General features: G+C 39.1%; 1 protein-coding gene and 1 long non-coding RNA gene across 4 annotated transcripts; one reads left to right on the top strand and one right to left on the bottom strand.

The window, feature by feature from the left end:
• Window positions 1-9,497: 9,497 nt before the first annotated feature.
• On the bottom strand, window positions 9,498-219,564 carry ACBD6 (acyl-CoA binding domain containing 6). Of its 3 annotated transcripts, none has more exons than XM_069546199.1 (8): window positions 218,748-219,564; window positions 211,681-211,745; window positions 208,660-208,756; window positions 152,736-152,818; window positions 129,779-129,884; window positions 112,555-112,644; window positions 41,060-41,090; window positions 9,498-9,785 (listed from the first exon to the last, which is right to left on the bottom strand). In XM_069546199.1, the coding sequence occupies exons 1-8, from the start codon at window positions 218,967-218,969 to the stop codon at window positions 9,631-9,633; spliced, it is 849 nt and encodes a 282-aa protein (XP_069402300.1). In that variant the 5' UTR covers window positions 218,970-219,564; the 3' UTR covers window positions 9,498-9,630. The 3 variants fall into 3 exon arrangements, 1 of the variants encoding a protein (XP_069402300.1); XR_011247789.1 differs by lacking the exon at window positions 9,498-9,785 and adding an exon at window positions 22,042-22,544 and having other exon boundaries at window positions 40,959-41,090; window positions 218,748-219,302; XR_011247790.1 differs by lacking the exon at window positions 9,498-9,785 and adding an exon at window positions 37,394-37,808 and having other exon boundaries at window positions 40,394-41,090; window positions 218,748-219,302.
• Window positions 219,565-254,409: 34,845 nt separating this feature from the next.
• On the top strand, window positions 254,410-259,895 carry LOC138416647 (uncharacterized). The gene is made up of 4 exons (XR_011247791.1): window positions 254,410-254,868; window positions 255,250-255,358; window positions 256,151-256,247; window positions 258,937-259,895. It is a non-coding gene; the product is annotated as an uncharacterized lncRNA (long non-coding RNA).
• The last annotated feature ends 28,463 nt before the right edge of the window (window positions 259,896-288,358 follow it).

Here is a 288,358-nt window from a genome sequence, read left to right on the forward strand (position 1 = left end):
ATTTGGATATGTTTCTATCATTGCAGAAAGTTTTGTTAGACAGTACAGATGGAGTCTGGCTGAGAAGAATGGGCAGAGATAGCTTGTTCATCACCTGTTTAGCTACTAGTTATCCTGGAGTACTTTGAATTCTCAGCCTCCGTAGTCAGTGGTAGCACCAACTTTTTTTTCCTTTGGTTTGGTCCTTACAGACCAGCTCCTGAGCAGCATGATTCTCCTTCTGACAGTGGCCTTTCCAAAGGACAGTTGTCTAAAGAAGAATAAAAGAAAGAATTATAAAGAAAAGAAATCACCTGCTAGAAAGAATGAAATAAGACACAAACTTAGGAGATCAAAGACTTAGCAGTCAGTGTTTTCCACCTCTTTCCGAGCTATTCAGCTAAAATCAGAAAAGGATAAAAAGCCATCAAAGGCAAGTCAGTATGTTGTAAATTTTCACCAGTTGCCAAACTAGAAGTAAAATCATAAGAAAGGTAGGTGACCCTCAACGTAACTCAATGTCTTTTCCTAGATTTGATATTTGAGACCTAGTTTAAAAATTGGGCCGTACAGTCTAAGTGGAAAATTGTTGCCTTCCTGTGCCAAGTCTCCTAGAAGGCTATTTCAGTTTCATCATTTGGAACTCCTGATGAATGTCCTCTGCGGGCTGGGCAGTGAGCGGGGAGCCACGGAGCTGGGTCTGGGTGCTTGTGTGGGTCATAACTGCCTCAGGGAAATAAGCACCGTCAGCTCAGTCTCTGCTGTTGGGTAGACACTGTGAGTTAGGAGGGAGGGTATAAAATGGGGCCAAATCACTAGGAAGAGGGAACTTTTATTAATATAATTCTAAAAGAAGTAATAAAAGCAACCCATCCAAACTATTAAGGTCTTCTAAATGATCAGCTGCTGCCCTAGGCACTGTCAGAGAAAGCGGGTGTGCCTTCTCCGCGGAACATTTTTCCCATTGTCTAATATGACATCAGGATTTTCCTTTAGAATTCTTTCCTTTGGTGATTCTTTGGCCGTCTCCCCCATTAAAACACAAAAACTGAACTTAGGTATGTTATTAAGTAGTAGGTTATTTTGTAATTAAACTAAGAAGTCACAGATGTCCTTGACAGAACGCATGTCTTCCCTTCCCACAGAAGGGACTCCTGGGAGGAAAAGGTTTCCATGTGACTTATTCATCCTTGAGGTTGTTTAGGAGATCACTGAAATGGCCAGAACTTTCAAGGCTGATACAGGTTAGGCTTTCTGTAGAGTTGGGGGAGAGTTTATCATCTATCTGTCTTTTATCATCTATCTATTCATTTAACTGAAGTATAGTTGATTTACAACGTTGTGCCAATCTCTGTTGTATAGCACAGTGACTCAGTTAATGTGTGTGTGTGTGTATTCTTTGAGAGTTTTTTCTTTTTGTTTTGTTTGTTTTTTAAGATTTATGTTTCTCTCACTTGTGTGCCAACCCTGGACCAGGATCTCCTGTTGGTTGAGAGGGGCTTGGGGGTTTTGGAAAGGCTGGGAATTGCTTCCTGAAAGATAAAATACAACCCCCCCCCCCAAAAAAAAAATGGTCTTGGCACACACTTGGAGTTGGAAATAAGCAGGTTTTTTTTTTAAAGGCCATTAAAATGGTAAATAGGTTTCAACAGATGGCTTCAGCACAGCAGTAGAGAGCCCAGGCAAGGACTTTGGGGTTAAATCTCATATTTTAGTCACCTGGGACAAACATTTATAAAGTTGACAGCTTTCTCCTCATCTCTAAATAGAGATGTTGAAGGCTGCCTGCTCCCTGGTCAGCTGATGGGGGCTGACTGTGACCTAGGGAATTGAATGTCACTCTTTTTGACACCTGTCACACTTATAGCTCCCCCAGTCTACAGGAATATGATAACCAAGAACCTATATGGTGGATGGGCCAGGACTTTTATACTCAATGTGTGTGCTGGCTTTATTATTTTTTCAGAATCATTTTAACATTTAATGCTTCTCAATTAAAGTGATTTCCTGGAGTGGATGCCAAGCTTCGTTTAGAATGCGCATTAACCACTTTCTGTATCGGTAGTTAAAGGCACTGAGGGATTTAAACAGCAATCCACAAGTCTGTTCAGTCAAGGTTTGGCGGAATAAAGCAGATTATAAACAATAATATATGTCTTTCTCTTCTTTTTTTGGAAGGTTTCCAAACTCACAAACAGAGCTAAAGTGCTGTAAACATATCCAGGAGTAAGCTTTGGGCTCTGCAAATGTACTCCATGAAAGCCACAGCCACTGACGGTGCCACTTTTTATCCTGTGTGTGTATGTGTGCATGTACTTTAAAAGAGCTTTTTATTACACAAAGTGTCCATCAACTGAACTCACCTTCTAAATATTAAAATGGAAACCGGGATTGCTACACAAGTGAGAGGAAATATAAATCCTGGCTGCAGTGTGGATGATGAATTTGCTGCTGCTGCTGCCTAGGGTGGCCGCGGAAATGCACCTCTCTATTCCTTAATGCCCTCACAGTCTCTGAGGTTCGGCCACTGCATCTAGTAAACTTACGTTCAAAGGGTCTTTTTCTGCCTCCCTGGTGGCTCAGTTGGTAAAGAGTCTGCCTGCAATGCAGGAGACCTGGGTTCAGTCCCTGGCTCAGGAAGATCCCCTGCAGAAGGAAATGGCAACCCACTCCAGTATTCTTGCCTGGAGAATTCCATGAACAGAGGAGCCTGGTGGGCTATAGTCCATGGAATCACAAAGAGTCGGACATGACTGAGTGACTTAGCACTTTCACTTTTTTTCAAGAGAAACCCACATTGAGTGCTTAGAGTTCTACCATGAGGCAGACTCATGTTATGGGGAGCAGCTCCTTGGATGTTCGCTTTTTGTTTTTAACTTCGGTGTTCTAGGAAGGACTCATGTTCATTCCTTCTAAGATATGTAGGAAGAAAGCGAGAAGGAATCTGTTCTGAGTGTAAACTAGCTTGTACCTTGTGACCGTCTTAATCTGGTTTTTAGGGCTAGGAAGCTTTCTATTGCTGGAGGAAGGCAATACTGCCCTCAGAAATGACTCCAATTAATGAGTTTCCAAGAGAAGAGAAAGTAAAAATGTACAATAATGACATTTATTTTATAACCATGCAAAGGAGAAGTGATGTAACAAAACATGGAAAAATTTGAATGATTTACATATAAAAGTAAAAATAGTAATAAATAAAAAGCCACGAACTCCCAATAACTATGATGATCCATACAAGGATTAAGCCATTAAGTTCTGCTTTTCAGGTAGGAGCATGACAAGAATATTTCAAGGGTAAGTGAATAAAGATGAGATTAAATAGCCTTTCCTGTTCAGTCCTTTAGTGTAATGCCAATTAATGCATGTTTGAAAAATTGATCATACTTGGTGCATAATAAACGTTAGATGATAAGTATAACAAGGAAGCTTTTTTTCCCCTTCATTCTAATAATCACTGCACTTTGACCTTAATCCCTCTGATGAAGGAACTGTGAATAGTTTCTGAAATAATTAAAGATGCTCAAGGTAAAGCTTCAGTAATGATCATAATTTTTCAAATCACATGATTACAAAAGACTGCACTGAAGTCTTTTTATGCTACAAGGAGAAAGTCCAACATGTGTATATAAAATCCACGAAGATTTTAAATCCTCAGCCTCTGACTTGTGGTTACTTTTGATGTTGCTTTAGCTTATCTTGATAAGGTGGTACAGGGAAAACTTGGGACTTGGTATCACAGGTTTGAAATAACCACCCTGATTCTGGAAAAATATGATCATGTATATTTAAGTGCTTGATGTATAATAAAGCCTATATAAAGATGGGCATTTCCACTGTTTATACGTGTATAACCTCGGACAATTTTCCTAACAACTCTGAGTTCAATTTCCTCATTTGTAAAATAGAGAAAATACCAATTATTTCCACTTTTATAATTCTGAGTTTCATTTAAGATGCTTGTGTATAAAGTCCTATACAAGGTAAGGTGTAATTACTGTTACATCATTAATGTTAAAATGTATTGACTTTAAGGTACAGTAGTTTATGTGTTACTAAGAGAAAATGCTGCCAATTCAACTGTGACATTGTTTATAAAAGATACACAATTTTGGATACATTAAAATGTGAAAAAATGTGCATCTTAAAATTCATCAATTATAATAATATGACTACTATTAAAACATTTGACCCCAAATGCTTTAAGGATTAGGATTTAAAATTCACTCATTAATTTATTTAAACTTGACATTTTCATTACTTGTGGGTTACACACCTTTTTGTGGTAAACATCTACTTATGAAGGTGATCTTTTAGGGACCTGAAGTTTGATGAAAGCCTTCATGTTTCAGCCATTAAATGCTAAATAAACATTTGAAACTCTTCATGTTCAGCTGAAGCATATGCTAGCCTGGGCACTAACCCTTCTGCAACCCAAGCTCAGCTCTACTCCAGTAACACACCTTGTTCATTAATCCTCAAAGATGCTATATTGTACATGGAACGATAACCCATAGCCAAGTAGTTAAGCCCGGCAGAAAGCTAAGAAATACCTATTTAATAGAAAGGTTCACTGGATTATGACAACCTTTCATCCAGAAAATGCTGAAACATTAAGAAATGATATAATAGAAACAATTCTAGATACAATACTTTGGTTGTTAACCCTTCTACCTAACAAGCATCAGAGATAACAGTATGTGTCCAGTTGGTCCAGTTGGCTGACTTCTTATCTGTTTATTAGAAACATAGTAGGTTTAAATGATTTAGTGTTTGATTATTAACTTGTGAATTTCTATGAGACTTTTCAAGATAGTCCATGCAATGTCTTTGAATGTGTGTGCCCAGTCATGTCCAACTCTCTGTAACCACACAGACTGCAGCCTGCCAGGCTCCTCTGTCCATGGAGTTTTCCAGGCAAGGATACAGGAGTGGGTTGCTATTTCCTCCTCCAGGGGATCTTCCCAATCAGGGACTGAACCTGCATCTCCTACATTGCAGGTGGATTCTTTACTGCTTAAGCCATTCCTCCACCCATGGGATTTTCCAGGCAAGAGTACTGGAGTGGGGTGCCATTGCCTTCTCCGCTAAAATAAGATAGCTTCTAAAATCTCCTGTGTGGCTTCCCAGGTGGTGCAGTGGTAAAGAACCCACCTGCCAATGCCAGTATTTTGAGATAACATCATATAAGTACTTTTAAATATCCACGATAATGGGAAAAGGGAATGACAGTGGCCTAGAACAGTGCCTGTCATTTAGAAGGCTCTCAAGAAATGTTTGTGGATTGAGTGGAGGAAGAGCTTTACAACTTCACATGAATTTTGTGGACCAATAAAGGGCTGAGATTCAGCAGATTTGGTCTCAACTATTGCTCTGCTACTGCTCTGTGATCTTGGGCAGTTTAAGTAACCTGTTAATATCTCAGATTCATCCTCCTTTAAGTGGCCTTAAGAGCCCCTGCACTACGTACTCTACAGGGTTACTGTGGAGGGATGATAGATTAGATAATGCCCATGAAAGCATTCTGAAAAGTCAAAAGAGCTAATGCATATAAAAAGCCATCATTAGTCACACAGAATTGAACACATGGGCTCATTTCTACCCTGCAGCAGAATCAGATGTCAAACAGTTTAGGGTCCAACTTTTTTGCCCAGACTTCTTTAAAAATGTCCAACTGTGGTGATCAGTGATAAAACTGTAGTCTAGGTATATTGTTGAAATCATAAAGTTTTTTTTTTAATAATAAGAAAAGACACAGCAAGACCCCATACATCATCCAGTAGACGCACTTAAAACTATGAAAATTGGTTCAAGTCAACAAAAGATTTCTCATTCTTGAAGTATGGTAACAAGAAGACAGAAAAGAAGGGGTTCTAAACAGGATTCACAGACCCCATGGCGTTCAGAAATGGGCTTCAGGAGACCTCAAGATTTCATGTTCAACACCGTGTTCTAGGGGAAGAATGAGCCAGAACTCCGCAAGAGTTAAGAACACTGGTTTAGCTGACTCAAGCTAGAGTTCTCAAGGTCACAGTGATTCACATGCTTTCTTTTGCCTCTTTTGTAATGTTTGTTTACATGATTCTCCCTCCATTCCTTGTTTTTCCCTAGTGTGTATCAAGACTACTGTAATGGCCTTCAGGGCCTCTTATGTGAGTTGGTTGAGGGCAAAGTAAATGACAGTGTTGAATAAGTATTAAATACAGAGTTACTAACATTGTTCTGATCACAATATCTTCAGAAAAGAAAAAGAACAAAAAGCAACACATTCCGCTTTTCACTTTATTAAGGACATAGGAAAATGGGGCTGGGCATGCGTTTGTGTTTAGACACACAGCTACAGAGGTGGCTAGGGGACAAGACAATAGAATAAACGTGGAATTGAGAATGAGGTGAAAGTAGAATGGCAAACTGTTAATAGTCTAGAAAATGCTAGTGGTAAAGTAGCAAAAAGTAACTTCATGACTCTGACGAACGTCTCTAGTTACCCATTACTTTATGAGGCCTCCAAGCCAACTGGTTTCCAGTTTGGGAACACAGTGGAGACTCAATTTTTAAAATACTCATGTACAACGCTGCTATATCTAAAATAGATAACCAACAAGGACCTACTATGTAGCACAGGGAACTCTGCTTAATGTTATGTGGCAGACTAAGTGGGAGGGGAATTGGGGGGCAAATGGATACATGCATACGTATGGCTAAGTCCCTTTGCTGTTCACCTGAAACTATTACAACATTGTTAATAGCTATACTCCAATATAAGATAAAAACTTAAAAAAATACTCATGTACACTAAAAATAATAAATCAGAGAACTCGAACAAAGGATGAAGGTAAATAAAATCCCAATCCCAGTAAACATTAAGGAAAAAAAGAGACTGATTTTTTGTTGAACCATGATTAGAATTGAACCTTTAGGGAATTTCCTGGCGGTTCAGTGGTTAGGATTCCATGCTTTCACTGCTGAGAACATGGGTTCCATTCCTGGTAGGGGAACTAAGATCCCACAAGCTGCTTGGCATGGCCAAGAAAGAAAAAGGAAATGAACCGTCAGAAAATGGTTTTCTAGAATATTTTCAAATGCTTAACATCACTAATCTGTCCAGGAAAAAGAAATCTTTAAAACAAAACCAAACTTACACTAAAAGTATGTCCTAGTTTTATCCTGCTGAACTATATGAAAAAGTGGTTCGCCACATATCTGAGGAAGTTAACCAGCTTTCTGGTCCAGTAAATTTGTGTTCTTTGATGCTAAGCATTGCCGCTTTGGCAATGGAACTCATGATCTGGCTGACGTGTGGTGTGTGTGTGTGTGTGTCACTCATTCAGTTGTGTCTGACTCTTTGCAACCCCGTGGACTGTATCCCACAAGGTTCCTCCATCCAAGGGATTTTCCAGGCAAGAATACTGGAGTGGGTTGCCATTTTTTTCTCCAGGGGATCTTCCCAACCCAGGGATTGAACTCCGGTCTCTTACATTGCGGGCAGACTCTTTACCATCTGAACCACCAGGGAAACCCTGAGCCACTCGTGAAAGCTGACATGTGATGCAGTAAATAATTGTTCAGTAATTTAAGGGGAATGAAAGAAAATCAAGATCCAGTTGTCTCTGACATTTATGGATGAAATCTTCCCCTTGATAAGGCACAGGGAGATGATCCATAGATTGTTATACATGACAGCAAGGTTTTTGAAAATTTAGATACTGGTGACAAAAGCATAGAGATTTTGGAAACTGATTTTAGAATGTACTTGAAAATGTTAAGCTGATGACTGTTTTTAGTGATAGCTTTCAGTGCAAATTTGAAACCTTTAAATCTAAGTAATAAAAGCCAAATTATATGATTTTCCCTCCTCTTTTTTAGTCTTTGATATACTTCTTAACTCTTGGAATAGGATTTTTAATTTATCCAGCTTAATTACATCACTGTAAACTTCTGGGGAAAAAAGAAAACATCATATGTTTTATCTACTAGATTTGTGAGGCAAATATATTCTATTAAAGTGAATCAATTATTAAAATAAAAGCCAAATTACATACTTTATTTAAAAACAACTATATAGTTTTAGATGTGGCAAAATAGCTTATTAAACACTTGTCTAAGAAATATCAAGGTTGAATTAGAAACGAGATGAAAAAAGGAGCTTCTTGATAGCTTCTTGCTCAGATAACTGCTCTGTAAATCGGAAATGAATGAACACTTTTTGATTTGCTAATGTCCTAAAAATGCACAAAGTACTATCAGTTAAAAGCTGTATGCAATGTCTTGGTTGCTTTTACTGTAAATAATGAATAATGTTTCTTAAAACACATTCAATTAATGTGGAACATGAGGTTAGCTGAACAGGAGGTTGCCATGTAGCTGGGATTGTGGGAAAAGAAGAGATAACAAAGAGAAGGCTCTGCTAGAATTACAGTAACATTTCAGGATGTACTGATGTGCATATCTCTTCCACAGATAATTAAGCAGTCATTTTAAAAATGAATAATCTTGGTGAATGCTTTTGGTTTACATCTCAGAAAATTAGACATCAGAAAAATCACAAAATAAGCAGTATTATTTAATATGCCTCATTTCTGCTCTGGAGGGGCTGGCTGAGTTAATGCAACTCTCGTCCATTGCTGAGGGCGCCACTAAGCAAGTTTATACCTTGTTATCTTAGGAGTGATGTTAGAAAAATGATCTTTTAAATGGTCATCTCTGCATCTCAACTTGTTTCTTCCACTGACAACTATCTATACTTTCCTTACGTAGTAAATGTTAAGGAACTCCCCAGATGGAGTTCTTGAGGCTTAAAGGGGAGCCAGTTTCAATAGTGGTACACTTTTCTGTCCTTTAAATAAAACCTGTGGTATAGTTGTTTATATTTTTAATAAAGAATAGAAGCTCTCCAGGAATAACTTCTATCACGCCTAAGTACTGGAGCATTATGGCTATTTCATGTTAGACCCCAACAGGCCTAACAGTTGAGGCCTGAGCTAGTTATAGAGACTGCTGCCATATGGGACAGGGACATTATAGCCAACGACAAGGGCTTGAGGGAGGTTCTTCCCTGTTTTGTGAAGGTGAGTGTAAGGAATCCTGACCTAACCAGTGAATTGTTCAGAATTTGTGTTTCCATCCTAAAATGCCCACGATTCTTAGGTTTTCAGTGAATCTGGTTGTTTTAGCTTCCCAAATAGACACTTTAGCTACTTATTCAGACCAGCTGTACCAAATGCCAGGAAACTGTCCGAGCTCCATGCCAATATTGGGATTTCATGGAACTTTCTCTAATTGTAAGTGTAGTACTGCTGGGTCTATTTCCCGTGTCTGTGTGTGTGTGTGTGTGTGTAAAGAGCAGCCATGTTTAATATTGTGAAATACGACACATCTCCTCTCCCAGCCTCTAGAACAGTGATAAATTTCAGAGCACGCTCAGCAGAACTGGATTGTATTATGCACAGTACACATGTTCATCACCAAAACGGAACTCGCCAGAATGGATGCAAGTAGAATGAATCGCTGAGACTTCAAAATTCCAGTTCCTCACAACTGATTTTATTAGCCAACATATACCAAAGATGGGGGCAAAAGACGTGTCATTTTTGCAGTTTTCTTCCACCGCTGGAGCCCTGTGCTGTTGTCAAACGTAGTTTTCCAGTCTTTTGATTAAGCCTTGCCTGTCGTGTGCTGCTGTAACATCAAAGTAACCGCTTTGCACCCTGTCACCTCCTCTGGCAGGCAGCCGTCCTGGTCTCGGATCGTGGGGTCGGCCCCAGACTGGAGCAGCAGCTCCACAATGTCCAAAAACTCACAGGCAGCAGCTGATGGGGAAATCGACAAATATGGAGACCAGGTTACTGTGAGACAAAGAGAAACCACTAGACTTCAGCGGGAAAGGCAAGTGCTGAGCGATAAGAAATCCTGAAAAACGAGCAACGTGACAGACTGGGGGTGATCAGGCCTTGGGATGAAACAGTGCTGTGACAGTGGGTTTGCTGGTGTTCAGTCCAGTTCAGTTCAGTAAGAAAATCAAATTTACCCCTGTGTTTGCCCGGAAGCCGACCGTCAGACAAAGACATTTTTTAAAATTGTGAGGGTTTTAGGCTCTATTCTTCAGGATGGGAATGAAGGGAAGGAACAAACACTAGTTGAAGTATTTCTTTTACTTCATGATATGTTTGTAAGCAAAGTCAAAAGGCTAAAAACACTGTAAATGTCGAAGAAAAAGCTTTTTTCTTTGAAGAGGGAGTAAGTGGGTAACTAACTGAACTTTAAAATTAGTTAAACAAAAACAAAAACAGTGGCCTAGTGATCAGACCATCCCTCTAAAGAAAACAAACACACAAAGGCACCAATCACACAAGGTGTGTGAAGAGGAAAAGGACCCACAGACATCAAAACTTATCATGAAGGTGCTACAGTATTGCCCCCAGACCAAAAGGCTAGAAGAAAGCTGTCCATTCTTGTGCACATGTAGAGAAACTTGATTTTCGACAATGCTGGCATCGAAGATCAGGGAGGAAACAAAGCTCCATTAAATTGTATGGCGCCGAGACAACTAGGCTATCGGCAGAAATGGCAAACTAAGCGGCAATAAACATATGAAAAGATGAGCAACCACATTAGTAATCATGGAAATAAAAAACTTCATACCCACTAGATAGCTGAAAACCAAAACCTGAGACAATACCAAGCATGGGGCAGGCCTGGAGCAAGGCGGGGCTCTCCTCTGGACTGTGGGGAGCATACACCACGCCTCACTTTGGACAACCAGTTGGCATTACACGTTAAACCTAAACAAATGCCCACCGTTGGACCCAGCAATTCTACTCCTAGTTATATACCCTTCAGAAACCTTTGTGTATGTTCTCCAGGACATACCTGCAAGAATGGACATACAGTAGCCCTATCTGTGAAAGACCCCAAATGCAAACAACCCAAACACCCATTGAGAATAACATGTAAAAATAAAACACTGTTTACACAGACAATGAAATCCCCACACAACAAGGAAAACTAATGAACTGTAGTTTCACATGATATGAGTTTATCTCCAGGTCTTAAGGCTGAAGGAAAAAAGGCAAGTCAGAAGAACACACACAGTATGTTTCCACTTAAAATTTTAAAAGCAGACAAAACTAAACTCATTGTTCAGAGACACAAAGCTGTAATGAAACTATAAGGGAAGACAGTGATATAAAATTTGAGTGTTAATCTGGGGGCCCTGTAGGGAAGTCCATGTAATTGGGTAGGCATACATGGGGTTTCAAAGATATCAGCAGTGTTCACTTTTTTTTCACTTTCTTAAACTATGTGGTAGGTACAATTTTTTAAAGCTACATTTAAAAATTTTCATATCTGTTTTATATACAATTCTGTAGTGTGATATATTACACAATGGCAACAACAAAAGGTTTGAAAACAAAGGGAGAACAAGAAGGGTAAGGGGTTTGAGTCAAGGAGTGTTTTACTGAATACATACTATACCAGTTCTATCAAAGATACAGGTAAGACTCCTGCTCTGAGGAATTTAGAAGGATGAATATAACAAACACTGTGGCAGACAGGGACACACACACACACACACACGTGACAGGTGAGAAGGGTGGAAGAGAGGAGAAGGAAGTTGAAGGATCAGGAAAAACACACAAGTAGGTGGTATGAATGCTGAGCTTCGAGGACGGAGTAAAATTCCAGATAAACTGAGAAGGAAAGGCATTGCAGAGTGAGAAAACAGCATTAATAGGAGGAGGAGAGGATGGGGAATGCTGAGGGAACTGTCTGCTGGCCCGGAGAAGCAACACAGAGAGTCAAAAGCAGAGAGTCTGGATTTAAGTCAAATTATACAAAGTCTTGAAAGCCACACTGAGAAGTTTGGCACTTAGGAGGAGAGGAGTAGCACAATCTCAGCTCTGAGTTAGAATGATAATTCTGGAGTCACCTGGAGAACCTAAATATCTGTGGCAGGCAGAACAGTTAAGGAGACTGTGGTAGTCCTTTAGGGCACTTGAAATTAGCTAGTGTTGGCAGGAGTATAAAGAAAGTACTGAATTTGAGAGCCATTGAAATTCAGGTAGGACACAGCAAAATACAGATGTACTTCAAAAAAAAGTTTGTGAATGAAAAATTTAATAATTAATGAGGTTGATATAATGTCATATATGTAGATACCTAGTTAAACATTTCACTATTTATATTTTGCACTTTTTTTCTGGAGTGAAAATATTTTGTTTCAGATTTCAAGTATTTTTATAGACTTTTGAAAAGTTCTTAGGCCCAAGACCTGTCATCATAATGCTTACTGAATGAAACAGTCTGAATACTTCTATCCTTGATAGATAAAGAAAACTACTGATAAATTTGATTATATAGAAACCTAAAACTGATAAATTTGAACACATAAAAATTTAAAACAGCTATAGCACACACACATGAAAATCTGATATACAAAAATAAACCATAAACTGGGAAACACTGACCTATATAACACAGACAAGAGCTAATGTCCTTAATACTAAAAAAAACAAACAACTTTGAACAAATCAATCCAAAAGAACAATGGGCAAAAGAATAAGAAGAATCAAGAAGACACCTATGTTTCTAGTCTTGGAGAATGCATAGATGTGGCTGACATCTCTAAAATAAGGAATCAAAAGAAGGAAGAGGAGCAGTTTTTGGAGAGAAACAGAAGCAGAAAATTATTGAGGGGGAGAAATAATATTGGTTTGGGACATGATAAATATGTGGTGTTGGGGGATGTCTATATTGATAAGGTCAGACAAGAAGGTAAAATTTGAATATGAAAAAAGAAACCAACAACCCACCCATCCCATATACACTGCTACCTCCATTTTTCGGAATTTGGAAAAGACCCTGATACTGGAAAAGATTGAGGGTGGGAGGAAAAGGGGCGACAGAGGATGACATGGTTGACTGGCATCACTGATTCAATGGACATGAGTCTGTGCAAACTGGGAGATAGATAGTGAAGGACAGGGAAGCCTGGTGTACTGCAGGGCATGGGGTTGCAAAGAGTCGGACACGACTCACTGACTGAACAACAACCTCCATTTTCATCATACTGTGTGACTTTCCGAAGATGAATGGTTTTGGATCAGGAATTTTAGCAATTTTTCTGAATACCCTGTTACATGTTTATATTACATGATTTGCTTGGCCAAAGAGTTACCTACCTAAGGTGGTTTCCCTTACCATGCTAGAGAAATACTTTTGAAAGAGACAGTGTCCTTACGAATAGACACATTTATGTGTCCAGGAAATAAAAAGCTTTAGAGGCAAAGATTGTTAATACCAGTTATTAAATTTTCACCTGTATTTTTTACTACAATTTACATTCATCCACTTTGGTTTTTGTTGTTGTGAATCACCGAACATATTTTATTATTATTCTACATTATCTTTACTGGGTTTTCTTCTTCCTGTAAACAGACTTTACTCTTCACTAGCTCTTTAAAAGCACCATTAGCAAACCTACTTACAATGACTGTCCTTTACCACACCTGGCCTTATCTCTCCACCATGCTTTCAACTACTGCAGTGAGCGTGTATCAGAATCACCTGGAGGCATCACCCCACAGTTTCTGATTGGTAGGTTTGGAGCAGGACCGAGAATTTACATTTCCTAACAGGTTCCCAAGTGATGCTGATACTGCAGATCAGGGACCTCACTTTCAGACTCAGGGCTCTACCAGCGTGCCTCCTCCCTCAAGCTATTTGCCAATTTTCACAGCTAGAGCCACTTAAAGTGTAGGAAGGAATACAGGCCTCTCATTGGTTTCGTATGACGTAACTTTACATCGGATTTGATGCGGGTAGCAGACATGACTTTGTCTGCCTTTGCTGAGTTTTCCAGCTCCTACACCTCATCTCTTCTTGGATTCCTTGCTGGACACGCTATTTCCTCTGAGACTAGGACACTGATTTTGCTAGCTCAGTTCCTTCTGGAAGCTGAACATGAAACAGGTAAGTTTACTTCCTACTTCTGGGACTCCACCTGGTTGCCTCTGGACATTTGTTTTACATTGTTGGTTTGCCTGCGCTGGTTTCTTTCCGTTGCTTGTTGTTAAGACTTTGAAGTTTGCCTTTTTCTGTGCCTGAGTCTAGTGTCCTGCATCTGGCGTTTCCGGGACTGACTTCAAATATCCAGGCTACCTTCTCTGCTTTTCAAACAAGGGTTATTTATTTGGTTGAACAACGTTGTTGCTATTTCTATGACTGCTGCCCATTCTTTCTCTATTTTCATTTCTATAGAGGAGCCTGGAGGGCTATAGTCTGTGGGGTCGTAAAGAGCCAGACACGACTGAGCAACTAACACAACACACATGTTTCCAGACTCCTCAACCCCAGGCTCCATCTTCCTCATGTTCTGAGCCTCAGGGCTGGCTTGGTCTTTTCCCTCTATAAATGATTACTTTTCTGGTGAGATCATGCACCTTGGCTGGCAGGTTCTAATGCCAACTACATGTGTGGCTTAGATCCAATTCTGTTTTTTCCTTTTTAAACTGGTGTCAAGGAGGTCTATGAGTTTGCCATGCAAAGTATAGTCTGAGGATCAGTGGCTTTTAGCATACTAGGGGAGCCTGTTAGAATCAGATGAATTGCTCCCATTTGAGACTAATCGTAACTCAACCTTACCAGTCACTACTTTTTCCAACTTCCTTATCTCACCACTGATGTAATTTTACAAACCTATGTTGGGTGAGTTTCCTGATGACAGTGTGAGCTATAACGTATAATCCATGATTCTCTAGGAACCCAGAATCTGTGTACATCTCACATTTGTTGTTTCTTAGTGTATCTTTTGACCAAGCCCTTTTCAACTATGTCAAGATACCAAAGGAATGTTTCTTCATGTTACTGGCCATGATCTGATGAGGGTCCAGGGTGGATGTGTACCACTCAAATTCAACAATAAAGTTCAGATGCTTAACGTAATTCTGGCCCACAGTAGGTGACCATCCAAATATCTCACTGAAACAGAGCAGGACCCTGTGACACTTGCAACCCCTCCCCGCCTTGTCCTCTGCCTGCCTTTTACCTGTGGAAAACTTCAAATACCTTTAATCAGAGAAATGTGAACATGTGGAAACAAAAGAAAAAGGTCAAAGGAGACCAAATAATAATAATGTATTCATTAAACATAGTCAGGGACCTTCAGTTCCTTCTTGAGGGCTGTAGACAATACTCTGAGCCATATCCTGTGAGTTACGTTATAGATGCTGAAAACCCCCACAGGTGGGAGAAGTTAATTACATGACCAGATTGTAGCCGTGATATGTGCACGCTCAGTCCCTTCAGTTCTGACCAACTGTTTGCGGCCCTGTGGACTGTAGCCTGCCAGGTTCCTCTGTCCAAGGGATTCTCCAGGCAAGAGTACTGGAGTGGCTTGCCATCTCCTCCAGGGTATCTTCCCGACCCAGGGATCGAACCTGGGTCTCTTATGTCTCCTGTGTTGATAGGAGGCTGGTTCTTTACCATTAGTACCACCTGGTAAGCCCCTACAACTCTGGGAACTGGCTTTAAAGAAATGGAAACAAACCAACCCTGGGACTGAAGATTAACTGTATTGAAAAACAATCAAGATGATGCTGGTTAGACCACCGATGACCGATTTCAAGATGACTGTCAGAGCTGACTGTACTGTTTCTGCCTGTAGCCCCCCTCCTTCTGTCTATAAAAGCTCTTGCCCCCTAATTTCATTGTGGCAGGGGGTCGGGGGAGTTGGCTTTTTGACAGATGTCTGCCCTCCATCCCTTCCAGGTTGCTGGCATCCAAACTCAAGCAAACTTACCTTGCTACCAATCTGGTCGCTTTGTAGGCTTTTGAGGGTGACCAGCGAGACCCCCACTTTCAGTAAGTTTTTTGTCTCCCAGCGTGGGGCTGACTGCTGCAGCTCTTGTGCTTTGATGACACCTGGCTCTCCTGGGTTTCTCATGGCCTTACAGTGTATGAGCCTGCTGCTCGTGACTAGCTGGCTCCGAAAAGGGGATTTGGGGGACGTTCCCAGCAGCTGCCAAAACCATTTGTTTTGAGGATCCTCCCTGTTTCTCCCCTGTTGGCACTAGCTGCCAGCCTACACTTTTCCTTGTTGGAATGGAAACATGCATTGGGGATGAGGTGACGAGCTCCAAAATGGGATAAGTCCACTGGTGTGTGCCGGGCAACCTTCCCATTTGTGAGTATGAAGTACTCTTGGGGCATTCTTGCCATTTGGTTCTGATATGTGCATGACATTGAGAACTGTATGTGCACACCAAGTGCTATCTGGGCATCTTGCCAACTGGTTCTGACATCTGTCTACTGTTGAGGACTGCTTCTGGGCACTGAGTGTCATTTGGGCATTTTGCCAATTGGATCTGATGTCCAGCTACCATTGAGAACCATTTGTGCTGGGGAAGTGTTTTTTTGGGATTCTGTACCAGTCACCCTCAAAGATGGTTTGTGACAGATCTGTTTTTTGGTGTGTGAATATGTATTCCATCTGTGTGACTAGTATCTTTGTCTTTTGTAAAATGAGAAATTCAGGTTCAATTCATTAAGAAAAATTCAAGCTATGAAACTATGACTAAAGGTTTTTTTTTTTTTTTAAACTAACATATGGCAATAGTGTTCTTTAGATTCTGGAAAAAACTGGTTAAGATGAAACTCTTGATATTCCAAATCTGGTTCTTTTTGTATATGCAGTTAGAGAAAGCTAGCTTGATAGAATCCGCCCCCCAAGAACTCTAATCCTGAGAAAACAAAAATATGCCTAGGAGAAAACTTGAAGTTAACTCATCATGACCTTGAAATACAAACACAACCCACTTTGCCTCGGAGTTCAGCCCTGGGTTAATCAGAAAACTTTAAGCCAAATTGGGGAGGTGGAGAAAGGGGAAAAACAAAAAGCAGGTTTTTAAAATCGACTGTATAAATTTGACTGTTCTGTTATTCATAAACTGATAAGTTTAATTGCAAAGGCTAATTCGTGAAATATAAAAAGATGAAACAAAGATCTCTGGATGTTTGTATGTCTCAAGATGTGTTTTTGGATAATATTGCTGAGATTAACTTGTAAAGGAGCTCTATTGGTTTAAAAAAGGTAAGTGTTTACAAATCAAACAAACCTAAATTTATCTACTTTTGCCTTCTTGCAAGACCAAGAGGGAAACTAAGAGTGCTTGGAAATTGTGCTATGAAAAATGTATGTCTTTAGAGGTAATAAAATATGTTCTCAAGTTTACCAATCAGAAAATGCTGGCATAATATTTCAACCCCTTGTTCTTGGTTTTGTTCAGGTTTTCAAGGGTTAAAAATTGTGATACATAAAAATGATTAGGGAACCATTTCAGTGTGTAAAGCAAGTAGGAGATATGTTGTTGGTGAAGAGAAGGTATAAAGACTGGATATACTGTTGTTAAGGAAAAATGATGATTTTTCCCTACAGTTGGTTGTTGGGGAAAAAAGGGACAAATCTGTTTGGATCCAGAAAATAATGAAAGGTTTGTGAAAAAGGAACTTTGAGAAATGACTTTTGTATGCTATCAGGATTAAGATTAGACTGAATTTCTTTGGGTAAATGAATTTTGTTATTATTAACAGTAAACTGATGCAAGAGTAAATTTGTTTTTTCTGTTAAGAAAATAAAGTTCTCCTGGAATGTTGATCTGATTTTGGTAACAGTGATTTCTAATGGAAAGTTATTGTTTGCTTCTAACCATACTTTTGATCCCAATGTTCAGGATGGGAAAAAACTGTCCAGTCAAGTTGTTACACAGTATGACTACTCATGATGTGTAGCACTGCTGGCTTTCAGTTGACTGCTTAAAGCATATGTACAATGTTTGTGTGACAGCGGGGCATAAAGGATAACACTTATGGCCGATAAAGTGTTTCCTCATTAACATACCTCTGAGCCTGATGGTCATGGTGGAGAGGCCTGACAAAATGTGGTCCACTGGAGAAGGGAATGGCAAGCCACTTCAGTATTCTTGCCTTGAGAACCCCATCAACAGTATGAAAAGGCAAAATGATAGGATACCAAAAGAGGAACTCCCCAGGTCATTAGGTGCCCAATATGCTACTGGAGATCAGTGGAGAAATAACTCCAGAAAGAATGAAGGGATGGAGCCAAAGCAAAAACAATACCCAGCTGTGGATGTGACTGGCAACAGAAGCAAGATCTGATGCTGTAAAGAGCAATATTGCATAGGAACCTGGAATGTCAGGTCCATGAATCAAGGCAAATTGGAAGTGGTCAAACAGGAGATGGCAAGGGTGAACGTTGACATTCTAGGAATCAGCGAACTAAAATGGACTGGAATGGGTGAATTTAACTCAGATGACCGTTACATCTACTACTGCGGGCAGGAATCCCTTAGAAGAAATGAAGTAGCCATCATGGTCAACAAAAGAGTCCGAAATGCAGTACTTGGATGCAATCTCAAAAACGACGGAATGATCTCTGTTCGTCTCCAAGGCAAACCATTCAATATCTCAGTTATCCAAGTCTATGCCCCAACCAGTAACGCTGAAGAAACTGAAGTTAAACGGTTTTATGAAGACCTAAAAGACCTTTTAGAACTAACACCCCCAAAAGATGTCCTTTTCATTATAGGGGACTGGAATGAAAAAGTAGGAAGTCAAGAAACACCTGGAGTAACAGGCAAATTTGGCCTTGGAATGCAGAATGAAGCAGGGCAAAGACTGATAGAGTTTTGCCAAGAAAATGCACTGGTCATAGCAAACACCCTTTTCCAACAACACATGAGAAGACTCTACATGTGGACATCACCAGATGGTCAACACCGAAATCAGATTGATTATATTCTTTGCAGCCAAAGATGGAGAAGCTCTATTCAATCAACAAAAACAAGACCAGGAGCTGACTGTGGCTCAGATCATGAACTCCTTATTGTCAAATTCAGACTTAAATTGAAGAAAGTAGGGAAAACCGCTAGACCATTCAGGTATGACTTAAATCAAACACCTTATGATTATACAGTGGAAGTGAGAAATAGATTTAAGGGCCTAGATCTGATAGATAGAGCGCCTGATGAACTATGGAATGAGGTTCGTGACACTGTATAGGAGACAGGGATCAAGACCGTCCCCATGGAAAAGAAATGCAAAAAAGCAAAATGGCTGTCTGGGGAGGCCTTACAAATAGCTGTGAAGAGAAGAGAAGTGAAAAGGAAAGATATAGGCATCTAAATGCAGAGTTCCAAAGAATAGCAAGAAGAGATAAGAAAGCCTTCTTCAGCAATCAATGCAAAGAAATAGAGGAAAACAACAGAATGGGAAAGACTAGAGCTCTCTTCAAGAAAATTAGAGATACCAAGGGAACATTTCATGCAAAGATGGGCTCGATAAAGGACAGAAATGGTATGGACCTAACAGAAGCAGAAGATATTAAGAAGAGGTGGCAAGAATACATGGAAGAACTGTACAAAAAAGATCTTCACGACCCAGATAATCACGATGATGTGATCACTAATCTAGAGCCAGACATCTTGGAATGTGAAGTCAAGTGGGCCTTCGAAAGCATCACTATGAACAAAGCTAGTGGAGGTGATGGAATGCCAGTTGAGCTGTTTCAAATCCTGAAAGATGATGCTGTGAAAGTGCTGCACTCAATATACCAGCAAGTTTGGAAAACTCAGCAGTGGCCACAGGACTAGAAAAGGTCAGTTTTCATTCCAATCTCAAAGAAAGGCAATGCCAAAGAATGCTCAAACTACCACACAATTGCACTCATCTCACACGCTAGTAATGTAACGCTCAAAATTCTCCAAGCCAGACTTCAGCAATATGTGAACCATGAACTCCCTGATGTTCAAACTGGTTTTAGAAAAGGCAGAGGAACCAGAGATCAAATTGCCAACATCCGCTGGATCACGGAAAAAAGCAAGAGAGTTCCAGAAAAACATCTATTTCTGCTTTATTGACTATGCCAAAGCCTTTGACTGTGTGGATCACAAGAAACTGTGGAAAATTCTGAAAGAGATGGGAATACCAGACCACCTGACCTGCCTCTTGAGAAATCTGTATGCAGGTCAGGAAGCAATAGTTAGAACTGGACATGGGACAGACTGGTTCCTAATAGGAAAAGGAGTACATCAAGGCTGTATACTGTCACCCTGCTTATTTAACTTCTATGCAGAGTACATCAAGAGAAATGCTGGGCTGAAGGAAGCACAAGCTGGAATCAAGACTGCCGGGAGAAATATCAATAACCTCAGATATGCAGATGACACCACCCTTATGGCAGAAAGTGAAGAGGAACTAAAAAGCCTCTTGATGCAAGTGAAAGAGGAGAGTGAAAAAGTTGGCTTAAAGCTCAACATTCAGAAAACGAAGATCATGGCATCCGGTCCCATCACTTCATGGGAAATAGATGGGAAAACGGTGTCAGACTTTATTTTTTTGGGCTCCAAAATCACTGCAGATGGTGACTGCAGCCATGAAATTAAGATGCTTACCCCTTGGAAGGAAAGTTATGACCAACCTAGACACCATATTCAAAAGCAGAGACATTACTTTGCCAACAAAGGTCCGTATATTCAAGGCTATGGTTTTTCCAGTGGTCATGTATGGATGTGAGAGTTGGACTGTGAAGAAAGCTGAGCGCCGAAGAATTGATGGTTTTGAACTGTGGCATTGGAGAAGACTCTTGAGAGTCCCTTGGACTGCAAGGAGATCCAACCAGTCCATTCTGAAGGAGATCAGCCCTGGGTGTTCTTTGGAAGGAATGATGTTAAAGCTGAAACTCCAGTAGTTTGGCCACCTCATGCGAAGAGTTGACTCATTTGAAAAGACCCTGATGCTGGGAGGGATTGGGAGCAGGAGGAGAAGGGGATGACAGAGGATGAGATGTCTGGATGGCATCACCGACTCGATGGACATGAGTTTGAGTGAACTCTGGGAGTTGGTATTGGACAGGGAGGCCTGGCGTGCCGCAATTCATGGGGTCGCAAAGAGTCGGACACGACTGAGTGACTGAACTGAACTGAGAAGAGGTGAACTCAAGCTCCTTCTACTCTGCCATCTTGTCCCTCCCAGATTCTTCATCTGTTTTGGATTGTGCCAGTTAACATATAGAACAAGATTCCCTGCCCTACCCGCCATCTTTTTGTTTTATTGAAGTTAATATTCTTCTTAAAAATTTGGTAAATTCTGGCAATGTGTCTACTTGTGTAGCTACTATTCAATAGAGACAGAAGATCTGTTCATAACCCCTGAAAGTTCCCTCCTGCCTCTCTGCAGTCAATCCTTTTACGCCACCCATAGCCCCTGGCAACCACTGACCTGATTTCTGTCTTTAGGTTTTGCCTTCTCCAGAAATTCAGAAATCATAGAGCATATAGTCTTTTGTGTCTGGCTTCTTTCACTGGGTGTGATGCTCTGGAGATTCATCCATGTTGCTGCATGCATAAGTAGCACTTTCCTTTTTATTGCTGTATTCCATTGTATAAATATATGTAGGCATGTGGGTTGTGTCCAGTTTTTGGCCATTACAAATAAAGATCCTATGAACCCTTGGATACATGTCTTTGTGTGGATCTTTTATGTTTTCACATCTTTTGGGTAAATAACAGGAGTGGGATTGCTGAGTCACATGGCAAATGACTATCTAAGTTCTACAAGAAACTACCAAACTTCCAAAGTTTGTATTCCCACCAACTGCTCTGTATCCTTGTCAGCACTTGTTACTATTACTAAAATTCTTTTTAGCCATTCTGGTCAGGTTTATAGTACCTATAGTATAGATACTATGTAGTATAGTCAGGGCTTCTTATTGTGGTTTTTAATTTTCATTTCCCTAAAATCTAATGAAGAACATCTTTTTATATGCTTTTTTGCCAATCACTTACCTTTGGTGATTTATCTCTTCAAATCTTCCATCCATTTATTAATTGGAGTTTCTTTTTATAAATTTAGAATTATTCTTTTAAAATTCTTGGATATAAGTTTTTCCCCAAATGTTTCATAAATACATTTTCCCACTCTGTGACTTGTCTTCTATCAAGAGTATCTTTTGAAGAGTAAGAATCTTTAATTTTGAATGAAGTCCCATTGTTTTCTTTTATGTTTTATGCTTTTTGTGTCCTATATAAGAAGTGTTTCTCTATCTCAAGATCACAAGATGTCCTTCCACATTTTCTTCTAGTCCTTTATATTTTAGCTCTTATGTATTGGTCTCTGATCCATTTCAAGGTAATTTTTGTGAAGGGTATGAGGAAACAGTTGAGGCTGGTTTTCACCCCAGCATGTATGGGTATGTCCAACTGTTATAGCACCATTTGTTATATAGCCAATCCTTTCCTCCACTGACTTACCCTGATACTTCTGTCACAAATCATTTACCCATGTATAGGCTGGTCTACTGGAGAAGGAAACGGCAACCCACTTCAGTATTCTTGCCTAGAGAATCCTGTGGACAGAGGAGCCTGGTGGGCTGCTGTCCATAGGGTTACACAGAGTTGGACACGACTGAAGTGACTTAGCATGCATGCATGCATTGGAGAAGGAAATGGCAACCTATTCCAGTATTCTTGCCTGGAGAATCCCAGGGACAGAGCCTGGTGGGCTGCAGTCTATGGGGTTGCACAGAGTCGGACACGACTGAAGCATCTTAGCAGTAGCAGCAGCAGGCTGGTCTATTCCTAGGTTATTTATCATGTTTCATTGACCTATATACTTTATTTACACCAATATCATACTGCTTCAATTTCTATATTTTTATAGTAAAACTTGTAGTAAATAATAATATATTGTTCAAAGAAAACAAAGAAATTAAAAATATTTTGAACTAATGAAAATGAAAACACAACTTATCAAAGTATGAGGGATGCATCAAAAGCAGTGCTTAGAGAGGGAAATTTACAGCATTGAATGCAGATATTAGACAAGAAGAAAGATATAAAACCAGTAATCTAAATTCCCACCTTAGCAAACTGGAAAAATCAAGAGCAAATTAAATCCAAAGTAAGCATAAGAAAGAAAAAAAAAGAATTATACCAGAAGTCAGTGAAATTCAAAGCAAGGCAATAGAGAAAATCAATACAACCAAATAATAGTTTTTGAAAAAGACAAATAAAAGCAATATGCCTCTTGTTATTGTTCAGTCACTAAGTTGTGTCTGACATTTTGCAGCCCCATGGACTACAGCATGCCAGGCTTCCCTGTCCTTCATTATCTCCCAGAGTTTGCTCAGACTTTTCTCTATTGACTCAGTGATACTATCTAACCATCTCATCCTCTGCTGCCTGCTTCTCTTCTTGCCCTTAATCTTTCCCAGCATCAGGGTCTTTTCCAGTGAGTTGGATCTTCACATCAAGTGGCCAAAGTATTGGAGCTTCAGCATCAGGCCTTCCAGTGAATATTCAGGGTTGATTTCCTTTGAGTGGTTTGATCTCCTTGCTGTTTAAGGGACTCTTGAGTCTTCTCCAGCACCACAATTGGAAAGCATTGATTCTTTGGCATTCAGCCTTCTTTATGGTCCAACTTTCACATCCATACATTACTATTGGAAAAACCAGAGCTTTGACTATACAGACCTTTGTTGGCAAAGTGATGTCTCTACTTTTTAATATGCCATTTAGGTTTGTCATAGCTTTCTTTCAAGGAGCAAGTGTCTTTTAATTTCATGGCTGCAGTCACTATCCACAGTGATTTTGGGGCCTGAGAAAATAAAATCTGTAACTGTTTCCACTTTTTCCCCATCTATTTGCCATGAAGTGATGAAACCGGATGCCATGATCTTAGTGTTTTTGAATGTCGAGTTTTAAGCCAACTTTTTCACTCTCCTCTTTCACCTTCATCGAGACGCTCTTTAGTTCCTCTTTGCTTTCTGCCATTGGGGTGGTGTCATCTGCATACCTGAGATTATTGATATTTCTCCTGGCAATCTTGATTCCAGTCTGTGATTCATCCAGCCCAGAATTTGCATGATGTACTCTGCATATAAGTTAAATAAGCAGGATGACAATATACGGCCTTGAGATACTCCTTTTTCAATTTTGAACTAGTCTATTATTCCATATAAGGTTCTAACTGTTGCTTCTTGTCCTGCATTCAGGTTTCTCAGGAGGCAGATCAGGTGGTCTGGTAGTCCCATCTCTTTAAGAATTTTCCATAGTTTGTTGTGATCTACATAGTCAAAGGCTTTAGTGTAGTCAATGAAGCAGATTTTTTTTTTTTTCTTAAATTTCCTTGCTTTTCCTATAATCCGATGGATGTTGGCTATTTGATCTCTGGTTCCTCTACCTTTTCTAAATCTAGCTTGTATATCTCGAAGTTCTTGGTTCGTATACTGTTGAAGCCTAGCTTGAAGGATTGAGCATTACCTTGCTAGCATGTGAAATAAGCACAACTGTATGGTAGTTTGAACATTCTCTGGCATTGTGCCTCTAGCCAAGGTAAATAAGAAAAAGGACACAAATTATCAATATCAGAAATGAAAGAGGGAGCATCACTACAGGTCCAATAGACATAAAAAGGATAATAAAGGGATACTGCAAACAATTCAATGCCTACAAATATGATCATCTTAGACAAATTCCTTGAAAGAGACAATTTGTATACTTTTTCTTTAGTAAATTTTGGCAATCTGAATAGGCCTGTTACCTAGTAAAGAAATTTAATAAATGATTAATAACCTCTTATACTAAAAAGTACAAGGCTCATATGGGTTCACTGGTGAATTCTACTAAACATTTGAGGAAAAAATTATACCAGTTCTCTACAATCTGTTTCAGAAGGTAGAAGCAGAGAGAATACTTCCTAAACCATTCTATGAGGCCACAATTACTCTGATAACAAAACCTAGATAAAGACATTATAAAATGGGGAAGGGGAAACTACAGACTGGTATCACTCGTGAACATAAATGCAAAATCTATTAACAATATGTTAACAGATTGAACTGAACAATGTATAAAAAGAATTATACACCATGACCAAGAGGAATTAATTGCAGGTGGGCAAGGCTAGTTCAACACTTGAAAATCAGTTAATGTAATCCATCATATCAATAGGCAAAAAATAAAAATCACATGATCATATCAATAGATGCAGAAAAATAACTTGTCAAAGTCCAACACTTATTTGTGATCTAAAAAACAAACAAACCAAAACTCAGTTAACTGGAAATAGAGGGGAACTTCTTCAACTTGAAGTTCCTGACTATTTCTTTAAACTTTTTTCTCCCTTTTCCCTCTATTTACTTCTGGGATACCAATTATTCTAATGGTGTTCCTCCTAAAAGAGTGAGATAGCTCTTGCAGAATTTCCTCATTTTTAAATGTTATTTCTCTTTTCTACTTATAACATTTTTAGATTTCTATTTTTGAGCACTCTAATTCTCTATTCTGTGTGATCTGCTCTGTTTCCAATGCTTTCTAATATATTCTTTATCTCATTTATTGAATTCTTCAGCTCCAAAACTTGTTTGGCTTTTTTTTTTTAAAGAGTTTAAGTCTCTTTGACAAAGTATTCCTTCATTCAAAGTGTTCACTCATTTTATTTCTGAGTTCACTGACATTTTTTTGTTGTTTGCTGAGTTTCTTCATGACCACTATTTTGAATTCTCTATCACTGGATCATTGAAAAAGCAAGAGAGTTCCAGAAAAACATCTATTTCTGCTTTATTGACTATGCCAAAGCCTTTGATTATGTGGATCACAATGCACTGGAAAATTCTAATACCAGGCCACCTGACCTGCCTCTTGAGAAAGCTGTATGCAGGTCAGGAAGCAACAGTTAGAACTGGACATGGAACAACAGACTGGTTCCAAATAGGAAAAGGAGTACGTCAAGGCTGTATATTGTCATCCTGCTTATTTAACTTATATGCAGAGTACATCATGAGAAATGCTGGGCTGGAGGAAGCACAAGCTGGAATCAAGATTGCCAGGAGAAATATCAATAACCTCAGATATGCAGACGGCACCACCCTTATGGCAGAAAGTGAAGAGGAGCTAAAAAGCCTCTTGATGAAAGTGAAAGAGGAGAGTAAAAAGTTCCCTTAAAGCTCAGCATTCAGAAAACGAAGATCATGGCATCTGGTCCCATCACTTCATGGGAAATAGATGGGGAAACAGTGTCAGACTTTATTTTTCTGGGCTCCAAAAACTGCAGATGGTGACTGCAGCCATGAAATTAAAAGACCCTTGCTCCTTGGAAGGAAAGTTATGACCAACCTAGACAGCATATTAAAAAGCAGAGACATTACTTTGCCAATAAAGGTCCGTCTATTCAAGGCTACGGTTTTTCCAGTGGTCATGTATGGATGTGAGAGTTGGACTGTGAAGAAAGCTGAGTGCCGAAGAATTGATGCTTTTGAACTGTGGTGTTGGAGAAGACTCTTGAGAGTCCCTTGGACTGCAAGGAGATCCAATCAGTCCATCCTAAAGGAGATCAGTCCTGGGTGTTCATTGGAAGGACTAATGTTGAAGCTGAAACTCCAATACCTCGGCCACCTGATGCGAAGAGCTGACTCATTTGAAAAGACCCTGATGCTGGGAAAGATTGAGGGCAGGAGGAGAAGGGGATGACAGAGAATAAGATGGTTGGATGACATCACCGACTCAATGGACATGGTTTTGGGTGGACTCCGGGAGATGGTGATGGACAGGGAAGCCTGGTGTGCTGCGATTCTTGGTCGCAAAGAGTCGGACACGACTGAGCGACTGAACTGAACCAGTTAGATTGCAGTATTCCATGACTTTAATCTTGGTTTCTGGAGAACTGTCACTTTCTTTCTGTGATACAGTGTTACTCCAGCTCTTCATGGTGCTGGATGAGTTGGTTCCTCTGCCAGCAAATCTGAAGTATTCATAGCAACAGGTTAGAAGTTATGAGGCTTTCTGTTTTCCAATAGATGGCACTATAGTGTAAGTTTTTGGTTTCTTTCACCTGAGCTGCCTCTTGTTAAATTTGAGTTAGCACTTTCTACCTTCTACAACCTCTTAGCTGTGGACCCCTGCCTGTGTTATTAGTTCTTGTGTCTCTGGGATCACTGGTGCCTTGCTTCTACCACTGTTCCTGGCATCACCACCTGGTGCACCAGGATGGTGGGCTCTTCCCTTGTGTCCGGGATTCCTTAAGCCACAGGCTTAGCTACTGGAGGGGGAGAGTTAGGGAAAGTGGGATGCAGGGGTTGTGAGGGCACCTCTCTGTGTCCAATATCATAAGGTTAGTGGGCTCTGCCACTGCAGTTGGGGGGGCAATTGGCTAGAGTTGTGGGCGCATCAACAGCTGGAGGGATGGGGGTCCTAGGCCCGACTCCTGCTGTTGCCCAGCTGCCTGTGGCTACACGTGCGCTGGAGTCATTGTGCACTTCTTCCCCTGCTGCCACCTGATTCTCTGGGGCTGCGAGCTCAGCTGCCGTAGTGGGAAGGCCAGGACTGCAAGTACCACCTCTGCTATTTCCTCGGTTCTGCCTCCTATATTCCACTTCGCTGACCTTTAGATGTACAGATATTTGGAATTCTCTGGCATCCTGGTGTGTTGAGCAGGGGCACTTTTGTTGAATTATGAATGTTTTACTGGTTATAGATTGAAAGGGAGAGAGAAAGGTAGCCTTTCACTCCACCATGTTGCTGACATCACTCCTCAGGAACTCAACTAAATAAAGAACATCTACAAAAAACCTGTAGCTAAAATCATACTTACTGCTGAGAAACTAAAAGCTTTCATACTAAGACTGGGTAGAAGGCAAGGATATTCCCTCTCACCACTCCTTTTGAACACTGTATTGGAAAGTTCTAAGTAATGCAATAAGACATGAAAAGGAAATAAAAGGTATACAGATTAGGGAGAAAGAAATAAAAATATCTTTGTTTGCAGATGATATTATCTTAGTAAATCCAAAAGAACTGACCAAAAAACCCTCCTGGGACAAATAAGCAATTATAACAACATTGCAGGATATAACACTAATGTACAAAAGTCAATTGCTTTTCTATACACCAGCAATGGACAAGTGGAATTTGAAATGAAAAACATAATACCATTTACATTAGTATCCCCAAAATGCAATACTTGAGTATAATTCTAACATGATATGTATAAGATTTATATGAGGAAAATTATAAATCTCTAAACAAAATCAACAAAGAATATCTCTCCAATTATTTATTATGTTCATGTATAGGAAGATTCAATCTTAAGATGTCAGTTCTTCCCAACCAAAATCCCAGCAAGTCAGGCTGTGGATATGAACAAACCGTACAGTTTATATGGAGCAGCAAGAGACCCAGAGGAGCCAACACAGTATTGAAGTAGAAGAAGCTGGAAGACAGACACCATCTCACTTTAAGACTTATGATAAAGCTATAATAGTTAAGGCAGTTTGGTATTGGCAAAAAAAAAAGAAAAAGAAAAAGAAAAACAGGTCAATGGAACAGAATAGACGGCCCAGAAACAGACCAACAAAAATATTCGCTATAAAGATCATGGAGTAATTCTCTCTAGGAGGGCAGTAAAGGGTGTTGGAACCCTTCCTTTGCCTTAAGGCACTGTCTAAAACTTCCAGTACAATGCTGAATCAAAGTGGAGAGAGTAGACACTTTTGCTTTGTTCCCACTCAGAAGGAATTTTGAGTAAAAGTCATTCAGCATTTTACCATTAAGGCTGATATCAGCTAATGATTGCTTCAGGTTGAAGAAGTTCCCTTCTATTCCTATTTTGCTCCCTTTTTTTTTCTCCCCAAATCATGAAGGAGGTTCACTTTTTCAGTGACTTCTTCTACACACATTGAGATGCTCATGTTTTAGTTTTGGTTTTGATTTGTCTGATGGGGTGAAATGCAATGATTTTCAGCGTCTGAACCAACCTTATATTCCTGGGATAAACACATTTGGTTATAACTTATCCTTTCTGTATGTTGCTATGTTCAATTTGCTAACACTTTAATAAAAGATGTTTGCATCATACTCATGAGACATATCATAGTTTTCCTTTCCTGTAGGGTCTTTTTCTGGTTTCGGTATTAGGGTAATGTTGGCCTCATAGAATTCACTGGGCAGGGTTCCCTCCCCATTTTCTGGAAGAGTTTGTGTGTAGAATTGTTATTATTTCTTCCTTAAATATTTAGTAGAATTCACAGTGAAGCAGTCAGGGCCTGGGGATTTTGTTGTGGTAAAGTTTTCAGTGGCAGATTCAATCTCTTCAATAGATATAGGGCTATCTAGGTTCTCAGTTTCTTTTTGAGAGAATTTTGTTTGTGTCTTTTGGAAATTTGTCCATTTACTCTTAAGTTATCTAATTTATTGGTAAAAATTGCAAATAGTGTTCCTTTATTTGCTTCATAATATCTGCACGATCTGTGTTGACAACTCTCTTTCATTTCTGAAATTGGTAATTTGTTTTTCCTTTTCTAAACTGGTCTGGCTAGAGGTCAATCAGTATTATTGACCTTTTCAAAGGTTTTCAATGGTTTCATTGATTTTTTTATTTCAGTGATTTCTGCTTTGATCTTTATTTTATTACTATATGTACTTTGGGCTTAATTTGCTTTTTTTTAAAAAAAAATTTTTACGGTGGAATCTTAGATCACTCATTTGAAACCTTTCTTTTTCTTAAATAAAAGCATTCAGTTTCCCTCTAAGCACTGCTTTAGCTGCATCTCACAACTTTTGATAGGGTGTTTTAATTTCATTCAGTTAAAACTATTTTCTTAATTCTCTTGGAATTTCCTCTTTGACCTACGAATTATTTACAAGTGTGTTTAAGTTTCTCACAATTAGGGATTTTCCAGGTATGTGTCTGTTGATTTCTAATTTAATTCCATGGTGGTCACAGAGCAAACTTTGTATGATTTCTTTTATATTTTTTAAAGGTTTGTTTTATGGCCTAGAGTATGGTCTATCTTAGTAAATATTCCATATTTATATTAAAAAAATGTATATTAGGTGTTAACATTCCATAGATGTCAATTAGGTCAAGTTGGTTGATACTATGGTTCAGGTCTTTCATGTCCTTGGCTGAATTTTTATTTACTTGTTCTATCAATCACTCATTTATTGCATGACAATGGTTGTTTTTTCCTTGCTTTTTTTATGCTTCACAATTTTTGAATGCAGAAATTGTATGCAGGAGGACAGTGGAGGCTGAAGTAAATAATACTATTTACAACCAGAAATGGGCATACTTTTTCTTTCGTCATGCCATTAGTATGGGTGTTGAGTCAGTCAGCCATTGAACTGGGTTTGATTTGCTGTTGCTATGGGTAACTTTAGTGCATCAAAGGCTTTAAATTCCTCCAGCTGTGGGCTATTGCTACCTTATGCTTAGTTGTAAAGAGTTGGGTGCCAGAAGGTATTTTCAGTATTTTCACTCCACCCTCAGCTTTCAGTAGTCTGAAATATCTAGTCAGCTGCATATCTACCATCTGTATTCTTTCTCCTTCCTTATCAATAAGACTGCTACTGCTTATTTCTCAGAGTGAGGCTCATGGTGAGAGTGGGACAGAGCTCTTCATGCTTTTGGGTTACTCTGAGGTGGAAATTTCTCAACATTCCTGCATCCTCCTAGCTCCCCCAAATGTCAGCCAAACCCTGCCTTGTGTGAGAGGAAATATGTCCTGAGTGGGAACTTCCTGTCCTGCCCTCAAGGGGCAAGAGACCTCTGCTTTGTGTCAGTGAGGGGTCTTGAGCTCAGGGGTTCCCTGTCCTTCCCAGTGGCAGACAGGTTTACCTTTCACTCCTCCTCCAAAGGCAGTGGATATCTCCCTAGCCCCAGAAGAGGAGGAGAGAACAGAAAAGCTTTCTGCTCGTCCCCCAGTGGCTTAAGGGTTTTTCTTTGTATGAAATAACGGTCTAGGGAAGTGGCAGTCTTTCATTCCTGTGTACCACTGAGGATGGAGCTCTCTGTTCTCAATTTGTCTAACAGCACCCAGTTAATGAAAGAGTACATGAGTGAAACGTGTTCTTGGGTCTGATGTTAAAATGTCATACCAGCTCACTTTTAGAATTTAATTTTAGCTGTTTTCTTCTTATCTGCATTTATGGTGGCTGCCTCTTCCTCAGCTGTTCTATCAAAAGCAAAACAGTTGGTGTGTCTTACAGGGGCTTGTCATTCTTTGGAATCTGGTTTACTTTGCTGACATGCAACTTCTGCTATCTGATGGCTTTTTTAAAAAGCACAACTTTGCAGATTATTTAGCATTTTCTTTTTGTTAGTGTGGAAACAATATTCTGTTGCTATTTTCTCTATCGTAAGTGGAGGCAGAACTTTCTGGGAGTTTGGTTTTAAATTACTTACTAGGAACATTTCTTCTTTTCCACTTCGTTGGTACTCAGATAAAGATAAAGAAGTTTGCATGGCTCCTTTGATTGTCGTCTTTCCCCTGGTGGGTGCTTCTAGCACAGGGCTCCTTGGTTAAAAGCTGTGAAGTGGGCACAGAGCCAACAGCTGAAACAAGGCTGTGATAAGTCTGGGAAAGCTTTGGTGATTCTTGGTATTATCCATCCTGAAAACTTAGGTACCAAACTCTAATCCATAATAGCACAGACTCAGGGGTGGTTCCAAGGGAACATAAATGGAAGATAGAAATTTTTCTAAGCTAAAGTCAGACCACTTGGGAACCCTATCTCTCTGCCTTAAGTGGGAATTCTTCGATGACTACTAGAATTACAAATGTTAAATTAATATTTGAATAAATGAATATAGAGTAGGAGAAAAAGATGTGTGTGTGTACTATGTCATGTCCAACTTTGCAACCCTATGGATTCTAGCCTACCAGGCTCTTCTGTCGATGGCATTTTCCAGGCAAGGATACTAGAGCAGGATGCCATTTCCTGACCCAGCTACTGAACCATTGGCAGGCGGATTTTTTTACCACTGTGCAACCTGGGAGGCTCAGGAGAAAGAGGTACAGAAAGGCCAATCTGCCTATTCTAATCCTGGGACAGGTGTTAATGGGTTGAGATCATCTTTGGGGATATGCTTCAGACAGGGAGGAAGGCAGAGATAGAATATCTTTATCAATAAAGTGTTCAGGATTATAATATTCCTTTGAAAGTTTAATATTATCTCCCCAAGTGAACATTTTCAAATTTTACATTTTTGAAAGGTTTTACCATGAAACACTGTATACACCAAGTTAGATTCCAATGGAAGACAGTCTCTTAGAAAATAAAACAAAGTTAAAGACACATTGCCTAATATCAGGGAGCTGTGAAAGAGGATATTTATCCTGCACAGAACTAGCTACATGACATTTATATTTTAAGGAATAATCATTTAACCTTTTTGCTGCAGCTATCACTCTCAACTCATTGTGAGAAATACTTGGTTAGGTTTTAAAATTGGAACTTTTAAAGCAGTATCAGAGGAATAAATTTCCTAGTGTATAAATCTGTAATACAGGGTAATAACTACCAGGGTCTGTCAGATCACGCTTGAGCTCAAATCTAACCCAACACTTGAGACTGCTAAGCATAAAGATCAAGGCTCAGTAGATGTGGACTATGGCTGAAGACACTAAGCTGGCTATGTCAGGCAAAGGGGCATTAATTTCATACAACCTGTATGACGATGTGACTTTTTCAGCAGTATGACACAAGTTATGAATACCAACCCAGAAATGGAGCTTAAAACTGTTTTACATACAGAGAACTACAGCTAACTACTTGAGAAAAGGCTTAACTGGTCTGTATAACAATCCTCTAACCCAACATATATAAATGAAATTTTAGCTCAACTGTACCTATGAAGTGAGATTTAAATTTGGAATTTAAGGGTTACAAAACAGTAACTTCAGAGTAAGGGATATGTTACCCACAAGGAAAGGAGTTTTGTTAACAAATTCCTGAGGTTTATGCAAAGACTGGTACAAAAGCATAAGCGGTCAGGAAGTTGCAGTAGGAAGAAAAAAATAAAGGACAAAAGGAGAAAGATTGATTTAAAGGACGAGAAGAAAACACACAAGTGAATCTTACCCTGGAATGAGGAAGGCACTTGTAGTACCTCTTGGATAGGCATCAATATTGTTTACATTTAGCACACAACCCCCTGCATGTAGAGGTACCCAACAGTATTTGAAATTATATGCTTTGTGCTCCCAATTAGATGGTGAGCTACTTGATTATATACTTTTCTATATTCTCCTCTTCATCTAACACAGTATTAGAGATTAGTATTTGCTCAAAATTCATTAGTTAATTGACTTCTCTGCCTTTGGCATCTTCAGTGAAGCACAATTCACAAGGCAGAGTCGTCTTTCAGAAACATGTGAGCTGCTCACCCTCTCAAAATAGACAAAGACAAAGAAGATGAGAGCGAGATGAGAAGGAAGGGGTGCTAACGTTTTACCAAATTAATGAGGGGATACTAGTGCCTACAATGTGCCGCAAAATACAAAACCAGTCGTAAGCTCATCTCGGAAAGGCTTGAGCCAGCCTATGGGGATTAGAATAGTTGCTGGATTTATGGTGCCCTGGGAACCTCTATTTGTCAAGTGCCATGGAGGCAGCCCTGACACTGGCACAGGTGAAGATGAATTTTCATTCAGAGCAGTGAGCCTTCTGACTCCATTAATCCTCAGGGTTTTGATGATGAATTTCTTTCTTTTTTTATTTTATTTATTTTCACTCTAATGCCTCCTCCCACTGCCCTGTAACAGCGTGCAAGGAACAGAACAGATGGTGCTTTACGTGGAAGATGGAGGGCTCATGAGGATACAAAGCCTGCCCACTCTGAAATCACATGACTGCACGTGCAAGGAAAAGCCTTGATTTCCCCTGGGAGACACAGATGCAATGATGTTAGTATTCCCAGTGGAGGGGGAGGAGGAGAGGACTAACAGGCCATTTACAAGGAAGCCCACACTTACACTAATATGCTCTTCAGCAAAGACCATGTTTAATCACAAAATAACAGGAGGACTGATACCTGAAAGTTCAAAAACACCAAAATAAAACAGAGGCAAATGAAGGTTTAGTATGCCACTATGCAAAATGCATTTTGAACAAACCAGTAAGGACATACAGTAGCAGAACACTGGCCTCTAGTTAACCTGCCATTGGCTCTGACCCAGTTTTAATCGGAAGAAGGCAGGATTTACAACCTGCTTAAGGATGGAGTTTGACAACTGCTATAATCAGAAGAGCTGTCAACACAAGGACAGCTGTCAAGCCAAACTGTAATTCATAAAAAATAATAGCTAAGCCCCCAAGACATCCCCAACATTGTGTGCAATCACTGGATTTAACCATACTTAGAGTGTTATGAAAGTTCTAAGAACAGGTTAAGGGTCCTAAAATAAAATAAAATCAACAAATAGCTATTGAATGTCTATTAAATAAAAAATTCAATAATATTAAGTGACTAAATGGATAAAATATGCCCAGCAGATTCCCTGGCAGATAGTAGGTGCTTAATAAATTATAAGTATCAACATTATTATTACAAGCAAAACTCTGTTTTGACAGTCTTAAAATTGGGCAAAAGTCTAGTGACCTAGTAAGAAAATCTAAATTAAAAATTAAATTGCACCTTTAAAGTATTAATTTCATGAAATATTTCTGAGTTGTCAGAATATTTTAGTTTTATATATTTGTAATGCTAAAACCTCTAATACTATTTGAGTGTTTAATTATCTTGATTATAACATATATGGTATTAGTCTTGTTATTTCTACAATAATATGAGAGAAAGGGATCATTTGACTAGATTAATCTTGGGCAGGATTCCTAATTCAAGGATAAATAATTTTTATGATTATCCAGTGACTCTTAATGAACAGAAATAGGAATATAAAAGCACATAAATGAACATATATATGTGTGTTTATTCACAAGTACAGTCTTGAAAAACAGCCTGACCCACTGGTCAGGGTGACCAATGATAAAGATTTTCATTTATTTCTATAAAAGATTATCTTCCAAAAAATTATGTGTGCTTTAAAAGGATACTAGGACTGTAATTATTTATGGAGTTATGAAAAGACTGGAAGTAGAATTAGAAGACCTGGACAGGTATTTTGGTTTTGCCACCTACAACATGTTACCCTGTCAAGGTCACTTCACCTCTCTGGACTTCAGTTTTTTATCTGTAAATATAGGAAAACAGGGCCTAGCTAAGGCATCTGTTGGAAACATTAAGAGATTATATGTATGAAAACAGTAACACCACCATCTTATCTATGAAGGTTTGAATGTGTGTGTGTGTGTGTAAATTTTGAGTATAAAATACATACAAAAGAGTACCAAAATAACTTTCTTATGACGAATTTATCCATGTAACTAACTGGCACACAGATCAAGAGTCAGATCATTATTAGAATCTCAGAAGCACTCTCACCTTGTTCAACCCTTTCAAATGCTACCTACCCAGTTCCCCAAGGTGACCGATATCCTGTGTGCTAATGATGGAGATGAGTTCTTGCTGTTTTTGATCTTCATATAAATGGAAGCACACAGTACATACTTCTTTTGTGTCTGGCATCCTGCACTCAGTATTTTTATGAGGTTCATCATTTTACACTCAGTGTTTCTTCTGCAATTCCATTTCGTTATCTTTCTGCAGTGCCTCTTAGAACTACCTTTCAGTTCACCATAGTTTTTTTTTTTAATTTGTGCGAATTCTGCACTTTAACCTATTCATATCGTAAGATTTCTGTAACTTTTCATTTACTGAAATTCTACTTCATTCTCTTTGAAATTCCCTTGTTCTTTTTTGGAGTGTCTTGTTCTTGTGTTTGTGAATCCTTGATTTTACACACGTATTTTTTTTTCTGATAATTTCTATCCAGTTTTACTTAAATTCCTTAAAGTCTAATCCTGTGGTTTACTGTGTCTGCTGACATTCACTCAAGTGTATTCTGTAAGTTTGAACTGCGAGCTCATTTTCAGCAGAACTTCTTTCTGTAGGAATTTTGTGCTATATTAGTTAAGGGAGAGAAGTTTAGCATTTGCTTCTGCCAGGCCCTTTAGGGGTAACCAGCTGAGTGCACTTACTATGTTAATTTCTCAACATGAGAATTTCTGAGACAACATAAATTTAAACCCCAAACTTGCTTGAGATGGGGCTTTTTTTTCACCCACATTCTGGTCTATGGCAGATAACCTTGTTGTCCTTCCTTACACTAGTAGGTCAATTTTTTCTAAGATAATTTTTTTTTTTTTCCTACTGGGGATGCAGTCCTTAGAGGGTCTTGGTTTATGTGCAGGGTCTCAGTTCCAACTTCCCATTCCTCATGAAGCATCATTTCCAGGGTTTGCTGGCACTGAAATCCAAGCCCTCAGATTAGATACAGTGCTGACTCACACACTAACACTATGGTTACCAGGTCCTTATTTATTTAGGGTGGGAGGTGAAGGATACCCAATGTCCGGCGACATCTGTTAGCTTAAAAAACATGTTTGGTATATTTATCCAGCAAATAGTTGATGTTCATTAAATACCTGAATGCTGCTGTGGCTGCTAAGTCGCTTCAGTCGTATCTGACTTTGTGCGACCCCATAGACGGCAGCCCACGAGGCTCCCCCGTCCCTGGGATTCTCCAGGCAAGAACACTGGAGTGGGTTGCCATTTCCTTCTCCAATGCATGAAAGTGAAAAATGAAAGTGAAGACACTCAGTTGTGTCCGACTCTTAGCGACCCCATGGACTGCAGCCTACCAGGCTCCTCTGTCCATGGGATTTTCCAGGCAAGAGCACCGGAGTGCATTGCCATTGCCTTCTCCAATTCCTGAATGAATCAATTACAATTAAGAAGTTAAGTGGTATTTACAATACTAATAGAGCCTATATAATACTTAGATTTTAAATCATTTAAATTTAATTTTCAAATAGGTAATATATGTACATGGTTCCAAATACAGAAGTCATTAAAGGGTTTATAGGAAAAAACTTTTATTCTGTGCTTGTATTCAAGCTCCACACTTCCTTCCTTAGGCAATCAACATTCACTTTTGTGTATCTTTCATTTACTAGCAAATATGTACAGATATATTCATGGCAGCAGAGTATATATACTGTTCTTCACTTTACTCCTTTCACTTAACAATACATCTTAGAGAATTTTTTCCTATCAGAACGAAAAGAAAATATAGCTTATTTTGAAGCCAGTCAGAAAGACCTTCGAATAATGTCTACCCTGTTACTATTCAGAAATGAAGTTTACACATACCAAATTAAATGGACACATTCCCACATCGGTAAAGGCATTTACCCCTAATGGTTAACTACGGATGACAGAATGACTCATCTACATTCTCAAGGGCATATTTAGTCTGGTGTAACTGTTTCTACAGTTTCTGGATGGAGAAGTGAAAGGAAAACACAACACGTGCCACAGAGAAGGTACTAAAAAATGTCTACTGAATGAAAGAAGGATTGAAGGGATGGAAATAAGAAAGAATAATTTGCTTTCTTTTTAGACATGCCACACATTTTCTAAACTGGTGTATGTATAAAGGGTATTTCTTTTTTTTTTAAAGATTTTTGCTATTTTAAATTAGACGACAACTGTTTTACAATATTGTGTTGGTTTCTGCCCTATTTCAACATGAATCAGCTATAGGTATATGTATGTCCCCTCCCTCCTGAGCCTCCCTCCTACCCCATCCCACCCCTCTAGGTAGTCACAGACCATCGGATTTGAGCTCCCTGCATCTGGTTCAATCTCTCACTTTAACTTTTTGATCCAATGAAACTTGTTTAAGAAGAGAGAAACTAAAACATATTTTCCACATATGAGGAGTTTAGAAGGACTAGGATATTGTTCCAAGGACAGTTTTGTTTCCAGCTGAGGATTAACAGAGCATTTAATGGGACTTCCCTGTAGCTCAGATGGTAAAGAATCTGCCTGCAATGCAGAAGAGCTGGGTTCAATCCCTGGGTCAGGAAGATCCTCTGGAGAAGGGAATGGCAATCCATTCTAGTATTCTTGCCTGGAGAATCCCATGGACAGAGGAGCCTGGCAGGGTACAGTCCATTGGGTTGCAAAGAGTCGGACACGACTGATAGACTAACACTAACAACGTGAGCATTTAACAATACGATCAATCTCTGATAAAATTAACACAGTATCTTTTTCTTCTTAGATGAAGTGTTTCCTTCCTTCTACTCCTGATAAGCAGATCTTGCTTTCTAAGCAGTTCTGTTTCGCTTCACTAGGAAGCTGAGTGGTCCCTTCACACCTGCACTTTGAGTTGTTAGTCACCATGGTCCCCAGGCCCTAACACAGCCCTTGAATGGCTCACTGAAAGCTGATGAGCCTCAAGCACGTTCATAACAGTTCCAATGAAGTCCCACGAATCCACTTACATTGCTTATGCAACACACTTTTTAAAGAACTTAATTAGTGTGTGGAACTTCCTCCTTTTCAAAGGAGGTTGCATTGGCAGAGTTGTCTTTTTAAGCAGAGCGGTACACTCAGGACCTCATGGCACATATTTTGAAACAAAAGTCAGTTTGCTTCTTGAAGTCAGACGTCAGGAATAAGGCGCAGCCCCGAATTTTTTGGTGAAGACCTCACAGTCACTGTTGGAGTGCTTCACTTAATGCCTGGTTCAAACAGGTAAGAAGGAAGCTGAGAAAAGTTTTTTTCCTAGACTGAAAATCAGAGTTCAGAGTAGCCAGTGTTTGGTGATGTTAGAGGAGATATATGACAGACTTATATGAACATGTTTGCAGAGTGAGCGATGTGAGCACTGTTGAAAGTGGGAGGGAAAGGCATTTGTTTTCCTCTCCTTTCCTGGTAAATTTGGAGATAATGGGTTTGAATTTCTGGCTCTGTTAGGTAAGCTTACTAACTTTGAGTTTTGATTTCCTCATTTATAAATTGCAGAAAACAATAACTACTTCAGAGGGCTGTTTATAGAAAGGAACCTTGAGATTTCTTGCATACTGTGATGGGCACACCTTTCAAAGGTATTTGGTAACAAAATGTACATGTATGCATATATGTGTGTGTGTATATATATATATATGCAACTTAACTATTTTAAGTACAGAAACAGAAGAATATAAAGGTTAATAAAACAAGTTTTTGGCTATTACAAGTAATGCTGCAATACATGTTCTTAATTATGTTTCATTATACACATGTTGGGGAGTATTTCCAGGGAATATACTAGAATTGAAATTGCCAGGTTGTAGGGTATGTGTACCCATACTTTCAACTTCACTAGATTTTTGCTAAATTCACCTCCAAAGTGATGCAATGGTTGGACATTCCGAATAGCAGTATATGAGAGTTTTTGTTCCTCCACATCCCAGTTCTACTCTCTGCACATGTTGCGTGCATGCTATGTGTATGCTAAGTCGCTTCAGTTGTGTCCGACTCTTTGCGACCCCTTGGACTGCAGCCCATCAGGTTCCTCTGTCCATGGGATTCTCCAGGCAAGAATACTGGAGTGGGTTGCTATGCCCTCCTCCAGGGGATCTTCCTGACCCATGGATCGAACCTGCATCTCCTGTGGCTCCTGCATTGCAGGTGGGTTCTTTACTGCTGAGCCACCGGGGAAGCCCTGGTGCACATATTTACATGTTGCCAATCTGTGTGAAGTTATATCTGAATGTTTTAATCTGCATCCCCTAATTATTGTTGGGAGACATTTCTCCCAGGGATTCTCATGTTTCTGTACACCATGTGACCAGAGGTAAAGATAGTTTTTGTGCTAGACTCTCTTTCAAAAGATTAATATTGTGATTGACCTTTGTCAACGGAGGTACTGCTTCCTTCTAGAATAGAAGGCAGGTTTGTTTATTGTCCAGTATGATAAAGACATGTGTTCTCCAGGGCAAAGTTTGGGCAGGTCTGCTGGCAGCTTATTATAAAAGGCTGGAGTTCCTTAAGCTTAGGATTTCTAAGCCATGACACTGTGTCTAAGATCCGCTGGGGCTGCTCTTTGTAGCTCCCATGGGACTCAAGGGGAAATGACACAAACATGAAGCTCATGCTGCTTGCTGTGCTGTGGACAATAGTCTTTTGTCTCTGATCCATGAGTTTTGTGTCTTTTGCCAGCATCCATAAAACTGCATCAGGCTAACTGGTAAGAGTTCAAGTAGTGTATGATCTCAGATTATTCATAGTTCTTGGAAGTTATTGGTGAGGGCAAGCATGTTGTTTATTGCTTATCTGGCTCTTTTTCATTTGTGAGCTATCTGTTTTGGGGGTCTATTTTTTCCATTTGATTGTTTCTTATTGATGTTCTTGATATATACTAGTTTAAATATTGATGGCTGTCTTTTATTCAACTGTGTGTGTGTATGCATGTGCACGCTCAGTCACTTCAGTCGCATCCAATTCTTTGCGACCCTATGGACTGCAGCCCACCAGGCTTCTCTGTCCATAAGATTCTCCAGGCAAGAATACTGGAGTGGATTCCCATGCCCTCCTCTAGAGGATCTTCCTGACCCAGGGATCAAACTCACATTTCCTGCATTGCAGGAGGATTCTTTACCCCCTGACCCACCTGGGAAGCCCTTATTCAACCATGTTCATATCCAAATACAATAAAAGTAGCAATACTTTTTCTAGTACTTCACAGTTTCCAAAGTACTTTATTATCTCTTACCTCTTACCAGGAGCTCCTTAAGAGTCATATTACTTCCATTTTACAGATTATCCTCTATTTTACAGATTATTTAAGTGAAAATTACTTAACGAGGCTAATCAGTTAATAGAAGAAATAAATTAAAAAATAAAATCTATTTTTCTTCACATCAAGAAAGTATTTCTTACAGGAGAGATTCTAGCTCCTAAGTAACAATGGTTAGAATCTTAGTTGTCATTGATAATAACAGGAATGAAATAATGAAGTTTCAAAAGGGGATTGGAGGAACCTTCATTTCTGTTGACTGTGTAGAAATGCTCAATTCATTGTGAGTGTGTCCATAAGAATTTTAACATATGATCAACTTTAGAGGTTACTAATCTATTTTTTAAACATAAAGTTATTGTAGCTTTGCTGCTGCTAAGTCGCTTCAGTCGTGTCCGATTCTGTGCGACCCCATAGACGGCAGCCCACCAGGCTCTACCTAGTGGCTGGCATTTTCCCAAGCGCTATGTAGTGTTGGGACAAAGCTGAGATAAGCAAATAAAGTCAAATATAATTAGTAATAATTTAAAAACATCTTACCATAATGTAGAGCTGTTTGACCTTCATTGTCCTATGAAAGAAACAAAGAATCTAAGTTATTGTAAAAGTATGAAAATATATAAGCTATAGCAAATATCTGATAGACCAAAGTCCCATAGGTTTACCAGCTACAGGAAAAGAAGCCAGTTCTTTGACCCTCATAGTAACCTCTGACCAAACTGTCCATCTTGGAGAAAAGGAGAAGGTTGAATGGTAACTTGTGCACTGCAGCAGCCACAGAGTGACAGGATGACTAGATCTGCAGATATTAAACCAAAGGGAATCCTTTAAAATGTGACAGTTTGATTACCCAATTAGTGGCAGAAAAATGGCCATTTATCATGGCCAGTATTATAATTTTTTTTTTAAGTACATTCCCAAAATCTATCTAAGAAGTCTATGATTTATAGTAAGAATTAGTAGCTTTGTAACCCATTTTCAAAGATGCAGATTCCAGGCTTATAACACAGTTTCCTAATCATAGCAAATATTATACAGAAATGTGATTTCAAGGCACACAAAGTCTCTACAAATTGTTAAGTCAAAAATTCCTACATATACTCAGGAAAATCCAACTGTTAAATTATTTCTTTAAAATCAAAATATTTTAACTATATAAACTAATTATTGATGAGTACTTTTTCATGATGCTATTTTTTTAATTCAATTTTTATTTTACATTGGAGTAGCTGATTTACAATGTTAGTTTCAGCTGTATAGCAAAGTGACTCAGTTATACATGTATCTATTTTTCAGATTCTTTTCCCATAGGTTATTATAGAACATTGAGCAGTTCTCTGTACATACAATAGGTCCTTGTTGGTTATCTGTTTTATATATAGTAGGATGTATATGTTAATCCCCAAACTCCTAACTGATCCCTCCTCCAATCTCTCCTCTTTGGTAACCATTAAGTTTGTTTTCAAAGTCTGAGTCTGTTCTGTTTTATAAATAAATTCATTTGTATAAGTTTTCTAGATTCTACATATAAGTGATATCATATGATTTTTGTCTCTGTGTGACTTCATTTAGGATGATAATGTCTAGGCCCATCCATGCTGCTGCAAATGGCATTATTTCATTCTTTTTTATGTCTCAGTAATATTCCATTGTACATATATACCTCATCTTCTTTATCCATTCCTCTGTCAACAGACATTTAATTTGCTTCCATGTCTTAGCTATTGTGAGTAGTGCTGCAATGAACATTGGGGTACATGTATCTTTTTGAATTGTGGTTTTCTCTGGATATATAGTCAGGAGTGGAATTGCTAGATCATATGCTCATTCCCTTTTTAGTACTGAAAGGAACTTCCATGCTTTTCTCTATATTGTGTGCTCAGTTGTGTCTGACTTAGGGACACCATGGTTGTAGCCTGCCAGGCTCCTCTGTCCACCACTTCCTACTCCAAGGGATCTTCTTGACCCAGGGATTGGACCCATGTCTCTTGTGTTTCCTGCACTGGCAGGCAGACTCTTTCCCACCAGGGCCACCTAGGAGAACCTCCGTTCTCCAAATAGTTGTATCAACTTACATTCTCACCAACAGTGTAGGAATGTTCTCTTTTCCTTTGCATCCTCTCCAGGATTTATTATTGGTAGATTTTTTGATGATGGCCATTCTGACTGGTGGGCCTCCCAGGTGGCTCAGTGGTAAAGAATCAGCCTGCCAATTCAGGAGACGCAGGAGACACAGGTTCAATCCCTGGTCAGGAAGATCCCTTGGAGGAGGAAAAGGCAACTTGCTCCAGTATTCCTGCCTGGAGAATCCTATGAATAGACAAGCCTGGTGGGTTACAATCCACAGAGTCACAGAGTTGGACATAACTGAGCACACGCATATTCTGACCTGTATGAGGTGATACCTCTTTAGTTTTGATTTTCTCTAATAATTAGCAACGTTCAGTATTTCTTCATGTGTTTTTGGCTATCCATATGTCTTTCTTAGAGAAATGTCTATTTAGATCATTTGCTCATTTTTTGATTGGTTGTTTTTGGTTTTGTTTTTGATATTGAGTTGCATGAACTGCTTGTATATTTTGGAGATTAATCCCTTGTAAGTTGCTTCGTTTGCAAATATTTTCTCCCATCCTATGGGTTGTCTTTTTGTTTTCTTTATGGTTTCCTTTACTGTGCAGATGCTTTTGAGTTTAATTAGGTCCCATTTGTTTATTTTTGCTTTTTATTTTCATTACTCTGGGAGGTGGACCCATAAAGGTATTGCTGTGATTTATGTCAAAGAGTGTTCTTCCTATGTTTTCTTCTAAGAGTTTTATAGCATCCAGTCTTATATTTAGGTCTTTAATCCATTTTGAGTGTATTTTTGTGTATGGTGTTGGTGAATATGCTAATTGTTTTACATGTAGCTTTCCAGTTTCCCCAGCATCATTTATTGAAGAGACTGTGTTTTTGCCATTGTACAGTCTTGCCTCCTTTGTCACAGACTGACCATAGGTGTGTGGGTTTACTTCTGAACTTTGTATCCTGTTCCATTGATCTACATTTCTGTTTTTGTGCCAATACTATACTGTTTTGATGACTGTAGCTTTGTAGTATAAAGTGAGGGAGCCTTATTCCTCCAGTTCCATTTTCCTTTCTCAGAATTGCTTTGGCTATTTGGTGCCTTTTATGTTTCCATGCAAATTAAAAATTTTTTGTTCTAAAAATTTTGTGAAAAATGCCATTGATAATTTGCTACAGATTGTGTTGAATCTGTACATTGCCTTGAGTAGTATAATCATTTTGACTATATTGATTCTTCCAATCCAAGAACATGGTATATCTTTCCATCTGAGTAATGCTAGTTCTTAAGCTGAGGGCAGATGATCACGTTACATGAGCAACACATAATCAGGGTGATGGATAGGTGAAAAGTAGAATTTAGATTAATTTGATATGCATTTAGTATTTGCATGGCCATTCTTGAGCCCCTGGTATTTAAGAATAAATGATTAACCATTATTGTAAATGAGACAGAGTGGTATTATGATTTAAATCAACTACTCTTAGACAAACCATATCTACCTTTCCTATTTCCTAAAGACTGAATATGGGGGTTGGTTCCCAGAAGGTTTTGGGTGTGAATCTATTTAATCTAAGAAGAAAGGCAAAAAGCTGCCACGGAGAGCTTATTTTCTGGTTCAGATAGGTAGTTAGAAAAAAGTAATTCTTTAACACATACAGAATTTCAGCAGGGATAGCAGCTGATGGGTAGAAGACAACTTTGAAGCAGTGCAGTTTGATTAAACTGTTTTCTTACCAAGAATTGGAGTTCTCACTGAATTTGGTGGTAACATGTGGGTGGATAGGTTGGAGGAGATATGAAAGATGTAATTTTGAGGAACCTTGTGAGTAGGGTAGATTCAGCTGAGGTGCAGTGCTGCTTACGTTTGGGATGCTCCTTATATATCATAAGGATAATAATAAACTCTAAGGGCTGTAAAAGATGGACAGCAGCACCAAGAAGTCAGAAAAACAAGAGATTATTTTTGCCTACTTGTTTCTTGTATTTTTCAATTCAGTCCCTACTTTGCTCCTAGTTCCCCTTTGCCTTGCCCTGCCCTTGAGGTTAATGACAGGTAGGGGAAGAGAACTGAGGCAGCCACAGTAAACAAGATCCAAGAGATGATAATGAGGGTTGGCAATGACACTGTGAAGTTGTGTTCCTGAGTATCTGGATTTACCTGGCTACAGTCAAGGGCAATTTTGAATGAACTGCATTGCCCACTATGGCTTTAAACTTGTATCTGCTTTGCTAGTTTCCAAAGTTAACCAGTAAAAATGTATGTGTGTGTGTTTGTGTAGGTGTACACACACCTGATAGGTTTATATATTCACATTTATGTGCACACACACCTGATGGGTTTATACATTCACATTTATAGTTTAAATGCTTGGCAACAGAAAACAATTTCAGAAAGGGTTTAATCTATTGCAACCTCAGGACTCTAACCTATGCATCCATCATGCAAGGTTATATTTTCTACAATTATCTGTTTTTGAAAGTATAACTTTCTTGCTATTTGTGCATAAATTCCTTGTTTAATTACTATGTTCATATAAATATATATGCAGAGTTCAATTTCATTCAATTTGTAATTGCTTATCTTCATGAGAGGTAGAAGCATAATTAATTTCTTTTAATCACTTTTACCAATGAGTACTAAATCTATAACTCCACTTCAATCTCCAAATAATGAATTAATTTAAAATGTTTATTGAGCTCCTACTATGGTCCAGGCAGTGTTCCAGGTACTGGGAGCACAGAGGTGAGCAAGAGAGAGAAGGTCCCTCATGTTATAACTCTTACATTCTAGTGGTAGGGGAAGTAAAAAGCAAATAAATCTTTTCTGTAATAGACAGTTATAAGTGCTCCAAAAAGCATAATACAGTGTCTAGATGATGTGAGATGCTATTTTAGATCAAAAGAACAAGGAAGGGCTCTTTGAGAAGGTATGTGCACACAGAGAATTGGGGAAGATTCTAGGGTGGTCATACAACCCCCTGAGCTGAGCACATCATAGCACCCATCAACCTCTTGGTCTAGAAGTAAGCATGTCACTCAAGCCAAACCAATTAGAGTCTTCTCTTAGGATTTTCAAAATAGGATTCATGTCAATGTATGGCAAAACCAATACAATATTGTAATTAGCCTCCAATTAAAATAAATAAAGTTATATTAAAAAAAAAGGATTTTCAAAATAGAGCAAGGAGATAGAAGCATGTGTACAGAGAAAGCATTTTTCTTCCTGGTCAAAAGAAAGTGGTGTAGTGAATAAAGACAGATACAAAAAGATAAATATTGTATTATTCCAGTTGTATGAACTATTTGGGAGTAGTCAAATTCAGAGAGACAGAAATAGAACAGTGGTTACCAGGGGCTGCAGAGAGAGAGGAATGAGGAGTTATTGTCTCGGGGGTACAGTTCCAGTACAAGATGATGAAAACATTCTGCAGATGGATAGTAGTGACAGGTGCACAACAACGTGAATGTTCTTAATACTACTGCTGCTTTGCGTCAGTCGTGTCCAACTCTGTGCGACCCCACAGACGGCAGCCCACCAGGCTCCCCTGTCCATGGGATTCTCCAGGCAAGAACACTGGAGTGGGTCACCAGTGCCTTCTCCGTCATACCACTGACTTCACACTTAAAAATGTTTAATTAATTGTGTCATGTATCAGTTCAATTCAGTCGTGTCTGACTCTTTGTGACCCCATGAACCACAGTACGCCAGGCCTCCCTGTTCATCACCAACTCCCAGAGTTTACTCAAACTCATGTCCATTGCGTCAGTGATGCCATCCAAGCATCTCACCCTCTGTTGTCCCCTTCTCTTCCTGCCCTCAATCTTTCCTAGCATCAGGGTTTTTTCAAATGAGTCAGCTCTTCGCATCAGGTGGCCAAAGGATTGGAGTTTCAGCTTCAACATCAGTCGTTTCAATGAACACCCAGGACTGATATCCTTTAGGATGGACTGGTTGGATCTCCTTGCAGTCCAAGGGACTCTCAAGAGTCTTCTCCAACACCACAGTTCAAAAGCATCAATTCTTTGGCGCTCAGCTTTCTTTATAGTCCAACTCTCACATCCATACATGACTACTGGAAAAACCATAGCCTTGACTAGACTAACCTTTGTTGACAAAGTAATGTCTCTGCTTTTTAATATGCTGTCTAGGTTGGTCATAATGTTCCTTCTAAGGAGTAAGCGTCTTTTAATTTCATGGCTGCAGTCACCATCTGCAGTGATTTTGAAACCCCCTAAAATAAAGTCTGTCACTGTTTCCATTGTTTCCCTATCTATTTCCCATGAAGTGATGGGACCAGATGCCATGATCTTCGTTTTCTGAATGTTGAGCTTTAAGCCAACTTTTTCACTTTCTTCTTTCATGTTCATCAGGAGGCTCTTTAGTTCTTCTTCACTTTCTGCCATAAGGGTAGTGTCATCTGCATATCTGAGGTTACTGATATTTCTCCCAGCAATCATGTCATGTATATCTTAGCACAACTTTTTAAAAAAGAAAGTAAAAAGTAAAAATGTGGATCAAAAACTACAAGTGGCATTGTTTTCCACTTTTTGGAGAAAACTGGTGTGTGGTAGGTGAGAATGAAGTATTCACCAAGAAAAGAGTAGTAGTGAGAGATCCAGAAAGAATGAGAGTCTCTAATTCTTATTCCAACCCTGTCCTTGTCCTTCTTGGTTAGGTGAGCCAACAACAAAATACCCTCTAGGCAAAAGTGATCCTGTCACTTGCAAACGGAATCCTGAGTAATACAGAGCACAAGGTTATTTATGACCCAAGCCTTGGTCATCTTCCTTGCAACTTTGTGACCTCCGATTCCCAGTGAGAATACCTATCTGGACATTCATGCCTGTAAATGCACTTCACTCTTCTTGAAATCTATCCTCCAACCTTATAGTGTTCTGCTCTTTTCTCATGTTTTAATATCCATCTTTGATGTATTTGAGCATTTTAAGCAGATGTATAGTCCCTGTGTTTCTTTTATTTGAGCTCAGGGAGAGGGGGCAGGTGGTGGTACATGTGATACTTGTGCTGCCTGAGATTCATGTACCGTTGATTACTACCTGTGTGCTTTATAATTTTGGACTGTGAATTCATTTTAAGTGGGGTTTTATCTGTGAAAAATTCTGTGCTTTGTTCCCTGAATTGAGATTCTGTCCCTCTAGAACGATTTTGCTTTTGTTTCTGACAGACACCATGGAAATATTATCAGTCTGAGATCCCTACGTTGAGTTCTTAGCTTGGAGATTTTTAAACAACTACTTAGTGTAAATTTTAAAAGGGCAAACCTATTTCTCATCCCACCTCCCCTCCTGGGCTTGCAGTGCAGGCTAAGAAAAATTCATGTCAGCTCTTTGTTGGAGGGTAGATTTTTAATGTCTACTTTTCCCTGATGGTGGCTGCCGTTTTTTGAGAGATTTCTACCTCATAGATACTGGGACTGTCTGATCCTTGCTTCCAGGACAGTCAGGTGTTGGTTTAAACTTACCACTTTCTTTTTAAAGCTTTGGGCTTATTAAAAACTTAAGGCTTACTACTTTTTTTCTTAGCTGTGTTTGTTTTGGCCTTTGGAGAACAACTTTACTTTTCGGTACACTCTACCATGTTTCCTACATTGTGGAGCATAAATGCCAGATATAATTATTCTATAAGGGCCCAAACAATCATGAACTCAGTTCAGTTAACTCAGTGAAAAATTACTCTTTCCGTTTGACTTCCAGATGCTTTTTCCTCCTGTATGCAGAGGGCGAGTTGGTCTCTCTTGAATTTACACAGATTTCTTTCTTTCCCCACATGTATTCTACACTGATTCTTTCTTTATAATGTTTGATCATTATTTTCATTTTATTAATAATTAATTCCTTTAAGGACTAGATTTTCTTCTCTCCCGAGATGGGGCACCCTGTCAAATGTAAGAAGTATGTGTTTATTTAAAATTGCATTTATTTATTTATTGAAGTATAGCTGATTTACAATGTTAATTTCTGCTGCACACCAAAGTGATTCAGTTTTACATACATATGCATTCGTTTTATATTCTTTTCCATTATGGTTGATCCCAGGAGACTGGATATAGTTCCCTGTGCTATACAGTAAGACCTGTGGTTTATCCATTCTAAATGTAATGGTGTGCATCTGCTAACCTCAAACTCTAAGTCTGTCCCTTTCCTTGCCCATTGGCAGCCACAAGTCTTTTCTCTGTCTGTGAGTCTGTTTCTGCTTCATAGATAGGCTTGTCTGTGTCACATTTTAGATTCCACATTTAAATGACATCATACAGTGTCTTCCTCCTTCTGATTTCACTTGGCATGACAATCTTTAGTCGCCTCCATGTTGCTGCAGATGGCACTGTTTCGCTTGTACGGCTGAGTAATATTCCACTGTATGTATGTACCACATCTTCTTTGTCCATTCCTGTCGATGGACATTTAAGTTGTTCTACGTCTTGGCTATTGTGAATAGTTCTGCTATGAACATAGGGGTGCATGTATCGTCCTGAATTATAGTTTTGTCTAGATATAGGCCCAGGAATAGGATTGCTGGATCATATGGTAATTCTGTTTTTAGTTTTCTGAGGAACTTCTATACTGTTTTCCACAGTGACCGCACCAACCTACATTCCCATCAATGGCAGGAGAGTTCCTTTTTCTTGACACCCACTCCAGCATTTGTTATTTGTAGATTTCTTAATGATGGCCATTCTGAATGGTGTGAGGTGGTACTTCTTTGTAGTACTGATTTGCATTTCTCTAATAATGAGCAATCTTTTCATGTGCCTGTTGGCCATTTGTATTTATTCTTTGGAGAAATGTCTGTTAAGGTCTTCTGCCTATTTTTCAATTGGATTGTTTGGTTTTTGTTGTTGAGTTGTAGGAGCTGTTTCATTTTGGAAGTGAAACCCTTGTGGGTCACATCATTTGCAAGTATTTCCTCCCATTTTGTATGCTATCTTTTTGTTTATGATTTCCTTTTCTATGCTAAAGTTTGTAGGTTTGATTAGGTCCCATTTGTTTATTTTTATTTCTATTGCCTTGCTGCTGCTGCTACTAAGTCATTTCAGTCGTGTCCGACTCTGTGCAACCCCATAGACGACAGCCCACCAGGCTCCTCTGTCCCTGGGATTCTCCAGGCAAGAATACTGGAGTGGGTTGCCATTTCCTTCTCCAATGCATGTATGCACACTAAGTCACTTCAGTCATGTCCGACTCTGTGCGACCCTATCGACAGCAGTCCACCAGGCTCCTCTATCCACAGGATTCTCCAAGCAAGAATACTGGAGTGGGTTGCCATTTCCTTCTCTACTATTGCCTTAGGGACTGACCTAAGAAAACATTAGTACAATTTATATAAAAATGTTTTGCCTATGATCTCTTAAAGGCATTTTATGGTGTCATGTCTTATGTTAAATCTTCAAGCCATTTTGAGTTTATTTTTGTGTATGGTGTGAGAGTATATTCTAACCTCATTGATTTACATATGCTGTCCAGCTTTCCGAATACCATTTGCTGAAGAGACTTTGCCCCATTGTATACTCTCACCTCCTTTGTTGAAGATCAATTGACTGTAGGTGTGCAGGTTTAATTCTGGGCTCTCTTTTCTGTTCCACTGATCCATGGCTGTTTTTGTGTCAATAACCATGCTGCTTTGATTACTCTAGCTTTGTAGTGTTGTCTGAAGTTTGGGAGGGTTATGCCTCCTGCTTTGTTCTTTTTCTTCAGGATTGCTTTGGCAATGCTGGGTCTTTCATGGTTCCATATAAATTTTAGGATTATTTGTTTTAGTTCTGTGAAAAATGTCATGGGTACTTTGGTAGTGTTCTGTGTTCAGTCATGTCCAACTCTTTGAGACCCCATGGACTGTAGCCTGCCAGCATCCTCTGTCCCTAGAATTTTTCAGGCAAGAACACTGGTGTGGGCTGCCACCTCCTACTCAAGGGGCTCTTTCCAACCCAGGGGTCAAACCTGCATCTCTTGCATTTCCTGCATCAGCAGGCAGGTTCTTTACCACTGTGCCACCTGGGAGTTTCTCATGATGTACTCTGCACATAAGTTAAATAAGCAGGGTGACAATATACAGCCTTGACGTACTCCTTTTCCTATTTGGAACCAGTCTGTTGTTCCATGTCCAGTTCTAACTGTTGCTTCCTGACCTGCATACAGGTTTCTCAAGAGGCAGGTCAGGTGGTCTGGTATTCCCATCTCTTGAAGAATTTTCCAGTTTGTTGTGATCCACACAGTTGAAGGTTTTGGCATAGTCAATAAAGCAGAAGTAGATGTTTTTCTGGAACTCTCTTGCTTTTTCAATGAGCCAGTGGATGTTGGCAATTTGATCTCTGGTTCCTCTGCCTTTTCTAATCCAGCTTGAGCATCTGGAAGTTGATGGTTCATGTACTGTTGAAGCCTAGCTTGGAGAATTTTGAGCATTACTTTAATAGCATGTGATGTTTAAGTCATGGAAATAACATGCTTCCAAGATGTTCTGTGTGAGCAGAAAATTCTCCAGAGTGTCATTGGATTTCTTTTTTTGTGTGTGACCATAGTGATACTGATACTCTAATTCAGATTTAATCTACCATTTCTACCAATGTTAGTTCTAAAGATACTGTACACAGCATGAATCATTAAAAGAGTAATAAGAGAGCTGCATAGAGGGGATGCATTTTCCCATGTGGGTAATGCGAGATTTAGTTCTTATCCAGTAATTTGACATCTGAAATAAAAATTCAGTTTTAGTATTTCAAGTGAATAGATGATAAGGGAAGTACTCAAGAAAATTGGTTGTGAGGAATTAGAAGTAGTGATAAAAATTATGAGTTAGTAATATAATTTTGGGTAATTTTCAATATTATTTCTAAGCTTGGAATGTTTTGCCTCTCCTAACCTGTGAGATCTGTGACTCTATTATAGAATATGATTAAACTAATCTGACAATTTACCATATGTTAGGTGTTGGCAAACACATTTTGTAATTATTTTTCTAAGAATTTTTCTGATACATGAGTTAAGTCTTCAGCTGGTTATAAGCACACTCCTTTCTTTCTTGGGGAAAAAAAGATAGGTATAGTAAAGCTTCATTTAACTATTAATAGCACCTGTTAGGAAAATCCCATGGTTAGAGGAACCTGGTGGGCTACAGTCCATGGCGCTGCAAAGAGTGGGACACAACTGAGCAACTAAATAACAACAAAGCACCTTTTAGAGAGTGAAAAACCTGTCAGCACATTTTAAAAATAATTGGCACATTACTCTTTGAATATGCAAACACTGAAAACTGCCCTTATAAACTTTCTAAGGTATCTTACTTCCCCTTATCACTCAAGATGGAGAACATGAGAGATTATTTAATCTTTTCCTGATGATTCAGTTATCATAAACTAATGATGTCCCTCAGTGTCTTGCATCAAGTAAATGTCTGGGCATATATGTGAACAAAAAATCATTTGTTTTACATCAGTGTTAGTCACTCAGTGATGTCTGACCATGTGATCCCATGGACTATAGCCCACCAGGCTCCTCTGTCCATGGAATTCCCCAGGCAAGGATACTGGAGTGGGTTGACATTTCCTTCTCCAAGGGATCTTCCAGACCCAGGGATTGAACCTGGGTCTCTTTGCATTGCAGGCCTATTCTTAACCAGCTGAGCTATGAGTGCTGCCTTTGATTGTTTTCCTTTCAGTTATTTTCTTAATCATGTTTCCCTGTTTTGTGTGGTGGGTTGCACAAGTTGGACACGACTTAGTGACTAAACCACCACTGATTATTCATCCCTTTTAAGGCAGCCAAGCAGATTCACAGATGTTCTCTATACAGATGTTCTCAAGAACAAGTTTGGGAACTGAAGATAAGATGACTGCATTGACATGTTAAGTAGGCCCAGAATAAGTGAGCAGCTGGAACTAAAGGATCAATAATGTATGTACTATGCCCACAAGGTGGTCTTCTTCGGCTCATCTAATCATTGAGACTCATAAGACTATCATTGAATATACCTGGCATCTGTTTATTCAGGAGGATTTCAGACAGAAACCATTCAGAAGCTGCCATCAGGGCAGTGTCACCCTAGAGTTCTGTAGTAATTCATGTGACAGCTTCTCCAGCTGTCTCATAATGAGCTTCAGCTTTAGTCCTTCCAATGAATATTCAGGACTGATTTCCTTTAGGATTGACTGGTTTGATCTCCTTGATGTCAAGGGCCTCTCAAGAGACTTCTCCAGCACCTCAGTTTGAAAGCATCAGTTCTTCAGCATTCAGCCTTTTTTATGGGCTACCTCTCACATCCATACATGAGCACTGGAAAAACCAAAGCTTTGACTAGACAGACCTTTGTTGGCAAAGTGATAGCTCTGCTTTTCAATATGCTGTTTAGATTCGTCATAGCTTTCCTTCCAAGGAGTAAGCTTCTTTTAATTTCATGGCTGCAGTCACCATCCTCAGTGATTTTGGAGCCCAAGAAAATAGTCTGTCACTGTTTCCATTTTTTCCCCATATATTTGCTATGAAGAGATGGGACCAGATGCCATGATCTTAGTTTTTTGAACGTTGTTTTAAGCCAGCTTATTCACTCTCCTCTTTCACCCTCATCAAGAGGCTCTTTAGTTCCTCTTTGCTTTCTGTCATTAGGGTGGTACCATCTGCATATCTGAGGTTACTGATATTTCTCCTGGCAGTCTTGATTCCAGCTTGTGATTTATTCAGCCCAGCATTTTGCATGATGTACTCTGCATATAAGTTAAATAAGCAGGGTGACAATATACAGCCTTGACATACTCCTTTCACAATTTTGAACCAGTCCGTTGTTCCATGTCTGGTTCTGTTGTTTCTCGACCTGCATACTGATTTCTCAGGAGGCAGGTCAGGTAGCCTGGGATTCTCATCTCTTGAAGAATTTTCTACAGTTTTTTGTGATCCACACAGGCACAGACTATGCTTTAGCATAGTCAATGAAGCAGAAGTAGATTTTTTTTTTTTAATTCCCTTGTTCTTTTATGATCCAGGGGATGTTGGTAATTTGATCTCTGGTTCCTCTGCCTTTTCTAAATCCAGCTTGTGTGTCTGGAAGTTCTCAGTTCACATACTGTTAAAGCCTAGCTTGAAGGATTTTGAGCATTGCTTTGCTAGCATGTAAAATGAGCGCAATTGTACAGTAATTTGGACATTCTTTGGCATTGCCTTTCTTTGGGATTGGAATGAAAACTGACCTTTTCCAGTCCTGTGGCCACTGCTCAGTTTCCCAAATTTGCTGGCAAACTGAGTGCATTACTTTAACAGCATCATCTTTTAGGATTTGAAATAGCTCAGCTGGAATTCCATCACCTCCACTAGCTTTGTTTGTAGTAATGCTTCCTAAGGCTCACTTGATTTCACATTCCAGGATGTCTGGCTCTAGGTGAGTGAACACATCACCATGCTTATCCAGGTCATTAAGACCTTTTTTTATACAGTTCTTCTGTGTATTCTTGCCACCTCTTCTTAATATCTTCTGCTTCTGTTAGGTCCATACCATTTTTGTCCTTTATTGAACCCATCTTTGCATGAAATGTTCCCTTGGTATCTAATTTTGCTGAAGAGATTTCTAGTTCTTCCCTTTATATTGTTTTCCTCTATTTCTTTGCATTGTTCACTTGAGAAGGCTTTCTTATCTCTCCTTGCTATTCTTTGGAACTCTGCATTTAGATGGGTATATCTTTTCTTTTCTCCTTTGCCTTTTACTTCTCTTCTTTTCTCAGCTATTTGTAAGGCCTCCTCAGACAGCCATTTTGCCTTGTATTTCTTTTTCCTGGGGATAGTTTTGGTCATTGCCTCCTATACAGTGTTATGAACTTCCATCCCTAGTTCTTCAGGCACTCTGTCTATCAGATCCAATCCCTTGAAACTATTTGTCACTGGAGATATAAACTTGAGATCTGAAGGGCAGATATATAAAGCCCAGAGACTGGATGAGATCACCAAAGGAATGGGTATAGAGAAAAGAGATCAGACAATTGAGCTCTGGGGCATTTCAAGACAAAGAGGGTAGGAAATCGTTTCATCGCTAACTAGTGTCCGACTCTTGCAACTTCATGGGCTGTAGCCCACCAGGCTCCTCTGTCCCTGGGATTTTTCCTGGCAAGAATACTGGAGTTTGTTGCCATTTCCTTCTCCAGGGGATCTTCCCGACCCAGAGATCAAACCTGTGTCTCCTGCAGTGGCAGATGGGTTATTTACCGCTGAGCCACCAGGGAAGCCTGAGGACAGGAAAAGGAGCAAGTAAGAGGGACAGAGAAAGAGCTACTGAAAAAAATTGAGCAAAAGGGACCTTACCAAGGTCAGTAAGGGAGTAACCAAAATCACTGTCCTGGAACACAAGAGAATAAAGCATTTAACGAAAAAGTCATTCAAATGCTGCTGATAGGTCAAGACAGGTAGGGACCACAAGGTGGTCACTGGATGTAGTGGAACTGAAATGAAAAACAGAAAGAATGATAGAAGTAAACACCCAATTCAAGTGGCTTCAAGAAATAACACGGGGAGCAGAAATTAGAGTATAAACAACTCACAGAATTCTGGAGAATGAAATGGGGCAGGAGTTGGGCAGTTAAGTGGGGTAAATAGATAGCAGTATATTTATATCCGCTGGAATCTATACAGAAGAGAGGGAAAACTGATAATGCAGAAAAGGATATGCGCAGTAAGAGCGTGAGTGGGACGGCACCTAGTGCATTAGCAGACGGGCTGGCCTTGGGCGCACAGATGGCTCCTACATACCAATGAGGGGAAAGTGGGCTGTGCAGGCACAGATGCAGGCAAGCAGACAGATGTGATGGTAGAACTTGCGGAAGTTCTTTTTTCACTGACTCTTATTTCACTTCAGTTTAATGGGAATGAGGGTCATTAGGAGAGAATGAGGATGAGGAAGGAGGTGTTTGAATTTTGAGCAGAGAAGACAACATATGAAAGAGTTATCTAAGAGAGGGAAGAGGTAACAGAGTAGGGGAATGTCGAGTCGCTGCTGGGCAGCGGTGAGGGCCCATGAGGTCAGCAGTTATAGACCTGAAGTGGACATGGGCATGTACGTTTCTCCTGACATGTGTAGCTGCATAGCTACAGACATGCAAGAGTGGAAGAATTAATTTAAACATCTACTTCTGAAAGCCTATCAGGGACACAATGATAAGTATACCAGTTATAGTCCATGCCTTAGTGGAGTTTACAATTTAGTTTATGTACTGGAAAAGAGAACCTAAAGAGAGAAATGGCTACAGCATAATATACTTGTAGGACAGAATATTAGGCAAACATTCTAGAAAGTGTGCTGAAGAATATCTGATATGCATATGAGAAGATATTCATGACAAGTAAATAAAGTAAGATATAAAACTATATACAGTATGATCTCATTTTTGTTTTTAAAATGTATTATCTACCTATAGAACAAAGAGAAAGAAAGCATCCAAAATGATAAAAGGGATTATCTCAGGGGTAAGATTGCAGATGACGGAAACCTTTTTCTTTATACTTATTATTTGTAAATATTTTGTAAAAATCTCAATAATACATTATCACTTTTACAATAAGAAAAAGTTACTGTTGATTTGTATTATTTGCATTTGAATACCATTTATATATTTACATTTTTCAGTGATTATTACTTGGCTATACCAATAAAAACTGATCAATTAAAATTATGGTTAGGTATAAATGTATATTTACAGGTAAAAGCGTGATAGGGTTACCTGCCTGCTGCCCTCCTACCCAAATCCATTTCTTGTTTGCTGTGCTCCTCAGATCACCATGACTAATTTGAGGCTTTTGAGTTCAGATGCTGTGGGCTGAAGTGTTCTTGTGTTTAATGTGAAATATTGGGATTTTTGATCTTTCAACTTAGAGCATGTCCACCTAGAAATCAATTAGAGCAGGGGCATAAATATGAGAACCATGACTGCAATCACAGAATTGATTGGCAACTGGGGAATGGAAAGACAGAGGACAACCAGGCTGTCTTCTAATTCTATTAACTTTTCTGTCTTCCTAAGAGTTCTAGAGAAAAGGAGCAGGCTTTAGAAAGACATAAGTTTTCTCAACTCCAAATTGTTTATATGTGTAAGTACCATGACATGTCTAAAGAATAGGTATTTGGGTGAAACAAAAGGTAATTATTTATAATTACTCTCTAGCCAAATTGTAGTCTTTAGGGGGCCAAATGTAAATTCTTTTATTCATCTTTTGCATGCTTTGCACATAATAAGCACTCAAATATTTGATCAAACTTGATGATTATGACTCACTTAAATACAACCTGTTCAGGTTTTAATCATTATTAATAATTATTTTAAATCTATATTTTAAAATACTCTAGGATGTTTTAATAAAACACATCATCTTGTATCTGCAAAATCTTTATCTCTGTTATTCCTCTGTGTGTGTTAAAGTGGAGTTTATATTAAAGCATGAATATGACTCCAGTTTTTTCTTTGTAACCTCAAAATAGGATATAGGAACTCAAACCTTAGTCTTTATAAACATTTCTGTTTTAAAATATATTACAAAGAATAAATGGAATTGAATGTCAAGAATGAGTAAGTGAAAGCTTTTACTCATCTGGTTTACAACTTATATCAGCTAATTTTTCTAAATTTAAGTTGATTAAATTTTTTGGTTGTTTCATTTCAAATGACCACACCAGAAGAGGGCTGTTTGTCATAGTTATTTATGCTTTTCCTTTCTGTTTTAGCTTAAGAGAAATGTTCAAATTTAATAAATATGGAGTTGTTATAAACAGGAGCAAAAACAATTCTAATAAATTAACATTGGTCATACATTTAAAATCTTTGTAAGGGATTATATATTAGGATAAAATAAAAATACTCAGGTGAATTAAAAAATTCACCTAATAAACTTAAAATGTAGAAAAATTCTAACTATAAAAGCATAGAAATGTACAGCTCAGCGCGTGCTCAGTCGTGTCTGACTCTTTGCACCCCATGGACTGTAGCCCACCAGGTACCTCTGTCCATGGATTTCCCAGGCAAGAATACTGGAGTGGGTTGTCATTTCCTCCTCTAGGGGATCTTCCTGACCCAAGGATCAAACTTGCATCTCCTGCATTGGCAGGTAGATTCCTTACCACTGAGCCACTGGGGAAACCCCTAGAAATGTATAACTCCTTCACTATACTCTCATATACTGTTTCTAAATAAATAAAAATTCATAAGAAATACAAAATAATGACAAAGTATTATAGGGAACTTAAAGACCCAGACTCCTAAATATGAAAAGAAAAAACATACCATTACCTAAGTGATTCTTGACCATTATCTTTATTTTTTTTAAATAAGGATGCTATTTTTAAAATAATTTTATTTCTTATTTATTTACTGGCTGCTCTGGGTCTTCATTGCTGTGTGCTGGCTTTCTCTAGTTGCAATGAACAGGGGCTGCGCTCTAGTTGTGGGGCACGTGAGCTCTGGGCTCTAGGGCACAGGCTCAGTGGTTGTGGTGCACAGGCTTAGTTGCTCCGTGGATGTGGGATCTTCCAAGATCAGAGATTGAACCTGTTTCTCTTGCATCGGCAGGTGAATTCCTTACCATTGGACCACCACAGAAACCCTGTCATTATCTTTAAATGGTAGGGAATCATGAAAGCTTCCCCTTGCTCTGACCGGGTCCTGTGTCTGACTCTTGTCGGACTCTAAGCTATCACCCACTACTCAGAGTCCATTCATAAGCAGCCACTCTTCTTTATAACTTGAAGTAGGACCTTGAGCCTTCACTACCCTTGCTTAAAACTTTCTTTCCCTCACCGCCCCCTCATCTTTTACCTTCTATTATCTATGAATATGTCTGTGTCTTCCTGCTTTTTTGAAAGTAAGGACCTCTGGCATAGTTGAACTTTATAGACACCTATTTATTTCCTTTATCCCTTCAATCTAGCACAAAACTTGGCATCAAATAAAAGTTAAATGAGACAAACATAAACTACTTGCAGAAAAATCAAATACAGTTATACCTCACTAATCCAGGGGCTTGGTTTTTGGCATTATCAAGTACTTGGAATAGGGCCCACAGCCCAGGGGAAGATGCTGATAAGAACCATACTAAACACGTTGTGACCAGCTGACTCCTGTATAGAAGGATTCTTTTAGCTGGCTTGAGAAAGCAATGAAAGGCCAGCCTTTACCTATGAAATACAAGATGCAACAGGAGGCAGAAGAGACACAGAAAGTGAAGGAAACAAGGATTAAGGAGCTGAGATGGTAAGAGGGCCAGCGGAGCCTAATGGTAATTAGAAGAAAGAATGGGGGCAGCAAGAGTAGCAGCCAGCAGAAATTAGAAGCTGTGACAGAGGTGGCAAGTTGCAGACAAAGACCACAGTGAACAGCCGGCCATAAAGAGGGCTGGCTGGCTGCATGCCAACCAATAGATTTCAGCAATCTCAAGAGGGAAAGAGAAGATTTGGCCCTGTGCTTCACCATCTATAAAGACCTGTGGTATATATATAGCACAGTGATTTAAGAAGGAGGCAATGAAGTACAGAAACTATTTAAGAAAAAAAATTTATAGAAAAAGTTAAAAACTAAAAAGCATTTTGAAACCAACTATTTGAAACCAACACTGATCTAGAAGGTTTAACTTTGTGAAATGTGCTACATTGTTCAAGACATTAAGGAAAGAAAAAGGAACAACGGTTGGCTGAATACCTTTTGTGTGCTAGAAGTTTTATGAACATCGTATCTTTTAATCCTCACAACAACCACTTACATAAACAGTATGATTCCCATTTTCAAGCTGGGTAAAGTGAAGCTCAGAGAGATTATACATAACCTGGCCAAGGTCCCAGGCTCTTCAGCATCAAAGTCCATGTCTTCTCAACTGTACTACGCTACTGAGATGGAGCAGGGGGAGTCAACACAAATAAATATAATGCACAAAAGAAATGTAGTGACAAATTTTCTTTTTGCAGGTTAAAGACAACAGGTAGCCTAAACTATAGTCTCATATCTAGTATGCTTGTGTAATTCCTAGTAACTATAATCTCAAAATTCACATAACATAGAGTGAATAACCTTACTCTTCAAGACGACATATTCATTTTTACTTCTCCTTGACATCTGTACTTTTTCAAGTATGCATATTTTGAAGAGCTGCCACTTAGTCTATATATTTAAAAAAATTAACCTACCAAGCTGGTCAAGCCTCTGAAGTTAGGTACATAAGAGAACAGAGCCAAACCATTTACTCTCCTGAAGGGTGTTTTGCTTCAGTTCAGTTCAGTTGCTCAGTCGCGTCCAACTCTTTGCGACCCCATGAATCGCAGCACGCCAGGCCTCCCTGTCCATCACCAACTCCCGGAGTTCACTCAAACTCATGTCCATCGAGTCAGTGATGCCATCCAGCCATCTCATCCTCTGTCATCCCTTTCTCCTCCTGCCCCTAATCCCTCCCAGCATCAGAGTCTTTTCCAATGAGTCAACTCTTCACATGAGGTGGCCAAAGTATTGGAGTTTCAGCTTTAGCATCATTCCTTCCAAAGAACACCCAGGTCTGAGCTCATTTAGAATGGACTGGTTGGATCTCCTCGCAGTCCAAGGGATCCTCAAGAGTCTTCTCCAACACCACAGTTCAAAAGCATCAATTCTTCGGTGCTCAACTTTCTTCACAGTCCAACTCACATCCATACACGACTACTGGAAAAACCGTAGCCTTGACTAGACGGACCTTTGTTGGCAAAGTAATGTCTCTGCTTTTTAATATGCTGTCTAGGTTGGTCATAACTTTCCTTCCAAGGAGTAAGTGTCTTTTAATTTCATGGCTGCAATCACTATCTGCAGTGAATCTGGAGCCCCCCAAAATAAAGTCTGACACTGTTTCCACTGTTTCCCCATCTATTTCCCATGAAGTGATGGGACTGGATGCCATGATCTTAAGTTTTCTGAATGTTGAGCTTTTATAAGCCGACTTTTTCACTCTCCTCTTTCACTTTCATCAAGAGGCTCTTTAGTTCTTCTTCACTTTCTGCCATAAGGGTGGTGTCATCTGCATATCTGAGGTTACAGATATTTCTCCTGGCAATCTTGATTCCAGCTTGTGCTTCTTCCAGCCCAGCGTTTCTCATGTTGTACTCCGCATAGAAGTTAAATAAGCAGGGTGACAATATACAGCCTTGATGTACTCCTTTTCCTATTTGGAACCAGTCTGTTGTTCCATGTCCAGTTTGAACTGTTTCTTCCTGACCTGCATATAGGTTTCTCAGGGGGCAGGTCAGGTGGTCTGGTATTCCCATCTCTTTCAGGGTTTTGCTGACTGTTTCTATAATACTATACAGTAAAACTCAATCTACTTCAATTTACTTGATGCTAAATAGCTTACTATGTAAATAATCAGATGTATAGTGGCGAAATCTAAGAAATGATTCTTTCCTACTCATTCAGCTTTCGCTTTCACTATGAAAAAATTTTTAATTGAAGTATAGTTGATTTACAATGTTGTTAATTTCTGCCACAGAGCAAAGTGACTAAGTTGCACATGTATAGGTACTTTTTTTTTGTATTTTTCCATTATGGCTATCCCAGGACACTGAATATATTTCCCTGAATATATCTTCCCTGTATACAGTAAGAACCTTGTTGTCCAACCATTGTGTATGTAACAGTTTGCATCCACTAATCCCAAACTCCCAGTGTATCCTGCCTTCACCCACCCCTTGACAGTCAGAAGTCTGTTCTCTACGTCTGTGAATCTGTTTCAGCTTTGTAGATAGGTTCATTTGTCATATTTCAGATTCCACATGTAAGTGATATGGTGTTCATCTTTCTCTTTCTGATATACTTAGTGTGATAATCTCTAGTTGCATCCATGTTGCTGCAAATGGCATTATTTCATTCCTTTTTATGGCTGAGTGGTATTGCATTGTATATACGCATTTTATTTTTATCAGGTCACGTGTTAACGGACATTTAGGTCGTTTCCCTGTCTTGGCTATTGTGAACGGTATTTCTATGAACATATGGGTACATCTATCTTTTTGAATTACAGTTTTGTCCAGATATATGCCCATGAGTGGAATTGCTGGATCATATGGTAATTCTGTTTTCAGCTTTCTGAGGGCTCTCCATACTGCTTTCCATAGTGGATGTACCAACTTACAATCACACCAGTAGTGTAAGAGGGCTCCCTTTTCTTCACACCCTCTCCAGCATTTGTTATTTGTAGACTTTTTAATGATGGCCATTCAGAGTGGTATCACAATGAAAATTTACATAGTCTGTTAGGTTCACAAAATAGTTCCCTACCCACAGAGGATGCTATGAAATAGGCACTTTCCTTTTGGTATCTGGGCAATTAGTTAATACCTTCTGCTGTTGTTCCTCAAGCACAGATCCTTTATCAACTCCTATCCAAATGGATAGGATGGTGTCTTCACTGCTGTTCCTCCCTATGGCCCCTCTCCCTAGTAGTACACCATCACTGAATTAATTACTCTAACATAATCCATTATGTGAGTCCTTTTAAACACACACAATAGTCCTTAATCTAAGCAGCAAAGCATCCATGGTCTGGATCCACTTTATCCAATTATCCTTCACGACTACCACGTATCTCGATTGAGCTGTCTCTGCTACCTGTCCCTGTTCTCCCTCGGTGGCCATCAAAGAGCACCTGAGCTTTTACTGTCCAGGGCGGGACACAGTTCCCTCTTGATGATGTCTCTGACTACAAGGCTCATACCAGTCTCTCCATTTTCTCCCCCATGACCTCTCCCAAAACGTTTTCAGAATCTCACTATGGCACCTGATTACATTCTGGCTCCTCACTGTTCTTTTTAGAGAATGAGTTTCATGTTGTCTCACTTTTTAAAAAATGCCACTGACTTATCATTGAGTCAGTTTTTCAGCAGAATGTCCCATAGTCCAGATTTGCCAGCTTACTATCTTCTGATGTCATTTATATCATTATCACATGTATTTTTTTAACAGGTTTTATTAAATTTGGGTTCAACTTTTTTTTTTGGGGGGGTAAGAATACTTCAAAGATAGTGCTGTGCTTCCTCCTGAGATGGGGTCTTGAAAAGCACATGGTATTAATATTTGAAAGAGTGAGGTAGACTTCTGTGTGAGAGGATAAGGGTGAACATTACAGGCAAAGGAAAAGCATGCGCACACAGATGGACGCAGGTAGAGAGTGTGAAGTGTTCAAGGTAGGAGTCCATCGACACTGGCTAGAGTAGGTCTTCCATTCGTGGCACCGGATGCACAGGTTTCATCTCATCCAGGCCTGCTAAACCAGCATGTCTAGGGCTAGAGGCTCAGATATACATTTAAAAAATAATTTTACTCTTACTTTTGGCTAGCACTCCTTTGTTGCTATACATGGGCTTTCTCTAGTTGTGGCGAGTAGGGACTACTCTCTAGTTGCAGTGCATGGGCTTACCTTGTTGCGGATCACAGGCTTAGGGAGCGTGGGCTCAGCAGCTGTGCACAGGCTTAGAAGCTGCGAGGCACATGGAATCTTCCTGGAGCAGGGATCAAACCCAGGTCCCAAATCCATTGGCAGGTGGATTCTTTACCACTGAGCCACCAGGGAAGTCCTGGGTATCTTTATCTTTACAAAGTTCCTAAGGAGATTCAGATGCTTTGCTGCTCCTGAAACCCTCTGGTCTGGGGAATAGTGTACATATAAGTGGTGTGCTCTTGGTATGTCAAGCTCATTCTATTTCAGGGATTTAGGGCATGACTTCTAGCACCTTCTCTCCACTGAAGTCTCTGTTTAACTATTACTTCCCCTTAGTAAAGTCTTACTTGATCACTCTGTTCAAAGTAACCAATCACTTTTCACCTTATTTCTTAGTGCTTATCTGGTGGTCTTATTTATCTACTTGTTCTTGGCATGTTTTCTTCACTAGAATGTATGCTCTGAAAGAGTGTAGCCCTTGTCTGTCTTGTTCATGGTGGGAATTCCAATGCTCAGGAAGAATCCTGGGTATATGAAAGGTGTGTGCTGAATACTTAGGATGAATGGATAAATTTGACATATTTCGGAAATCCTTTTTAGAACACTCTCATGTAATGTAGATTGTTGTTGTGGTTTAGTTACTAAGCTGTGCCCAACTCTGTGACCCTATGGGCTGTATCCCTCCAGGTTCCTCTGTCTGCAGGATTTCCCAGGCAAGAATACTGGAGTGGGTTGCCATCTCCTTCTCCAGGGGATCTTCCCGACTCAAGGACTGAACCTGAGTCTCCTGTACTGGCAGTCAGATTCTTTCCCACTGAGCCACCTGGGAAGCTGTAGCTAGGAAGCAATAAAATCATCTAAGACGGTCTTCATTAAGATTGAGGTAATAAATACCTTCTTTGAGAACTTCTCTTTGCACTTTGGATATTTTGCTTTACGATATCTTATTTCACCTTACTGTTTAAAAGGAAAAATTTGATATAGCATTTCATAGACAAAAGCTGCAACCCTGAACATCTATCTCGTCAGTTCAATAATAATTTCCAAATGTACTTAATGGACTATTAAATCAGTAATTAGAAATCAAATCTTGCTATGCTGCAAAAGATGTCAAAATTATGTATGCTCAGACCAAGATATTTTAAAATTAAAATTTTATTTAATTAGCATTCCTCAGAGAAAGATATTCTAAAATTAAAATTCTATTTAATTAGTGTTCCCATAATCTATATTAAAATTTATCTGTACCCAGATGACTTATAAAAATATAGGCAGGGCAGTATAAATACACAGAAGGAGCTCATGGTGGTTAACAAAATTCAGTGATATCTTTAATAGTATAGTTAACAACAAAAAAAACAAAAAACCAACCCAACAGAAAAGAGATTGAGGGTTTGAGGAGTAGGGAAAATTATGAGTAAAGTGAAAAAACTTTTATATAAGCTATTTTGTGGGGTGTTTGGAAGCATTCTTCCCTTTCAGCCACACTTTTGTGACTGTAAGTTAATGGATTTCTATTGCACTCCCGTTGTCACTATTGCTAATGCTTTCCTACGGATGAGGCAGATACCTGGTTATTTAAGGAGTAGGATAAATGGGTCGAGACAGCGTTCCCTATCCCAATTCACCAGGGAGCGTTTGAGAATTCCACCTGACATGAGGACAGCACTGTGCTCTTAAACAATCTGCAGTTTGATCCGATTGTTCCCCAGTGGGGGACGTAGGCCACAGCTCACTCAAGAGTCATTGATTGGATTAACAGCCTAATTCCCAACAGATGAATAGAATACTGATGTCTTGTCAGCCCAGATCACAAAAGGAAAACACAATCTGCTTCTACAGCTCAGAGATTTAACCCTCTATTTACCCTGAGGCTAGAATTTCAGTTTTTCATACTATAATATCTTCAGAACTATTTGCCGATAAATATAATGAAGTGGTAGTTTTTTATCACCATCCACATATTTTCGTCCTCTTTTAGAGTAATTTTTTAAATCTTTAAAAACATGGAAAGATTTTTTATTTTAGTTCTTACTATCCACATTAGTCCTGCTGCCTAAATTCTTTACCAATTTCCTTAAGAAATACTATATAAGCTGTTTCCTCAGGGGAACCCAATAAAAAAGGATACAGCCTCTGGGAAAAAAGGTAGCAAAATCCATACATTCAAATATAAAACTATTTTTTGAGCTGTTTTTCTGGCATAAGCAACTGATTTTATTGAAGGGAATGAATGATTGTATTAAGGGGAATAGAGTCTCAATAAATGTTAGTTTTATTTTATTCCCCTACTACACCTCTACCTTCCATCTATAATTTAATAACTTTTATGTATGGTTGTACAACTAAGAGTCAAATAAAAAGGTCTCAGTGGTATAAGACCAAAAGACTTAAGTCATCTATGAATTAGAATTCTATAATAAATATACAGATGTCTTGTATGAGTAGCAAAACAAAGAGTATTCTGGGCAAATTTAATGACAGTTCATTTTGTGTATCTTTCTGCCTATAGCCGGCCAATACAGTAAGAAAGATGATTTTAGTCAGTTGTGAGTAAAAACAATGATGGTAATGGCGAAGCTTGTCTACTATGCTAGGCAACTTACATATGTCCTCTTATGTAATCTGCCCAACAACCTCATGAAGTAGGTATTAAGTTATCTCATTTCACAAAATGAAGAAATTGAAGCTTAGTTATGTTAAGGGACTTTGAGGTCACAGGATTTATAAGGTGTGGAGCCAGAATTGAGGTTTCTGGCTCCAAAGCTTATGCTCTTAAACACTACTGGGATTTTATGGATTTCTCTACATATCTAATATATTTTTCAGTATCAAGGTATTAAAATTAAGATTCAGCCTTCTCTTAAAATCTGTTACTACTCTTGTAAAAAAAACCCTCTGCATGTACAAATGCTCTTTTTTGGCTCTTCTTTTTCTTTAAGACATTTTTAAATGAATTTCATGATAGCCCCCTGAAATCAACCACATCAAAAACCAGTAACCTTTTTTTTTTTTTTTTCGCTTGTAGCTTTGGAGTCATAGTCAACTTCTATCCCTTTTCTTTACCTCTTATATTGTCTTTCATCAAGTGAAGTTGATTGAATTCTTCCATACCGTATCTGATTCTTTCTTTCTCTACAGTAATGGACCTTATCCAGGTCCTAACCTTCTAATCCACTAATCCCTACAAGAGCCTCCCTAATAATTTATCTGGTCTCCCATCTCTTTTGCAAGCATTGTCCTTAGCCTGCCATTCTACTTGAAACTTTGAAGCATATTCTAATTGTCTTCAAGTCAGATAAGAATTCCTAACTAAGGATTTCTGTAACTTTTAATACTCTTATGGTTTTACACATTAACACTGTACATAAAGGAAGTTTAGATCAGTTCAAATGAGAACATATTATGTAGAATAGATTGTTTATATTACTAAGTATTATACTATTACATTATAATCTGATTCTGTATGGTAATGTTTCCATAATACCTATTATTGAAAAACAACAATTAAAGGAAAGAGAATACATGTTTTGAAGAGACAAGGAAAAAGCTCAACTAACACCAATTGAGACTCATTCATAAAATATGTACAGTGTAAAAGATCTCTATGCTACTCCCACAGATCTTATTTCTTTTTCTATATGCATTTCAGACATGCTTTTTTGGGCATCTCTGGTGGCTCAGATGGTAAAGAATAGAAAATAAAAATTTAACATTTATTTTAAAGAGTCGGACACAACTGAAGCAACTTAGCAGCAGCAGCATACTTAATTTTACAGAATACTTTCATATATACCAACTTTATTAATATTTGAAACTAACAGTCTGAAGTAAGGTATTAGGAGGTATTCATAGCTCCATTTTATAAATAAGGAAATTCAAGCTCAGTAGAGTTAAAATGACTTCTCCAAAGTAATCTATTAAGCCAAACAACAGAATTAGGACTTTACATATTCCATTTATAGATAAATAAGTTTTGCCATTTTAATGTCTAATTTCCACTTCTAGAGCAAGAGCAACAGTTATCATTGAATTTGGATAAAACATTAGCTACTAAATAATCTGTATAAAGATCCTGCCTCCATCCATGAACATGTTGAATGTTCGTTCATTTAAGCATCCAGAAATTCAATTGGAAAAAAAGGACAGCCTAACTAAAAATTGTATCTTTACGCTAAAATAAAATAATCTGAAACAACTAGCTAGAAGATACTAATACAAATATCATGAACACATTCTAAACCAAGACAGGCCCTTTCAGAGATTCCCTAGAAGGTGAAAGATCTTGAGGAGGATGATTCCCAAGAAATCCCTTTCTTCAGTATGGAAAAGAAGGGGCAATAGAGAACATGAAGCAGCAAAAATGCTTCCTTGCAGAGACAGAAGCATTTCAGTGGTGCCTACAGATGTGATATTCCCGTGCCCCAAAGGATAGTTCATAAGCTCTTTTTTTTTAATGACGAATATTTTTCTTTCATATGGTGTGAACTCTTAAATTCAAGGGCTTCCCTGGTAGCTCAGCTGGTAAAGAATCTGCCTGCAATGCAGGAAACCCCAGTTCAATTCCTGGGTCGGGAGGATCCCCTGGAGATGGGAAAGGCCACCCACTCCAGTAGTCTGGCCTGGAGAATTCCATGGACTGTATAGTCCCTGGGGTTGAAAAGAGTCAGACATGACTGAGAGACTTTCACTAAATTTTGATAGTCCTCAAGAGCATAAATTTGTGGCAGAAACCTTTGTTCTAGGTGTCCAGGTAGGCATGTCCACTAACCCATCTTTAAAGTATAAAACTCTGAAAGGTCTACTGTGAGTAATACCCAGAGGTTTTCACATTCTACAAGACTACAACTTTAAATTCCTATCTGTAATATAAAAACAGCATTTTAGCAGATATTTTAAAATAAGTCATATTAACTTTTCTCTCAAACAGTAATGTTAATAATATCAAACAGAAACCAAAATCAACCAAAAAACAAATGAACAACAAAAAAGACCCCAACCATTTTAATAACAAGGAAAATCAATGGTGTTTCCTTTGTGGTAACAGAGAGAGACTTGTCTGATTGTAGAAACCAGGTTAAAGACAAGGGCTTGGACAGTTGTGCCCTGAAACAAGCAGACTGCAGGTTTTATAAATACATACAGAAATAATTAAAATATAAGGGGTTTAGTGGGGTTAATCTCCTTTAAATAATCTCTGCCACAAAGCCTGTAAAGACACTGCTGGCACCAGGCCCATGTGAGACCAGCTGTCGAATATCAGAGTGGCAGAGACGAACTGTTCCCACTTCTGCACTGCCCCCTCTGTGAGGTCTTCTTTGGACCCTTCACTGCTCCCTGCACCAAAGGGAAAGGCCAGCTGAGTAATACCTGTGGCCATGTGGAGCATTCTCATCTGACCTGATTGAGGAGAAAAACCAAAACATAAAAAGTTGGTGCTGGAAAGGAGTCACGAGATACAGGCTCAGAGGCCTCTAGGGAAATGCAGGAGGGCTCCGGAAAAGTGCTGATTACCTGATTCTATTCATTTAACCCAGGGAAATTTCAAAGTCACCTTTAATTATTTTCAAACTGCATTTTAAGTAATGTAGATAGTACCCTTACTCCCAAAGGAAGCACAAAGCAGCTGATAACGCTTTAAAAACAGTAGCATTTGTTCTGCTTCAAAGTTAGCCACAAATTCAACAAATATTTTAAGGTGACAGGGCAATGAATTAAACAAGTCAGACAGATTTGGGGGGGGTGCTCCTCTACTTCTGTTATATGGTATTTCCATAATTTTAAAAGGAAACCATTAAAAAATCCAAACAATAGCTTCTTGAATAACATGAAATCAATGTTATATACCACTCTAAGAACAGATATACATGTATGCATTTTCATACATATTCCTCCACCAGGAGAAAATGAGGCTGAGTGCTGGACTGTCTTCTTTGAAAGTGTCTATTTGAGGTTCTTAAGCTTTCTTTCCAGTTTTGTGTCTATGATTTTCGGACACCAGCAAATCTCTCTGCTATAATTCTTGTCCAAAAGGTGATTTATTTATTTATTGTCTATTTACTTCACAGGTACACTTTAAGGACAAATAAATAGTATCTAATTCTTCAGACACTCAAGTAAAAGCTGGCTATTAGATCAATTCTAAGCATTTCAAAGGAAATACTGCTGACACAGCTAGAATGGAATATTCTGGATAACAAAATTACCATATTTCTTGCACAGAAATGATCAAGTTTCAAGGAATCAGAATATCAAATGTAATTTACTAAAAAAAAAAATAGAAGGTGCTATGAGTAGCCACATAAAATGGGCAAAAGTTCTCATTAAAAAGAAAGTTAAATATCAGGATACTATCAACAAAGCTTCATTCTACTATTATGCAATGGAACATAGAAAACTTATGTTCAGTTTCTACTTTTATTCAACAACATAGAACTCCCACACTTCTTTAATGTCCTGCACTGTCTTATAAGAAAGCTTCATCTTATGTTTTCTCTCCCTTTGGAATGGGTTTTAAAGACTGCCAAGGTGAAGGCCAAATGTCAAATATGTGCCTGTCCACTCAAGACTATTGATGTTCATCAATACATTTTTCACACATCAGAGTGCTCTCAGATGTTAATGACGTTCAGGCTAAATGATTAGATTCAAATTTTGAACCACTGATCCAGAGGTATCTTTTCACAGGTCCCCTAGGTCAGTGGTCCTCCCAGTGTGGGCCCTGGGACAGTGGTCTCAGTTCGACCTAGGAACTTGTTAAAAGTGCAAATTAGGCTCCACCCTAGACCTGTTGAGCCAGAAACTCTGGTAGTTGGGCCCAGAAATTTGTTTTAACAAGTGCAGGTGATTCCAATGCTAGCTAGCATTGAGGCCAACTCCCCTATGCTGGTATGCTGCACTGTGCTCAGTCACTTCAGTCTTGTCCGACCCTGCAATCCTATGGACTGTAGCCCGCCAGGCTCCACCATCCATGGAGTTCTCCAGGCAAGCATACTGGAGTGGGTTGCCATTTCCTTCTCCAGCGGATCTTCCCAACCCAGGGATCAAACCCGCGTCTCTTACAGCTCCTGCACTGGCAGGCGGATTCTTTACCACTAGGGCCACCTTTATTCTCTGTAAATGAGCACCATCTTTTGGACAACAGTGAACAAACGACACGTTACAAAGTTTACTGAATTATTAAACAATTTATCTTTTCCTTGATTTTTAAATTTAAACATACGTGGCAGGATTTCTTTTCATCTTCTAGGGAAAAGCTGCCCATCAGAGAGACCATTATAATCTGGCACACTGTTTTTATAGTTTTGTAACATAAACTGACATTTATTGGAGCTTCACATAAGATTTTTCCATCAACGGATGTGTTGGAAGAGCAATAACCAAGTGTGCTGTGTTGGGCAAATACCTACACATCAGGATACTTTTCAAAGCCATCAGGCAAAGGGGGTCAGTTGAATTTTTTTTTACTGCACAGGCTAATGCTTTAAAAGTGTCTTGATGGAATCAAGGAAATTGGATTGTCCCCCCATTTGCTGGGCTAAAACAAGCCTTTTTTATTTATCCCATTAGAGGAACACAAGAGAAACCTTTTAAATGTCACTAAAAATTTCCCTGCATGGCAAAACCCAGTCAAAAGGGTTTTAATTTTCTGAGAACTCTTAAGTAATGCAGTATGTCAAGGTTTAATAAATTGTAGGTGGGGATAGTTTTTGTTACAGGCAACAGGCAACTTTATTCTTATTAAACAGGTGCTTAGACATGCTTTAGTCTTCTCTCTATTGAGGGAGGTTCGGGCACTACCTCAAACAGCAGAAAACTCAACTTCAGTCCAGATAACAGCAACAAAAAATAACCATGATGGAATCTATAATCTGAGACAATTTTTTAGAACACATAAAATGACAATATTTTTAAATTTAAAGTGATGGTTAATCTTTCTATAGGTGACATTTTTGTATTGAGCTTCTTGAAAAATTTCTCGAAGAATCTGGCTTTGAACAAAGTTCAAGGAGAACACAGAGATTAGGCATGTAACCTTTTCTCAATAGAAAGAAGTATTGCAGAGCCAAGACTGTATTCCCAACCTGGAACAGGGTAAAACTCCCCAGTATACAACTTCAAAATACTACAGGAACATCTGTTCATAAAGACAAGTTGACTTATGTAACATGGATTACACATTTATAGAAATTTATGATATATAAAGTATACCTTCTATGACCTTATGTTTATTTTGATGTACTTGCTGATTAGATATTACCATTAAACACTGAGATTTTCTTGGTTGATTTTTTTCCATCTTCAACAAAATATTAAAAGTACTTCCAATCATAATATAGAAGGAATGGCAGAATGGAAGACTTTAAGTCGGGGAGCAGGAGGTATCACTTAATCTGTAAGGAAGAGTGGTTCCTTTCTGAATCTCACTTTATTAAAAATATTGTTAACCATATTCAAATGAGAATCATACAGCTTACTCCATTCCCTAGCTCCCCAGATGAAGAAGAAAAAGAGGAGAAATTATGCCAAAGAGAAAAGATATCTAATCTTTCAAAATAGAGCAATTAATAAGTATGTCAAGTATTCCTCTCTATTACCTGCTTTTAAACAATAATTTTAGCTCACATCAGGGTCGGATGGCATGGGGTCCAACAACAAAGCAGCTCTGTAGGGGAATCCTGCAGGCTTTGCTAACTGTTTGTGTTTCAAGTCTAGCCTGTGGCCAGCTATACCCTACGACTACAGCTACTTCAGAGGGAGGCTTAGTGAAGTACCAGCGGACAGAAGAAGAATGTATGGTCGACTGGGAAAAAGAAAAATTACCCTTCTGTCATGTCTAACCAGCTGTTTTTATACTTTTGGTAAATATGCTTTAATTATTCATTAAAATTTGTACTTAAAAGCTAGTATCCTCTTTAATGGAAACTCCAGCCTTATTACTTAAGTTCCTAACAACTTAATGTATCTCATTATTAGTTATTCTATCCTTTATATACAGCTTTTCTTTTTTTTTAGCAATAACTCAGAAGTGTTAAATGATAATTCTGTGTTGTTATGCCTTGAAAGTTGAGTCCCTGAAAAATCTCCCAAGTCTGTCAACATTCATAAAAGAACCATCAATTATCAAAAGACAGACTAAACAAGCAACTGAAGGACTGAAAACGGCAGTAAAGGAATGTACTAAGATCCTATAATGAATATTTAATAATTAAAAGATCCTGTCATTGGTTTTACTGTTGCTTTCATAGGAAGACTTTTGCTAATCCCACACCCTGACATTCATGTGAATAGTTGAGAAAATTTAGTTTTGTTTTCTTCGCTAGAATACCGGAATTCTTAATTCTGGATTCTTAAGAGTCCCAGAACATCTAAGGAAGGGCTTCAGCAAGTGTAGGAACCTACTAAAATTGTTAGCAAAAATTCTATATCCATACCCTTTCTCTCTGGTGTTTATAGCTTTCCTCATATTCTTCCTATACAAATTAAAGACCCCTGTTGTAGGGTAGCAGTATACATTAAAAGACTGGCCATGAATTGGCAATTGCTGAAACTGGATGAGTATACAGAAGTTTGTTATACTATTCTATTTAATTTTGCACATCGTTTTAAATTTTTGTGATTATTTAAAAAAAACTGCTGTGAAAGAAACTCACTGTGCATATAAATCAGTTCTTGATAAAGGGCTCTGGTAAATCTAAGCAAACCGCTAAGGTAAGTGATAATTATATCTTTCCTTACATCTAGGTTCGATCCCTGAGTTGGGAAGATCCCCTGGAGAAGGGAAAGGCTACCCACTCCAGTATTCTGGCCTGGAGAATTCCATGGATTGTGTAGGCCCTGGGGTTGCAAAGAGTCGGACAAAATTGAGTGACTTTCACTTTCATTACATCATTAAGTAAGTCAAATGAAGGTAAAGGATTTGGAGTTTTATAAAACATAAGTGTGAAAATCTTTCATGGCAAAACTTTCAATGAAGAAAGTTACTTCACTTTTGAAATCATTATTCTGTTTCACAAAATGTCAAAATTTGACACAAAATCACAACAAATGAGACAGAAAGGGTAACTGGTAAAGCAAAGATTGCAAAGACAAAGGAGGTGGTGGTTTGGTGCTTGCAGGGGAGGGGGGAAACTGAAAGGAATAAAGTGGTGGGCTTAATCAAATCACTTTGAAAAGCTGCAGCCTCTCAGAGTTAACCTTGCCAATCAGAGGAAGCAGGAGTAGAAACATGTTTGCGCACATTAAACTTAGCCTGTGTCCTTGAACCTATGGTGCACTGCCTCCTCTCAAGCAGCCTGGGAAGACTTCGTAATGCTCACCCTTAGAGAGAACCTTGAATTCCATTAGAAAGCTCCACAGGAAGGAGAAACCCTCAAGTGGTAGCCTGAACCACAGAGAGAGCTCATACCCTTTACTAATATTAGAAGTGAGCTCATGGGATTAAGTCTGCAAGTCCTGGAAAATTAAAAGGTATGAACACACTGACAAAGGCCATTATATCAATAAGATATCTTTAAGTCTTCTTTCCTTTTTTTCTTAAAGATATGGCAAATATTTAAAATGATACCATAAAGACTGCTTACTAAGTCTACAATTAAATTCTATAACTGGTCTGGTTATAGTCATTATGATTATAATATTTACTTCTGTATTATGCTTTGCTATAAAATCATTCACCCACGTGTTGACCTAGTAAATTTTATACACAAACTATTCTTTTAAGTAAAAGGAAATATGAAGGTAGATACTACCTTGTCTTTCACATCACATCTGTTATTATAGTTCTACTGTTCTGTATAATGAAAAAGTATCTTATACAATGTACAGTTTTAATACTACATGTAGGCAGGCTCAGACTCAAGCTGTAGGAGAAATTTCTAACAATGAAAACTTTCCAAAATGGAATAGCCTACTTTGTGAAGTGGACAGAAATGTTCAAACCAAGGCTAGCTGGCTTAACTACTTTATGGAAATTGAACAGAGAAAATTACTGCAGTAGGTGGGAAGTTGAACCAGATGATCATAAAACTTCCTTTCTAACTTTGATTTTACAATTATGGTTTATTCAAGGTAACAAAATCAGTGGCAGAATGGAAACTGGAATCTAGGTAATGTGACTCAAATCTAGTTTTTCTAAAGACAAGGTTATAGACTCCCTCAAATGTCCTCAGGCAGTAAATACAGTGAGGTTAATTGGGTCAGGGAAGCAATAGTGGGGGCTTCCCAGGTGGCACAGTGATAACCTGCCTGCCAACGCAGGAGACACAGACATGGGTTCAGTCCCCGGGTCAAGAAGATCCCCTGGAGAAGGAAATGGCAAACTACTCCAGCAATTTTGCCTGGGAAATCAAATCCCAAGGACAGAGGAGCCTGGCAGGCTGTAGTCCATGAAGTTGCCAAGTGTCGGACATGACTGAGCATAGCACATTCATACAAGCAATAGTGGGCTGATGGGAGTCAGAGAGCTCAAGGCCTGTCAACAGAGGGCAGCAGCTACTTAGCTCCAGCTGATTGCTGACCTATGGGAACTTCCCCAGCATTACCAAAGTTCCATGGACAGAGAAGCCTGGAGGGTTACAGTCCAAAGGGTCGCAAAAAGTCAGACATGACTGAGCATGCATGCACCATATTTTCACATTTTCAAGAGTAATCCTAATAGCTATACTTTTATGTGAAATTAATTGGGGCGTCCCTTGTGGCTCAGCTGGTAAGGAATCTGCCTGTAATGCAGGAGACCTGGGTTCAATCCCTGGGTTGGGAAGGCTACCCACTCTAGTATTCTGGCTTGGAGAATTCATCCATGGGGTGAAAGGAGTCGAACATGGCTGAGCAACTTTCACTTTCAAACTCACGATTAATTGGCAGTTAATTATAAACTGTTGTAACACTGTAGGTGCCAAACAAAAAAACAGATATTTGAGCTGCATATGACCCATGCCAGTTTGTGACTATGAGACTTTCCACAAAAACTCCATTTCCAAACTGTTGATTTTGTAAACTCTTCTCTACGTTCTTCAAGTTTATCAACATCCTTTGTGAAAAACAAATGTCTAAATTTTACGTTTCATATTAACTATAGTCCTCTATGGATATAATAGTATTTTGCTCTGGTTACTACAGTGGTGGCGTTATGTTGGCTTTTGTAAGATCAACACTACATTGCTCATTATTCATTGCTCATTATTCACCAACTGTCCACAATAACTCAAATTTTCTGCAGATAATATTTGTGTATAATCAATCTCTAAACCTGAGCATATGAATTAGCCTATAAATATTATATAGCACTTAATTTATAGAAAAAGAAAAATCACCTTTCCTTTAAAGAGTCACTTTTCCCCCTGAATTCTTATTCCCATCTTTTAGGCATTATTAACCACTCCAGATGTTCAAGCTGGTTTTAGAAAAGGCAGAGGAACCAGAGATCAAATTGCCAACATCTGCTGGATCATGGAAAAAGCAAGAGAGTTCCAGAAAAACATCTATTTCTGCTTTATTGACTATGCCAAAGCCTTTGACTGTGTGGATCACAAGAAAGTGTGGAAAATTCTGAAAGAGATGGGAATACCAGACCACCTGACCTGCCTCTTGAGAAATCTATATGCAGGTCAGGAAACAACAGTTAGAACTGGACATGGAACAACAGACTGGTTCCAAATAGGAAAAGGAGTACGTCAAGGCTGTATATTGTCACTCTGCTTATTTAACTTCCATGCAGATTACATCATGAGAAACGCTGGACTGGAAGAAGCACAAGCTGGACTCAAAATGCCAGGAGAAATATCAATAACCTCAGATATACAGATGACACCACCCTTATGGCAGAAAATGAAGAGGAACTCAAAAGCCTCTTGATGAAAGTGAAAGAGGAGAGTGAAAAAGTTGGCTTAAAGCTCAACATTCAGAAAACTAAGATCATGGCATCTGGTCCCATCACTTCATGGGAAATAGATGGGGAAACAGTGTCAGACTTTATTTTTTTGGGCTCCAAAATCACTGCAGATGGTGATTGCAGCCATGAAATTAAAAGACACTTACTCCCTGGAAGGAAAGTTATGACCAACCTAGATGGCAAATTGGAAAGCAGAGACATTACTTTGCCAACAAAGGTCTGTCTAGTCAAGGCTATGGTTTTTCCAGTAGTCGTGTATGGATGTGAGAGCTGGACTGTGAAGAAAGCTGAGCGCCAAAGAATTGATGCTTTTGAACTGTGGTGTGAATGATGCTAAAGCTGAAACTCCAGTACTTTGGCCACCTCATGCGAAGAGTTGACTCATTGGAAAAGACTCTGATGCTGGGAGGTGTTGGGGGCAGGAGGAGAACGGACGACAGAGGATGAGATGGCTGGATGGCATCACCAACTCGATGGACATGAGTTTGAGTGAACTCCGGGACTTGGTGATGGACAGGGAGGCCCGGCGTGCTGCAATTCATGGGGTCGCAAAGAGTTGGACACGACTGAGCGACTGAACTGAACAGAACCACTCTATGAGATCAAACCAGTTAATCTTACAGGAAATCAACCCTGAATATTCATTAGAAAGACTGAGGCTGAAGCTCCAATACTTTGGCCACCTGATATGAAGAGCTGACTCATTGGAAAAGACCCTGATGCTGGGAAAGACTGAAGGCAGGAGAAGAAGGGGATGACAGAGAATGAGATGGTTGGATGGTATCACTGATACAATGGACATGAGTTTGAACAAACTCTGGGAGATAGTGAAGAATAGGGACTCCTGGTGTGTTGCAGTCCATGGGGTTGCAAAGAGTGAGACACAACTTAGCAACCGAACAACAACATGAGTGTATCAGTTTGATCATTAAAATAGCAAGATTACCATTTCTAGACCTTATTCTGTTGACTCACTCGGAAGAATTTTGTTAATTTGTGTAACACCTTCACCCTTAATTCATCCTCATAATATGACATTTAGAAGAATATTTTAGACTCAGCAACATTAAGTACAGTGAGATGTATTTTATACAGACAGAGACAAGACGGTGGAGTAGATGTGAGCTCAACTCTTATGAAAACATCAAAATCACAACCAACTGCTGAACAATTGACCAAAAAATGCTGGAACCTACCAGAAAATATATTCTACATCCAGAGACAGAGAAGAAGCCGCAACGAGATGGTAGGAGGGGATGCAATCAAGATAAATTCCAAATCCAGTTTGTGGGTGACCCACAAACTGGAAAATAATTATACCACAGTAGTTCTCCCACTGGAGTGAAGTTCTGAGTCCATATCTGGTTCCCCAGCCTGGGGGTCTGGCAATGGGAAGAAGAGCCCCTAAAGAATTTGAATTTGAAGCTAAGTGGGGTTTGACTGCAGGAATTCCACAGGACTGGGAACAGAGAAATTTCACTCTTGGAGGGTACACACAAGGGGAAAAAGCAGTACCCTTATAAAAGCCTAGGCCAGACCTACTTGCTGGTATTTATGGATTTCCTGTGGAGACAGAGGATGGCAGTGGCTCATTGCAGGGATAAATACACTGGCAGTGGAATTTTGGGGACTACACATTGGTGTAAGCCCTCTTGGGGGCTGCCATTTTCTTATCAAGACCTGACCTTACCCAACAGCTTATCGGCTCCAGTGCTGGGATGCCTTAGGCCAACCAACCAACAAGGCAGGAAAACAGCCCTGCCGTTAGCAGATACGCTGCTTAAAGTCTTCCTGAGCACACAGCTGCCTGCTCAACACACCCCCTTACAAAGCACTGCCCACCAGTGGGATAAGACCCATTCCCTTCCACCAGGAGGCCTGCACAAGTCTCTCAGACAGTATCATCCACCTGGAGGCAGACAGCAGAAACAAGAGCTACAGCCCTGCAGCCCATGGAACACAAACCACAATCATAGAAAGTCTGACAAAAATGAGACAGCAGAATATGTCCCAGATGAAGGAACAAGATAAAGCCCCAGAAGAACAACTAGTGAAGTGAAGGGGAGACAGGCAATATACACCAAAAAGACCCTACCAAAGACCTACTGTACAGCACAAGGAACTCTGCTCAATATTCGGTAATAACCTAAATGGGAAAACAATGTGAAAAAGAATACATAACTGTACATGTATAACTGAATCATTTTGCTGTACACCTGAAGCTAACATAATACTGTTAATCAGCTATACCCCAATATAAAATAAAAATTAAAAAAAGGAAAGAGTAAAAAAGTGAGGTTCATAAAGAAAAACAGGATAGCAATAAGGAGAGACTTGGGCAACAATATGTTAAAAATATAAAGACACACTAATTTAAAAAGTGTGTTATATATAGATAGACCAATGATGAATGTTTAACATAAGTCCACAAATGGGTACTAATGCATAAAATACTTAAGTTATGATAGAAGGTGGAATTTAAAATTGTGGGAAACAGATTTGAAATGGCATTTGAGATTTAAATCACATTGTGACAAATTTGAATCTGTCCTAAATAGAGGTCAAAATAAACTCCAAATGGATTAGGGATTTAAATGTAATATAAAATGAAACTAAAAGAAATGATAGAATAAAATGTAGACCATTTTTAAAGAAAAATAAATATATTTTATAAAATGTATACATTTAAATAATGCATTTTGGAAATCATCAGTAAATCTCAGAAATCATCAATAAGTCACTATTTCTACATTTGAACTAGTTCTTTTAAGGCAAATGACATATCCATCTCTTAAGTTCAATGAAGTTGCCTGACTTTTTAAAAAGTTACAGAATTAATCCATATCCGAGGGAATAATCAACATGTGTACAAAAGGTTAAGACTCAGCTGTAGGTAGTAGCTGAGGTGTTCAGAAACCTTTATCATTAAGTAGATGACCTGGGGATTAAAAAAACCCCAACAGTTCTTTTGTTTTCAAGCTTATGATAGCATAAGATGTCAACAATTTCTGGTTTATAGCAACAGCAAGAGAGATTGTAGCCAGGGGACCATTAAGAAGGAGCAATTTACTCTACCGGGTCATAACACTTTGACAGTGTTCTATAATTCAGTTAGACGTAAAAATGAGATGACACTGGGTGTTCTCTCAACTCAAAGCAACTTGAACTTGATTCACACTGTACTGTGAGCCAGTTGTTCATTATCAGATACAAACTCAGCGAAAGAAGTGACTCTTTGATATGAAAATGACAGAAAAAAACAGCTTATTAAAGAAAATCGTGAACTGTGAGCATAGAAAACACAAATTAAAAATCACACTAAAAAAAAAATCACACTGAAACAGAAAACCTGATGTCTGCATAAAAGAATTTCATTATAAATAAAAAAAATATCACGGACACACAGAACTTATAATCCTCATAAAATGCACCAGACGCCTATGAATTCTAAAGCACTGAGTTACTGTGATAAGGGTAAGACAGCAGCTTAATGCAGGGGAATAGCATGAATGAATCTGCAGTCAAAACACCTAAATGTGAACTCTGGCTGTCCACTTACTAGCTTTGTGCCCTTAAGCTATTCATATAACCTCTCTGAGCTTTCAGTTTAGTGAAATGAGAATGCCACACAGGACTCCTGTAAGGATAAAATGACCTAAAATGTATAAAATTATTTTGTAGAATAATAAAAAAAATTGGTCTTTAAATACAGGCTTAATTATCCTTGTTCACAACTTTCAGACTTCTCTATCGACTTTTGTCTCTCTCTGTTAACCCAGAAAACTCTGCCTACATACTCTTGTTTTATTAGTTAAAAAATATTCACAAAATGCCTCCAAAGCTCCAGGGACTTAAATAATACTACAGTCTTGGTACATAGTGAGGACTGACTAGACTTAGTCTCTGCCTTCATAATCTGTTATAGGGGAACTCTTTTTTATAACAAAACCTTTTTTCAGAAGCCTAATCTTAAAATATTAAGGTAAAATAGGTAAAAGTTGAAGTGGGGAAGGAAATTTCTAGTTAAGGTAACTCTGGGGAGATTCACAGGGCATTCTGAAAACCACCAAACTGGTAGGTAGGCCTCTTCCTAACATTTTGTGCCCAGGGCAAGAGTACAAGCGGAGATCTCCAGAACCCCTTTCCTTACCTCACCCTGGTTCCATCCTATATGACAAAGGGCCTCACAGACGTAAGCATAGACACAGCTCCCATGTCCAAGCTCAATCCATTCCCCCACCTTCCATTCACTTGCCCCTTGGCCACCCTTTAGGCCTAGCAAGATATGCCCTTGAGTTGAATCCTGGAAGTAAACTGGACCATTTGGACTGATCTCTACAGAAGCCAGTTGTATGGCTGGTGGAAGACGTGGTTTAAAAGTACAAAGTAGGTGTAAATCTTACATTGTGCAAGAGAAAAACGAGAGAGACTTGAGTATCTTACACCTCAACTCTTTTTTCTTACTACTGCAATCATACATACCTTCTACCATAAAGAGATTGTCTATATTTCTTTTAACCCACTCGGTATTAAAAGGTTAGCTGAAATAAATTGCATTTGTAAAAAGTGAACACTCTGAAAAAGATAACAGCTCAATGAACCGGTCCACTGTCAAGAGCAATAAGTGACTTCAACATGGGCACTGTGGTTTCATGATGCATAACCTGTACTTAAGAATAAATCTTACTTATCTTTAGAACAAACTCTTTTTTACTGCTCAAGAATGTCTATCTGACATGTGTTACAGAGTATTTGTTTAAGCCTGCCACACACAGACAATTCTCACAGAACAAAGCACATTTGCTAGATTTGTTGAGAAAATCATGAAGTATGCATATAACCTTGTTAAAATCAATTTTCCCTAATTTTTTTCCTTTCATTCTTTCCATTAATTTCTAGAAGGCATTGTTTCTTTGAGGCATTGTTATTTCTATCCTAAATTTTTATTCTTGGCGTATCAAAAACACACTATATGACATGTCAGGTACTATGTTAGGAGTAGGGAACTGAAAAATATCAAAGTTCCTACTTTACTCTCGGAGAGCCTAGAGTCTTATGAATGGAGATAATTATCATAAAAATGATATATTCTATGACAGATTGTAAAAAAAAATGTTTATTACACAAGTGCAAAAGAGGAGGGTCTAAAGGGAGTTTGTGGTGGGATGTAAAGGAGGTGAGGCTAGGTCAGGGTCTTTCCAAAAAAAAGGTGATGCTTTGATGAAAAAAGATAGAAAAAAGGATTTTCTATGTGTATGTCTGTACACACAAATATGTATATGTGTTTCAGGCTGGGAGAGTGCATGTACAAACAGACAATCATTTTTTAATATTTTGTATTTACTGAATGTATCCTATATGTCAAACATTATGCAGGAGACCACTAGGAATATTCAAGAAACAGAAAACTGATCTCCGACCTCAGAGAACTCACAACCAACTGAAGAGACAACACAAGCTGGACAGTATGGTAAACCTGATTAATGCAGTAACACTAGTTCGATAAAACTGTTGGAGAATATTCTACTTATATGTGTAGTTTTCTTGAGAACTGAGATTCCTTTTTAATTTCACCTTAAGTTAGGAATTTTTCCACCATGCTTGCTTTAAAAAAACCAAAAATTTATGTGGCTGTGCCGGGTCTTAGTTGCAGCACGTAGGATTTTTAGTTGGGGCATGTGGCATCTAGTTTCCTGACCAGGGATTATTAAATGAAAAAAGAGACCAAATGTGCAGACATATCTGATGCACAACTATTTGAAAAACAGCAACTGCTCAGCCAATAGGATGATATATAAATCTGTATCGCTCCTTTAAAAATGCAACTATATTTGGGAATTCTAACCAGTTGTTAATAACTCATCACAGGAATGAATTAGTTTAATCTGTTTTTATCCTAACTCCTACTTAAGATTAGGAAACAATGAAGAACTGGCAGGTGAATAAAGGGTTTAGAATTACAAATCTGGCACTATAGAATTAGGTGTAGTTATTTATAATTTTGAAATTATCTTCCCAACGGCCCTTATTCCTGACTTACTTATAGAGTAACCATAATTTCTAGAGCTGAAGCTTATTTTTTAACAGATCTATAGTTGATTGTGATGACCCAGGTCTGGAAACCTCTGAGATATAAAAGTGAACTCATCAACTTCATAAAATAAGGAGCACTAGATAAAACAGTTTGGTCAAAGAGGTGGGACTTTGAAAGTAACCATAAAAGTTGAGAATGGATTCACAGATGAGAGACCACTAGAAGCTTTTTTATCATAGAATAAGATACTGAAGTAACATTTAGATAGTGACCTTTAAAGAAGACTAATTTGTCATAATTATGTAGGATAAAGTCCTGTTAATAAGTTGCCACAATAACATACACATGAAGGAATGATGATTTGGACTAGAAGAGTGTCAGTGGAAATAGAATATATACTATGAAGTTCTCCCTACCTCACAAGGCCAACACTTGCAGATCTTAGGAGTCCCTTTTTCACAGTTAAGATAGTAGCTGAGCCTGAGTGGCAATGATGTTATTAAATGATGAGTGAAATGACAAAGTTCTGTGCTAATTAAGTAATTATTATTATGGTTAAATAATAATATAATGCATAAAATTGCCCAGCTTTTGACAACTAAGAAGAAACTGAGAGTATGAGTAGAATGTGACAGAGGGAAGCCTTTGCTAGTAACACACTAGCCTAATGGTTTTATTGCACATGGTTCTTCTTTATTACTTTTTATTATGAAAATATTTGCATATATAGAAAAGTACAGACTAACTACTTAATAATCCTTAACATTTTACCATATTTTTCTTTTCTGTTGAAGCAGTTAAATTATAAACAGCATGACATTTTATCCCTAAATATTTACTGTGCACCTAATAATAAGGAAAATTCCTACACAACCACAATACCATGATCACATTTAAGAGTTAACACTACCTCCTTAATGTAGCATGGCCTCTTCACAGTTATGTACAAATTAAGACAACATAGGCTTGTATTATGTTCTTCCCCCAAAGAAATCCTATTAATATATACGCTTTTTGAATTATTAACGGGAAAGTTAGCTCTCACAATTAACCAACTTTGCAAATCGTTTGGATCTTACTGGCAATGTGATAGAAACCCCTCTCTCATTGATAAAAAGTATCATTAGAGAGTGTACTTCGGATGGCCACAAATAGAAGTCACTTTTATTGTATACAGTGCTTCCACAAGACATGCAAGAGTTCTTGAGAGTATTATTTACTTCTTTCTAAGTGTCATGGATATGGACTGACCAGAAAGAACTCTGACACGCTCAAGACTTTGCCCTTAACAGAAGAAGAACTCTGGCCAGTGTCAGATAATCTGTCACTATAAGCTACTTGTATCCAAGCCAGATATTTATTGCTATTGATCTGCCTGGTCCTAGCAAAAGACTTTTGTTCTCCCAGACCGGGACTTTGACCTCAATTAAGTTATGAATTTCAATCCGATAGACTGCTCCACTTACCCTACTGCTCTCCCTGACTGGATTAATTAGAATTAGCTAGGCCGAGAGTCACCCCAAGCTCCTCATGGATCATGTTATTTTAATAATAAATAAAGGAATAGCAGCAATGTACAAGAAGTATTTTGAAAGATTGCTCATCTAGGAACATCATTCAGAATCTGCCAATATCAATTTCTCTGACTTTGATTCCCTCATTTACTTTTCATTTCGTTTCATCCTTCGGAATTCCCCCTTTTATTTCAGCTTTCTAAACATGTTCTTTGCATGGAGAAAAGTACTTTCATTTTAGCACTTTACTGTTATTCCAGAGTTTCATTAGACAGTAACTCATCAAAGCAACTGTTTGCAAAAGTGTAATCTCAGAATACGAAGGAAAAAACATACCATTATCTATGAAAAATACTAGTTTTTAGCTAGAGTTTCTCTATTGCTAATTAGTGCACTAAAAGCAGACAAATCAGAATGCCACTGAGAAGGCAATAGCCACTCTTGCAAAAAATAAGAATGCACAAATTATTTTTAATCCATAACCCATTGGGACAGATCATATATTGGCCACTGAGAATTCTAAACCATGTTAATTTCAACAATAATCAGTGGGATCAGGTTTTGCTAATGACTTACCCCCTAAATATAAAAGATTATTTGAAAATGTAAAAAATATTATATAAAAATGTTTATATTCTGGAATGTTGTATTTAGTATTTGATACTGAAATTATAAGATTTTTAGAAAGTATAAAGAGAATCCTAAAAAGGATATATATCAATTATCCATTGATGTTTTGACAAGTAAAAATGCCTTTACTTATTGATTATTGAAATTCTGAGTTTTCACTGACTCGAGTACATTAAAAAAGATTTAATTAGAATGCTAAGTTTGATAGTGACTTCAATATTAAAAGCAATGCAAAATTAAAGCACAAACTCTGTCCTCAAAATGCCAAGAATTCCATGCATATTTGGAAGATACATTCTGAGTATAAAACGTTATGTCCGTGTGCTTAGTCCCTAAGTCATTTCCGACTCTTTGTGACCACCATGGACTGCAGCCCACCAGGCTCCTCTGTCCATGGGATTTCCCTGACAAGGTTACTGGAGTGGGTTGCTATTTCCTTTTCCAGGGGATCTTCCCAACCCAGGGATAACAACCCACGTCTTCTGCTTGACACTGATTCTTTACCACTGAGCCACCTGGGAAGCCCATAGAAGGTTATGCCATAACATTATAAATCAGTGATTTATCAAGCTTTTAAGAATGGAAATGTTCTTATCAAACAATACTGCAGGAAAGAAATAGGCACACATGAAAATGGTTCTTGTAATGAAAAATAAATCAATTTATATATTTGAAAAGTATAGCTACTGGGTTTATTCTCCATCTCCTTTCTTCCCCCATCACATACATGTTCATTTGGTTTCTGTAGATTATATAAAACGTCATTCATTTTAGAGAAGAATGTTATATGTTCCCACAGAAAAGTTCTAAGCTCCACTACTAGTAAACATTTCTTCCTCAGCACCCAAAACACTGGTATGAGAACTAGACTGTTTACAGTGTGTGCAATAATCAAGGATTAAAGAAAAATTTGAAGACTTAGGCTATTTTCATAATGATCCATTCAGCAGGAAAAGATCAAAGAACAAATGTGTTTTGACAGCTTCTGTTTTCACACCTGACTTTCATTAAGTTGCAGCATATTCTTAAGTGGAATTAAAAAGCAATTCTCTAGCAAATCATACGGGCAATTTAACACATTAGCCCAGACTTTTCAAATGACCTGTTAATTAGGGCCACCTCATGTGAGGGTAAACAGGAAAATTTAGCATTCTCATGCCTTCACTTACAGTTGAAATGCTGAAATGTAGATAATGACTTAATGCCATATAAATGATATGGAAACTGCATTAAAGTAAACAAATTAGAGAGCTAAAAGTCTCAAACATTATTTAGAAAACTTACTAATAGTAAACAGTTTATAGCAAGTAAGATAAATATATAAGAATAGATTTAACTAGAAATGGGCAAAACTTCAAGAGGAAAACTCCTGAAAGATGCAAAAGTAGGCTTGATCAAATGGAAAGACATCCCCTGTTTTTGGATAGGATGAATCAACATGATTATGTCAATTCTCCCTAATTTATAAATTCAATGCAATCCCAATAAGCTATTTTACAGAGTTAACACAAATTGAAATTAAAGTTCATATAAAACAAACAAACATGCAAGAATGGCCAGGAAAACATTTAAAAAGAAAAACTATGAGGGAGAAAGAGCCATTCCAGACTTTAATACCTACTATGAAGCCTTGTTATTAAATATTGTTGTATCGATTCTTTTAGACAAATAGACCAGTTTAATACAGTAGAAAATACAGAATTAGACCCAAATATATATGGCAATTCAGTATATGACAAAGCTGGCATCTCAGATCACTGGGGAATTGACTTCTAAATAAATGATGCTGGGGCTACTAGGAAACCATTTGGAAGGAGACAAAATTAGGTCCATTTCCCATACCATAATGATTCATGGGGTCGCAAAGAGTTGAACATGACTGAGCAACTGAACTAAACTGAACCCATACCATACATTTAGAATCTAAATATAGACTATGAAACCATACAGGTATTAATAGAAAAAAATGGATGAATTAAGCTTTAATCTTGGTATAAGAAAATTTTAACCATGACTTAAAATCCAGAGGCAATAAAAAGAAAAGCTGGTAAATCTAACTACATTAAAATAAATATTTTTCATATGACAAAAGATACCATAAACAAAGCCAAAAGACAACTGAAAAACCTGGGGGGAAATATCTGCCAACATATGTCACAAAGGGCTAATACCACTAATATATAAAGAATTCTTAAAAATTGAGGTATACTAGGTCAAAAACCTGATAGAAAAATGTGAATAGACAATGCACACACAAGATATAAAAATGGCCCTCTAACATGAAAAGACATAACAACTCACACAAACTAGAACAACACTGACAACACTGAGATACCAATTCTCCATAAGATGGCAAAAATGTAAAAATATGAAGAATACAATATGACAAGACTGTAAGGAAAAAGGCACTCCCATAAATTGCTAGTGTGAATGCAACCTGGTACAACTGTTTTGGAGAGAAATTTGGCATTACCTAAAAATAATATCAGTTCACTTCAGTCACTCAGTGTGTCTGACTCTCTGCGACCCCATGGACTGCAGCACACCAGGCCTCCCTGTCCATCACCAACTCTCAGAGCTTACTCAAACTCATGTCCATCAAGTCGGTGATGCCATTCAACCATCTCATCCTCTGTTGTCCCCTTCTCCTCATGCCTTCAATCCTTCCCCGCACTAGGGTCTTTTCAAATGAGTCAGTTCTTTGCATCAGGTGGCCAAAATATTGGAGTTTCAGCTTCAGTATCAGTCCTTCCAATGAATATTCAGGATTGACTGGTTGGATCTCCTTGCAGTCCAAGGGACTCCCAAGAGTCTTCTCCAACACCACAGTTCACAAGCATCAACTGTTTGGCACTCAGCTTTCTTTGATGGATAGGGAGGCCTGGCGTGCTGTGGTTCATGGGGTCACAAAGAGTCAGATATGACTGAGCGACTGAACTGAACAGCTTTCTTTATAGTCCAACTCTCACATCCATAATGATTACTGGAAAAACCATAGCTTTGACTAGACAGACCTTTGTTGGCAAAGTAATGTCTCTGCTTTTTAATGTGCTGTCTAGGTTGGTCATAGCTTTTCTTCCAAGGAGCAAAGAATCTTTCATGCACTTATCTTTTGACCCAGTAATTCCACTTATAGGAATCTATCCTGAATCTATCCTGAAGGTACGTGTCCAACAACATGAAAATACATATGCACAGAGCCATTAGTTATAGCATTAGAAGTGCCAAAGACTGGATATTATCTAAATGCTCATACACAGAAGAGAGGTTGAATGAACTATGACATATCCACATAAAGAGTACTATGCAGCTGTGAAAAAAGGATAAAGATCTTTATGAAAATGATATGGAGTAACTTTCAGGACCTATTGTTAAATGAAAGAAATGAAGTGCAAAAGATTATAGAATGTTATTTTCATGTGAATTGGAAGAGGATAAATGAAAATGGTCATGTACTTGCCTATTAGTGCAAAAGAGATATGGGAAAGATAAGCCAGAAACAAGAGACTGGTTACCTATAAGAGAACCGATAAGAAAGTAGTGGAAATGAAAGACCTATGCTGAGAACCATAAGACATTGATAAAAGAAATTCAAGAGGATTCAAAGAAATGGAAAAATAGTCCATATTCTTGGATTGGAAGAATTAATATTGTTACAATGGCAATAGTACCCTGAGCAATCAACAGACTTAATGAGATCCCTATCAACTTATCCATGACATTGCCGGAGTCCAGCTCCAGCAGCCAGGGAATCAGCCTGAAGGGGTGAGCAGTGTCGGCGGACAATCATGTAGCCTCTGACTCAGGTACAGGACTACATGTTATTTCAAGCTTCAGGTTTTCTTTTATACTTTGACAAAAGCATTAGGTCAGAGGTTTGACATTTTTAGTTTTCCCCACCCAGATATATTGTCTCCAGAAATCACTGTTGCCCTAAAATCAGAGTTCCTGCTTCAGCGATTCTCTCAGAATCAGCTTTACTATCTATTATCTACTTCCTCTTATGTGTCCTATACTTGTGATTACATTGTAACTCATGCTACATTCCTCAGTTTATTTTTTTTCTTCTAAATCCTGTTTGCCCCTAGCATCTTAAGATCACTATCTCCTAAAAAGGCCTCTGCTGCTGCTAAGTCGCTTCAGTCGTGTCCAACTCTGTGCTACCCCATAGACGGCAGCCCACCAGGCTCCCCTGTCCCTGGGATTCTCCAGGCTTCTAGCTATTCTTAATTTTTCCTAAACCCTAAGCTTAGCAAGGTGATAGAAGCAAGGTCCGATGCTGTAAAGAGCAATATTGCATAGGAACCTGGAATGTCAGGTCCACAAATTAAGGCAAATTGGAAGTGGTCAAACAAGAGATGACGAGCGTGAAAGTCAACATTCTAGGAATCAGCGAACTAAAATGGACTGGAATTGGTAAATTTAACTCAGATGACCATTATATCTACTACTGTGGGCAGGAATCCCTCAGAAGAAACGGAGTAGCCATCATGGTCAACAAGAGAGTCTAAAATGCAGTACTTGGATGCAATCTCAAAAACGACAGCATGATCTCTGTTCGTTTCCAAGGCAAACCATGAAATATCACAGTAATCCAAGTCTATGCCCCAACCAGTAATGCTGAAGTTGAATGGTTCTATGAAGACCTACAAGATCTTTTAGAACTAACACCCGAAAGAGATGTCCTTTTCATTATAGGGGACTGGAATGCAAAAGTAGGAAGTCAAGAAACACCTGGAGTAACAGGCACATTTGGCCTTGGAATGCAGAATGAAGCAGGGCAAAGACTGATAGAGTTTTGCCAAGAAATGCACTGGTCATAGCAAACACCCTCTTCCAACAACACAGGAGAAGACTCTACACATGGACATCACCAGATGGTCAACACCAAAATCAGACTGATTATATTCTTTGCAGCCAAAGATGGAGAAGCTCTATTCAGTCAACAAAAACAAGACCAGGAGCTGACTGTGGCTCAGATCATGAATCCTTATTACCAAATTCAGACTGAAATTGAAGAAAGTAGGGAAAACCACTAGACCATTCAGGTATGACCTAAATCAAATTCCTTATGATTATACAGTGGAAGTGAGAAATAGATTTAAGGGCCTAGATCTGATAGATAGAGTGCCTGATGAACTATGGACTGAGGTTCGTGACATTGTACAGGAGACAGGGATCAAGGCCATCCCCATGGAAAAGAAATGCAAAAAAGCAAAATGGCTGTCTGGGGAGGACTTACAAATAGCTGTGAAAAGAAGAAAAGTGAAAAGCAAAGGAGAAAAGGAAAGACATAAGGATCTGAATGCAGAATTCCAAAGAATAGCAAGGAGAGATAAGAAAGCCTTCCTCAGCGATCAATGCAAAGAAATACAAGAAAACAACAGAATAGGAAAGACTAGAGATCTCCTCAAGAAAATTAGAGATACCAAGGGAACATTTCATGCAAAGATGGGTTCAATAAAGGACAGAAATGGTACAGATCTAACAGAAGCAGAAGATATTAAGAAGAGGTGGCAAGAATATACAGAGGACCTATACAAAAAAGATCTTCCAGACCAAGATAATCACGATGATGTGATCACTCACCTAGAGCCAGATATCCTGGAATGTGAAGTCAAGTGGGCCTTAGGAAGCATCACTATGAACAAAGCTAGTGGAGGTGATGGAATTCCAGTGGAGCTATTTCAAACCCTGAAGGATGATGCTGTGAAAGTGCTGCACTCAATATGCCAGCAAATTTGGAAAACTCAGCAATGGCCACAGGACTGGAAAAGGTCAGTTTTCATTCCAATCCCAAAGAAAGGCAATGCCAAAGAATGCTCAAACTACCGCACAATTGCACTCATCTCACACACTAGTAAAGTAATGCTCAAAATTCTCCAAGCCAGGCTTCAGCAATACATGAACTGTGAACTTCCAGATGTTCAAGCTGGTTTTAGAAAAGGCAGAGGAACCAGAGATCAAATAGCCAATATCTGCTGGATCATCGAAACAGCAAGAGAGTTCCAGAAAAACATCTATTTCTGCTTTATTGACTATGCCAAAGCCTTTGACTTTGTGGATCACAATAAACTGTGGAAAATTCTGAAAGAGATGGGAATACCAAACCACCTGACCTGCCTCTTGAGAAATCTGTATGCAGGTCAGGAAGCAATAGTTAGAACTGGACATGGAACAACAGACTGGTTCCAAATAGGAAAAGGAGTGAGTCAAGGCTACATATTGTCACCCTGCTTATTTAACTTCTATGCAGAGTACATCATGAGAAATGCTGGGCTGCAAGAAGCACAAGCTGGAATCAAGATCGCTGGGAGAAATATCAATAACCTCAGATATGCAGACGACACACCCTTATGGCAGAAAGTGAAGAGGAACTAAAAAGCCTCTTAATGAAAGTGAAAGAGGAGAGTGAAAAAGTTGGCTTAAAGCTCAACATTCAGAAAACGAAGATCATGGCATCTGGTCCCATCACTTCATGGGAAATAGATGGGCAAACAGTGGAAACAGTGTCAGACTTTATTTTTTGGGCTCCAAAATCACTGCAGATGGTGACTGCAGTCATGAAATTAAAAGACGCTTACTCCTTGGAAGAAAAGTTATGACCAACCTAGATAGCATATTGAAAAGCAAAGACATTACTTTGTCAACAAAGGTCCGTCTTGTCAAGGCTATGGTTTTTCCAGTGGTCATGTATGGATGTGAGAGTTGGACTGTGAAGAGAAGAATTGATGCTTTTCAAGTATAGTGTTGGAGAAGACTCTTGAGAGTCACTTGGACTGCAAGGAGATCCAACCAGTCCATTCTGAAGGAGCCCTGGGATTTCTTTGGAAGGAATGATGCTAAAGCTGAAACTCCAATACTGTGGCCACCTCATGCCAAGAGTTGACTCGTTGGAAAAGACTCTGATGCTGGGAGGGATTGGGGGCAGGAGGAAAAGGGGACGACAGAGGATGAGATGTCTGGATGGCATCACTGACTCGATGGACATGAGTCTGAGTGAACTCAGGGAGTTGGTGATGGACAGGGAGGCCTGGCGTGCTGCAATTCATGGGGTCACAAAGAGTCGGACATGACTGAGCGAATGAACTGAACTGAACTGAACTGAAGCTCAGCAAACTTTTGCCATAAACATTCCCCTCACAAACAGGTCTCATATAACAGTCCTTCCCATGGCCTCAAGCTGCAGCCTATGTGCTCATCCTGAAACATTCTTTGTAAAGATCCTTGAACAAATGTCAATGGTTACTTTATAGATTATTTTCTGGGCACAACTGCAGAAGGCTTTATGCTTTCTCATTCTTCTCTCCAGAAAAATAAGCACCTTAACATTCTTTCCAGCCAGCTCAACCGAAAAAAGGAAAGAACAAGTCAGAATCACAAGACCTAACTCCTTCATCCAGGGACCGTGCCTGCTAGATGAGGAGAGGGGTTTGGGGCCGTGCCTCCATTTTGTTAGTAATGCCTAATGCGGCTCCTGACATGACATTTTTCACAAAACTAGAAGAAATAATCCAGAAATTTATATGGAACCATAAAAGACTCAGAATTGCCAAAGCAATCTTGAGAAAAGAGAACAAACCAGGAGGCATAACCCTCCCAGACTTCAGATAATACTCCCAGACTTCAGATAATACTGCAAAGCTACAATAATCAAAACAGTGTTGTATTGGCACAAAAACAGATGATATGAATCAACAGAATAGAACGGATAGCCCAGAAATAAACCCACACACCTATACTCAATTTTTGACAAAAGAGGCAAGAATACAAGATTGGAAGACAGTCTCTTCAGCAAACAGTGCTAGTAAAGTGGGACAGCTGCATGTACATCAATGAAGTTAGAATACATCTTCACACTATGCACAAAATCTCAAATGGCTTAAAGACTTATAAGACATGACACCACAGAACTCCTAGAAGAGAACATAGACAGAACATTCTCTGACATAAATTGTAACAGTCTACTAAGGTCAGTCTCCCAAAGCAATAAAAATAAAAACAAATGGGAACTAATCAAACTTATCGGAGAACACAATGGCACCCCACTCCAGTACACTTGCCTGGAAAATCCCATGGATGGAGGAGCCTGGTGGGCTACAGTCCATGGGGTCGCTAAGAGTCAGACACGACTGACTGACTTCACTTTCACTTTTCACTTTCATGCACTGGAGAAGGAAATGGCAACCCACTCCAGTGTTCTTGCCTGGAGAATCCCAGGGACGGGGAAGCCTGGTGGGCTGCTGTCTGTGGGGTAGCACAGAGTTGGACACAACTGAAGTGACTTAGCAGCAACAGCAGCAATCAAACTTATGGGGCTTCCTTGGTGGCTCAGAAGGTAAAGAATCTGCCTGCAATGTAGGAGATTGCAGGGTTTGATCCCTGGGTCAGGAAGATATCCTGGAGCCTAAGGGAATGGCTACCCACTCCAGTGTCCATGGAGAATTCCCCATGGTGGGCTACAGTCCATGGGGTTATAAACTTACAAGCTTTTGCATAGCAAAGGAAATCATTAAAAACAAAAAAATGAAAAGACAACCTACAGAATGGGAGAAAATATTTGTAAATGATGACAACCAACAGAGGCTTAATTTTCAAAATATATAAACAGTTCATATAACTCAACAATAACAGTAAACAACCCAATTGAAAAATGGGCAGAAGACCTAAACAGACATTTCTCTGAAGACGCACAGATGACCAACAGGTACATAAAAAGATGTTCAGCATTACTAATTATTAGAGAAATGCAAATCAAAACTACAACAAGGTATCACCACACACCAGTCAGAATGGCCAACATCAAAAAGTCTATAAATAATAAATGCTAGAGGGTGTAGAGAAAAGGGAATCCTCTTACACTACTGGTGGGAATGTAAATTGATAGAGCCACTATGGAGAACAATATGAAGGCTCCTTAAAAAACTAAAAATAGAACTACCATATGATCCAACAATCTCACCCCTAGGCATATATCCAAAGAAAACTAATCTGAAAAGACCCATGCGTCCTAATGTTCATAGCAATACTATTTACAATAGTGAAGACATGGGAACAACCTAAATACATCAACAGAACAGATAAAGATGTGATATGCATATATACACAATGGAATATTACTCAGCCATAAGAAAGAATGAAATAATACATTATGTTTGTGTATCAATCTGTGTGTATATGGAATAATACATATTTACTGATACCTTCAATTATAATTCAACACTACAGAGTTTAGTTTACCCTTTTCTTATTTGTAACTTTTTTCCACAATAAAAAACTCTCACCCTCATTATTTTTTTCAACTCTGCAAGTAATAATCGTGTCTATGCACACACTAAAGAAAAGATAGTAAAAAGAAGGCAAACCTCCTCTATTTCCTCAGGACGATTTTTTTTAAAAGCAGACAAAAGAAGGGAAGATCAGTACATGTCTCCTAAAATTAGAAAATAGAAATGCTTCATGATATTTACATACTCAAATATTAAAAAAAAAAGACAGAAGTGAAAACATGAAATTTCCTTAAGGTCCTATTTTATCTAAATAAATTCTGTGCATTTTATATCCTATTCCACAATTATATACCTGTGTTTGTTTCTGTATCAAATGATGTTTGGAGCTACGTCTAAGTTAAATTGTCTATATTCCCCCAATTTTTGAAGATGAATGCTCTGTAAAGATGCATCACACTTATCTTATGGTTTTTCATTTATTTTTGCATATATCATGTGCTCTACTGTTGCCAGGGATATAAGGCCCTCTATTTGATGAACTATTAAAAAAAAACAATAAAAAAATTTTTAAAAATACTGAGTGACACATAAAAATGGTCACTATACAACATTAAGTGAAAAAGAAGTACAAAAACCAAAATCTGTTTTCTAGTTCCAAGGAGGATAGAAGAAGATACAATAAAGTAACTTTCTCTACCCAACAGCCAAAATAAGAAAAAGAAGTTGGGTAAACTGAGAAAATTATATTTCTAGAGCTATTTAAGAGTCATGGAAGCAAAAAAGACTGAGTAAAATAAATCAAAAAGCTATTTAGAGGAGAATAGGCTCTCTCCTCAGAGAAGGCAATGGCACCCCACTCCAGTACTCTTGCCTGGAAAATCCATGGACGGAGGAGCCTGGTGGGCTGCAGTCCATGGGGTCGAGAAGAGTCGGACTCGACTAGAGCAACTGCACTTTCACTTTTCACTTTCATGCATTGGAGAAGGAAATGGCAACCCACTCCAGTGCTCTTGCCTGGAGAATCCCAGGGACGGGGGAGCCTGGTGGGCTGCCGTCTATGGGGTTGCACAGAGTCGGACACGACTGAAGCGACTTAGCAGCAGCAGCAGGCTCTCTCCTGCTGCTTTCTTACCTGGGGGCATTTACTGATTCTGTGCATAGGCTGAGCTGAGGATGAGCCTGGCTCAAATGAAGTAATGACACCTGAGAAAATAAAATCAGCAAAGCTTTCGGAGGCTGTGTGGGGCTGGTTCAACAATTCAAAAATTTTAGAAGTCCCAAACACAAAAAGCTGTTCTCCCACATGGTCTATTTTCTGGATTCAGGGGATGTGTGGGAAGTCAGAGTTTCTAAAAAAGCATACACGAATCTGCTGTCTTGCAATATTTGAGACAAAATCCTGCTTGAAGAAGGGGGCCTGCCTCACACAAAAGATCTCAGCCTGAACCTTATGCCAAAATTTGGAAGCAGTGGGAGGCAGTAAGTGGGAAAAGAAAGCTCAAAGAGGGAAAAACATCAGACTGCATCTTGACCAGTCTTTCAAGACAGGGAAGCAGAGGCTCATAGGCTCATAAGCAAAATCCATAAAGAATCACCCCCAAAATACGCAGGAAAACAGGACTAAGTCCAACCAAAGCTGCTACCCAGCCCCAACAAAGCTCAATTCCTTGCTGATGTGACATGATCAGCCCCTCAAATTATATATCTGATAAAGGCTAAGGAGTGACCTCTTGAGGAAACCACCACCAACTGTCTCTATAGTTCTTTATACATAATGTGCAATATAGCATAAAACATGAGATATAGCTCTTCCTTTTCCTTTCTTGAACAGTTCAGTTTTGAAGCCATAAGTTAAGAGTGAGTGAGGTAGGTGTCTTTGTGGAGTGGAAAGAGGCAAGAGGGGAGCAGTAGCTGTCCAGAGCAAAGTGATCCAGAGCCTAACTGGGATGAGAAGGGTGTCCAACTGGAGTGGCAGCAGCCTAGTGTGCGGTGTCAAAGCTCATGCAGGGTAAAGAGGAAGTCCACATAGGAAGACAGTTCAGTACAAAGTTTCAGAGACCAAGAAGAGTGAAGAAGATACTCCCACAAAAGGTTGACATGGATGTTGAAGCCTAAGCTGAGTAAGGAAGGCACTCACATGGGAGTGTGACCTGGCTCAGGGTGTCAGAGACCAAGAAGAATGAGGAGGGCATCCTCTAGAAACGTGGTCTGAGCAAATTGTCAGAGCTTCCGTATGATGAGTGTATCCATGCAGGAGAGGGGGTGGCAGCAGAATGAGAGATTGATCAAATAAGCAAATATGAAAATGGAAGCCAGGGTTCTCACTGTCAGACAAGAGAGTTACAAATATAGAAAGAGAAAACAATGAATCTTGTGGCATGGAACTAGAAGAAGAGGTACTGGTGTAAACTACACACACAGGAAAAATGAATACAGATTTTTAAATGTCTGTGTATAATAATGAGCTAATCTGGGAAGAATGATAGCCAACAGGAATGAGCACATCTAATGCTCAGATCTTGGTTTCTAAATACCATTCTCTATTGAGCTGAACCAGAGCTCTCTGGAGAAATGGCTATTTCCAGGCCTGGTAAAAGGGAAAGTTCAAGATGAACCTGGGAGTTCTTGTTATACCAGAGAGTGAAAAAATTCTCAAAGATTTCTGCACACATATCAATAGAACACAAAGGCCAGACTGAAATGGCTTCTACTGGCCAAATCTGTAATAATCTGAGCATTAATATGTTGTTGTTCACTAAGTTGTGTCCAACTCTTTGTGACCCCCATGAACTGCAGCACACCAGGCTTCCCCTTCCTTCACTATCTCCCCGAGTTTGCTTAACCATTCCAGTATTCTGGCCTGAAGAATTCCATGGACTGTATAGGGGTTGCAAAGAGTTGGACCTTATTACATTATAACAAGGAAACTATGAATCTAAACTGATGTAAATAAAAGTGTAAATAAACTGAAATTTTGATGAGGACAAATATTCCCAAATATTGTCCCACAAAATAGAAATGAATTACAAAGGGACAAAAATAATTTTACTATGAAGAATCTGGCCAGGAATGATCTTAACCAAGTGATCAAAATAAAAAAAATTTCATCAGTAATGAAGCAAATTGCAGCTATGTGCCATTGGATACACGTTCCAATGAGAATGCGGTATCACTTTTATGATACCCCTGATAAAGATGCACAACGTGATCAGGAGGAAACATTAGACAAACTCCAGCAGAGAAACATTCTGTAAAATAATTGGTCTGTAATCTTTAAAGGTATCAAAGTCATAAATGTCAAGGAGAAGCTGTATAACTGTTGTAGACTGAAGGAAATCCTTAGTTTCTTTAGGCTATTTTAGGCATAATAAATAAATGTAATGTGTGATTCTAAACTGAATCCCTTTGTTATAAAATATATTCTAGGGCCAACTGGCCACACCTGAATGACATGAAGATTCAGTTCAGTTCAGTTACTGTCGTGTCTGACTCTTTGTGACCCCATGCACTGCAGCACGCCAGGCCTCCCTGTCCATCACCAACTCCCAGAGTTTACCCAAACTCATGTCCATTGAGTTGGTGATGCCATCTAACCATCTCATTCTCTGTCGTCCCCTTCTCTTCCTGCCTTTAATCTCTCCAGCATCAGAGTCTTTTCAAATGAGTCAGTTCTTCTCATCAGGTGGCCAAAGGATTGGAGTTTCAGCTTCAGCATCAGTCCTTCTAATGAACATTCAGGACTGATTTCCTTTAGTATGGAGTAGTTGGATCTCCTTGCAGTCCAAGGGACTCTCAAGAGTCTTCTCCAACACCACAGTTCAAAACCATCAATTCTTCGGCACTCAGCTTTCTTTATAGTCCAACTCTCACATCCATACATGACTACTGGAAAAGCCATAGCCTTGACTAGATGGACCTTTGTTGGCAAAGTAATGTCTCTGCTTTTTAATATGCTGTCTAGGTTGGTCATAACTTTTCTTCCAAGGAGCAAGCATCTTTTAATTTCATGGCTGCAATCACCATGTGTAGTGATTTTGGAGCATCCCAAAATAAAGTCTATCACTGTTTTCATTGTTTCCCCATCTATTTTTGCCATGAAGTGATGGGACCAGGTGCCATGATCTTACTTTTCTGAATGCTGAGTTTTAAGCCAACTTTTTCATTCTCCTCTTTCACTTTCACCAAGAGGCTCTTTAGTTCGTCTTCGCTTTCTGCCATAAGGGTGGTGTCATCTGCATATCATTAAGATCTTTTTTGTACAGTTCTTCTGTGTATTCTTGCCACCTCTTCTTAATATCGTCTGCTTCTGTTAGGTCCATACCATTTCTTTCCTTTATTGTGCCCATCTTTGCATGCAATGTTCCCTTGGTATCTCTAATTTTCTTGAAGATATCTCTTGTCTTTCCCCTTCTATTGTCTTCCTCTACTTCTTTGCATTGATCGCTGAGGAAGACTTTTTTTATCTCTCCTTGCTATTCTTTGGAACTCTGCATTCAAATGGGTATATCTTCCCTTTTCTCCCTTGCCTTTTGCTTCTCTTCACAGCTGTTTGTAAGGCCTTCTCAGACAACTGTTTTGCCTCTTTGCATTTCTTTTTCTTGGGGGTGGTCTTGATCACTGCCTCCTCTACAATGTCACGAGCCTCTGTCCATAGTTCTTCAGGCACTCTATTAGATGTAATCCCTTGAATCTATTTGTCACTTCCATTGTATAATTGTAAGGGTTTTTATTTAGGTCATACCTGAATGGTCTAGCGGTTTTCCCTACTTTCTTCAATTTAAGTCTGAATTTGGCAATAAGGAATTCATGATCTAAGCCACAGTCAGCTCCCAGTCTTGTTTTGGCTGACTGTATAGAGCTTCTCCATCTTTGGCTGCAAAGAATATAATCAACCTGATTTTGGTACTGACTATCTGGTATACAGATTAGATAGCTGTAATATATCAGCGGTGATATCTTGATTGTGATGGCTGAATTATGCATACATAATAGAATGTCCAATAGTTTGAACATTCCTTAGCTGGATGGGATGAATTATAAGCTGGAATCAAGACTGCCAGGAAAAGTAACAACCACCTCAGGTATGCAGATGATACCACTCTAATGCCAGAAAGCAAAGAGGAACTAAAGAGTCTTTTGATGAAGGTGAAAGAGTAGAGGGAAAAAGCTGGCTTAAAACTCAATATTACAAAAACAAAGATTCTGGCATCTGGCTCCATCACTTCATGGCAAACAGAAGGGGAAAAGCTGGAAGTAGTGACAGGTTTCCTCTTCTTGGGCTCTAAAATCACTGCACATGGTGACTGCAGGCATGAAATTAAAAGACGATTGCTTCTTGGAAGGTAAGCTATGACAAATTCAGACAGTGTATCAAAAAGCAAAGATATCACTTTGCCAACAAAGGTCCATATAGTCAAGGCCTTGGTCCTTCCAGTAGTTATATACAGATGTGAGAGTTGGACCATAAAGAAGCAGAGCACCAAAGAATTGATGCTTTTAAACTGTGGTGCCAGAGAAGATTCCTGAGAGTCCCTTGGACAGCAAGGAGATCAAACCAGTCAATCCTAAAGGAGATCAATCCTGAATACTCACTGGAAGGACTGGTGCTGAAGCTGAAGCCCCAGTACTCTGGTCACCTGATGTGAACAGCTGCTGAGTTATTGGAAAAGACCCCGATGCTGGGAAAGATTAAAGGCAGAAGGAAGAGAGGGCGACAGAGGATGATATAGTTGGATAGCATCACTGAGTCAATGGATGTGAACTTGGGCAAACTGAGAGATGGTGAGGGACAGAGAGGCCTGGCGGGCTGCAGTCCATGGCGTCGCAGAGTAGGACACAACTTGGCAACTAAACAACAACAAAGTAGAATGTCCTTGTTTGCACAGGGGTGGTAGGGCATAATGTTGGCAAAATACTGAGTTCAAGGTTTAAGATTCATACTCTTACTATTTGTATAAATTTGAAATCATTTCAAAATGAAAAAAATTTAAACCTAGAAATGTGAATGAGTAGGAAATTATGATTCATAAACAAAAAACAGCCAAAAGCAGCAGCCTCAAAGATGATTCAGGTATATAAATTAAAAGATATGAACTTCACAATAATCATTATAAATATGTGAAAGAAAACAGAAGATGGAAATTTTCAACAGAAAAAGGGAATAAGTGAAATTAATCAAATGGTCATTCTAGACCTGGAAAATTATAGTATCTGTAATTAAGAACTGAATGTAGAGCCCCAAGCAGAATTTAAAATATCAAACAAAAACACTTAACTACTGCTCAAAAATGAAATATAGGAAAAAAATCTTAAATGCAGTCAGAGAAAAAGGATGCTATCTTCAGAGGAACAACAAAAAGAACTCTAGCCAACTTCTCAAATCAAAATGTGAGCTAGAAGATAACAGAATGACAGCTCTTTTAAAGGGCAGAAAAAATAAACTGGCCAACACAGAATTCTCTATCAAGCAAAATTACCTTTCTAACCTATAAGTGGAAAAGACATACTCAGACAACTGAAGCTGAGATGATTCATCACTAGAAGTCAATACTGCAAGAAATATTAAAGTTCTCCAGGCAAAAGAAAAATGATACCAGATAGAATCAGGAAATCGCAAGAAATAAAAGAGCATTAGAAAGGGTAGATACGTGAATAATGATAAAAGATTACTGACTAATGCAAAAACAGTATCTTGTTAGGAAAGTAGAAAATAGAGAAGCAAAAATATATCATGTATAATGTAATACAATTACAGCAACACAAGCTAGAAAAAAATAAACAGAATTAAACCATTTTAAGATTTTTCACAGTGTTCAGGGAATGACAAAAGTATTAATTTAAGGTAGACTATAATAAGTTAAGGGACTGTTTTGTAATTTCCATCATGGCCACTAAAAGTGAATCTATTAAAGAATAACAAATATACAATAAAAAAGGTAAAATGATATAATAAAAAATATTTGACAAATACAAAAGAAGCTTGGAAAGGAAAAACAGAAAGACAAAAAGCAGGTGAGACAAACTAAAAAAAACACAAAAATGGTAAACTTAAACAGAACTGTATCAGTAATTACAGTAAATGTAAATAAATATTAAAAGATAAAGATGATCACACCGGATAAAAATCAGGACCCAACTACATGCTATTTATAACAAACACACTTAAAATATAAAGATATAATGTTAATAGATTGAATTGTATAAACCACCCCACCCCCTGCCATGCATATATTTAGGCCCTAACCACCAATGTGACTGTATTTGAAGAAACTGTAGTGGAAATTTAAAAATAATATTTTAAATAGAACATAACAATTTGCTACATGCATTTAAAATAATGCATAAGAGAAATTTATACTTCTAAGTATACCTATTAGAATAGTTGGAAATAAATTATCTAAGCTTCCATGTCAAGAAGCCAGAAAAAGAAGAGCATATTAGATCCAAAGAAAGTAGAAGGAAAGAATAAAGAGCAAAAATCAATGCAGACACCAAATATAAAATGGAGACAATCAACAAAGCTAAAAGTTCATTCTCTGAACTCATCAATAAAGTTGATAAACCCTTAGCAAGAATAATCAGTAAAAATAAATGATCAGTATCAGAAAAATTTTAAAAAGAGATCACTATATACTCTAGAGACATTATAATGATAGCAAGAGGATATTATGAATAATTTTAGGTCAGTCTTTTATAACTTAAGGTGAAATAGACAAATTCTATGAAAAACCCTGACATTAAAACTGACCTCTATATAAAATGTGAACAGTCTTGGATCACTAAAAGAAATTGAGCCTATAATTTAAGGCCTCTGGGTTCAGAAGGCTTAAAAAAATTCACCTATGTATCAATTATAGTGTTTGTTATTATATTTTTTATAGTTTTTAAAATCATTATTCTGAAGGTATTTTTTCCTGTGTGTGTTTGTATAACTTATTACTATTTACTGGTATTGATATTTTACCACTTGGATGTAGTATGTGTATCTGTAGATGTACGTGTGTATGTACATCTGTATATGTATGTGTGTGTGTATGTATGACTTATTATTATTTACTTATTGTTGTTGTTGTTCAGTTGCCCAGTTGTGTCCAACTCTTTGTGACCCCATGGACTGTAGCATGTTAGGCCTCTGTCCCTAACCACCTCCTGAAGTTTGCCCAAGTTCATGGTGGTGGCATCCAACTATCTCATCCACTGATGCCCTCTTCTCATTCTGCCCTCAACCTTGCCCAGCGTCAGGGACTCTTTCAGGGAGTCAGCTGTTTGCATCAGATGACCAAAATACTGGAGTTTCAGCTTCAGCATCAGTCCTTTCAGTGAATATTCAGGGTTGATCTCCCTTAAGATTGACTGGTTTGATCTTGCTGTCCAAGGGACTTTCAGGAGTCTTCTCCAGCATCACAGTTCAAAGGCATCAATTCTTCGGCGTTCTGCCTTCTTTACGGTCCAGCTCTCACAATTGTATGTGACCCTTGGGAAGACGATAGCCTCGACTATATGGACCTTTGTAGGCAGAGTAATATCTCTGCTTTTCAATACGCTGTTTAGGTTTGTCATAGCTTTCCTGCCAAGAAGCAGATGTCTTCTGACTTCATGCCCTCAGTCACCATCTGCAGTGATTTTAGAGCCCAAGAAGGGGAAATCTGTCACTCCTTCCACCTTTACCTGCCTCTATTTGCCATGAAGTAATGGGGCCAGATGCCATGATCTTAGTTTTTTTAATACTTAGTTTTAAGTCAGGTCTTTCACTCTCCTCCTCCACCCTCATCAAGAGGCTCTATTTCCTCTTTGCTTTCTGCTATTAGAGTGGTATCATCCACACATCTGAGGTTGTTGCTGTTTCTCCCGCCTCTCTTGATTCCAGCTTGTAACTCATCCAGCCTGGCATTTCTCATGATGTGCTCAGCATATAGATTAAACCAACAGGGTGACAGCAGACAGCCCTGCTGTACTCCTTTCCCTATTTATTTTACTACTTAATTTACTTATTACCTACTGACATTTTACCACTTGGATGAAAGGTAGAAACCTTATTCCATTTAACTCCTTTTACTTTCCTCCCTTTACAATGGTATTCATCCTGTTTGGTGTTTGCTGAGCAAACCTAGATTTGTGATTTGGTGTGTATCATTAATTTGGAAAATGGCCCGTCATTCTAATATTTTTTCTGCTCTATTCGCTCTTCTTCTGATATTCCACTTACATGTATGTTACACCTTATAAAATTGTTCAAAATGTCTCAGAAATGCTCTTTTTATTTTTCTTTCATTCGTTTTGTAAGTTTTCACTAACATATCTCCAGGTTCACTGATTCTTTCCTCAGTTGTGTACAGTCTACTGAAGAGCCTAGCAGAAAAAGATCTCTAGTCTTTCTCATTCTGTTTTTTAATTCTTTGCATTGTTCATTGAAGAAGGCCTTCTTATCCCTCCTTGCTGTTCTCTGGAACAGCATTCAGATGGGCATATCTTTCCCTTTCTCCCTTGTTTTTCACTTCTCTTCTTTCCTCAGCTATTTGTAAAGTGCCCTCAGACAACCACTTTGCCTTCTTGCATTTCTTTTTCTTTGGGATGGTTTTGGTCACTGCCTCCCATACAATGTTATGAACCTCCATCCACAGTTGTTCACATACTCTGTCTATCAGATCCAATTCCTTGAATCTATTCATGACTGCCACTGTATAGTTACAAGGGATTTGACTTAGGTCCTACCTGAATGGTCTACTGATTTTCCCTACTTTCTTCAATTTAAGCCTGAATTTCGAAATGAGGAGCTCATGATCTGAGCCACAGTCACCTCTAGGTCTTGTTTTTGCTGACTGTATAGAGCTTTTCCATCTTCAGCTGCAAAGAATATAATCAATCTGATTTCAGTATTGATCATCTGGTGATGCCTGTGTAGAGTCATCTTTTGTGTTGTAGGAAGAAGGTGTTTACTATGACCAGTGTGTTCTCTTGGCAAAACTCTGTTAGCCTTTGCCCTGCTTCATTTTGTACTCTAAGGCCAAACTTGCCTGTTCCTCCAGGTATCTCATGACTTCCTATTTTTGCATTCCAATCTCCTATGATGAAAAGGACATCCTTTTTTTTTTTTTTTTTTGGTGTCATTCTAGAGATCTTGTAGGTCTTCACAGAACTCATCAACTTCAGCTTCTTTGACATTAGTGGTTGGCACATGGACCTGGGTTACTGTGATGTCAAATGGTTTGCCTTGGAAATGAACCAAGATCATCCTGCCATTTTTGAGACTGCACCCACGTACTGCATTTTGGACTCGTCGACTATGAATGGAGGGCTACTCCATTTCTTCTAAGGGATTCTTGTCTACAGAAAATAATGGTCATCTTAATTAAATTCACCCATTCCCGTCCATTTTAGTTCACTGATTCCTAAGATGTCAGTGTTCACCTTTGCCATGTTCTGCTTGACCACATCCAATTTACCTTAATTCATAGACCTAACATTCTAGGTTCCTATGCAATATTTTTCTTTATAGCATCGGACTTTACTTTCATTAGCAGACACATCCACAACTGTGTGTTTTTCCACTTTGGCCCAACTGCTTCATTCTTTCTGGAGCAATTAGTAACTGCCCTCCACTCTTCCTCAGTAGAATACTGGACACCTTCTGACCTGTGGGGCTTATCTTCTGGTATCAAATGAAACATCTGGATATCCATATGTAAAAGAATGAAGTCAGCCTCCTCTCTTACATCATATACAATTAATTCAAAATGAATCAAAGACCTAAATGTCAGAGATAACACTATAAAACTATTAGAAGGAAAAGGCTTAATCACTATGATCTCTAACAAGTCAATCGTTTCTTCGAAACACCACCAAAAACACAACAAAATTAAAAAATAGATAAATTAGGTTTCATCAAAATTAAGAATTTTGTGTTTTCAAAGGATATTATTAAGCAAATGAAATGACAATTCACTGAATGGAAGAAAATATTTATCTGCAGTAATGTACTAAATGTCTTTAAAAATACACACACACACACATTCTGTAAGTAGAGCAAATAAAGCAGGAAAGGCACTCAAAATTTACAGAGGAGAGGATAAGGGCTTGGGCTTTAGAACCAAAATGACATTTTCAAGCCTAGACTTTATCACTTACTAGCTCTATGACTTCTGTTTCTTTATCACTAAAATGCAGATAATAATACTCCTACATTATAGGATTGATGTGGTGATGATACATAAAATGCCTGGTACATGGTAAATACTAAAAAGCTGTTTTATATCTTACACCTCCCCCCCCCACATAATAGAATCACAGATGGTTTTATTTATATACTTTTGTGCCTCCTCACCCTCCCCTCCTGAATTCAAATCTATAGAGTTTGGAATCTATCCTATAAGCAATGCAGTCATTAGAGAGTTTTGAGTAGGTCAGCGACACAATAAATAGTAGCCTTGGAAGGGCTGTATTAGCAGCAATATGCCTGGTGAACTTGGGAAAGAGCAGACTTGGCCAAGAACCAGGACAGCCCTGAGGTAGTGGGGCTACTTCAGCCTTTTAAGCCCTACAACACCAGGATAAACCTAGAATGGTCACTATCCCCATTCTTTAAAATATATATATATATATATTTATTTATTTCCCATTTATTTCATAAAACCACATAGGCATATAGAATTTCTTTTTTTCAGGTTTACTCATTCTTTCATTTCACAAGTATTCTTTTTTAAAATTGAGATATAATTGACATATAACATTTGTTTTAGGTATATAACAATGATTCAGTTTTTGTATATATTACAAAATGGTCACCACAATAAATTTGGTTGAATCTCATATTTTCAAGATTTTCTTTTAACACACAGTCACCAAAGTATTCTGTGGAAGGGCATGTTGCTCCATGCCATTGTATAAATCGTAAGTCCATGTAATTTATACACCACAAAGTCCTCAAGCATTTCAGTAACACTCAAAACATTCGCCTTCTGAATTGCTTCATACCCAGTACAGAGTGCAGACAGTCAACACCATCGGTGCTCCTCCTCTCCCAACCCTACTTCTTTCTTTCACGTTACTTTACAATAAATCTGAGAAGTCTAGAAATAAATCTTTAGCATTCAGATACTTTCAAATGTGCTTTTAGAGTAGTTTTAATCTTTCTTCAGGACTTAAAGATCAAATTTACTCAAGAGGTCTGAGGGGTACGTGTGTGTGTGTGTATTTAACCTATATCCTAATCTCAAATGTGGTTATGAACCCAACTTCCAGAGCTGAACTAAAAATCAATACCAAGCAGTGGAAAAGACAAAACTGCGTACATAATACTGCCAGATAACAAATGAAATCTATAAAGGATCTTTCTCAGAAATAAAATTAAAAGATTCAATTCCATCAGAGTCACAGAATGTAGAAACTGCAGGGCAATAAAAGTATATATGAGATATACTGAAAGGTAAAAATGACAGGAAAACACAGAGTAGACATTGACATATCTTTAATTACTACTCCGTTTCAGGCTAATGGTAAAAATTAGTCTTCAGATACTTGATAACATCAGCCTGTCTCTGCTGGGTTAGTACCAAGATCTGTAGCCAAGCAAATACTTCTAATAAAATTGATTTTCCTTTTTGGCAACCAATAGACCAGTCAATAATAATGTTGTTTAAGAAAGATTGAGTCATGAGGGAGATGAACATTTCCTTCCATTTACTATGTTTGTATTGTCTATATTTGAAAAGAGTTTTCAATAAGGAAACCAAAGAAGAAATTACAAGGGGAAAGCTATTTTGAGAGCAAATCTCCAAAAGCCCTCTGATTTGGAAGCATGTTAGCAACCCAAGCTGACAAAGCCAAAAGCAGTCCCTTAACTGAAGCTGGATCATATGGAGTAGGACTGTCAATAACAAAGGAAAACCAAGGCTAGGAACAACACAGAGTGGTCATACGATGACAAAGAGGGCAAGGAAAGGCATAGAGTCCTAACTTATTCACCCTAAAAAGCTACATGGAACTTTTACTTTGCACTGACGTTTAGTGTTAGGTAAAGAGTAGTCTATAAAACCACATATGGCAGTTTTTTACATTGTTTGTCTTATGATACTCAAACAAATAGAATACAAGAAACCCACATGCAAAAATCTCAGCCTACGCCTAAACTGGAGACACTTCCATCTAAAATACTGCCCCTGACAATCCAAACCAAATTAAAGACATGAGGGCACCAATAACTTTTTGTTTTGGTGGTAACTGGGGGAAGCAAGGGTTAGAAAGACAATTTCAAAGCTCACACAGAGAAACAGACAAGCAAAAATAACGGGAAATATTCTGAATAAGTAATTAAGTAATCTGTCCTGCCAGGCATGAAAACATATTTTGAAGCTACAATATTTAAAGCAACATAGCACAAGTATGTGAGCAGAAAAAGAAAGCAACAGAAGAACAGCTAGAAATACGGTGAAATTCACAGATAAGTGAAAATATAAAAAGAAGGCACTTTAAATCAGCAGAGAGAAAATTATTCAATAAACATTATTGGAACTGGCTAATCATCTGGACAAAAATAAAATTCCTATTACATACATGTGATCCTAATTCTAGATGGATCACAGAAATCATGAAGTGATAACAAGTATTAGAAGAAACATTTTAATAATTATTATATCACAAAGAAAGAGCTAATTTTCCTTAGTACATAAAAGTTCTGAAACAAAGGAGAAAGAATTTTTTTAAATTAGTTGTTTGCATTTTTTGAGTTTTTCCCTTTGTACATATACAACCTACAAAGAAAAAAAGTGAAATATATATGGCCTAAGGTTATGACTTGGATCTATGACTCAAAGCTAGGGAACTAGCCCAAGAAGAATGCACACAAGTCTCATGGGAAAAAAACATTTATTCTAATAAAATAACAAGGAAACCCAAAGGTTCTGGTAAATACTTAGGCTTTTTCTGGTTCTCATATTTTTCTAACATTCTGTCAGCTTCTTTATAAGCTGATATTACTTTGTTCAATATTTACTGAGCAACATCTATATGTCAGACATCCAGGGTACTGGAGACAACCATACTCTAGTACTTGTATATGGTGGTGCTGAGGATATAGACATGTACATGATGAATTACAATACACGGTGACTGCATTGAGGTAGCTCTTTGATGAGCTTAAGAACAGGGAGCAATAAGAGACAGTGGAGGTGTCTATCTGGGCAGAGTGAAGGAAGGCTTCCTGGAGGAAACGATATGTAAAATTAGGCCTAGGAGGCAGAATGAAGAAGAGAGAAAACAGTATCTAAAAAGCCCAACAGGTGAGCAACATGTCAAGTTCTTCAGAATCAGTGAAACTTATCGTAGCAGGGATGGTGCATAAGCTAGGAGTGTGTTGAGAAATAAGTGGAGAGGTAAGCAAAGCCCAGATCATGAAGGGCTTCACAGGACAAATCACATTTAGATTTAATTTTAGAGCAATAAAGGAAAACAAGAGAAATATTTGCAAATAAGCATCTTAAAAAGTCTCTCCAGATGAAAAGTGGGAAATACATCTAAGAACATCAAGATTAGAAGCAAGGATATGGTGGCTGCTGGCAATGTTGAAACAGAGAAGCGGGCAGATTTGAGATATATTTAGGAGACAGAACCTAGAGGACTTCAGTGGATGTGAAAACGAGCGAAAAATCAAGGCTGATTCCTAGGACACTGGGTGGATGTTGGTGCCAGTTACTGGGTGAGGATGGGAGTGGTAGTTGAGAGTAAGCTCAGTGGTGGTGCTAGTGGTAAAGAACGCCTGCTAATGCAGGAGATGCACAAGACGTGGGTTTGATCATTGGGTCGGGAAGATCCCCTAGAGGAGGAAATGGCAAGCCACTCCAGTATTCTTGCCTGGAAAATTGTATGGACAGAGGAGCTTGGTGGGCAACAGTCCACAATGTTGCAAAGAGTCAGACACGACTGAGCATGCACTGCAAGTTCAGTGCTAGATACTGCAAGTTTTAACTGTCTGAGAAGACAAGAAGAAATACACGTTGGTGCAACTACTGGCTGAGATACATATTGTTGATAAAGATTTCTTCTGTTTTGTCTGTGAGATAGGAGAAAATGTGAGAATAAGAAAGACGATTAAGACATGCCAGCCAAAATTAAAGATTGATACCATCATTTTTGATAATATCAGGGATGTGTGATTTTCTTTTCCTAGCTTTGCCTAGAGCCAAAATATAGACGTATAGAAGGTAGGCGACTGGATTAATCAGAATTAAAGTTTTGCCAGATGGTTACCAGAGCTGAAAAACAGGGAATGGGAATGAAGTTGAACACAATAACAGCATGAGAGTGGACAAATGAGCTAAAATGGAAGAAGTAATCAGTCAAGGCACTAGGGATTTCCATAAGGTCAAATAAGATTTAGAGGGAAATGAATTGGAGAGTATAGTTAGAACCAAATATTTCAGACTTGATTAAAAGTTCAGGGTGAGGTCATGGACTAAAGTGGAATGGATGTACATGACAACAAATATTATGAAAAGGAAAAGCATTTTATATCTGACATACTAAATTAAGAAGCAAACTCCTAATAAGACATGGATGCCCACTTTCACTATTTTATTCAACATAGTACTAGAAGACCTAGAGCAATTAAGCAAAAAAATGAAATAAAAGACATCAAAACTGGAAAGGAAGAAGTAAAAATATCTCTGTTCATAGACAACATATCTTATATGCAGAAACTTTAAGCTTCCACAAAAAGCTGTTAGAACTATTAAGGAAATTCAGCAAAGTTGCAGGATATAAAATCAACACACAAAAATCGGCTGCATTTCTAAACACTAACAATGAATAATCAGAAAGTGAAATTTAGAAAACAGTTTCATTTACAGTAGTGTCAAAAAAGAATGACATACTTAGGAATAAACCAAACCAAGGAGGCAAAAGAATTGTACACTGAAAATTATAAAATAGTTTTGAAATAAATTCTCTAATTTATTAGAGTCACTCACAAATAAAGAAAAGTCATTCCATGGACTGGAAGACTTAACCACTGTTAAAATGACAATATGAGTTTCCCTGCTTTTAAAAGTCTGCTTTATACCACTTCACTTTACTAAAGACCTACCTTAGTACCTGGTTTTGCTAACCAAAAAAAAAAAAAAAAAAAAATCTAGAGGACTTTTGCTTTTACAAAAAAAGGCAAAAAGCGAAATGAGCCCTCAGTCTTTGTCTTGCAGCTGGCACTGTAGAGGAGTGTGCCCTCTGAGCGCCAAGAGTGGTGCTCCTTCTCCTTCTCCAGCAACTACACTGCATCTCAGCACGAAGCCACCTTAACTTTTAACTGTGCCAGCATCAGTGCTTTATCTCAGTTTATTCCGTGCATGCATTAGCAAGATGTGTCCTAAGGTAACTGCTTCTTCTTCGCTTTCCATCATTTTAGCTTACAAAAGGTTTCATTCTTCGCTTTACTTTCAGAGAACAGGGGAAAGCTGTACTCCCAAATTGATCTACAGATTCAATGCCAGCTCTATCAAAACCCCAATGGCCTTTTTGTAAAAAGAGAAAAATCCATCCTAAAATTCACATGGAAACACAAAGGACTCAGAACAGCCAAAAATCTTGAAAAACAAGTTGGAAGTCTCACATTTCCTAATTTCAAATTTTACTACAAAGATATAGTAATTAAACCAGTGCAGTACTGGCATAAAGACAAACATATAGACAAATGGAATAGAATGGAGATCCCAAACTCTTGCACATATGGTCACATGGTTTTTGAAAAGGGTGTCAGGACCATTCAGTGAAGAAAGGACAGTCTTTTCAACCTATGAATGGCACCAGGAACACTGAAAGTGCACAGGCAAAAAATGAAGCTGGACCCTTAGGTGACCTTTGACTCAAAATAGGTCAAAAAACAGAGCTAGAATTATAAAGCTCTTAAAGAAAATATGGGGGAAAAAACTTCATGACATGGCATTTGGCAATGACTTCTTGGATATGACACCAAAAACACAGGCAAGAAAAGGAAAAATAGATAAAGTGAGTTCCTCAAAATTTTAAGCTGCTGTGTATCAAAGGACACTATTATCAGCAGTGTGCAAGACCACCCACAGAATAAGAGAAAATATCTGTAAACTGTGTATATGATAAGGGACTGATATTCAGAATATCTGAGTCAGAAAGATCCCCTGGAGAAGGAAATGGCAACCTACTTCTTGTCTAGGAAATCCCATGGACAGAGGAGCTTGGCAGACTACAGTCCATGGAGTCACAAAGAGTCAGACACGACTGGGTGACTAACACATCTTACAACTTAACAATAAAAAACCCCAAACAACCCAATTAAAGAGTGGGCAAAGGACATGAACAGACATTTCTCCAAAGAAGATGAATGTATGGCCAATATTAACTGGTCAACATTAATATGTTCAACATCATTAATAATTGGGAAAATGCAAATCAAAACCACAATGAGATATCACTTCACATCCACGAGGATGGCTTATATCAAAAATACAGAAAATAACAAGTGTCGGTAAGGATGTGGAGAAACTGGAATATCTCTGCATTGCTGATGGGAAGGTAAAAAGGTGCAGCCACTGTGGAAATGGTATGGTGATCCTCAAAACATTAAAGATACCCTATGACCCAGCAATTCTACTTCTGGGTATATACTCAAAAGAAGTGAAAGCAAGGACTCAAAACAAATATTTGCTACTCATATTCACAGAGGTATTAATCACAATAGCCAGAAGGTGAAAGTAACCTGAATGTCTGTAGATGGATATTTGGATAAACAAAATATGGTATATACACACAATGCAACATTATTGAGTTTTAAAACGGAAAAAAATTCTGCCACATGGTACAACACGGATGAACCTTGAAGACATTATGCTAAATGAAATAAGCCAATCACAAAAAGACAGATAGTGTATGATTCTACTTATATGATGTATCTAGAGTAGTCAAAGTCATGAAGAGAGAGAGTAGAATGGTGCTTGCTAGGGTAATGGGTGGGGGGGTGGGCAGGGGAATGGGGAGTTAGTTATGAGTACCGAGTTTCTAGGAGTGCATGGTAAATCTTAATAATCATGAATTTGGCAATTGTTTCTTAGGTATGACACCAAAAGCACAACCAAGCAAAGAAAACAGATATGCTGAACTTCATCAAAATTGAAAACTTTATGTGCACCACAGGATACTATTGAGAAAGTGAGAAGACAACCCACAGAAAGGGAGAAGATATTTGCAAACCATACATCTGATAATGCTTTAAGGTCCAGAATATAAGAACTTCTACTTCTTAAATATAAAAAAGCCCCTCAGTTTAAAAAAGGGCAAAACACTTGAATAGACATTTTTCCAAAGAAGATAGACAAGCTGTTAACAAGTACACGAAAAAATACTCACTAGGGAAATGCAAATCCAAATCATACTATGATGAGATCACTACACCCCACTAGAATGGCTATTAAACAAGAAATAACGAGTATTGGTGAAGAAGTGGAAATACTGAAACACTCATGCATTGCATTGTTGGCGGGAATGTAAAATTGTGTGGCTCCTGCAGAAAACAGTTTGGAGTTTCCTCAAAAAGATAAACATCAAATAACCATATAGGGAATTCTCCTCCTAAGTACAGAACCAATAGAACGGAAAACAAGTTTTGAACAAAAACATGTATGCAAATTGTTCACAGCAATTATTCACAATTGCCAAAAGGTGGAAACAACTCAATTACTCATCAGTTGATGAAGGATAAAATGTGTTCTATACGTATGATAGAATATTACTTAGTCATAAAAAGGAAAGAAGTGCCATTACCTGCTACAACACGGATAATCTCTGAAAACATGCCAAGTGAGAGAGGCCAGAGACAAAGGCCACATATTTTATGATCCCATTTATATGAAATACCCAGAATAGGCAAATCCATTGGAACAGAAAGATTAGTTGTTGCTAAGATCTGGAATGGAAGGGAAATAGGCAGTGCCAACTTAACAGGTACAAACTGTCCTTGTCCTTCTGGGGTGATGAAAATGTTAGGACAAGGCAGTAGCGATGGGTACACATTGTTAAAATATATTAATGCCACTGGACTGTACACTTTAAAACCGTTAATATGGTAAATTTTACTTTATATAGATTTTACCTCATTTTTAAAAAATGTTCCCTTTTCATCACTCTTCAGTTCAGTTCAGTGGTCAAACAGGAGATGACAGGAGTGAACACCGACATTCTAGGAATCAGCGAACTAAGATGGACTGGAATGGGTGAATTTTCTCATCGCTCTTACCTGACAGTTAATATCAGCTCTATATTGCAGCAAGACTGTGACTAGTTCCTTATGTCCTCGATCACAAGCCCAGTGGAGTAAAGTTCTGCCCTAAAACACAGAAAAGGACAAATGAATTTGTTAATCCAGTTGTGGGCCACACAAAAGACACAAGGTCTTAAGACAGATACAGAAATAAGTAAAAATATAGGTTAACTATTCTAAGAATGATTCATATAAAATGTTCTATGGGAAAAGCAGTAAATGAAAACAACAGGAATTCCTGAGTTGTACTTTGGAGATCTGTTAGATACTAGCCCAGTGACTTTCTTCAGACTGATCAGTTTCTTTATCCACAGAGTGGGGATAAGGTTAATACTAACAACAATAATACCAGTAATATTTATTGAACGTATGAACTACACGATAACATTTTGTAAATTTTAAAGTACTTTGATGAAATGAAAGAGATTAATTTTAAATTATTATGTTTACTTTTGGTGAAGCAACTCTTATGAGTTAAAAAAAAGGTACTTAAACCTAGGTAGAGATCATAAGCTGAATGTAATATATCTAAATTTACTCGTTTATTCCATAAAATGTAAGAAAATGTAATCACAAGCATTTCCCCTTCATAGCCCAAATTTACACCCTGAAATACCCCCCAAACATAAGTACAAGTCTACTAGCATTTAACTTCAAATGTTGGCCATGAAAGCCACTTGTAAAACAGGACAGTTAACTGTTAGGAGGCAGTGTACTAATTATTACACAATTTTAACTACTGGCTACCAAAGACGAACACTGTCGATGTGTTAATTCGTTTCTCTACTGTCAGAAAATCTTGGCTTAGTTAACAAAAGGAGCCTAATTGGTCCGAAGAATAAACAAAACCCCCAAAGCTAAGGGCTTTTCTGAAGAAATGAGTGATTATGGCTTAACACTACTTTTTGAGGGTGGTAGTGATGTTGTCATTTTTAAAAGAATAGAATGTTTTTTCACATTAAGTTGAAATCCCTGCTTTATGTCATTTTAGAAAAGATTTAAACAGATATAGGCTAGGACAAAGGGGACTTAAAAGTAAAAAGCACCTTTGAAGAAAGCTTTTCTTAACCCACTTACATTCTTCATCTTTCAGACTCTCTTCACATACCTATTCGTTCAACTAATTAACCAGGAGCTATTCTTGAAAAAAACAAACAACAACAAAAACCCAAAGTAAGACAACTTCTTCCTTAAAAATCGTCCTTTCCTTTTTCTTTCATTTGCTCAATTTATTTTTACTTACCTGTGAATATGTTTTGTATGCAAAATGCAAAGGAGAAGGGAAGCAGAAAAATTTTAAATGTGGGCAAATCAGTCACACTTTATTGTAACAGCAAAACCACTTAGTTAATTATTAGTTCAGAGCCCACTAATAATTTTTTTAAATGGAGACAATTCTAAAAGCCAAATAAATAATGTATTGTTGATAGAGAACAGTGTTGCCTGTGTTAAATGTTCCCCAGCTCTAACGTGTACTGATTTACTGTTACTGGGGAACTCATTTTAAAACCCTCCATATGAATAATTAGATATTCTAATTTGATTCTCAGAACAAATACCAATGTGTAAAGTATTTTATAATTCATATTTTATATTTGATTTCAGTTTATATTTGAATTCAGTTTATATTTTATATAACTGTTTCATAGCTTTTACACTAAAATAATTAGGTAAAATGTCAAAGTCTGTATTATTTTTAGTTCTAATTTTAAGGGTACATTTTATGGCTATCAAATTATGAACAAGAATCACCATATAGTTAAAATGATGTGTGACAGACTTACATAGGGCACCTACCAGAACTACCTAATAGTTAAGTAAGAAAACATAATATATCTAGTATTTTTACTGTAAGATATATGGATAATTTCTATTTCCCAACAAGATTCCTGACTTAACTTAGGTTTAACCCAATAGGGTTTCACTGATTAATGCTTAAATATAAATCCTTAGCTGTTTCGGTGTAGAAGCAGACAAGCAACACATTTTACTGTTAATGGGGAGTTATATTTTAAATTTTCCATGTGTGGTGCCAAAAATTTACTTTAGGGAAACACCTATGACTGGACCTCAGTAGTGATTTTCACATTGGAGATATTTTCCAGAAGGGTGGCACTCGTATAGCAATGTTTTAAGGAGGACGATGTGCTCTTAGACATTTACACTCTGCTTTTTAACAGGTTTTTTGACCTGTGGTGTAATTAATTTTTGTAACGCATTATTTTAATGGTACACTAATTAACCTTGAATTAGAATGAATTCTCTGACAATGACTTTCTACAGAAGTGCTGAAGAGAGCTACATTATGACCATCTAATGATTAATATTTTTATGCGGTATTAAGCTCAAAAACAAGAGCAGGATTAAATATACTTGTAAATAAGCATACATAAAATAAACCAGGCTTTGGAATTTTTGCCTTCAAAAGTTCCTGCACTTAAATGAACAAAGACCAGCATAACCAGGTAGCTGTATGTGGTAACTCTTTACTTCTTCACATTATAGAGGCCCTGTAATCATACTGTACTTTGAGATTATTGGCTCAAGTAATATATAACCAGGAATTTGCAGAGATGCTACCCTCATAACCCCTACTGATGAAATCAGTAAATGAACACCTGTGGTTCTGTCCTTTCTTTTTGTTAACCACAAATATACTTGGACCAATATAGTACAATTTTTAAATTTATTAAATTGAGATACTGGATGCCATAATTTCTTTTCCAGAAGGAAAACCATCAACTAGGTACACATCATATTTGTTTAAAGATTTTATACAAACTTCTATTTTACCTACTTTTATATGTAATTGTTTTATCATCTATGAATAATCTCTTATAAATTTTCAAGTTAAAATTTATTTTTACTGTTACCACTAAAACTGACAACTGTTTCTTTGCTTTGAGTTTTAATAACTTCTGAAAAAATATCCCAGAAGTATTTAGGATATAAGTAGGGGAAACCATTATTAAGAGGAATCTTTGTTAGACCACCAGAAGACAATAAGCACTGTTTGGAAAGCTCTGGATATACTCTGGAATTCAAACACAGTAAAACATGGGGTCGGGAGAAGAGAGTTCCCATCTATCAACCAAGGGTGCAAATACCGTCTTACCTCAGACAGATGAATGACTAAAGTGCTTTGAGAGTGCAGGGTGGCAGCTAACCTATTAAGTAGTATTACTTTCATACCTTCTGGAAAATACAGATGGGTCTTAATATTTTAAATGCTCCTTTGATATCCTTGGTTACTTGTCCTTAAACCATGAAGAATTTTTAAAATTACATTTTCTCCTGGATATCACAAATTAAATGAAAAGAGATAGTATTATAAAGTGAATCTTGATGTTCTTATGGTATTTTGAGAATAGATACAAAGCATGTACACTATATATACAGCAGATGAAAACATGGCAAAGATGGTATGTTTAAATTTGTAAGAGTTGCCATTCTATCAAAGATTGTATAGGATGATGGTGGTGGTTTACTCGCTAAGTCAAGTCCGGCTCTTGAGAGCCTGCCAGGCTCCTCTGTCCATGGGATTCTCCAGGCAAGAATACTGGATTGGGTTGCTATTTGCTTCTCCAGGGGATCTTCCTGACCCAGGAATTGAACCTGGGTCTCCTGCATTGCAGGCAGATTCTTTACTGACTGAGCTCCGAGGGAAGCCACTGTATAGGATAATACAGTCTAATTACTCAGTGAAATACTGTAAACAGGTCAACTTGAATTTCTCTCTCCAAAAAAACTGGGTTTCAATTTACAATTGATTGACTTCAGCTACCAATAACCTGTAATGTCTGTCTCCTCTCTCCTATCCCTATCTTCTACTCTTTGCTGCTGGTGGTAAAGCATCTGGCTACAGTGAGAACTTCCCCACCTGCCACCACCAGAAGCTACACAAAGCCTCCTACCGCCACCCGCCTCTCAAGAGTAAACCAACAGTGTTCTTTAAAAAACTCAGACAGTAGTAGTATCAGGAGGTAGTTTACAGTCTCAAGATGTGACTAGCATGGAAACTAATCCACATTTAAAGCAAGTGAATATTTTGTTCACTGGCTAAGACCTAAGATTAAAAAAAAAATGGTGTTGCTGAGCTATCAGGGAATTCAGAAGGACTTTAAATACACTACTTTAAAAGATCCCTTTATAAGCATTTACTAAGCCATAAAGGGTCAAGGAGTAAGCAATAGAGATATTACTTCATCCTATAAAGTAATAAGTAATCCAGTGATCATAATAAGGTAGCCAGGTGTCATCATAAGGCAATGGATAAATACACAATATATTCATGGTCATATGATGGAATATTACTCAGCAATAAAAACGAAGGGAAATACTGATCTATACAATATCAATGACCCAAAAACATTATGTTAAATGAAAGAAGGCTTATACAAAAAAAAAAAGTACATTTTATGATTTCACCTATAAAGTTCTAGAACAGGCAAAACCAATATATGGTAGAAGAATTAGAAAACAGTGATTACCTTTGTGGGATGAGGAGAAAGAACCAGCTGAGAAGAGGCATGAGGGAATTTTCTAGGGTGACAGTAATGTTCTATATCTTGATAGGAGTTTGGGGTTACATGGGTACATGGGTATAGGAGTTACATCGGTACATGCATTTGTCAATATTAATTGAAAAAAGTGAAAGTGAAGTCTCTCAGTCGTGTCTGACTCTTTGCAACCCTATAGCCCGCCAGGCTCCTTCTCTGTCCATGAGATTTTCCAGGCAAGAATACTGGAGTGGGTTGCCATTTTCTTCTCCAGGGGATCTTCCCAACCCAGGGATCAAACTCAGGTCTGCCACACTGCAGGAAGACTCTTTACCCTCTGAGCCATGAGGGAATACCATATAAAGATTAACTTTTGCAAGTGACTGAAGGAGCTTAATGAAACAGGCTTGAACCCAGGTATCCTGCTTTGCAGGCAGATTCTTTACCAGCTGAGCCACAGAGAAGCCCAAGAATACTGGAGTGGGTAGCTATCCCTTCTCCAGTGGACCTTCCCGACCAGGAACTGAACCAGGGTCTCCTGCATTGCAGGCAGATTCTTTACCAACTGAGCTATCACCGAATATACATTTTACATTAAGAGAAAAACCAGACTAATACTGATCTCTGTTTAATGATATATATACTGAAGTATTTAGAAGAAAATGTATTGTCTATAAAATACTCTGAAACACATCCAAAAAAGTAACATAGATCGACAGATGGATAAAGAGATGGCTAAACACTGATAAAGCAAACATACATAGTAAAATATCAGTGGTAGAATCTAGCAATAAGAATACATATGTCCATGGTAAAATTCTTTCAACTTTCTGGTGTGTGTACAATTTTTCATAATAAATTGTTGGAAAAAAAATCAAACAAACATTTGCACACCCACATTCACAGCAGCATTATTCATAATACCCAAAATATGAAAGCAACCCAACTGTTCATAGATATTTAGATACACAAAATGCAGTATATGCATATAAATATCATTCATTTTTTTAAGAGGAAGAAAATTTTGACATGTTTTAACATGGATGAGTCTTGAAGACATTATGTTAAGTGAAATAAGTGTCCAATACTTGTGAAAGTATGTGCTGTATGATTCCATTTACATGAAGTATCTAGAGCGGTCAAATTCATGAAGACAGAAAGTCAAATGGTAGCTGCCAGGGAGCTGGGGGAAGGGGAGGAATAGGGAGTTAAGTGTTTAATGAGTAGAGTTTCAGTTGGGGAAGATGAAAAAGTCTGACGTACTAATATAGGTTTGATTTTTAAATGGTGCTGCCTGTATTAATATAAATGAGCATAATTTGACAGTTCATAATGCATTTCTCAATTATTAGTGCAAATAAAGAGTTCCTTCAAATTAATGTTAATCAACTACACAACCAAAATAACATATACTCAAGTATAGAAAGTTATTTAAGAGGATACACTTTTACTTCCTTTCTTAAATAAAAGCATAAATTTATCCTCAGTTCACTGACTCTGCCTCTTAAACCTTTTGCTTCTTTGTTAGGTTAATAATGTTAGGTTTTGCCAGATTTTGCATCAGTTTCTCAAGCCAAAAGCAAGTAAATTGTATTCTGACGTGAGCCACAAATTTAAAACAAAGCAAGTAAAGAAAGGAACAGTCAAGAGAAAGGTGACCTTCTTCAAAGTATTTGAAAGAATCTATAATACCTTCAAAATGACAGAAAAGAAAGAACTAAAGAAGCAGCTCAATAAAAGAGGAATTTGGGGAGCACATTAGATAAGAAATCCACGGGAAACTAATAAATTATATAAATGCTTTGGGGGGTACTGATGACAGATACATTGGAATGATGTCATCTAATTTGTCCAAATATTATTACATCGCCACATTTAACAAGTTTAAATTAATATAAAAGTTTAAACTACACACTAATAAGCATGTATTTAGCATCTGCTGATATGACACTGATCTAAGAAACAATGTGTATGACAATAGTGCAGACATAAAATGTGCCTGAATTGATAAGAAATATTCTGTTCATAACAAGTATACTTTACAAATTATTTAAATCAGCCAAGATATTTTCTTGAAAAACCTGTAAATATGTGGCATGTGTGAAGAGTTGTATTAATATGACAAAAATAAAAATTGAAGCACCATTTAAAAAATTTAAAAGCTCTTACATTTCTCTTCATATTACCTATGCTGCAGTTTTCAAACATTTCTGCAAATCATTAGAAACTTTAATAAAAGTTATAATATAAATAAAAATGAGTACATATAACACTATGATGCTATAAACTTGGAACGTGAAACATCTGATATACAGTGTCCTGAAAAGTAAGTATAACTACAAAACTTTTTCTTTTACCTAAAATATAAACAATGTCCTAACTACCATATCAGTAGGAAACACTACGTACTGGATAATTTTCTCAAATTAGAAATGTATAACTTACTAATAATATATTAGCAGCAATTACAACTTAAATGACACATACCAAGAACTATATTTATACATAGTAAAATAACTTCATTATAAAATAGCAATATTTTACTTAAAAAGCAATTTATATATGTTCATGTGCTATGATAGCTATAGATGCAAATCTAAGCATTTTAGGCAATAATATTTATTTCAATATATGGGGTACAAATATAGCTTATCATATTATGACTATTATTAAATTTCTTTATGTGCTCACAGATTCACTTAAATTCACATTTTAAGTGCAATAAATGTAATTTTTAATCATCTTAGGGAAAGACTGAAATTGGGGTGAATCTGCCGGGTGGGCATTTTAAATAAAGTCATACACCATCCCACAGAATCTTAGGCAATCAGTAGTGAAATATCTCAAGTTCAAATATTAGACAGACAAACACCAGAAGAACTAAATGTCCTTTCAAAATTTTAATTGTTACCCAACTTATTATAGTAGGGAAATGACTTTTTTCTGATAAAGAGGTTAAGTATTTAGCTAGAAAGTTAACTTTAAGATTATATACTTTTAATCCACCATCAAAGCTTACAAAGTTGTTTCATTTGCTAGAGCTTTAAATGTCATGAAACAGTACCCTTTATTTCATTTAGGATGTTAAGTTTGATTCTAATTTTAAGCTCCCATTTCCCTCATGTTCTAAAATTAATTCATACAAATCCCTGATTAATAATAAAAGGGCTTGCCATTAGTATTCAAAGCCCAGCCTGAGTTGTCATGGCTGAAAGGGCAGAAATCTGCTTGGAGCAATGAGAGAACCCAACTGAATTCAGGGTGTCTCAGTCTATGAATGTGTAAGCACTTCATCTGTTCATGGAAACACAATGTTCTGGCAGGCTGGGGGTGAAGGTAGCTGCATGGGTGACAAGCTGGAAGACCTGGGAAACTGTACTGTATCAAAGTCACTAAATGAGGGAAGCAAGGCATTTTACAAGGCTTTCTTTCATTTTCACACATAAAAAACGGCGTTGTTTAGTAAGCCATTTGTGTTCTAGACATTTATTTGATCCCTATTACTGCTGTCCAATGATCTCTGCAGAGGTCACATGTGAATTTAACTATTTTATAAAAGAAAGTGTTGCAAGTCAGAGCATAACACTAGCAGGGCTGACTAGAAACTGATTATCCTTCTTAAATCCAGTGGTGAAAAGAACACTCTCTCAGAACTACATTTCACTCTTTCAGACTCAGCAGTTGTATGTATTTGAACAAGTAACGTAATGTGTACATATCCGAAGCAGTTCTTGTCTGAAAAATAAGGATAACCTTTCAGAGCTGTTGTGAAGATAACATGATAAAAAATAATGGAAGTACCTTACAGAGTTGCGAACGTGGTGAAAGTACTCTGTAAACTGTAACCCACACTGTATAAAATAGTCTTATTCACGTTTGGGAACGCATGTAAGAATTAAAGATTTTAAAATTTAAAAAATAAAAAATTAAAAAAAAAAGAAAGATGTAAATTCTAATAGGGATCATATAGCACACACACAATCATTTCCAGTTAAAAAGTGACCTTGAAAAGTTAAGTGGGCTTCTGGTTTCCAGTTCCACATATAAAGAGCTAGGAAGCTGCCCCTCCACCTTAACAACAAACAAAAAGCCGAAGAGACTGAAAAATCAACGATTCTTCTTGGATCCATAAGAGACGGGAGTCTCAGGGGAAACCACTGCCCCTGAGACTAGAGAGAGAGAGGTGAGCCCAACAGCCTGGAGCACAGCCTGGAAACCACCCGGGGAGCCAGTCCAGGTAGGAACACCTGGCTATGAGTGATAAACTGTCAGAGGCTCAGCGCAGACAACTCTGAGGGTTAAAACTCCAAAGGCATCTATTCAGCTCCTCCAAACACACACCCCCCAATAATGTGAGATTTACCTCCAGGAGCATGACCAGGTTCTCTGACAATAAATGTCAGAGAAACATACCCTCATGCTTTGGGTAGGGGAAAGGGAAATGATCCATTCTGAAATAGGCCCTGAAAAGGCCTGCCTTTAGAGGAAAAGGTTAACCAACACCTAACCTGTTGGGGTATTGTCAGAGTCTAACTGACCTGGGGGAAGGGAAATAGCCACCTCCAGTCCACTCTAGCCATTCTGTCCCATTCAAAGAGGGATTAAAAAAAGAAGAGAGAGAAACAGTTGTGAGAGTCCCTGTTCAGAGACGCAGGCTCACTACAGAACTGAGACTGAATGGTAGGACCACAGGACACTTTCTGTCCCCAGCCCCTCACCAACAGCCAGTCAGTTCCGTTCAGTCGCTCAGTCGTGTCCGACTCTTCGTGACCCCATGGACTGCAGCACGCCAGGCCTCCCTGCCCATCACCAACTCCTGTAGTTTACTCAAACTCATGTCCATTGAATTGGTGATGTCATCCAACCATCTCATCCTCTGTTGTCCCTTTCTCCTCCCATCTTCAATCTTTCCCAGCATCAAGGTCTCTTCAAATAAGTCAGTTTTTCGCACCAACACATTACTAAGGGCCTATTTATAGCAGTTCCTTTTATCTGGTATATCACATCCAGCTATCAGTAAAAATTACATGGCAAACCACAAGGCAAAAAAATCCACCATTTGAAGAGACAGAATAAGCATCAGAATGAAACAGGGCAGAGATGTTGGAATTACCAGGTGGAGAATTTCAAACAACAATGATTAATATGCTAAGGGCTCTAATATGTAAAGCTGGCAGCATGCAACAACAGATGGACAGGGACTTCCCTGGGGGTCCGCTGGTTAAGAATCCACCCTGCAATTCAGAGAACGTGGCTTCCCGATCTCTGGTCAGGAAACCAAGATACCACTTGCTGCGGAGGAACTAAGGCCCTGTGCCACAATTAAAGAGTCCCTGCACTGCAACAAAAGATCCTGAATAATGTAGTGAAGATCCTGTGTGCCACAATTACGACCCAAGGCAACCAAATAGACAACCATCTAAAAAAAGAAAAAGAACGGATGGACAATGTAAGCAGAGAAGTGGAAATCCGAATAAAGAACCATAAGGAAATGCTAGAGATTAAAAAAAAAAAACCTCATTGCAACAGAAATTAAAAATGCCTGTGACAGGCTTATTGGTATACCAGAAATGGCTGAAGAAAGAATCTCTGAGCTAGAAGATGTATCAGTAGAATCCCTGAAAACTTAAAAGCGAGGAGAACAAAGACAGGAAACAACAATAAGAAAAAACAGAATAGAATATCCAAGGGCTGTGGGACGAATGCAAAAGATGTAACGTGCACAGCTGGGGATACCAGAAGGAGAAGAAACAGAGAAAGGCACGCAAGAAATACCTGAAACAATTACTAAACCTCAAATTAATGCCAGACGCCAAGCCACAGATCCAGGAAGCTTAGAGAACACCAAGCAAGATAAATACTTCACAAACTATGCATATCATTTTCAAACTACAGAAAATCACAGGTAAAGAAAAATCCTGAAGGAAGCCAAAGGAAAAAAAATACATTGCTTATAGAGAAAACAAAGATAAGAATGACATCAGATTTCTCTTCTGAAACCATGCATGCAAGAAGAGTGGAGTGACATTTAGTGTTGAGGAAAAACCCCTACTAACCTAGAATTCTGTATCCTGAGAAATCATCCTTCAAAAGTGAAGTAGAAATAAAGACTGTCTCAAACAAATATTGAAGAAATCTGTTGCCAGTAGACCTGCCTTGCCAGAAATATTGAGAGAAATTTATTAGAGAGAATGAAAACAATGTAGGTTCGAAACTGGATCTACATAAAGAAAGAGCATCAGAGAAGGAATAGTGAAGATTCAATAAAAACTTATTCTCAACTGATTTAACAGTTTGTTCAAAATAGTAGCAACAGTGTATTTGATTATACAAGCTTACATATCATATCTTATATGCATACAAATATATACACAGACATACACTGTATGCATGTACATATGCCTACGTATGCTTTTATATAAGTGAAATGAGCGACAATAGTGATACAAGAGACAGGAGGGAGAAATTAGGAATATTTTATTTTTATAAGGCAGTCACATTACCCATGAAACGGTATCATGTTATTTGAAAGTGGACTTGGGTTAGTTATAAATGTATATTGCAAACTCTAGGGCAACCACTATAAAAGGTTAGAAAAAGCATAACTGATATGCTAAGAGGGGAAAGAAAATGGAATCATATTAAAAACTCACAAATAGCAAGAAAAGAGAGGAAGACAAAAACAGAAACAAAGAAAAGGGCAAATACTGAAAACAGTAACCAATGTGGTAAATATTAATCCAACTATATCAGTAATCACTCTGAATGTCAGTGGCCTACATGTATCAATTAAAAGACAGATTGTCAAAATGGATCAAAAACCCAACCCAACAATATGCTATTTAAAAAAACCTACTTTAAATATGCAAACAAATATAAAGTAAATGTTCACTACCATGCTAACACACAAGAAAGCAGGGTAGCTATATTAATTTTAGTCGGAGCAAACTTAAAGTAAAGAAAGTTATATGTGATAAAGAACAGCATTAGATAATGATAAAGAGGTCAGTTCTCCAAGACGTAAAAATTCTTAACTCTATGTACCTAACAAAAGAACCTCATTCATGGATGGTAGGAATACAAGATGGTACAGACATTTTGGAAGAAAATTTGATGGGTTTCTTATAAAATTAAATATACTGTTACAATATGATCTAGAATTCATACTTCTCCTTATTTACCCAAAGGTACTAAAAACTTAGGTCCACACAAAATCTGCACATGGCTGTTTAAAGCAGCTTTATTCGTAACTACCAAAACTCAGAGGCAGCCAAGGACAGTCCTTTAGGAAGTGAACAGATAAATAAATTGTGGTACATCTAGACAATGGAATATTCTTGGATGCCAAAGGAAATGTCAATACAGAAATCAGATTGATTATATTCTTTGGAACTGATGATGGAGAAGCTCTATACAGTCAGCAAAAACAAGACTGGAAGCTGCCTTTGGCTTAGATCATAACTCTTTATTGCAAAATTCAGACTTAAATTGAAGAAAGTAGGGAAAACCACTACACCATTCAGATATGACCTAAATCAAATCCTTTAGGATTGTGTGGTGGAAGCGACAAGTAGATTCAAGGGATTAGACCTGATAGAGTGCCTGAAGAACTATGGACAGAGGTTAGTAACATTTTATAGGAGGTGATGATCAAGACCATCCCCAAGAAAAAGAAATGCAAAAAGGCAAAATGGTTGTCTGAGGAGGCCTTACAAATAGCTGAGAAAAGAAGAGAAGCTGAAGGCAAAGGAGAAAAAGAAAGATACACCCATCTGAATGCAGAGTTCCAAAGAACAGCAAGGAGAGATAAGAAAGCCTTCTTAAGTGAACAATGTACGGAAATAGAGGAAAATAATAGAATGGGAAAGACTAGAGACCCCTTCAAGAAAATTAGGGATACCAAGGGAACATTTCATGCAAAGATGGTCACAATAAAGGGCAGAAATGGTATGGACCTAACAGAGGCAGAAAATATTAAGAAGAGGTGGCAAGAATACACAGAACTATACAAAGAAGGTCTTAATGACCCAGATAATCACAATGGTGTGATCACTCACCTAAAGCCAGTGGAATGTGAAGTCAAGTGGGCCTTAAGAAGCATTACTACAGACAAAGTTAGTGGAGGTGATGGAATTCCAGCCTAGCTATTTCAAATCCTAAAAGACGATGCTGTGAACGTGCTGCACTCAATATGCCAGCAAATTTGGAAAACTCAGCAGTGGCCACCGGACTGGAAAAGGTCAGTTTTCCCTCCAATCCCAAAGAAAGGCAATGACAAAGAATGTTCAGACTGCTGCACAATTGTACTTATTTCACATGCTAGCAAAGTCTTGCTCAAAATCCTTCAAGCTAGGCTTCAACAGTAGATGAATTGAAAACTTCCAGATAAACAAGCTGGATTTAGAAAAGGCAGAGTAACCAGAGGTCAAATTGTCAACAACCACTGGATCATAGAAAAAACAAGGGAATTACAGAAAACATCTCCTTCTGCTTCACTGACTACGCTAAAGCCTTTGACTGTGTGGATCACAACACACTGTGGAAAATTCTTAAAGAGAATTACCTACCTTAACTTACCTACCCCGTCCTGAGAAACCTGTATTCTGGTCAAGAAGCAACAGTTAGAACTGGAGATGGAACAACGAACAGATTCAAAATTGAGAAAGGAGTACATCAAAATTATATATTGTCATGCTGTTTATTTAACTTATATGCAGAGTATATCATGTGAAATGCTAGGCTGGAAGAAGCTCAAGCTGGAATCAAGACTGCCAGGAGACATACCAATAACCTCGGATATGCAGATGACACCACTCTAATGGCAGAAAGTGAAGAACTAAAGAACCTCTTAATGAAGGTGGAAAAGGAGAGTGAAAAAACTGGCTTAACACTCAACATTCAAAAAGCGAAGATCAGGGCATCCAGTCCCATCACCTCATGGCAAACAGATGGGGAAAAATGGAAACAGTGACAGACTTAATTTTCTTGGGTTCCAAAATCTCTGCGGACAGTGACTGCAACCATGATGTTAAAGGACGCCTGCTTCTTGGAAGAAAAGCTATGACAAACCTAGACAGTGTATTAGAAAGCAGAGACCTCACTTTGCTGACAAAGGTCCATACAGTCAAAGCTATGGTTTCTGCAGTAGTCACGTACAGATGTGAGAGTTGGACCATAGAGAAGGCTGAGCACCGAAGAACTGATGCTTTCAAACTGTGGTGCTGGAGAAGAGTCTTGAAAGACCCTTGGACTGCAAGGAGATCAAACCAGTCGATCCTAAAGGAAATCAACTCTGAATATTCATTGGAAGGACTGATGCTGAAGCTGAAGCCCCACTACCCTGGCTACCTGATGCTAAGAGCCCATACAGAAAAGACCCTAACGCTGGGAAAGATTGAGGGCAGGAGAAAGGGGACAACAGAGGATGAGATGGTTGAATAGCATCATCGACTCAATGGACATGAGTTTGAGCAAACTCATGGGATAGTGAAAGACAGGAGAGCCTGGAGTGCTGTAGTCCATGGGGCCACAAAGAGTTGGACACAACTGAGCGACTGAACAACAGGAAAGAAAATGAGCTATCAAACCATCAGAAGATATGGAGGAAACTCAAATTATTACTAAGTGAAAGAAGCCAATCTGAAAATACTACATATCATATGATTCTAACTATATGGCATTTTGGAAAAGGCCAAACTGTGGAGACAAGAAAAAGATCAGTGGTTGCCAGGGGAGCAGGAGGTACAAATAGGCAAGACGTAGGATTTTTAGGGTCATGAAAAGACTCTGTACAATACTGTAATGATGAATATGTCATTATACATCTGTCCAGATACATAGGATGTACAGCACCAAGAGTGAGCCCTAAAGTAAATTATGGACTTTGGGTGATTATGATATATTAATGCACATCCTTGGTTTTAAAAAAAAGTGTACCATCTATACCTTCCTCTCAAGTTTATTACAAAACCTAAAACTGCTCTGCTCTTAAAAAAAAAATTTAAGTCTTAGAAAAAAGAATTAAGTGATTTCTTCATTATATCATCATCCTTCATTCATATTATTCGCTAAGGACAATTAAGACATTTATTGATGTCTTGGTGTATGTGTTTCAGGTACTAAGTCCTTTATATACATTAACTCATTTAATATGACATTTCTGACACAGGTACTATTCTCATTTTACACACTAGGAAACTGGGACAGAATAAACTTGAAAGGTCATACAGCCAGGAAGTGACAGTACTAGTCCTTGACCCCAGGTAGTCCAGCTCGTCACCGTTATACATACTGCTTCTGCTTATCCACTCATTCTATCATTCATTAATTCACAATTCATCAAATCTTTATTGAGCATGTGGGATGTGTCAAGAGCTCTGACAGAAACATTTTCAACAAGGAAGTTCTCAAAACATTTACCTTTCCCAGGAAACTACTGAAGGCAATGCACCCTCAAAACCAGGAAATGAATAAAAGAGGAAGCTACAGGAGGAGACACTCCAGCAAAACAGAAGTAAACGATTGAAGGTGAAGACCTACGGTCCAGGAAACAGAAAAATCCAGAAGAAAGGGGAAGAGGATTCCGAGGACAGTGGGAAAACGTGATGCTAGAAGGACATCTGTGCGAGAGGCCGAGACAGCAACCAGTCCAGACTAGAGACGAAGAAGGATGAAGGAAGGAAGGAAGGTTCCAGAGGGATACTCCTAAAGGAAAAAAAAGGAAAAGCATGGGATTGACTGCATGAGAAGACCTCTATTGGGCAAATTGAGGGAAGAGTTAATAGGAACTTAGAAGACCAAGAAAAGTATAAAAGCAAATAGAGGCCACTATTTAAGAAAAACAAAATGCTGTACCATAGAATGTAGACTGCATTATTCATGATTACATAATTTACTCACTCACTTTTTACCTTTGCCTTGCTTCCCTATAATCAGAGCAGACTTCCTATTACACTGACCTGGGTCTTGGCCTTGTGACTTGTTTTAGACAAAGGAAAACAGGGAGACGTGACACACACTACAGTCAAGGGAAGCTTTGAATGTATTTGTGGGATCTGGTTCTGTCTGCCCCACCTAGGGTCTATCCGCTGGGATGAGACCTCAAATGAGAACAGGGGAAATCAAGATGGACTGAGCACAAACAAGGCTGGTAGAACCCAGCAGAGTTGCAACTGGCTCCAAGCCTTTTGAAACATGAACAATAAATAAATGTTGTTAGCTACTGAAGGTTTTCTTTTTTTGCTATAGCAAAAGTTGACTAATACATATAGTACAGTCCATAGCTCAGCAAACAATATTTATATCGTCATAATAATATAGTATGGATGAGAGAGTTGGACTGTGAAGAAGGCTGAGCACCAAAGAATTGATGCTTTTGAACTGTGGTGTTAGAGAAGACTCTTGAGAGTCCCTTGGACTGCAAGGAGATCCAACCAGTCCATTCTGAAGGAGATCAGCCCTGGGTGTTCTTTGGAAGGAATGATGCTAAAGCTGAAACTCCAGTACTTTGGCCACCTCATGCGAAGAGTTGACTCACTGGAAATCACTCTGATGCTGGGAGGAATTGGGGGCAGGAGGAGAAGGGGACAACAGAGGATGAGATGGCTGGATGGCATCACTGACTCAATGGACACGAGTCTGAGTGAACTCTGGGAGTTGGTGATGGACAGGGAGGCCTGGCGTGCTGTGATTCATGGGGTCACAAAGAGTCAGACACGACTGAGTGACTGAACTGAACTGAATAATATAGTTACATTATAACCATATTATAATTGACTATATTACATAATTATACTATAATTTGTAACAATAATAAAAACATTGATACAATAGAGATTCAAGAAGAAAACTGAAACTAAAAGCTGTGATCATAACTTTTGTTAAGAGAGTGAGGAGCGAGAGATGGGACCAGATCACTGGTCTTCCTCTACGGTAGAATTACAGTCTTACATTTTCAGTTCCAGATGTCTGTGAAAACATATTACAGGAAAGATGTTGCCTAAAAGAGAGATGGAGAAGGCGAAGGCAGCCCACTCCAGTACTCTTGCCTAGAAAATCCCATGGACAGAGGAGCCCAGTGGGCTGTGGTCCATGGGGTCGCGAAGAGTCAGACACGACTGAGCGACTTCCCTTTCACTTTTCACTTTTATGCATTGGAGAAGGAAATGGCAACCCACTCCAGTGTTCTTGCCGGGAGAATCCCAGGGACAGGAGAGCTCGGTGGGCTGCTGTCTATGGGGTCACACAGAGTCGGACACGACTGAAGTGACTTAGCAGCAGCAGCAGCAAAAGTGAGATAATATTAAAGGCTAACCTGTACAGAGAGCTCTCATTTAATACAGAAGTCAATTATCTACTCTATACATTATCTATTGCCACCTTTGATTGAAGATGGTCATTTCAATCATCTTTACTGCATTATCACAGAATGAGAAAAATGATTCAAAAAAAGAAAAATGATTCAAAGTGATTAGCAAATTTTGCTTCTTTTTTCAACAACTATAATTCAGGGACAGTTTAAGCTCAATATGTGAACAGTTTTATTCACAAAACAAATCAATAAATAATGTATTTTACAAAATAATTTAGTATAGAATCCCTTTAAATAGTGGACCTGCATTGAAATAACTAGACTGACCAAGATTTTGACAGTTTTCTAGAAATATAGTTACTGGGCAAAGGACAATATACTTGTTTCATACCTCTTCATCTTTCATATTCACATCCATGTTTTTTGTTTTGATGACTTTGGTTATATGGCCAATGTTGTTTTCCCTGCAGTAATCAAATATGTCTTTGTCTTCTTCCCTAATTGGAGTTAAAAAAAAAAAGTTTTTGTCTTAGTAGGTAACACAGAAAAGTTACATATTTTTAATACAATCTGTTTGCTGTAAACATTAGTGGAATCCGTTTTTATAAAGAATTTTCCATGAACAATAGTGGATTTTCAGTAAGACACTACATCCAATCTCTGAAAAGACTAAGGTTCTTAGCAACTATAATTACAGAGAAAAGCTTCATCTGCTTTAACAAGTTACACTAGTACACTAATAAAACATCTTGAGTAGATTTTCTCAATGCTCTTTTTCTCCCCAGTTGCTTTTACACACTGACAGGAACATATATCCTCTGACTCAGAATGTTCAACTGTAGCACTGCACTGGGAAGGTCATTTTCCATTGCCAGTATAGAGGCAGCAAGGGATCGGGACAAACTTACTACTCCCATCAGAGAAAAACAGAGTAAGTTGGTTGCTATCCGAGTTTTAAAAAATTATTCACAAATACACACACAACACACACACGAATACACATACATGCACACCAAAGTAATTTTCTTAAGGGAAAGATAATTACAGCATCACAAAATTCAGAAATCCTTCATGAGATAATACAAATAAAGACTGGGAAGCATATATACACCCGGTACTACTCTAAGTTTGGCAGTGTACTAATTCACTTACTCTTATCCGACAGCTTCACTTCACAGATAAAGAAACAGGTATGGAGACATTATATGACCTGTCAAATAGCATCACACTTATCAAAGGCAGAATAAGAGCTAAAACTCACTCAGATCAACTGATTTGGTAGACAGTCCATTTTCCTACTTTTCTATTATATCAAGAGCCACATCTTCGACTAGTAAGCTGTAATCTATTGCAGAATCGAAAGCAGAAGTTCTTGACATGAGGTCTATGAGGCCTCTAAAACAGTATACAGAATTATGTGTGCAAATGAATAATGCATTTTTATGAATGTGTTGGCAGGGAGCAGGGGGAACAGGCGGGTCGGTAGTTTCAATGAGGTCCTCAAAGGATCGGTAATTTGGAATATTAATAGTCAAACTGTCCAACATGTGGGCTTAATTTTCCAAACAGGCATAAAAGAATGCAATTTGAGTTCCAAAAATTATAACTAGTATTTCTGATAAATGTAAGGCCATAGCTTCCATTTACCAGAAATTAAAGCGCCTGACCATAGGAGGTCGCCTATCTTAAAAGCCAATAACTTTTATCCTATAAAAAGTTATTTCCCAGCCAGTGGTAATTAACTCATACCACAACCCTGTGGCATTTACTATCTAAGATTTCCTTATACAGTTGATGTATTTAATTGAGAACCTACTACATGCAAGGCACTGGGCAAGATTCTATTTATAACATAACAACAGTAAGCAAGGAACTCTGTGCTCAGTACATGTGCAGTATAGCTGAAATGATTAAAATCTATACAGTTTAAAACTGTATTTATTTTCATTTATTTATCTGGCTGCGCTGGGTCTTAGCTGCAGTATATGTGATCTCTGATCTTTAGTTGTGGCATGCAGGATCTTCCAGTTGCAGCAAGCAAACTCTTCGCTGCAGTATGTGGGATCTAGTTTCCCCACCAGGGACAGAATCTGGGCCCCCTGAATTGGCGGTATGGAGTCTTAGCTGCTGGACCACCAGAGAAGATCCCCAAATCTATACACTATTAACATAATGTGAAGCTGGATCTTTAAAAAGGCCGATCAGAATACAGTGGAGAAACAGTCCACCTTAAGCTAGAGAAAATGAGCTAAGTCTCCAGGAAAAAATCATGCTTAAAAAAAAAAAGTATGATCTCTTGAAAATGTTCATTTGCAGAAGAGAAAATGCTTTTCCAGATCATTTACTCTGGGCAGGGGTGGGAGGGAGGGTAGGAATAGAGAAGTCTTGAGACCAAAACTCCTAAAAGGATAAGTCTGATTTTTTAAATTAAGGCTTCATATAATACTATTGTAGCTATATTTAACTATCACAAAAAACACTTTCTATGAAAAAAGTGCATTCAGCATTCTGACCTGGGTATACAAGTGGCCTAGTTTCCTTCAATACAGTAACAGAGACCCCTCTAATTCAATAAACAGCAACTTCAACTGTGAGATAAAGTACTGTGCCATTTTAAGTCATAATAAAAAATACACTTCTCACCAACTGTTTTGAATAGAAAATAATGGGGAGTTGGTGGTAGGGCACAGAGAGGAAAGTATGGAGGATCCTTGGGATATAGGTTACCCTTACCCAGTAATACTGGAGGGTTATTCAGAACGAGAAAACCTTCTGGGTGGCCCTTCTTCCTTAATCCTAAATAGGCATGTACACCTATGCCATAAGCAGTAAGAAAGTAAATAAAATACAAACTTATTTAACATGTTTCTATTGCTTAATATATTCTCACTGTCTCTTAATATGTATACTTTATATCAATTATTTTGTTTTGGTATGTGAATTTTTTGTAGGTCAGGGCATTTTTTTCATCTGTATACTTGCTTTTCAACTGTAGTTTATCATTACTAAGTATGCTAGGTACATAGAAGTATTTATAAAATACTTCAGGGTAGAGTACACAATGTAAATTAAATATAAAATGGGAAAGTCAATAAAATCACCATGAATGTGTTACAAAGCTGAGTGACTAATAATTAAAAAAATTAAGTGATACTCTTGGGCTTAGTTTTTTTTTTTTTTTTCCTTTTATTTATTTATTTATTTATTTATTTAAATTTTAAAATCTTTAATTCTTACATGCATTCTCAAACATGAACCCCCCTCCCACCTCCCTCCCCATAACATCTTTCTGGGTCATCCCCATGCACCAGCCCCAAGCATGCTGCATCCTGCGTCAGACATAGACTGGCGATTCAATTCACATGATAGTATACATGTTAGAATGTCATTCTCCCAAATCATCCCACCCTCTCCCTCTCCCTCTGAGTCCAAAAGTCCGTTATACACATCTGTGTCTCTTTCCCTGTCTTGCATACAGGGTCGTCATTGCCATCTTCCTAAATTCCATATATATGTGTTAGTATACTGTATTGGTGTTTTTCTTTCTGGCTTACTTCACTCTGTATAATCGGCTCCAGTTTCATCCATCTCAACAGAACTGATTCAAATGAATTCTTTTTAACGGCTGAGTAATACTCCATTGTGTATATGTACCACAGCTTTCTTATCCATTCATCTGCTGATGGACATCTAGGTTGTTTCCATGTCCTGGCTATTATAAACAGTGCTGCGATGAACATTGGGGTACATGTGTCTCTTTCAATTCTGGTTTCCTCGGTGTGTATGCCCAGCAGTGGGATTGCTGGGTCATAAGGTAGTTCTATTTGCAATTTTTTAAGGAATCTCCACACTGTTCTCCATAGTGGCTGTACTAGTTTGCATTCCCACCAACAGTGTAGGAGGGTTCCCTTTTCTCCACACCCTCTCCAGCATTTATTGCTTGCAGATTTTTGGATCGCAGCCATTCTGACTGGTGTGAAGTGGTACCTCATTGTGGTTTTGATTTGCATTTCTCTAATAATGAGTGATGTTGAGCATCTTTTCATGTGTTTGTTAGCCATCCGTATGTCTTCTTTGGAGAAATGTCTATTTAGTTCTTTGGCCCATTTTTTGATTGGGTCGTTTATTTTTCTGGAGTTGAGCTGCATAAGTTGCTTGTATATTTTTGAGATTAGTTGTTTGTCAGTTGCTTCATTTGCTATTATTTTCTCCCATTCAGAGGGCTGTCTTTTCACCTTGCTTATAGTTTCCTTTGTTGTGCAGAAGCTTTTAATTTTAATTAGATCCCATTTGTTTATTTTTGCTTTTATTTCCAGCATTCTGGGAGGTGGATCATAGAGGATCCTGCTGTGATTTATGTCTGAGAGTGTTTTGCCTATGTTCTCCTCTAGGAGTTTTATAGTTTCTGATCTTACATTTAGATCTTTAATCCATTTTGAGTTTATTTTTGTGTGCGGTGTTAGAAAGTGATCTAGTTTCATTCTTTTACAAGTGGTTGACCAGTTTTCCCAGCACCACTTGTTAAAGAGATTGTCTTTACTCCATTGTATATTCTTGCCTCCTTTGTCAAAGATAAGGTGTCCATATGTATGTGGATTTATCTCTGGGCTTTCTATTTTGTTCCATTGATCTATATGTCTGTCTTTGTGCCAGTACCATACTGTCTTGATGACTGTGGCTTTGTAGTAGAGCCTGAAGTCAGGCAAGTTGATTCCTCCAGTTCCATTCTTCTTTCTCAAGATTGCTTTGGCTATTCGAGGTTTTTTGTATTTCCATACAAATCTTGAAATTATTTGTTCTAGTTCTGTGAAAAATGTGGCTGGTAACTTGATAGGGATTGCATTGAATTTGTAAATTGCTTTGGGTAGTATACTCATTTTCACTATATTGATTCTTCCAATCCATGAACATGGTATATTTCTCCATCTATTAGTGTCCTCTTTGATTTCTTTCATCAGTGTTTTATAGTTTTCCATATATAGGTCTTTAGTTTCTTTAGGAAGATATATTCCTAAGTATTTTATTCTTTTCGTTGCAATGGTGAATGGAATTGTTTCCTTAATTTCTTTTTCTACTTTCTCATTATTAGTGTATAGGAATGCAAGGGATTTCTGTGTGTTGATTTTATATCCTGCAACTTTACTATATTCATTGATGAGCTCTAGTAATTTTCTGGTGGAGTCTTTAGGGTTTTCCATGTAGAGGATCATGTCATCTGCAAACAGTGAGAGTTTTACTTCTTCTTTTCCAATTTGGATTCCTTTTATTTCTTTTTCTGCTCTGATTGCTGTGGCCAAAACTTCCAGAACTATGTTGAATAGTAGCGGTGAAAGTGGACACCCTTGTCTTGTTCCTGACTTTAGGGGAAATGCTTTCAATTTTTCACCATTGAGGATAATGTTTGCTGTGGGTTTGTCATAGATAGCTTTTATGATGTTGAGGTATGTTCCTTCTATTCCTGCTTTCTGGAGAGTTTTTATCATAAATGGATGTTGAATTTTGTCAAAGGCCTTCTCTGCATCTATTGAGATAATCATATGGTTTTTATTTTTCAATTTGTTAATGTGGTGAATTACATTGATTGATTTGCGGATATTGAAGAATCCTTGCATCCCTGGGATAAAGCCCACTTGGTCATGGTGTATGATCTTTTTAATGTGTTGTTGGATTCTGATTGCTAGAATTTTGTTGAGGATTTTTGCATCTATGTTCATCAGAGATATTGGCCTGTAGTTTTCTTTTTTTGTGACATCTTTGTCAGGTTTTGGTATTAGGGTGATGGTGGCCTCATAGAATGAGTTTGGAAGTTTACCTTCCTCTGCAATTTTCTGGAAGAGTTTGAGGAGGATAGGTGTTAGCTCTTCTCGAAATTTTTGGTAGAATTCAGCTGTGAAGCCGTCTGAACCTGGGCTTTTGTTTGCTGGAAGATTTCTGATTACAGTATCAATTTCCGTGCTTGTGATGGGTCTGTTAAGATGTTCTATTTCTTCCTGGTTCAGTTTTGGAAAATTGTACTTTTCTAAGAATTTGTCCATTTCTTCCACGTTGTCCATTTTATTGGCATACAACTGCTGATAGTAGTCTCTTATGATCCTTTGTATTTCTGTGTTGTCTGTTGTGATCTCTCCATTTTCATTTCTAATTTTATTGATTTGATTTTTCTCTCTTTGCTTCTTGATGAGTCTGGCTAATGGTTTGTCAATTTTATTTATCCTTTCAAAGAACCAGCTTTTGGCTTTGTTGATTTTTGCTATGGTCTCTTTTGTTTCTTTTGCATTTATTTCTGCCCTAATTTTTAAGATTTCTTTCCTTCTACTAACTCTGGGGTTCTCCAACTCTTCCTTTTCTAGTTGCTTTAGTTGTAGAGTTAGGTTATTTATTTGACTTTTTTCTTGTTTCTTGAGGTATGCCTGTATTGCTATGAACTTTCCTCTTAGCACTGCTTTTATAGTGTCCCACAGGTTTTGGGTTGTTGTGTTTTCATTTTCATTAGTTTCTATGCATATTTTGATTTCTTTTTTGATTTCTTCTGTGATTTGTTGGTTATTCAGAAGTGTGTTGTTCAACCTCCATATGTTGGAATTTTTAATAGTTTTTCTCCTGTAATTGAGATCTAATCTTAATGCATTGTGGTCAGAAAAGATGCTTGGAATGATTTCGATTTTTTTGAATTTATCAAGTTTAGATTTATGGCCCAGGATGTGATCTATCCTGGAGAAGGTTCCATGAGCACTTGAAAAAAAGGTGAAATTCGTTGTTTTGGGGTGAAATGTCCTATAGATATCAATTAGGTCTAACTGATCTAATGTATCATTTAAAGTTTGCGTTTCTTTGTTAATTTTCTGTTTAGTTGATCTGTCCATAGGTGTGAGTGGGGTATTAAAGTCTCCCACTATTATTGTGTTATTGTTGATTTCCCCTTTCATACTTGTTAGCATTTGTCTTACATATTGCGGTGCTCCTATATTGGGTGCATATATATTTATAATTGTTATATCTTCTTCTTGGATTGTTCCTTTGATCATTATGTAGTGGCCTTCTTTGTCTCTTTTCACAGCCTTTGTTTTAAAGTCTATTTTATCGGATATGAGTATTGCCACTCCTGCTTTCTTTTGGTCTCTATTCGCGTGGTATATCTTTTTCCATCCCTTCACTTTCAGTCTGTATGTGTCCCTTGTTTTGAGGTGGGTCTCTTGTAAGCAGCGTATAGACGGGTCTTGTTTTTGTATCCATTCTGCCAGTCTTTGTCTTTTGGTTGGGGCGTTCAACCCATTTACGTTTAAGGTAATTATTGATAAGTATGATCCCGTTGCCATTTACTTTATTGTTTTGGGTTCGGGTTTATACACCCTTTTCGTGTTTCCTGTCTAGAGGATATCCTTTAGAATTTGTTGGAGAGCTGGTTTGGTGGTGCTGAATTCTCTCAGCTTTTGCTTGTCTGTAAAGCTTTTGATTTCTCCTTCGTATTTGAATGAGATCCTTGCTGGGTACAGTAATCTGGGCTGTAGGTTATTGTCTTTCATCACTTTAAGTATGTCTTGCCATTCCCTCCTGGCCTGAAGAGTTTCTATTGACAGATCAGCTGTTATCCTTATGGGAATCCCCTTGTGTGTTATTTGTTGTTTTTCCCTTGCTGCTTTTAATATTTGTTCTTTGTGTTTGATCTTTGTTAATTTGATTAATATGTGTCTTGGGGTGTTTCGCCTTGGGTTTATCCTATTTGGGACTCTCTGTGTTTCTTGGACTTGGGTGATTATTTCCTTTCCCATTTTAGGGAAGTTTTCAACTATTATCTCCTCAAGGATTTTCTCATGATCTTTCTTTCTGTCTTCTTCTTCTGGGACTCCTATAATTCGAATGTTGGAGCGTTTCATATTGTCCTGGAGGTCTCTGAGATTGTCCTCGTTTCTTTTAATTCGTTTTTCTTGTTTCCTCTCTGATTCATTTATTTCTACCATTCTATCTTCTATTTCACTAATCCTATCTTCTGCCTCCGTTATTCTACTATTTGTTGCCTCCAGAGTGTTTCTGATCTCATTTATTGTGTTATTCATTATATTTTGACTCTTTTTTATTTCTTCTAGGTCCTTGTTAAACCTTTCTTGCATCTTCTCCATCCTTGTCTCTAGGCTATTTATCTGTGTTTCCATTTTGATTTCAAGATTTTGGATCATTTTCACTATCAATATTCGGAATTCCTTCTCCGGTAGATTCCCTACTTCTTCCTCTTTTGTTTGGTTTGGTGAGCAACTCTCCTGTTCCTTTACCTGCTGAGTATTCCTCTGTCTCTTCATCTTGGTTATATTGCTGCGTTTGGGGTGGCCTTTTTATATTCTGATAATTTGTGGAGTTCTCTTTATTATGGAGCTTCCTCACTTTGGGTGGGGTTCTATCAGTGGCTTGTCAAGGTTTCCTGGTTAGGGAGGTTTGTGTTGGAGTTTTGGTGGGTGGAGCTGGGTTTCTTCTCTCTGGAGTGCAGTGGAGTGACCCGTAATGGGTTATGAGACATCAAAGGTTTTGGGATAATTTTGAGCTGCCTGTATATTGAGGCTCAGGGGAGTGTTCCTGTGTTGCTGGAGAATTTGGGTGGTATGTCTTGTTTTGGAACTTGTTGGCCCTTGGGTGGAGCTTGGTTTCGGTGTAGGTATGAAGGCATTTGATGAGCTCCTATTGCTTAATGTTCCCTGAATTCAAGAGTTCTCTAATGTTTTCAGGCTTTGGGTTTAAGCTTCCTGCTTCTGGTTTTCAGTTTTATTTTTACAGTAGCCTCTAGACTTCTCCATCTATACAGCACTGATGATAAAACATCTAGGTTAAAGATGAAAAGTTTCTCCACATTGAGGGACACTCAGAGAGGTTCACTGAGTTACAAGGAGAAGAGAAGATGGAGGGGGTAGTTAGAGGTAACTGGAATGAGATGCGGTGAGATCAAGAGAGGAGAGAGCAAGCTAGCCAGTAGTCACTTCCTTATGTGCGCTCTATAGTCTGGACCGCTCAGAGGTATTTACAGAGTTATACGGGGAAGAGGAGAGGGAGGAAGTAGACAGAGGTGACCAGGAGGATAAGAGAGAGGAATGAGTAGGAGAGAGACAAATCCTGCCAGTAACCAGTTCCTTAGGTGTTCTCTACCGTCTGGAACACACAGAGATTCACAGAGTTGGATAGAGAAGAGATGGGGGAGAAAAGAGACAGAGGCCACCTGGTGGAGAAAAAGGAGAGGCCAGAGGAGGAGAGAGTGGTCAAGCCAGTAATCTCGCTCTCAGGTAAACTTGGGTAGTGAAGTTTGGGTTTTTAAATGTACAAAATTGACAGCAAAAACCTAAGAGCAAAGATTAAAAATCTGGAGTAGAGTTTGGATTTTCAAAGATACAATATTAAAGAAAAGCAGAAGGAAAAAGGAAGAAAGAGAGAGAAAAAAAAAAAGAATTATTAAAAAACAAACAGAAAAAAAAAAAAAACCAACAACCATCCAAAGAGTATATATGGTGTTTGCCTTAAAAAAAAAAAAAAAGTCTTTTTTTTTAAAATAGTAATACTAGGTTATAGAAATAAAAATTAGAGGAGAAATAGAAGACTTAACAATTAAAAAAAAGCTCGGAAAAAAATGGAAAAAAAAAAGCAAAAAGCAAAAAAAAAAAAGAATGATTTTAAAAATATTAAAAAATTAAAAATATATCTGGCTCTTCTCTGATGTTATGGGCCGTGTGGGCTCACTTCCAAGGTGGTTCCCTCTGTTTAACTTCTTCTGTTTGCTGGTTTTTAGGCTCACTAGTTCAGTCGCGCTGTGGGGAGGGGGGATGCTGTTTTTGAAGACAATGGTCTGCTTTTCTGGTTGCCTGATGTCCTCTGCCAGCCTACAGAAGTTGTTTTGTGGAGTTTGCTCGGCGTTGAAATGTTCTTTTGAGGAATTTGTGAGGGAGAACGTGATCTTCCCGTCCTATTCCTCCGCCATCTTTCCCTCCCCTCCTCTTGGGCTTAGTTTTTAAATAGAGTTATCTAACACCAAGTCATGCATGTTTTGACTAGCATGCCAGCAACCAAGCTGTCTTTATACAATGTCACCACCTAGCGGTCAAAATGGAGAAACATCAGAAGCAACATTTTTGTGTATCTTGCCCACAACAAGATTATATACAATATACAAATCTAATTCTTTTTCCCTCTGTATTTCCCAGTTAATGCAGTCTTCCACAGGAAATTTTTCTCTGTACTTACATGAAATGACATGTGCAAACCAAATATAGCAGAGCCTTAAAATATGTTAGTGCCCTTCTACATCTTCTCACTTTATCTTCTCTTTTGATGCTTACCAGTTACCTTTCTCCTTTTCTCTGCTGAATGTGATAAAATTATCATATCCATCCTCCACAGATGAGTATGAGTTATTTCATGAATACCCCCAAGAATGTCCCACATTATCCATAGCACAAGATAGCAAGACTCTCTTGAGATTACTCCAAATTTCCTAAAATTGACAAGAAATGCATTTATCTGAATGAAAACACACACACACTTTCTTTGACATTCTTTTGAAGTGTAAGGGCACGTACTCAAGGAAGAGAGGGATGATGTTTAAGTATGGTTGTCTTTCATCAGTTACAGGAAGATGAGATTCTTGCTCACACCTAAAAATGCTATCTGCACCACTTTCTACAAAGACTGCATTTTCCTATCAAAAGACTATTTCAGATAGTTAGGTTTCATGGCGAGCCATCTAAAGTCTACTTACTTTTCACTGACCTTATAGAATTAAAAAATGCATTTATGGGATAAACTCAGATATCTAACTATTAAATAGATACATTCAGTAAATATTTCAACTCATTGTATTTATCAAGCAACTGGCAATCAGATATTAAAACAGTATTCCAATAGATAATTAAAATTTATTGAATGAATGAAAACACAAAGACGACCTTACACATATACTTTAAAATCAAGATCAGAATTTTTTTAAGTAAACTTTCTATTTCAAGACAACTGAAGATTCACGTGTAGCTGTAGGAAATAATATAGAGAGCTGGTACTGTTTTCCCAATTTTCCTCAATGGTAGCATGCTCATATGTTTTTTAAAAAATGGATTATCAGCACCATTTTTTCTAGAAAAATGGTATTGACAAACCTGTTCGCAGTGCAGGAATAGAGATGCAGACACAGAGAATGGATACGTGGCAACAGGGAGGCAAGGAGAGAGTCGGCACTGACATATACACACGGTCACGTACAAACAGCGAGTGGGAAGCTGCCGTATAGCACAGGGGGCTCAGCCTGGTGCTCTGTGACAGCCTGAGGGGGGAGGCAGGTGGGAAGGAGGCTCAAGAGAAAGGGGGTATATGTATACTTATAGCTGATTCATGCTGTTGTACAGCAGAAACCAACACAACATTGTAAAGCAGTTATATTCCAATTAAAATACATGAACAAATGGATTGCTGTTATAGTATTTAGATTCTGTTGGATACATCTAAATGAATGTTTATTTTAAAATTCCATTATTTACAAAATGTCAGAAATTATGCCCTTTGCAATTATTTAAACTTTTAAATAAAAATTTTAGATGTTGGGACTTGCCTGGTGGTATAGCGGTTAAGAATCCGCCAGCCAATGCGGGGGACACGGGTTCAATCCTTGGTCCGGGAACTAAGATCCCACATGCCACAGGGCAATAAGTTTGTGTGCCACAACTACTGAACCCTCAAGCCGCAATCACTGGAGCCCACACACCCTAGAGCCCAGGCTCCTCAATAAGAGAAGCTACCACAATGAGAAGCCTGCACACGGCAAATAGGCAGTAGACCCACTCGCTGCAACTAGAGAAAGTCCACATGCAGTGATGAAGACCTAGCACAGCTAAAGAAAATGATTAAAAAACATTTCAGAAGGTGTCATAAAAATATAAAAGGGAACTGCTGCTGATGCTGCTAAGTTGCTTCAGTCGTGTCCAACTCTGCGCGACCCCATGGACGGCAGCCCACCAGGCTCCCCCGTCCCTGGGATTCTCCCGGCAAGAACACTGGAGTGGGTTGCCATTTCCTTCTCCAATGCAAGAAAGTAAAAAGTGAAAGTGAAGTTGCTCAGTCGTGTTGATTCTCCATGACCCCATGGACTACAGCCTACCAGGCTCCTTTGTCCATGGGATTTTCCAGACAAGAGTACTGGAGTGGGTTGCCATTGCCTCAGCCCCCCAAAATAAAGTCTGTCACTGTTTCCACTGTTTCCCCATCTACTTGCCATGAAGTGATGGGGCTGGATGCTATGATCTTAGTTTTCTGAATGTTGAACTTTAAGCCAACTTTTTCACTTTCCTCTTTCACTTTCATCCAGAGGCTCTTCAGTTCAACAGTCTTCCAAAATCCTTATAGGAACTACGTCAATATTCTATAAAGTAGAGGCCCAAAGCAAAGAATGAGCCACTCAACCAACGATGAGCAAAGGCGGCATCACAGAAGAGCTGACATTACAGCCTAGGCTTGAAGAATATACTGACAAACCAGCTAAGTGACTAAAGGATCTTGAAGAACAGAATAAAAGGAACAGAGAGAAAGTGAAGTCGCTCAGTCATATCCGACTCTTTGCGACCCCATGGACTGTGGCCTGTCAGGCTCCTCTGTCCATGGGGTTTTCCAGGCAAGAATACTGGAGTGGGTTGCCATTTCCTTCTCCAGGGAATCTTCCCAATACAGGGATCAAACGTGGGTCTCCTGCACTGCACCAAGTAATAACTTTTACCAAGTAATAAGTATTTTCTGACTGGGTTACATATGCAGTATATTTAGTTCTGAAGTGAAATTGCTCAGTCGTGTCCGACTCTTTGCGGCCCCATGGACAGTAGCCTGCACCAGGCTCCTCCGTCCATGGGATTTTCCAGGCAAGAGTACTGGAGTGGGTTCCTGACCCAGGGATCGAACCCAGGTCTCCTACATTGATAGACAGATGCTTTACCATCTGAGCCACCAGGGGACCTATTTAGTCCTAGGACCAGAAAATTGTTAAAAGCCTCAAATAAAAAGTTCTATTTACTATCTTACATATGTTGATGAGAGTTCCTTCAAATGAAACCACTTACATTTTTAACATATTTTTCTCATATTTTTCCAAGCAAACAATAACAAAGAAGAGATCAATGCCCCAGGTACTTCTTATAGATAACTTGTTATACTGGAAAGGTTATTTAGGCATAAATTATATTAAAAAAAAAACCAACTAGTTACTAAAAATGCATTTTCACCTGTTAAAACCTGCTTAACTCTAAAAAAGTTGATTGAAAATTTCTGATACTTTAAGTGTCCATAAGAAAAATGTAGTTCAGTTCTGATCAATCCCTCTAAAACCAGTGCCCACATCAGAAAAATCTATAGAATCTCTTGGCTACAGAGATGAGTTACATTCTCAACCATTAAGGTAAGTCTAAAATCAATAAAAACAATTAATCTAAGGGAAACATCATCATCAGTATATTGATAAATGAAAGAGTACAGTCTCTAATTATACCAGTGAAGCACATTTTTAAAAACACTAAATGGAAAAGAAATTTAATTAAAAAAATGTAAACTGAAGATACTCACTATATTAATATAATAACAACTATCAAATTCAATTTCAGTAATTGGAGATTACAATGATTCCTCAAACATCTCAGAAGCAATACGGTGTAGCACTTAAGAGCAGAATTACTAACCTTGTGACCTTGGGCAAGTAACCTAACCTCTTTGAGCCTCAGTTTCCTCATCTGTAAAACAGGGATATTTACAATACCTACATCTCATAGGATCATTCTGAAGATTAAGTGGAATAATATATATACAAAACACATGCAGTATGGTTACTAACATATAATAAGTGATCAATGTATGCTAGCTGACATTATTACTAGCTTAAGATTTTAGCATATGTTGTAAAGTGGGATCATTTTTCATACTCTTATATAATACTCTCAATCAATTCACCCAACAAATATTAATTGAACCTTCAAGGAAATAAAATAGGCCAACTGGTTGGAGCAAAGTGAACAACTGGGAAGGGGAAAATTGGCATTAGATGAGATGGTGAGGGGCCCTGCAAGACAGGTTAAGGATTTTAAAATTCTATCCTAAGTGTTATGGGAAATCATTAAAGGGTTTTAAGCAGGAAAGTGATTGGAGATTTGATTTATAAATCTGGAGGAGACAGCAAGGGAAGTGAGGAATCCAGTTTGCAAATCATTCTGTAGTGTCCTGGCCAAGAGATGTAGAATAGTGATAATGCAAAAGGTGTGATAGCGGCAATAATGAGAGGCAGTGAATTTGCATTATTCTGAATATGAAGAAACAGAATTTCTGATGTGTTAGAAGATGAGAAAGAGGGTAGACCGATGTCCACGCCTAGGAATGGCATACTTTACATGATACACTGTTAAAAATATTTATCTAATGAAGATATAAAATTTTGTATTAGGTAAAAATTGAAAAGTAGAACCATGTAAATCATGTAATAATGTCTTTTTTATACAGAATTAAAACTTCAATAAACACCAGCATTTATTAATATATACAATGCAATTAGCAAAGACTTCATAAATTGCAAAGCAATGAAATGAACCAAAATTGCTTGCTTTCAGCATTGAGAGAATAGCTGATAACAATTCAATGATAAGATGACTTTGTCCATCACACAAAACTGACATCTTTGCTAACACTTTTAAGATATCTTTCTTTAATATATCTGTAAAGCATTTAGCAGAAGAGAACATTTATTTACATTATCTACAATACATACGACTAGCTTTTATTATAACAGATATAGTACATCCATAACTAATGTGTCTTTATACTTGTGAGCGCGCACAAACACACACACACACTAAACTTGGTAAGACTTAAGCAAGACTAAGTGCCTAGCATTTCAAAGGTACTACATATGGATAAGGATATAAGAAAAAGAGAAGGAAAAGATTAGAAGAAGGAAGAGACAGAAAAAGAACAAAGTGGGGGAAAGGATGATGGGGAAGGAAAAAGAAAGAAGAGAGGCGGAGAGGACAAGATGATGGTTTTAGTTGATTAATGACCTCCTGTTCAGAAAGGGCTGTTGATCTGCAAACAGGTGGACTTGCCTATATGCTTGGTTGGCATCATGGCACTGAGCACACAGGAGCTAAATAAAGCACTAAGGAAGGGGTGAATATGAGAGCCAGGAGACTCTTACAACAGTTACTGTTTATGTCAAGACCTGCTCGTCCCAAGGGACCCATTTTCACATAATCTATAATTATCTCTTCGCTTTAATCGCCTTGTCATTCCTGAGGCTCTCATGGGCACTGGAAGAGGAAAAGCTCATTAACTAAACCTTTTCTCCTCTCTCCAGCCACCCATGGCTTTTAATTGCTTGGTGTGTTATTATCTAGGAGTGCAACTGGGATCATTTTCATAAGAAAGGGAGGTAGAGAGGAGGAAGGGAGCCATGAGTCCCTGAGGTATGCACCACAGACAAACCTTTGCTTTCTCAATTATTTATGCCAGCTGAGGTTTTACAGGCTGAATAAATCCATAACTCAAGTTCATTCTGAGCAATCACATTCTCAAGGGAGAGTTGCCCACTTGCCTAGACACACTTGTGTAGTCCTCAAAGAATAAGCAGAATGTAACAAGACATATGTCATCCAATTTATCACCTATCACCAAAGTGTTAACACAATGTTGATCCTAGGCAACACAGTGAAATAGGGAAGAGTTTCATTACTAACTACCAGGAGAATCTTTTTGGTGCTAACAGCCATATCAGTGGGACAGTATTATCCCAGAGTTACATAGCCTACTGAAAGCATAAAAATTCAAATACTCAACTTTTTAAGTACAAAATATGTGTAATGCATACTCTGGATGCTTCAGAGTCTTAAATAGATTTTGTTAAAAGCTAATAACAATGTGAAGCTTTGAATAAATAACTACATGGAATTTCATACTATTTGGTTGTATAAATCACTTATAATAAAACCGTATATGCTGTAGCTTTTTCTCCAATCACATCTCTTTCAGGAAAATTTTAGAGTACAATCTATGTATAAGTGACTGGCTTTTACATTAGTTTTATTCCAGTTCATATTTTCACCAGAAATATAAAATTAAAGCATAAAATTAGCACCTTTATTCTAGTTTTTTTTTTTTAAATATATATATACTTACAGTCTACCACTTTAGAATCAGGGCTAGAGAGCAACTAATGAAAAAAATATTTCTAAAATATTTTCAGAATCTATTATAGGTTAAAAATTTTAACTTTATAAGTCAATGATGAAAGCATCTCTTTAGAATTCTACAGGCTTTTTTGTCTGACCACTGCAGTGACCTCTGGTATTTTCTGCCAAAACAGTTCATTTGTCTCACAGAACAACTAATCAATTCCAGAGCCCATCAATCATTTTAGTTGTATACTGGTCTGGTCTTACTTAGAGAAGGTCCAGATGGCTGCCTGTGTAAGTGGGATTAATAAAATTCTGACAGATTACGTAGCATCAAACTACAGAATATAACAAGGAAGATCAAATCTTATTGCAGGGTGGGTTGGATATTGTACATGTTTCATTTGTTGTATTTTTAAACCATGCCCTAAGTTCTCACTTTATGTGCTAACTTCTAGGTAAAACCCTCTCAGTTATATAAGTCACTGAAAGTGATTACTTGTTAGTGAGTCAGTATATGCATTGCAGAAGCACCTGACTCTTTGCAAAGCCTTATCCTTATTAACCAGAGCTTTTTTTGCCAGTCTGTAGTTTAAATGAAACACAACTGATCTCAAGACTAGAGCAACCGTGAGTCACAAGACCTGTTACTCTCTTGTTTCTATAGTTGCAAACACAGACCTCTCACTTCCTGGCTTGTCATTTTCTTCTGCAAAAGCAAACAACCTGTACCTAACTCCATAGTTAGGTCCTGACATGTGTTTTTGGCTTCTGCCATCAGTCCTGTGCCCTGGATCTCTCCTGGGGAGACTCTATGTTCATAACAATACTAATAAAAATAATAGTTACAAAGTAACCTATTTTGTGCCACATGCTATTCTAGGATGCCTTGTATAAATATTCATATAATCCACAAAAATGCCATATGAGAAAGGTAGTATAATCACCCCCACTTTAGAGATAAATAACTTGTCCAAGGTCACAGAGCTAAAAAGAGATGGAACCAGCATTTGAATTCCAGCAATTTGGTTCCATAACTTTTTGTACTTAATTAGCCTCACCTGATATCCCCTCCATTATACTACAGAACAATGAACTAGCTTCAGAATGAGAAACTGGTTTCAGGCCTGTGGAATATTAACCCAGAGATCTGTACCTATGACATTATATTGTAATTTTCTGTGACAGAGTGGAAATAAAGGTCAGAACCAAAACAGGCAGGGAGCAAGCTCAGAACTGGCCCCAGTGGCCCTTGGCTCAGAAACATTTACAATAAAACTAAAATGGGCCTTTAACTTATCACCTACAATGCATTTTCGTCAGGAAACTGCCACAACATTGGAGACCAAGCTTAGTAAATGGGCTCATTAGATAATGGTTTTCCTAATCTTCAAAAATGTGGGAAAAAATTGGAAGTTTATATATTAAAGTACTCAAAAACACATTCAAAATATATTTTAATGTTCCTTTAAAAAAACCAATGGTTCAAAAGAAAAAAAAACAATGGTTCTATAGAAGAAAGCTTTTCCTTTCATCCAAGTTTATCAATTGATGTTTCTAAAACTATAAAAGGACTCCTCCTGTCACTTTTACCTCAGTTGAACATAATTCTGCCAAGAAACCAATTAATCTCAATTAAAGAACAATTTTCTCTTGGAAAAATAAAACACCAGATAATAAATTTCACCAAAGTACAAGCAAAATTTGACTCTATAAACTTCAACAAGTAGCCTGTTTTTATTGTTGCAACTGCATTTTTAAAAATTTATTTATTTTAATTAGAGACTAGTTACCTTTCAATATTGTGGTGGTTTTTGCCATACATTGACACGAATCAGCCATGGGTGTACATGTGTCCCCATCCTGAACCCCCTCCTGCCTCCCTCCCCATCCCGTCCCTTAGGGCTGTTCCAGCGCACTGGCTTAGAGTGCCCTGTTTCATGCATCGAACTTGGACTGGTGATCTGTTTCAGTATGGTAATACACATGTTTCAATGCTATTCTCTCAAATCATCCCACCCCCTCCCTCTCGCACAAAGTCCAAAAGTCTGTTCTTTATATCTATATCTCTTTTGCTGTCTCGCATATAAGGTCATTGTTACCATCTTTCAAAATCCATATATATGTGTTAATATACTTTATTGGTGTTTCTCTTTCTGACTTACTTCACTCTGTATAACAGGCTCCAGTTTCATCCACCTCATTAGAACTGATTCAAATGTGTTCTTTTTAATAGCTGAGTAATATTCCATTGTGTATATGTACCACAGCTTTTCCATTCATCTGCTGATGGACATCTAGGTTGCTTCCATGTCCTGGCTATTATAAACAGTGCTGCGATGAACACTGGGGTACACGTGTCTCTTTCAGTTCTGGTTTCCTTGATGTGTATGCCCAGCAGTGGGATTGCTGGGTCACATGGCAGTTCTGTTTCCAGTTTTTTAAGGAATCTCCACACTGCTCTCCATAGTGGCTGTACTAGTTTGCATTCCCACCAACAATGTAAGACAAAGATCCATAAAAAAAAGAAAACTACAGGTCATTATCACTGGTGAACATAGATGCAAAAATCCTCAACAAAATTCTAGCAAACAGAATCCAACAACATATTAAAAAGATCATACATCATGACCAAGAGGGCTTTATCCCAGGGATGCAAGGATTCTTCAACATTTGCAAATCAATCAATGTGATACATCATATTAACAAACTGAAAGATAAAAAACCATATGATTGTCTCAATGGATACAGAAAAAGCCTTTAACAAAATTTAACATCCATTTATGATGAAAACCCTCCAGAAAGCAGGCATAGAAGGAACATACCTCAACATAATAAAAGCCATATATGATAAACCCACAGCAAACATTATCCTCAATGGCAAAAAATGGAAAGCATATCCCCTAAAGTCAGGAACAAGACAAGGATGCCCACTCTCACCACTACTATTCAACATAGTTTTGGAAGTTTTAGCCACAGCAATCAGAGAAGAAAAAGAAAGAAAAGGAATCCAGATTGGAAAAGAAGTAGAACCCTCACTGTTTGCAGATGACATGATCCTCTACATAGAAAATCCTGAAGACACTGCCAGAAAATTACTAGAGCTAATCAATGAATATAGTAAAGTTAGAGGATATAAAATTAATACACCAAAATCCCTTGCACTCCTATACACTAACAATGAGAAAACAGGAGGAAAATCAAGGAAGCAATTCCATTCACCATTGTGACGAAAAGAATAAAACACTTAGGAATAAGTCTACCTAAAGAAACAAAAGACCTACGTATAGAAAACTATAAAACACTGATGAAAGAAATCAAAGAAAGCAACTGCATTCTTATACTGAAGAAGCAATAGGGACTACTCTAGTCCTTTAATGGAGTAACCCAACGTTTTAGTATACAGTAGTTTTTATCATAATCTACTTTGTTATACTGGAATTCTGTTACATTACAGGATAAATTCTCTAAAATCAGAATATGACTAGTTTCTGTGATTTCTGATCTGCTGTAGTAGTAACAAAATTACTGTTTGTAATTAAAAGGAAGGCTTTCAATGGCTCTCTCACACTCATATTCCTTATTTTTTTGTATCTTAACAATATGTTCTAGAATACAAAGATTTAAATCCTATCATAAAAAGACTAATACTTAGATAACAATGAAATAAGGCCAGACTAAAAGTTTTGCCAATAACAGAGGCTCATATTTCACTCAATTAATCAATAAGGTTTATTAAACATACTCACATGTAGATACCAAAAAATACCAAAAACAAACTATTCAAAAATGAAGAAGCTAAGCAGCACAAATACCCACAATGTTTTGTCTCATTTAGACTCATATAATAGATGTGTGCTAAGCTGAATTAAAATTTCTACTTTTTGAAAATAAAGCTACATTATTTTATCATTGCTTCTCATAATCAAAATTCTAAATACTGACTTAAATCTAAGAGTGACTTCTGCAAGAATTAGGTAGAGGATAGGCAGGTAGGTTAACTTTTCCAGTTCAGTTTAACTCTATCTTAGGAATATTCTAATTACCCATATATCTACTCTCACATCAATTGGAGTACATTTGATTTGCTTTCTGTTCTGCAGAGCTACTGTGATCAGTCATGTCACTAGATATTATGAAAGAAACTGTATTCAATGTGTCATTTTGAAAAATACTAGAGTCTGGGAGCCCTTAAGGAAATCAGTATACAAAATAAAAATCACTATTTATAGATAAGTGATTGACATTATTAGAAAGTTAGTGACTTAAAAAAAAACCAAACAAAGTTTAGAAACGATATCCATTTTATTATCTAACTAGGAAAGTGGCCTGTACATTTCTTTAGAAGAAGAGGTGAGGATGGGCATGTCACAGGAAACCAAACCAGCAGCTCTGCGCTTTATGATGGGTGCTAGTACAGTCACCAAACTCTCAGCTCCATGGGGAAAGTAGCTGTGGATGCTTCCCAGGCTCTGGACAATTCTACCCTGTACCTACTAAGTTCTTGGAACTTCCCCAGTTACTGAGAATACCCAGATGGATAAAAGAGTATGCATGCTCTCTGAAGACTGAAAGTCCAGCAGAAAGGATAAATTTTTTTAAAGTATAATCCAATGTGGCGTAATGTCATAAATGCTACAACAAAGGTGTGAACAAAAGACTATGCTCACACAGAGAAAGAATGACTAACCATCCCTCCTAGAAAAATGACTCTTCAGGATTAACTGACTTAATTTGAACATTTAATAAACTTTGATTAGTAGGATTAAGGTTCTAATATGCCATTTTTTAAGAAGCTCTAAGTACAGAATATACAAATTAAGAACCCCCAAAACATGTTCTGAATCCATAAGGGTTAAGGGAAAGAAGGAGTTAAACTCGGAAAATGTTTTCTTCAACTGTGCTTCTTCAAAATTGGAGGGGCTTCTCAGTGTCCTCATGGTACCTCAAAGGAATCATGGTGGCAAACGTACTCCAGGTCAGTAGCATTCTTAAAAGGTCATCTTTATCCCCCTCAAATCTCCATCAGGCTTCCACTATCTCATCCCAAACAAACATTTAGTCTAAGTAAAAACAATGTGCTTGCTATGCAAATATATTCAAGACAGGACCCCTAGTTTTGAATCTGGTCATTAAAGTTTTTGATTCATAGGGGTATCAATAGCTTTCCTTCTAGAATGCTACCTGGGAATTCTTATTGTTACTTCCTTATGTGGTGAATAATGTCAACAACTCTTTTGAAAGAGTGAAGCATTTAGAAAGATGGTAACGATAACCCTGCATGCGAGACAGCAAAAGAGACACAGATGAACAGTCTTTTGGACTCTGTGGGAGAGGGAGAGGGTGGGATGATTTGGGAGAATGGCATTGAAACATGTATATCATATATGAAATGAATCGCCAGTCCAGGTTCGATGCATGATACTGGATGCTTGGGGCTGGTGCACTGGGATGACCCAGAGGGATGGTACGGGGAGGGAGGAGGGAGGGGGCTTCAGGATGGGGAACACATGTATACCTGTGGTGGATTCATGTTGATGTATGGCAAAACCAATACAATACTGTACAGTAATTAACCTCCAATTAAAATAAATAAATTTATATTTAAAAAAATTTTGGTACAATTTCCTCTTCATTCTCTGAAGATAGATATTTCCCTTCAATTTAGGCAAACTCAATTTCCATGTGAAAATTACAGCTCATTTATTTCATGTTAATAAGTAAGAAAAGTAAAGTTCAGATAATGCAGAAAGGGTAAGAGCATCAGAAGTTCCAATTTCGTGTTTTTGCTTGTAAAGCAACAATCTTAGAAGAATACGTCACCTGCTTTAAAGCAGGACCAAATCCTTTTCCTGATTTACAGTGTTTAAAGAAAATGAGAAGGCAACGGCACCCCACTCCAGTACTCTTGCCTGGAAACTCGCATGGATGGAGGAGCCTGGTAGGCTGCAGTCCATGGGGTCGTTAAGAGTTGGACATGACTGAGTGATTTCACTTTCACTTTTCACTTTTATGCATTGGAGAGGGAAATGGCAACCCACTCCAGTGTTCTTGCCTGGAGAATCCCAGGGACGAGGGAGCCTGATGGGCTGCTGTCTATGGGGTCGCACAGAGTCGGACATGACTATAGTGACTTAGCAGTAGCAAAGAAAATGATTGTCCAAGAAATTTCACACATAACACATAAAATTCGAAACCTTTGTTAAATAATACAAAACAACCTTTAAAAATGTTTAAATTTATCATCTTTACCATCTCTAAGTGTACAGCTTAGTAGTGTTAAGTGTATTCACATGGTTGTGCAACCAGTGTCCAAAAGTTTTTTATCTTGCAAAACTAAAACTCTACACTCATTAAACAACTCCACATTTTTGACACCCTCCAGCTCCTGACAACCATGATTCTATGGATCTGACCACTCTTGATACCTCATATAGTGGAATCACACAGTATTTATTCTTTTGTGACTGGCTTACTTCACTTAGCACAGTGACCTCAAGGTTCATCCATGTTCTAGCATGTGTCAGATTTTCCTTCCTTTTTAAGGCTGGATAATATTCCATTATATGTAATACCACATTTTCTGTATCCATTCATCATCAATGGACAATTAGGTGCCTTCTATCTTCTGCTATTGTGAACAGTGCTGTTATGAACATGGGTATGCAAATATATCTCTAAAATTCAGTTTTCAATCCTTGTGGCTACAGAGTCAGCAATAATTGCTGGATCATATGGTACTTCTTTATTTAATTTTCTGAGGATCCTTCCTACTGTTCTCCATAGTGTGCCATTTTATACTCCAAAATGATTTTTAACTTAAAACTAGAGTAAATAAACTACAAAAATTAAAGTATTCAACAGAAATAATGCTATTTTGAGGAAAACTAATATGAACAACAACCAAAATCCATAGCTTTAGATTTGAGACACAAAACCTTGCCCTGTGAATTACTTATGTGGGAGAAAGGTTATTATTTGACACTGATTCAGACACAGATTTTTAAAATTATACACATAAAAATTTATTTCCTGCTATTTATTATCCTTCTAGAGATACCACCAAATCAGTTTCATGTTAAGAAAAAGTTCTTCAAATGAGAGTTTTAAGGATTAAATGAACACACACACACATATACACACACACACATATATGTACATACTCCTATTATTAAAGACAAGAAGAGAACTTACCTGATGATTTCTTCGTGATACAGAGAACTAACAACTGGCCCACCAAAAACCGTATTTGCTTCTTTTCCTTTCTTCTCTGGTGACTGTAGGTGGGAGAAGGGGAGAGAGGTAGAAAAAAGACACGTGAATTAAAGCAGTGTACATTTACAGCAGTTAAAAAATAATACTTTGCTAAGGAACACTAAGTATTTGATGATCCATCATTTCTCCAAGTCCCTAAGTGACAATTTTAGGAGAGCATCACAAAGGCAAGAGGATGCTTAGGTCGTCACATCAGCAGAACGAATACCCTCTAGCAAGCTAAGGTTATTCCACTACTGCCTTCTGGAGCCACCTAAAAGCCATTCCCCTAGCTGATTACGTTAGCTATTTCCACTATAAAAAAACACAGGCATTCAGTGTGGAAAAATGACAAAAAATATGAAACATAAATACCAGACCTGAAGTGATCAGCAAAATCACATCTAAGGTAACAAAATGAAAGTTCCCAAATAAGAAACTAAGCTGGAATAAAAGTTAAAATTTAACCATAAAAAATAAAGAAAATATTTTTAGGTGGCTAGAAGGGAGAGCGGAAAGGAGGTTGAGAGCTAAAGAAAGAAAACAGTAAACATATGGAAACACTTTCCGAAATCAAGTTTTAGTAGGCTCTGTTTCTCTGTGTTCTCAAGAAGCAGAAAGTTAAGATAAACTTGAAAATAAGATTCTTCCAAAACATGTATAAAGAAAGCTGAGCACAGAAGAATTGATGCTTCTGAACTGTGGTGTTAGAGAAGATTCCTGAGAGTCCCTTGGACTGCAAGGAGATCCAACCAGTCCATCCTAAAGGAGATAAGTCCTGGGTGTTCATCGGAAGGACTGATGCTGAAGCTGAAACTCCAATACTTTGGCCACCTCATGCGAAGAGCTCACTCATTGGAAAAGACCCTGATGCTGGGAGGGATTGGGGGCAGGAGGAGAAGGGGATGACCGAGGATGAGATGGCTGGATGGCATCACTGACTCAATGGACATGGGTTTGGGTGAACTCCGGGAGTTGGTGATGGACAGGGAGGCCTGGCGTGCTGTGGTTCATGGGGTCACAGAGAGTCGGACTCCACTGAGCAACTGAACTGAACTGAAAACATGTATGTGGAAGGAGTGAACTTGGATGTTGTAATATTATTGTCTGAAAGATCAAACTACAACCTGTTCTAAAGCCCACATCTCTTCCAATATTTATAGTTTTTAGGCAGGAGACCTAACAAAAATTAAAACTCTGAACAAAAGGATCATCTTAGAGTTAAAATTAAATACTTTTATTATTTGACTATAAAAATAGTTTTGCCTCTGAAAAATATAGACTACCCTATACATGTTCCCCCCCCCTTTCTTTAAAGAAGGGGTTTTGCTTTATTGCTGTTACTTTTTAACGTGTTTGTTTCTTTTGGTCTGTGAATCCAGCACTGAAAAAAAGATCCTGGAGGCAGCGTATTCTGTCAGTTCTTAACATCATTAGGGAAACTAAACTTTTAAGACATGGTGGAGATTGTTGAGATGAAAGTGTCAGTTATTAACTTAGGACAGAAACAAAAGTATAGTATCATAAACAACAACTACCATCCTAATTAAATAATAAAGTATATAAAGTACAATAGCCTGATGCTGGCAAAAAAAAAACAAAACAAAAAGCACAAAGCAAATTCCAGTTCCCTCTCTTCTCTGAGAATCATTTTCGGAGAATAAATGCTGCACAGAATTTTCAGGATAGAGAATGTTTTCCCTTATACTAAAACAGTATAATCCAAAGGGAGAATTTATTTAATCGAATTACATTCTAAATACATACTCCATTAGAAGAATGAAGTTGAAACATACTTAGATGCTTGCTAAATGAATAACAAAATTGGAAATGAGAAAATTGGATACCAAAGGAAAAAGAGACAGAATTAAGTATAGAGTGTAATTTAACATGTCTGTTCTGTAAAAGACACTGTTCAGTTCGGTTGAGTTCAGTCACTCAGTCATGTCCGATTCTTTGAGATCCTGTGAACCGCAGCACACCAGGCCTCCCTGTGCATCACCAACTCCCGGAGTTCACTCAGACTCACGTCCATTGAGTTGGTGATGCCATCCAGCCATCTCATCCTCTGTCGTCCCCTTCTCCCCCCACCCTCAATCTTTGCCAGCATCAGGGTCTTTTCAAATAAGTCAGCTGTTTGCATCAGGTGGCCAAAGTATTGGAGTTTCAGCTTCAACATCAGTCCTTCCAATGAACACCCAGGACTTATCTCCTTTAGGATGGACTGGTTGGATCTCCTTGCAGTCCAAGGGACTCTCAAGGGTCGTCTCCAACACCACAGGTCAGAAGCATCACTTCTTTGGTGCTCAGTTTCTTTATAGTCCAACTCTTACATCCATACATGACCACTGGAAAAACCATAGCCTTGACTAGACGGACCTTTGTTGACAAAGTAATGTCTCTGCTTTTTAATATGCTGTCTAGGTTGGTCATAACTTTCTTTCCAAGGAGTAAGCGTCTTTTAATTTCATGGCTGCAATCACCATCTGCAGTGATTTTGGAGCCCAGAAAAATAAAGTCAGCCACTGTTTCCCCATCTATTTGCCATGAAGCCTTGGACTGCAAGGAGATCCAACCAGTCCATTCTGAAGGAAATCAACCCTGAGATTTCTTTGGAAGGAATGATGCTAAAGCTGAAACCCAGTACTTTGGCCACCTCATGCGAAGAGTTGACTCACTGGAAAAGTCTCTGATGCTGGGAGGGATTGCGGGCAGGAGAAGGGGACGACAAAGGATGAGATGGCTGAATGGCATCACTGACTTGATGGACGCAAGTCTGAGTGAACTCTGGGAGTTGGTGATGGACAGGGAGGGCTGGCATGCTGCGATTCATGGGGTCGCAAAGAGTCGGACACGACTGAGTGACTGGACTAAACTGAACTGAACTAATGGGACTGGATGCCATGATCTTAGTTTTCTAAGAATGTTGAGCTTTAAGCCAACTTTTTCACTCTCCTCTTTCACTTTCATCAAGAGGCTCTTTAGTTCTTCTTCACTTTCTGCCATAAGGGTGGTGTCATCTGCATCTGAGGTTACTGATATTTCTCCTGGCAATCTTGATTCCAGCTTGTGCTTTCTCCAGCCCAGCATTTCTCATGATGTACTCTGCATATAAGTTAAATAAGCAAGGTGACAATATACAGCCTCGAGACGTACTCTTTTTTCTATTTGGAACCAGTCTCTTGTTCCATGTCCAGTTCTAACTGTTGCTTCCTGACCTGCATATAGGTTTTTCAAGAGGCAGGTCAGGTGGTCTGGTATTCCCATCTCTTTCATGATCTTACATACAGAATACCTTAAACATATACTCCCTCCAGCAAAAAAACCTGTTAGATGTAATAAATGAATCTAGAAAAGTTGCAGGGTACAAAATAAACACACCAAAATCATGTCATGTCTGAGTGAGACAGAAAATTTAAAAGTTTTCTAATATTAAAAAGTGATGAGTGCTATAGAAAAAAAATTAGTGTGGGGAAGATAGATAGAATTTTAAATAAGATGGTCTGGGAAGGCCTCACTGAGAAGGTCATTTCAATAAAGACATAAAGGAAGTAAACAAGTGGGCCCGGCAGTTATCTAGGGGAAACTGTTCCAAGAATAGTGAATAGCTATTGCAACGCCCCTATGGTGAAGGTATGCTTAAAATGTTAGAGAACTTAGGTTTTTATGTCCTTTGCTAGAGGTAATTATGAATTTTAGGGGGCAAGACTAGAAGCAAAAACACACAGTTGTTCACAATACAATCACAGTTTTTATCTGTCAATTCACTGAAACTCTTAATGCAGGCAAATTAGAATAGATACCCATGGTTTGCTTGGCAATTATTTGCTGTGAAAATACATACCAGTAATTAGGGATTATATGGTATTGGAAAAGGATCAGTATGTTTCTATTTTACATAGTTATAGAAAAATAAGCAGCAGGTACAGAGAGTTCCATATAGTTCTCTCCCCAATTTTCCCCTATTATTAACATCTTACATTAGTGGAGTACATTTGTTATGAAAGATGGGTCAATTTTAATACATTGTTATCAGTTAAAATAAAAAAATAAGTTAAAGAAAAAGTTAAAATAATAAGGGGCTTCCCCTTGTGCTCAGCTGGTAAAGAATTCGCCTGCAGTGTAGGAGACCTGGGTTTGATTCCTGGGTTGGGAAGATCCCCTGGAGGAGGAAATGACAACCCACTGCAGTATTCTGGCCTGGAGAATTCCATGGACTGTATAGTCCATGGGGTCACAAAGAGTCAGACACAACTGAGACTTTTACTTCATTACTTAAAATCCATAGTTTACATTAGAGCTCACTCTTTGTTGTATATGGGTTTGTCAAATGTATAATGACATGCATCTATGTTATAATATAATTCAGAATAGTTTAATTGCCATAAAATTCCTATGCTCCCGTTATTCATCCCTCTCTCCCTCTGAAGCCTTGGCAGTTACTGATCTTTTTACTGTCCTCATAATTTTACCTTTTCTAGAACATCATATAGTTGCAATCATATAGTATGTAATCTTTTCTTTCACCTGGCAATATGCATTTTAAGTTCTTTCATGTCTTTTCATGGTTTGCTAGCCCATTTCTTAAAACAACAATTCTAGTTTTTGTAAAACATAAAAATAAATAAGTTACCCTTTTAACCATTTTTATGTATAAAGTTCAACAGTGTTAACTATATTCTCCTCTGTGTGAAAACAAGATTTTTCTCCAGTCTTCACCATAAAATGTGGTGGGCCCTGAGGGTCAAAAACCCATGAAAACTGGAGGAGGGTGGGCTAGCACCTCCTAAGCCTGAGGCCCTGATAGTTTTCAGCTTTTGAGCTAGTCCACACCCAGCCTGCAACAATTCATCAATTATGGTTCAAACAGCTTTTGTTCCTAACGAGTAGGTCTTGCGTGATTCTGTGTATCCACCTGTCCACATTTGGGGAGTGGAACTTTGCCCTGTGAGCTCAAATCTCAGATGAATCTAAGAAAGTCCACGATTTGCAGTTTGGTCATATTTTTGTTGTTGTTGAAGACAGGAGAGATGATTTCCAAGCTCTTCAAATGTCAGGGCTGAAACTAGAAGTTCAATTATCTTCTGAAGAAATTTTAGAATGAAAAAAAGTTTCTATCTGATATGCTTTTCCTTTTGCCTGAAGAAGTTCCTTTATTGTAGTGCATGTCAATCAGCAATGAATTATCTCTGCTTTTATTTGTCTCAAAAGTCTTTATTTTTTCTTCTTTTTGGTACTGACATGAGATTCATGTAACACAAAATAAGCTATTTAAAAATATACAATTGAGGACTTCCCTGGTGGTACAGTGGATAAGAATCTACCTGGTCCAGGAAGATTCCACATGCCACAGGAAAGCTAAACCGTTGCATCACAACTACTGACCCTGTGTGCCTCAACTGCTGAAGCCCACACGCCTAGAGCCTGTGCTCAGCAACTAGAGAGCAATGAGAAGCCACCACAATGGTTTAGAAGCACCGCAACTAAGAGGAGCCCCTACTTGCTGCAACTAGAGAAAGCCCACACAAAACAACAAGGACCCAGTGTGGCCAAAAATAAATGCAATCTTTAAAATATATACAATTTAGTGGCATTTAGTATAACACATTCACCATGTTGTGCAACACCACCTCTATTTAGTTTCAAAACATTTCCGGTTGAGCCTATTAAGCAATCACTTTCATTCATCTTCCTCCGAACCCTGGCAACCACCAATCAGCTTCATTGACCCATTCTGGATACTTCATGTAAATGGAATCACACTATATGTGATCTTTTGGGTCTGGCTTCTTTAATTCAGCATAATGTTTTTGATGCTCATCTACATTAGAGCATGTATCAATATTTTATCCCTTTCTGTGGCTGACTCTAATGTATATGTATATATTCTATATCCATTTATCAGTTGATGGACACTTGGATTACCTGTACCTTTTGGCTATTATGGTGCTATGAACATTTGTGTACAACTATTTCAGTATCCATTTTAAATTCTTTTGGGGGTTCATATAATAGGAGCAGAATTGCTGAGCCCTCCATAGCAAAGAATTACTTGGCCCCAAATGTCAGTAAGACTAAAAAGCTCTGGTTTATGATTTCATCAAATGTTCAAAAATTTCAACCATTACTTATTACATTTTTTTTTCTGTTTTCTCTTTCTCTTTCTGGAATTCCAATTATATTTATATTTGTTCGGCCTTTTATGCTCTGTTCTTCATTTTTATGTTTCATTTCCTGTATCTTCATGTTCACTGACCTGTTTTTATGCAATGTCTAATTGCTTAGTCTTTCCAATGTATTTTTCATTCAAATATTAATCCTCATCTCTAGAAGATTCATTTGGGTCTTTTTGTATCTTCCATCTCTCTCGCCATTGTGTTCATGTTTCCTCTATTTTCTTGAATATATAGAACATATTTATAACTGCTGTTTTTCATCTCTATCTTTTCTGTGTCTGCTTTCACTGACAGGCTTTTCTCCTGCTTACGGATATTTTCCTTCTACTTTTGCATGCTTGAAAGACTTTTGCTGTAAGATAGGTATTGTAAATTCTGCACTCTTGCTTGCTAGATTCTGTCATGTTCCTTTAAATTCTTTTAGACTTTGTGTGGGCATTAATTCAGTTACATGGAATCAATCTGATCATTTCAAGGCTCATTTTTAAGCTTCGTTAAGGCAAGGGAAGAGCAGCCTTTAATCTAGAGCTTAATTTAGCCCCTGCACTGAAATGAAATCCTTTGGAGACCTCTATCATACGCCCCATGTATTACATTTGCTTTCTACTTTGACCAATAAGAAACAGAATAGTCTCAGTTATATGTCAACTCCAGGAATTGTTCAGCTTGCTGCTTTCTTATACTTCACTCTCCAGCCTGTTAGTTTCCTCTCACATATACACAGATTAGTATTCAGCCAGAGTGACCCCTCTGTAGATCTCTGGATCTCTCCCTTTCCATGTGAGAACATCTTATCTAGTATTTGGCCCTGTATATTCATTCCTGCTCAAGTTTGCAAGGTGGCCAACCTCTTCTGGATACCCCCTCCCTGCGAAATTGCTTCCAAACAATTACGTGAGGAAATTGTAGGCCTTACTTTCTCTCCTCTCATAAGTTTCACACTACTTTCAGTGCAATGTCTGGAAATCATTATTTCGACTATTGTGTCTTGTTTTCTTCCTGTTTTAGACAAAAGGGTAAATCTTGTCCCTATTACACCACCATGCCCAAGAGCAGAAGTCCCCAAAGCATTAAAGAACAGCGTAATATTCCATGAAGTAATGTACCATAATTTACTTAACCATTATCTGACAACTGTCTATTTAGATATTTTCACTTTCTCATTGATAAACAAAGGTATAATGAATACTTTGTACATAAAGCATAACATAGTTTTAATTAAAATCTTTAGGGGAAAAAACTGATTCTATAAATTTGACTATAGTGCATTCTAAATCGGTTTATTCCTGGGATTAATTCTTTTTTCTGACGCAACTGCACAAAGCATATAGAATGCTTGTGACGATTTTTGGAGGGTGGGGTGGAAAATTATATTTTAGGCAAAAATAATATTTTAAAAATAATCTGCCATTATCAGATTGAATTCAGAATAAAGCTGCCAAAGAAGCATTAGTTTTCTTCTCCATCCACTTCATCTATAAGATGGGCTAAACTCTGGCTACTTTACCCTCTTAATTTCCACTCCAATGAAATGCTTCTCATAGAGGCTTAAGAAGTTTATTCCATTTCTCTCTACTCAAAATCCATTAAGTTATTTTTATGTTGCATCAGCAGTTAAAGAAAGAGACTCCAATTTGGCAGCCAATAGGATAAAATTTGCCAATTCTTCTATTGCCTCAGACTATATTATTTGAGACACTGAAATGCTCCTTCACTCAAAGGGGAAAGGATAAGTTGTAGGCCGAATCTTTATCACTTATTCAGATTCTACCTTAGACAGTTGCTGGGTGAAGATTTAAAACCCTGTGAAACTTTCTTTGCTATCTGAAAAATAACTATTCCAAAAATTATCAGGCTAATTTGTACAAGAAGAAGGTTTCCTGATTTCATGCGCTACCTTTCTTGGTTTCTACCAGTTTGCTTCTTTTGTTTATAAGACCAGCTATAGGAATTTCAGTATTAACCTCTCTGCCTCAGTTTCCTCATTTACAAAAATAAAAGTAATAGTATCTATCTCATTTGGGTGTTTTCAAGATTTAAAACATATATGTAAAACAGAACAGTGTCCAGCACAAAGCAGACACTACATAAGTGTTAACTGATATACATTATTATTATTATTATTAGTCACAAAATGGCCATTTCCCCAAAGTGAAAATGTCTCAGCAACACAGGTATAAGATATTTTGATGTGATGACAAACAACATGGAACCATGAATCTTTATCTAATAGCTTTAAAATTCTGATTCACCTTGTAAAACAACAAATCCCCAAACCAACCAACTAGTAACACTGTCATGAAGAAAAAGAAAAAAGGAAACTAGGACTTAAGGAGTATCTTCCATGTGCTTTGCACTTTTATATATTATCTAATTCCAACTTCAAAACAATTCTATAAAACTGATATTTTTACTGTATCTCATTTAATCTAAGACATCATTATAAGAACCATTATTTTCTGTAATGCTAAGACAGAAAATACAGCCAATTATAGTACACCATCCATTTTAAAACATAACCATAATTTATAAATGTTAAAAACTGAATAAACGACTGCCTTATATTTGATAAAATGCACCTCCATTTTACACATTAGAAAACTGAAGAGAGGTGAAATACCCAAGGCCATACAGTAAGGGCAGAAAGTGAAAGTGAAGTCGCTCAGTCATGTCCGACTCTTAGCGACCCCATGGACTGCGGCCCACCAGGCTCCTCCATCCATGGGATTCTCCAGACAAGAGTACTGGAGTGGGGTGCCATTGCCTTCTCCAAGTAAGCGCAGAACTGAGTTCCAAACCAAGATCTTGTGGTATCCAAAGACTATACTCTTTCTATTACACTATACTACCTCTCTAAGCTACTTTAGAAACTCTTACCAAATATTCTGAATTAAAACTTCATTCTATCTCAAGTGTATATTTAAAAGATTTTTAAATACTTTATCAGTTCAAAAGGAAACTTCAAAAGTTAAATAAACATGTAACTCTTTAACATTGAGGCTGATTTATTATGTTTACTACACAGTTTAATCAAGTAGAACAACAAGATAGTTCTAAGCCCTTAAAAAGAACACTTTCCTAATAATCCTTTTAAGGTAGTCACTGTAATTTTTTCCCTGAAGCATGAAGTTATTCATTTTCACATACAAAAGTAAGAATATTAATCTCACCTTAGCTATTACCTGTCATTAAGAGCACCTTAAAAAAAAACTTCACCATGAAAATACTGCTGGTTGTTTTTCATAACAGTAATACTTTAAAGTTCCTCAAGAAAGATAAACTACATAAATCTAGGTTTTTTCATCTTAGCTTCTCTTAAAATTATAAATATACATAAAATTATGGATAAGTTTTAAAACTGATGGTGTACTATAATTGGCTATGTTTCCCGTCTTAGCAATTACAGAAAATAATGGTTCTTATAATGATGAAAAAAATTACCTTCAGGATATTATAACTAACTTTCTAGAAATGTAACAGTGGTCAAGATTTAAATTTAAATGTTCTTTGGAAAATTATTCTGAATATGGCATTTATCATACTATAGAGAAATTATAACTTTCTTTATATGATGTCATATGTTAAAAAACATTAAGGTCCAATGGATGCATAGACCATTATTACGCACAGACAACAATTAGTATTTGAAACAACACAGGTGTTTAGGAGTTTATTTACATACATACACATAAATATTAGCAATGTCATATCACTACTTGAAAAAAAAATCAGCATTCATAATCATTTAAGAAAAATGCACATTAACACAACAATGAGCAAGATTTTAAGCTAATTCCCTTGGGATAACAAAATTATCAAAATTGGTAAAATTGCAGTGAAACAGGTACTAATACTAAGTTAATACAATCCTATCAAGACCTATAAAAATACTAGCATGATTTTATTATTTTAAGCATTAATATAGCTTCTGGATATCATAAGATAAAAATAAAATTCTAAATTATAGTAATTTTGTATAGGTTTAACCATAATCCTTCCTGTTACTCATCTTTACATGAAATTAATGTTCTTGAATTTTTCAGACAGACATGTGAATCAGGATAGAGTTTTGGGTATATGACTCTCTTTTCTGTTTTCATGAATTAATTAAAAATCTGGCCCTAGGATACTTTCAAGATCACTTGGTTCTGGTCCCCTCTTCCACTCTTATCTGGTTTCTTTCCTTTTGTCTTCATTTTCCTTGTCCTGCTTAACTTTGATCAAATTTTCTGCAGATTTCTCTCAGTGTGAGGTTTTGTACTGGAAAGAGAATTTTGGCTCACTTTGGAACTCAAGAGCTCCAGCCAACTCTAGAGAACCTTACCATGAACCCCCTATACTCTTCACCTGGGGGCAATTTTAGGCTTCTGCCAGTCTCAGGTTAGACAGACTCACTAGTGCTTCCTTCTGCCTCCTCCTACAGAGATGCCAATGCTACACAAATCTTAGAGCTGTTTATAGAAGAAGAAAGTGAAAGTCATTCAGTCGTGTCCAGCTCTTTGCAACCCCATGGACTATATAGTCCAAGAAATTCTCCAGGCCAGAATACTGGAGTGGGTAGCCTTTCCCTTCCCCAGGGAATCTTCTCAACCCAGGGATCGAACCCAGGTCTCCTGCATTGCAGGTGGATTCTTTACCAGCTGAGCCACAAGGGAAGCCCAAGAATACTAGAGTGGGTAGCCTATCCCTTCTCCAGGGGATCTTCCCGACCCATAAATCAAACTGGGGTCTCCTGCATTGCAGGTGGATTCTTGACCAGCTGAGCCACAAGGGAAGCCCAAGAATACTAGAGTGGGTAGCCTATCCCTTCTCCAAGGGATATTCCTGACCCAGGAATCAAACCGGGGTCTCGTGCACTGCAGGTGGATTCTTGACGAGCTGAGCTATCAGGGAACTGTTGATAGTCTGTCCCTAGTGTCTCTGACCAACTAGTTTTGTTACCCGAGCGCTTTTGGTTATGTTATCCTAGTTACTCTACTAAGGATTAGGGGAAATTCAGAAACCATGCTATAAGTGCTGCCATCTTCCAAGAATTCCAATAACCCTGAATGATTTTTGACAGAAAGTATGAATGGAAATATACAAATGAATAGACTAGTATGGCTAAACTAAATGTATTTCCATTCTATTCTCTTTTCCATTAATTTTGCCTCCATTCAACCAACTATCTTAATAAGATGGATGATTTCAGGAAGGAGAGGTACAGAGACTGATAAGGCAAGACAAGTTTAGTGAATATGATCTTTATAAATTGTAAAGGAATGAACAACTCAGATAACCGGAAGGAAAAAACCCTGTTCATTCTTCCTTGATGTTATTCTGCAATATATTTTGGGTCAGAGACTGTTACTTAAGATACTTTGTGAGTATTATAGGGGATCTAAAATATACTCTCTGAGGAAATTCTTTATTTTTCTATGCTCCATGTATTGCAGTACCGAGATAAACTGTCTGCCTGTTTTTAGCTTCTACTTAAATAAGAAGAATAGTGGTATATAGGCCAAAGAAATTTTTATTGTGAGCCTTTCTCTTCATTCATCAACATGCCGCTTGATAAAACAAGAACAAATTCCTCCTTTTTTTCTCAAGTGTAAAGCCAGAGAATCCACTAAAAGTTACAAATATTTCTGGATATTTATCCTTAATAAGTTTCTTCTTGAGTGATTTTTTTAATTCCCAAGGGACATAGTAATATAAGTTCCCATTTCAAGAAGCTACAAAAAGAACAAAAATTAAATTTAAAGAAAATCTAAAGAAATATAAAAATAAGGGGGAAAGCCAATGTAATAGAAAACAGATATTCATGGAGAAATAAAGCCCCAAACTGCATTTTTTAAAAGATTAGAAGAATTTTAGCAAGAATGATAAAAAAAGATAAAAGACAAAAGACCAATGTTAGGAATGAAAAAGGGACATCAGTACGTATCTTAAGAATAAAAAATTAACATGTAAATCTTATGAACAACTTTAGCCAAATAAATTATTTGGAAAAAACAGACCAATTTCTCAGAAAAAGAATACAGTTTACCAAAGCTAAGTAAGAGACAGAACATCTGAATAGTTCTGTATAATCAAAAATATTACTGCAAAGAAAACCTCAGGCCCAGATAGCTTCACTATTACATTCTTTCAATCATTTAAGTAAGAAATAATGTCAGTCTTACACAAACTTTTTGGGATAACAGAAAAAGAGAGAACATTTCCCATTTCTTTTTATAAAACCATAGTAACTTTGACACTTAAAGCCTGGCAAGAGTGCTACAAACAAAGAAAATACAAGATAACTGCTCTCATTTAACATAGGTGAAAAAAATTCTTAAAAATACATTAACAACAGACTCACAGATACAGAGAACAAATTTGTGGTTGCCAAGAGGAGGGAGTGGGGGAGGACTGGATTGAGAGTTTAGGATTTAGCAGATGGAAACTATACCAAGAATGGACAATGTCCTACTATATAGCGCAGAGAACTATATTCAGTATCCTATAATAAACCATAATGGAAAAGAATAAAAAAAACAAAGTAATTCATTCCTTTACCCATTTTAAGTCCAAATGTCTCCTTCACAATACACAAAACTTTCACTACCCTATTTAAAACTGTAGCCCAATATCCTCTTCATCCTATACTCCTATCCTTGTCTCCCCGTGGTAGAATTTAACCTCCACAAGGGCAAAGGTTTTTGTCTATTTTTGCTCACTGATATATTCTAGGAACTTAGAATAGTGCCTGTCAGGTTGTTGTTTAGTTGCTAAGTTTTGTTTGGCTTTTTTGTGACCCCATGGACTGTAGCCTGTTGGGCTTCTCTGTCCATGGGATTTCCCAGGCAAGAATATTGCAGTGTGTTGCCACTTCCTTTTCCAGAGGATCTTCCTGACCCAGGGATTGAACCCAGGTCTCTTGCATTGCAGGCAGATTCTTTACCAATTGAGCTACCATAGAAGGCACTTATTTGTTGAATGAATGAACAAATGGTTAAAAAGAAGTCAAATAAGGTAGATATTCACATGAGAGTGAATTTTAGCTAAGGGTAAATTTTAGAATGACAGACTATTCAAATCCTACTTTACCACTTACTAGCTGTGTAACTTCAGGATGGATTATTAATTTCCCTAAGCTTCAGTTTTCTTGTCTAGAAAATGCAGATAATAATAGTGTCTTCTTTATAGGGGTGCAGTAAGAACTAAATAGAATAATGTATCTCAAGCACTTAGCACAGCGCATGGCTCATAGTAAGAGCTCAGCGTACAGCTAATAATTTTTTTTCCTATCTTAAGCTTACTTCAATTAAATAAACAAACAAAATTTACAGCACTGTGTTAGTTTCAGGTGTATGGCAAAGTGATTCAGTTATCTACATATGTATTTTTTCAGGTTCTTCTCCATTGTATGTTATTATAAGATCCTGAATATAGTTTCCTGTGCTACACAGTAAATCCTTGTTGTTTATCTATCTTATACACAGTAGTGTGTATCTGATAATCTCATACTCCAAATTTAACCCTTCCCTTCTCTCCCCTTTGGCAACCAAAGGCTTGTTTTCTAAGTCTATGAGTCTGTTTCTGTTTTGTAAATAAATTCATTTGTATTAATTTTTTTAGATTCCACATATAAGTGATATAATATCTCCTTTCTCTGTCTGATTTACTTCACTTGGTATGATAATCACTAGGTCCATTATGATGCACAATTGGCATTATTTTATTCTTTTTCATGGATGAGTAGTATTCCATCGTATATATTTACCATATCTTCTTTATTGATTCCTCTGTCAATGGACATTTAGGTTGCTTCCATGTCTTGACAATCGTAAATAGTTCTGTAATGAACACTTTTAAAATTAAAAGATCAAATGTACCTTTTCAAATTAAGAGTGTTCATCTTTTCTGGATATATGTCTAGGACCAGGATAGCTGGATCATATGGTAACTCTATTTTCATTTTTTTAAGGAAATTCCATACTATTCTCCATAGTAGCTGCACCAATTTACATTCCCAATAGTACAGGAGAGTTTCCTTTTCCCCACAACCTCTCCAGCATTTATGCTAATAATGATTTTCATTATTATTGAGTATCTTAACCAAAAGGCATATATATAAATGGAGCAATACTCTCCAAAGCAGCAAAGTCAGGCTCTATCTGTATTATATACCACCTTCATCAATAATTGACTCAAAGTACAAAAAAGAATGCTAATCAAACTTCCTGATGACAGGATCATCAAACCTAAATGACACATTCATGACCCAAAAGAGTATCTTACTGTTGGAATAATATGATAAATCAAATAAATGGAATATGAGTACACATAAGGTAATAAGCTTAGTACAGAATAGATATTACATAATAGAATGTGTGAAAAATATTTGGGATTTTAGTTTCCTGAAAGTTACAAAATTTACATTGTAAATGTGGCTGCCAAAAATGTTAAAATAATTTAAAGTTACATCCATAAAAGACAAGTATTCAAATAAAAGTTCCATTCTATAGAATTAATATAGAATATAGCCATATAGAAACAGTCTGTTCGATTCTAAAGCCAGACTGAAAAGGAAGTTATTAGAAACTAAAACTTGTTCACACAAGAATGACTGGGATGGTGATGCACCTTGATGGTGATGGGAGTGAAGAACAATGTTAGAAATTAGTAATATCTAGCCTGACAAAGAGGAGACTTAAAGTTGTCTAAAAATCATGAAGATTTATTATGTAGATGAAGATTTGGACTTATTACATGTAGGGCCAGAAAGCAAAAATAGAACAGATTAGAAAACAACAATAACAGTAACAACAACAACAAAACAGATTTTGGCCCAATACAGAAAGGAGCTTCTAATAATTAGAGTTGTTAAAAAAGCTGGACCAACTTCTTTACAAATAGTACATTTCCATCACTAGTAGTCTTCTGAAAGTGAAAGTCACTCAGTCATGTCTGACTCTTTGTGACTCCATGGAATTCTCCAGGCCAAAATACTGGAGTGGGTAGCCTTTCCCTTCCCCAGGGGATCTTCCCAAGCTAGGGATTGAACCCAGGTCTCCTGCACTGCAGGCAGGAGCCACAAGGGAAGCCCAAGCATACTGGAGTGAGTGGCCTTTCCCTTCTCCAGGGGGTCTTCCCAACCCAGGAATTGAACCAGGGTCTCCTGCATTGCAGGTAGATTCTTTACCAACTGAGCTATCAGGGAAGCCCAAGAATCTAAAAGACTGTGTGTTAGAATAACTTGGAGACAGAAAATTAGCCTAGACAACCACTAGCATTCTTTCTAAGATTACAGCCCTTAAATAAGAGAAGAAAGATAAATATGATAATAAAAAAGACAGTATACAAATGGCCAAAAAGCACATGAAAGGACATTCAACATCATTAGTCATCAGGGAAATGCAAATCAAAACCACAATGGGATACAACTTCACACTTATTAGGATGCCTGCAATCAAAAAGACAGAAAATGATGAGTGTTGACAAGGATTAGAGGAAACCAGAACCCTCATAAACTGCTGAAGGGAATACAAAAATGTTGTGGTCACTTTGGAACAAAGCCCGGCAATTCCTCATACCCATGAGAAATGAAGGCGTATGTCCACACAAAAACTTGCACAAAAATGTTCTTAGCAGCCTTATTCACTATAGCCAAAAAGCAGAAACAACCCAGATGTCCATCAACAAATGAAAAGATAAACAAAATGTGGTATATCCATACAATTGAGTATTATTTGGCCATAAAAAGGAATGAAGTGCTAATACACGCTACAACTTGGAAGAATCTTTGGTCTTCCATGCTGAACTAAATGAACAAAGCCAGTCACAAAAGACCACATACAACATGATTCCATTTATTTGAAATGTCCAGAATAGGCAAATCTTTAGGGACATAAAGTAGATTACTGGTTGCTTAGGGCTAAAGGAAATCGGGAAATTGAGTCTGGTAGCTAAAGGGTATAGAGTTTCTTTCTGAGGTGAGGAAAATGTTGTAAAAATTGATCATGGTAATGGTTTTACAACTTCATAAATATGCTAAAAACCATTGAACACTTCAAATAGGTGAACTGTATAATATATGAATTATGGTGTACATCATTTCTTTAAAAAAAGGCACCCAAGAGAGCACAAAGTTTCAAGATAGTAAGTGAAGGCATGAACACTCTATACCCTAATTAACCTCTAAATTCATCACATTAATTATCACAATGATTAAATATAATAATAATCTTGGGAGGTGAGGAAAATGATAAAATGTTTAGTATATTATGTTTAAAGAGGCTCGGAAATATGATTATATCAGAAAGAGTTTTACCTAAAAATGTTTAAAGGTTAGCTATTTTAAAGAATACATTTGGTTAGCTGAAAAATTTACCCATGTAGAATAGTTCATGCCCAGATCTGAAATCAAAGAGGCATTACTATATAATAAGAAATCTCCAATCTAAAACCACTAGATTACAATTTTAACCTATTACTACAATCACAAAAATCAAAGTAATTCTAGATTGTATAGAGATTTGACTGGTACACATACTCTCAATAAAGGTAACACCAATTTAGGGTTATATTTCCTGAACTATGACCGATATGGTGCCAATGCATAAAGGAAATGTATTCATAATTAATTGTTTGGAAATATAATCAATGAAACTTCAAATCTTTTTATTATTCTTTTGTCTTGATTACCATCAAGACTTACTCAGGTCAGTCTTCTAAAATATAAAAAGGTAATGTAATTTTATAGCTTAAAATTTTCAAAGGAGATATAAGCAAAACCTTCAAAAAGTTTCAGAAACTCTACACATTTTCCAACTCTATATCAAGGCATGATCTGACTGCCCCCAGGGAAAGAAACCTGGGCAGACAGTAATTGTATTTGACAGCAGCAATTACATGCAAGGTTGGAGATTAGAAGACCATTAATGTGTATGCAATAATTGCTCTGGTATTTTCTGTTACTATGGAGAGTCAGCTTGAAGAGAAGACATGGTAAACTTTACCTTGGATGCATCTGATCCAGGAATTCCGCCCTAAGAAAACAGTGAATAGTGCGCACACTGGTTATAGTCACAACAGGCATGCACAACATTCTTCTGATAAGAATGATATAGGAACAACTAATATGTAATTCTAAAGGATATTGCCACCTATGTTGCTGTTCTTTAGTCACCAAGTCATGTCTGACTCTGTGACCCCATCAACTATAGCCCACCAGGCTTCTCTGTCCATGGGATTTCCTAGGCAAGAATACTGGAGTGGGTTGCCATTTCCTTCTCCAGGGGATCTTCACAACCCAGGGATTGAATCCACATCTCCAGGCAGATTCTTTACCAGTGAACCACCAGGCAAGCCTCATTTCCAACTATACCTTTCAACTAAATATGAAGAATATTAGAAAGACTCACACAATGAATATGACTAAATGTTGATCTTCAGCAAGAGTCCAAATAAAATTTTTCATAACATCACATGATAACAAAAGCTTACTCCGTATTTGAAAACTATATCAAACAGAGAACCTTAACACCTGGAAACTCTGGAAACATCAGAAAGACAGCAAAAATATCAAACTTATTCTAGGAACAGTAATAGGAAGCTGGTAGACTAAACACACACTTGATTTCTTCTCCCCCCATTTAACGTACTGAAACAACTAAAGTAAATCTGGAAGAAATTATGGCACACCTAAAGCGAGACGGTTCAGGGCAAGAGAGCCACAGGCCCAAAGGTTGGAATAGAAATTTACCCTGGCAGTAAAACTAGGCATTCAGGGGCCCAACCACCTGATAAAGATGAAAGAAAGATTCCCTTAGCCAGAAGAGAGGGATCACACCTACCACATGCTATATGGTCCTATACATGGTGAATCCTGCTTACTCTGGCAGTCCTAACCCAGCCTGGCAAACTATATCTTTTTGACAGGGACCTACCTTTTCCCAGAAGTCTCCTAAAAAACGTCTCTCTCATACCATCTCACCTTGTCTTAGTAGAAAGATCAGAACTCACTGGCCTACTAAACTAGAAAAAAAAAATTACATCTGCTTTGCCTGTCAGTCTATTACTGCTCAAAAGACCTCGATAATCAGATCAGTGGTAAGGAAACCTAAAATCAGTAGTCAGAAAAAAATTACAAGCATTTAAGGAGAGGAAGAAGTTAAGATGAATCAGAATGAATGGCTTCTTTTGAGATAGGCAAAATTAATTGAAGGATGAAAAGAGAGCTTTCATACAATAAAATATAAGGACACAGACATACATGAACACTAAAGATGTTATTTCATTAAAGTCTACTAACACACTAGTTTAATACATTTTTCCTGCCGCATGGTTCAGAATAATCCTTCAATGAATAAGCGTGACTCCACAACTGAAATGTTTTCAAAAAGACAATGAAAAAATATACCCAATTGTTAGAACCACCTTCAAAAAGCACACATATCATAATCTGAGGCATAATTTATGTTAATAAATATCTCCAACTTTCTTCAGTTCAACTCAATACAGTAACTATTTTTAAGCACTTACTCTTTTATCACTGAAAGGTGTATTAATTAACTGCTATCAAAACAATAACCTCAGATATGAAGATGACACCACCCTTATGGCAGAAAGTGAAGAAGAAATAAAAAGCCTCTTGATGAAAGTGAAAGAGGAGAGTGAAAAAGTTGGCTTAAAGCTCAATATTCAGAAAACTAAAATCATGGCATCTGGTACCATCACTTAATGGCAAATAGATGGGGAAACAGTGGAAACAGTGTCAGACTTTATTTTTTTGGGCTCCAAAATCACTGCAGATGGTGATTGCAGCCATGAAATTAAAAGACGCTTACTCCTTGGAAGAAAAGTTATGACCAACCTAGATGGTATATTCAAAAGCAGAGACATTACTTTGCCAACAAAGGTCCATCTAGTCAAGGCTATGGTTTTTCCAGTAGTCATGTATGGATGTGAGAGTTGGACTGTGAAGCAAGCCGAGCGCCGAAGAACTGATGCTTTTGAACTGTAGTGTTGGAAAAGACTCTTGAGAGTCCCTTGGACTGCAAGGAGATCCAACCAGTCCATTCTAAAGGAGATCAGTCCTGGGTGTTCTTTGGAAGGAATGATGCTAAAGCTAAAACTCCAGTATTTGGCCACCTCATGCGAAGAGTTGACTCATTGGGAAAGACTCTGATGCTGGGAGGGATTGGGGGCAGGAGGAAAAGGGGACGACAGAGGATGAGATGGCTGGATGGCATCACTGACTCGATGGATGCGAGTTTGAGTGAACTCCGGGTGTTGGTGATGGACAGGGAGGTCTGGCGTGCTGTGCTTCACGGGGTCGCAAAGAGTCGGACACGACTGAGCGACTGAACTGAACTGAAAACAGTTTTACTAAGGATTTAGGCTATGTTGCCACATAAAAGGTAAGAAACAATATACACCAAATAAGACCAAATATTAACATGTGCACTAGAAACAATAAATGTGATAAATTTATAGAAAGAGGGAAATTAGTAAGGACTGAACTTCATGAAATAAACAGGAATTGATTAGGATTTAAAAAAAAACAGGTAGAAATTGTTAAAAACAGGCATGTCAAGAAGGGCAATAAGGAAAGAAAGGCATAATAACTTCACTATATTTGAGGGACAATGAGGAGGCATGTCAGATGGAAGTCAAGTTTATAGTGGGTAAAATTAGAGATAAATCTGGAGAAGTTGGGGATAGAGATACAAGTTACAGAGGATTAGAAAGTAAGAATTAAAAACCAAGCTACTTGAGCTAATAGTATCTAAGAAGTTTGGAGTAAAATTAGTTTTTCTCATTTTCCTGTTACCCTTCATTATAAAGAGAAACATGTTTTAAAATGTTTTAAACATATGTATAAAATTGTTCTTCATATGTAATAGAATCACACTTAGAAGGTACCAAATTTTAAAACATATAGCTTCAAACACTCTAGTAAAAGTAATTATAGTTTTCAGAATCTCTGTAGTATAACCACTAAAAGCAATTCATATTATAAAATCAAAAGAATTATTTGTAACATTAATACACTGAGAGTGAAAGTTCATCAGGCAATCTAGTAGTATAACAGAGAGCTTAAGATATTACAGTAATTCAAGAGAAATTTCTAATATTTTAATAATTTGGCTACAGAGCACCTTAATATTTCTAATTTTAATGTATGGTCAATAATCTTAACTTTTTGCACTTTTTCCATAACTATAATTTACTGTTCTATTTCCTAACATTTCCCTCAGTTTTATCTATACAGTTTGTTAAGGGTATTCTTGCATATTGGGGAAATCATTTATAAAGCCAGAGCCTGAAATGTTCAATCCTAGTTTAGCTAAGGAGATCCAGCTCAAATTAGCTAGAACTCACAGCTAATGAAAGCCTGATGACAACAGGGAAATGAGAAGACTGGTCCTTTTTGACTCTTCTATTCCCAATAGAAAGCTCTGTTAGGGATCTCCCTAATAGCTATTAGTGAACGCTAAAAAGTGTTCTCACACATTCATCTTAGTTTAACTGTAACACACAGAGTAAGAGGGGTTTGGCACTCCATCTGGTAATATTTGTGCAATGCCAAGATCCTCAAGTTCCAAGGGAAAGAGGAAAAAACTTGAGTCAATTTTGATTTAATTCATAAACTCCTCATATTGAGAATTCTATGAAATGAGGGGTATTTGCACAAGAAAGGATTATTATGTATCTAGCTATATTTATACAACACTTATAAATTTTACAAAAGGAAAAATCAAACATACACAAATATTTAAACCTGGTGAATTGCACGTGGTTACTCAAGATGCTGCTTTGGGGGTAAAGGTTTCATTTAGCAAACTTTGATTCAAAATGTAAAATGAAGCTATTAGCGTGTTATTTACCCTAATTATATTCAATTTTAAAGCAACAAACCAACAACATAAAATTGAAATGTAAATACAGTATATTCAAGAGGGATTTTCTGAGACTATTTATGACCATATTTTTATAAAAATATTTACTACACATGTGATTTGGAAACAGTTTCTCTGCAATGAGGCTGTCATTTCTATTTGTTGTTGCTGCTGTTTAGTTGCTAAGTTGTGTCTGACTCTTTGCTTACCCTACCAGGTTTGGTCCATGGCATTTCCCAGGCAAGAATCCTGGAGTGCTTTGCTGTTTCCTTCTCCAGGGGATCTTCCCAGACTGCTAAGCCACCAGGGAAGCCCTGTAATCTCCATAGCAATTAATAAATTTGGAGTCATTTATTTTCAAATTACTCATAATATTTTGTGATTTAAAATAAGCTTTCATAGATGATATCATTAAATACAAATGATAAGCATTAAGAGTGATTTTTAAACTACATTGACCAAAACATCGTAATAATAATGGAAACTCATAAGGTTATTTTTTTTAAGTTATCATTAACTCACAGACTAATCTGGTTTTTTTTGGTTACTTCCAAAACCACCAGAAGAAAGGATATACTTCCTGGATATATCAAATAATGTCTAAGTTAGTTTCATAACCTTTAAAAAGAGAAAACCCCACTTATCTAAAAGAATTTTGTCCAGTGTTGTCAATACTCAACAGTAATAAAACTGGTAGCCTAAACTGTCAACTTCTCCAGAATATCTTCACCTAATTAGGTGTTTGTTCCCTTCCCCTGAATTTGCTGACAGTTTTTCTCTTACTGACTAGAGTGATAGCTGTTCCTTCTGACATTTCATCCTGGCTAATACAAGTTCTGGCAGAATCTAGTAAATAAGATCTATCTTACAACAGATTTGAAGCTGTGGACTGTATTAGACACCAACGGTTTATGACAGAATCCTTCAGAAACTGGTGAAACAGACATAACACAACTGAAGTTACAAGTTTAAAAAAGAAAAATCCTTGACATATTGTTTCTATTTTTACACCTTGATAAGTATAGTAAAAATCAATTGAAAAAAATAACATTTTAAATATTTTAGCACATGCTTTAATTTATACTGTTATTATAAGAGTGTAGATTAGAATGTTATTAATTTGTCACATTCAGAGTTTGAAAAACAATGTAAGTTTTCTTTATGGATATTAGACCTACATATTGCTGTGTAATTTTCCTACAGGATTCTAAAGCATTAAAAATTGAAAATTTAAGCACCAAAGATATATTCATATTACTCTAACATACCTCTCTATATCCTTTCAAATCAAGTCATAAAATCTAGTTCTTCCACATATGAATTCCTCTAGATCACTATCTAAAAATCTTACTTATCTAAGTTAAAATCATTACATTAATAATTCTCAAGCAATAATATAAGGTCTACCAAGCAGTGAGCATTTAAAATTTTTTAATATATTAATCAATTATAAAATTTAAAAACAAAATAGTTTTTTACTTTAAAGAAAAGTAAAAGGTAGTTTTTTAAGAATAGAAATAATTTCACAATGCTGTTCAAATATGTAGCACTAAAATATTAGCTGCTATCCTTAATCTATCCATTCACATTTTCCTAACCAATGACCCATATACATTAAACTTCTCTCCATTTTCTGAGCATTCCAAATTCTCCTATGTGTCTTCTCCTTTGCACCTGCTACCTCTATCCAAAATGCTGTTCCATCCTTCCTTTCTAAAAAATCTACTCAAATCATAAGACCCAGCTTAAAGGTTACCTTCACAGTTTTCCAATGGTCAACAAGCAGAAAATCATTCCCGTGAGTCCACAGCCCTTGGTTCATAATGTTACTGCTGCTGCTAAATCGCTTCAGTCGTGTCTGACTCTGTGTGACCCCATAGACGGCAGCCCACCAGGCACTCCCGTCCCTGGGATTCTCCAGGCAAGAACACTGGAGTGGGTTGCCATTTCCTTCTCCAACGCATGAAAATGAAAAATGAAAGTGAAGTCCCTCAGTCATGTCCAACTCTTAGCGACGCCATGGACTATAGCCTACCAGGCTCCTCCATCCATGGGATTTTTCAGGCAAAAGTACTGGAGTGGGCTGCCATTTCCTTATTCACATAATGTTACTAATATTCTTCAAACTCTACCACAATGATCAGTTAATTTTTTTTTCCTTCACTAGATTTTGATCTGAGAAAAAGGATTATACCTTACTTACTTCTGTATCCCCAAATTCAGCACTGTGGCCAGGCAAGCTGACTAAATGGTAAGTAAACGAACAAATTAGTATATGATTAAATCTTTTTTGTAACCGAGTAGCACCGCACTCCAGTACTCTTGCCTGGAAAATCCCACGGATGGAGGAGCCTGGTGGGCTGCAGTCCATGGGGTCGCTAAGAGTCGGACATGATTGAGGGACTTCACTTTCACTTTTCACTTTCATGCATTGGAGAAGGAAATGGCAACCCACTCCAGTGTTCTTGCCTGGGGAGTCCCAGGGATGGCGGAGCCTGGTGGGCTGCCATCTATGGGGTTGCACAGAGTCAGACACGACTGAAGCAACTTAGCAGCAGCAACAGCAGCTACAATATAGTGAAAGTGAAAAGTGAAGTCGCTCAGTTGTGACCAACTCTTTGCAACCCCACAGACTGTAGCCTAGCAGGCTCCTCCATCCATGGGATTTTCCAGGCAAGAGTACTAGAGTGGGTTGCCATTTCCTTCTCCAGGAGATCCTCCCAACCCAGGGATTGAACCCAGGTCTCCCGCACTGCAGGTAGATGCTTTACTGCCTGAGCCATATAGTAATATAACACAAATGATAGGAATATTTTGCATATTACCCAAACATATTCTGAATTAGAGAATTTCATAATTGGGAAGAACATTAAAGAATAACTATTAACATAATGAGTAAGAAAAAATAATAGTGAAACAATGATCAATATACCAGTTTAAACCAAGTCTTTACATTTAATCATTTTCAAAGATGAGAGATCATATTTTGTAAAATAACAAAAAATATCAAGTAGATCAAACTAATTATTCTAAATATCCTTTAATATAAATAGCTTAAAAATATATAAAAGCTTAAGAAATACTTTCTAATTGGTTCAGAAAACTTGCTGCTTGTGATTTTTTTTCTATTTTTTCATAGTAATAACCAAGAGTATTTAGCTTTTACTATAAAAAGTGAAATTTGAAACACCTATTCACAGATTACCAATGATAACTTAGGACAACAATCAACATAAAAGAAATAACAACTCTCAAATACCAAGAACCTTGCCATCTATTTCATAGGTATTCTTTACTCTCAAAGTGTGAAAGCGTTAGCCCCTCAGTTGTGTCCGGCTCTTTGCAACCCCATGGACTGTAACCCACCAGGCTCCACTGTCCAAGGGATTCTGCAGGCAAGAATACTGGAGTGGGTAGCCATTCCCTTCTCCAGGGAGATCTTCCTAACCCAGGGATCAAACCCAGGTCTCCTGCATTGCAGGAGGATTCTTTACCATCTGGGCCACCAGGAAAGCTTATTCTTTACTCTGGATCCAGTCTAACTACTTGTGGTGTTAAGCTATTCATTTGTAAGTTGGCTAAGTAACTGGTAAAGACTCCTTTGGGGCATATCATTTGTAATACTGATTTATTGGTCTGCCACCTCTCAGTATAGATCTGACTGTGAGCTTATAATTAGGGTGCATAATGTGGAAACAGAATGTGGTGGTTGACTATCTTGCTTTATAGAATGGTATGGACATATAAAATGGTATGGTTTAATTAAATGAACTGAGAATGTTGGTTTCATCTACATAGCTTTAAAACATTAGTTTTAGCAATGTCATAATATATATCCAAAAGACTCAATAGCTGTGGTTCTATTAAAAAAACTCAGAAATAGCTATCATACTTCACTATATAAATATTATTTCTCATCTATTCATTAATTCAATTTATAGTTAAGTTGCCTCCTAACTGGGAGTACAATGGTGACCAAGACAGATAATGTTCTCTTGACCTCTTGGAGCTTAAAGTTCAGAGGAGGGAAGAAAAAAGTATTAAGTCACTTACAATATAAACAGACAAACACGACATAAAGAAAAGTACAATCTACATTTTTTAAAGTTATATTTCATTCTTTATCTTCCAAATCCTATGGAATACTATTCTCCTATATTGTTTCCATCCTTTGTGCTGTGTGCTGTGCTTAGTCGCTCAGTCGTGTTTGACTCTTTCCGACCTCATAGACTGCAGCCACCAGGCTCCTCTGTCCATGGAGACTCTCCAGGCAAGAATACTAGAGTGGGTTCCCATGCCCTCTTCCAAGGGATCTTCCCAACCCAGGGATCGAACCCAGGTCTCCCACACTGCAGGCAGATTCTTTACCATCTGAGCCACCAGGGAAGCCCTGTTTCCATCCTTTACTATGAAGCAACTCTGGCTCACGATCTGTAGTCCCAGATTTCTCTGTAGCCCCGAGAAAAATTCTAAAAATAACACTTAGTAAAATGGTACCATGTTCACAGTGGGTCCTCAATAGCCCCTGAGAATAGTCAATAATTTTTTTCTTTTCCTTTTGTCCTTAATTTATTTTTTAAAATTTTATTTTGGAGTATTTTGATTTACAATGTTGTGTTTCAAGTGCAGAGCAAAGTGCTTTAGTTATACATATATCTATTTTTTTCAGATTCCTTTTCTATATAGGTTATTCCAGAATATTGAGTAGAGTTCTTTGTGCTACACAGTAGGTCTCTGTTGATTATCTATTTTTATATATAATAGCGTATATATGGGGAGAAGGCAATGGCACCCCACTCCAGTACTCTTGCCTGGAAAATCCCATGGATGGAGGAGCCTGGTAGGCTGCAGTCCATGGGATCACGAAGAGTCAGACACAACTGAGCGACTTCTTTCGCTTTTCACTTTCATGCATTGGAGAAGGAAATGGCAACCCATTCCAGTGTTCTTGCCTGGAGACTCCCAGGGATGGGGGAGCCTGGTGGGCTGCCGTCTATGGGGCTGCACAGAGTCGGACACAACTGAAGCAACTTAGCAGCAGCGGCAGCAGTGTATATATGTTAATCCCAACCTCCTAATTTATCTTTTCCTCTCCCACATACCTTTCCTCTCTGTTAACCATATGTTTGCTTTCTAAGTCTGTGAGTCTGTTTCTAGTTTGTAAATAAATTCATTTCTATCATTTTTTTAGATTCCACATATAAACAATATCATATGATATTTGTCTTTCTCCATCTGACTAAACTTCACTTACTATATTAATCTCTAGGTCCATTTGTGTTGCTGGCAAATGGCAAATTTTCCTTTTTATACCTGAGTAATATTCCATTGTATATTTGCACCACATCTTCTTTATCCATTTCTCTGTCAATCTCCACTGGGTTGCATGTATCATTTCCAATTACAGTTTCCTCCAGATATATGCCCAGGAGTGGGATTACAGGATCATATGGTAGCTCCATTTTTAGATATTTAAGGAACCTCCATACTATTCTTCATAGTGGCTGTACCAATTTACATTTCCACTAATAGTGTAGGTAGGTTCATTTTTCTCCCTACCTTCTCCAGCATTACATTGTCTGTAGACTCTCTGATGGCCATTCTGACTAGAATGAGGTTTTGATTTGGATTTCCCTAATAACTAATGATGTTGAGCATCTTCTCATGTGCTTTTGGCTATCTGTATGTCTTTCTTGGAAATGTCTATTTAGATCTTCTGTCCATTTTTTGATTGTGTTATTTATATCTTTGATATTGAGCTGCATGAGATGTCTGTATATTTTGGAGATTAATCCTTTGTCAGTCACATTGTTTGCAAATATTTTCTCCCATTCTGTGGGCTGTATTTTTGTTTATGGTTTCCTTTGCTGTGCAAAAGCTTTAAAATTTAATTAGGTCCCATTTATTAATAATTATTAACCAAAATGAAAAGTTATAAGCGACTAAAACACAAGACAGTATTATTTCTTCCTAGACAAACAATGCGTTGCTTGATGAGTCTAAATCACCAATAAAAATCTGAAACAAAAAGCTTGGCTACTGATCTCTAGGAATTCATTATGAAGAAATGATTACATAAGTGTGTAAAAATATAAGTAGAAAAATGTTTATTGTAGCATTATCTGCAAGAGTAAAAAAAAGGCATTAAAAAGAATAAAATACCAAGAAATAAACTTAACCAAGGAGATGAAAGACCTATATATGGAAAACTATAAAGCAAAGATGAAGGAAATCGAAGATGATACAAAGAAATGGAAAGATACACCATGTTCATGAACTGGAAGAATTAATATTATTAAAATATCCATACTACCCAAAGCAATCGCCAGATCTAATAGGATTCCTGTCAAAATACCTATGATGTTTTTCAAATAACTAGAACAAATAATCCTAACATTTATATGGAACTACAAAAGATCCCACATAGATCACAGCCTTGTCTCACTCAATGAAACTATGAGCCATGCCATGCAGGGCCACCCAAGATGGACGGGTCATAGTGGAGAGTTCTGACAAAACGTGGTCCACTGGAGAAGGGAATGGCAAACCACTTCAATATTCTTGCCTTGAGAATCCCACAAACAGTATGAAAAGATGAAAAGATATGACACTGAAAGATGAACTCCCCAGGTTAGCAGGTGCCCAATACGCTACTGGAGAAACAGGTCCAAAAAGAAATGAAGAGGCTGAGCCAAAGAAAAAAACAACGTCCAATTGTGGATGTGACTGGCAATGGAAGTAAAGTCCGATGCTGCAAAGAACAATATTTCATAGGAACCTGGAATGTTAGGTCTGTGAATAAACGTAAATTGGAAATGGTCAAACAGGACATGGCAAGAGTGAACACTGACATTTTAGGAATCAGTGAACTAAAATGGACTGGAATGGGTGACTTTAATTCAGATGATCATTATATCTACTGTTGTGAGCAAGAATCCCTTAGAAAAAATGGAGTGGCCCTCATAGTCAACAAAAGAGTCTGAAATGAGTATTTGGGTGCAGTCTCAAAAATGACAGAATGAGCTCTGTTCATTTCCAACACAAACCATTCAGTGTCACAGTAATCCAAGTCTATGCCCAATCACTAATGCTGAAGAAGCTGAAGTTTAACAATTCTATGAAGACCTACAAGACCTTCTAGAATTAACACCAAAAAAAGATGTCCATTTCATCTAGGGGACTGGAATGCAAAAGTAGGGAGTCAAGAAATACCTGGAGTAATAGGCACGTTTGGCCTTGGAGTACAAAATGAAGCAGGGCAAGGCTAACAGAGTTTGGCCAAAAGAATGCACTGGTCATACCAAATACCCTCTTCCAACAATACAAGAGATGACTAAACAAGGACATCACAAGATGGTCAATACCAAAATCAGATTGATTATATTCTTTGCAGCCAAAGATGGAGAAGCTCTATATAGTCAGCAAAAACAAGACTGGGAGCTGACTGTAGCTCAGATCATGAATTCCTTATTGCCAAATACAGACTTACATTGAAGAAAGAGGGGAAAACCACTAGACCATTCCGGTATGACCTAAATCAAATCCCTTATGATTATACTGTGGAAGTGAGAAATAGATTTAAGGGACGAGATCTGATAGAGTGCCTGATGAACTATGGACGGAGGTTCATGACATTGTACAGGAGACAGGGATCAAGACCATCCCACGAAAAAGAAATGCAAAAAGCACAATGGCTATCTGAGGAGGCCTTACAAATAGCTGTGAGAGGAAGAGAAGCAAAAAGCAACGGAGGAAAAAAAAAAAAAAAGCAACGGAGAAAAGGAAAGATATACCTATTTGAATGCAGAGTTCCAAAGAATAGCAAGGAGAGATAAGAGAGCCTTCCTCAGTGATCAATGCAAAGAAACAGAGGAAAACAATAGAATGGGAAAGACTAAAGATCTCTTCAAGAAAATTAGAGATACCAAGGGAACACTTCATGCAAGTTCAGTTCAGTTGCTCACTTGTGTCTGACTCTTTGTGACCCCTGTGAACAACTGCACGCCAGACATCCCTGTCCATTCCATCACCAACTCCTGGAGTCTACCCAAACCCATGTTCATTGAGTCGGTGATGCCATCCAACCATCTCATCCTCTGTCGTCCCCTTCTCTTCCTGCCCTCAATCTTTCCCAGCATCAGGGTCTTTTCCAATGAGTCAGCTCTTCACATCAGGTGGCCAAAGTATTGGAGCTGCAGCTTCAGCATCAGTCCTTCCAATGAACACCCAGGACTGATCTCCTTTAGGATGGACTGGTTTGAACTCCCTGCAGACCAAGGGACTCTCAAGAATCTTCTCCAACACCACAGTTCAAAAGCATCAATTCTTCGGCACTCAGCTTTCTTTATAGTCCAACTCTCACATCCATTCATGACTACTGGAAAAACCACAGCCTTGACTAGATGGACCTTTGTTGACAAAGGAATGTCTCTCCTTTTTAATATGCTGTCTAGGTTGATCATAACTTTCCTTCCAAGGAGTAAGTGTCTTTTAATTTCATAGCTGAAATCACCATCTGCAGTGATTTTGGAGTCCAGAAAAATAAAGTCAGCCACTGTTTCCCCATCTATTTGCCATGAAGTGATGGGACTGGATGCCATGATCTTGTTTTCATGCAAAGATGGGCTCAATAAAGGACAGAAATGGTATGCACCTAACAGAAGCAGAAGATATTAAGAAGAGGTGGCAAGAATACACAGAAGAACTGTACAAAAAAGATCTTCACAACCCAGATAATCATGATGGGTGTGATCACTCACCTAGAGCCAGACATCCTGGAATGTGAAGTCAAGTGGGCCTTAGGAAGCATTACTACGAACAAAACTAGTGGAGGTGATGGAATTCCAGTTGAGCTATTTGAAATCCTAAAAGATGATGCTGTGAAAGTGCTGTACTCAACATGTCAGCTAATTTGGAAAACTCAACAGTGGCCACAGGACTGGAAAAGGTCAGTTTTCATTCTAATCCCAAAGAAAGGCAATGCCAAAGAATGCTCAAACTACTGCACAATTGCACTCATCTCACACCGCAGAGTCAGACACAACTGAAGCAACTTAGCTGCAGCAGCAGTAGCACACGCTATTAAAGTAATGCTCAAAATTCTCCAAGCCAGGCTTCAGCAATACATGAACCGTGAACTTCCAGATGTTCAAGCTGGTTTTAGCAAAGGCAGAGGAACCAGAGATCAAATAGCCAACATCCACTGGATCATCGAAAAAGCAAGAGAGTTCCAGAAGAACATTTATTTCTGCTTTATTGACTATGCCAAAGCCTTTGACTGTGTGGATCACAATAAACTGTGGAAAATTCTGAGAGAGATGGGAATACCAGACCACCTGACCTGCCTCTTGAGAAACCTGTATGCAGGTCAGGAAGCAACAGTTAGAACTGGACATGGAACAACAGACTGGTTCCAAATAGGAAAAGGAGTACGTCAAGGCTGTATATTGTCACCCTGCTTATTTAACTTACATGCAGAGTACATCATGAGAAACACTGGGCTGCAAGAAGCACAAGCTGGAATCAAGATTGCCGGGAGAAATATCAATAACCTCAGATATGCAGATGACACACCCTTATGGCAAAAAGTGAAGAACTAAAGAGCCTCTTGATGAAAATGAAAGAGGAGAGTGAAAAAGTTGGCTTAAAGCTCAACATTCAGAAAACTAAGATCATGGCATCCGGTCCCATCACTTCCTGGCAAATAGATGGGGAAACAGTAGAAACAGTGGCTGACTATTTTTCTGGGCTCCAAAATCACTGCAGATGGTGACTGCAGCTATGAAATCAAAAGACGCTTACTCCTTGGAAGGAAAGTTATGACCAACCTAGACAGTATATTAAACAGCAGAGACATTCCTTTGTCAACAAAGGTCCATCTAGTCAAGGCTATGGTTTTTCCAGTGGTCATGAATGGATGTGAGAGTTGGACTATAAAGAAAGCTGAGTGCCGAAGAATTGATGCTTTTGAACTGTGGTGTTGGATAAGACTCTTGAGAGTCCCTTGGACTGAAAGGAAGATCCAACCAGTCCATCCTAAAGGAGATCATTCCTGGGTATTCATTGGAAGGACTGATGCTGAAGCTGCAACTCCAAAACTTTGGCCACCTGATGTGAAGAGCTGACTCATTGGAAAAGACCCTAATGCTGGGAAAGATTGAAGGCAGGAGAAGAAAGGGATGACAGAGGATGAGATGGTTGGATGGCAACACCAACTCAATGGACATGTTTATGGTGATGGCCAGGGAAGTCTGGCGTGCTGCCGTTCATGGGGTTACAAAGAGTCGGACACAACTGAGCGACTGAGCTGAACTGATGATGATGTAAAGAATAGGGAACCCTAATACACTGTTGGTAGGAACGTAATTTGTTGTAGCCACTATGAGAAAGAGTATGGAGGTTCTTCAAAAAACTAAAAATAGAATTACCATATGAATTTCACTGTTGGGCAAGAATTTCACTGTTGGGCATATATCAGAAAAGAATGAAAACACAAATTCAAAAGGATACAAGCATCCCAATGTCCACAGTAGCTTTTTCACAACATCCAAGATATGGAAGTAACCTTAGTGTCCATCAACAGATAAATGGATAAAGACGATGAGGTATATAAATATAAAGGAATATTACTCAGCCACAAAAAATGAAATTTTGCCATTTGCAACAGTATGGGTTGACCTGGAGTGTACTGTACTTAATGAAATAAGTCAGACAAGTACTGCATGTTATCACTTATATGTGTAATCTTAAAAAAAAAAATGAATGAATATAACAAAATAGAAACAGTCTGACAAATATAGAAAACAAATTAGTGATTACCAGAGGTGAAAAGGAATAGGAGAGGGACAACATAGATGCACGGGATTAAGAGGTATAAACTGCTATGTATAAAATAAACTGCAAGAATATACTGTATAGCATAAGGAATACAGATAATATTTCATAATAATTTTAAATGAAGTATAATCTTAAAAATATTGAATTATTTGTAAATTAACTCTACTGCAATTTAAAAATAATAAAAAGAAAAGAAAGAAAACAGTTGAATATCTGAATATAGAATACTGGCTAAATCAAATGGGATTTACCCATGCAATAGGATACTATGCGGTCATTAGATATTTATACATACACATATGGAAAGATAACTATAATAATTGGCATGTAAAGCAGATTTTTAAAAAAACATGAGTAGTATAATCCCATTTGGAGGAAAACTTTTTTAAAATGCTAACTATATGTGTAAGTGAATACACGTAGAAAATTTTCAAACGAGACACTGAAATGTTTACAATGGTTATTTTTAAGACAGTCCTTATTTTCACCTAAAAACTCTTCTGTGTTTCCTGAAAGTTTCTACAATTTTTTTTACAATCAAGAAAAAAAAAAGTAATTTTCACTTTGAGTTTTTTAAAAACCTGTTCCCACCCATCAAAGACAATAAAATATTGTTATCTATGTCAAGTAGTATGTAAGGAGTTTACAGTGAGATCATATACAGGTTGTGATAACTAATGCTATAGGACTGAATTAGATGTGAGATTACAACCTCAGGCAGTGATTACAACCTCAGGAGTTAGGCAGAATAGGTTTAATTTGCTGACTGCCACTGTTAAATCTTTATGACATCAAACAAAGTTTTATTTTTGTGTTATTTAAATGTTTTCTATGCCATGGGTCCCTAATCTGTAAAACAGGAAACAAAAGCACCTACTTGATAGAGCTATTGTGACCAGTAAATAATATATATAAAGCACTTTGAATAATCCCCCAGCTTATATCAAGCATATCTATATCTATACACACACACACACATATGTAATAAACAAAGTTAAAAAATTACTTTCTTCATGATCCCCCAAGATTAATACTGGATAAAGTAAGCACTCTGATATGCTTTCTATCTCCTAAACATATTTGTTCTCCATGTTTAATAATTATTCCATTGTCTATATGGGTTAAATACTAATAGCAAAATTTTCCCACTGTTTTATTGCATATTCAATGTAGAAAAATTCAGTTTTATAAAAATGTATAAGGTGAAATGTAAAAATCCCTCTCCTAATTTCAACAACATTCCCAATTCATTTCTTTCAATATTGTACCTATGCCCATATATTTGATTTGTTTGGTGGCTTAATTTACCAAAATGAGATCAAACTAAACATACGGATCTGCCCTCTGTATCACACAATATATCATGGAAAACTTTCCATATCATTCTTTTTATTGCTGGACAGTATTCTATTATATGTCATTATTTAACCATTTCCCTGTTGATGACCATTAAGATTATTTCCACCTTCTGAGTAAAGCAAACAACACTGCAGTGTGCATCCATATGCACAAGGCTTCCAGAACTTGCAGATATTTTTGTGGAGTCGCGTTTCAGAAGTGAAATTGTTAGCTTCTCAAGCCTACATTTCCTAAGGAAGAGTATAAAGCTGAGACAAAGCTTTTAAGCCAGGCAATTCTTGAGATATAAAATCCTAGCACCTGAAGAACAAGAGGGAAAGAGAGGTGAGGCAGGTAAGGAGGAAAAGCAAACAAAAGGTAATACTGTCCCCAAGCTGGTTTCACTGACCGGGGTCACACAGGCCGTCTTCCAGTTAAGCTAAATGGACCATTATGTCTCAGAATGGGAAACAAAGAAAGGAAAGAAAGGAAAAGCAATTGAACTGCCAGTTTCTTCCCAGCTCTTGCCTCTTCCTGGTCAAAGTCTGCCCCCTGAGTTTCTGGTCCTGCTACCTAACTCACCTAAGCAGCTGCTGGGGACAGAGCTTCTACCACACGCCCTGAGCCTAGAAGGAATCAAAGTTTCCAAGACTCTGGTCGGGTAGGAGGTCCTGCTGCAGCTGAGCCTCACAGCAAAACCTAAGTGGGCAGGTGGCTTTAGGAGGTGAAGAAGTCATCTCCTAGGAGATGGCTGCCAACCCATGCTCCACTAAAAAGGCATGCCTGTGTTGACTTCCTTGTGCTCTGCCAACAAGCCTTCTAATTCAATCTCTCAGATGAAAAGTAGTATACGCTGCTTTAGCTTACTTACATTTCTTGATTATTAGTGAGACAGAGCATCTTTCACTATTGATTGGCATTCATATTCTTTCTGGGGATGGCTTGTCCTTATACATTTCAAGTGTAATTTCTCACCCTTCCATTAGGAGACTATAATTAAACTACTGAATTCTGTTACTCTCAGCTCTGCCCTATTTCCTAAAACTACTTCGGGTTACCTATGAATCAGATACTTAAGGCTATCAGCTTACATACAGTACATAAAATCTTTGCTGGTTATCTTTACCACTGAAATAACAAAAAGGACCAAGCAAGAACATGACAACCTCCTTATCCCAGTTCCATAATTACTTTTCACCTGGTCAGGGAAACTTCGGCATGTTAAAACAAGTTATACATTTCCATCCAGTTTTCATGGTTCCTCAAGCTCTGGCCCAGAGAAGGCAAAGGCCCCCCACTCCAGCACTCTTGCCTGGAAAATCCCATGGATGGAGGAGTCTGGTAGGCTGCAGTCCATGGAGTCGCTAGGAGTCGGACATGACTGAGCGACTTCACTTTCACTTTTCACTTTCATACGTTGGAGAAGGAAATGGCAACCCGCTCCAGTGTTCTTGCCTGGAGAATCCCAGGGACGGGGGAGCCTGGTGGGCTGCCGTCTATGGGGTCGCACAGAGCCGGACATGACTGAAGCGACTCAGCAGCAGCAGCAGCAAGCTCTGGCCAGAATGGGAGGACAGTCAGAACACTGCCTCAGCCTGCCCTCATCTCTGTCTCACTGCCAATGTCCAGTCACATTTTCTTTTAGCATGGTCAGTTTTGACCATAACATAACCACCTTCAAAGTAAAACCTTTTTTCATGCAAAGACAGGCACCAAGAAATTCAGACCCAAATTTCTGACATGTCTTTTTTCCTCTTATGCTTTTTTTCCTTTTAAGAATTACCCTGATTGGTTTTTTTATTCAATTTCTGCATCGTACCCAAGGGTCCATCCATCACCTGTCTTGCTCACCCTTTTCATCTCTGCCATACTTTAAAAATTGGACGACCAACAAACATACAGTAGCTATTGACTCTACAGCTATAGTTAGTAATATATTTGGTCTCAAATTAGAAATTGTGTCAAACAGCTGGAAGTCTTACTTCACGTGCACTGTAATATGAATAAAACTTACTGCCTCTAGAAGAGAGTTACTCTATAGTGAGACTGAAAACAATGTGGTATTCAGATAGTGCTTTAAACCCAGGTCTTTATATTTTTTTAAATGAATGTACTTTCAACTCAGCTAACAAAACCTAATTCATGCAGCTGACAGATTCGATATGTATAGAGAAAAAACTATTTTCCAACTCTAAATTACAGGAATATGACTTAGACTTAACTAAATCAGTCCTATCTAATTCGAGGCATGCTATGGCACAGCCACAAAGGGGAAATGTATTAACTTTTCCCTCTGAATAATTCTTCTATAATTTCAACCTCGTTATTTATTCAGCATAAGCTACCATGTGCTATGTTTTTACTCACTAATATTCCCAGCAACACTAACACTGCATCCCATTTTTTGTTAGCATATTAATAAAATTCTTGCCTCTGTTAAATATATAGTTGGTATAACAATAAAAATAATTTATTTGCATTACACTCTATAGTTTACAAACTCTTTTCTATTATACACATATAATCTCGATGAATTATAACCATCCTTCACAACTTTAAAATGTGACAATATACTACAAATCTCCAAAAGCAAACCATGTCAAATATTGTGAATAAGATTATAACAATAAAAGACCAACAGAAGTATAAAGAAATTAACCTGCCATTCTTTCTTACTTTGCTCCAAGACAACTCTGCATTAGCACTGTTGGTTCATTTTCCCAATTTAAGCTTTTAAAAAATACATACTAAATTTCCCTATATTGTATTTCAATCAATTGCTGAAGCTGAGACTACGATGTCATAAATAAAGCACCAGATCATAAATTTCTCAAAAGACATAAAATCAAAAACACCCTGCACCTGCAAATTAAATGCAAGACACATGAACTAAACAATGAAAAGGAATTATTATGTGAAATTTAACTTGATCAGTTAGTTAACCAGTCTATTCTGAACAGACTTAGTCTTTATTCTCAGTACTGATAGTAAGATTATAACCATGCACCAAAATCATCTTGGTCTAGTCTTTTCATTTCATGTTTTCTTATAAATTATGGAGCTATGGGGAAAAAGTCAATCACCTTTCAGATGTTTGACTGCAAAAGCACTGCTTAGAATAGCAATGATTTGAGTTATTTAAATACAGGACTGTGCATGAAATGAGAGCTATCTGTAAAACAGCACACACTTAAACTAGTGTATATATTACAACATTTCAAATACTTAAAGATCTCAAGCCTCGCATGATTCTATATTTACACAGCTGATGAGAAACTCCAGTATACAGAATTTTTTTTAAAGGGCCTAGTAAAGACAGCAACACATTTTAACATTTTCATACAAACAAATACTACATCCACAACTTATTATCGTGGCATTAAGAGACCACTTTGCTTGTGTTCCCTATAAAATACATTTTAAAAGAATATTCAAGACTCTCCTGGTGGTGCAGTGGATAAGAATCCACCTGCTAATGCAGGGGACACAGGTTCGATCACTGACCTGGGAAGATTCCACATGCCGCAGGGCAACCAAGCCCATGCACCGCAACTCCTGAAGCCCATGAGCCTCCAGCCCATGCTCCACAATAAGAGAACCCACTACAGTGAGAAACCCACATACACAATAAAAGCATTAGCACCCCTCGGCCCTTGCTGGACACAACTAGAGAAAGCCCATGTGCAACAAAGACCCAGTGCTGCCAAAAATAAGTAAATAAATAAAAATGTTTGAAAAGAATATACAAAGTTAAGTTGAACTGACTTTGTAACGTACAAGATTGAAGTAACACTTAAAACCAAATATCATTGTGAAGATTGGTAAAAATACTTAACTGTTAATTTTTTGTTACAATAAACTCATTTCTTAATAGTGTTATTTGAAAAGAAGTGTATCCTAAGTTTTCCAAAATTTCAGCAGTTTTTGAATTAACCTGTGAAAATAACTCTAACAGAAATTTGCAATTTAAGAATTGTCCTATTTTGCAATTGGATTTTCTTGTTCCTAAATGATGCAAATAACTGAAAGCTAATCTGTCATCGTCAGTTTAGTTGCTTAGTTGTGTCTGACTCTTTGTGACCCCATGGAGCATGCCAAGCTTCCCTGTCCATCACCAACTCCCAGAGCTTGCTCAAACTCATGTTCATTGAGTCGGTGATGCCATCCAACCATCTTATCCTCTGTTGTCCCCTTCTCCTCCTGCCTTCAATCTGTTATCTTAGAACGTATAATTGACACTTCACTCTTTTCCAAAAGGCATAAGGCAATCAAAAGACTGCAGATTTTATCTAACATAAAAATGATCAAACAAAAAACAAGTGTGGTTCATACAACAAACTATTCAAGATGCATAGTTCTTGGTCTCAGCAGAGGTTCACACTGATCTGTTTTCTCAGAAACCACTCGCACAATGCACACACACAGAGACACATATGCAGATGTAAACACTAGACAGTGTTTACATCTCTAATTACTAACGTTAAGCATTCAATGGTCTTCCCTAGTAGCTCAGCTGGTAAAGAATTCACCTGCAATGCAGAGACCATGATTTGATTCCTGGGTCGGGAAGATGCCCTGGAGAAGGCATAGGCTTCCCACTCCAGTATTCATGGGCTTCCCAGGTGGCTCAGCTGGTAAAGAATCCACCTGCAATGCCAGAGACCTGGGTTTGATCCCTGGGTTGGGAAGATCCCTTGGAGGAGGGAATGGCAACCCACTTCAGTATTCTTGCCTGAAGAATCCCCAAGGACAGAGGAGCCTGGTGGGCTACGGTCCATGGGATTGCAAAGAGTTGGACACGACTGAGCGACTAAGAACAGCACACAGTATGCATTTAAGGATGTTATTCTGATATTATTTCTGAAATTTCAGGAACTTTTATATATACATGGTTTCCCAGGTGGCTGAAAGAAGAATCTGCTGCAATGCAGGAGGCGCAAGTTCAATCCCTGGGTTGGGAAGATCCGCTGGAGAAGGAAAATGGCACCGCACTCCAATATTCTTGCCTGGGAAATCCCATGGACAGACCTAGCAGGCCATAGTCCATGGGGTCGCAAAGAGTCGGACACAACTTAGTGACTAAACAACAACAATATATATACCTGGCAAGGCCTAATCAGAGGAGTTCCAACTACAGTGTCAAACCCTTCTGGGGTCATTTGGGTACCGAGTATGTTACCTCCTCCTTTACTTCATTACTCAGAGTTGATTTATATGGTTAGGTGACATGTGGCAAAAAACCACACTATGAAAAATTGCTACATATCTTACTGACAGGCAACAATGACTGAGACTATCATGAGATAACAGCATCATGATTTAGTTGAAGCACCTCTTAGGCAGAAACTCTGGAAAGCCAAAGGAGGTTAGCTATTGGTCAAAAGAGAAATGTCTCCAATGTAAATTTCCTTGGAAGATACCACAGACACAGAAGTATATAATATATATATCAGCAATAGTTGCAAAAAAAATCATAAAATCTTCTAATTTTTTTTTTAAGTCAGAGCCAAATGACATAGTAACTGAATTAGATGATTTCATGATTTTTACATTAGTCAGCAGAAATGCTACAGGAAAGAGGTAAAAACTAAGTGACTTGGCATCATGAGTTTACTGGGAAAATCACATTCCAAAGTACATCAATTCTTTAAAAATTTCAGAATATGACATATAATTAATCATTATTATTATAAGATTTCAGCAAGATTACAGCATTAGTTTATGCTAAGTAATGCAGCCTGAAAAAGCTCAATAAATCTTAGCTGAACCAAATCTCAAAGGACAAATTAACACAGTCATCCCCAGTTTACAACACAAATAGATCTGAAAAGAAAATGAAGACTTGGAAGTAGAGAAATCTAGTACAATCCTAGAGTAATGAACGAAAATATAGACTAATTCCATGGAATAATATATATACAAGAGAAATGACCATAAACTATAAAAATTTTTAAAATTAAAATAGTAATAAAAGTCATTCAGTTGACTATAGTACAAATATTAGATATTTAAAACATTCAGTCTCTCAATATATAAAGCTTTCTCACAGGAGCCAAATGTGGGGAGACAGGAAGGGAAATCAATCTCAAAACTTGTCCACTTTAGGCTTATAATACTAAATTTTAATATTGCAAAATGTTAAGAATTTAAAAAACTTTCAAAAAGGAGATATACTAAGTTGTACGGTTTTTTTTTTTTCCTTAAGTAAACAGTGAATAAAAATCTATCTTCCTTCACTGGATTTCAAATCCTATTAACAGATTTTCAGGTCCTACATTTAAAATAAGCCAGTGTCATGACTGCTAGAGGATGGGAAATGCTATGTTAGAACCTAATTACATGCTAAAAAGAGTAAAGTGGGACATTTAGAAAAGAAAAATGACATATCTTTCCTAACTATATTCCCCTTTTACCTCAATTAAAATTATAGATTACTAAGAGTTTCACTAACATTTTTTCATGGCTTCCCAGGTCGGGTAATAAATAAAATATTCTACCTAAGAAAAAACTGGAAAACTGTGATATGACTACACTTATTTATTATGACTACATGCTACCAGAAGAAATATCAAAATTAACACCCATCATATACTAAAATCAGAATCTGGCTCCAGGGCAACCCTATCCCACCAATATCAATGAAACCCTAGGAGTTTATCTATCCCAAAGTAATTTTATATGATTTTTTTAAAGTTTCTTTAAGTTATACCACTAGGGAATTCCCTTGTGGCTCAGCGGTTAAGAACCTGCTTGCCAAGGCGGGGGAAATAGGTTCGACCCCCGATCCAGGAAGATCCCACATGCCATGGGGCGACAAAGTCTGTGCACCACCACCAAGACCACACACTAGAGCTTTAGCTCTGCAACAAGAGAAGCAAGTGCGACTGGAAAAAGCCTGCACACAGCAGTAAAGGCCCAGCACAGTCACAAATAAAAATTTTTAAAATTATACCATTAAACTGTATTTTTAATAAGGAATGGCTTGTCAAACTTTTTACATACATACACATATGTGCACAGGTATTCATACTGCTTCCCTTCCTCAACCAGCAAATATAAACAGGAAAAAACTAAAAAACTCAGAGACAAGTAAATGTATGGAATGAATGTTAAAACAGTGTGCCAGATGAATATGTATTTGTTAATTCTCCTCTACAGTTAAGCATTGAAAGGACTGATGCTGACGCTCCAATACTTTAGCCACCTGATGTGAAGAAATGACTCATTAGAAAAGACCCTGACGTTGGGAAAGATTGAAGGTCGGAGGAGAAGGAGTCAACAGAAGATGAGATGGTTGGATGACATCACTGACTTGACGGATATGAGTTTGAGCAAGCTCTGGGAGTTGGTGATGATCAGAGAAGCCTGGCGTTTTGCAGTTCATGGGGTTGCAAAGAGCTGGACACAAATGAGCAACTGAACTGAACTGAAAGCTAACCAAACATGTTTTTTAACCACAAGTAGGAACCACTGGACTCAACTGGCAAACACACACAAACATACAAGTATTAAGCATTCAATAGTTTCTAAATATTATGCAACCCTTTATGAAGTCAGTAAGGTAAACCATTTTATTTTTACTAATACAGCATGCTTTTTCTGTATCAGAAATTAGCTGTTCACGGAGGCTAACAAATTTGACCCAAAATATCAATATATTCAACCTTTGTTCCCAATAACAAAACATGTTATAATAGAATTCTACTATTAGAAAAAATGGTTTTTCAGTAGGAAAAAATTATCTCCTAGTAATTTTGAAACTAGACAAAATGCAGTTTGAATTACTAACTCAGAATTGATATATTTAAGTTGTTTTTCTATCAAAGTAAACCTGAAATAACAATTCATTCCGTAATACCTACTGCTGGATTATTTCTTCTGCCTATGGCTCTGTTTGGCTTCCCAGGTGGCACAGTGGTTAAGAATCTGCCTAACAATGCAGGAGACCCAGGAGTCATGGGTTGGGTTTGGTCACTGGGTGAGGAAGATCCCCTGGAAGAGGGCAAGGCCACCCACTCCAGTACTCTTGCTTGGAGGATCCCATGGACAGAGGAGCCTGGTGGGCTACAGTCCACAGGGTCGCAGAGTCAGACACAACTGAGCAAGCATGCATGCTATGGCTTTAATATCATAATCCAGTTAGTCTACTCAAATGTGTAACTGCTTTATTTACAAAGAAATATACCCTGTTCTACTGCACAAATAAAGTCTTGAGCAGTCTTTAGTGAAAGAAAATTTTAGTTACACAGGATACTAATTTCCCCAAGTTGTCTAATAAATGTAATTACCAAATAAAATTTAGGTTGCTTATTTTTTTTCATTTATATGAATTGAACAGGACAACAAAATCTTTTTCCCATTGTTAGTTCTCATTATTCTAAGGCATCAATATTTTTAGATTATAAAATATGTCCATTATTTAAACTATTTTATTCTTTCATTAAAATATTATATTTTGATTTATTAAATACAGACAGAAATTTTTAATTTCTAACCTTGCTGTTTTAATTTGTGTCTATAAGAGAAACAAAAACACAAAGTAAGCATAATACAGGAAAACTTATCATCACAGAAAATCAGTCACTTTAAGCTGTAGAACACTGCCCTCTGGTGTCCACTGATCTAAAAAACAATTCAGTGTACCTAAATCACAATTTAATCCAGCCAATGGATTTTTCTTTGTTACTGAAGCAAAATTCTTCCACGCTTTTTTAAAAACTCACATTTATTCTAGAGAAACGCCTGTGTCAAATGTTCTTCAACTTCTCCCCTTCTGACTCACCCAAATCTCAATTTGCAGTTAAATATGGCATTAACTTTCATGATCTTACATAAGGAACACAGTATTTAACCCAATTAATCTCACCCAAATTAGTCTGGACAAAGGAAATTGAAGAAAACACAGACACAACACATATAAAAAAGGGATAAAGACACTGAATTCAGAATTCAGCTTACACAAGGTCTTAACCTGATTTTCCATTAACGTGGTACTACAATAATTGGAAAAGCTATACACAGCAGAAATAACAGCAGGCATAGCGCACACAAGTAATCTATGCAAACTTTAGCTATACGGACTGAAATTCTTCGTCAGCCCCTCCCGTGTACCACGTACAAGACAACGGCCAGACCAGTCCAATCCAGCCGTTACTGGTCATCTTCTGCTTCACATACTGAGCTGGTACAAGGAATTGTAAATATTAATAAGACATAATCTTAATTCTGGAAAAGAATAGAGGACGAGAAACATAATTTCAATTCAAAATGGTAAGAACAATGAAAGCAGAGGGGCCCAAAGAGCCGTCACTTTGTCTATCTCTGTATGGTTCAAGGAACAGGGAAAAGATTCCTAAAGGTGAAAATATCCTAAACCTAGTCTTCAAGGATGAGCACAAATTAATCTAGTAAACAGAGAGAGCTCTCCAAATGAAGGAAAAAAAAAAAAACAACTTGAACTAAAATCAGATGATGTAAAACAGCAAGATGTAGGGCAGTAGATACTGACAACCCCAGAGTGCTTCAAAGTGACTCGTGAGCCATTAAAACAAAACTAAACAGAGAGGTCAGGATCCTAGCAGGAAATTTTAAGTAAATCTGGAGTAAAGATTATGCATCTCTATTTTTAAAGCTCCCTGCAAGGGATTCTGGTGCACAGTCAGGTTGCTGAAACAATACTTTTAAGTCTGATAGTATTGGAATTTAAAATAAAGGTTGAGGAGGGGTAGGAGGTGGGAGTGAAGTGTAAATATGAATCAGATTGTGGCGAAATTTGTATGTCATACTAATTTAGCCTACGAGTAAAAGGGAATCACTTTTAAACAGGGAAAACATGGTCAGGTATGTATTTTAGAAGCAATATAGAGGACAGAGTTGAGTGGGATCAGATGTAAAATAGGGATAACATGTAGAAATGCCCCTGCAACAATAAAATAAAAATACTCAACAAGTATTCTGACACATGAACCTAAAACAAAGTCAAAAGGTAGACCCCTTAAGACTGACTGCACCAGCAGATGTATTTTTAATTTGGCTCACATTGTAGGGCAACTGCTTAGCCAACTTTAACTTCTCTTTTAAAGTCTCATTCAAAAATCAAAAGATATCACACTAACGCCAAGATTTTATATCTGGTCTGGCATCACTGGCACTCACAGCAACCGCCGGCTGGAGCAAAGGTCCATTTCCCTCGTTCATATAGGCATGCACACCCCCTGTAAGGACTTCCCTGATGGCTCAGAGGGTAAAGCCTCTGCCCGCAATGCAGGAAACCCGGGTTCGATCCCTGGGTCAGGAAGATCCCCTGGAGAAGGGAATGGCAACCCACTCTGGTACTCTTGCCTGGAAAATCCCATGGATGGAGCAGCCTGGTAGGCTTCATGGGGTCGCAGAGTCAGACACGACTGAGCAACTTCACTTTCACTCCCTGTAAACTACAATTCTCATGACTATATATAAATTCCAACCCATTTCATTCATTTATGTTAATGGCCTGGACTCTACAGGCTATTCACTTTTTAAAAATTAGCTTTTGTGATCCTGCTCTAAAAACCCTGAACCCTAATCAGGATCACAGAAAAGATCAGGGCTAAAAAATGAATTTAGAATCAACACAGCCTACTGTTAAAACTGCAAGAATAGTAAGGAGAAACAGCAATATAGTCTTGGGCAAAACAACATTTAATCATGCAGACTTTATGCTTTATGATATTCCTATCAGCTTAAAAGTGGCCTTTACCACATTCAATTTATTTACTTATATAGGCTACTTTGAAGCATGTGGGATCTTAGTTCCTTGACCAGGGATTAAACCGGTGCCCCTTTCAGTAGAAGCACAGTGTCTTATCCACTAGACTCCCAGGAAGTCCCTCACATTCAAATCTTGGTTAAAATTTTATTTTCCTCATGTATGTTATGTATATTTCAATCTCTTTGGCACTGTTGTTGTGCTGTGCTGCGCTTAGTCGCTCAGATGTGTCTGATTCTTTGCAACTCCATGGACTGCAGCCCACCAGGCTCCTCTGTCCATGGGAATTCTCCAGGCAAGAATACTGGAGTGGGGTGTCATGCCCTCTCCCAGGCACAGGAAGAGGACTATTAGGACAGGACCCTGTTCTGGCTCCTCTGTTGTTTCTTCAAGTGCCATTATCTATCCTGATATTCAATGAATTTTTATAGGTAAAAGATAAGTCAATGATGCTGTAAAAACCACAGATGAATAGTAGCCATTTTGCAAAAGTCTAGATGGGTACCAGACAGCTCAGAACAAAAGAGTCTCAGTTCTCCCATCTATATTACTTATCTTCATAAGCAATACACAAATATACTGCAATGAATGCTAACCTAAGAGTCATCAGACAAGTTATGGTGAACAAAAATAAAGTAACTAGCAATATCCCAAGTAAAGATGAAAGTTTCTAAGGAGTTTCTCTAACAAGGGCAAAAGACTAGATGGCCAACGAGAAGCAAGGTTTTAACAATACTACTGAAACACACAGAAAGCCCTAGAAATTCCTGAGAACAACATTGCCTTGTCTATCAGGAACTTTTGCTCCCTCTGGTGGTCACAAGAAGCTTTACTAGGTGTGAAGAGAAACCGGTACATGGGCAAAGAGGAATGAAACTGCAGGAACTACCCAGATAAACTTTCATCTATCAGACAAATAAACATTCAAGTTACAAAGAACACTTTTTTAAAAGAAGAAACTTAGAATTTAGTGCTTTTGAGGAAGCAATGCAGAATTACAGAAACAGTCACAAGGGCTTAGGCCTACTAGGAAATGACAGGAGTATATCATGTGTGGGACAAGGAACTTCATATATAAAGTTTTGTTTTCATACCCTTTGAATTTTCATACCTGTTTGAATTTTTATTTCCATATGCCTGTATTACTTTCATTAAAATATTATTTACTGGACAATATAGAACAATACTTATATCTTTTTACAAGTTTATATTCCAAGTGTATATCGCTTATCATTGGAGTAAAAGCCTTAATCCTTTTAGTAGACTATCCCATGTGCCCCCACGCTACCTCATTTCATATTTCTCTGCCCTGCACCCCATTCCCGTATACCTATTCAGCCCTCCTAACAATTCCTAGAGCACACCAGGCATGCTCCTGCCTTAGGGATTTGCGCTGGCTGTCCCTCCATATAGAATGCTCCTCCCTAGCTACCAGCACGGTTCACTCTTTCACGTCTCTGCTCAGTGTCATCTCTTCAGTGAGCCTTTCTTGGTCAGCTCATTTAAAATTGGAACCCCACCTCCTGTACACCCTATTCTCCTTCTCCTGCTTTCTCTCCATGGTGCTAATCACCTTCTCATACACTATATCTATTCTATTACTTATGCCTGCCAAACTGTAAGCTCTCTGAGAGCAGGGATGGGTCTCTTGTTCACTGTTATCTCCAGCACTGAGAGCTATAACAGGCATACCATAAGTGTGCAATAAATGAGCTGAATGAATGAATACTATCAACAATACCTTAATAGATGTACAAAAAAGGACAAAAGTCCTTTTATAAATGGTTCAATATGAAATAGCAATCTGCAACAGAGTAAAACCTTAATTATATAGGCAAAATACAGGAGATTGGTCTTTTAATAAGTTAGATCTACAGAGAGATCATTAATGTATTTTTTTCTTTTTGGCCTTAACTTGTAGGATCAACAGAGACCAAATAAACTCAAATCATCCTGCTGTTGCTGCTAAGTTGCTTCAGTCGTGTCCGATTCTGTGCGATCCCATAGACGGCAGCCCACCAGGCTCCCCCGTCCCTGGGATTCTCCAGGCAAGGACACTGGAGTGGGTTGCCATTTCCTTCTCCAATGCATGAAAGTGAAAAGTGAAAGGGAAGTTGTTCAGTTGTGTCCGACTCTTTGCGACCCCATGGACTGCAGCCCACCAGGCTCCTCTGTCCATGGGACTTTCCAGGCAAGAGTACTAGAGTAGGTTGCCATTGCCTTCTCCAATCATCCTGCTTTTTATACTCAAAAAGTCTTTACACGGGACTCAAAAGAAATGCTACTCATTACACTGTGCACCTTAGAATAAGAATCTTCTCAAAAGAGCTATGGAAAATACCAATTATTAGCTAGAAATTACAGAAAAACATATAATTCTTTAATTTGGAAAATGTCCTCTTCTAGAACTGTTAATATATTTATCAGGCTATAAAACCACATCTTTGTGTCCATATTATCTCTTTAGAAGCAAGGCAGCCACTTCAGAACAGAGTGACTTCATGGGTCAGGTTTATTGTTGTTTACTTGGTAAGTTGTGTTGGGAGTCTTTTGCGACCCCATGGACTGTAGCCTGCCAGGTTCCTCTGTCCAAGGGCTTTTCTAGGCAAGAATACTGGAGTGGGCTGCCATTTCCTTCTCCAGGGGATCTTCTCAACCCAAGAATCAAACCCATGTCTCCTGCACTGCAGGCAGATTCTTTACCATCGAGCCACCTGGGAAGCCAGGGCATTCACACTGAAAAGAATATTAATCTTTCAAATGACCGGTCAATTAGGAAACAGTCAGAAAAAAACAAAGTGACTAAAATGCAATTATTTTCCAATTTTATCAAAGTTTTTATAAAACTACCTTGAATATTTGTTAAAACATCGAATTATACACTTAAAAGTTTGAGCATCTCACTTTATATAAACTTTACTTTAAAAAATAAAAAACATAACCTGTAAACAAGTGAACTTCAGTTAGTAAACTTGCTTTTCACAGGGGTGTAGGTTAGCAATTCTGAAATGGCTTCCTATGTATTCTAGCTCAAGAAAATGAGTAAATATAATGAGAATATTAGGAGCCCGGGTTCTGACTTAGAAAGGTGTTACAAATTCAGAAAGAGGGAAGACAACAATGTACCCTACAGTGCAGGGTTGGAATCAGAGGTACCAATATGAACTTGTGGTTTTTAATATATAAGTAAATAAATATAGAAATACAGATATAGGATACATATGTTAGAGAGGGTTAAGTAGGTGTGGGTATATACACACACGTCTGTGTCCACAATGAATCTATCTGTGTGCACATTCATACCTGAACACATATGTATGCATGTACACACAGATGTTAAGTATGAATGTGTGTTAACATATATGTGCATTTGAGCATATGTATTATTCAGGTATGGAGAAGGCAATGACACCCCACTCCAGTACTCTCGCCTGGAGAATCCCAGGGATGGGGGAGCCTGGTGGGCTGCCCTCTGTGGGGTCGCACAGAGTCAGACATGACTGAAGTGACTTAGCAGCAGCATTATTCAGGTATGTCTGCAGAAAGGGCAGAGAAGCAATGACGCCCCAGCAGAAATGAGCATACTCAACACCCAGACTTTGCTTTCTAAATACCATTCTCTACTAAAACGAACCAAAGGGGAAAAGCCAATTCTAGGGTGAGGACAGAGAAAGCAGAAGAACCTGTGGAGTGAATTGAATTGTATCCTCTCCCCGACAAAGACACATCCACATCTAACCCCAGATATCTGAGAATGAGACCTTATTTAAAAACAAGGTCTTTGCAGATGTTATCAGGTTAAGATGAGGCATACAGTCAACTATTATATTTGACAAGGGAGCCCAGACTACTCAATGAAAAGGACAGTCTCTTCAGTAAATGGGAAAACTGGACACCTATCTTGTACTACCCACAAATATTAACCTGGAATGGACTAAGAACTTATGCATAAAAACATTCATTAAGGTCTTGGAAGAAAAATAGGGGGAAAGCTCCTTGACAATGGTTTTGGCAATGATCTTTTGGATTTGACGCGAAAAGCAAAAGCAACAAAAGTAAAAATAAGTGGAACTACATCAAACTAAAAACTTCGAAACAGCAACAGAAACCATCAACAAAATGAAAAGGTAACTTACTGAACAGGAGAAAATATTTGTAAATCACATTTCTAATAAAGGGTTAATATCCCAAACATATAAAGAACTCACACAGCTCAATAGCAAAAAGAAAAAAAAATCCAATTTAAAAATGGGCAAAAATGAATAAACATTTTTCTAAAGAAGACGTTCAAATAGCCAACAAGTATATGAAAAGGTGCTTGGCACCACTATCATCAGGGAAATGCAAATCACACTTGTTAGAATGGTCGTCATCAAAAAGACAAGAGATAAGTGCTGGCCAGGAGGTGGAGGGGAAAAATAAAGCCCTTGTGCACTGCTGGGAGAAATGTAAATGGGTACAACCACTGTGGAAAACGGTACAGAGGTTTCTCAAAAACGAAAAACAGAGCTACCGTATGATCCAGCAATCTCATGTCTGTGTTGATGTCCAAAGGAAAGGAAAACTGGATCCTGAAGAAGTATCTTTCCTCCCATATTCACTGCAGCATTATTTACAATAGCCAACATACAGTAACAGAAAGAAGATAAACAGATTAATTCAACAGATGCATTAATAAAGAAAATATGACACACACACACATATATTATTCAGCCACGAAAAAGAAGGAAATCCTGCCATGTGCAACAAAGTGAACGGACCTTGAAGGTGCTATTCTAAGTGGAAAAAAAGTCAGAAAAACAAATCCTACGTAACATCACTTACATGTGAAACCTAAAAAAGCCAAACTCACAGAAACAAAGAGTAGAATGGTTTTTACCAAGGGCCTGGGAGGTGGGGGAGAAATGGGGAAAATGTTGGTCAAAGGTAGAAACTTCAAGTTACAAGATGAGTAAGTTCTGGGGATCTAATGTACAGCATGGTGATTATAGTTAATAACACTGTATTACATACTTGAAGGTTACTAAAGGAGTAGATCTTCAATGTTCTCACCACAAAATATAAACATTATGTGACATGGTGGAGGTGTCAGCTATGGTGGCACTCATTTTGCAACACATGTGTGTCAAATCAACACGTATGTGTGTACCTTGCTGCTGCTGCTGCTAAGTCGCTTTAGTCGTGTCCGACTCTGTGCGACCCCATAGATGGCAGCCCACCAGGCTCCCCCGTCCCTGGGATTCTCCAGGCAAGAACACTGGAGTGGGTTGCCATTTCCTTCTCCAATGCATGAAAGTGAAAAGTGAAAGTGAAGTTACTCAGTCATGTCTGACTCTCTGCAACCCCATGGACTGCAGCCCACCAGGCTCCTCCACCCCTGGGATTTTGCAGGCAAGCGTACTGGAGTGGGGTGCCATTGCCTTCTCTGGTGTGTGTACCTTAAATTTATAAAATGTTATATGTCAATTACATAGCAATAAAGCTAGGGGGAAAAGTTAAGATGAGGTTTAAGGCGAGCCCTAAATGCAATGACGGGTTGTCTAAATAAGAGAAAGTAAGGGCAATCTGGATAGAGACACAGGGGGAAAAGGCCATGTGAGCAGAGATAGAAATTGGAGCTATCCTGCCACAAACTAAGGACTCTCTGAGACCACCAGAAGTACTGGTAAAGGCAGGGAAGGACTCTTCCCTGAAGCTTTCAAAGAGAGCATGGCTCTGCTAATACTGTAATTTCAGGCCTCCTGTACTGTGAGAGAATTTCTGCTGTTTTAAACTACAAACTACTAGTTTATGGTACTTTGCTATGGCAAACCTAGGAGACTAATACACCCTGAAACACGCCAGAAAGAAAAGTGTTCAAAGAATGATGGGGACATATCAAAAGGACATGGGAGCCGTCCTGAATGGCTTTCAGTGGCCAAACAATGGTAATTGGTATTACTATTGAATAAAATACAAATCTATGAGTATATTCTTGACTCTAATGGGTGAGGCAATCAACCAGGGTCCCTGAGCACATTCATGTTCAGTATGCCAGGTTCTGACTACTTCTATCTTGGCCTTTTCTCAGGGTTGTGTGTGCAGTAAGCCACCATCAGGGATGAGGTAATTACTTCCACACCCCTGAAAAATAGCAGGTTTACTTCTACCTGCTATGAAAGTGATGAGTCCCCAAAGCTCAGTGCTCCTTCCCTATGGCACAACCCACTGTGTATGCAGGCATCCATCTAGGCCCACCTGTGTCATCCCTGTGGGATTTGGGGGACACAAGAATGTGAAGCAAATCCAACAAAGCTCATGTTGTTTGCCATGCCATGAATAATGAAGTCCTTTGGCTCAGACCCAGGAGTCTTGTAACTCTGCCAGTATCTAAGAAACAGTAACGGGCTATCTTATTAGCTTGTAAGTAGGGTAGAATCCTTTCACAGATTTTGGAAATGAGTAAATAAATAAATAGGGGAGAAGGGAAAGCCCATCCTCACAGTGGCACGCCAAGTAATAAATGCAGAAGGAATGATGGAGTTAGAATACCATTCAGTTCAGTTCAGTCGCTCAGTCGTGTCCGACTCTTTGCGACCCCATGAATCGCAGCACGCCAGGCCTCCCTGTCCATCACCATCTCCCAGAGTTCACTCAGACTCATGTCCATCGAGTTGGTGATGCCATCCAGCCATCTCATCCTCTGTCGTCCCCTTCTCCTCCTGCCCCCAATCCCTCCCAGCATCAGAGTCTTTTCCAATGAGTCAACTCTTCGCATGAGGTGGCCAAAGTACTGGAGTTTCAGCTTTAGCATCAGTCCTTCCAAAGAAATCCCAGGGTTGATCTCCTTCAGAATGGACTGGTTGGATCTCCTTGCAGTCCAAGGGACTCTCAAGAGTCTTCTCCAACACCACATTTCAAAAGCATCAAGTCTTCAGCACTCGGCTTTCTTCACAGTCCAACTCTCAATCCATATGTGACCACTGGAAAAACCACAGCCTTGACTAGACGGACCTTAGTCAGCAAAGTAATGTCTCTGCTTTTGAATATGCTATCTAGGTTGGTCATAACTTTTCTTCCGAGGAGTAAGCGTCTTTTAATTTCATGACCGCAGTCACCATCTGCAATGATTCTGGAGCCCCCCAAAATAAAGTCAGCCACTGTTTCCCCATCTATTTCCCATGAAGTGATGGGACCGGATGCCATGATCTTCGTTTTCTGAATGTTGAGCTTTAAGCCAACTTTTCCACTCTCCTCTTTCCCTTTCATCAAGAGGCTTTTTAGTTCCTCTTCACTTTCTGCCATAAGGATGGTGTCATCTGCATATCTGAGGTTATTGATATTTCTCCCGGCAATCTTGATTCCAGCTTGTGCTTCTTCCAGGCCAGTATTTCTCATGATGTACTCTGCATAGAAGTTAAATAAGCAGGGTGACAATATACAGCCTTGACGTACTCCTTTTCCTATTTGGAACTGTTAATGGATATTAAAACTAGTGGGTGAAATCTGATTAGGAAAAGGATATTTACACAGTCTTAGAGTATCACCCCACCAATTAGTCATTAATTTCAAAGGGGGCAGGGAGAAATGCTACAGTGGAGAAAGCAAGCGATTGAAGTTAATATAACCAATTTGAGGACAAACAGACATCATGTATCTTCTGGTATAATGCATACAGAAGGACACAATTCTGTGGTATTCCTTCCAAAAATGTAATGATCCAAATCTAATTACGAGGAAACATCAAGCAAACCCAAACTGAGAGCCACTCTACAAACTAACTGGCCTGTACTCTTCAAAAACATGACAGTCAAGAAGGAAAGGCCGAGAAACCACTTCAGATTAAAGGAGACTAAAGAGACATGGCAGCTAGGTGCAGTGCACGATCCTGGGCTGGACGACTGATCAGAATGTTTAAAAATAACTATGAAAGACAGTCTGGATATACGATAAACTGGAATATGGACTATGAATTTGACAATGATATTAAATGAATGTTAAAATTCCTGATTTTGAGAAAAGAGAATCATTGTTATTTGTCAGCAGGAATGTAAATTGGTAATAGCCCTGATGGAAACATTATCGGTTCTTCAAAAAATTAAAAATAGAACTCCCATATGATCCAGGAATCTCACCTCTGGGTATACATGTAAAGGAAATGAAATCAGAACCTCAGACATCTGGTCTCTCATTGTTTATTGAGCATTATTCACAATAGCCAATATATGGAAAGACCTGAGTGTCCGTGTATGGATGAATGTATAAACAAGATGTGTCGTGCGTGTATATACACACAAACAACAGAACCTTATTTTGCCATGAGAAAAAAGGAAATCCTGCCACTTATGACAATACAGATGAACTGGGAGGACATCATACTAAGTAAAATAAGCCAGACAGAGAAAGACAAATATTATATGATCTCACCTATATGTAGAATCTAAAAAATGAAAAAGTCAAATTCATAGATGCAGAAAATAGAATGGTATTTACCACTGGCTAGGGAAAATGGGGAGATACTGGTCAAAGGGTACAAAGCTGCAGTTCTGTAGGATGAATAAGTCTACTACAGGCATAATGAGTACAGTTAATAATACTGTATTGAATATTGGAAATATGCTAAGAGTAAATATCAGGTGCTCTTCTCACACACACACAGAGAAAAGGTGACTATGAGAGATGATATATTAGTTAGTTCAACTATAGTAACCATTTCACTATGTATATGTACATAAATCATGTTGTATACCTTAAATATACATTTATAATTTTTATCTTAACACATATGTACACAGACATCTACATACACACACATACGCATGCCTTATAGGAACTCTTAACACCAAAAAAAACAACAATGACCAATTTTGGTAATTGCAGTATAGTAATGTCGCACAGAGTCGGACACGACTGAAGCGACTTAGCAGCGGTAGCAGCAGCAATGTATCGAAGTTTATTAAGCAGTAAAAGGACTTCTCTAAAACGGTTCAAACATAATAAAATAATTCAGAGGAAACCTATTTACATGTATGTACATGGAGATAGAAAATGATAAAACAAGGAAACAACCGGCATAACTAGACAAATGCCATCCAAGAGTTCCTTGCGCTGCTCTTAAAACTTTAAAAAAGTTATATCAAGACACTATAATGTACTATTATAAATTAGTTACCAATAAACACACTAATTAATAACACTGTATTCTATACATGAAATTTGCTTAGAGAGTAGATTTCAAGTGTTCTCATCATAGACACACACAAAAAAACATGATCAATATGGGAGGCGATGGATAAGGTATTTAAGGTAAGAAATCATAAATTCTGTTACTTATCAAAAGTTGTAAACTCAAATGCCTACATAAGAAGTTTAGCAAGATGGCTCTAGCTGAGGCTCTCTCATAAGGTTTAGGGTTTTTTGGGAGTATAGTTGCTTTATACTACTATAGTTGCTTTATACAGTTTCTGCTGTACAGCAAGGTGAATCAGCCACACGTACCCCCTCTTTTGGGAATTTTCTTCCCATTTAAGTTACCAGAAGTAGAGTTCCCTGTGCTATAAAGTAGGTTCCCCTTAATTATTTATTTCATACAAAGTAGTGTTGTATGTTGGAGAAGGCAATGGCACCCCACTCCAGTACTCTTGCCTGGAAAATCCATGGACGGAGGAGCCTGGTAGACTGCAGTCGATGGGGTCGTGAAGAGTCAGACACAACTGAGCGACTTCACTTTTACTTTTTGCTTTCACGCATTGGAGAAGGAAATGGCAACCCACTCCAGTGTTCTTGCCTGGAGAATCCCTGGGACGGGGGAGCCTGGTGGGCTGCCGCCTATGGGGTCGCACAGAGTTGGACATGACCGAAGTGACTTAGCAGCAGCAGCAGCAGTGTTGTATGTCAATCCTAATCTCACAATTCATCCACTCCCCCATCACTCCCTCCCCACGTGCTTTTTTCTAATACACATAATGTCAGCTATCCGACAGAGAGCAGAGTAGTTAAGAGTGGGGATCTGGACTTATACAGGCAAAGGTTAAAATCCCAGCAATATCATTTATTAGCTGGCTGATCTTGGCAAGTTACTAAACCTCTCTGTGCCTAAATTTCCTCTTTTTTAAAATGCAGACAATAATAGTTTCTAAGTCTTAAAATTCTTAAGAAGATTTCAAAGGGCAATATATGCAAAGAACACATTCAGCATGAGAGTTGCTATTATTTCATCATCTTTAGAAGCAAATATCAATAGAAAATGATTCTTTTAACCTAAAACAAAATGAATTAAATATCAAATCTCTTGAGATTGAGATTAGGGTCCGGCCCCATACCAATCAAAAATGTGGGGGAAAAGGCTATGAGTCAAAGGTACCAGCTCAGAGAGTTTAAACTAAAAATTAAAATGTAAAGGAAATATAAAATTTCTTTTACAACTAGATTATGATGTTAACATATTTTTAGAATCATGTATTAAAGAATCATTTTTACTTGAAAAGTATGGATCTTTGGTTCTGTTTAGTTTACTCAAGTTCCATAAATTAAGCAGGTAAGATATAGATATTTTTTAAAACATCCTTCACGTCTAACTGGGTTTCCATAAGGAAGAACTACCGTAACTACACGGACTGTGCAAGCATTTGTAATAGTCATAGTTAATGGAATTTTACTTAGTAATTAAGACATTGAAGATAAGAAGCCATAAATTCTGTCATTTATCAAAAGTTATAACCTCAAATGCCTACACAAAGCCAGGCAATCAGAAACAGTCAAGTATAGTCAATAAGGAAGAACTGAGACCACAGTGGCTGGACTTGAAGAGTAAGGACTCACTTAAAGGCATGCAAATTCAAGTCTTATTTTTGTTTTTTTTAATTGTGCCATCTGTATTCAGGCTGAGTTCAGTTCAGAGGCACTTGTTCTTACCACTGAATTTCAGATTTTTAAGTCCTTTCAGAACCTTTATAGTATATATCTGTACACAAACAATGTTTTATAGCAGTCATATCATTAGAGATATCCTAAGTTGGTTATCTTTCCCACTTTGTACTCATAATTAAGATATATTTTTATATGTCATAACATTTACATCTTTAAGGTTCCTTATAACTCTGACATTTTAAGATTCCATCACTGATTCCATCCTTCATACTGGTAATAAATATCTAACAATGAAACAAGTGTCCCCAAAGTCCAAAGTAATCTCTTCTTCTACTGGATACCTTAGCACTCACCTCATTATTGTTTTATACTATTACTCTATTTTTCTTATGTTTTATCTTCTATAATATACCTTGTGAAAGTCGCTCAGTTGTGTCCAACTCTTTGCAACCCCATGGCCTATACAGTCCATGGAATTCTCCAGGCCAGAATACTGGAGTGGGTAGCCGTTCCCTTCTCCAGGGGATCTTCCCAACCCAGGGATCAAACTGAGGTCTCCCGTATTGCAGGCAGATTCTTTACCAGCTGAGCTATCGGGGAAGCCTTATAATGTACCTTAAACTATGTACATAATAGCAGAAAGGATGCCATTCATATTTTACCCCATCAATAAGCATTTTGCACTTGCATAGAAGGTGCTCACAAAAAAAAAAAAAGGAGAAGAGAATCCTCCCATTTCTCAAGATAACACTATGATCACAAGTTAAACTCTTTCAAATTCTAAAATGAACTGAGCTTTTGCATGATTTACAATTATGCTTTTAAAAATTCTCCACAATTCAGAGTTCTCAGTATCAGTAGCTGGCTATATGAACATATAAGCAATAGTATTTTTAGATAGATATATAGTACAATAACTTTATAATCTTTCTATTTGAGAAAATAAAACTCAAAGGATGTTACTTAACCCTACAGCTTAGTTTTAACATTTATTTGAGAGAAAGATGGTGGTTTTTTGGAAAGTGTTAGTTATAATCATTAAGTCTTACCTGAGGATTCCAACTTGGATCTAATTTTTTAACTACAGCAATGTATTCCTGCATTGCTTGGCTGGGGCTTGAATCACCAAGCGCTTTCCATGCTTCCCTGTAGTAATATCCAAAATGGCCTATCATTAATTATGTAAGAAACACAAACAGTATATTTCTCGTTATTATTAAGAAAAAGGCACACGTTTTAATGGTCACAAGATGTAATAAGCCATAGATGCACAGCCTTCTCTTTTTGCCTTTACATTGGTCCATAGCAATACAGACCTTATCAGCCCACCTAAGGAGCCCTTTTAGACACTTTTTCCTCTAATCACCCTTCCCATGAAATTTTAAAATATATATTGCATGTTTGTCGAATTTAAGAAGGCATAAACTATTATAATATCTAAGATTTTAAAACTCCCTCAAACCCAGATTTCACCCCTGCTGAGAACACATGGTCTACAGACAATAGGAACAGTTCGCATCTAATGAATTAACTGTGTTTATGGCGTTTCAATAATGCGTTCACTATTCATCACATAAAACAATATTCTGTGGGAAATGCTTCAAACTTCTTATTTTAAGGTGTGAGAAATACACCTTCCCCTCCTGCCGTTATCTCATCTCTAAGCTGCCAGTAGTAGATCCTGAGGCCTTGGGCAGGGACTTCAAATGTGAGGAGGCAGTGGAGACAGAGAGAAGAGTACTAATGAATGAGAAGGCAGGGACTTCCTGCAGTTCAATAACCAAGAGCAATATTTTAGTCCTGAGCCCCCTTCTGCACTCTCCTTTCCTTCTTTCCTGCCAGCTGCTAGACCTGGCCTCCTTCTTGGCTTTTCCCTGCCAATTCTTTCTACCTCCAACTGGGAGGTACAGTCACTGATCCACTGTAAAAGGTAACTCAGTCTCAGAGTCTTCCCATTACCTTCCTGCTCTTATCATGGACAGAACACCTTTCTGAGGTTTCCTAAATTTATTTTTAATCTCTTGAAATTTACTTGTATATATTGTAAGACTTAACCCCAAATATACATCCTTCAAAGTAAAGAAATTTCATTATTTAGTACTATTAAACAAATATACATGAACCATACTTAGATTTCCCCATCTTTTTCCAGATGAGGAGCCAAGCAAGACTCACACATAACACTGAGTTTCAAGTATGTTTAGTCTTTTTCTCTTCCATGATACTGATATTTTTTTTTTTAACAGTTCAAACCCGGTGTTTTTAAAAATATCTTTCAATTTGCATTTGTCTGACTGTTTCCTCACCTAGAGAGTTTTCTTGCCAAAAATGATTAATCATGATTAGAATCAGGTGAAATATTTGGCAAGAGCAACATATAGGTGAAATGTCATTTACAATTCATCACATCAGGGACGCCAGTTTGTCCCATCATTAGTGATAAGAGTCAAGATTCAGTACAAGCAGTGTCTCCAGGTTTTCTCTTTGTAATTAGTAAGTAAACTCTTATTGTGTGAACTCAGATTGTGTGAATATTGTTCCCGAGTTGTTTTTCATCCAATGGTTTTAGCATCTATTGATGATTCTTGCCTGAATTATTATAATCGTAAAGTCTAAACTTTTAAAAACTACTAAAAACAATGAAAAAAACAGGAAAACACAGAGGAGAAAGTAATGGTGAATTTATAATTCATAAATTTAAAAATGCACAAAATATGCATCAAGGAATTTTATAACAGTAATAAAATGCCAGTCAGAGAACTATTAGAGAAGGCAATGGCACCACACTCCAGTACTCTCGCCTGGAAAATCTCATGGATGGAGGAGCCTGGTGGGCTGCAGGCCATAGGGTCGAGAAGAGTCAGACACGACTGAACAACTTCACTTTCACTTTTCACTTTCATGCACTGGAGAAGGAAATGGCAACCCACTCCAGTGTTCTTGCCTGGAGAATCCCCGGGACGGGGGAGCCTGGTGGACTGCCATCTATGGGGTCGCACAGAGTCGGACACGACTGAAGCGACTTAGCAGCAGCAGCAGCAGCAGAGAACTATTTGTTGTCATCAGCATAGGAAGCTTGAGCCAGAAACAAAATCAAAGCACAGCTTCCTGTCACTGAGAATGTTCTACACAAAAGAAGTCAGCTGAACTAAATAACTGTGCTTAATGACATTACTGATTTGCATTTCAGGTTCAAGCTCTACATCTCCTCCCAGCTGGGTGACAAGCAGTCCCCAGATAGGCAGCTTGCTCAGGGAACCACGTTTTGAGAAGCCCTGCTCTAGAAAGAGGTGAGAATCCAGTTTTAGTGCTTCTTCTCTCCACAACCATATTTCAGCTTTTCTTTTTAAACCTTCCCTCTCTACTTTTAATTTCAGGTGGATGCTCCAAAGTCCTTTCTTCTCTAAGTTTCCCTATTATATATGATTCCTCTCTTCTCACTTAAACAAGGTGGGAGGATATAAGGCCTCATATGACAGGATGTAATCTCTGAATTATAATTTAAAAAAAAAATTCTAGGAGGGCATAGTCTTTCTATGTATTCAGGAAAGAAGCAGGCTCAGGATCTATTTTTCTTTCCCTCTCTGTTCAAGAGGTTATTAGAAGCACTTCTTCACCATGGTAGGCAAGGAACAGAAGAGCATTAGAGATGAGGAGAAAAAACTGGGAAGGGGAAAAAAGAGTAAAATATGGGGATTCGCCCTCCTCTTCTCCCTTCCCATCCTCCGGACCTTCTTCCAAGATTCCTCCAGAGAGAAGTGGTGACCCATTAGAGGCTGTATGATTAGGAAGGAAAATTTCAAGCAACAGCTCTATGGTCACTCTCTAAGAAGTGATTCATATGTGAGGGATGTATGAACTACTTATATACCAACATCAAAGCATAAGAATCCTTTAGGAGACTTATCTAAAATCGGCTTTTAAACTCTCTCCCAACTGCCTGTCATTAGCACTGCCTACAGCAGAAAGAGATTAATATAAAAATAATTCTTTAATCTGCTCACTGCTTTCTAATTCCTAAACACCTAAACCCTTTATAACAACCACATTAGATCCCAAGAATTTCTTACCATTTTTGCTTTCCTTCAAAGTCAAAGAAGCTTGGTTTAGGTGTATTGCAATTTCCAACTTTGACCTAAATGAAGGGGGTGGGCAGAGATAAAATCAAGAATTTATTTTTCAAAAAACTGCCTCAGAAACTTTTAATTTTTAAATCTATTACATATACTTTGTAACTATAGGTTAGAAAATATCTACAACTATATAAAATAATAAAATGTAACATTCTTTGCAAAAGCAAACCAAAAAACTACAACTTTAAATAGAGGTTGCTTTGGCTTATTGCATAAAACAACTGTTAACTACCAGTATAACACATTTTTAAAATGAATGATAAACAGCTACATTTCTAAATTAGACAAATTGTGTGTATATATATATAACAAATTATAGATTTTGTAATCATGCTACCATTTATAATGTAGAATTTTTAAATATGCAATAAACAAGTTATAAAGTACAGTTTATCAGAATTCATCATACAGTCTGTTTATGCTGATTCTCAACACTATCAAACACTATTTTCTCTCTCTCAAACTCCAGAATAAAACACACTATTTTCAAATTTATGAAACTAGTCAGTATAAATTTAGATGCTAAAAGCCATGAAAAAATTTCAAGTTTCTCAACAACAAATTCTATAAATTCTATCTATTCGACAATAATCTTCTCTTGTTCATGGTCAGTACTTATTTTTAATTTTTAATCCTCAAACACTTATAGTTAAACTACACAGTGATTTGCATTATGAATAAGCATAAATGAAATTCACACAAGTTAGACTTTACTGCACACCTTGACTCCCCCTGCCACAAGTAATCTCCCTTTCTGATGAACTCTCACAACACTTTCTCCCTCTCTGTGATGGCACTTTCCACATTTCCCTTGTGTTAGCGAGGTTTAGCCTCATCTTTCTACAAAAATAAAGTCTCTCAGAAACTATTCTTAACCCACCCATTGCACATAGCAGTGTCTAACTGAAGGCAGTAAAAAAAAAAAGTTTGTTGCATATGGAATGCATACATTAGGCATGTGTTCAACAAAATACCTACCCACTATCTCCCTAAAGCTAAATACCACAATCTGAACCCTACCTACTTCTCTGGGACCTTCCCACTACCTCCTAATACTCCTAACACATGCATTTTGCTAAAATCAAACTGATGGTCTACTCATTAATCAGACTGGTCTACTCAATTGCCTTAAGAATTTTCATTTTTATTCTGTTTCTCACGTTCTTTCCCTCAACTGAAAAGCCCTCACCTTCTTCCCTCCACTTTTCAAAATGCTCCTTTCAGTACCACTCAAGGTTCAGATTCTAAGGAACCCTTTCAGCCTACAATGATCTCATTCAGCTCTGATTTCCTAACAACTATCATCTCTATTATCTGCTTAGTAATTAATCGCGTGGCTCTCTGGTCATTATTAAAATGTACAGTGATACGGGGCAGTCCAGTGAGGAAGGGACAGGGAGAAGAAAGGATGAAAGAGCAGGAGCTGCATTTCTTAGACAACCACCATAAACCAAAAGCTTCACATAAGTCAAAGGAGCCACACAGCAATCCCGCTAGGCTTGTCGTTACGTACTCATTCTATAAATGAGTGCAGAGAAGCTGAGGAGGATTGTCACTGCTCACACATTTATAAATCTTGAATCAGGAGTCAAGACTTGACTCCAGGACTGACACCAAAGTCCAACACTCCTCTACTAGACATCACTGTTTCGTATGCTACACAGAATCCAGGCTTCCATTCTGGCATCTCTAAAATCACTTCAACTACTGGATTGTTAGAAATATGAAATGGGAGAAACTATTAGGCATCATAAAAATAGCAGTTATTACTTTGTGGTTTTTTGTCCAGACAACAGCCAGTGGCAGAAACAAATGCCAATGCCTATCCTCCATTTCTCCTGCAGTGACAGAAGTCTCAGCCAGACACAAGATCATTGAGCTGAACATTTTATGTGACTATGCAACTTCCGCCCAGGTCAAGGGAACTGGATGTGTGTAAAAGTGACATAAATATCTTCCTTAAAAAGAGGGACTGTTCTTCTCTTTCCCTCTGCCTAGGCTAGAACTGATCATGGAAAGATCTTATTGCAGCAGTTCTAAAACTTTTTGGTCTTGTAATCCCTTTACACTCTTAAGAGACTGAGCCCCCCAAAGAGTTGTTTTTTTTTTTTTTTTAATGTGGATTATATTGATCAATATTTACCAGATTAGAAATGAAAATATATTTTAAAATGTGTTAAAATGTGAATTAATTAATTTTAAAAATAATAAACTTGTTACATGGTAATATAAATAACAAAATTTTATGGAAAATAACTAAATATTTTAAGGCAAAAAATATTTAGTGAGAAAAGTGACACTGTTTTACATTTTGCAAATCTCTTTACTATCTGCCTTAATAGAAGGCAGGTGTATTCTACTTCTGCATTCAGTCTATTGTGATACATTGTTTTGGATGAAGAAAACTTCACAGATACATTGTTAGAAAAGACAAAAGTATTATAGTAGCATTTTGAGATAACTGTAGATATTCTTCTTTGATATCACACCAAATCTCAACAAGTGGCAGTTTCTTCAAGGATAGCTTCTTAAAGATTTTTCCCTGGTGGCTCAGACGGTAAAGCATCTGCCCGCAATGTGGGAGACCTGGGTTCAATCCCTGGGTCTGAAGAACCCCTGGAGAAGGAAATGGCAACCCACTCCAGTATTCCTGCCTGAAAAATCCCATGGATGGAGGGGCCTGGCAGGCTACAGTCTATGGGGTCGCAAAGGATCAGACACGACTGAGCAACTTTACTTTCTTTTCTTTCTTTCACAATGGATCTGAAGCCATATCAACAAATTTTTTATACTGTTACATTAAAATCCATTGGTCTGACTCGCATACTTTGAATGCATCTTCTATCCACACATAATTTGTAACTTCATTCCCTGCAACATCTGAAAACAGTGCACTGAGTTATGCAGATCTTCCAAATGTTGACCTATTTCCTTACACACACAACAGTAAAAGTTCACAATCACTGAAGCCAGCACTAATCTATCAAAAACATCTTTCAGTATTAGGAACCTGTCAAGATCAGGTGGCAGATGCAGATTTTCCAAACCCTAATTTTCACTTGAAAGCTCAAATGTTGTCACTGGCAACAAATACCAGCAGTTGTTTTCCTTTAAGTGACAGTCTGACTTTTCTCATTTTCAAGAAATTGTATGCCAAATACTCAAGCCTGAATAAGCATAGTTTATCTGTAAGTTGCTGTATTAAGTAAAAATTATGTATGTTGAGAAAAGTGGGTAGCTCAACTTGCAACTCAGAATTTACACAGGCATTTTTCTTCAAAACAGCCAACAATAATTCAGTATGCAGGAGACATATTTTGTGTGTACCCCTATTTCATCACACACAACATTAAAAAGACTTGTATTCAAGAGTTAAAATGAAAGAAAATCAGTAGTTTTTACTGCTTTATCAAAGGCATTTTAAAGTGAAACTGGCCTTTTTCTTTTTAAATTCAGTCAGTTCAGTTCAGTTGCTCAGTCATGTCCGACTCTTTGCGACCTCATGAACCGCAGCACACCAGGCCTCCCTGTCCATCACCAACTCCCGGAGTTTACCCAAACTCATGTCCATTGAGTCAGCGATGCCATCTAACCATCTCATCCTCTGTTGTCCCCTTCCTCTCCTGCCCTCAATCTTTCCCAACATCAGGGTCTTTTCAAATGAGTCAGCTCTTCACATCAGGCAGCCAAAATATTGGAATTTCAGCTTCAACATCAGTCCTTCCAATGAATATTCAGGACTGATTTCCTTTAGGATGGACTGGTTGAATCTCCTTGCAGTCCAAGGGACTCTCAAGAGTCTTCTCTAACACCACAGTTCAAAAGCATCAATTCTTCTGCACTCAGCTTTCTTTAAAGTCCAACTTAAATTCAGAGTACACAGTGGCAAAAAAATAAAGTTAAAAAATACTACTTCTGCCACTGCCTTGATTCATGCTAACACATCAGCAGTTTTATCCACCATGACAGCACAGAAAAAAGGCAAATACAAACATACCTCGTTTTATTGCACTTTGCTTTATTGTGCTTTGCAGATACTGCATTTTTCACAAATGGAAGGTTTGTGCATACCCTGTATCAAGCAAGTTTATTGCAACCATTTTCCCAATAGCGTTAGCTCACTTCATGTCTCTAGGTCACATTTTGCTAATTCTCCCAATATATCAAACCCTCCACTAGCAAGAAGATTACAAGTCATTGAAGGCTCAGAAGATGGTTAGCACTTTTTAGCAATAAAGTATTTTTTAACTGAGGTATGCACGTTTTTTTTTAGACATAACGCTACTGCACACTTAATAGACTACAGTATAGTGTAGACATAACTTTTATATTGGAGAAGGAAATGGCACCCCACTCCAGTATTCTTGCCTGGAGAATCCCATGGACAGAGGAGCCTTGTGGGCTACAGTCCATGGGGTCCCAAAGAGTCAGAGGTGACTGAGTGATGAACACTTCTACTTTCACGTGTATTGGGAAACCAAAAAATTCCTGTGACTCACTTTATTGTGATATTTGCTTCACTGCAGTGGTCTAGAACCAAACCCTTGTATCTCTGAGGTATGCCTGTAGTGTCTTAGTATTATTATGAAAATAGTTTTGACTTTATATTCTCTGAAGTCTGAGGGATTCTAAGGGGGAGGGGGGCGGTCTATAGACCACAGTTTGAGAACGACTGCCCTAGAGAATGGCTAAACTACAAGACAGAAAAAGACTGAGCCCCTGGATGATTACCTGAAGCAGAGCACCCTATCAGTCTAGATCACCCACCTCTAGCCCCTTATCTGAGATGAAAATAAAAGTTCAGCAGCTGACCCTGTATCCTGACACAGAAGCTTTTGTATTCCCAAATTCAAAGAACAGTTCTGGATCCAGAAAAGGCTGAATAAATAAAACTACAGGATTCTAGGACATCATTAGTAACATTTCTCAAATCATTAGATAATGAATTCTAAGCTATGAAACAGAGTTATAAAATGTAGCACTTTAATAGAGCATCACCTAAACTCTGTTCTCTCTGATATATACATGATATTTTCAGAACCCCTGGAACAGACTGTTTCAACCAAGGTTGCCAATGGTAAATGCCAGTGAATTAAGTGTACCCAGATTAAAGTAGGAAGATGTGTTGAGTATCCCCACTTGTGCTGGTGCTGAAGGCTCCTCAACGGGAGTTTGAAATTTCCATTGTCCTCGGGTTTTCACAGGTGTCAGTAAGTTCCCTTTTGTTGGCACAGTGCAGGCTGATGAATGTTAACTGCTGTGATCTTTTTGAAACCACTAAGGATGATAGTGGAGCCACTGCCTTATCTGAGACTAAGAGAACTATTATGTTAGGTAAGGTTAGGTCTCTGCCTGAGAAAACAATGTTCACAGCTCAGTTTATTTTTAGCCTTCTCCTGCTGACAAAATAGAGCGTTATTTGGAATAGAAAGTGAAATTATTTTATGAGAAAAGCTGATTTTATGAGAAATGTAATTATTTTACGAGAAATTCTGATCCCATGCAGGAATTATATTGAACTCTCAACTCTGTTATTCTATCAAAGACTGCTATTTTTAATACTGCCACAGAATTCTGATAGAAACAATATTTAGAAGAGACTGATGAACACTGCATGTCCTAACATGCCTAAGTAAGCATAATTTTATTCTCCAATTCTCTAGTAATTATTCTCTCATAATGAGGAATTTTATTTCCAGATACAGACTATCTCTAAACAGTCTAATGTCAAGAGGGTGAGGAATGCACACCTCTTCCAGACTACCCGGATGAAGTACACCTGAGACAGAATGGTTACCAGCTGGCAGGTGATGATAGTTCACTGATGACTTGGTATCAGATATTTAAGGATGCTGATGTCAATACCAATAAAGATGTCATAGAGAGGAAAACAATGTTTCTTGGAAATCTGGAGAAAATTAGTCTTATCTTGCCCAGAGAATCATCAGTCAGCCATATTACTTGTCCAAACACAATGCTCAATAAATTCTTGTTAAATAATTGAAAGTCTCATTTTAACGTTATTAGGACAGGACTAATGACCAAAGAGAAAATACCCAGAACTTTTGCAAGAGAAAAAATTCTGAGGCCAATTCAGGGGCAATTTTCATTGAACACTATAATTTATATCATTTATCCCTACAACTACATCTCTCAGGTCACTTTAACTGATATTCATCGATCTTCAAAAGAATCTTCATCTCAAGTCAGTATATTCAGTTTATGATACAGAGGGACCCCCACAACTATTTCTTTTTAAAGAAAATAAGGGGAAATAGATGACAAGGGGCATAAAATAGGCTGTTATTCAGAACTCCATTGCTTCCAGTGTTCCAAAAGCTGGAGTCTTCCTCAACTTTTAACTCTTGTCGGCAGTTTTTCACATATTTAAATCTAAACTCCTCAGGTAACTTTTGTAAATCTCTTGATGGCAAGTATCATGATGGTTTTGCTTCTCTGAATCCCCCACAGGCATAACTCCCAAGTGTTTTGCTATAAAATATGCTAAACAAGTATTGTTGATTATGATGAAGCAATAATTTTTCCAACCCAGTTACCCTCTGAGGATAAATAAAAGGTGTGTCATATGACATTATTGTATTTCCATACCTCCAGGTAATTTCAGAGCCTTAGACTCAGGAGCTACAAGTTAGTTCTGGTTCAGATTGTTGACCCATTTTGTAAATGTTCTGAAGCTGATGAAGGGCATAAGGGCAAGATCACTAAACAAGTCGGGAAAGACCCAGAAAAACTGTCGCTCAGCAAACAAGTCGGGAAAGACCCAGAAACACTGTCTCTCAGTGTCAGCTAAATATCGCTCCTAGGATAGCAGACAGGTCCTTTCCCTGTCCAGAACGAAGCTAATCCTTAGATGATTAAAACACACACACATACAAACTTCCATTACACCTGACCATTAACCAAGCACTTTCACCATCCGTTTTTGGAGGAAAGGGAAGGCTTACGGTCACGCTCCCGCACCCAGCCCTTCCCTGCTACTTTACCTGCTTGTACCTGGCATACAGGTACAAGAGCTGCTCCCTGCTGGCCACTTGCACCAGGCCTTGGAGGTGCTCTGCAGCCTTCTCAAACAGCTCTGGCAGGCTCCTGGATGCCTCGATCTCGGGGCTCTGGAGGGATTCCACATCCCCGGAGTCGTCCCCGGAGCTCAGCTCTCCGCCACTGTCACCCGTGGTGGCCCCCGAGGGCAGGAATGACGAGGCCATGCGTCCGCCTGTCTTCGGACCGGGTGTGACGCCGGCGTGGGGGCCTGGCCCACCAGTCCCGAGCTCAAGCCGCACCCAACTCACCTCACCCGAGCTCCCTCGCTTAACTCAGCCTCGCTCCCTCTATCCCCCTCGTCTCCCTGGGCGTGCAGGGAGGGTCCCGCCAACCTCTGCTGCTCTCCCCTGCTGCCTGGTCTCTTCCGGCTTCCCCAGGCTAACAGGGAGCTCGGGTCAGCCCAGATCGCTCCCGTGGCGCGGGGGTCTAGGAGCTGCACGCGCAGGGGTCCCGGAACAAGGGCGGCGCGGGGGCGGGCTACAGGCGCCTGGGGGCGTGGCGAGGGCGTGGCGAGGGCGTGGCGAGCGCTGGGCTGCCTGCACGCCGAGCACGCGCCCTGGGTTCCGGACTCCAGCCGGTTCCGCTCTGGGCTGCAGACGTGTGGGGGGATTTATGGGACCGCTCTGGGCTAACGCTGCTTGGAGAAACTGTACTCAAACGTTGAGGTGTCCGTTAGTCGTTTCGTTGAAAATACCGGATCCCATTCTCGGGTTAGGCCTTCTAGAGTGGGGAAGGAGGCCCTGTATTTCAGAGTGTATCGGTCGAAGTGGAGTCCTGGGAAACTTGGAGCTGAGGACGAAGGTTCCGCCTGAGTCCGCCTCCCCGGGTTTTGTGTCCCTGTGCTGTGCCTAGTCGCTCAGTCGTGTCTGACTCTGCGACCTGATGGACTGTAGCCCGTCAGGCTCCTCTGTCCATGGGCAAGACTATCAGAGTGGGTTGCCATGCCTCCTCCAGGGGATCTTCCCAACCCAGGGATCGAACCGAGGTCTCCCGCATTACAGGCGGATTTTTTTTTTTTTTTTACAGTCTGAGCCACCTCGAGGGGCCCCAAAAGGTCCTTGAATGCCTGCATCCGTTGCTGGAGAGTTTGGTTTTAACTTGAATAGTGAAAGAGAATTTGGGAGATTGGACCATCAGTCCAGTCTCTCCATGTCTTGCTTTGCACGCGTTCATAACCATCATCTGTCAGAGGTTTACGGAACCCCTTCCCCAGGGCCCTTAGCAGGATGCTCCTTCCCAGCTCAGCCTTTGCCACTGTGCTTTGGCAGACACTGAGAAATGAAGCCGAAAATGCCCTGCATAGTTCTGCTCTATAGGAGCTTAGAAAACTGCAAAAAAAAAAAAAAAACTATGACATGATTGTAATAGTGCCAAAGGAAATAATTAATAACCAATCTGTAGTAAGAATAGAAGAGAGTTTTATTTGGGCAGAACTGAGGACCTTAGTCAACCTATCAGTAGCTCTGAGGAATTGACCCAGAAAAGCATGCTTTTCAGCAGTTTTGTATCTTTTCAGAATAAAGAACATCAAACCTGGTAGGAATACATTATCTCACAGTTCAAAACAAGAGAGAAAAGATGGATTAGCTTGTACACAGCAAATCAATACGGTTCTGGCACCTAGGAAAGAAGCCTTATCATTGAAGGAGTAGTAGAATTGATGTCCCAGAAAGGGAGGCATTTATCTCTATCTTCAAAGGGGACTTTTTTTTTTCTTCTGGACAGTGCAGCCTTTCTTCAATAATTAAAGCAGATGCACAATGTGTGTTTGATGGAGTACAAGACTTGCTGTTCTGGTTGGCAGAAGTGAAAATAGAGAAAGTGATAATCGCTCAGTTGGCATGCCCATACCTCAGTCTGCGAAAATTTCTTCCATCAATAGTTAAGTTTTACTGAGTGGTTATTGTGTCCTGTTGTTCTTGTTCAGCCACCCAGTCATGTCCGACTCTGAGACCCCATGGACTGCAGCACGCCAGGCCTCCCTGTCCCTCACCATCTCCTGGAATTTGTCCAAGTTCATGTTCATTGCATCAGTGATGCCGTCTAGCTGTCTTCTCTAACGCCCTCTTCTCCTACTGCCCTCAATCTTTCCCAGCATCAGGGACTTTTCCAGTGGGTTATCTGTTCACATCAGATGACCAAAATACTGGAGCTTCAGCTTCAGCATCAGTAAAAATTCCAGTGAATATTCAATGCTTTTAATTCAGTGCTTTTAATAGAAGAAAACAACAAAAGGGAAAGACTAGAGATCTCTTCAGGAAAATTGGAAACATTAAGGGAGCATTCTGCCCAAGATGTGCAGAATAAAGGATAAAAATGATAGAGACCTAATAGATGCTAAAGAGATCAAGAAGAGATGGAAAGAATACACGGAAGAACTGTGTAAAAAGATCTTAATGAACTGGATTACTATGATGTTGTGGTTAGTCACCCCGAGCCAGACATTCTGGAGAGCAAAGTCAAGTGGGCCCTAAGAAACAGTGCTCTTAATAAAGCTAGTGGATTCAATGAAATTCCAGCAAAAATATTCAAATCCCGAAAGGATGATGCCATCAAAGTTTTGCATTCATTATGTCACCAAATGAAGACCCAGCAGTGGCCACAAGACTGGAAAAGGTCAATCCTCATCCTAACTCCCAAGAAGGATCCAAAGAATGTGCTGAACATGGGACAGTTGCACTCATTTCCCATGCTAGTAAGTGAAGTCACTCAGTCGTGTCCAACTCTCTGCGATCCCATGGACTGTAGCCTACCAGGCTCCTCTGTCCATGGAATTTTTCAGGCAAGAATGCTAGAGTGGGTTGCCATTAAAATCTTGCATGCTAGGCTTCAGCATTATGCGAACTAAGAAATTTCAGATGTCCAAGCTAGGTTTAGAAAAGGAAGAGGAACTAGAGATCAAATTGGCAACATTTGCTGGATTATAGAGAAAGCAAGGGAATTTCAGAAAAAACATCTATCTCTGGTTCATCAACTATGCTAAAGCCTTTGACTGTGAGGATCATTGAAAAACTGTGGAAAGCTCTTAGATGGAAATACCAGACCCTCTTACCTGTCTCCTGAGAAACTTGGATGCAGGTCAAGAAGCAATAGTTGAAACCTTGTATGGAACAACTGATCGGTTCAAGATCAAGAAGGGAGTACGACAGGGCTGTTTGCTGTCACCCTGTTTGTTTAACGTGTATGCTGAGCACATCATGAGAAATGCCAGGGTGGATGATTACAAGCTGGAACAAGATAGGCGGGAGAAACATCAACAACCTCAGATATGCAGATGATACCACTCTAATGGCAGAAAGCAAAGAGGAACTAAAGAGCCCCTTGATGAGGATGAAGGAGGAGAGTGAAAGAGCCAGCTTAAAACTAAATATTTAAAAAAACTAAGATCATGGCATCCAGCCCCATAGCTGCATGGCAAACAGAAGGGGGAAAGGTGGAAGCAGTGACAGATTTCCCCTTCTTGGGCTCCAAAATCACTGCAGACAGTGACTGCAGTCATGAAATCAGAAGACCATTGCTTCTTAGCAGGAAAGTGATGACAAACTTAGTATTTTGAAAAGCAGAGACATTACTCTGCCGACAAAGGTCTGTATAGTCAAGGCTATGGTCTTCCCAGTGGTCACATACAGTTGTGAGAACTGGACCATAAAGAAGGCAGAATGCCAAAGAATTGATGCCTTCAGACTGTGGTGCTGGAGAAGACTCTTTGCGACCCCATGGACTGTAGCCTTCCAGGCTCCTCTGACAATGGAATTCTCCAGGCGAGAGTACTGGAGTGGGTTGCCGTTTCCTTACCCAGGGGATCTTCCCAACCCAGGAATCGAACCCAGGTCTCTTGCACTGCAGGCAGATTCTTTACCATCTGAGCCACGAGGGAAGCCCCTATTATGTTCTAAGTGCGGTTAAAAAATTTAAAAAAAAAAACAATATTCATCTAGTTCTCAAAACACTCTAATAATCACCATCAGAGTGTTGTAAAGAATGGCTGTTCCCTATGTGGGGTTAGGCTTTAGATGGGTAGACAGAGAAAGGGTAGACAGGATGAGAGAAGAGAAAAGGCAGGAAGGTGAGAAAGCCTGGATCAGGATTCAACAAACGTTCCTTGAGTATCCCAGATGCGCCACTGTTAGTCCCTGCCTTCAGAGTACTCACAATCCAGTCAAGGGATGGCTGATGAACAAAACCTTGCCATTAAAAAGGGGATAATAGTAACTTATCGAATCCCTTCCTATTTAGGGGACTTAGCCCTTAGTGCTTAAGGTAGGTACAGTTATTTCCAGTGTAAACAAATCAGCACGCAGTGGTTAAGTAACTTGCCCAAGGCTGCACAGCTAATAAATAGAAGAGGGAAAAATAAAAGGTCCAAGTTATTTTAGTCAGAAATTAGTCTGCATATGAAATAATAATGGGAGTCCTGATGGCTCAGTGGTAAAGAATATGCCTGCAATGCAGGAGACTCAGGTTCAATCCCTGGGATTGAAGATCCCCTGGAGATCCCCTGGAGAAGGAAATGGCAACCCAGTCCAGTATTCTTACCTGAGAAATCCCATGGACAGAGGAGCCTGGCAGGCTACAGTCCGGGGGGCAGGGGAGGGAGGGTCACAAAAAAGTCTGACGTGCTTAGCAACTAAAACAACAACAACATATGGGGTAATAATAGACAATGAAAAGTAGATTGAAGGGTACATGGAACTTTATATACTTCTCTTTGTAGAATTTTAGTTACAAATGGGAATTGAGTATTATCCATCTTTTTTTTTTTTCCAACAACTCTGGAGATGTTTTCCCCTTTAATTTTTTAAAGAAATGATTAATAAAATTCTCTGTCAATGAATTATATAAACAATGATATTAATAATTTAATAGGTACTTAATGAATTGTATTAACAATACTAATAAACTAATATAAATTTTAATATGTTATGTTAATAGATTTTTTTAAGGTTGAGTTATACTTCTGTTCCTGGAATAAACCCATTCTGGCCCTGGTCATGCTTTTTTGTTTTTTATTTCTAGGTTCAGTTTGCTAATATCTTCTTTAGTATCTTTACAGCCTTATTTAAAATGACTGACAGTTTTCCTTTCTGTTGTATCCTTTTCAACTTTGTGTCAGGGTAATAGGAGCCTTGTAGAATATATTTGGAAGTTTTCTTCTTTATATTCTGCAACAGTATAACATGGGACTAGAGCAAGCACGAATCTCTCACATGGCTGGTGGGGGCGTAAACTTCTCAGACCCTACCACTTTGGGGAAATGTTTGGCACTATTTACTAAAGGTGAACACACGCCATTCTACTTCTGCCCAGCAAGAATGTATTCATGAATTCACTGAAAGACATGTACTAGAACATTCACGGCAGCGCTATTCCTAATCCCCCAAAACTGGAAATTCTCAAATGTCCATCAACAGTAATCAGGGTAAACTGTAGTGTGTTTACACAGTAGAGTACTATTCAGCAGCAAGAATTAATTAAAGCCAGACACAAGACATGAATGAATCTCATAGACACAGTGTAGAATCCAGGAAACCTAGCAACAAAAAGCTCATTCTGTATGTTTCCATTCACCTAAAACTCAGTTAGGCAAAATGAATCTCTGATGTTAGAAGTCAGGATAGTGAGTAGTCTCGAAATTAGTAATTTGAAGGATGCATAACGGGGGCTTCTGGGTGCTGGTGATGTTCTTTCTCTTGAGCAGAATGCTGATGACACAGTGTGTTGACTTTATGAAAATTCACTTAAAACTTACTTACTTTTCTGTAAAAGTACTGACATCATATCATGACATCATGTAATGACATCATATCTGAATGAAAAATTCTAAAAAGGAAGAGCCTCTGACACTCAGAAGCTCTAGTACTCTGTGGTCTAGTACTCACAGTTAAGCCATATTATTCTCCTATTACAATTACAATATGTAATTCTCCTATTACATATTATTCTCCTATCAACCTCAGACAAGGTCACTCTGAAACCATGATAAAATAAGACAAAGTAAAGCACCTCAGGGACTTTACTTTGCAGTAGTAAAGAATCTGCCTGCAATGAAGGAGCCGCAGGTTCAGTCCCTGGGTCAGGAAGATCCCCTGGAGGAGGGCATGGCAACCCACTCCAGTATTCTTGCCTGGAGAATTCCATGGACAGGGGAGTCTGGCAGGGTACAGTACATAGGATCACAAAGAACAGGATATGACTGAATCGACTTAGCATGCACACAGGCACAAAGCATTTCAGCAGTTTGTCTAAGCACAGACACAGGGTCACTCTGCCAGCCACCTCTTGGCCACAGTGAGTGACTATTACTTATTTACAAATTATAGCTTTATTCTTACGGCTGCTGCTGCTGCTGCTAAGTCGCTTCAGTCGTGTCCGTCTCTGTGTGACCCCATAGACGGCAGCCCACTAGGCTCCTCTTCTTAGATAAAATAGATATATAGATCAGGTTGATTGAGATGCCCAGTCACAGGATTGCCCAAGCTGCCTAACAACATCCAATTGAGAGTAAATCCCCAGTTCCTTAGATTCTCCTTCAAGTCACCAACCAAAGCCCAAATCCTAAAATAGATTATTTCTTAACAACTTCTAACTGAGAAAGCCCTTAGTTCTCTGTTTATGTGTTCTTCTTCATTGTAATGAATACAACTTGGTTAACTACAGATGCCTGAAGAGCATTAACACCTGAGAATCTTTGACTTCTTGAAGATTCTGATGAGTTTGAGGAAATAGAGCTTTTACAATCAATATCTCCAGTCAAGCGTTTCTTGGGAACTGTAGGAACTGTATATGCTTTTCTGAATCTCAGGAAGAATTGGCTGTGAAATCAGGAAGACAGGAGACATTGTTAGAATAAAAGCTTAAACAAAACATTCAGAATTAAAGCTTCATAATCAATATAGAGACGACATTGATAGAAAGGGATCCATTGATAAGTCAAAAGCAACAGCAGGAAATGCTAACACCTGGAGTCCAAAGTGAGACAGGGAAAGCAGGAGAGAATCTAATCAAGATCTAATAAGGCATGTAAAGTTGCCATTTCACACCAGTGTTCATGACCCCACCTGCTGATAACAGTGAAAATAAGATAAATATTAATGAGGATATATGCATAGGATACTTCATACAGACTCTGAGTGATGTTCTGAGAAATAAACTCTACAAGCAAACTAAGTCCTTAAACTGGCAGTTTCCTTAACTGATTCTGCGTAATGCTGTTACCTTGCTAAGAGATCTGAATGTTATATTATTCATCAGTGTTTGCCAGCATTTTCCGTGTTTGTATTTACCAAAAGCTATAATTCTTTGTACATACTTTCACAGAAAAAGTGCAAAAAGATTTGGGTGTGTTTGTGACATACTCCAATTCAACATCTGAATGGACCTGAAATCTGAATTTACAGAAGTCACATCTGTTTCAATGGCAAAACCAAAGTCTGGGCAAGCAGAAAAAATATTTTTGTTAAAAAAAAAAATAGCTGAACTGAATTTAGTGCATTTAGTTTTCGTGAAATATTGGTGTTTTTTACTTAGTCATCAAAATATTTATTAATATGTTAATTTCTAATATAGACACAGTACTAGGCCCTAGCAATGCTGGGATGAATGTGGTTTTTCTTCCCTCTCTCACTGTCCTCCAGCTACCTTAGCCTTCTTGTGGCTTTTCTGCACATCAGGCATAACCCAGCATACCCCCATTGTAGTTCCTTTTCACCTGCTAATCCCTCTTTCTGGAATACTTTATCCCCAGATATCTACATATATAATTTGCCCTCACCTCATCAGGTCTTTGCTCAAATGTCACATTAGTCAAATCTCTGATCACCCTGTTAGAAATCACAACCCCATCCTCACTCTCTATCCCACTTCTCTAGCATTTATCACCATGTAAGCTACATTTTACTCATTTACTACATTATTTCTACATAAGTCCCATGAAGGCAGGGATTTCTGTTTTTGTCACTGCTCTATTCCCCAGACCTGGCACATAGCCAAGTCTTACTGAGTAAATAAATGAGTGTATGTATAAAATACACAGTCATTGTTCTGTACGGGCTGAATAGTAAATGAATAAGGACAATAAAACATTACAGATGATGTGGCAAAGGGTGGGAGCAGCCTGGGCAAAGATACAGTGGTCTACAACTAGCAAGCAATGATGCTATAAGTGAATAGCAAAAATGTAGTTATTTTTCTCTCTTACCCACAATAAGCTAAAAACTGTAACGTAAGTTGACCCACTCCTAAGAGGAAAAACCATGCTTAACAAAAGCCATGTTATTTTACAAATATTTAAAAGAATAGTGTTCTTCTATAGATCAATGGCTTGCTTTTACAACAGTAAATTAAATTGTCCGTATTTATCGAGGAATAATCTTCTTGGAAACCCTTGGCCTTTAATCCAACTCTTTAAGCATATTACTGGAACTCAAGCATATAGACAGATAAGCAGGTAGAGAGAGATATTAGGGTGTATCATCTAATTTGCATAATCTTATAGTTCATTTGACTGAATTCAAATAGAACAGCTAGAAGAGTTATGCTAAATCAGGAATAATGACAGGAAAATCAGAGCCCTGACTTTGGAGTTTTTGTGAAATCTGAATGAGCAAAGTTTAATGCAAAAAATTACACCCTAAAGTTCTCAGGAATAGTTAGATATTTCTTACTAAAAATTAAGGGGAGAAAGTGATTAATTTTGAGAGTCTGATGATACTGGACGCTTAACTCAGCACAAGTAAGAGAAAACTTCTGGGGGTGGGTTTGTGGGTTCAGTTCAGTTCAGTCACTCAGTTAGGTCGGACTCTTTGCGACCCCATGGACTGCAGCAAGCCAGGCTTCCCTGTCCATCACCAACTCCCAAAGATTGCTAAGAGTTATGTCCATTGAGTCATTGATGCCATCCAACCATCTCATCCTCTGTTGCCCCCTTCTCCTCCTGCCTTAATCTTTCCCAGCATCGGGGTCTTTTCCAATTGTGGGTTAGAAACTGATTTTAGGATAGAATCTTGTGCAATGCAATCTATCATTATATGGATACTATTATAAGGGCAAATGACATGCCACAAAGCAAAACAGGATTAAACAATAAAAGCTTAGTGTAATGCAGTTACATATCAGTCCTAAAAAGTTCCGTTGTATTTGATAAATCTGGATCACAGAGCAACACAGAAAATCAGTGTACTCAGTTAAGTGTGTAGAACTGGCTGACTTCTTCCCCACATTTGAGACATTTTGGTTGTTGATACAATCAGTATATTAATGACAGTTAGTCAGTATTATTTATTAGTAAATGTAAGTGCTTTCTAAAAATTTCAAATTGTTATTTTGACTAAAAGCAACTCAGGAAACATGAGCAATATGATTATGGTACGGCACAGGACAATATCAAGTTAAGCTAAATCTTGTTGTTCAGGCACTCGGTTGTGTCTGACTCTTTGCAAGCCCATGGACTGAAGCACGCCAGGGTTCCCTGTCCATCATCAACTCCCGGAGTTTACTGAAACTCATGTCCATTGAGTCAGTGATGCCATCTGACCATCTTGTCCTCTGTCGTCCCCTTCTCCTTCTGCCTTCAATCTTTCCCAGCATCAGTCTTTTCTAAGTTAAATAAAATTTAAAAATTAAATTATGGAAAAACCAGTGAATTGGGACTTAGGGTAAAAGAGGAAACAAAACAATTTAGTAGGGCTATTATTTACTTTACATGTAATAATAGAAATATCAGTGTGACAACTATTTGGGATGGGACGATAATCATGAAAGGAATGGAAAAGCCAAGTACAAATTCAAACTAACCGGGATGGGGTGAGGGAAAGGAAAAAAACATTGCACAAGTCAGCATCCATATGAAATGGGGAGAAAATGAACTATTACAAAGAAAGATATGTGATGGCTGTCAAATGGGAGAAATAAAACCAATAATGTCAGTTGTCACAATAGACATACACAGGGTGAATTTCATTATCAAAAGGCTAAGACTGTCAGAGTTTATTGAAAAAAAAAAAAAGTCCACCTGCAAACTTGCAACATAATAGGAAAGTAAGTCCTGGAGATCTAATGCATAGTAGCGTGATTGTTGACAATAATATTATTTTATAATCATTAAACTTGCTAAGAGGTTAGATCTTAGTTGTTCCCACTACACACACACACACACACACACACACACACACACACACACAGAAATATCACTGATGTGACATGATAAGGGTGATAACTGTGGTTACAATGGCAACAATATTACAATACATAAATGTATCAAATCAACATGTTATATACCTTAAATTAATGCAGTGTTATATGTCAAGTATATTTTATTAAAGAAAAGGAATTTTTTAAAAGATAAAAATTTAAAAATCTATCTTAAGTTACTTGTAAAAATATAAAATAAAAGAATCAAGATATTAAAAATGAAGAGGTGAAAAAAGATACACTGCAAAGATTCAAACAAGGAGGAGGAAGTTTGGAGTGCTAGTGTCAAATAAAGCAAAATTCAAGGTCCCAAACCTTATCTCAGAAGGGATTGGGAGACCAAAAATTGGAGTTAGGGCTGTCAGAGCAGTCAGGATTTCAGGAGTTAAGATTCTGGAGTGAAGGACAGAAAAAAAAGTAAAGTAATAGTATGAGCCTCCTTTCCTTTCAAGGTGTTTACCAACTTGTTACATTGAGAGGTTGAGTAAAGGCACGCACACATTATGCAAAATATATAGTAAAGACCTATTCATAGTGCAGGGAACTCTACTCGGTACTCTGTAATGACCTATATGGGAAAAAATCTTAAAAAGAGTGGCTTCCCTGTTGGCTCAGACAGTAAAGAATCTGCCTGCAATGCAGGAGACCTAAGAGACACAGATTCAAATCCCTGGAAAGGAAGATCCCCTGGAGGAGGGCATGGCAACCCACTCCAGTATTCTTGCCTGGAGAATTCTGTGGACAGAGGAGCCTGGTGGGCTACAGTCCATTGGATTCCAAAGAGTCGGACACGAATGAGCAACTAATATTTTCACTTCTCATGTATGTATAATTTACTTTACAGCAAAAGCTAACACAACATTTTCAATCAACTATACATCCAAAAAAAAAAACCAAACAGACACAAAAGCTAGCAACACCCTTATGGTGCTGAGCAGAAAAAACTGGAGTTGAGAGCTCTTCAAAACGGAGAACACCTCGGTACTTCATCTGAGGTCATGAAGGAATATATACTAGGTCTAAGGGCTAACTGAAAACAGACCAGCGATTACCAAAAAAAAAAAAAATTAAGTGCTGACATTAATTTTTCAGATAATATGATAAAGTAAAAAGTATACAGGCTGAAGGGTCTGATATCATCCTTGCCATCAAGTAACTTACATTTTAGTTGGAGAAACAAGATTACGACTCATGAAACAATAAGAAAATCAAATAAGACAGTAACATCATGTTAAATCTCGTGGTGCAAACTGAAGTGAAATAATCAGATTTTTTTAGCTGGATACTCTCCCCATGGAAGCCCTCAATACAGCCCCATTATTTTTCTAAAAGAGGCTCTTTAAACATTAAGTGATTTGTATTAGGTCTTACATTACATGGGTGATGAGTGCATCTGACACTCAGGTCTCTATAAATAGGCTGAGCCTTTTACATCTACTAAAAGAACACACTGTGTTCACAATTCATCAACTGGAAAGGGAGCTATTATTCAATTGTCAGAAACTAATGTGAATTATTTGCAGGTGTATCAGAAGTAAAGGTATTTAAGGAGACTTTCCTGGTGGTCTAGTGGTTGGGACTTCACCTTCCAATGCAGAGGGTGTGGGTTCCAGCCCTAGTCAGGGAGATACAATCCCACATGCCTCAGGGCCAAAAACCAACAAGCAAAAAACATTAAAAAAAAAGAAGCAATATTTTAACAAATTCAATAAAGACTTAAAAAAAATCTTTAAGGAAAGTATTTCTGAACTTGAAACTAAGAAACTGAGTATTTTTTTATCCATCTCTGTAAACTTTTTTGTGAATACAATTACTGGTTTGAAGAATAAAGGATCTAGAAAATGAAAACATAACTAAAACATTGTTCCTTCATAAAATATAATTTTTTTGTTAAAAAAAAAATGAGTTCTATGAATTTAAGGCCTGAGTGATTCAAGAAAACATCCTTTTGCAGTGTATCTGCAGAGTGGAAGCATAACATGCATATTGACCACATGATGGCGACAAAGAGCCAGGTTTGTTTTCCGCCTGTGCCGGGCCTTGTAGGATTATCTTTGTCCTTTGGTTTTCGGGCTTAGAAAAGACAGACCTTACATGTCCTATGGCACAGTGAATGGAACAATCGTTTATGTAATTATATCTTTATTTTAAACAGCAGTAAAGCTCTAATTCTGTTTCTTCTTTAGACTCAGAACCCAAGAATTAAAAGTGAAGAAGAAAACAGGTTATGTTAAGATGTGCTTGGTTAAAAAAAAATATCCTGACAAATCCACTTACTATTCTGACTGTCACAGTAAGAAATAGAGGTCATACAGTTTAGAGAGAGATAACTTAGCTCTGCATTTAGTCATTACCTTCTTTTGATTCTTTTTGGTTGTTTTTGCTTTTGTTTGGATTTTCTTTTATTGACTATTTGTAAATTAACGTTCACACTCCCAAATCCTTGGGCCACATCCTCTTCTCCCAAATATTTTGGGGAACTTTAAGTTTAAAATTGACATCTTAGAATACAAAGCCAAAGATAAAATGTTTAGCAGGTATATCATGACTTGTTTATTAAAGTTTAAAAGACTTGGCAAATGAAAATGTACAAAAATTGGAATTTCTCAAATGCCAAATGTTCTTTAATCTTTCATCAAAATATCCCTTCTTTGTTTATATCAATAGTCACCGCTGAACATTATCCTGAAAGAAACCATGATGACGCTGATGAATTTTGTGACATTTATGCTTGGAATTGTTGATCAGACATTAGTCATCAGAAACCAGGAATGGTTTTTATCACCAAGAAAATCTAGTCAGGCAGACACAATCACATGTAAACAGTTTCATTTATATTACCTTAAAAGTAGAGGACAACATTCAAGTAGTTTCAGAGCTTTTCTAAAAATTTGTACTTTTCCTAAAAATATATAGTCTGATTATAATTTTTAAATTTACTTTTAATTGGAGGATAATTGCTTTACAATGTTATGTTGGTTTCTGCCATACAATAAAGTGAATCAGACGTAAGTATTCACATATCCCCTCCCTCTTGAACCTCCCTTCCACCCTTCATTCTATCCCACCTCTCTAGGTTGTCCCGGGGTTCTGGGTTGAGCTCCCTGTATTACACAGCAGCTTCCCATGGCTATCTGTTTTGCATATGGTAATGTATATGTTTTCAATGCTACTCTCTCAATTCATCCCAGCCTCACCTTTCCATGCTGTGTCCACAAGTGTCTTTGTCTCTATTCCTACCCTGCGAATAGGTTCAAGGTCTGATTACAATATTTAACTTTCATCTCTTGAAATATCAAATGACCATGTATGTTAGGCCATTATTTGGCTGTAGAATTAAACCTCTCCTCCGTGAGCCCCTAAATGTGTCAAGAAAATAGTAGCATTTCTTTGTTAGAGTGCGTCACTTATTGCTCTGAAATCACAGCACTATAAAGCTCACCAATGGACCGTATGCTAATTACCATTTCTTATTCTCTGGGTATATGGGTACATAGAAACATCACTCATTCATGTATATACATACACATCACTGACTGTTTTAATTGGTCTGAATACTGATGTTCCTGCTTCTGATTTTTTTTTCCATGAAAAGTTTTTTAAAATCAATTGTTTGGTATTAACATTTTAAAATGTAGAGAAAAGTTGAGAGAGTATGAATAACTCAGCTCTAGAATTTGAGAAGTGTTAGTTGCTCAGTCAGATCCAACTCTTTCTGGCCCTATGGACTGTAGCTTATCAGGCTGCTCTGTCCATGGAATTCTCCAGGCAAGAATACTGGAGTGGGTAGCCATTCCCTTCTCCAGGGTATCTTCCTGATCCAGGAATCAAACTCAGGTCTCCTGCATTGCAAGCGGACTCTTCATCTGAACCATCAGGGAAAGATTCAATAATTGTTAATATTTTGCCATATTTGCTTTATCTATTTATCTTGAATTTTTTTTGATGAACCACTTGAAAATAAGTTACAGACATCATAATACTTTAAGACCTAAGGTCTTAGTATCTGTAGTATTCATCTTTGAAAAATAAATTCTAGTATAAAACTATAATGCCATTATCATACAGACAAATACCATCTAGCATGCAGTCTTCTGTATTTAAATTTCCCCAGTTTTTCCAAAAAGGCTTTTAAATACACACACACATTCAAATTACATGGTTATAGACATAGAACATCGGAGAAGGCAATGGCACCCCACTCCAGTACTCTTGCCTGGCAAATCCCATGGATGGAGGAGCCTGGTAGGCTGCCGTCCATGGGGTCGCCAAGAGTCAGACATGACTGAGCGACTTCACTTTCACTTTTCATTTTCATGCATTGGAAAAGGAAATGGCAACCCACTACAGTGTTCTTGCCTGGAGAACCCCAGGGGCGGGGGAGCCTGGTGGGCTGATGTCTATGGGGTCGCACAGAGTCAGACATGGATGAAATGACTTAGCAGCAGCAGCAGACATAGAACATTAGTGAAACTTAGCAGAAGAAAGCCAGAGCTCATACGAAAGCCAGAACTAATTAAGGCTCGATCAAAAATAGCAGAGTGCTTCATAGAGAAGATGAACAGTTAGCAAGAATTTATTGACAATTGGCCACATGTTAATTACCATTTCTGATTCTAATGTATGTGGTTACAGGGATGCATCAAAGGCATTGAACCTATGTTCATGCTTAGCACAACACAGCACTAGAAATTTCCCCAAACTTCTTTTTATGTGACATGTTTTTAAAACAATTCAAAAAGCCATATTTTCACTTAAATACCATGAAGACAAAAATGAAGTTTTTTGTGATACTTTATGCTAAATATGTAGTTTGTCCTTTACTGGGGTTTTTTAAAGATGACAAACAGTTTTTTTAAAGTCTTTATTTAATTTGTTACCATGTGTTTTGGTTTTGGGGCCATGAGGCATGTGGGCTCTTATCTCCTTGACCAGGGATCTAACCTGCACTCGGTGCATTGGAAGGCAAAGTCTTAGCCACTGGATGGTCAGGGGAGCACCCTGTCCTTTTCTAGCTTCCAAACAGTGAAGTAACTCTCATGTCATAGTCACCTTACACAGATCATACTTTCTTGAGAGAGCACATTATTGATCACGTGTTCCATGCATGCGTGCTCAGTCGTGTTTGACCCTTTGGGACCCGGAGGACTGTAACCCACCAGTCTGAGTAGAAGCAGGGAGTGGAAAGGAAAGCTGGGGGTGAAATGAGAAAGAATTAGTAGACCAAACCTCGAATGTCCCCAGGATAAAGGAAGAGCCTGTACTTCCCCTCGTACCCTCTTTGTGGCCCCAGAAGCGGTAGCTACAGCAGTCATGGTCAAAGCCTCAGAGTAGAATTTGGAGATGAAAAAAGGTGATGAGATTGGTTTAGTTAAGGGAGCTGAGAACAGGAAAGAGAGAGAGGGATAAATCTGATGTTAACTTGATGGCTACAATTCACCTACTAAAGTGGCATGTGATTGTCTTGTTTTTCCTTCTTTTTTTCTTTTATCCTTTTGCCCATAATATTCTAGGGTCTTCATTGTTGAGTATTGACTAGAATAAAATCCTATTTACCTTGTATCATACTGAAGTTTCTCACAGTTATCCAAAGCATATATTCTAACTGAAAAGTTAAAAAAAAAAAAAAGGGTATTCTAGTAGCTTCTGTGAAAGCCTTCACAATCTATCTGGAGCCCAACCTTGGCCTCCCTGACTGATCTGCCCTGCTAGGTGCCCAGGTGACGCCAGTGGTAAAGAACCCACCCTGCACGGTGGGAGACTAAGAGAGAAGGGCTCAATCTCTGGGATCCCTGGGTTGGGAAGATCCCCTGGAGAAGGGCATGGCAGTGCACTCCAAAATTCTTGCCTGGAGAGTCCCATGGACAGAGCCTGGTGGGCCCTGGTCCATAGGGTCACAGAGTTGGACATGACTGAGCCACTTAGCATGGACACAGGTGCACATCCAAGAGAATGCCCTTTAGGGGCTTCGTTCACCCATCAGAGAATTCTGCCCCCATTAACAAGGAAGGTGTTGATTAGCTGGCTGGAAAAGAGAATAATTTATTGCTGATTATTGATCAGAACAGGAGAAGTTGTGTGGCAGTGACAAAAATTCCCAAACTTCAGTGGCTTAACCCCACAGATCTTTGATTTCACTCATACTGTTCCTATGCTCATCAGAGTCCTCAGGGACTACTGACAGCACCCATCTCAATACCTTCTTCCACAGAGGCAGCAGTAAAGGATAATGTAGCAAATCGCACGTTGGCTCTTTTTTTTTGCTGTCAGGTCTTAGTGGCAGCACGTGGGATCTTTCATTGTGATGTACAGATTCTCTAGTTGCGGTGTGTGGGCTCAGGAGTTGTGGTGCATAGGCTTAATTGCTCCAAGGCATATGGGATTTCAGTTCCTCGATCTGGGATCAAACCAGTGTCCCCTGCACTGCAAGGTGAATTTTTACCCACTGGACCACGAGGGAAGTCCCTGCGCACTGATTCTTTAAGCTTTCACTCAGGTGTAACGTAAGTCGCTTCTGCACACACTTCATCAGCCAAAGTCAGCCACGTGGTCATGCCTAACTTCAAAGAGAGCAGAGAAGTACAATCCTGCAGTGCACCTAGAAAGAGAGGAAAGCTGAACTATTCATGAATATCTGTAATGACATTCATTATCTTACTCTTTTTCTCCTTCCTTCTTCCCGACTGTTTGTGAAAACACATTATATTACTTAATGGAAAACTCCCCGCCAGGGCAGGGTCATTTGCTGAATGATGAGATGAGCTGTTTCACATACATTATTCCTTTGAAAGGTAATTCTGTGCAGTATTTGATAGGACTAGAGTGTGATTTCTGCAAATATCGCCCAGTTCAGAGACCATCTGTAGTTTATGGAAAATATTAACTATAGTGAACATAATTGCACTGAGTCACATGTCAGCCACATCTTCCTCTTTTCCATGGAAACCAGGAGACATTTTACAATTTATCAACAAGTGTGCTGCCAGATCAGAGCTGAAGGCTTGCTTCCAACTCACTGTGCTTGCCCGGGCATGGCCCAATTATCCCTAATGTATGGAAGAAATAGCTGTGTATTTCCTGCTGTGCCTCTCGAACTGGCTGAGCACTAGGCATCATGCTGTAGCGTCACCGTCCCGCAGGGTCAGTTGAGGATTTTCCGTTTTTATTATTGGAATGATGAGCATGCCTTAGCAGTTTGGAGGAGTTAGTTATCTGATACCTTATGGTATGTCAAGGGCATTGGCCTTGACATAGAAAGAGCTTTGCACAGGCTTGCCACCCATCTGGGATTAGCTCACTTGTCTTCTGCTGTTAAAATGATTCCCTGTTTTGTTTTGTATTTTTGCCCCTTGTCTGTTTTTAATTTTTCTAGCTTGGAATTCCTTCCAAACATTGTTACTTGTTGATGAAGAAGGTCATGGCTGAGGACTAGCAAGATCACACTTTGAGTTGTTTTTTCCAGAAGGTCAGAAGCAAGGGCAGAAACAAGCCTGCCTGTTTGCCACTGAGTTTCCATTGCCAAGGATGATTCCTGGAACATGGAGCCCAATGAATATCATCAGATTAATAAATAAAGGCCCACCAGGTAGAGCAGACATTATTGACTCACTGACATGGTAGTTCTTTTGACCAGTGGCAAAAAATTGTAAGCTGCTGGCTGGAGTGAGAGATGAAAAGAACTCTTCCACATTTAAACTAAACTCCACTATTTTGGCCACCTCATGCGAAGAGTTGACTCATTGGAAAAGACTCTGATGCTGGGAGGGATTGGAGGCAGGAGAAGAAGGGGACGACAGAGGATGAGATGGCTGGATGGCATCACCAACTCGATGGACATGAGTTTGGGTGAACTCCGGGAGTTGGTGACAGACAGGGAGGCCTGGCGTGCTGCAATTCATGGAGTTGCAAAGAGTCGGACACGACTGAGCGACTGAATTGAACAGGACTTTCCTGGTGGTCCACGGGCTAAGACTCCATGCTCCCAAAGCAGGGAGCCTGGGTTTGATCCCTGGTCAGGGAACTAGATCCCGCATGCCACAGCTGAAGGTCCTGAATGCCGTAAGGAAGATGGAAGATCCCACACACCATGACTAAGACCTCAGCCAAACAAACAAACGTCTTAAAATAAATAAATAAACTAAGTGAACAACTCTATAGCTTTGCTCTCCAATTAGCTTAGTTGCTAGATTATTTTCATATCCTGCTACTCGCTAGTCATAACCAAATTTCCAGCCAAACAGAACTACCAGCTGTTCTCGGGATGGTCATGTTCCTTGTTGTGAGTTGAATTGTGTTCCCCACCCCCCGACAAAAAAAACATATGTTGAAGTCCTAAGCCCCCAGCACCTCAGAATGTGACCTTATGTAGACATAGGGTGGTTGCAGATGTAATTGGTTAAGATGGAGTCATCCTGGAGGAGGGCCTCAGTCCAGTGTGACTGGTGTCCTTATGAGACGAGCAGGGAACACACACACCCAGGGAGAACACGTGAGACAACAGAGGCAAAGCCTGGGGGGTGCAGAGGCTAGCCAGAACGCCAAACCAGAAGCTGGAAGAAGCAGGCAGGAGGCCCCTGAAGGCCTCAGAGCGGTGTGGCCCTACTCACACATTTTTACTTAATTTCAATATTTTTGGCTGCCCTGGGTTATCACTGTGGCACACAGAGCTTCTCTAGTTGAGATACGAAGGCTTAGTTGCCCCATGGCATGTGGGATCTTGGTTCCCTGACCCAGGGATCGAACCCATTTCCCCTGCATTGGCAGGCGGATTCTTAACCACTGGGCCACCAGGAAAGTCCCGGCCCTACTAACATCTTGATTTTGGACAAGTAGCCTCCAGAATTAAGACAATAAACTTCTGCTGTTTTAAGTCACCTGCTTTGTGATACTTTGTTACAGCAGCCCTAGGAAACTACTACATTCTTCATGCCTGAGTACTTTGCTCTCTTTATCTGGTCTTCACCCCATTGTCCATCTTGGGACTTTTTTCATATCTCTTTTTGGGTAAAATCTTTAAGTGATTTTCAAAATATTAGATTGGCTTGACTTTCTTCATCTCCCATGATACCCGTGTCTCTCCTATAGCACCTCCCACGGCACCACTGTGGAGTGGAGGAAATGAATGGGCAGGAGATCTGAAGAGGTTGCTGTAAAGGTGTCAAGCCTGGTTATAAGTAAAATGAGTAAAATTAGGAGGAAAGCGTATATTGGTCATTGAGACCTGGGTGGAAAACAAGGGGGTAGGCCAAGAACACAAAAAAAGCTTGTACAGAAAATATCTTTAAAAGGCATAGTTAAAACTCCAGGAAGGACTGCGCTGCCTAGGGGCAAAGACACCATTCCTGGTTCCCCAGCAAATAGACTTCCTCCCCTTTCTCAGGATACTATCATAAGACAACTATTCACAATCAAAATAACTAAAATTAAAGGCAGAGCCATAAATAGCGCAATAGTTCCACTTGATTCAAGGAAGTTCTGAGAAGTTTAGGGAGGGTTGTGCCACAAAGAAGGAGGTTATGAGATAAACATTTTGAGTTTTACATAAAAAGTAAACCCATGTTTGAATGCACTTTGATTAACAGAAGTAGAAAAATAGAGAAAGAGATGCAGAGGTGGGGGTAGGTGGGGATGTAGTCTTCTGGGTCTGCCTGTCATTTCTCTTGTGGCCTTTTGGTCAAGTCAATTAGATAATAAATTATGCATAACCACCTCTGCTGGCATTAAAACGCTAGGCATGAGAAATGATGGATGTTTCAGTGACCCCTATAAATTTGCTTGGGGTCAAAACAATTGTCCCGGCCTGTTGCTTGTTTTGCTCCCCTCCTTCCCATTATCCCGGCCCAGCCAGAGGAGGGAGGGGGTGTTCAGCAGATTGTCAACACTACCTCTGGTGTAGATAAGCAATCCGCTTGGAATTTAGTCATCTTTCTGAAATAGCAATGAGTAGCAATCAATGCAGTGAGAGTGAGTCAGAGATAAAATAGATTTACATAGTATCTGGCATGGATGGGGAGGGAAGAGGAGAGATGACTTTACTGGAAGAAGGAGCTGGCAGTAAGGCTTGGGGTGAGCCTACCAGCTGTGCTAGCCACATCACCCATCACTCCTCCTTGAACAGGCAAGGCTGGGCAAGGCAGCACAGCGGCTCGTCAGTCCTTACCTGCCTTTAGGGTTCAGCAGAAGATGAGGGTCAGGGTGCAGTTCAAGGGGGATGGGAGCACCTGGCAGGAACTGCAAGGTGGTACCTGCCTGCCTCCCCAGTATGCAAACTGAGCTCAGGCTTTGAACACCAGCAAATCAGGCCTCCAAATACTCAGGCAGCAGGAGCATTTGATAGTTTAAAAAAAAAAAGGCATTTAAATGGTTAGCATTTAATTTGTTGGACTTTATAAAATAAACATTTTTAGGTTTATAATTTTTAAATGATAGTTTATATATTTTTTTCACTGCTTGGAGTTTTAAAGGTTTCAGCACAGCCACAGGCATTTGAGGTTGAGAAAAGCTCTGGCATTCTGTCCGGAGGAATTGCAGAGGTTGTAGCTGGGGAATCAGCTCCAAGGTGAAGAAGAGGAGCTGAGGTGGGGAATGGAAACTGGGAAGGGGAATGAAGCAGGTAGGAAGGGAGAGGTCCCTGATGGGAAAGTGAAAGTCATTCAGGCGTGTCTGACTGTTTGCCACCCCATGGACTGTAACCTGCCAGGCTCCTCTGTTCATGGGATTCTCCAGGCAAGAATATTGGAGTGGGTAGCCGTTTCCTTCTCCAGGGGATCTTCCCGAGCCAGGGATCGAACCCAGGTCTCCAGCATTGCAGGCAGATTCTTTACCATCTGAGCCACCAGGGAAGTGAAAGCTAAGAATAAATGATGAGTAGCCAAGTGAGCAATGCGGGAATGGTCTGGAGAAATTCCCGAGACTTAGGAGAGATGTTTGCAAAGGGCTTTGGAGTCACTTGGGTGGGTGAGTGGTGCTTATTTAAAGAGATAAGAAATGATGGACAGCAGCCATTTGGCTCTTGCCCTTGGCAGAGCTGCTCCCCTTTGAGAAGACATGGGCAGAGTGGAGAGACACAATGGCACCATGTGAGGAAGGAAGAGCCTGAGAATAGCAGGCGCCCTGTTCCTGCCTGGGGGTGACGGTGGGCCCTGCTCCAGGCCTTGAGTAAAGGGGCAAAGGAAGTGAGTGTAAGGCACTGCCCTTAAGGCCAGCCGGTGGTGAGGGGGTATCCTCAGTGGCATGTGCATGACCCCAGGGGTCCACGAATCATTTTGTTGGTGGCACTGGAGCAGCCAGACAGGAGTCATGCAGCTGTGGACACAACACAACAGACAGCAATTGCGATCCACGTTGATTTTGTTTGACTGTTAATCTGCATCTTGTCTACACCTGAGGTGGTGGCCTGGAGAAGCCTCCGGTCACACAGAGGAGAAAGAGGACTCACGCAGCCACAGTTGACACTCAGAGATGCTGGCTTAGTAAACTTAGTGATACAGTCTAATTAGAATGTGCTAGAGCAACTCCACAGAGAAGGCGATGGCACCCCACTCCAGTACTCCTGCCTGGAAAATCCCATGGATGGAGGAGCCTGGCGGGCTGCCGTCTATGGGGTCGCACAGAGTCAGACACAACTGAAGCGAGTTAGCAGCAGCAGCAGCAGCAGAGCGCCTCCACGTGAGTCAGCCTGACCTAAGTTAATCAGTACCTGATAAACTGCCATCGTGGACACAGCAGGGGAAGGAAACGGGGGATGAATTGAGAGAATAGCATTGATATATATACACTACTGCTGCTGCTGCTAAGTCACTTCAGTCGTGTCCGACTCTGTGCAACCCGAGACAGCAGCCCACCAGCCTCCCACATCCCTGGGATTCTCCAGGCAAGAACACTGGAGTGGGTTTCCATTTCCTTCTCCAATGCATGAAAGTGAAAAGGGAAAGTGAAGTCGCTCAGTCGTGTCCGACTCCTAGCGACCCCATGGACTGCAGCCCACCAGGCTCCTCCGTCCATGGGATTTGCCAGGCAAGAGTACTGGAGTGGGGTGCCATTGCCCTCTCCATATATATACTGCCAGGTGTCAAACAGATAGCTGGTGGGTGGCTGCTACATAACACAGGGAGCCCAGCTTGGTGCTCTGTGAAAACCTAGAGGGGTGGGCTGGGGGGCATGGGAGGGAGGGTCAGCAGGGATGGAATGTGCTGTGCTGGGCTTAGTTACTCAGTCTCATCCGACTCTGCTACCCCACGGACCGTAGCCCGCCAGGCTCCTCTGTTCATGGGATTCTCCAGGCAAGAATACTGGAGTGGGTTTCCACAGCCTCCTCCAGGATATCTTCCCAAGCCAGGTCTCCCACATTGTAGGCAGATTCTTTACCATCTGAGCCACCAGGGAAGCCTGAGGGAAGGGATGTATGAGTACTTACAGCTGATTCACATGGTTGCACAGCAGAAACCAACACAACATTGTAAAGCAATTACCCTCCAATTAAAAAAAAAAAAACTGCCATTGGGTGCAGGGCCCAAGAAAACTTTCAAATCACTTCTGGGCTCTGGGTTGATCAGTTCAAGAAAGAGATATTTCCCAGTTTCTTCTACCTGTGACAGTTGCAGGTCTTTTAGTTGAATCTGGATGTTACCAAATCTATTTCCCTTCTGAGACCAGTCTTGCCTTTGATATTCACTGTGGAAACAGTAACACCCTCCTTAATACACCCACCACCCTGGGTCTGAGATCCTGCTTCCTGCTCAGTCCTTGCTGTTCCGCTCTCAACCATCCCTGTGAACGGAGCCTAAGCGCAGATGCAGCCTGTCTCCTTTCTGTTGTGAAACATCACTAACACAAAGCAGTTGCACATAGCAGACGTTTCTGAAGACGTTGTGGCTAATGAGAGCAGACAGAGCTATTATAGCTTGGGGCAGGAAATAATTTCAAATGCAATGTCAGATATCATTGTTCCTAGAAGTACATCAGACATTCCCAGCCAGCTGCACCCCCCCACACGCCACAGGAAGTTCTCTCTGACTGTGTCCCTCCTTGCCACCCTCAGCAAGCCCCAAAGCCAGAGTTGCCTCCAAAGAGATCAAGAAATAGCTCATTCTTCTGTTCCATCCCTTATAGAGATGGAACTACCATTTATCAAGCACCAGGGACTTCACTCGCTGCTCACATTATCTCATGTAATCCTCTCAGCAACACTGGGACACACACGTGTTTTACAGATAAGGAAACTGAGTTTCAAAGATAGTAGCTTGGTTAAAGACACACAGCTGAAATGTGAACCCAGTTCCATCTCCTCTAAGCTCAGGCTTGTCGCTGTGACCTTTGCTGCCTTTCAGCATAACCTGCTTCTTCACGTACTCCTTAGGTCATCAGAATTCAGATCTATTACTCATCCCTTAAGTCAGCAAAGCTTTCTGTACAGTCAGGTGAAAATTTCCCTAACATTTTCTTCCATGCAATTGAGCCCTTTCCCCAAGAGCTCTCCCTCAAAGACCTCCCTCTCCCGAGATAACTTTCATATCGGCTCTGATCCCCTTTCCGCTGACTTGTTTCTCCTCGCTTGCTCGTCTGGATAGCTTTTGGCTGTCTGTCCCTCCCCCTCCCTCTTTTCTCTGCTTTGTCAGCTCTTCTATGGAAAGAGCTTCATTTCATACTAGGAACTTGGATCCATTTGCTCCACTTCCTTCTTGAAGCAGGTGACCCAAGTCCCACAGAAAAGGGAACAACAGGATGTCTGACTCCCACACTGAGTCCCTCAGAGGAGTTCTCCAGCAGCCGCGGGAGAGAAGGCAGGGCCCTCCCGGTGCTGTGTTCTCTTCCTCTTGTTTCCTTGGCCTTCTTAGAGCTGAGCTTGGCACTCCGTTAAGCTGGAACACTCAGCCCTCTTGAATCCTCCTAATTCTTAATTATGTCCTTGCCACTGGTTGGCATAACAGCCACAGAAGTGAGAGAGCACATATTCAGACAGAGTTATAAAATATACACTGTGGTTCTCCCCAACCTTGCTTTGAGAGGCTGGAACCACATGAATCCACAGTGCAACAGAGACTTTAAGCCAGGGAATGGTGAGAAATGACAGCTCAACTTCCCAAAGGCCCTGTGTCCAAGTACCAAGAGAGTAGGATTTATGAACCAATTGAGAGACTGTTTTATGTACCAATCCATGGAATGATGCTGTGCAGCACTCAATCCTGGTGCGTGTGGATGGACCTGGGATGCTCAGGGAAGTCCATGGATAGACACCAGGGCGGGAAGCAGGGTATGGGATGAATTTGGAGATTTGGATTGGCATGTGTACACTACTATGTATAATACTGGGCTTCCTAGGTGGTGCAGTAATAAAGAATACATCTGCCAATGCAGGAAACACGGGTTTGATCCCTGGGTCCAGAAGATCCCCTGGAGGAGGAAATGACAACCTGCTTCAGTGTCCTCGCCTGGAGAATTCCATGAATGGGGGAGCCTGGCGGGCTGCAATCCATAGGGTCTCAAACAGTCAGACACAGCAGAGCGCACAGTCCTGCACTGCCTCTCCCGTGGTCTGAGGCCTGCTAGCAGGGAAATTAGTTTTTGTGACAGAAGAAAGGGAAGAAAGATTTTCCTGCACTAGGGGAACTTAAGAGTCTGTTTGCAGAGATGGGATATAAAAGATAATTATCCCTTCCACAGAGGCCATGCCAAGCTGTCATTGTGTTAGATGACAGCGGAGGCTACAAGGAGGAGGGAGACAGCACTGACCTGGGAAAGGAAGAAAGACTTCAGGCCAAGGATGGGGCTCCCAGGCACTTAGCCTTCAGGGCAGGCTGAGTGGGGGAGGGGAGTCAGGGCACTGTCAGAAGGACTAAGCAAAGAGCAGAAGTGTGGGGGCAGGGATGTGATGAAGCATTCAAGAGACAATGAGTCATCTCCCAGGGTTTTCTTTACAGCTTCCACATAATAATGGCCACATAACAGGTTATTATTTTTTCTTCTTTTAAAAAAAAATGCAAAATTAAAGCGAGACCCAAATTCTCAATATAGAAAATAAGCCTTGACGTCAGTGTCCAGTGACACTGCGGAGGTGAGAATTCCTGAGCCTGACAGGAACTTGAACCCTGTCCAAATTCTCACCCTTGTTTGCTGGAACCTCCATTTATTTAATGCTGTTGTGCAGGAGTCTATTCTTTGGAAAACTTGAAAGTAACCTGGCCAGACCTTCCCTCAATCACTAAGCACAGCGTCAGCAATTGTTTTGGCTTTGTCATAATGGATCACAAACTTCTCTGCTGTTTTAAAATACTTGGAAGCTATTTGGAACCAGGAAATGTCTCTTGGAGGAAACTAATCCTGGTAACATTACCTACACAAATCACTATGTCTTAATGATATCACATCAGCAGTTGCTGTGGGGGAGGTGAGGGAGCCTTCAGGTGCATTTCCTGAGGATTAGAGTACTGTTTCTGATGAGTACCATCCTGTGTTTCGGAATTTCCCAGTAGCTTTTAGTGGTGGTGGGTTGTTGTTTTGGGTTCCCCAGACGGAACTAAGGCACTTCCATCTCCAAGATCTAAACAGGAAGATTTTTCGCTTCTCTGATATTTTCTGTTGAAGATGTTTTATTGTTCCCATATTTTCTGCTGAGGAACATTAGCTGCCTGTAACTCCAAATTTATGAAATGTTCTCCTTTATTTATCATTTTTTAAAAATTGTTTTTTAACCTACCTCCTTTCCTCCAACTGGTTACTATCCATTGCTAGGGTATTTAGAAAGGAGACGAACTTCTCACTTTATGACTTTAGCAAAGCAAACATTACCCGAGGGTGGAAGGAGCCAGTCAAGGAGACACTGTGTTCTCTTAGTCATAGACACATACTAGGAAAAATTCAACTAAGCCTCACTTGTGTGTATTAAAATAACCCTTTTCCCAGCTCAGAATCACATTTCAAAGGGTGCCTGGTACAAAGCGAAGCCAAGTATAACCTAGCCACACAATCGTGCCAAGGGTAATACATGGTTTTCCATCTTGTTTCAACAGAAGGTTGCTCAGAGCTGTGAATATGCAGAGAACTAGCAGTGAGCAAAGCTGAGCAGAGCGACCTTGAACAAGTCACCTCACTTGTCTGGACACCTTCATTTAGAAAATGAGGGGGAAATGCCCTAGTTCTTTAGCACGTGGTGACCAAATGAGAAAATAAGTGCAAAACGGCTTTGTAAACTGCAGGGTTATTTTTCTACAGCGCTAAAGGGATTTGGAGAAGTGGATATTAGGGGAAAATGAGATATGTGCAAAGCTTCTTTTTTAAAATTAATTTTAATACCTACCATTTTATGTGATTTAACTTTAGCAATTAGGGGTTCATTAATTATTGCCCTAAGAAAATACTCTTACACAATTACTGTATCTTCTAAATGAACCATTTCTCTTTTTTACTGTCATTTAGAATTTTGTCCGTGGAAGAAAAGTATTTAGAAGACAAATTACCTGGAACTTCATGGGGTGAGATATTTTTTTAAAGTATCTTCTGTCCAGAGAGAAAGGGCTTTTTCTGCTGTACTCAGTGTACAGGTTGAACACAGTGATTTATTTGATCATACAATGCATTTTCCCCCAAACAACGTAAGGAAAGAGAGGACGTTCCAGCAAGTCATACAGAGGGAGACGTTGAGGGGAAGGTATAGGAGAAGGAGGAGGAAAAATATCAAGGAAAGCACCAGAAGTATCGATCCATACTGGGTGTCTTCAGAATTGAAAGTGGATAAACAAGGGTTTCCCAGGTGACGCTAGTGGTAAAGAACCCACCTGCCTATGCAGGAGACATAAAACATGCGGGTTCGATCCCTGGGTCGGAAAGATCCCCTGGATAAGGACATGGAAACCCACTCCAATACTCTTCCCTGGAGAATCCCATGGACAGAAGAGCCTGGAGGGCTACAGCTCATAGAGTGGCAAAGCGTTGAACACAACTGAAGTGACTTAGCTCAAACAAGGCTACTCCTGTGTGAACGGACCACTTAGGCGAGTCCCCACCTGCCTCTGAAGGTGTCTGAGTTTTGACTGGCCGCACCTTCCTTACTCTGCTCTGAAAGCTGATCAATAAGAATTCGGAGGAGCACTTTTCTACCAGGGCCGCAGTCTGTCATTTGGGAGAGAGAGTCCTTCCAGGCAAAGCCATGTACAAATTTTCCTGCTTTACTGCCTGAAGCACCAAAGGGCACTCAGCCCCCAATAGCTCACTGTCCTGACTTGGAAGTTATCCTCCAAGAGCTTGACTTCTAACTCATTTTCATTTGAGGCAAAATCATTAGGAGAATTGATCCTATGTCGCTAGCAACCAGCAACCCCAGCTTTAGTAAATAAAATATTTCTCAGCTACTTTGCTATATGACTTAAAGTTGCTCTTGCCCATTTGCAGGAAACTCAGTGGAAACCAACCCTCACTGCCCCCTACAATAGCTGTCAGTGCCTTCTGAGACCATGATGGGATGCCATGTGCTGCACTCCTAACAGATATAGATGCAAAGCAATCCCAGAAATCCCCCCTTTTTTCACTATATTCTGAAGGAAATGCCAACAGTGGAGAACCAGGAGGGCGTTCTTACCCAGTGTCTTACCCAAGTACCAATTTCTTTGCCCGCTGCCTTCTCTCTTCTCTAGCTGCTGGAATCTTGTATCCACAAGTCTAAAGTCCTGATTCTTTTTTACCATTAGATGATTAATGATCCCAGAGACTGATTTTTTCTAATTGTTAAAAAAGTAGAGAAAGATTTTATTTTAGTGAGATTTTGTCTAACAATGGTATATGAATGAGATGATGACATACACATGCCTATATCTTGTTGGTGTCAGTAGGTTCCTCTACGTCATGAGCAAGCCTCGGAGAGAGCTTGAGGAGCAAGGAGAGAGTTAACTGATGATGTTGATTGAAATCCTGAAAGGTTGCTTCCCACAGATGTACCCTGAGCACTGCTGACTCCCTCTTCTAAAATTAGTCTCTTAAACTGATTAATTCCTCTGCTTCCCAGATCAGCCAACCAAGACCACAGTGAAGTAACAAGAAAATATCTCTGAGAATAAAGCTTTCATGGTCAAATAAAACAAAAATATTAATTCACAGATGTATTTATTTGTCAGACAGTTGTCAACAGTCGTGAAGTATAGATATCTCTGTCCCCTAGGAATTTGCAGTCTAATTGGGAAAAAAAAAGCACACAACAATTGTAAGTTAAATATGTCCATTGCAAAAAAAAAGGGAAAATGGAGAAAAGTATAAAAAAGAAAATTATTAACTTTTTCATAGGGTTTTTATAAGTATTTTTCTTCATTTTTATGTGCTTTTTAAAAATAAAATGACTACCATATTACATATATATAGTTCTGCTTTTTCCACTTAACTTTACTTACCAAGAGAAGCGGAAAAGGAAGTCTTTAACCCCCCCCCCCTTCCAACTCTACAACATATATGGTAGATAAAGGATTCATATCACACAGACAAGGGCTCTTACAAATTGCGAGAGAAAAAAAGAGTGGAACATCTCAAAGAAGTGGGCAAAGAACACAAGACAAGAGAAGCCACCAAAAAAGAAATACACATAGCCAATAAACATTTAAAATATTCAAATTCACTAGAAATTCAAGAAGTGCAAAATAATGAATGAGAGCTCATTTTCACCTATCAAGTTGGCAAACACTTTTATAATATTCATTTCTGTAGTGGGAAATCTAGTACATGAATAAAAGCCTTAAAATATTCATGCTTTTCTCTACTGGAGTTTTTATCCTTAAGAAAAAAGCATTATAATTTGCAATAGTTAAGAAAAAACATGAAATCTACCTAAATATTTAACAGTCTAGCATTGATTAAATTATTGCATATTCATCAATACAATGTGTGCTGAAATTAAACATCAAATACCTCAATGTTCACAACATATTTTGAATGAAACGAAACATTATAAAACTGTATACAGAACGCATTCAGTTTTGTTTAAAAATATACACATATATACTTATATATTAAGTATTGTTGCATATAAAATAATTAACAATGGTTATTTCTGTGTCTTAGCAAAATATCCAAATTTTGTTTTGTTCATGTATGCTATTGTGATTAGTAATAAAAGTAACTAATTCCATTCTTTAAAAGGGAGCTGCTGCTGCTGTTGCTAAGTCGCTTCAGTCGTGTCCCACTCTGTGCGACCCCATAGACGGCAGCCCACCAGACTCCGCCTCCCCTGGGATTCTCCAGGCAAGAACAATGGAGGTCAAACATTCTGAAATGCTTTTTGATTTACACCTTTATACTGGTAAGGTTTTTGATGTCCCAGTCTCCCTCAACTTGACTAGTCATCATATCATGTCTCAACTATCAAGGATGAAAACTATCATTATTACTACTACAGCTACCATTTATTGAGTGCCTACTCTGCGTAGGGGCTTCTCCGATGGTTCAGCAGAATACACCTGCAATGCAACAGACATAAAGAGACACAGGTTTGACCCCTAGTTTGGGAAGATCCCCTGTAAGAGGAAACGGCAACCCACTCCAATATTCTTGCCTAAAAAAAATCCCATGGGCAGAGGAGCTTGGCGTGCTACAGTCCATAGTGTCTCAGACACGACTAAGTGACTGAGCACACAGTCTGTGCTAGGCAACGTGTTAAATGTTCATGAATCATAGTATTTAATCCTCACAACTAACTTCTGAGATAGTAATTATTATTATTCCCCATTTTCAGATGAAGAAACTGAGGCTTAAAGAGACAAAAAGAGGCCACCTAGCAAGTAGGTGGAGAAGGCAATGGCAACCCACTCTAGTACTCTTGCCTGGAGAATCCCATGGATGGAGGAGCCTGGTAGGCTGTGGTCCATGGGGTCGCAAAGAGTCTGACACGACTGAGTGACTTTGCTTTCACTTTTCACTTTCACGCATTGGAGAAGGAAATGGCAACCCACTCCAGTGTTCTTGCCTGGAGAATCCCAGGGACAGTGGAGCCTGGAGGGCTGCCATCTATGGGGTCGCACAGAGTCAGACACGACTGAAGCGACTTAGCAGCAGCAGCGGCAGCAGCAAGTAGGTGGTGAGGCTGGCATTTGAACCCTACACTCTTTACCTCTATTTGTAGATTCTTACTTTTGCAAGGAGAACTGGGAAGACCCATTCAACTTGTAAATTTAGTAAAATTGGGTTTGTTGGGTAGAGAAGCAGGTATTCGTCTTGCTAACTTGTGGAATTCGATATGGATTATCTGAAATTTTGCTCTCAAGGCTACTTAAAACACCCCTATCTGACTGTCCAAGCACATGCAGCTAGAGACAGAGCTGGGAGTCAAGTTCAGCAGTTTGCCCCAGAGTTAGCTGCCTTTGCCTGCTCCTTCAGGATGCTTCTTGGGGTGTCTGCCTGTCTCCATTTTTTGAAAGTGTTAGGAGGGAAGAGGAGATGATTCCTACTGTGATCCAGTCTGGTCCCTTGATATCTCCACCACCCAACTGGCAAGGACCTTCTCAGGGTCCAGGCCCAAAGTCCCAGTGAATCTCACTGCATTTCTAAGTATTCAGGATGCCTATTCATCCCACTTTTCCACTCCCCCACCTCCTTCTGACTCCAATTTTCCTCCCATCAGATACGTCACTTTACTGTTATAAATCCAAGCCACATTTCAGAAGCTGATTGCATTGTCTACTGAGGTATGGGAAATCTGTTCTGGAGGGTAAAGGTCACTGTAAGAAAATATTCATGTTTAAAATCAGAAGCTCAAGAATCACATGTATTTCCAAAGGAGGAAGTCCTAATGGTTTTCTGAATGCGAAATGACAGCTTGTGAGAAGCTTTTAAAGAGCTTTCCTGCTAACTCTAAAGGCCCAAGATTTAGTTTTTCTGAGGTTTCTTAATGGAATCTAAACACCTCATTGTGTTCACCAGAGCAGCGAACTGTATATAAAGTAGCAGGCCTTAAAAGGGCGGCCAGTGAGCTGGAGACAATTTGCATGAGATATGATAGCTTTTCGTTTTTCTTCGTGCTATTTAAATGCTCTTATGAGGGATGAGCATGACTTCTTAGCTGGTTTCCTTTTTTCACTCCAGGTCCAGCTAGCGGGGTCATCTTCTCCTACCACCATCCAGGCTTCATGCCCAAGTTGCCACTTGGGGGCAGTCTAATGCCTCCTTCTCTTCCCATCACCTTCTTCCCTCCCGCCTTCTCTACACAGGATTCCCAGGTGGTTGACCTGGTTTCTGGTCCCTCTTACAAAATAATGGTCATTACCAATCCCAGCAGTTTCTTAAAAAGAAGCAAAGGGCCGCAGCCTTAGTATACTGAAGAATAATATTGATACATTATACAATTTTTCAAGGAGCGTTCAAGAAGACTCTTCCAAAGAACCTCCTGAGGCAGGCAGGGCAGACACCTTGCCTTGGGAAGGTAAAGTCAATGGTCTGAACCTTCAGTGGTTCTGAAGCAGCAAGTCCGCTGGTTCTTTGGCCAGGGCTCTTTCCTGCAATCATTCTGAAATAAGAGTCTGACTTTATTTTGAAGGAAGATCATCTTTTATGGAAGACATCAAAACAATAAACAGCAGCAAGAATAATACAATAGAAGAAGAATATCACATAATCACATTTCTTAGCCAGTATCTACTCCTAAAATGGTTTTAATCTCAAAGAAGAAAAAAACCTGCCATCCCTTGTCAAAGTTTATAATAAATTCACTTCAACCTGGAATAGACAGCTCCTTTCCTTGCCCAGATCCTTTCCCCACCCTTCCGTCCACACAAGGCAATTTAATTAATGGGCAAACAGCCCGATGGTGGATTTTTCTAGTAGAGTGGCTTGAACGAATATGCCCCAACCTTGCACAGAGCTCGTTGGCACACTCCTCTGGCTGCATTACAGAAACAGAACAGAGTCATATGGTTCCTGGAAAGAAACGGTTTGGCAGGGCTCTAGCCTCGGGTGAATCCATAAAGAAAAAGTGCCCCGTGGTGCCAGGGCTAGGGTAGATGGCAAGTGAGTGTGCGTGAGTGTGTGTGTGTGACAGTGCGAGGTCGTGAGGGGCTGGGCAGAGGACACAGCAAAGGGAATACTGAGAGACCCCTTAAGGACAAGGCTGCAGATTATTTCTGCTTCCTCTGCTCCTATAATCCACTCACTTAGCCAACAAGTGCAGGCTAAATACCTACTGCAAGCTCAGCACTGAGCAGAATCCTGCATAGGTGAGCACAAGAGGCAAACTTTCAAGGGATTGAAAAAGAGCTCCCAGCTCAAATGAGGAAGTCATTTTTCAAGAAATGATTTATCACATGTTTGTTGAGCTTCTATTCAGTGCAGGGGGGATGTCTGACAAGCCTCAAGGCCTCAGGTTGAAATATTGATATGTTATAGTTTAGGGAAGCAGCTTTTAGAGCTTATTTTATTGAGATGGTCAATGTTATACAGCAGTGGAGACGAAAGTGGCTTTTAAAACTACCCCGAGATTGTGGTTAAAGTTTGAACCAACTGGAGAACAGGTCAAAGAATTTGCTGGAAACCTTTCCAGGATTTTTTTTTTTTCTTCTAAGGAGCAGGCAGAAGGGCAAACTCCCATCTTGGACTTTAGGCCCATTAGGCATTTGCTTTGTTTCCAGCACCAGGACTTGCTCTGGAAGAGGCACCTCCACCGCCTTCATTTCAATGTCTCTACAAATATGAGCCCCAAGCATAGTCAGCATAGTGACTTGCTTAACAGAAGTATTCTCAGCCCTGTGGCTGTGGATTCGGTGTTCCTGTTCATTCCCAGCAAAAGGCTGCATCAAGCCTTCTGGGGATGTTTGAAAAGGTCTTGGGATCTCCCTTTTATGTGAAAACATCTTTTGGAGACTTTTGAAGACTTGTGCCTGTGATCTCACAGCCTGCACTCACCAAGAGCAGTACTTCGGCCTCTGACCGCAGGCGGGCATGGTCAGCTCTCAGCCGTTGTTAAGCTGGACCCTGCCGCCTCCTGGGTCTCTGAGCTGGGATCTTTAGGTGCTGCACAAGTTCCCCCCTTGGCTGCTTCTAGCCATCATTTCTCTACACGTGAATTTTGCCACGTGATACAGGTCTGGGTCTGCTCACCGTCATGCCCTGCCTGTGACAGCAGGCAGCCGTTAGGAGGAAAGGGCAAGGCTGTGAAGGGTGTTCCAGCTGCCACCTGACACCCCGAGCGTGCCCACCGGCTTTCCACACAAAGAGGAACAGTGTCCATCCAGTTTGTCGCAAAAGCCTTCAGAAAAGCATTTTGTAGAAGACAGGTCTGCACGCAGAGCAAAACACATCTTGGATTTATTTCTGCCCCTAGGTTTCATTTTAAGCAACTCATTTATCCTCTTTGGACTTTAGTTTTCCTATCTGTGAAACAAAAGTATAAAACACATGACTTCTAGGCCTGTTTTAGCTTTAATTTTCTAGGTGTGTAAAACCCAAAGGAAAGCACACATCAGACAGCAGCCATTAAGATTCATGCCCTGGGGACTTCTCTGGTGGCCCAGTGGTTAAGACTCCGCATTACCAATGCAGGGGGCAGAGGTTCGATTCCTGTTCAGGGAACTAAGATCCCACATGTCACGCAATGTGGCCAAAAACAAAACCTTTTTTTTTTTAATGAAATAAAAACTAAAAAAAGATTCATGCCCTGTAGCTAAACCAAGAGGACTAGCATTAATATTTATTTAAAATTGATATAAAATGTATTTTTAAAACTTACAATTTAATTAATAATTAACACAGGGCAGCATAACAGTTACTAGCTGTCATGCACAGAAGAGCCATGGGCGCTGAGTCAAAAAAATCTGTGTCCTACAGAAATAGAAAAATCATGATTTTGGAGCTGAATTCAAATCGTGACTCCATTACTTGCTAGCTGTGTGACTGTGTGCAAGATATTTAATCTTTTGGAGTTTGTTCTGAATCAGAAAATAATAATAAACAACAGATTACAGGAATGTAGTTAAAGATTTAGAGACATAGAGCTGAAGATTTATTAAGCTTTTGGCACACTGTAGGAACTCAGTAAAATTAGCATATATAATTAGCTTTCCTAAGATCTCTTAGAGAAAGGAAACATATTTTGAAACTTCCGTGACTTCATTTAATCCTGATGAGGTGGCTTCTGTTATCTGAATTTTAACCTAAATTAAGCTAAATTCACTTTCCCCAGATGTCAAATGAACATAATTATACTTTTATATGTAACCTAAAGAATTCTTGTAACAATTAAAAGAATTTAATGTGAAAGAATTTTGTAAATTGTTGACTTTTATTTGCATGTGAATATAACAGCTATCGTTTTATTAAACATTTTTTGTAATAATGTTCAATCACCCAACAACACATTTATCAGATCCTATAACTTGGCCATTTATTCAGAACCTGGTCTCTGTTTTCTGAGCCTTTATAATCAGGATTCACCAAAATAACACTCAGGAAACTAATGAGAATAGTTAGAAACAGCTGAGTTGCCACTGTACTAGAAAGTAGAAAATAGATCTAAGAAGAGTAGATTTAAGGTGAAGAGATTGAGAGAAAGAAGACATTTTGTATAAAGGAAGAGGCATGAAAATAGAAACAGATGCCCCCCAAAAAAGTCTCTTTTGAAACTTGTGAAGACATTAGAATTCTTACCCCTGTAACTGACAGGAATATTAGGTATTCAGTTGTGCAGCAAATATCCAGTGAGCCCCTATCATGTGCCAGGCACTGTTCTAAGCACTGGGGATACAGCCATGGACAAATTAAAAGGTGACTACCTGAGGAGCTTGTATTAATAAATTACACAGAATGTTAGAAGGCGATGAGTGCGGCAGAACAAGAGTCGAGCAGGGTAAGGTCACGAGTGACCGGGGTGAGGTAGTGAGTGGTGATATAAAATAGAGTGGTCAAGGACCACCTGGGTGGTCCAGTGGCTAAGAATCTGCCTTCCATTGCAGGGGACACAGGTTCGATCCCTGGTCAGGGAAGATCCCGCGTGCAGTGGAGCACCTATGTCCCTGACACAACTATAGAACATAAGCACAGCAACGAAGACCTAACAAAGCCAAAAGATAAATATTTTTAAAATAGAGTGATCAGAGTAGGTTTCACTGAGAAGGTAACACTGGAGTGAAGGCTTATAATAGATGAGTGAGTAAATCAAGGAGATACACAGGGAAAGAGCTTCTGGCAGAAGGAATAGCTGGAACAGTGGTCCTCAAAGTGTGGTCTGCACTCAGAACAGCAGCATTAACATCTGGGAACTTATTAGGAAGGCAAATTTTCAGGTCCCATCAGAAACTCTGGAGGGCCCAGCAATCCTCCTCCAGAGGATTCCAATGTTCCCTAAAATGTGAGAGCCCCTGAAGTCGAATCAAGGTCCAGATGGTTTGTGCCAAGCGGTGCCAGCTGGTCCAAGGCCAGCTTGGGAGGAGTGGAGTGAGCAGAGGCTGAAGAACCAGCAGAGGAGGTCTGGGGAGATAGCGGCGTGAGGAGGCGGGCTGGGGAACAGGCGAGATCCTGGGAGGTCTGGTGAGCCGTTGTAAGGGCTTTGGTTTTCACTCTGTGTGAAATACGGAGACGTTGCAGGATTGTGACTAGCAGTGGCACACTCTGCTTTGAAAGTATCACTGACGGCTGTTAAGAAAAGAAAGTAGAGGGGCAAGAGCGGAAGGATCTGTGGACACAGGGCAGGAAGGAGAGGGTGGGATGTGTGGGGAGATTATGATTGACGTAAATACCATGTATGGAATAGATAGCTGATGGGAATCTGCTGTATAGCACAGCGAGCTCGGCTTGGTGCTCTGTGATGACCGAGAGGGGTAGGACGGAAGGGGGCGGGAGGGAGGTCCAAGAGGGAGCGTACATATGTGCACATATAGCTGATTCACCTCACTGTGCAGCGGAAACTAACACAACATGGTAAGTCGATTACATTCCTTTTTAAAAATATAAGAATGGAAGGATTTTTTTTTTTTTGTAATTCAGATAAGATATAGTACTGGCTTGGATCAAGATGATAGTAGTAAAGGTGAAGAGAAGAAGTGGAATCTGAATATATTTTGAAGAGAGAGTTCAAGAGGATTTCCCAACAGAACAGTTGTAGGAAATGAAAGGCATCAAAGATGTTTTCAGAAAAAAAAAGGGGGGGGGGTTTCTGGTTTGAGGCATGGGAAGGGGGAGTTGCTAAAAACTGAATTGGGGAAAGGTGCAGTGGAAGCAAGTTTGTGGAGAGAGGAGGGGAGGTGGGGTGACCCAGAGATTGAAAGTTCAGTTTGGGATGTGTTTGCAATGTCCATTCAGCCTCCAAATGAAGATGCTGAGTACGCAGTTGGGTATATGAGCCTGTACTGAACTGAATCAAGTCATCACCCTTCTGAGTTAGATGGACAACCAGTTTCCACCAAGAGCAGTAAGAATTGGTTCTACTCATTTCAAATCAGGGGTGATGTTAGAGTTCTCAGTTCTACTGCTGTTTCTTTACAATCCACATATCCAAAAGGGAGATTTCTTTTCTCGACCAGTCAAAAGTTCTCTGGCATCAATCCAGGAGAATTCCACCGCAGAAAGCAACTCCTGTCTTTGGAGAAATGAGGGTAGTATGGCCCCTAGTTCTCCAGACTTTGGGGGGAAATCAATTGAATGCTTTTATGCTAGACTTTGCCCTTGTATCTGAAGCCCTACCTATGCGGTAATTGAAAGAGTCTTCTCTTCAAGGAGAAAAAATATGGTAGCATTAGCTAGCCCTGCTCAGGGTACATGACAAGAAGCTCCAATCATAGACTAGAAGAAAGTGTATGTTACAGAGGAGCCAAACACCTCACTATAATTAACTGTTTTATCAGCTGCTTTGAAAACATATCATTGAGAATTTCCAAAAGAAAAAGACTTGGGTTTTCCAGCTGAGACTGTGTGGAACCTGGTCGCTGGGGTTTCCATAAACTAAACTATCATTAAACATTTCTACCACTGAAGGGGGTCATTAGGTGTGCAAGCCCATTTGATTTAAATTCCTATTTATTTTGGTTGTGGGGCTCTATATAGTTTGTTTCCCTAAGGTAGAAAATAAGATAATGACATTTATGGATCTTAAACATGTATTTTCTCAAAGGTTCAAATGGATAGAGTAACTAAAGCTGCAATTAGTGGTAGAAATTTATACCAAATTATTTTGCCTGAACAATGATTTCATTTTATTTTTCAGTTAATAAAGATGACCAGGGACTGTCCAGCAATTCTTATATTACCTGCCTGCCACACAGCCGTGCTCAACTCTGTGTGGACACTTATAACAAGAGGAGGTGGGTTGGGAAAGGTCCAAGACTGCCTGCCCAGAAGGGTATCCCTGTGGGGGAAATGGGCTTCCCAGATGGCACTAGTGGTAAAGAACTGCCTGCCAGTACGGGAGACATAAGAGATGCAGGTTCAATCCCTGGGTCGGGAAGATCTCCTGGAGGAAAGCATGGCAACCCACTCCAGTATGTGTGCCTGGAGAACTGCATGGACAGAAGAGCCTGGTGGGCTACAGTCCAAAGAGTCTCAAAGAGTCAGACACAACTGAGGCAACCTAGAACGGTACAGGGGGAGAACATCAGGTTCAGAGAGCAATGCCATCGAGGCAGATGCCAAGTCCTCTAGCCTTCCACAAAGACCAGATGGAGGATAATCAAACTCAGAGGAACTCTTCTAGGCTGACTGGTGCCACCCTGGCATTATGTCTCATCTTAACAGCTTCTGGCAGCTTAGCTCTGGAATTATAAACCTGGGATTCTGATGTAAGCCTGATCTTGGACCACCTCCACTCTACTTTGGTTTCATGGAACTAGATGCTAGTGTTCAGCCCCAGCTTTCTCTAGCAGCAAGCTAAGCCTGCTCCTGACCTCACCTTCAGGGTCTCCAAAGCCAGGTCCCCTGTGAACCCCTGACTCTGACTCAGCTCAAGCCCAGAGCTATCGCCATGCTTAGGTCCATCTCCCACAGGGCTTCTGTTGGAGTCTTCATCAGCAACTTCAGCTGCACTGATCCTCAGTCTTCAAAGGGTCAGACTCCGAAGCACCTGAAGTGTAGAAACCAGTGTTTGATACCACATGGCTGAGTTTTGCCATATGGCCTGTGGTCTCAATTTCAGGGATAAGAAACCAAAATTATTATAGTTGATAAATACTAATCCAACTTACTCACAGGAGCATTGAGAAAGTCTCCCCAGGATAAGCAATTCCAGCTAGCCTTCTGGCACCACCACTGGGGATGAATCACTGAGTTACCGCCAGAGGTGTGGCGTCTGGGGCCATGCACACATGACTTACACAGGGTGGGGATGGGGGAGAGAGCCCTGTCCAGGACAAAGGACTAAAGTACTGTATTCCCTTTTTGAGACTTCCTGAAAATACTATGTAGCAGTGAAAACATTTCCTTTTGATGTTGTTTAGTCGCTAAGTCATGTCTGACTCTTTTGCAACCCCGTGGACTGGAGCCCGCCAGGCTCCTCTGTCTATGGGATTTCCCAGACAAGAATACTGCAATGGGTTGCCATTTTCTTCTCCAGGGGATCTTTCCAACCCAGGGGTCAAACCCAAGTCTCCTGCATTGCAGGTGAATTCTTTACCACTGAGCCACTAAGATGTCACTTTATAGTTGGGAATAAAGAAGAAAATTCAGCTAGTCCTCAGAGAACTTTACATCCACCTATGGTCCCTCACCTGCAACACTCATAAGCTCAGTGACCCATTTAGATAACCTTCCTTCAACCAAAGAAGACAGGAATTTCTTCCTGTTTCACCTGCACCCTGAAATCCTCCAATGCAGTTATCTTTTAAAAATGAGATAATTACATGTGAAGCGCTTAGAGCAATGGCTGGCATATAGTTAGCCTTGAACACATGCTAGCTATTATTATTGTTGTTGTTTTTGGCTTGCAGATGAATCAAGTGCCATTTCTTTCCTCAGATGCCAATATCTTAATGTCTCACCCAACCCCACCACACACACACCATCAGGTCTCATATTAATGAAAAAACAACAAACCAAAACAGTCATAACAACAAAGAAACTCCAAGCATTGTAATCAGATAAGTCAAAGTGTGCCATTTAGATAGCTTTTTAAAAGTTTAATTTTTTTGGCCGTATGGCACAGCATGTGGAACTTCCCTGACCAGGGATCAAACCCATGCCTTCTGCAGTTGAGGTACAGAATCTTAACTACTGGACCAACAGGGAAGCCCTAAAGTTAGTTTTTAAAAAACTGCTCAGGGATGGGAAAATAATTTTAAAGACTTAAATGATAACCAAATGTAATATGGGGACCTTGTTTGGGTCCTGATTCAAATAAACCAACTATAAATAGACACTTTAGAGACAATAAGGGAAACTTAATTATGGACTGGGTATTCATGATACCAAAGTACTGTTGGTAATTTTGGTTGGTGTGATAATGATATTGTGGTTACTGTACTTTAAGTCCATATTTTGAGAGATTCAGAAGTAAAATAATACGATATCCAGAGTTGCTTTAAAGAACTTCAGCAAATAAAAAGAACAAATAAATAACAAAAAAGAGGGGAATAGATCAAGTAAATGTGGAAAAAACTTGATTGAGTATGAGTGATAGAAATACGGTAGATTACTGTATTATTTTCTCTATTTGACCAACTTAATTTTATGCCAAACAAACAACAACAACAAAAAAGGCAGTGAGCAGGGTGGGTTTGCAGACCAATAGTCTTTAGGTTTGTTTTCAACACTGGAATCAAGGCTAAGAGGCTATGACCAACTGGTTAAACAGCTGATACAATGGATGCAATGAGAGATGGTTGAAACCTGACCCAGAGGGGAAAGTACTGGGGCCAGGGGGAAGTACTGGGGCCAGGGGTGGTGAGAGTTTATTTTTGTTGTTTTTTTCTGGCTGCTCCCTACCATGGAAGTGCAGTGTCTTAACCACTGGACCTCCAGGGAAGTCCCAAGTTGGGGTGACTTTGACTCCTCCATCCCTAGAGTCTGAAGAAGAGAGAAGCATGGTATAACTGAGACCAGTGCTGTGAGAAGGATTGCAGAAAGAGCTCCAACAGTGAGAGTGACTGCTGGTGGGGTGGTAGCCAGGCTATTTCCCCCCATCCAATCTCTTTTTCCAACAGAGCTAGACTAGGCTTTGTTGTTTAGTCGCTAAATTGTATCCAACTCTTTTGCAACCCCATGGCTAATCCCTGGCTATTTTTTTCTCTAGGGACAGAGAAAACTTGTTCAGTTCAGTTGTCAGTCATGTCCAACTCTTTGTGACCCCATGAACCATAGCACGCCAGGCCTCCCTGTCCATCACCAACTCCCAGAGTTCACTCAGACTCATGTCCATCGAGTCGGTGATGCCATCCAGCCATCTCATCCTCTGTCATCCCCTTTTCCTCCTACCCCCAATCCCTCCCAGCATCAGAGTCTTTTCCAATGAGTCAACTCTTCGCATGAGGCGGCCAAAGTACTGGAGTTTCAGCTTTAGCATCATTCCTTCCAGAGAAATCCCAGGGCTGATCTCCTTCAGAGTGGACTGGTTGGATCTCCTTGCAGTCCAAGGGACTCTCAAGAGTCTTCTCCAACAGCACAAACTTGTAGAGAGTTAAAAACAAAACAAAAAAGAACAGGAATTACTGCTTTCCTTAGAGTCCACATGCCATTAAATGATATTATTCTCTTAACAATGCTTTTAGAAATAGGCATACTGTGATTCTGGGAGGTTTGGGAAGGGCTGTCGCTGCTCCTCTTTACGTAACATTCTATTTAAAAGGGGGTAAAATCTTATTTAATCTTCAGAGTTGAATTTACAGGGTTAACATGCTTAGGTTATGAAAGAACCTGATATGAAAGAGCCAAGATCACCTTCTCTCCTCCCTTGCTGGTGAAAAGCAGCAGACCACAGAGGGCCCTGGGCACCAAGAGGATGAAAATAAACTTAATTTGCCTTCTTTACTGTGTTGCTGAGTGCTGTTTACCTCAATCTACTGGACAAACAGAAGCGAATGGAGAATGTACAGCCTTGCCCACCCTCAGAAAATGCTCTGATGGAATCTAAAGGAGGCTTGCAAGAAGATGTACATTTCATCAGGACTCAAGGCCTTAGTGATGTCTCTTTTCTTCCAGGCCTGATTAGAAAAACTGTTAGATGCTGAACACATCCATGGTAATCAACGACACTCCTAAAGTAACACCTTGGCTCAATCACTGTCCTTTACCAAGTCTCAGTTTTTGAATTTCTGGAATGAATTGAGAGAGAGAAAGAAATATCATCCTTCTATATTTGCCTCTTCCCACTCTGGGATTTTATAAGAATTAATAACGTGATGACTACACCTGGTGGCCTAGGGGGAAAAAAAACACATTTATGCGTACTGGGAATGATGCCATTTTCTTTACCCATTTTCATCAGATGTCTTTTCTATTAATCACCTGATTTTGAGAAGTATAAAGGAATTTAGTTTCCATTATATTACTTCTGACTAAACTCTATTTTTGAAGAGAAGCTAGTTGTGTTCCTACCAGCAGTTTAATAGAATAATGTTCCAAGTGTGTTGTAGCAAAATGATGTTAATCTTTTGCACAGAGCAAAGGGAAGTGTATCATCTCTTTGTCAGTTTTCCACTTTGGCATGAAGTGGGAATCTTGTAAAAACACTAGACTTGTGTAGTCAGTGAGAGAGCATTGAAAGAATAGGGTTTCACCCAGAAAGCGCCATTCCCCTTTTGCTTTGATACACATGCCTTCAGTTCTTTGGAGACTTGCAGTTCCCCACCCACTCAGGCCCCAGTTAGGCTATCAGTCACAGCATCCCATCCCTCTCCTAGCTAGCTTCACTGGGGAATATGCTGACCCATGTCAACCAATCCAGGTAGACCATCATTCTAACCACTGCCCTTGACTCAGAGGTAGGCAAATGGCCCAAGGAGGCCAATCAGGGCTGTCAAAAGCTAGTAATGTACAATCCAACAGAGAGTGTCTATTTTGCAGGGGTGTCCTTGCTAGTTTAGATCCATGGTGCAAAGGACTCCTGGCTCCGAGGTGAACTTATTCATACCCTCGGGGCAAAGCCTGGGTGTCTACATTCTGAGGGCCTTCCTGCCTGGGCTGTGTACTAACCAGAACATAGTTAAGGTCCCAGAGCAATGGAAGCTTCTGTGGTTTGTCAAAGCCAGGCCTCAGAAAACACTTTTGGACCTGCTGAGGTAAGGATGAACCAATCCATCTGAGGACGGGGTACCCAAAGGGAAGCTTACCAGGATGGTGGGGACTGGGTGACCTGGGCTCTGTGCCAAGACCTATCAGTCCTTAAGGTAAAGTAGCAAGTTGTTAGGCATTGGTAGATCACAGAAAGAACTATTTTACACTTCTCCCTAGGGTAACAGATGCCTGCACACAACTATACCTGGCTAACCAGGACAGGGACCTTGCAAGGGCTACACAAGACAGAAAAAAGATGCCCCTAGGTGATTTAAGGTTATCTTTAGGTAGGGTAGGCTGTCATAACTTTTTTTAATACCACATTAGAATTTTATTTTATTTTTAAGTTATTTTTATTGGACTATTGTTGATTTACAAAGTTGTGTTAGTTTCAGCTGTATAATAAAGTGAATCAGTTTTCCATATAAACATATCCACTCTTTTTTAGATTCTTTTTTCCATAACTTGTAAGTAACTTCTTTAAGCCCCATAATATTAACTTCTATCATTTACATCTCAATACTCTGGAGAATACTAGTTTCTCCTAAGACAACCTAGAATCCAGAGGTGGAGGCAGGGTATTCTGTCAGTTCAGTTCAGTCGCTCAGTCATGTCCGACTCTTTGTGACCCCATGAACCCATAGCACACCAGGCCTCCCTTTCCATCACCAACTCCCAGAGCCTACCCAAACTCATGTCCATTGAGTTGGTCATACCATCCAACCATCTCATCCTCTGTTGTCCCCTTCTCTTCTTGCCCCCAATCCCTCCCAGCATCAGGGTCTTTTCCAATGAGTCAGCTCTTTGCATCAGGTGGCCAAAGTACTGGAGTTTCAGCTTCAACATCAGTCCTTCCAATGAACACCCAGGACTGATCTCCTTTAGGATAGACTGGTTGGATCTCCTTGCAGCCCAGGGGACTCTCAAGAGTCTTCTCCAACACCACAGTTCAAAAGCATCAATTCTTCGGTGCTCAGCTTTCTTCACAGTCCAACTCTCACATCCATACAAGACTACTGGAAAAACCATAGACTTGACTAGATGGACCTTTGTTGGCAAAGGAATGTCTCTGCTTTTGAATATGCTATCTAGGTTGGTCATAACTTTCCTTCCAAGGAGTAAGCGTCTTTTAATTTCATGGCTGCAATTACCATCTGCAGTGATTTTGGAGCCCCCAAAAATAAAGTCTTGGAGAAGGCAATGGCACCCCACTCCACTACTCTTGCCTGGAAAATTCCATTGATGGAGGAGCCTGGTGGGCTGCCGTCTCTGTGGTTGCACAGAGTCGGACACGACTGAAGTGACTTAGCAGCAAAAATAAAGTCTGACACTGTTTCCACTGTTTCCCCATCTATTTGCCATGAAGTGATGGGACCAGATGCCATGATCTTCATTTTCTGAATGTTGAGCTTTAAGCCAACTTTTTCACTCTCCTCTTTCACTTTCATCAAGAGGCTTTTTAGTTCTTCTTCACTTTCTGCCATAAGGGTGGTATCATCTGCATATCTGAGGTTATTGATATTTCTCCTGGCAATCTTGATTCCAGCTTGTCTTTCTTGCAGCCCAGCGTTTCTCCTGATGTACTCTGCATATAAGTTAAATAAGCAGGGTGACAATACACAGCTTTGACATACTCCTTTTCCTATTTGGAACCAGTCTATTGTTCCATGTCCAGTTCTAACTGTTGCTTCTTGACCTGCATATAGGTTTCTCAAGAGGCAGGTCAGGTGGTCTGGTATTCCCATCTCTTTCAGAATTTTCCACAGTTTATTGTGATCCACACAGTCAAAGGCTTTGGCATAGTCACTAAAGCAGAAATAGATGTTTTTCTGGAACTCTCTTGCTTTTTCGATGATCCAGCAGATGTTGGCAATTTGATCTCTGGTTCCTCTGCCTTTTCTAAATCCAGCTTGAACATCTGGAAGTTCATGGTTCACGTATTGCTGAAGCCTGGCTTAGAGAATTTTGAGCATTACTTTACTAGCATGTGAGATGAGTGCAATTGTGCAGTAGTTTGAGCATTCTTCGGCATTGCCTTTCTTTGGGATTGGAATGAAAACTGACCTTTTCCAGTCCTGTGGCCACTGCTGAGTTTTCCAAATTTGCTGACATATTGATTGCAACACTTTCACAGCGTCACCTTTTAGGTATTCTCTGGAGCAACATAAACTTGGCATGAAAAATACATTAGGCCTTTCTATAGGGCAGATCAAGAAATACAGGGATCCTAGGTGGGCTGAGACTTTCATGCCTTTCAAAATGAATTCATGCTGGTGGGGACTGACCCTTGAGAATACGGCTGAGTTCACTGAAGTAAGGCCGTTTTGATATTTTACCAGTTACCTGTGGAGTCTTGGGTTAAACTTATCTGGCACCATATTTCTACTTCATTCTTGAAAGTACTCTTTAGAAATTGGCACCTAAGATAGCTGTCTCTCTGACCTGACCCTCAATCCTGTTCTTTGTCTATTTGATTTCCTCTCTTTGTACCCCCAAACTTCCCCATCGTTCTTTAGAGAGGTCATACTATCTCCCACCAAGGAGAAATGGAATGTAACAGGAATAGAACTCTGCAGATAACGGCCAGTCTACGTTGCTGCTGTAACCTGCAAGTGTTTGGGGCTCACTTTGCCACTGACCTGTCTCCCAAGGCCTTACATCAGTAGGTCCTGTCAGTGGTTATATTGCCTTACATAGACCTTTCTGGATTTTTAATCGTGTAATGCTAATGAAAGCTTTATCCAATTTATGACATCCTACGAATAAAAATGTTGGCAGGCGTGGACCTTTCTTATCCTCTTGGCTGGTGATAAAATAGTCTGTGGTGTTAGTTGGGACCAATTTTGACTCAAGGGTTTCTTTGCCAGAGGTAAATTGTTTCTTTATATCTATCCTGGTGGCTATCTGAATTTTATAAGTTTCAATGTTCTGTCAAAGGAAATAGACCAGATATAAAGTGTGACAATTGGGTCTAGGGAGACAGAGAATGGTGTCTGAGTTGGATTACTTATTAGAAAAATAAATCATATTCTCTTACTTGTGTTTTGCTTTAAGCCACATTTTGGACACCACACACCAAAAACATTTCCGAGGTCAGCAGCAGGCCTGACTTTCCTAAATGGAGCAACACTGGACAATCACCTAGTAAATACTATTTTAAGGGAGTCTAACATGAGAAGGCAACAAAAATTCAGTTTCAAACTCTGCCTTCTAAAACACGGCAAGATGAAACAGATTAGGATGAGCAAAATTAGAGCCATATTCACTTAAGAAATACAGAAAAAAATGGTCAGGAATTAGCAACAACACAGGCAATGTCGTTCAGTGTGTAGAGTGACCAACTGTCTTGGTTTGGCCGAGATTGTCCCAGTTTTAGCACTGAAAATCCCACATCCCGGGAAACCCCTTCATCCCAGGCAAACTAGAACATTTGGCCACCCTAAAGCAGGCCAAGTCACAGACCACAAGCCATGGCCAAAATAAACAGTCCAGTTATTTTTATGGTTGATGCATGTATTTGTCTCAATATCTTTGCATCTTAGTAAGAGAAGGGTTAAAATTCTCAACCTCCCACTCAGAATTGTTAGGAGAAATTGCCTCAATTCATCACTATGCAATTTGCAAATGTAAGATGCTATAAAATTACAAACAATAGCTTGGCAGTGATTTTCATGCAGCTAGTAGACCTTACCTGGCTGATGCCAAGGTCTTGCTGTGTAACGATTAGAGCTTTCCCTATGGGGAAAATCTAGCCCATTGTGAGTAATTTTACATTTCTTTCATTCCCGCTAATGCTAGGCCACCTCTCAGGACAATACAGGGCCACCTTGGCTACAATTTCGTTTAACCCAGCTGGATGCAGCCAAATTATGGGCTTCTTTTTGGGTGGAGCATATTTTTGTGGGCTGCGGGAGACCTGTAATTCATCTTTTTTTTCTTTAATGCAAAACCATTTATAGCTTTGGGTGATGTAAAATCCACAGGGTGCCTAGAACAGTGTCACGTAACCAAAGGGCTTCCCACATGATCCCTCTGGGGGGACACAGTGGAGCCAGGGCCTCACCCAAGTCTCTGTCCACCCACTCTCCACATCTCCTGTGCCAGCCCATCCCTAGGCAGGGCGGCAGCCTGCAGAGCCTTCTACTTCTTTCTCCCCTTGTGGTTCAGAGGTTTCAATTATGAGCCAGGTTCTCTTTTCATGGAGAAAGCTATTGTTTGATGTGGTGCATTCATCCATCCATGAGCACCTCAAATCGGTCTGACTTGCTAGTTTCAGAACCATGGCAACAGCATAGTTTTGTGCAAAAGAACTAGATAAAAAAGCAAAACCTCATTTTTAGGCCCAGCTCTGGCTCAGATATCACAGGCCAATTGCCCGACCTTACAGGACTTCTGTTTCTTCATCTGTTAAATGAGAGGGTTGGATTAAATTAGCTGTAAAGCCCTTTTAGCCTCTAAAATTCTATAATTCAATACCAGAGTGCTAACTGGTGGGGAATATAAGAGAGAGAAGGGGAGACTTCCCTGGTTGTTCAGTGGTTAAGACTTCGCCTTCCTGTGCAGGGGGGTGCAGGTTTGATCCCTGGTCGGCGAGCTAAGAGCCCATATGCCTCACAGCCGAAACACCAGAACATAAACAACAGAGGCAATACTGCAGCGAATTCAATGAAAACTTTAAAAATGGTCCACAGCAAACGAAAAAGTCTTAAAACAAAAAAAGAGAAGGAAGAGATAAAGAGGTATATACAAGGACAGTCTATTCAATAGGAAGCCAGGGCCCTGAAGAGGGGAGGGCAGATCTCCACGGGCGAGCACCTCCGTCGGAGGGCCATCCAATGACCACTAGAACAGGAACAGCTGCTCTTCCATCCTCAGGAGTTTGCCAGACTCTGTCATAATTTGACTTCTCTCCCACCATCACTTTAGACTTCTAGTTAAAGTGCTACCCAACTGCCTTCCACTGGGAGTGATGTGGAGGAATGGATTACTGTGAAGTCAGAAAAGATAACGTTGAAAAGCTGGTTCTAAGGAAGCAAGAGCAGAAACCTATTAAATTGAAATCCATTTATAAATAGCTCATTTTCTCATCAAAACAACTGCACTTCTATAGATCTCAGTGGGAAACCCTGAATTTAGCAAACAGCTCTTCAAAAGCAAGTTCTTGGGGATTACCACACAGGGCATGGCTGAACGGAGAGGAAGCAAGGGGAAATCAGCATTGTTGCCTGCACTGGGCTTCACTCTGAGCTCTTTAGCTCTTCTTTGTTTTAGAGATTGAAGAATTGTACTTTACTGGCATCTGATAACTCCTGTGATTATGAAAAATAATGTTAATAGAATCAGTCTCCAGAGGAAAATCATTTACTATCAGAACTCTTTAGCTTCTGGTATTATTGGTGAGTCTCAATTATTGCTACTCCCTTTACCCAAATTAACTTCTAGTGTATAGTACACAAAGGAAAATAGCAATATATCATCTATTCTAGATTCTCTCATCCAGGGGTCCCCAGAATCCCAAGGGATATGCATTGATAATTAATATCTGACAGCTTTTTCACCATGTTAAAAGCTGTATTGACAATTATGAATTTCTCTGAGTCTGCTCCAACCCTGAACCTTTGAATGCAGCTACCTTCACACACTCACTGTACTTTAACAGATGTATTAAATGATGATTGTCCAGGAATTTATTCAGGTGTCCAGTCTCTGTTTACTGTTTCTTCTCATTCTTAACTGCATTTATAATCCTTACCCTCTAATCCCTCCAGATACAGATAAGTGATATCTTGTATTTGGTCTCTAATTTTTTAAACTTTTTATGATAGAATGTTTTGTATATGTGTATAGATATAGATGTATATATATATATATATATATATATATATATATATATATAGATAGAGAGAGAGAGAGAGAGAGAGAAAGAGAGGGGCTCAGCTGGTAAAGAATCTGCCTGCAATGTAGGAGAACCAGGTTCAATCCCTGGGTCAGGAAGATCCCCTGGAGAAGGGATAGGCTACCCACTCCAATATTCTTGGGCTTCCCTGGTGGCTCAGACAGTAAAGAATCTGCCTGCAATGTGGGAGACCTTGGTTCGATTCTTGGGTTAGGAGGATCTCCTCGAGGAGGACATGGCAACCCACTCAAGTATTCTTGCCTGGAGAATACCCATGGATGGAGAAGCCTGATGGGCTACAGTCCACGGGGTTGCAAAGAGTTGGACATGACTGAGTGACTAAGCAGAGCACAGCACATAGAGAGAGAGACAGGTAAAGAAAGACAGAGAAAACCAGAAACAGAGAGGAAATAGTATGATAAAACCCCATGTATCCATTACTGAGCTTCCATGTTATCAATTGATGTCCAACTAATATATTTAATGCCAAGAAGAGATCATTTTAAACACTCCCCTCCTTCATACAATGAAACATTTTTGGTAATACTTGTGAAATGAAACATATAATGGCCAGAGTAGAATTGCAGACAGTGAAAATGTTCTTTTACTGAATTACATATAAATAATCATTTCAGTTAAAAAGATAAAAATAAAATAAAAAGTACAGTACTAAAAAAGAAAAAGACATAATATTTATTCAATAGTGTATGTATCAACTTAGCAGTTTGAACTTTGATCCTTTGGTTATAGTCTGAGATATTAATGTTTTATGTACATAATTATCCAATAACTAATAGGCAAATATTGATAAAACTGAAATGTTTACAAAAGATTGAATTTACACAACTAAGAAACTCCAGTACTTTGGCCACCTCATGAGAAGAGTTGACTCATTGGAAAAGACTCTGATGCTGGGAGGGATTGGGGGCAGGAGGAAAAGGGGACGACAGAGGATGAGATGGCTGAATGGCATCACCGACTCGATGGACGTGAGTTTGAGTGAACTCTGGGAGTTGGTGATGGACAGGGAGGCCTGGTGTGCTGTGATTCATGGGGTCGCAAAGAGTCAGACACGACTGAGTGACTGAACTGAACTGAACTGAAAAAATCATAACTTGAATGCAATATTTTATTTTCTTGATTCATTCTTTTTTTCTTATTTAACATTACTTGGACTTTATTTTATGCAAAAAACCCACAAAAACACAGACATACAAAAAACTCTCCTGGCTAAGGTTATCACTGCCTATGATTTTGTGTGTAAACTTTTAGCCCCCCACCCATATATTTTACTTACTTTAATGAAAAGTATTGAGTACTTAAAGAGAGTCATGAGTTTTTGCTTTCTGTTCTGCATGAGTGATTTGTTATCTTAGAATCATTTTTCAATTTTAAAATAATTAACAAGAAAGTGAAATAAATGTTAATGTTAAACATAATATTCAAACCTCAGTAAAATGCAGGAGGTATGGAATCAATCCCTGGTTTGGGAAGATCCCACATGCCTTGGAGCAACTAAGCCAGTGTGCCACGACTATTGAGCATGTGCTCTAGAGCCCAAGAACCGAAACTACTGAGCCCTCGAGTCTCAACTACTGAAATCCACGTGCTCCAGAGCCCTTGCACTGCAATGAGAAGCCCAACTACAGAGTAGCTTCCACCCGCCACAACTCGGGAAAAGCCCTCATAGCAACGAAGACCCAGGGCAGCCAAAAAAGAAAAACGTCAGGAGAATATTTCATGTATGAACTGAAATGTCTTCTTCCCAGTACAACATACCTTCTAGTTCAGTCTCTGTTTAATTATTATCCATGTTAAGCATAAATCAACACTCAAAAAACCACATGGAATGAATGCATTGCAGTAACTCAGGTTCTCTTTCTTTGACTTTTACAATCATTATACTATCCTGCTGCTGCTGCTGCTAAGTCGCTTCAGTCAGTCACATCTTTAACCCTGGAGAACTGCATGTTCCTGATTTGAATTATACTATCCTGCTGCTGCTACTGCTAAGGCGCTTCAGTCGCGTCTGACTCTCTGCAACCCCATAGACGGCAGCCCACCAGGCTCCGCCGTCCGTGGGATTCTCCAGGCAAGAACACTGGAGTGGATTGCCATTTCCTTCTCCAATGCATGCAAGTGAAAAGGGAAAGTGAAGTCGCTCAGTCGTGTCCGACTCCTAGTGACCCCATGGACTGCAGCCTACCAGGCTCCTCCATCCATGGGGTTTTCCAGGCAAGAGTTCTGGAGTGGGGTGCCACTGCCTTCTCCCTATACTATCCTAGTTCATTTCAAATCAGGAACATGCAGTTCTCCAGGGCTAAAGATGTGACCTTCAGCAGATGTGAAGGTTCCAAATAGTACAGACTTAAATGTTTTTAAATTCTCTACAAAAAAGGCATCCCTTTATTGTCTGCACCTGGGCTGAACTGCTTGCACCACTCGATCTTGCACACCACTTTTCCACTTGTTTTAACACAGTCTGGGCACTGTGTTATGTATTAATAGTTGTCCATACCCACCTATCTGTGGTGTGGGAGAAGACTCTTGCGAGTCCCTTGGACTGCAAGGAGATCCAACCAGTCCATCCTAAAGGAGACCAGTCCTGGGTGTTCATTGGAAGGACTGATGCTGAAGCTGAAACTCCAGTACTTTGGCCACCTCATGCAAAGAGTTGACTCATTGGAAAAGACTCCGATGCTGGGAGGGATTGAGGGCAGGAGGAAAGGGGGACGACAGAGGATGAGATGGCTGGATGGCATCACTGACTCAATGGACGTGAGTCTGAGTAAACTCCGGGAGTTGATGATGGACAGGGAGGCCTGGCGTGCTGCAATTCATGGGGTCGCAAAGAGTCGGACAGGACTGAGCGACTGAACTGAACTGATGCCCACCTATTAATAGCAGTGGCTTGGGGGGGACCCTGTTCTTCCTATTACTCTCCTCTGTTCAGGCCTCAATCTAAAGGTTCCTCTGTGTCTCTCATCCCTGGCCTGTCCACATTAACTTCCAACTGGCCCAGAAAATCCAGCTTTAACAGTTCTGCAAGGTGCATGATACTTTGGCCTTATAGGTAGGCCCTTTCTTGAATAAAGCTGTCTATTATTTTTTCCTTTATGCTTTCAGATGGGCCAGCTAAAATAGAATTGTGTTTCTATTTTCTCAGCTTTATTAAGATATAATTAATATACAGCACTGTGTAAGTTTACGGTGTGCAGCATACTGCCTTCTCACACACACACACACACACACACACACACACACAGTGAAGTGATTACCACAGAAAGTTCAGCTGATGTCCATCACCTCGTATAGTTACCAGAAAAATTTGCTATTCCTTGTGATGAGAACTTTTAGGATCTACTCTCAGTAATTCTCAAATATGCCACACAGCAGTGTCAACTAGAGTCATCACGTTGTACATTACATGATGTACATTATCTTGTACATTACATCCCCAGTACTTATGCATCGTATTACTGAAAGTTTGTATATTTTGACTGCCTTCATTTAATTCCCCCTCTCATCACCTCCTACCTCTGGTAACCACAAATCTCATCTCTTTTTATGAGTTGGGTTTTTCATTTGTTTGTTTAAATTCTACATATAAGTGAGACCATACAATATTTGTCTTTCTCTATCTGACTTATTTCACTTAGCATAATACATAATACCTTAGCATAATCCCTATAGTCAAAGCTATGGTTTTTCTATTAATTATGTATGGATATGAGAGTCGGACCACAGAGAAAGCTGAGTACCAAAGAATTGATGCTTTCAAACTGTGGTGCTGGAGAAGACTCAAGATCCCTTGGACTGCAAGGAGATCAAACTAGTCAATTCTAAAGGAAATCAACCCTGAATACTCACTGGAAGGATTGATGCTGAAGCTGAAGTTCCAATACCTTGGCTACCTGATTCAAAGAGCCAACTCATTGGAAAAGACCCTGATGCTTGGAAAGACTGAAGGCAGGAGGAGAAGGGGACGACAGAGGATGAGATGGTTGGATGGCATCACCAACTCGATGGACATGAGTTTGAGCAAACTCTAGGAGATGGTGAGGGACAGGGAAGGCTGGGGTGTTGCAGTCCATGGGGTCACAAAGAGGCAGACATGACTTAGCAACTGAATAACAGCAATATCCTAGAGGTCCATCCATGTTGTCACAAGTGGCAGGATTTTTTTCTCTTTATGATGAAAGAAAACAGTATCCCATTGTATATATTAGAAAGTTTGTTTCTTTTGAGATATTATTGAAACCTTCAAGAATTAGCCACCAAGTCCAAAATCCCATCTGAAGTCTTTTTACAGAAGGCTTTAAATCTCTAGCCCCAGCAGAGGTTTTACTACTTCTAAAAGGTTTGCCATCTTCCCTGTGGAGAAAGAAGGGGCCCTTGAAAACCAATTTAGTCATTCCACATATTCAGTTCAGTTCAGTTGCTCAGTCATGTCCGACTCTTTGCGACCCCATGAATCGCAGCATGCCAGGCCTGTCTGTCCATCACCAACTCCCGGAGTTCACTCAGATTCACGTCCATTGAGTCAGTGATGTCATCCAGCCATCTCATCCTCTGTCAGCCCCTTCTCCTCCTGCCCCCAATCCCTCCCAGCATCAGGGTCTTTTCCAATGAGTCAACTCTTTGCATGAGGTGGCCAAAGTACTGGAGTTTCAGCTTTAGCATCATTCCTTCCAAAGAAATCCCAGGGCTAATCTCTTTCAGAATGGACTGGTTGGATCTCCTTGCAGTCCAAGGGACTCTCAAGAGTCTTCTCCAACACCACAATTCAAAAGCATCAATTCTTCAGCACTCAGCCTTCTTCACAGTCCAACTCTCACATCCATACATGACTACTGGAAAAACCATAGCCTTGACTAGACGGACCTTTTAATGTCTCTGCTTTTGAATATGCTATCTAGGTTGGTCAAAACTTTTCTTCCAAGGAGTAAGCGTCTTTTAATTTCATGGCTGCAATCACCATCTGCAGTGATTTTGGAGTCCCCCAAAATAAAGTCTGACACTGTTTCCACTGTTTCCCCATCTATTTGCCATGAAGTGATGGGACCAGGTGCCATGATCTTCGTTTTCTGAATGTTGAGCCTTAAGCCAACTTTTCCACTCTCCTCTTTCACTTTCATCAAGAGGCTTTTTAGCTCCTCTTCACTTTCTGCCATAAGGGTGGTGTCATCTGCATATCTGAGGTTATTGATATTTCTCCCAGCAATCTTGATTCCAGCTTGTGTTTCTTCCAGTCCAGCGTTTCTAAATGATGTACTCTGCATAGAAGTTAAATAAGCAGGGTGACAATATACAGCCTTGACGTACTCCTTTTCCTATTTGGAACCAGTCAGTTGTTCCATGTCCAGTTCTAACTGTTGCTTCCTGACCTGCATATAGGTTTCTCAAGAGGCGGGTCAGGTGGTCTGGTATTCCCATCTCTTGAAGAATTTTTCAGTTTATTGTGATCCACACAGTCAAAGGCTTTGGCATAGTCAATAAAGCAGAAATAAATGTTTTTCTGGAACTCTTTTGCCTTTTTATGATCCATCGGATGTTGGCAATTTGATCTCTGGTTCCTCGCCTTTTCTAAAACCAGCTTGAACATCAGGGAGTTCACGGTTCACGTATTGCTGGAGCCTGGCTTGGAGAATTTTGAGCATTACTTTACTAGCATGTGAGATGAGTGCAATTGTGTGGTAGTTTGAGCATTCTTTGGCATTGCCTTTCTTTGGGATTGAAATGAAAACTGACCTTTTCCAGTCCTGTGGCCACTGCTGAGTTTTCCAAATTTGCTGGCATATTGAGTACAACACTTTCACAGCATCATCTTTCAGGATTTGAAATAGCTCCACTGGAATTCCATCACCTCTACTAGCTTTGTTCGTAGTGATGCTTTCTAAGGCCCATTTGACTTCATATTCCAGGATGTCTGGCTCTAGATGAGTGATCACACCATCGTGATTATCTGGGTCGTGAAGATCTTTTTCGTACAGTTCTTCTGTGTATTCTTGCCACCTCTTCTCAATATCTTCTACTTCTGTTAGGTCCAGACCATTTCTGTCCTTTACTGAGCCCATCTTTGCATGAAATGTTCCCTTGGTATCTCTAATTTTCTTGAAGAGATCTCTAGTCTTTCCCATTCTGTTGTTTTCCTCTATTTCTTTGCATTGATCACTGAAGAAGGCTTTCTCATCTCTTCTTGCTATTCTTTGGAATTCTGCATTCAGATGCTTATATCTTTCCTTTTCTCCTTTACTTTTCGCTTCTCTTCTTTTCACAGCTATTTGTAAGGCCTCTTATCAGGACACCAAATGGAAAAGAGATTAACTCAAAGGAGTTTTGATAATAGCTAAGACATGGAGAAAACCAGCTAAGGACCATGATATGGACAAAGACAGGCAGGACAGACCAAAATAGGTGGCACCTCAGGAAGGCTAAAAATTTAGTCCCTCTTCAAGTCAATACTCTTTAGATATTTGTTTGATATTTGTTTATGGGACAAGAATATCTTAAATTTTTCATTTGAGATACTGTCTCATTTGGAGGTGGATGACCAAATTGTGTATTTACCAGTAATATAAAAATTCTCTTGTGGAGATCTGCATTAACTTACACCATATGGCCAATGTATTCCATTGATTTCTAAAAATCATTAATTTATTTGGTTGCATTGGGTCTTAGTTGCAGCATGTGGGCTCCTCTGTCATGGGTCATGGACTCTCTAGTTACAGCCCGAAGGCTTAGTTGCCCCATGGCATGTGGAATCCTAGCTCCCCGACCAGGGATTAAACACATATTCCCTGCATTGCAAGGCAGACTCTTACCACTGAACTACCAGGGCAGTCCCTCGATTGATGTTTTATGTGCATGCTCAGATGCTCAGTCATGGCTAACTCTTTTGTGACCCTCCATGGACTATAACCCACCTGGCTCCTCTGTCCATGGCATTTCCTAGGCAAGAATGCTGGAGCAGGTTGCCATTCCATACTTTAGGGGATCTGCCCCACCCAGGGATCACACCCACACCTCTTGCATCTTCTGCATAGGCAGGTGGATTCTTTACCACTGCGCCACCTGGGAAGCCCCTCCCCATTGTTATTTTACTGAATATTTATTAAGTAAGTACCCAGCTGGCATACTCCTTAATTCATAGTTTGATCAGGATAAAGGAATAAGTAATTAGGAGCTCAGGGTGGGAGAGTATAGTAAAGCCTTGTAGACTATGGTTGCCTTGCTTTATGTTTCTGTTGTTTTTCATAACCTTTCATTGTTGTTTTAGCTGTTATGGTTTTTTTTTTTCTGACTATATTCTTTAAGTTCCAAAGGAGCTGATTGCAAAGACCACTGGAAAATTCTGCAAACTAATGGTTCAGTTCAGTTCGGTCACTCAGTCATGTCCAAACCCATGAACTGCAGCACGCCGGGCCTCCCTGTCCATCACCAATTCCCAGAGTTTACCCAAACTCATGTCCATTTATTCATTTTAGATTTTTATCTAAAGGGGGCTTTTAGATATATGCAACAGTAATTTAGCGTTTGGTTCCTCCAGAATCAACTGATATGCTCTCTCAGTTCACATATCTAAACCAATTCATAAACCCACAGCCCCTTGTGTGAAAGAGAGATTGGGTCATTTTGAAGAAGAACATTCCAATACTGCAACAGAAATATACTGTGGATCTTTCCACAAGCCTTCCACAAAGAGTCTATATTCATCTACTAGGCTTGCTGGATACAGAGGAAAGGCAAAAATCCCTTGTTTTTATGGAATTACTGGACACTAGCTGAACATGAATGATCCCCTGGAACCTCAGAATATGATCTTATTTGGAAATATCATCTTTGCAGATAAAATTATAAGGATAATAATGAACCAGGGTAGGACGTAAATCCAATTAAAATGCCCTCATGAGAGACAGGAGAAAGGGGGAAAAGGCCATGTGAAGATGGCAGCAGATATTGGAGTTATGCAGCTCCAAGCCAATAAGGCTTCCCAGGTGGTGCTACTGGTAAAGAACCCACCTGCCAATACAGGAGACTTAAGAGACTCGGGTCCAATCCGTGGGTGGGGAAGATCCCCTGGAGAAGGAAATGACACCCCACTCCAGTATTCTTTCCTGGAGAATCCCACAGACAGAGGAGCCTGGTGGGCTGCAGTCATGGGGTCACGAAGAGTCAGACATGACTGAAGCAACTTAGCACATAGCATACAAGCCAATAGGAGCCTCCAGAAGATGGAAGAGGACAGAAAGGATCCTCATTTGGAGCTTTTAGAGGAAAGTTGCCCTGTCGACCCCTTAATTTCAGACTTCTGGTTCCCAGAGCTATCAGGGAATATGTTTCTGTTCTTTAAAGCCGCCAAGTTTGTGATAATTTATTACAGTAACTCTAGGAAATTAACATAGTCTTCTAAATTGTTGCTAATCCCCAAGGACCCAAAAAACCCACTATAATCTACCAGTCTACCGGGGACTTATGGAGGTCAGTAAATATGACATTCTAAGTCTACACCATAGTGAGCCCAGTAGGTTCATGGGCCCATTGTATGGTTATTTCCAGAATGTGTAATTGGAAGAGACATGCTAGGCCACTGAGAGAATTGCCACATTGGCTTCCTGACCCATGGAGTGATGGCTATTATAGCAAGAAGAGCTAAGCAGAGCAACTGGAGCATCCTCTCCTAATGAGAGTAGTGAACAAAACCCAATACTGCATCCTTGAGGAAACTCAGGTTTAGCGACACCAGTGGTTACTGTCACACCCTCCATGTTATTCGCCTATCTGGACTGGGCAGAAGGTAGTTCAATTTTGGAGAATGACTGTAGATGATCATAAATCAATTAGGTGATTTTCCGCAGTTGTTTTTCCAATTTGGTATAGAGTCTGGAGCAAATCATGTCAGACCCTGACTCCTAACATATAGCTGTCAATCTGGTAAATGCTTTTTTCTCTCCATCAATTTACAAGACCTGTCAGCAGCAGTTTGCTTTCAAGTGGCAAGGGTTTGCTTCAGGGTTACATCAACTTTCTTGTTTTCTGCAGTAATCTAGGCCAGAGATATCTCAGTCATCTTAACATTCTGGATAAATTATGATGCTCCATTAATTGATGGCAAGCTAATTAGACCCGAGAAGCAGAAAGTAGCAAGCACCTCAGATATCTTACTTACACTCATGCATGTCATGGTGTAGGAGACAAACATCATGAAAATACAGGAGTTTTGGAGGTTTCAGAGGCAATTAGAGGTACCTAATTTTGGTATGTTACTACAACCCATTTACAGAATAACCAATTTTGAATTGTGCCCAAAACCAAAAAAAAAAAAAAAGGTTCCACAGCAATTTTAGTCTTACGACCCAACAGGTCCAGCCACACTCAAAGTATCAGCGGCAAATAGGGATGCTTTCTTTTGGTAATTCTAAGAGAATCACAGTGTAGACTCCTGGAGTTCAGGTTGTGGGGTAAAACTATGCTTGTTTCTTCAGATGACGATTCTCTTTTCAAGAAATAATTGCTAGCTTGCTGCTGGCTGTGGTAGAGACATTTGGTACAAGTGACAACATAAAGTAACAACACAAACCAAGCTCCCCATCGTGAAATGGATGACACCTGGTCCAGCACTGTATACGTTTAGAGTATGCTCAGGAGCAATCCATCATCAAGTGGAAATGCATAAGAGACAGGAAGATCGTGAAGATTTTCACAGGTCAGTGACGTGAGCAGAGCCTTAGACTCCCACAGTCCCTGGTCCTAGGGTATTGCCTCTTCTTCCTCAGGTCACACCTGGTGATGATGATGTCATCATCATGGGAGTTCATTTGATCACCTGACCAAGGAGGGAAAACTCAGATCTGCTTTACAAATGGTTCTACACCACAATATGCCTACATTAACCAGAAGTGGACTGCTATAACCGTATTGCCCCAGTTGGGTGTATGTTAGCAGGAAAGGAGCATCCTTCTAGTGGGAAAAAAATGGAAGAAGTATATCTGGTTTTCTACTCTGTCGGGACTGAAAGTAGGCACTGATTCACAGAACTTGGATGGATGATCAGAGAATAGGAAAGAACAGGAAAGGAAGATCGGTGACAGAAGGACTGGAAAATGTACAAGGATGGACATCTTGAAGTGGGTACAGAATGAGGATGCCTGTTTCCCTTGTGTATGTTCAGTGCAGAGAAGGCTATCAAAGTCACAATGATAAACTGACCCATTCTTGGATCTCAGTCAGACACTCCAGTTCTTAGTGAATTCGTGTCCAAAATAGTCACGGCAACAAGGATAGAAGCTACTCATAGGCTCGACATTACGGACTTCCTCCCACCAAGGCTGATACGGCTACTGCCACTGCTGAGAGCCTAATTTGGCCACAGTGAAGACCAATGCAGAGTTCCTAGGGAAGCTCACCAGCCACTGGGAGCAGACTCATTGATCTGGACTTTTTCTATTATGAAATAGGCAGAAAAAGAATAGTGAAAAATCAGTGAAATAGATAAATTGTTGTATCTTGTATCCCCTGCCAAAAAAAGAAGGAAGTACAGCTTCTGGTTCTGTCCCTTTGGATTCTGACCTACATTCCACACCTGGAAATGCTACTCCAGCCAACAGCTCCAGGTGACACCAACAGCTTCCAACTTTTGAATAGAGTCCAGAGCAGGAAAGGGTTCTGCAGCAAGTCCAGGCCTACTGCCGCTTTGTCGTTGTTCAGTCACTCAGCCGTGTCCAGCTCTTTGTGACCCCATGGACTGCAGCACACCAGGCTTCACTGTCCTTCACCATCTCTCGGAGCTTGCTCAAACCCATGTCTATTGAGTTGGTGATGCCATCCAACCATCTCATCTTCTGTTGTCCCCTTCTCTTCCTGTCTTCAGTCTTTCTCAGCATCAGGGTCTTTTCTAATGAGTCAGCTCACTTTAGCCACATGATTCACCAGATCTTATATTGTCAGAGATGTTACTGATAGCTTTCCCTTGATGCAGTGAGGAGTTGTGACAAGCTCCAGAAATAGTCACAGTGCAGATCTCTGAGATTCTGGAGTAAATTCATGCCATCTACATCAGAGAATCGCGTGTCCTTTGAGAAACAGCTCTGGGTAAATAGGTCCTGGCAGCAATGGAACCCTTGACCCTGAGACATCAGGTGACCATGATTCTGGAACTGCTAATGTGCTCGATTCTGTCACATTCACCAGGTCACAAAGTCAGACTGGCCCAGCAAAGTCTACATACATTGACAGTGGTATATCTGGGATTGAGCCCAAGCAAGATCTGACGGCATGAGACAGCTACATGACTAGGTAGACCCCCACGTCATCCCTTAGTAACTGCGTTGGGTTGCTCCTATGAGAGATCCCTCATGAACAGGTGAAAGACTTGACTGAGACTGGTTAATGAACGGGTCAGTCTGGACTGTGGATATTTGAAGCAATAGCCTTGAAAGACAGCGGAAAGGGAAAATCTTCACAATGGGTCATGCAGTGAGCAGTATACCTGGTCATCCCATTTGTGTGGAAGAGGAAGTGGCCCAAGATGGGAATATATGTGACTTCCCAGGCACTGCTATCTGTCCAACAGCCTAGAAAGAAAAAAAGTTACATGATCAGAAACAAGGAAAGTGAAAGTATTTGTCACTCAGTCATATCCGACTCTTTGCAACCCCATGGATTGTAACCCACCAGGCTCCTCTGTCCATGAAATTCTCTAGGCAAGAATACTGAAATAGGTAGCCATTCCCTTCTCCAGGGGATCTTCCAATCCAGGGATCAAACCTGGGTCTCCCCCATTGCAGGCAGATTCTTTACCATCTGAGCCACCAGGGAAGGAGAGACAAGGAGGTCTGCAGTAAAGATGCATATATGGATGCAACGTATGAAGATTTTTGCATCACATATTTGTGCCCATACTGGCACAAACTCGAGAGTGCATGCTTTCTTAAATTTGCACTCATAGACACCTCTTTTGGCTTACCCTATCCCCCACCTGACTCAAAACTCACCATATTCTGTTGTTGAAGATTCAAGTGAAAAGGATATATTAAACAGATACAACCTCTCAATTGGGTGGAATGTAACAGAATGTACAGTGATACTTCTTAAAATTAAGGTATAGTTGATTAATAATATTGTGTTAGTTTCAAGTGTAAGGCAAAATGATTCAAGTTACACACTTTTCCACATTCTTTTCCACTATAGGTTATTATAAGATATTGAATATAGTTCCCTGCTATATGGGCTTCCCTGGTGGCTCAGAGGTACCTGGAATGCGGAGACCTGGGTTCGATCCCTGGGTTGGGAAGATCCCCTGGAGGAGGAAATGGCGACCCACTCCAGTACTCTTGCCTGGAAAATTCCATGGATGGAGGAGCCTGGTAGGCTACAGTCTATGGGGTCGTAAAGAGTTGGACATGACTGAGTGACTTCACTTCACTTCACTTCCCTGCTATACAGTGGTTTCTTATAAGTTATCTATTTTATATATAGAAGTGTATATATGTCAATTTCAGTCTCCCAGTTTATTCCTCCCCCTCCTTCTTTCCCCCTTGGTGTATGGATGTGAGAGTTGAACTGTGAAGAAGGCTGAGCGCCAAAGAATTGATGCTTTTGAGCTGTGGTGTTGGAGAAGACTCTTGAGAGTCCCTTGGACTGCAAGGAGATCCAACCAGTCCATTCTGAAGATCAGCCCTGGGATTTCTTTGGAAGGACTGATGCTAAAGCTGAAACTCCAGTACTTTGGCCACCTCATGCAAAGAGTTGACTCATTGGAAAAGACTCTGATGCTGGGAGGGATTGGGGGCAGGAGGAGAAGGGGGCGACAGAGGACGAGATGGCTGGATGGCATCACCGACTCGATGGACGTGAGTCTAAGTGAACTCCGGGAGTTGGTGATGGACAGGGGGGCCTGGCATGCTGTGATTCATGGGGTCGCAAGGAGTCAGACACGACTGAGCGACCGACTGAACTGAACTGAACTGAACCATAAGTTTGTTTTCTATGTCTGTGAGTCTGTTTCTGTTTTGTAATAAATTTATTTGTATTGTTTTTTAGATCCCATACACAAGTGGTGTCATATGATATTTGCCTTTGTCTGATTTACTTCACTTACTGTAGTAATCTCTAGGTTCATTCATGTTGCTGCTAATGGCAGTAGTTCATCCTTTTATGTGGCTGAGTAATATTCCATTGCATACACATACACCACGTCTTCATTATTCATTTGTCTGTTAGTGCGCATTTAGGTTGTGTCCATGGCTTAACTACTGTAAATAGTGCTAAACAGCCATGCTTTAAAACTGCCACATGAACCCTGCACTTAACATGGATGCTTTGATGGTCAATGGCAATATTTTTTTTGGAAATAACATGTAAAGAGGCTTTCTGATGCTGCTGCTGTTTAGTTGCTGAGTCATGTCAGACTCTTTGTGACTCCATGGATTGTAGCCCACCAAGCTCCTCTGTCCATGGGATTTCCCAGGCAAGAATATTGAAGTTGATTGCCATTTTCTTCTCCAAGGGGTCTTCTCTGCCCACAGACCAAACCCATGTCTCCTGCTTGGCAGGCAGGTTCTTTACTACTGAGCCACCAGGGAAGCCAAAGAGGCTTTCATTCTACCCCAAAGTGAGCAAATGGACCCTGAATAAAACCATGCTATTTTCCAAAGAGAAAAGTTTGTGAGGGCCAACCCAAGTCATAATAAGTTTTTCCCCAAATGCACATTGGATTATGGAATGCATACTGGGTTTTTATCCAATTCCACTGGTTATTTTTCAGATTTAAATTTCATAAGTGGAATCAACAACGAGCTAATACCACAGCTGCCTATCAAAGTGTCTTGATACACCCATTTTGAGAATTTCTTAGATGATATTCTTGGAAAGATCGAGATTAGATCATCTTCAGTTTGACATTTATGATAAAAGGTTCTGAAAATGTGCTTCTTGATTTAACAAAACTTGGCATTTATGATAATGAGGGGATATTGTAAGACTTGCCTCTGCTGCTTGCTTCCACATGTAGATGAGAACTTCCAGGACATATTCTGATTGCCCCTGTTGCTGTATAGAATCGTGTGTCTGGCCTCACCCACAGAGATAAGACTGGGTATAAAAGTGCATGGAAGATGGGGAGAGAAAGATTAAGTTGCTAGGCTGCCCTGGAAAGGATTCTATCAGAGCAATCCATGAACGTGTCAAGTCAAACAAAAGAGACTTGAAGAATGGCTCAGCCTTTGGCTATATCACGAAAGCTAGATAGTAGTTCGGAGAAGGCAATGGCAACTCAGGGACTAGCCTAGTGGGCTGCCGTCTATGGGGTTGCACAGAGTCAGACACAACTGAAGCAACTTAGCAGCAGCAGCAGATAGTAGTTACAATGGCTGACATTTATTGATTTCTTACTATGTTCTGGACACTTTGCTAAGCACTTTCTATGATCTATCTCCTTTAGCCTTTAAAATAACCACATAAGAAGGCACATTATTATTATTAATGAGAAAAGTGAAGCTCAGAGAGGTTGAACAAGTTGCCATCAATCGGTAAGTGGCAGACTGGAAATCACATGCTATTTTGTCTCCTCAAGAGGAGAGCTGAAGGAGCAAAAACAAAATAGTATTAATATAAGAGCAGCCAGGCTAGAAGTGAAAGAGATTGAAAGAAGCGGGCGAGATAGAGGGAAGAAGCAGATGAGTCAGGTGGCTCAGGAAATTAAACTCACAAACACTGGACATGTAAGTGCCATGGGTATCTTCCTAGGATAGGAGCAGTTCCTGGATGGCATGGTGCCAGGCAGGATCTAAGGTGGAATCTAAAGTAATTCAAGGTTGAAAAGCCAGTGTCACTGAAGATCCAGACTGCACAGGGACCAGTATGGCATTACCATAGTGCTTGTAAGAGATGTTCCTCCTAGGATGTCTCGATAACAAAAGAAACACTAGAAGTCACATTTAGATATAAGTACTTGTCATTTAAATTTTTAGCTACACATCAGAGTCCCTAAGAAATAAACATTTCTTCTCTGGCCCAGCAATTAATGAACTCATTTTGCTTTATAGTTCTATATGGTTGATATTTCTTTTTCTTGGGGATGGTCTTGATCCCTGTCTCCTGTACAATGTCACAAACCTCAGTCCATAGTTCGTCAGGCACTCTATCAGATCTAGTCCCTTAAATCTATTTCTCACTTCCACTGTATAATCATAAGGGATTTGATTTAGATCATACCTGAATGGTCTAGTGGTTTTCCCTACTTTCTTTAATTTAAGTCTGAATTTGGCAATAAGGTGTTCATGATCTGAGCCACTGTCAGCTCCCAGTCTTGTTTTTGCTGACTGTATAGAGCTTCTCCATCTTTGGCTGCAGAGAATATAATCAATCTGATTTGGGTGTTGAGCATCTGGTGATGTCCATGTGTAGAGTCTTCTCTTGTGTTGTTGGAAGAGGGTGTTTGCTATGACCAGTGCGTTCTCTTGGCAAAACTCTATTAGCCTTTGCCCTGCTTCATTCTGTACTCCAAGGCCAAATTTTCCTGTTACTCCAGGTGTTTCTTGACTTCCTACTTTTGCATTCCAGTCCCCTATAATGAAAAGGACATCTTTTTTTGGGTGTTAGTTCTAAAAGGTCTTGTAGGTCTTCATAGAACCGTTCAACTTCAGCTTCTTCAGCATTACTGGTTGGGGCATAGACTTGGAGTACTGTGACATTGAATGGTTTGCCTTGGAAATGAACAGAGATCATTCTGTCATTTTTGAGATTGCATCCAAGTACTGCATTTCAGACTCTTTTGTTGACCGTGATGGCTACTCCATTTCTCCTAAGGGATTCCTGCCCACAAAAAGCAAAAGAGTTCCAGAAAAACATCTATTTCTGTTTTAGTGACTATGCCAAAGCCTTTGACTGTGTGGATCACAATAAACTGTGGAAAATTCTGAAAGAGATGGGAATACCAGATCACCTGACCTGCCTCTTGAGAAACCTATATGCAGGTCAGGAAGCAACCGTTAGAACTGGACATGGAACAACTGACTGGTTCCAAATAGGAAAAGGAGTACGTCAAGGCTGTATATTGTCACCCTGCTTATTTAACTTCTATGCAGAGTACATCATGAGAAACCCTGGGCTGCAAGAAGCACAAGCTGGAATCAAGATTGCCGGGAGAAATATCAATCACCTCAAATATGCAGATGACACCACCCTTATGGCACAAAGTGAAGAGGAGCTATAAAGCCTCTTGATGAAAGTGAAAGAGGAGAGTGAAAAAGTTGGCTTAAGGCTCAACATTCAGAAAACTAAGATCATAGAATCTGGTCCCATCACTTCATGGCAAATAGATGGGGAAACAGTAGAAACAGTGTCAGACTTTATTTTGGGGGGCTCCAAAGTCACTGCAGATGGTGATTGCAGCCATGAAATTAAAAGACACTTACTCCTTGGAAGGAAAGTTATGACCAACATAGATAGCATATTCAAAAGCAGAGACATTCCTTTTTCAACAAAAGTCCATCTAGTCAAGGCTATGGTTTTTCCAGTGGTCATGTATGGATGTGAGAGTTGGACTGTGAAGAAAGCTGAGTGCCAAAGAATTGATGCTTTTGAGCTGTGGTGTTGGAGAAGACTCTTGAGAGTCCCTTGGACTGCAAGGAGATCCAACCAGTCCATTCTAAAGGAGATCAGTCCTGGGTGTTCATTGGAAGGATTGATGCTAAAGCTGAAATTCCAATACTTTGGCCACCACATGTGAAGAGTTGACTCATTGGAAAAGACCCTGATGCTGGGAGGGATTGGGGGCAGGAGGAGAAGGGGACGACAGAGGATAAGATGGCTGGATGGCATCACCGACTCGATGGACATGAGTCTGGGTAAACTCCAGGAGTTGGTGATGGACAGGGAGGCCTGGCGTACTGTGAGTCACAGGGTCGTAAAAGTCAGACATGACTGAGTGACTGAACTGAACTGATGGTTGATATACATCGGAAATGACTTTGGATTACCCATGACTTTGCAAGCAAAGTAAACAGAGAATGTTCATGGATGTCCTAGTAGTCCAGTGGTTAAGACTTCTTCCAATGCAGCAGGTGTGAGTTCAATCCCTAGTCAGGGAGTTAGGATCCCACATGCCTTGTAGCCAAAAATCCAAAACATAAAACAGAAACCATATTGCAATAAATTCAATAAAGACTGTTAAATAATAGTCTACATAAAAAAAAAAAAGTCCTTAAAAAAATATAGAGAATGTTCAGCTCACTAAATGTTTGGTAGAATTTATTTATTTTTATAAGATGTTGAAACTTTGCCCTCCAACAAGTTAGGTTAGTATTTAGCTTTCTACAGTAGTCAAACTCTTTTTTACATGTATAAATAAAGGTTTTTGGTAAATTAAATTATGCTCAATCCAACTTATTTGTTCTTTAGAAATATTGAAGAACACTAAACTTCCATTTTTTTTTAAGGTTTCCTATTTTAAGTTATCTGAGGATAGGGAAAAATCTGTATTGGCCTTTCTATTTTCAGTTCCACTGTGGGGGAGTCACTGTGTTCCAGCCCCAGTGAATTAGCGATAAGAGAAAAGGGCACAGAAAGGTTATCAGGAAGCAGGGTTATCGGGTATAATTGCTCTGCTCTCTCTGGCACCTCTCAGTGCTTGCTGTTGCCTGAACACCCTCCTCACTTCCATCTGTCTTTTTTTTTTTTTGGCATGTTATTGGAATGGAAGCTCAGAAGGCCTTTGGCTGAAGGTAATTTGGAAAGGCGAAATGAAAAGAATGGTGGTGCCCAGGTGCTCAGTGGTAGCCCAGCTACAGATATGGCAAGAAGTAGGGCCACATAGGAGGATCTCTGTGCCCACACAGGCTCGAGTAGGCGCAAAGGACCAGGAATTCACTGTCAGGACTATCCAGCCAGGGTAGCAGGTGGTATATTAGAAGGTGGGCGGGGTACACAGCAGGGACTTTGGGAACTGGAGTTCCATGGAGATCCAGACATGAAACAGCTCTCAGCATTGGGCTGTCTGGCAACTCGGAGCAGGTGTTTGCATGGGCTAGGCCATATGGATTTAGTTGGGACTCAGCCTGGCTGGGGCTCCTCTGGGAGGACCTTCCCTGTCATTGTCCATCCTGGCCTGTAAGAAGTTGTAGGCACCCCAGTGGCTCAGTGGGAGGATGAAAAAATTGGTCCAACCTGTCAAAGAATAGCAAGTGGGTCTAGTCATAACAAGTGAAGTGAAAGAGCTAGTTGCTCAGTTGTGTCTGACTCTGCGACCCCATAGACTGTAACCCACTAGGCTCCTCTGTCCATGGAATTCTCCCGACAAGCATATTGGAGTGGGTTGCCATTTCCTACTCCAGGGGATCTTCCTGACCCAGGGATTGAATCCGGGTCTCCTGCATTATAGGAAGATTCTTTACCATCTGAGCAAAATGATCATTAAAAATAGGGTTTTTCTTTTCTTTTGGCCTTCCAAGGCCATCCAGATGTCAGCAGGGAAACCAGCTTTACATGTTAGCTTCCCCTGGTGGGGAATCTGTGGGTCCAGAGGTCAGCAGGTGTGGAGATCACCTGCAAGCACTCATTGGGGTTGTTATTTCTTTCCAGGAAGCAGCTATACAGGAGCTGATGTGTGGACCGGGAAAGCAAGCCAAGCATTCTTGGCAATGTTTGTGGAGAGGTAGGCTAAGTGGAGAAAAGACTGAACTGACTGCTATTCCGGATGAGAAGAGATGTGACCAAATATGGTACTTCCAGGCTAGTTAGGCCTGCAACGCTGGAGTTATATGGCTGTGTTAGGAATGCTGTCACTCAGAATATTGCTCCCACTTAGATAACAGGTAGGGAATAGGTTACCCAGGGTCTCAGGTATAATGTCCTGAGGGATCCCATGTGACCAAAGATAGTAGAGAGTGTGTGCCTTAGGCATCCTACAGCTCCAAGAACACTGTAGCTCATTTATAAAGCCTAAGTCAAGCAGGGGGACCAATGGAGGCAGGGGCAAGTCTGATGAATGGGAGCAATCTAGTGATCAAAGCAAGGAAGCAAACCTGAGGGAACAGCAGGAACTGCGAATAAAGCTGAGGCACTCTGGGAATACGTGCTGTACAGTAATGGATGGCGCACACACACAAGGAGGCAGCCTGATAAATATCTGAATCAGGGCCGCGGCCCAGGGCTATCTTCGGAGCTGCCTTAGTTGTGATGTATGATCAGGCCGCTGGAGTTAGAGGGACACAGACAGGTGGATAGAATGAAAACGAGTAGCAGTTAGCGTAGTGCTGAGTGCGCCCATCTGGTTAAAGACTAATTTCCTAGCTCCAAAGGTGGAATTGAGAACACGTTCTTTTTCCTCTAGACAAATGGTTCATTATGGGCAGATAAAGACACCAATTAAAGGTGAAAACAGAAGCAGCTTGGGAATTCCCTGGCCAGCCAGTGATCAGGACTCTGTGCTTTCACTGCCGAGGGCCCATGTTCGATCTCTGGTCAGGGAACTAAGATCCTACAAGCTGTGAGGTGCGGCCAAAAGATAATAATAATAAAATACATTTAGAAATAAATAAAAAAATAAAAGCAGCTTTATGGCTACTTGCCTTAGTCTTCAGACCTGGTGGGCAAGTGAGAGAGGTTCCCCAACCCAGGGAAGAGTCAGGTTTGCAGCTCTTACCACCCCTGGCATGGTGCAGGGCATGCTGGTGGTAGTGAAGGAATTTGTCATCTTCACCTCCTACAGGCCTCCACATAGTCTGGGTCCTCCTCCTTTACCAGCCAGAGTATCAGTGAAACAGAAAGGCACAATAAGGCTTAACAATAGCTAGTCCAGGCTTCCAGAAAGAAAACCAGAGATCATCTCCTTTATGGGACTAACCAAAGAAAATCCTCATTTTCCTGAGTACAGACAGGTATTCTCAGTCTGGGTCACCAGGCATACGATGACCACATAATTCATCACTCAAACTTGACACTTCTTGAGAGTGAAAGGAGGCCTATTACTTACATTGCAAAGCAGGTTGTAAATGTGGGCACTCCTGGCAATTTGACACTTGCAATAGCCTAACTCATATACAATAACCCAATCTTTTCAATTTTACTATAAAAAGTTATTCATGCTCTTAAATTCAAATATAACATTTGAGTCTGCAGTAGATTTGCCAGATAAAATACAAGATGCCCTGTTAAATTTGCATTGCAGATAAATAACTTTTTAGTATAAACATGTTCTAAATATTGCATGGTGCCTACTTCTACTAAAAAGATTATTCATTGTTTATTTGAAATTAACTCTGGATTCAGTCTCCTGTATTTTAATTTGTGACTGGCAGCTCTAGTCTGAATTTAAACCAATATTTTATGTGTTAATTCCATCACACCGCTTACGATGCAAGGCTTCAGTTGATTTAGGACGTGGTCTGGCTGTCCAAAGGAGAAAATGGAGGGGACCGCCACAATTAACCCACTCACCTGATCTGTGGAAATCAGCTTCCTTCAATTTCTCTGAACTAGGACTAGGCTGGGACAATGTCACAGTGCCTCAGATGAGCTGGACCAGCAGGCAGATGAGAGGACTCAGCTGTGAGACAAGAAATTAAATGGATAAGCACATTCTTCCTGCTTTTTGTTCACCTGGTGTACATTAGAATCACCTGGAGCTTTTAAAACCCACTGAGACTTGAGCCCCACTTCCAACCAAGTAAATCAGGATCTGTGGGGGTGTGCTCAATAGGCTTCCCAGGTGGTGCTAGTAGTAAAGAACCCAAGGCAGGAGACATAAGAAACATGGGTTCAATCCCTGGGTCAAGAAGATCCCCTGGAGGAGGACATGGCAACCCATTCCAGTATTCTTGCCGAAAGAATCCCATGGACAGAGGAACCTGGCGGGCTACAGTCTATGGGGCCCCAAAGAGTCAGACATGACTGAAGCGACTTAGCATGCAGGGGTGTGACTGACATCCATGGACTGCAAAAGCTCTCCAGATGATTTTAATATTCTACTGAGCATCACTGTCCTATGCCCTCATGCTGATCCCAGAGGCCAGGTTCTGCTTCCTTGACTTCTCTTCTTTGACTATCCTCCCTGAGTACTGGCAATTTTATAGTCCAGGAAGTACAACTGGAAGGCAGGCTTCCTCCTTCGTATAGGACCTGGCCTCTAGCCTGCTCTGACCTCTCTTCAGCTTTGGCGTTCTCTGCTCCCAACGTATCAATTCCCAGTTTGTGGTTGATCCCTTCTCCAGTCCAGCCCATGGCTGACCCCTTGGGCTTGAATCGAGGACCCACTCCAGAGAACTGCTGTGCAGGCCACATTGATGGCTGCTTTTCAGGGCTCACTCCCCACCCAACACC

Source organism: Ovis canadensis, chromosome 12 (genome assembly GCF_042477335.2).
Source record: "Ovis canadensis isolate MfBH-ARS-UI-01 breed Bighorn chromosome 12, ARS-UI_OviCan_v2, whole genome shotgun sequence".
In the NCBI taxonomy this organism is placed as follows: domain Eukaryota; kingdom Metazoa; phylum Chordata; class Mammalia; order Artiodactyla; family Bovidae; genus Ovis; species Ovis canadensis.

Excerpts from the sequence above, each read along its gene's own strand:
- ACBD6 (XM_069546199.1), bottom strand. The coding sequence starts at position 218,969 with ATGGCCTCGTCATTCCTGCCCTCGGGGGCCACCACGGGTGACAGTGGC. Across the intron at positions 208,757-211,680 it reads TTTGAAGGAAAGCAAAAATG|GGAAGCATGGAAAGCGCTTG; the intron begins GTAAGAAATTCT and ends ATATTACTACAG. Across the intron at positions 9,786-41,059 it reads TCAAACAGCTCTACATTATG|CTGCTGCCTGTGAGTTTTTG; the intron begins GTAAGATGTTTT and ends TTTCCCCATCAG.